This window comes from Taudactylus pleione, unplaced genomic scaffold (genome assembly GCF_031769625.1).
Source record: "Taudactylus pleione unplaced genomic scaffold, aTauple2 ptg000201l, whole genome shotgun sequence".
Taxonomy (NCBI): Eukaryota; Metazoa; Chordata; class Amphibia; order Anura; family Myobatrachidae; genus Taudactylus; species Taudactylus pleione.
The window spans coordinates 43086574-43374931 of NW_028284603.1; the positions used below are offsets into that span (position 1 = coordinate 43086574).

The window sequence follows — 288358 nt, forward strand, 5'->3', positions numbered from 1 at the left end:
GACACGCCTGCGTTCACAGCACCACTCCCCCATTCACAAGCACCTTCCCCTGGTACCACCCATAAACGGCGCTGTCACTCAAAATATCGTCCAGTCTGTGTACTATGAGCGCACAATTCCCAATCGCACTGAGTGATGCATGCATGCGCATATTGACGCATATGCATGCGCAAACGGGCGACTATCACCCAAAGCGTGTGTATGCGGCTTAGTGAGCGGATCTGAATCATGCCCTCTGTACCCAGGACCCCACACAGGTCATGTTTTACAGGTCACCCAGCAGGTGCACAGGTGTATTCATTACTCACTGACACATTTTAAAAGATCCACGGGTGGAGCTAATTATTTAACTTGTGATTCTGTGAGGAGACCTGGAAAACATGCACTGTTTGGGGTCCTGAGGACTGAGGGCCTGATTCAGACCCGCTCGCGAGCACTGAGCGCTCGCAAGCGGGTCGATGGTGCCCTAGTGTGCATGCGCACAACGGAGGGAGCTCTGTCGTGCGCATGCGCGAGACCCGAATAATGACGGGGTAGCCGTCGTTATGGGTCTCGCACCAAAGGGGACGTGCTGTCGATGGTGAGTGACAGCACGCCCCCTTTGGTGGTCGTGTCGGGGGCGTGGCTGCAAGACCCATGGGAACGCCTACCGTTTGGCCAAAATCACTCCAGGGCTTGCGGTCACCGAGACCCTACTGCAGGGTCTCGTCGCAAGCCCGATGGTCGCGATGGTCTTGACCATCGCGACCATCATCATGGACGCTCGCATAAGCTGTGGGTGGTAACCCACAGCTATGTGAGCATCCAAAAGGCCGCTTTGAAAAAAAAAAACACGCCCTGATTCAGAGCGGGCGCTCGTTCAGAGCGGGCGCTCGTTCAGAGCGTCCGGCTCTGAATCAGGCCCTGAGTTTGAGAACCTGTGATCTAGAGAAAGGAGTCATATCTATTGATCAGCAAACTTATATTGAAGGAATACTTTTAAAGTATGGTATGTCAGATGCTAAACCAATATATACTCCCAATGACAAATGCATCACACTAACCATGTAACCAATAAGTAAAGAGGAGATAGAGAGCATGAGAAAACGTCCTTGTACGCAAGTGTTGGAACACGCCCTGACATCGCGAATGCAGTAAGCTGAGTAAGCAAATTTGCCATTAATCCTGGGAAACAACATTGGACAGCAGTTAAGAGAATCTTTAGCAGTGGCGTAACTTGGGTATTTGGAGCCCAGGGCAAATTTGAAAAAGGAGCCCTCCCCCCCCACACTATATGCGCGTGTCAAAAAATGGGCGTGGTCACAAGGGGCATGGCCACTGAAAAATGGGACGTGTCGACATGACACACCCCTTTCTTGTCACTGGGAACATTTCTTTCCATTTGCACCTTAATGCAGTGCCCCTTATACAGACCTCCCTATGCAGTGCCCCTAGTAGTGGTCCCCCTTATGGAGGCCCCCAGTAGTCCACCTTATATAGTACCCCCAGTATACAATGCCCCCAGTAGTGGTCCCTCTTATGCAGGCCTCCAGTAGTGCCCCTTATACAGTACCCCCTGTAGTGGTCCCCCTTATGCAGTCCCCGATTTGTTCCCCTTATACAGTGCCCCCAGTAGTGATCCCCCATATGCAGCCCCCCAGTAGTGATCCCCCATATGCAGTGCCCTTTATACAGTGCCCCCAGGAGTGATCCCCCTTATGCAGGCCCCCAGTAGTCCCCCTTATGCAGGCCCCCAGTAGTGCCCCTTATGCAGGCCCCCAGTAGTTATCCCCCCTATGCAGTGCCCCCTGTAGTGGTTCTCTCTTTTCAGTGCCCCCTGTAGTGGTTCTCTTTTCAGTGCCCCCAGTAGTAAGCCCCTTATATAGTTCCCCAGTAGGAGTCCCCCCTGTGCAGTGCCCCCAGAAGTAAGCCCCTTACACAGTGCCCCAGTAGGAGTCCCCCCTGTGCAGTGTCCCCAGTAGTAAGCCCCTTACATAGTGCCCCAGTAGGAGTCCCCCTTGATGCAGTGCCCCCTGTACTAGTCCCCAGTAGTGGTCTCCCCCCAATGCAGTGCCCCCAGTAGTATTCCCCCCCAGCCGTAGTCCCCAGTAGTGGTCCCCCACCCCAATGCAGTGCCCCCAGTAGTATCCCCCCCAGTATTAGTCCCAAGTAGTGGTCCCCGCCCAATGCAGTGCCCCCAGTTGTATCCCCCCAGTAGTAGCCCCCCCAATGCAGTGCCCCCAGTAGTATCCCCCCTGTATTAGTCCCCAGTAGTGGTCCCCCCCAATGCAGTGCCCCCAGTAGTATCCCCCCCAGTAGTAGTCCCCAGTAGTGGTCCCCCCCAGCAGTAGTCCTCAGTAGTGGTCTCCCAACAATGCAGTGCCCCCAGTAGTATCCTCCCCAGTAGTAGTCCCCAGTAGTGGTCTCCCCCCCAATGCAGTGCCCCCAGTAGTATCCCCCCAGTAGTAGCTGCCCCCCCTCCCGATAAACACAGAAACTAAACAATAAAAGGAAAAATTCTTACCCCGAATCCACGCTCCCGCCGCCGTCCGCATGTCAGTCCTCCCGGGCTGGCGCACTCTGCATTATGGGAGAAACATCATGAGGTCATGACGTCTCTCCCAGGAGACGGAAGGGAGCCGGCTCTTGCAGTGGGCGCTGCAGCTGCAGCAGTCAATGAGAGTATATCTGACTCTCATTGGCTACTGTTTAACACACACATCGCCGCCAGCGCTGGCGGTGATGTGTGTGCAGCAGCAGCAGCCAATGAGAGTCTGTCTGACTCTCATTGGCTGCTGATTCACACACACATCACTGCCGCTCGGCGGTTGTGTGTGCGGTAGCAGCCAATGAGAGTCGTCTGACTCTCATTGGCTGCTGGTTAACTCACACAACGCCGCCAGGCTGGCGGCGATGTGTGTGTTAGCACAGCCTGAGCCCGCCCACATGCCACCCTCCTCCTGGCGCTATTGGGCAAGCGCTCAGGGGAGGGAAGGGGCTCGGCTGTGAAACTCAGGACTGGCGCTGGAAGCCTAGGGCCGGTCCTGTGTAAAGTTGTAGCGCTGACCGCACTCACTGCGGTCGGCGCTACACTGGCTAACTAGGGCGGGCCGGTACCGTGGCCGGCGGCGCCCCCCCCCGGGCGGCCGCCGGTCCCACGGTGCCCAGGATACATGCCCCGCTTGCCCTGCCCTAGTTATGCCACTGATCTTTAGATACCTGAAATGTTTATCTTCCTTGAAGTTGGAATTGACCAATTCTGGAAATTTTACACTGAAATCATTCTGTGATACTAATTGGGGACCAGATTACAATGATTGTTATTCCTATAGCAGTAAGCGGGTCAAATAGAAAGCTACCCAATGTAGCCCTATCTTCCACCTATAATATGCAAATGATAGTTTTAGGCCTCCCCTTGTGTGCTAGCATGCGTTAGGATGTGCAAGCCCTGAAACGCCAAATTTCAACACCGCCATTGGTTCGGAACATGATGAAATCTCTAGGATAGATGAAACGCATTGGGATGAATCTGCACCAGACAATCCTCTGTGAACAGAAAACCGCTCTATTTTATGTTACTTTTGTATGTGTGCTAACTACCATTTTATGGAGATGCAGACAATGTTTTATTTGTTTTTATTTTCCATATGATGATCTCTTTGATGGGTCATATGACGGAAGAATCCTGAACAAGTTAAGCTAATATTTGCAGGGGCGTATCTATAATGGGTGCAGGGTGCGCGATGGGGGCCCACATTGCACACATGCACCCATACTTTTTAATAATTACTTCTCCGAAGTCCCACATCAGCTGGAGAGGCACTACACTACAATGCCTGGAAAATAGCCGCCGCAGCCATTTTCCCAGCATTCTGTGCATGTGCAATAGGGAAATCCCAGGGAAAATGGCTGCCGTGCCACTTTCCCAGTGATCTGCGCATGCGCAGTGGACTCCGGGCACAATCTAGTGGGTGGAGTCTACAGAGGCTGTCAGTTGCGGGGGCTGACAGAGAGAGAGGAGGGGGCCCCTGATGGGTAGTGAACACGGGCCCCCTCCTCTCTTAATATGCCGTCCTGATTATTTGATGTTATATTTGTTCACCAACCACCTTTTGACGGTGGATACTACAGTATGTTTCACTTACACTAGAAGGCATATACTGAATATATTTATTTATAATATGCTCACCTCTTCACTGCTTGAGCAAAAGGAAGATTCGGCATTCACTTAAAATATGCAAAAAAAATTAAATGATCAGTAATTCAGCTCATCCAGTGGTTCACACAACGTCTGGTTCACACAACATCTGTGGTGCCTTTCATAAGGGGTATATAGACATGTTCATCATTTATGATAACATACAGTTTGTAGTCTGTTACTCAGCAGAAAAGAGACATGTGCCAAGCAAGCAGGCTGCAGTGTGACAAACAGCTAAATGGTGCTTTAAAGCCATAATACATGTCAGCACACTATAAAACTGTGCTGTTAGATTTCCACTTATTGCAAACACTTTATTAAATGTAAGTCGGCGTGCTAAATTTTACACTGGGGTAGGGCATGGTTGATATTGATAGAAATGCTACAGATACTTTAAAAGAGGGTGCACAGTTAATGAAGGAGCAAAAAACAAACCCAGGACAAAGGGAAGACAGTAATGAGAAATGGAGAGGGCATATTGGTCTCAAAAGACTGGCACAACAAAAGAGGAAGCTATACAAACAGATCAGCCGGCACAGGCAGCAGTTACAATACCGGAGAGAATTGTGATAAGGTCAGACTAATAGACGAACGAAAGCTCTGGACACATAAAAGGCTTTGCAATTCCTTCTCCCTGACCAATAAGAATCAAAACCTTTGACATTTTTTTTTCAAAATACATATAAAATAAATACTTTGATTATTAAAATATCTTTTTTCATATTAATACACAGACCCCAGTATTTGCTTTAAAAAGCTTATTAACGGCGGGATAATGTTTAGTAATATACTCGTACAGTATTGTAGGGTATCACTCAGTTCTGTGCAGAACACTACACAGAATGTTTAGGACATAGATTTCAAGATGATAAAACTTCCAATGAAAGTTACATTGTACTGGAGTATTAGATACATAGATATGATGTAACTTACGCCAGTTTGCAGGGTGTAGAATATGCAAATTGTTTCTGCACATGCTGCATGTGTATGTGTGTAATCATGTAGGCTTATTGGCCTATGAATAAAGAAACCCTAGTGGTGTGTGTTCATGTGGTACGGGATGTAGATAGTAAGCTCCCATGGGGAAGGGACTGCTGTGGACAGTTACATTTTTTTTTCCTCTGTAAAGTGCTACGTGTGAGAGCTAAATAAATAAAGGCTTATTAAATAATGTCCAACGCGACAAACCTCCATCGACTTACATTCCGGTATCCATTTGTTTTGTTACAAAATGAAAATGTAAGAAATACCTTGTTGTTTAATGTTGCTGCAGAGAATCAGAGCAAGTCCCATTATACTACATGGGTTTCAGACATGCTTGGCTGTAACAGAACATGGTACAATGGACAGGTCCCCCCATATTTCATTCAGAGAGCTCCCCTCACTAAAATGTAATCCAAGCAACTAAAATAAACTTTCCTTAAATGTCTCAACTAGATAATCAGATTTCAAAGATGAGCTAGAGAAGGAATAGAGGCACAAGTGTTTAACTGAACTCATGAGAACTGCTCATCCTCAGATCATTTCATCCCTAGTATTACTCATAGAACACTCAATGCTCTGGTGACTGGGGGCAGTGTCATACACTTTCCTGTGACATCTGGCCCAGGTGGGAGTCAGCCTGCATAACAGAGGTCCCACATATATTTTGCACTAGGCGGCATAGAGAAATTTGAACTTGGTCCGATGTGCTTAGCAGCCAATTATGGGGTGCATTATACTATACTTATGACATTCTTGTCACCAATATACAATACAGCACCCACCCTGGAGACCATTATACAATACAGACATAAATCTGTTACTACATACAGTACTATATACATAACGATTCTGGAGGCAAGCTATGCATTACATTCAACAATCTGGTGGCAACTATGCAATACATACCCCATATAGGTATTTGTTAATAAATAATAATGCAAACCTGGTCAAAGCTTGTTTTGCATTCTAATTTCTAGGGAAAGTGCTTGAGACCACCATAAAAGAGACAACTCTACAAGCAGCATCTAACTCTTCTTTACCAACTAGAGTGGCTGTCTGTTCATTGGTTGTTAGAGCAGCCTCTGGCACTTCTCTTATAGTGAGCGTGGCGTGTAGAGCCGGGTGCATGTACAGGGCAGTGCCCTGGTTTGTGGCCAGCTCCACAGCCATTTTGTTACCAGTATAACAACTTGTTTTTGCCATGTCCTCAATGTACATGGCATAAAAATGCAATTCTACCAATGTAAATATTAATTAATATACACAATAGTGATGCATAGGTTTCTGTATGAAAATATACTGTACATGCCTGTATCTGCAGATAGTAACATACACAATAAATGTCTTCATATCTTTTAGTGTTATTTGAGCGAAAATGAGCAATACTTCATCAAAATCATTGACTGATGAAAAAGTATTCCACTACATCTAAGCAATTATTTTATGTCCCAACAAGCTTATTTTGTCTCCTATGAATGCTGCACTGTCCTTTACAGCTGAATTGGTGATTTGTTCTGTTCACACTATACAATGTATTGTACGATATATCGGCCCAACGCAGATTGTAACATTGTATACTGCGTACGCCCGTACCATCGTTCGCGACGGTTATCATCACATCGTCCCATCTGCCGTGCTGTTACATGCATCACATCATCATACGCCAGATCGCACAGTGGCCCTGATTCAGAGCCGGATGCTCTGACAGAGCGCTCGCTCTGAATCAGGGCCGTCCCTGCTCCTTTTTGGAGCGGCCTCCTGGCCGCTCGCATAGCTGTAGGTGACCACCCACAGCTACAGCGAGCGGCCAAAATGATGGTCGCGATGGTCAAGACCATCGCGACCATCGGGCTTGCGACGAGACCCTGCGGTAGGGTCTCGCTGCTGCAAGCCCAGGAGTGCTTTTGGCTCTACATGGGAACGCCTCCGTCTGGGCAGCCACGCCCCCGGCACGCGTCGTTATTCGGGTCTCGCGCATGCGCACGACAGAGCCGCCTCCGTTGTGCGCATGCGCATTTGGGCACCATCGACCCGCTTGCGAATGCTCAGTGCTCGCGAGCGGGTCAGAATCAGGCCCAGTGTGTACAATGCACAAGGTATCATTGCACTGTCGCTGGCTACACACCATCGTACGATTTAAGGAGGACTCCAGTTCAGACAAATATTTCATGAAAAATAGTCTACGTCTTAGCTGCTGGTTATGATGTCTTTATTTTTCTTTGATCCTGTAAAACAATCTTTCCTGGAGTCTATGGACCTTATTCAGAGTCGGTCTCGAGTGCCAATGCGCTCGTAACCGACTCGATGGTAAGGCCTGCGCATGCGCAGCGACCGCACTGCACGTGCGCAAGCCGCGGAGCGACAGATAAACTCGGTCACTCCGGAGCTCGCTACCAAAGGGACGGCTGTCGATATTGATCGACAGCTCACCCCATTTGGTGGGCGGGCCGGGAGGGTGGTTTCCAAAACGGAGGCGTTCCTTAAGGAATGCCTACCGTTTTGTGGGCGGCCGCACTGACATCATCAGTGATGTCAGTGGGGAGCTTCCTGCCCCATCAGAGCAGAAAGCTCCCTGGGGCTTACGAGTGCCCAGACCCAACCTTAGGGTCTGGTCGTAAGCCCCGATGGTCGCGATGGTGATCACCATCGCGACCATCAAGCTGGTCGGTCATTAAGCTGTGGGTGGTAACCCACAGCTTAACGATCGACACGGAGGCGTCCATTCAGGATGCAAGCGGCCGCCCTGATTCTGTGCGACCGCTTGCATCCAACAACCGCCTCTGAATGAGGTCCTATATTCTATGAATGCCAAACCTAATGTCACATGTTATTTCTTCAAATCTGAGATTGGAGTAATTTATTCTACATTAATTTAATCACTTGACTCAAGCAAATACCTAGAAACAACAAATATATGGGCAACACCCTGCTGCACTTCTTCAGAGATCTATGCAAAATAAGTTTTGAATATTTTGAAACTTATCTGATGGGTCTTATATATCTCCACACCGCAATGGTCCTCCACAGTTATGTCTCAATGATGAGTATATGTCCTCAAAGATAGTACATAAAAAAGAACAAAAAAATCTAGTGCAACAAAGTTTACATAAACCAATGGATACATGAATCCTGAAATAATTCAAGATGTGAGTCGTATGGTGCACAAGTGTCGCACTTTCAATTATGTGCCACACCATCCACCTTCAAATAGTGTAGCGCACTTTAAAACATCAGCTACAAGAACTGTTCCAGAGACTTTTATATGAAGAAAATAAAAAGTCTTTTTAATATAAATTGGATCCAGCAGGCAGGATCATAAAATCTTCAGATGGTTTATAAGAAATACATCCACAGAAATAAAGCATATGAGGGTGGCTTCAGACCAGAATCCAGTTAAATAAGATGCTCATCAGAAATGAAGTAGAGAAGATGTAAGATTCTTCCAAATAAGGTTAACTTCAAGCTGGAACACCGCTATCACCTGGTCTGGTCTATCCCCCAACCCCCTGCTCCTGGCCAGGAAATTAGCAAATTTGTATAATTAAACTATTTAATTGTGTAAGTTAATGCAATGTAATAGCTGGTTACATTTATGTATATTTTATATTAATATGTATTTAACCACTTAATTGGCAGGGTTGTATGGTGTGCCACTGCCGCCAGATGGGCTTTCACTGACACGGTCGCCACCATGCTCCAGCTTGTCCGGCCCTGGCTATGTTGTAGCACGCTGTCACTGTCTACATCACCTGCTGATTGTGCACCCCAGAATGCTGGAGAGCAGTTCCCCTCTGAGCACTATTGCACTGATCACTGCGAGTGCTATCTCTGCATGATGGTAAGTGGTAATGCCACCTAAGGGGGCAGTAGTCTATTGCCATGTTAATGCCATTGTAGGATCCGTTGACACGGGTTGAGAGGGGCAGGGACTTAATTCCATAATGTACACCTATGGACACACAGGATTGGGAGGTAATACAATGGTGACATATGGACACAGGTGAGTGGGGGGTAATACTACAATAAGGACATATGGACACAGGTGAGTGGGGGGTAATACTACAATAAGGACATATGGACACAGGTGAGTGGGGGTAATGCTACAATGAGGACATTTGGCACTGGTGGACTCATACTGTAGCGTTATCCCCCCGGCCCCACATCACTCAATAGAGTGATGTGGGGCCGGGGGGATAACGCTACAGTATGAGTCTGTTAGATACACCCAAATTTTGGTGCTGGACACCACCTAGGTGTATTTGTTGCTCACTAGAATAGAAAAGCAAGTTTTAACATAGATATTCTTGACCTAATTCAATAATTTAAAAAATCATCAACGTTTTTGTAAAAAAAAAAATATTCATCAGTTAAGTTGGTTAAATAATTATAGCAAAAAACGAAGACATTTAAGAATAAGTTAGTTTATCACTTATTCTGCTAATTGTAAACCATTTATTTCATTTGCTGAAGATGCTCAATGCTCATTGAAAGATTGGGGTTTACACTCAAATTCTGGAAAGTACAGAATGTTCACTACCAAGGTGATCTGAAGCATCGTAGGTTGTTACTATTACTGCTGGGAACAAGGTGAGCATTCAGAAACTGAAAAACGTGTACAGTATGAGAGGCATCGGAGAGTCATTCCATAGAAAATAGAGATTATTTTACTGTCAATTACTTTTCATTGATTCACACAAGTTATATTTATTTGTATAAAAATACAATGTCATAGGTGAAGTAAATGGTTTCTGTATTTTTATACAGTATTACTGCTTGGAATTGATATAAAGTCTAGCACGCACAAAGTAGAACCATATATCCATACCACTATTTATTACTGGAGAATTGTGAAATAATAATTAAACTTGCTTAATATTTACAGCTCTTTCTACAACATACCAGTTAATATATTTTTATGAAATATTAATGAACTACATGAATTGAAGTCTATACTAAACATATAGGTGGAGCCACAGTTATTACACATTAATGAGCTCATTTGTTTATTCATAGTTACCTCCTTATCAGACCTTCCCTGCAGGGGTAACATGGTAGCTCTATGAAGTTGGGGACTGGTGGGGCAGATCAGGCAAAAGTTTGCATCAGTTAATGGGAGATTCTGTGTCTTACAGTTATACCTTGCTAATTGTGGAATAGGCACCAGAGCGCCCCTAGTTTTACGCTGTTAGATTTTGAGTGAAGGGATAATTTAAATAAAATAAAGGGTTGGAGAGTTGTATTACCAGGGGCATTTCGGTTTTGTGCAAGCCTTTTTCTCAATACAAAAAAAGAATGGTCCCTATACTTGTTATAGGACAGATCTTGTTCCTCCCAGTTGGACTCCCGCAAGAAAGCAATTTCTAGAGCAATGCAATAAAAAGCTTCAAATGCCTAATAGTTGCACCTATAATATCTCTTCATACTGTACTTATCTACTCTCCAGGAGGTGCAGGAGACTCACGATTTTTCAGGTAGTCCCCCGGGTGGATCTCTCACATCCCGCCTACTTCCTAGTGAACGGGTCTGTAGGGAGGTGATGGGTCCAATACAACACGATTCAATGAGAATTGCATCTTTTTAGCCCCGCTCCCTTCCCATGGATCCGCGATTTGCGGCAGTATGCCTCAACAGGGACCTAATGACGCAAAGAGCCTGGCATCGCACCTGTAGTGATTACTTGCATTTCCTCTATCGGAGGAGTGGAGGAGGCCGGAGTGGAGGAGGCCAAAGTAGGTATATATATTCATCTCTTTACTCAGGAATATTTAAAGCCAAAAATTGGGCTAATGCCAACAGTATTTTAGGAGAAAACTTGAAACGTTTAAAATAATGAAGCAAAACTTTGGTGTGATGTGTTATTGTTGCTTGCCGTGAAGCTTGGCGCAGATTCATTTTGAAATGATGTTTCTAAAGATCGGGAATTGGCATGCACCTTGAAATGAGCAAGGCAAACAAGTAGGTTCGCCTGTACCCAGGGGCGTAACTAGGTATTGAAGGCCCCGTAGGGAAGTTTGAAAGGGCTGCTATGTGCCACCCAATGGTGAAAAGTGCATATAACCCATGTATCTTTGGCAAGCTGCACCCCTTGCACCTATGGTAGTTGCGCCCATACTTGTGCCCTTAGGGCCTGATTCAGAGTTGGGAATAGAGTAAGAAAGAGTAACTGTGCATATTGGTAAAACCATACTGCACTGCAGATGGGGAAGATATAAAATGTGAAGAGAGATTTAGATTTGGGAGGGGTATGTCCAAACTGAAATGTAAATTGCAGTGTAAAACTAAGCTGCCCACCAATTGTGCGCTACAGTACATGCAAAAGCAGCCAGTATTTACCGCACATGCAAAAATAATGTATGTATTTGCTCCCCTTACATTGCTACATGGTTTCTTCAGGTACAGAGATCTTACTCTGTCTTACTATATTCGCAAACCTGAATCAGGCCCTTAGTGTCATCTTTTACATTCAGCAACCTTAACCATTAAGCTACTTCTTCTTTGCTTTATATACTCTATAAGTATAATGAATGACATATGATATATAGTACTATATGTTGCTGCAATCTAGCAGAGGTTAGATATATAATAAAAATGTACGTTATTTAGCTGATCCTCACATCTGGTTTAGTTCTTTCATCAATTAATTTACTTTTTGTGTCTGCCATGCAGTCAATCAGCCAAATACAATGAGGCATATTATATATTTGTTAAAACACAAACTATATACAATTTTGTGGCTATTGGGCCTGATTCATTACGGATCACTATTGTGATCATGGCTGTGATAACGCACGCAGGTCTGCTGCAAAAATATGCTAATGAATGCAATCGCAAAGCGGTCGCACAACCAGCATAGAGACGCCCACTACCGCTATCTCATCCTGTGTATACATCGGCACATCGAATAACATCGGCCCCTCACGCACAGTTACAACAGGTCTGACATTACTCAGAAATGGCTAACCTCATCGCACGCGGTAAGTACTCAAGTTGCGTACGCCATCGCAGTAGCTCTATTATGCACACCCATGCAACGGCGTTCAAACGGACAGGGATGCCTGCATTTCTCGACCACTCCCACGTCACCACCCCAAACGCTGACATTCCTTCCCTTGGTCTGCGATAGCTTTGTGTCTGCATAAGTGATCACAGTGCGATCGCAATGCTAACTCACGCACTGCGGTGCATACGCACCATCAACTGATCTGTGTACACTCTTACAGTTGCGATCCGTGATGAATCAGGCCCAGTGTCCCTTTTACTTTGTTCAAGCTTAAAACAGGTCAGACTCTAACTTACCATTTATTCCTATCCTTCTCCACTCGGAGTGAAAGTGACTAGCTGCATGCCAAGGTCTATTAAACAAAATGTGAATCATAGCAGAATAAGGCAAGTGCACTATAGGGTAAATATACTCATCAACGCTTTTGAAAGCCGCTGTGTCTTTGGCGGTTTCCCACGCTGGATTTAAAGGAGCAATAGTAAATACAAAACCAGGTGTATTTTGTATTTTATATCATTGACCTTTTAAATCCAGCGGCCAAAAACACAGAAGATGCGGCAGCGTTGAAAAGTGTTGCATAGTAAATTCACTCCTACTTTACAAATGATATTTTCCAGTTTGTGGTTATTTAACATCCCTACTGAAGAGGCATACATACAGTATGTATAAACAGTACATACGTTGCCCGGGTTAAAGACTGGACTCTGAAGTACACCTGCAGCCTTTATTTGCTTACATTGTTCTCACCTATAACCCCATTCCACTGAACCTGAAAAGGATCCCACTGATTGCAAACATGCATGCAAATAGTGGCCTAACTACAGTGGGTGCAAGGTGTGCAGCTGTTATGGTGCCCGAGCAGCCTCTGTGGTCTGCCCCCAGTCACACACACAAGGTGGGCAGGCCCAGTCAGGGCCACCAAGGGGGCCCGGGTGGCAGCGGTGTTGGTTTGGTGCCAGCTGGCGCACTGGCAGGCAGACGTGGCCCGGTGGTCTATAATAGCTCATTGGCTAAGACAAGAAACAGCACTATGTTCTATTACCCATACGTTCATATGGTTATCCTAACTATTTTTGTCTTAATATTGTGAGACGCTTTGCCATATATTTCTTTTTCACATGCTTCAGGGTTAAATTCAGGGTTAATTTAGGTTTTATGACAGTTAAATTTTTCACTCTGCCCTGGTAATTTTTGGGAGCAGAGATTTACTGTAGATTACCTAGGTGGAAAATTGAGAAAAGGTGAAGTTCTGAAGCGTACTCCTATATATAGTTATTTTATTTTTGTTTTTCTCTAGTACTTTGTTATTGTACATTTACATAATTTTTTGTGATTTGCTGCAATACTCATTTGGAATTATACCTTTCAATGTTTATCACTCTCGATCATTATTTGCATTGTAAAATTACATCAAGTGTTGCTGTATTTCTAATTTGTATGCTTTGGAACTAAATAATAAAAAAAAGGACTAGCTCTGGATTTAATATGAACTTGCATGAGTCAAAGTTTGACACTTGGTCAGAGGTTAAAAGGATACTTTTGTAGCTTTCACACAGGTTTTTGGCAGACTGACAATTTCCACTTGAGCCAGTCCCAAAACCTGTGTAATTTAAGAGTGTCCCCATTTTTAGGGATTGTGTGACAGTGTGTGGCCCTGATGAAGTTCAATCCTAGGCAAAAACCTAATCCTGGTCAAACTACACCACCATGCCAAATTTGGTGGAGCTAGGTCCAAAACTCTGGCCATGCATAAAGGACAAACAGACAGACAGACAGACAGACAGAAACGCTTTCTCGCTTATTATATAAATAAGGAGTTAAAGTAAAAGTATTAGAAATTATTTGCAACACATTAAATGGGGCATATGCACTGAAGTGGGTTCAATTCAAGTCTATTCTTATTACATGTAAGACATATTTAATTTTTTATTAGTTTTATGGTAATGCAGAGAAAATTATGTCCCAATATTGAAATAATTATTTTTATGAATTTGCTAGGAGCCACCTACTTCTAGTATTGCAGCTGGTGAGCGCTCTTCCTCGTATCTGTCACGTCGCTGACACAAGGAGACCTCCGCTAATGCCTGCTGCTTTTAGAGGAAGGGGACACTATGAAGCAATCTGGTGGGTAGCTGACAATAGCTTTCACAGTAAATGTGCTTTTTCCATGGCTATTAAAAAGGCAAAAGCATTTAATTTTTTAGAACTATTTAATATTCAAGCTGTATTGCTTGTCAAATGTCATCTTTTTATTTTTAAATGGTCTTTATTTTTTAAAAGAACACCTCATTTTCTTTAAATAAAGTGATTTACTATGTGCAGCTGAACCCAGTTACTTACCATCCAAATGGACCCATTTTGGTGTGACAGTCCCGATTTGAGGGGACTGTTCTGCTATCTGGTTACTGTCCTCTTCATCTCAATATGTGGGAAAATGGGGGCGTCAGTAAATAAAACGGTGTTCTTTGCCAACCAGAGGTATGCAGTTATATTGTCGGATGTACACTGACGCACCAAATAGGCACAATAATTCTGCATAGTTTACTACTATGAGTATGGTTTACTAATGCTCATATGTGATAGGAAATAGAGGAAAAAATAAGGCCGACAAGTGTACAAATGAATGTCTATTTAGGGATACACTGGATCCAAGATTAAACTCTGGATTAAAATTAATTCTAAAGTTTGTTTTTTTATAGCAAGATCCTGGTTTTGTGCTGGACTGACACTTCTTTTGTCCACAATCTCATTCCTGACTTTCTTTTAGCATCTACACATTACTAGAATTATTTAATTAGCCATATTTAATTAACTATCTGATCTCCCATATGCAATGTTCTGTACACCACACACCCTACACCCATTAAAAATACGCCTCTGACCACGCTGTTAAAGCGCTATGAGTATGCATGAGAAGCTAAACTAGAGGAACAGTAGGTAGGGTTGTTTCTTAAGTTGTGATAGTGGGCCGGATTCAGAGATGCACGCAGTGTCAATGTTGGACGCAGTGGATCGATTTTTTTTTGCTCCTCGCATGCGCCAAAGCCACGCTGTTCATATGCAGCGATTGGTTAGTGACGTCGGTCACAGAGAGGACTTATTCGCAAAGTGAGCGATAGGTAGTCAGCTTCGGGGGTAGGTAACAGGAGGCGGCTAGTAAAATGCAGGCACGTTGAGACCATTTTCTGGCCGTGCCCTAGAGAGCTTCTGCAAATTCATATACAGCTGGAGACGACCTGGCGTCACCGGTGAGACGGTCATTCTGAGACAGCATAGGCTTGCCCAGAGGGTCGTAGTTTTTGCTTTTGCACTTAAGCATCGCATGTGAGAGGTCAGAAGGGGACGTCTCTGTGCACAAGACAGCAGCTAACTCATTAGCATATCTTCACAACACCACTGCATAATAGATCGCAGCGACTAGCATTGCGTGCAACTCTGAATCAAGCCCAGTGTACTCGATTATATGACTTCTTTGTTAATCATCCATGTTATGTTATAAAGATTAACTGAACTGATCACAGTAAGATTTATCCCACAATCTTCTTGGCATGTTGAGCTAGAACAAAGAAGCATATTTTGCAAAAGGGCCATAAGACATGGAATAATACAAAGAACATTACAAATAATCTTCAAGTGACAGTACATGCAAATAATTCAGCATTCTATTTATAGGCGTTAAGAAAGGAAAAGAAAATGACCGGCAGCTCAGAGCCAAAACTAAAGGCCCCCATACATCAGAGATGGATCGTTGCGATCGGATCGAAAACACCGATCTGCTGGTTGGAAATGCCAACTGGCGGACATCGATGTTCCGCGATCCGTCGCGGGATCGGTGAAATTGTACATGATCTGCCCATTACGATAATTTTTTCATTGTGATCGGCAAATCTGTGAAATCCTACATGTTGGATTTCAGCGACCCGGCATCTCTAGATCGACGCATCGCGGCGATCCATCTCTTTTGTATGGGGTCCTTTACAGTGGCTAATCTGAATAATGATAATTATCAGCTGTGCAAGGTTATTACTACAGACAGGTGACACATTAATAAACAAGAATGAGATAAGAAAGACAGACCGTTAGAAGCTACGTAATTAGTTGAATTTGGCCAGCTAATTTACATAAGATTCGGGAATACTGTGAATGGAATGTATCGCTCATAACAGAAACTACATGAGAGATACACTTCAAAAATGTAACTGTACCTACAGAGCAAATGATAGAAAATGGGACTAGGCAAAGGGAGGCCATGCAGGAGAATATAAATGGAATGCTAGAGACAGTAACAAAACTCTGACCAATAGGTGAGGACATAAAGTTTAACCATGTAGTAACCATACTTTTGCGTAGTGCGCAGTCACACACAGATATTCAAGTGTTGCATATCATATTAATCAGTACAGCCTACTGGTGTGACTTAGTTACATCACATTGCGACTAAGGCCCGTATTAAATTTGGAGGGAAAAGCTGTTTTCGCGTGTTTTTGGCGAAAACTTTTCGCCGATGACGTCATTTTGCCAGGCGGTAAAGTATCGCCGTATTCAATTTTAAAGACTTTCCGCCTAGGTGGAAAGTCAATGCAATGTAATAGGTGGAAAAGTTTCGCCTATGAATAGCAGGCGGGAAAAAAGTGCAGAATTGGGGTTTTCGGGTGCAACATTACGGGAACCCCCGTGCATTCTTCAGACAGTCCCCCAAAGGTAAACTGTGTCAAAAATGAAAAAAAAAAACACTTAAGGACACTCCAAAAAAATCACTTTGAATTTGGGGGCGATAAAAAAAAAAGTTGGGGGACAAAGTTTTTAGCGAACTAGACTCTGGGGGGATCCCCAAGTATGCCCCAGGTGTTTTTTTCATTGCAGAGGCTTGCGGCAGGTGGATTTTTCATGATTTTTTTCAACTTAACTTTAGCTACTTTCAAATATGCTGACCCCCATTTTCAAGTACCCCAAATTTGCTGGGACAAGTTATTTTCTGCAAAAAAACCTCCAGAATACTATTCTTCACCACTTATACAAAAACGCTATTTAGCAGCTATTGAGCCCGTTTAAAACACCAAATACCTTCAGCAAGCCAAATCAGGGGGTATCATAGGGAACCCCCATGTCAGAGCATCTTTTGGGGGTTGTCAGGCTGATTTCCCCAAATCTGTCAGTACTTTCCGCTTGTTTAAGTTTCGCTGGGTCCCGTTTTCGCCTACTGTCAAATTGAATACGGGGATAAGCGGGCACACGCGCAATACTTTTCCGCCTGCAAAACACTCGATGTAGGCGGAAAGTCCGGGAGGCGAAAAAGTATCGCGGCTCAGCTCAGACTGACTACGGGCCTAAGATGCATTTGTGGCTGAAAAAGAAGGTCAGTGTAAGCAGAGTCGTACAGGACCTGGCGTGCCGAAAGGGGCTGTTTGAGAGGACTGCAACAACAATGTATGAGAACAATTCTGTTCGTGCTAATAGACTCTGGATTATCTGAATAGCAGCGATGGCAACCACTTACTTGCAAAACAAATTGTTCTCCATAATGCTGGAAGACACATAAGAGTTTCTGGGTAGAAATAAAATGTGAATATTGCTAAATAGAAACACAGCAATCTACAAAACTGAGTAGTGGAAAGAGTTCTTGTTGCACACAGTGAGCATTTCAAAGGAATCCTAGACACAAGGATAGACAAGGTGACTATGAGCTACCGATTCACATGCCTTTTGTTGAAAACGTAAGGGATGGTGTAATGGCCTCACTAGACTTGAGTACAGAGGATTACCAATACTAAACAGACAACCAATACATCTCCTGAACAAATTATTGAGTACAGTGTAGGATTGTGAATCTTGGATAAGAGAACAGGGGACAAGGTATGGCATTCAGATAAGGGTAAATCACATTTATGCCTCTCATACAAAGCAAGTGCAATTAGTCTACATGAACCAACATTATATGAAGACCTCTCACTTGTATCAGGGGAAGCCAACAGATGGATGAAAATAGCTGAACAGTCAGCAGGGAGGAAAGCCATAGGCTGTACATGGACATTTATTCATTTTAAAGACAAGTGTATCACAGATGACAAGCTTCATCAGTACAAAGCTTCTGTCTTAAAGACATCACAAGCTACCAAGGAAAATTGATTCAACAGACTGAGCCATAGCTATTCAGAAGGCATGCTGGAGTATCATTGAGATGTTACACTGGATTGACAGCGGAGCTGTAGGGCCCCATTTAAGAATAAACCTAAACACCAGTGGTATATTTAATTTAGTATTGCAGTGATACAAATGAATATGCCACTGGTATTCATCATTACTTACCTTGCTGGCAAGGTCCAGCGACGTCCCCCTCACTCAGCAGCATCCTCCGCTCAGCTGCTGGCAACCTAACGCTGCCAGTGACAGGATTCTGTGTCATGTGCATGCGCGACGGTCAGTCTGGATCCGTCAGTACCTGGAAGGCTTTGCTGAAGCCAGAAAGGCTGCTGTCGGGTCCCCATTGCTGACAATGGGGATCGTATGGCTCTAGCCATCTAAAGATGGAAAGAGTAATACAGTGACAAACAGCTGTAAACTTAGATTAGTTAAATATTTAAGGATAACATAACCCCTTTAGTGAGTGCTAAAAGGGGTTATGTATCATTGTTAAATGGGGCCCATGGTTTCTTAAGTTATAGAACTTGTTTGTTAATTATCCAGACTAGGTTATAAAGTTTTTTCATTTGTCTTGATGCTTGAACACCGAATCGTATTCTGCAACAGCTAAGACTAAGGACAGCTTATCTCCTTACAATCTGATTATTCCTTTTTCTTACTTCTGCCTAATGCTGGGTACACACTACTAGATATATCGTTTGATCGAACAACGGACGATATATATGTAGCGGAGCGGTGGATGTGTACACCCGATATGTCTGTGAACATCGTTTTTCAGAGACATATCAGGTCAGTCCTACAGCACAGCTGATGCAGATATATATCGGTGCATCTACATGTGTGTACGGGTGACTTGCTGACTGCGCGTACACTGCCTGCAGGGACCACCGACACTGCCATCACAACTGGGCGGGTAAATTTAAATGCCCAGCCAGTTGTGGTGTATGACCAGACATATCGAGCGGCCGATTGGTAAGTGTGTATAGCGTACCAAATCGGCCACTCTGTTGGTTAACTGTGTACCCAACAAATCTTCCCAAACTTTGTCCACATAAATACAAACAAGTCATTTAAAGAATAAAAACTTTTATTACAGTTTGTTGAATACAATTTGTTACCTTCACAAATATACACAAACATTGTATGAGAAACAGGACTCCATTATGACATGAATTACACAGCAAAATCCCTTGTCCTCCATGATCTTGTTTTTTACACCTCCCTGAAAGAAAATAAATTACATTTAATGCACAGTAAATTTAAAGGACGGTAATTTGCATTTTATGATAGTGTATTTATTGCAAGTTATATTTTCATTTCTACAGGGTACATACAGTAATACCATATGTACTTTATTTATACAATTGATTATATTATAGTATACAGTAAATCATTACTGTATTAATGCTCACCAAATAAGGTACTATCCTGCTGCATAATGACAACAGTAAGCGGCTACATCTGATGAGCAGCGGCCATTTGGTGCTCAGAACAAGCAGCTGATACTCATGGGAATTACATTAGCAGCGAAAAACGGCTTATCCTGCGAATTTGTGGGAGCAAATTCACCACAGCATAAAGTTGTGAAATGTTTTCACCACTTCCTGAGCAGGTGAAAAGTTGTGGAAATCCCTATTTTATGGTAAAAATGTTGGGACTTGGTTCAGAATCACGAGGACACTCTCTTTAAAGACTAGTTAGCCAAAACTATTTTTTTAATTAGCTTAATTTGGCCAATAATTACGTCATTTTTGAGGTGAAAAGGTGCAAAGTGCAGGAAAGTGGGTTAATTGATGTGGGACAAGTCTATGGGGGTGTTATATGAATGGGGCAGGTGTATTAAGATTGCTGGTGGGTGTTAGAGGCGTATTTTGAAGGTTTTTTTTTAAAATGACACACACATTATATATATATATATATAAATATATATATATATATATATATACATACATATACACATACACTTATAGGCATTTTAATGCACTCCCAATTTAGAAAGAATATTTATTTTGCAAAAACACCCATTTGCTTTCTTGCATAATTTGACTCCTTTTGAAATATGCATATAACAGCCATTTAACACAATTAAGAACCCCAAATACTTTTATTAGGGCCACTAATACATATATACTTTGTTATCCTATACCACTTTGCCTTTTTTTGGGGTACAGGCCGATTTCCCAGTTTTCACCTATACTTATCGCGGGTAAAAAAAAAAAGTAAGAATTTTGGAATTGAATATCGCAAAAAACGAGTGTGCGCATATAAGCAAAATTCATACGCAAAGGGTGTGTAAACTTAGCATGCTAAAAATTACCAAAGTAGCGTGGCTAATTGAATTCACCCTTAAATATTCTGATACATAGGGGTAGATGTACTAAGCCTTAGAGAGAGATAAAGTTAAGAGAGATAAAGTGCCACAAAATAAGCTCCTAACTGTCATTTTAAAACCCACAGCCTGTAAAGTGACAGGAGCTGACTGGTTGGTACTTTATCTCTTTCCAAGGTTTAGTACATCTCCCCCATAGACTATCTGAAGTAAAATTCTGACCATGTTTAAGAGTTGGATGCGTTTAACGATCCTGGGGGTGATTTGTGACCACTCAGTGATATCAGGCCATCATCACAGCACATATGACAGCATGTGGACATCATAAGCATGAAATGATGATGTCATCAGTAGGGCATCTGAGACATTGGGTGGGCCCAGGTTCTGGGTGTGCAGCCAATGGAGGTTGTACATTCCTATGGTGTATGTCTATATCACCCACCAGATGAGGGGGAGGCTGGTTTCAGCATCGCTGGGGCTTGGTTATGCCATCCCTGTACTCCCAGGCCCCTACATAGGCATGGCCAATTTGTGCACACACACACCCTCGGTGCACCTTCTCATCAATTATAATTGACAAATAATTAAATAATCAACTACTTTGTAAAATAAACTATTCAAATTCACAAATATTGTAAGCTGGTGGGATCCAATCATAATTTAATGTCTGATCATTTGGTAAGGTATGTTAAAAAATGGTATCTAATGGTATCTAACAAATAACTTGGGCGAAATTAACCTGTAACTATTATGCAGTTTCTCATGGAGCAAAACACTTTGCTATTAACAAATCATAAGCACTAGGTCTATATCTAGGTGTGTTTTATTTCTATGATGTTCCTACATATGTAGTCAGAACTTGTTTCTTGAGTACACAGCGACAGCCAGATGGATGAAGTGGACACAACACAACCTATGTTTCTTTTCAATTTGCACAATCAGTTGCTTTTATTATCCTAGAAAAACCGATCACGGGAAAGTAGTGTCTGTAGACTGTAAAGCAGGGGTCTTCAATCTTGGCCCTCCAGCTGCTGTGGAACTACACATCCCAGCATGCACTGTCATAGTTTTAGCATGCTGTTATATCAAAAAGGTGGCAGTGCATGCTGGGATGTGTAGTTCCACAGCAGCTGGAAGGCCAAGGTTGAAGACCCCTGCTGTAAAGGAACATGCATCTCACTTTTGTCAGTCTGTTCCAGAATGTGATCTTTACAGAAGCAGATTAAATTGTACAAGTATGTAGAACTGACGCTTTGTAAATAACTAGTCATTGGTTCTCATATTAACACACATTGCAACATTTGCTAGCAAATAAAATCATATACAATAAATCAAACTGTATGGGTTGGAATCTACAGGCAAGGAAAATGTTTTCTCTTTACAGTAATGAGTTTGTAAACAGGACCTGTTGGGCTTAATTTGCAATTTTTATTATCAGAAACAGTATTTGGACCAGGTAAGAGCTACTGCTGTACTGTATAGTAAATAGGTAGAGTTTAGCTATTCTGATTAAGTGATAAAAATGACTGCAATAAGCATGTAGGGGGCTATGTAATATACTGCAATTTGCAGGCACGGACATGATTCTGGCAAGTTATCCCGAAATTTTAAAAGCGGCAATAATTTCAAAGGGAAAGGATTTGCCTTTTAAATTATTGTAGCTTTAAAAATACAGGCTAACTCACCTGGAATCACACCGTGCCTGCGTCTGGCAGGCTATTACGTATGGCCCATATTATTTGAACAGAGAGCAAGAAAAAAACAAATATTGTGTATGCTGAGGTGTATTCCATAAACACGCCAATGCTTTGATCCCTATGGAAATGTTTGCCATGTTTGTGGAATTCTGGAAGAGAAAGACAAAAATAACATTGATAAAGCTTAAAAAAAAAATAATTCTTATATTATAAAGGAAAAATATTACTAAGTTAAGATTATTATGGCACTTATCCATTTTCCATTTATGACAGAAAATGCTTTGAAGTGTCATCTAGTGCAATGATATCACTAACGTAAGTGACACAGGATTGTTGTTTTTATATGTTTATCGCTATAGGTTGCTGCCTATTTATCGAGACAGCACGTTTATCACTATGGGATACTGCATGTTTACTGCTATGGGATACTGCACATTTATCACTATTGGTTACTGCACATTTATCACTATAGGATACTGTACATTTATCACTATGGGATACTGCACATTTATCACTATGGGATACTGCACATTTATCACTATGGGATACTGTACATTTATCACTATGGGTTACTGCGCGGTTATCACTATGGGATACTGTACATTTATCACTATGGGATACTGCGCATTTATCACTATGGGTTACTGTGCATTTATCACTATGGGTTACTGTACATTTATCACTATGGGATACTGCACATTTATCAAGATGGGATACTGCACATTTCTCACTATGGGATACTGTACATTTGTCACTTTGGGTTACTGCACGGCTATCACTATGGGACACTGCACATTTATCACTATGGGATGCTGCACATTTATCACTATGGGATACTGTACATTTATCACTATGGGTTACTGCACATTTATCGCTATGGGATACTGCACATTTCTCACTATGGGATACTGCGACGGGGGAGAGGGGGAGCTGGTCTCTGTGTAGGTTGTCAGTGTGTGTGTGTGTGTGTCAGAGTGTGTGTATGTGCCAGTGTGTGTATCTGTGTCAGTGTGTGTATTTCTGTGTCAGTTTGTGTGTATACCTGTGTTAGTGTGTGTGTGTATGTGTCAGTTTGCGTGTATATATATCTGTGTCAGTTTGTGTGTGTACCTGTGTCAGTGTGTCTGTATGTGTCAGTGTGTGTATGTATGTGTCAGTGTGTGTGTGTATGTGTCAGTGTGTGACGGTGTGGCTGAGAGACGAAGCAGAGGGAGAGGTGATGATGTGGCTGAGAGACAAAGCAGGGGGGAGGTGATGGTGTGGCTGAGAGATGACGCAGCAGGGAGGTGATGGTGTGCTAAGAGACGAAGCAGGGGGAGGTAATGGTGTGCTGTGAGACAATGCAGGGGTTGGCGATGATGTGGCTCAGAGATGAAGCAGGAGGGGCGGTGATGGTGTGGCTGAGAGAGGACGTGGTGGGGAAGTGATGGTGTGTTGAGAGACGACGCGGTGGGAAGGAGATAGTGTGCTGAGAGACGACGTAGGAGGGGAGGTAAAGGTGTACTGAGAGACGACACGGTGGTGAGTTGATGGTGTGGCCGAGAGAAAACGCAAGGGGGAGGTGATGGTGTTGCTGAGATGACGCAGGGGGGAAACGATGGTGTGCTGAGAGACGATGCAGTAGGGAGGTGATGGTGTTCTGAGAGACGACGCAGGGGTGGAAGTGATTGTTAGGATTTGTGGTTAGCAAATCAGTTTGGTGGCAATTCCCAGTCTTAGTTGTTACTGGGATATTGCATCATGTCCTATCCTTGTTCTGGCTTTTTGCAGGAAGCTGGAAATCCTGTCTTGTCTGTATCAATTCTTTGCCAGTCATTCAGGTCTGTCTGTGTTTGTGTTGTTTCATGTGTTCACTAATTAACTAGCTCTCTCCTTGCAGAGCAGGTACACACATGCCTTTTAATTAGGAATCACTCTCCAGGAATGGTCTCTGATTGGATCCTGCATCTCATAAGTATACACCCAGCCCTGATCTCATTGCCGGTTATACTGTGTCACTACCAGTGTATGTTTGCTGTGTTCAGTTCCTAGTGCTTGCCGGTCAACTGAGTACTTTGGTTATTGTATCTGGATCCTGTCTCCATTCAGCCCTGCAGTAATAAACCACAGTCCTGTCTGTCTGCATTTATCTTGTTACCTGCAGTGTTTTCACCTCACTGCCTCCATTATGTGTTACTGCAGCATCTGAATCCACCTGTCTGCTGTTTAGGCCCCTGCTAGACCATCTCAGCTGCTTGTGTCAACCAGGCGGCACAGGCTGCATTACAGAGTGTCTGTGAGTTCCCTCAGCCTGGCTGCAGAATCAGGTTGTTCCTGTTCTCCAGTTCACTGAACTCCCACACGGCTTCCTAACCGCTCCAAGTAGCTTCCGTACTACCACCTATCTCCAAACGGCTTCCTGGCCACATCTAGCAGCTCCCGTGCTGCCATCGTTCACCATACGGCTTCTTAGCCGCTCCAAGTATCTTCCGTACTACTACCAATCTCCAAACGGATTCCTAGCTGTATCCAGCAGCTCCCGTGCTGCCAACGTTCACCATACGGCTTCCAGGCCGCTCCAAGTAGCTTCCGTGCTATCACCAATCTCCAAACGGCTTCCTAGCCATATCCAGCAGCTCCTATGCTGCCAATGTTCATCCTACGGCAATTGCCAAAACATCGGCACCATCGCTGCAACATCGGCACACTTACCGCACCATCGGCTCTCAAAGCCATCATCAAACCATAGACTGCTTATCTACGGAAACTGCCCCAACATCGGCACCATCGCTGCAACATCGGCACAGTTGCCGCACCATCGACTCTCAGAGCCATTTACTAACCCTAGGCTGTTTATCTACGGCCGCACCATCGGCACCATTGCCGCACCATCTGCATCACTGCCGCACCATCTGCATCACTGCCGCACCATCGACTCCCAAGCTATTCCCCAAAAAACCAAACTGTACTCTCACGACATCTGTACCATCGATATCCTGATAATCATCAACTGTGTCAGTCCTAACTGTACATTCTTTACCTTTTTGAATTCCCCTGTATCTCCATGTGAGCCGCTACTACCTCGAGCATAAGTCCAGGCATCCGCCTAAGTACCGGTGAACGTATCCTAGTTCTAAGGGAACAACGGGCGGTTGTTATTGGCAGAAGATTTCGCTAGACGGGTTCTAGGGGTCTCACATGGGGCAGGCAGTGGGATTCGTAACATTATAACTGGCCAACAAATTACAGACACTACTGGAGTGTCTTCAATATGGTCTCTGTCCTGTCAAATCCTGATATGGAACTATCAAACAAAATTCTGAACCTCGAGAGCATGCGAATGCTGCTGCTACAAGCCTTCCTTGGATTATCATCTTGTTTGGATGTGCTGCAGCAGCAAACATTTCAAGCCCCCCAGATTTCGTCGATCGCATCTTGCTATTGCAAGAATCAATCTAGGGAGGAAAAGTTGGACTGCACCCCAACAGTAAACTGTTCTATAACACCTCAGTCATCTGATTTGATATATCCGGAGTTCTTATTGGAATTTCATCTGAAGACTGAACAGTTACAAAAAATATTGTTTAGTACTAATATGTTAGTACAAAAAATGTTTGGGAATGTACCAGACTTTGAAGATATTCCATCCTTCCCAGCGGAAACAAAAGAGATGACATACTCCACTTCCCTTTACCCTGCTAAGCCATCCTCTATGCAGAGGGAAGGTGGATATCGGAGCTAGCTACGACCTAGGTTCTCTGAGGCCGAGAGCGGCAAAGGCTTAGGGAAAATTGTCTCTGTTTATACTGTGGGAACGCTGATCATTTTATTGCAGACTGTTCTTTATGTAAGCCAAAAAGAAATGACCAGCCTCAAAGTCCTAGGCTTCAAGTTAACCATTCGCCTTGTAAGCTCATTAATGCCACAGACTCCATAATTCCTGACAAAGATGCCGTGGTTCCCCAAAAGAAGCCAGTTATTTATAATTGGGGTCCCATTACTAAGGGACCGAGTCTCAAATTTGGGAACCATTCAAAGACTCTCATTGTACTAGTAAGGGTTCAGTTGGTTCTTTTGCAGATAGAACTTCCAACAATAAAGTCGATAAACCTCACATAGCCAGAGAGACACCTGATCTTCCTACTCCAGGAGGGGTCTAGTCTGCCTGTTCCGGTCCCGTCCCGGATTCTGCCTGTTCCGGTCCCGTCCCGGATTCTGCCTGTTCCGGTCCAGTCCCGGATTCTGCCTGTTCCGGTCCCAGTCCGGATTCTGCCTGCTCTGGTTCCGATGTCTCAGTCGTCCAGACCTCAGGAGAGGACTTCGATGTTCCAACCTCAAGTGAGGTGTCCGATGTACCTACTCCTGAAGGGGTTCCCAATGTTTCAGTCATCCAGATCCCAGGAGGGGAGTCCGATGTATCGACTTCAGAAAAGGTGCCTGATGTATCACTCTCAGAAGAGGTCTCCGTAGTACCGCTCCCAGGAGAGGAGTTTGATGTACCAACCTCAGAGGAGAGTTGTGAAGTACCGACACCAGCAGGGGAATCTGATGTATCGACCTCAGAAAAGGTGCCTGCTGTACCGCCCTCAGAAGGAGGTCTCCGTTGTATCGCTCCCAGGAGAGGAGTTTGATGTACCAACCTCAGAGGAGAGGTGTGAAGTATCGACACCAAGAGGGGAGTTTGATTTACCAACCCCAAAAGAGAAGTCTGATGTTCCATTCCCAAGAGGAGAGCTCGATGAATCTATTCAAGCTGGGGATCCTCAATCGGTGAAGCCAGACCAGGAACCTGATTGCCTGATCTTCAATAGGAATTGGAACAATTTCGGGACTTAATTTTTTTATGTTGAGAAAAACCTGGAGGAAGCACCTGCAATTCAAGCATTATGTTCCTGCTTTTGGCATTTAAAGGAGAAGCTAAGGGATGGGCTGAACCCTACATTAGATCAAATGACTCCATTCTTCATGATCTTGATTTATTTATCTGTGTGGTCCTTAAGAGGTTTGGGGGTCCAGACATTGTGATTGCTGAACCTTCTGGAAGTTCTACCTGTACCTAAAAAAGAGTACCCAAATCAAGATCTGCTAAATCAGCCAGGAAATCTCGACCTCCTCAAGACTGTAGTATCTCCTCGTCTCTACAGGAGACTCAACCTACATATCTCCACTCTGGATGTTTGCTAACTTACTCAGGGATAGGATCTCCAATGAATTTGGAAATGAGGAAGTCATTAGCTTCTCTATCTGTGAATCAAGCCATTTCTGATAAAAGGTGTATGGCTCAGCCGGTAGATGATGGCTCTAGTTCTGACTACGATCCAGTAGCAGACGAGAGAGAACTTTCTGTGGATGATAGTAACATCTTTATGCTCCCCATTGTTAAGCCTAAACAGGTGGGGAAGAAAAAGAGACATCGTAAAAGACATTAATCATTCTCTATCACACAAAGATTCATGCTCCCCTTAGTGACATTGGGGTGTCCGGAGTCCACCCTCAAGGGGTGGGGGTACTGTTAGGATTTGCGGTTAGAAAATCATCTTGGTGGCAATTCCCAGTCTTAGTGGTTACTGGGATATTGCATCATGTCCTATCCTTGTTCTGGCTTTTTGCAGGAAGCTGGAAATCTTGTCTTGTCTGTGTCAATTCTTTGCCTGTCATTCAGGTCTGTCTGTGTTTGTGTTGTTTCATGTGTTCACTAATTAACTAGCTCTCTCCTTTCAGAGCAGGTACACCCATGCCTTTTAATTAGGAATGGTCTCTGATTGGATCCTGCATCTCATAAGTATACACCCAGCCCTGATCTCATTGCCGGTTATACTGTGTCACTACCAGTGTATGTTTGCTGTGTTCAGTTCCTAGTGCTTGCTGGTCAACTGATACTTTGGTTATTGTATCTGGATCCTGTCTCCATTCAGCCCTGCAGTAATATACCACAGTCCTGTCTGTCTGCATTTATGTTGTTACCTGCAGTGTTTCCACCTCACTGCCTCCATTATGTGTTACTGCAGCATCTGAATACATCTGTCTGCTGTTTATGTCCCTGCCTAGACCATCTCAGCTGCTTCTGTCAACCGGGCGACACAGGCTGCATTACAGAGTGTCTGAGTTCCCTCAGCCTGTCTGCAGAGTCAGGTTGTTCCTGTTCCCCGGTTCACTGAACTCCCACACGGCTTCCTAACCGCTCCAAGTAGCTTCCGTGCTACCACCAATCTCCAAACAGCTTCCTGGCCGCATCTAGCAGCTCCCGTGCTGCCATCGTTCACCATACGGCTTCTTAGCCGCTCCAAGTAGCTTCCGTGCTACCACCAATCTCCAAACGGCTTCCTAGCCATATCCAGCAGCTCCCGTGCTGCCAACGTTCACCATACGGCTTCCAGGCCGCTCCAAGTAGCTTCCGTGCTACCACCAATCTACGGCAATTGCCCTAACACCGGCACCATCGCTGAAACATCGGCACACTTGCCGCACCATCGGGTCTCAGAGCCATTTACTAACCCTAGACTTTATCTACGGCTATTGCCGCACCATCGGACCCATTGCTGCACCATCAGCATAATTGCCTCACCATCGGCATCACTGCGGCACCATTGCTGCACCATTGACACAGCTGCCACACCATCGATTCCCAAGCTATTGCCCCAAAAAAATCAAACTGTACTCTCACAACATCTGTACCATCGATATCCTGATAATCATCAACTTTGTCAGTCCTAACTATACATTCTTTACCTTTTTGAATTCCACTGTATCTCCATGTGAGCCGCTACTACCTCGAGCATAAGTCCAGGAGGCCACCTAAGTACCGGTGAACGTATCCTAGTTCTAAGGGAACGGGTGGTTGTTATTGGCAGAAGATCTTGCTAGCCGGGTTCTAGGGGTCTCACATAGAGCAGGCAGTGGGATTCGTAACAGTGATGGTGTGCTGAGAGACAACGTAGGTGGGGAGATGATGGTGTGCTGAGACGACGCAGGGGGGGGTGATGGTGTGTTGAGAGATGACACAGGGGGAGATTGTGTGGCTGAGAGATGCATGGGGAGGGAAGTTACACAGGTGGAACGAGTCTGGTTGAACTGCTGGTGTATGATGATGACCTTGTTAATATTCCTAATCAAACAGGCATCTTCTGGACGATGTGACCTACATGAATAGAGAATACCAACTGAAGAGTCCCAGGGAGGGTATATTTCTTCAGAGGCTCTACATTGTGAGAAACACCGTATAGGTAAGGTGCATATGGAATGGAAAGTAATGAGTGACGAGTAGTGGGTGGCATGTTATGTTGGCACCCCCCATTTTCAGTGGCCACGCCTCTTTGGTATGTGACCACGCCAATTTTTTTTTGCTGAGCGACATAGGCGCGCATATATAATTTGCTTTCTTAATGTAGGGGGGGGGGGCGCCATTCTTCAACTTGCCCTGAGTTCCAAAGACCCTACTTAAGTCTCTGATTCAGGGATATTGCACATTTATGGCATGGGATAAGGTACATTTATCACTATGGGATACTGCACATTTACTGGTATGATGATTTGGGTTGCTGCACATTTCTGCTTTTGGTCATTACACATATATATTGGTACAATGTTGAAATTATATATACAGTACATACATACACACACAAATATATGTTATATAGTATTGATGTATGAATAGGCACCAAAACATTGATCCATTTATGAAATACAGCACATAGTTGTATGTAGTTATGTGAGCAAAATGCTATATACCTGACACCAGACACCCTATGGCTCTCTTTCAGAGGACACATCTCCCTCTGCGCCACTGCTTGCGTTGGGGTCATCCTTACTGCGAGGTAAGCTCCTCTCACGGCTAGGCTCAGAGGGTGCCTTCGCTCTAGTTTTTTCTTTTCTTTGTTGCTGTTTTTCAAGTTTTGCAAGCTGTTAAAAAAAAAGAAGAGTAAATGAACAAAAAAAACTAGGGTGAAATCCACTTAGGCCAGGTTGGTGCATGTTAATGAAGAATAAAAGATCCCTTATTATTATGCCATTATCGATATGGATATAAAATCAGATACTCTTATACTCTACAATTGTTATAGTTAGAATTACAATACAATAATCTACAATACATACATATAGAAACCGTTGTAATTCCTACACCGTTCACCTGATTTGGATATAATAACCCTCAAATTAAATCTGAAAGTCTGCAGTTAAAGCACATCTTGTTGGTTTCATTTCAAAGCCATTGTGGTGGTGAATAGAGGCCAAAATATGAAAATTCTGTCAATGTCCCAATATTTATGCACCTGACTGTATACAAATGTAAAAGATGTGACCTAAACCCTGCTATTAGGAACTCTAAGTAGGAACATGGGTGCGTTATTTCAAAACATAGTTTTTATGCTACAATCATAATGCTTTGAGCTCCTTTATTTAATAAGTTTATTCAAATATTTTATTTTCTGCTGGTAAGCATTAATATAGAACTGACATACAAAACAACAGGCATCTTACAGTAAGAGATTGTATTATAAATGAGCTGGTGCTCTAATCTAGTACAGATTACACACATGGGTGGCTCAAGGGGCTGGCTGGCGGTGTAATCTGACAGCATCCGTCGTACCTCCTTCACCTCAGGCTCAACCGCTGCATACTTCAGCTACACTGGGGCCGCCCAGAGTCTCTGTGTGTTGAAACTTGAAAGCGGCCCGGCTCGGCAGGAGATCTTGGCGCCTGCTGACCACAGACTTGCAGTGGATGCTCAGAATCGCCCTGGCCACTTGTGTAAAAGACTGAAAGCCTTTCAATGAAAGTTATTACTTTGAAAAATATTTATTATGTGTGTGTGTATATATATATATATATATATATATATATATATACCGTGTATACTCGAGTATAAGCCGAGTTTTTCAGCACAAAAAATGTGCTGAAAAAGTACCCCCTCGGCTTATACTCGAGTCAAGTGTAGCGCTGACCGGACGGAGTTCGGTCAGCGCTACACACTGCCAAACACACAGCCACCGGAGCCGGCAGCTGCGTGTTTGGTGTAATCAGCTGCCGCTGAGAGTCTGTCAGACTCTTAGCGGCTGCTGCTCCCACTGCGGGAGCCATCTTCCGGCTCCCGCAGTGGGTGATGGGAGACACGTCGTCATGACGACGTCTCTCCCATACAAAGCGGCCGGAGGAGCGGACAGCGGCGGGACCAGGAGCGGGAGTTTAAGGTAAGTGTTTATTTTTTTTTATTCTTTTCACGTCTCTCTCTACTGGGGGGGGGGGGACTACAGGGGGCACTACTAGGGGGCATTATCAGGGGGCACTACCAGGGGGCGATTACTACAGGGGGCACTACCAAGGGGCATTATCAGGGGGCGATTACTACAGGGGGCACTAAAAGGGGGGATTACCACTGGGGGAACTACAAGGGGGGGATTACTACAGGGGGCACTACCAGGGGGGGACTACTACAGGGGGGGGATTACTACAGGGGGCACTAAAAGGGGGGATTACCACTGGGGGAACTACCAGGGGAGGATTACTACAGGGGGCACTACCAGTGGGGGATTACTACAGGGGGCACTAAAAGGGGGGATTACTACTGGGGGTACTACCAGGGGGGGATTACTACTGGAGGCACTGAAAGGGGGGATTACCACTGGGGGCACTACCAGGAGGGATTACTACTGGGGGCACAACCAGGGGGAATTACTACTGGGGGCACTACCAGCTGCTGCCATTTCCCACACTAGGCTTATACTCGAGTCAGTAAGTTTTCCCAGTTTTTTGGGGTAAAAGTAGGTACCTCGGCTTATATTCGGGTCGACTTATACTCGAGTATATACGGTATATACACTCAACGGCAGGTGCAGCACTCCTAGCGACTCAAATACACAGACTCTAAGGCGGCATGTGGCCCGGCAACGTTTCAGTGCCCTTTATTGCGGCACTTTTGTCAAGCTCCGCAATAAAGGGCACTGAAACATTGCCGAGCCACATGCCGCCTTACAGTCTGTGAATTTATGAATCGCTAGGAGTGCTGCACCTGCCATTGAGTATACTTAAAATTTTCTGTGCTGGCATCCGGTGCAGTTATATAATACAGGGAGAGCCGGGCATCCTGTTCTGTAAATATATACAGTCCGAGATATCTGAAACTCACTGTCACTGTTGAAACTTCACCCCTTTGCCCTCTGTGGTGCACGCTGAGAGTCAGGGGTACCTGATGAAGTCCTATGGATGAAACGCATAGAGTGATTTTATATGGAACTTCCATGTTGGTCTGCCTTTACCCTAATAACAGGGTCAGATAAAGGAATGTTGTTGTTACACTACAGAGAGACAGAGATGGATAGCGATAGATAGAGCCACGAATTCCACAGGGACAGGGCCTAATGATGTGGAGAGCCACAGCTGCCCCCGAAGCGGTCAGCTGCATCTCCTCTTCAGGATTCTCCAGAGAGGGAAGGGGGGCACCAATGAAAACTTTTGTCCTGAGCTCCACATGGTCTAGAACCGGCCCTGATTACACATAAAAAGTGAACATCTGATTGGTTGCTATGGTACACTGCCCCTTTATTTGCACAATTACTGCTGCGCTCACTTTCCTAAATGCCCCTCTGTCTTTAAAAATAAAATCTTGCAAAAGCCGACTACAGATTAACTTCTAGAGAGTGGTAACAAAGCGCACCTAAAATTCTAAAGCAGCTTCTATAATCTCTATTTTGCAATGAGAAAGGATAGTTTAGAACATAAGAAGCGCTAATTGAGGAAGTATATAAATATAATGGAGATGTACTACCCTATGTATTTTAAATGAATCTGCAGAACCATTCAAATAAATAAAACCATATAAATAAACAAAAAAGAGAGAGAGTATAAATGTATGGAACCAAATATAAACTAAAATGTGAAGTATAGATATAAATATAAATACAAATATAGAATAAATAAATAATTAGATTGCAATGATGTTTATGAACTTTTGGGGATCTGATGGGTGCCCGCTGCTATACTGCAGTGCTGCGGGTTTCTGTCCCTACCTTTCCCTGAGAGACGGGGTTCAGCTTGCTGCACACGCCTCCAAAGCCGGTATTGACTTCGGCGTTCAGTGTGCTCTGTCCCGTACTGGATGCGGTGTTGGTTGCTTTATAAAGTCCGTCATGTGGACGAAACGCGTTGGAGCTTTTTGTTATCCTAACACCAACACAGCATCGAGTTTCCCCCACTCTGGCCAGCAAACCAGTAAGGGGACGGAAGAAGAAAGCGGACGGCAGCAAGCCGGAGCAAGCGGCAAGCAACCAACACCGCATCCAGTACGGGACAGAGCACACTGAACGCCGAAGTCAATACCGGCTTTGGAGGCGTGTGCAGCAAGCTGAACCCCGTCTCTCAGGGAAAGGTAGGGACAGAAACCCGCAGCACTGCAGTATAGCAGCGGGCACCCATCAGATCCCCAAAAGTTCATAAACATCATTGCAATCTAATTATTTATTTATTCTATATTTGTATTTATATTTATATCTATACTTCACATTTTAGTTTATATTTGGTTCCATACATTTATACTCTCTCTCTTTTTTGTTTATTTATATGGTTTTATTTATTTGAATGGTTTTGCAGATTCATTTAAAATACATGGGGTAGTACATCTCCATTATATTTATATACTTCCTCAATTAGCGCTTCTTATGTTCTAAACAGATTAACTTCCGTGTATACAGTGCCTTGCAAACGTATTCACCCCCCTTTGCATTTTTCATGTTTTGTTGCCTCACAACCTGGAATTAAAATGGATTGTTTGAAGGTGTGCATCATTTCATTCACAGAACATGCCTACAACTGTGAAGTTGTTTTTTTTTTTTATATATATATTGTGAATCACACACAACATTTAGGACAACATAACAGAAATCTTCAACGTGCATAACTATTCAACCCCTTAAAGTCAGTACTTTGTCGAGCCACCTTTTATGGCAATTACAGCTGCAAGTCGCTTTGGATAAGTCTCTATGAGCTTACCACTTACCACTTGTCCCTGGGACTTTTGCCCATTCCTCAAGGCAAAACTGTTCCAGCTCCTTCATGTTGGATGGTTTCCGCTTGTGAACAGCAATCTTCAAGTCTGACCACAGATTCTCAATTTGATTGAGATCTGGGCTTTGACTAGGCCATTCCAACACATTTAAATGCTTCCCCTTAAACCACTTGAGTGTTACTTTAGCAGTAAGCTTTGGGTCATTGTCCTGCTGGAAGGTGAACCTCCATCCCAGTCTCAAATCACAGGCAGACCGAACCAGGTTTTGCTCAAGAATATCCCTGTATTTAGCACCATCCATATTTCTCTCAACTTGAATCAGTTACCAAGTCCCTGCTGCTGAAAAACATCCCCACAGCATGATGCTGCCACCACGTTTCACTGTGGGGTGATGGGAAGTGTTGGGTTTGCGCCAGACATAGCATTTTCCTTGGTGGCCGAAAAGTTACATTTTAGTCTCATTTGACCAGAGCACCTTACTCCATACATTTGGGGAGTCACCCACATGCCTTTTGGCAAACTCAAATTGTGTCTTCTTATTTTTATCACTAAGTAATGGTGTTTTTCTGGCCACTCTTCCATAAAGCCCAGCTCTATGGAGTGTACGGCTTATTGTGGTCACATGCACAGATACACCAGTCTCTGCTGTGGAACTCTGCAGCTCCTTCATGGTTACCTTTGGTCTCTGTGCTGCCTCTCTGATTAATGCCCTCCTTGCCCAGTCTGTGAGTTTTGGTGGGCTGCCCTCTCTTGGCAGGTTTGTTGTGGTACCATGTTCTTTCCGTTTGATGATGATGGATTTCATGGTGCTCCGGGGGATCATCAAAGATTTGGATATTTTTTTTATAACCCAACCCAGAATTGTACTTCTTAACAATTTTGTCCCTGACTTGTTTGGAGAGCTCCTTGGTCTTCATGGTGTGATGCCTCTTGCTTAGTGGTGTTGCAGCCTCTGGGGCCTTTCAGAAAAAGTGTGTTTATACTGACAGATCATGTGACACTTAGATTTCACACAGGTGGACTTCATTTCACTAATTATGTGACTTCTGAAGGTAATTGGTTGCACCAGAACTTTAGAGGGGCTTCATAGCGAAGGGGGTGATTACATATGCACATGCCAATTTTCAGAATTTTATTTATAAAGATTGTTTTTTATATATATTTTTCTCTTTTCACTTCACCAAATTAGACTATTTTGTGCCGATCCATCACATAAAATTCAGATTTAAAAAAAAAAAAAAAATTACAGGTTGTAATGTAACAAAAAAGGTAAAAAGCCAAGGGGGTTAATACATTTGCAAGGCACTGTATATGCTGAACTAAAGTACAGTCTGTATTATTTAAATAGATAAAATGTATTATACATATTAACAGCCAAAGTGATTAATATATTATAAGTAACGCCATAGATCTAGCTACAAACTATACTATGTGTCTCTGTGATATAGCTGCTCAGCTTACCTGATTATTCTCATAATATACTCTTGTTCTCTAATCAATTTTTAACATGCATTTCTGCACCCACATAATAAAGAACTGGAATGAAATGTAAAGATGTAGTCTGAATACCACATACAAAAGGGAATCTAGTGGTAATGATTGTGCTTCTCCATGTGGAAAAAAAGATGTAACCTGTTCAGTGCCCCAACAGTGTATCAGCTGCAGCACTTCAATCTGAATGTACGTTACGGCTTTTTCAGCAGTGGGAAACACATTTTATAATCATTACTGGAAAGGTTAAGAGCAGTGTGTCAGGTCACTGGGGTTTTGTATGTGGGAGAGTAGGAGAATTGAGGCCTTGATTAAGCTTCTTCTCATCTAGACCACTACTACAAGGAGATGTATGGGTGCTTATGAATGAACAGATATAATGCAGTCTGTTAGGAGAATACTGGATAGAGTTCCGTAAGCATGACAGGTCTCTTGATGATACTCAGAACTGTAATAAAGCAGAGTCAAGCAGTAGATATGACCACACAGTGCCTGTAGTACTGTTTCAGCCTGCAGGAGATGATGATACTGGAGTGCTGCAGAGTACTAAGGGTAGGATGTAGACGTACATACCGGTGTGTAGTGGGACACCTACTGGAAGGTGTGCCAAGTGCAGCCCAGATGGTTGGACTGAATGGATGCAGGATGCACTTATACACAGGTAGCTGGAGTTTGAAATAGTATATCATTTGAATACAGATCATTGAAGCCTGTCAGGTGCAGATGCACTTTGTAAGTGCTGAACACTGAAGGCTGAATCAGATGTAGATGCACTCTCTAATGGCAGATCAGAGTGTTGTTCTGGCAATGAGCTGGACACAGGAGATGGTTTAAATAGGTGCTCCCAGCACCTATTGGCTGAACTGTTCATGTGACCGTGGCTGCTGGAATCTGGTTGGCAGATGTAGTCATGGGGGAAATCCAAGATGTGAAGTCCCCGAATGTGTGACACAGTGAACAGTGTACTCCCATGGCACGTGTACCCACAAGCAAGTACAACATGTATGCAGCAGCGATCTCCATGGCCTACTTGAAACATACTTGCCTACTCTCTCACACTGAATAAAGTGGGTGATCTGGACTGCCTATGACACTTTTTGGGCTGAATCACGCCATCGTAGCCACCCATCATCGTACGGGACGAATCAAAATTGTTATGCTTCTTCCACGCCCCTTTTTTCGGGCACTCGTCTTATGTACCGATTTGAAAAAATAGGGGGGGCGCCAATTCTCTTTCTTACCCAGGGCACCAAAAAGTCTAGTTACGGCTCAGACTGAGTGCATAGCAGAAATTTTCATGCATCCACCCTTATGCAGATTTTGACCCATTTACGCACTTACACCTCCTTACACTACAAAGGTGGAACATTGGGGCCATGCAAGTGCTGGGAGAGTACAGATAAAGTTGTTCACACAAGCGTGTCATAAGCAGACTACATCCGACAAACACATGTGCCTGCTAATTCACTTGTAACTTGCGAGTGCAAAACACACTGATGATGATGATGATGATGATGACCAGCCTCTTCTGATTGGCTGAGTGCACCTTGGCCTTCCCCACTAATAATACTACTATTATTGGTGTACCCGATGCCATTGGTCCACTGCAAAAAAGCAGATTACCTTTTGAAGTTTGCATTTAATATAATAACTCCGCCAGACACGGGCTGCCTTATGTATTCATTAAAGTATTATATTGCACATTATAACTTCAGCAATTACTACTACTTCCAACGAGCCACACGGGATGCGGTTATTATCCCGACAATCGGGATGACGGCTGCCGAAATCCCGCGCACCAAGAAAAGACAGTCAACGGAATCCAGACAACACTGTGGATGCCGTCGCCAGAATCCTGGGAGCCAGCATCCTGATCGTAAGGACACTGAGGAGAGGTAAGTAGTAGCCGCTCATGGAGGGGGGGTTAGGCACCCCCCACCCCCGGGAGTGTTAGGCTGCAAGGAGGGGGTGCTTAGGGTCAGGCACCACCATGGGGAGGTTAGGGTCAGGCACCCCCCCGGGAAAGTTACGTTTAGGTTGCGGGGAGGGGTGTTAGGGTTAGGTACCACCAAGGGAGGGTTGGGGGGGGTCAGGGGTAGGGTTAGACTACCATCTCCTGTCGGGATCTCTCCTCATCGGGATTCCGCTGTCGTTATTTCACCCGGTGGATGAATTTATATCATACCCAACCTGCATATATTGTATACTGGTATGTCTGGTTGTATATCCGATTATAACACGCACATATGCAGCCAAATATGTCCAATTTGGATAAACATATAGGGCACAATTAATTATTTTGGAGAAGGACAGCACAGATTGTCAGATAAAGGACAGCGTATGCCCACATTTTCTGCTGGTCCCCTGTAATGGGGTATTTGATCTGATGTTGATAGGTGATTGTTGTGAAGTACCGTATATACTCGAGTATAAGTCGACCCGAATATAAGCCGAGGTACCTACTTTTACCCCAAAAAACTGGGAAAACTTACTGACTCGAGTATAAGCCTAGTGTGGGAAATGGCAGCAGCTGGTAGTGCCCCCAGTAGTAATTCCACCTGGTTGTGCCCCCAGTAGTAATCCCTCCTGGTAGTGCCCCCAGTGGTAATCCCCCCTTTCAGTGCCTCCAGTAGTAATCCCCCCCTGGTAGTACCCCCAGTAGTAATCCCCCACTGGTAGTGCCCCCTGTAGTAATCCCCCACTGGTAGTGCCCCCTGTAGTAATCCTCCCCTGGTAGTTCCCCCAGTGGTAATCCCCCCTTTTAGTGCCCCCTGTAGTAATCCCCCCTTTTAGTGCCCCCTGTAGTAATCACCCCCTGTAATAATCCCCCCTGGTAGTGCCCCCTGTAGTAATCCCCCCATTGTAGTTCCCCCAGTGGTAATCCCCCCTTTTAGTGCCCCATGTAGTAATCGCCCCCTGATAATGCCCCTTGGTAGTGCCCCCTGTAGTAATCGCCCCCTGGTAGTGCCCCCTGGTAGTGCCCCCTGTAGTCATCGCCCCCTGGTAGTGCCCCCTGTAGTCCCCCCCCCCCTAGTAGAGAGAGACGTGAAAAGAATAAAAAAAAAATAAACACTTACCTTAAACTCCCGCTCCTGGTCCCGCCGCTGTCCGCTCCTCCGGCCGCTTTGCATGGGAGAGACGTCGGCATGACGACGTGTCTCCCATCACCCACTGCGGGAGCCGGAAGATGGCTCCCGCAGTGGGAGCAGCAGCAGCCGCTGAGAGTCTGACAGACTCTCAGCGGCTGCTGATTACACCAAACACGCAGCTGCCGGGTCCGGCGGCTGTGTGTTTGGCAGTGTGTAGCGCTGACCGAACGCACTTGACTCGAGTATAAGCCGAGGGGGTACTTTTTCAGCACATTTTTTGTGCTGAAAAACTCGGCTTATACTCGAGTATATACGGTAATAAAAAATTTGCAGCCAATTTAGGCTAAAATAACAAAATCACAGTCAAATATATGCATGGCTAATTACCTATTTCTAATAGAGACGTGCGCCGACCCCTGTGTTTTGGTTTTGGATCTGAATCTGGTTTGGGATTTTTTTCCTTTGTGTTTTGATTTTCAGATTTTGGATCTGTATTTTTTCCAAAAAATTATATAGCTAACCCACATAATTTGGGCCTGTTTTTGTTCCCTTAGTATTATTAACCTTAATAACAATCATTTTCAGGCATTTCTAGGCATTTTTAACCACATCACAGCTCACAATATTGATTTCACCAATACAGGCCAAAGGCTGCAGCGAGCTGGCTGGCTAAAGTAAGCAACCGAGCAACAGCACCAACGCATGGCAGTTTAAAAAAATATAGGACATCTATGAAACATTGCCACACAGCAGTGGCAGACAGGATGGCAGTTTAATAAACTATAATAATGTCAGTCGGTAATGCCCCAAATTGTGCCAAATGTAAAGGAAAGAGATGCAAGACGGAATTGTCCTTCCCACCCACTCTTATGTGGGATATTAAAAAGGACATGCAGAGTTTAACAAACCAAGCACTTTAGCCACTAGGACTGACACTTTCGTGGCTGAACTCCTTGGTTTGTTTGGGCCCCCACAAAACATTTTTTGGAAGGACTACCTTCAATTATTAAGGAGGAGGTTGATGATGAGGGTGTTGGTGGTGGAGATTGCATGTGCTCGTCCAAACTGCTGGTGACTGATACTAGACTGCTTGTTATTAACTTACAAATTATAATTTTGTTAAAAAAATTGCATGAACTCGCTGCAAATGACGAAAACAGGGAGGAGGTGCCTAGATGGTTTACGTCCCTTCCTCTGCTAACTTTGACTTTACAAATGGAACAGATGCCTTCAAAACTGTTGTCAGAATTTAGATTAAAATAATTCCACACCCAAGACGTTGCTTTTCTGGCTTTCTTTTTATCATTAGCAAGAACTGCTGCCACTGGTGGCTGATTACGCAAACCACATCCTTATCATCAACATCCACATTTGCGTCGGATAGGACACAAATTTCCACCTCATCCTCCTTTTGCACTTCCTCCACACTATCATCCTCATTTTTTATAATTTCACCATCTAATACTAGCACAGCCGTCATGGCGTCAGTGATCCGCTGTGAAACTGGGTGCCAGCTGTTATACTTACTTCCTCTATCAAAGGACTGTTTAATAGGCAATTATTTTTTTAAATGACTTCCGATCAAGAATGATGATGTTGATGATGATGCAGGTGTTGGTGATCAGGTAGGTAGGTGACATTGGACTTGTTACGTTTTGAGTTTTGGAACTTGGCGACATACACTTTGATATTTGATGAATGCGCTCCAAGTGACGTAACAAGGAGGAGGTTCCTAGGTGGTTTAGGTCCCTCCCTCTACTCATTCTTGCTATGCAATGGTTACATATGGCTGGACAACTGTTGTCCGGATTGGGGTGGAAATAATTCCACACGTGAGAAGTGGATTTTTTTGTCTTTTGCCCCGGCATGACAACAATGGGCTTTGGCTTTTTCAATCCATGGGCAACAGCTGTTGCCTTACTTACACAAAGGACATCCTGGGCATCAACATCCTCATCACAAACATCTTCATCATCAACATCCTCATCATCCTTAGCACCTTCAACTATCAAAATATCGTCCTCCTCCATGTGCAATTCCACATAAGTATCCTCACTGACTACGTCTGCAAGATGTTGAATGCCCTTCCCCACATTTACAGAGGGCACTTAAATGTTGGAACTTGGAGGATCCTTCAATACACTAGTATTTAGGTCTGGCTCACACATGGCAACCGCGGACACACCTGCACTCTCCTCTAGGATTTCTGATTTCGATATCTCAGGCCACACAGTTGTTTTCTCCAAAGGGCTATCAGAATCAGAACCAGCAGTCTTCATAAAGAAAGGCCAAGGCCTTATCCTTTCCTTGCCACTTCGTGTAGTGAATGGCATATTGCCAATTATTTGTTTATCTAAAGGCAAATTCCCTTAAAAAATTTTTTTCTTAACTTCAGTAAAAGTAGCTTTACCATATCGATGGCATGACTTAAGCCCTGGGGCATAGGCCTTCATAGAGGACGAGGAAGTTGATGGCCTTGCACTGCTGGTGGCAGCTACAACATGTGGTTCTTGGCCTTGCTCTCCTGTCATGCGACAGCTCTCCATATTTTCTGCGGTCTTGAAGCAGTGTCACAAGCACCAATAGTGCAGCCAAGGTGCGGTTACAAAATTCACACGTGTGCAGTCGTGCGCACACAAATAAAAATTGACAAAAAAATACACTTTTTTTTTTTGCCGATTCACAACTTGGGCCCAGAGCACAGATTGATGATGACAGGAGTCAGGCAGCACTAGGTTGTGTTGCCGACTTGCTAGATCTTGTGCGGCTAAGCCTAACAGGCACAGACACACAGATAATTATTTGAAAAAAAAAAGACAATATGTTTTTATTTATTTCCAGCTCCAGAACTTGGGCCCAGAGCACAGATTGATGATGACTGGAGTCGGGCACTAGGTTGCGTTGCCAACTTGCTAGATCTTGTGCGGTTAAGCCTAACACGCGCACAGACAAATATATATAACACAAAAAAATATTTATTTTTATTTTTTGGGGGGGGGCCAGAACTTGGGCCCACATGGACCCAGCAGATAGTACAGCAGACAGCACCAGCCCAGATGGATCAGCAACAACCCAGATGGACACAGCAGACAGCACAGTGACAGCAGTAGCACCAGCCCTGATGGATCAGCAACAGCCCATATGGACACAGCAGACAGCACAACAACACCAGCCCAGAATGGATTAGCACCAGCCCAGGACACAGCAGACAGAACATCACCTCTCCCTAGCCCTACACTACCAACCTTCCCTGTTCAGTCTCCACAGCCGGAGTGAAATGGCGCCCGTCGTGTCCCTTATATATAGAGATGAAAGCTCGCGAGCCGCAATATTTCGTCTCTATGGTTTTGCCTCGATTTGAGAGATCCGAGTAAGGCGGGAACATCCAAGCCGGCTTGGATCCAACTCAGCTCTACAAAATTCGGGTGTGTTCAGATCTCTGAAAACCGAACCTGCTCATCTCTAATTTCTAATGAGGTCCAATTAGATAGATAGATATAAGTTTATTGTCAATGCATGAAAATACAATGAAATTTCAATCCAGAACATCCACATATAATTACAAATTACCATTTCGGATTGACTGACAAACTGACGATAACAGATGGAAAAAAAACTTTTCTTAAATCGAGATGTTCTAGCCTTTATAGCCCCTGAATCGATGTTTAGACGAAAGAAGGGAAAAAATTAAAAAAATGTGATGGTTAGGATGATGACAATCTTGTACAATGCTATTTCCCTTACGACGACAGTTTACAGAGAAGATGTCTTCAATTGATGACAAATCACACCCAATAATACCTGCAGCTGTACGTACAACTTGCTCTAAGAGCTTGCAATCACCCCTGGTGCTATTGCCGTACCAAACTGTAATGCAGTACGTGCACACGCTTTCAACAACACAACGATAAAACCTAACCAACTTTTCCTTAGTTAAATTTGCAGTGCGCAGTTTCCGTAATAAGAATAGGTGTTGAGCCTTCTTCACCATTGATCTGATATTAGAGGTCCACATCAGACCTCTAATGTCAGATCAATTTGAGGGAAGAGCAATGGGGTTGACAGCATTTAAAAAAATTAACCTTTAAGTTTCTTTAATACAGTATTTATGCACACACACACACACACACACAAACACACATATAAAGACAGGTCACAGTCAGTTATCTCCGCTTTGCATATAGCACTGTAAAGGTGGAGAAAGATGTAAAAATGTATACTATGCAGTGGCGTAACTAGGGTATTTGGAGCCCAGGGCACCCCGATATGTGCGCGCGCCTGCGTCGCGCGCGGAAAAAAATAGACGTGGTCACTTAAAAATGGGGCGTATCAACATGACACATCCCTTTATTTTCACACTGAACATTCCTATCCATATGCACCTTAACCCCAGTAGTACCCCTTATACAGTACCCCAGTATGCAGTTGTGGTCCCTCTTATGCAGGCCCATAGTAGTGCCCCTTATACTGTATCCCCAGTAGTGGTCCCCCTTATACAGCCCCCAATTAGTTCCCCTTACTCAGTGCCCCCAGTAGTGGTCCCCCCAAATGCAGTGCCCTATGTAGTGTTCCCCCTTATGCAGTGCCCCCAGTAGCAGTCCCCACAATGCAGTGCACCCAGTAGTGGTATCCCCTTATGCAGTGCCCTTTATATAGTGCCCCCAGTAGTAGCCCCCCCCTATGCAGTATCCTTTATATAGTGCCCCCAGCAGTAGTCCCCCCCCATGCAGGTTTCCCAGTAGTGGTCCCCCTTATGCAGGCACCCAGTAGTGATCCCCCCTAACTAGTGCCCCCTGTAGTGGTCCCGGCAGTGCCCCTAGCAGTAAGCCCCTTATATAGTGCCCCCAGCAGTAGTCCCCCCCCCTCCCATGCAGTGCCCCCAGTAGTGGTCTCCCTGATGCAGGCTCCCAGCAGTGACCCCCCCTATCCAGTGGTCCCTGTAGTGGTCCTTCCTGTTATTGCCCCCAGATGTGGTCCCCCCTGTGCAGTGCCCCTAGTAGTAGGCCCCTTTTATAATGCCCCCAGTAGTAGTTCCCCCCCCCCAAGTAGTGGTCCCCAGTTGAGGTTCCCCCTCCTGATTAAGTGCCCCCTGTAATAGCCCATAGCCCCCCCCAGTAGAGGTCATCCCAATAATGGTGCCCCCAGTAATAGCCCCCCCCCAGTAGAGGTCCTCCCAATAATGGTGCCCCCAGTAATAGCCCCCCCCCAGTAGAGGTCCTCCAAATAATGATGTCCCCAGTAGTAGCCACCCCCCCGTTGTGCCCCCACCCGAGTAGAGGTCCCCCCAGTGATAGCCATCCCCGTTGTGCCCCCAGTAGTGCTGACAGGTTTTTAAAAATATTTATATAAAAACATACTTACCTGAATCCACGCTGCTGCTGCTCCCCCAGTCCGCGACGCCGCTCCCGCTGCCACCGCCCGCCAGTCCTCCCGGGCTGGCGTGCTCAGCATAATGGGACAGACGTCATGACGTCTGTCCCATTACCCACTGCAGGAGCCGGACGGAAGTCCGGCTCTTTGCAGTGGGTGCTGCAGCAGTCAATGAGAGTCTATCTGACTCTCATTGGCTGCTGTTTAACACACGCATCGCCGCCAGCGCTGGCGGCGATGTGTGTGTTATGCACAGCCTGAGCTCGCCTCCTGGCGCTATTGGGCAAGCGCTCAGGGGGAGGGAACGGGCTCAGGTGTGCAGCACAGGACCGGCGCTGGAAGCCTAGCGCCGTTCCTGTGTAAATGTGTAGCGCTGACCGCACTCATTGCGGTCGGCGCTACACTGGTGGCTAACTAGGGCGGGCCGGACTGTGGCCGGTGCCGCCCCCCCGCACCGCCGGTCCCACGGCGCCCAGGGCAAGCACCCCGCTCGCCCTGCCCTAGTTACGCCACTGATACTATGTTTGTGGCTCTTTTCAATACTGTAGAAAGTAAATGTGACTCTTTATTTATTAATTCTCTTCATTTATAAGTGTGGAAAACATGTAAGTGACATTATCCAGTGGAGACCAAGGGCTAAATGTAATAGTTTGTGATCTTCAGCCTCTGCAAGGATTTATACGGGTCTCCCCGTATTTTTAAAGTGGCAATCATGTTAACTAATATTTAGCCCCAAATATTCTATAGAATTATATGGGCTACAGAAATCGATTGATTGGCTTTTATTATTGCCTGATCACAAATAATAACTTGCGGCAGAATTCTCAGCATAACAATGACAATGGACAAGGCATCAGACAAGGCTGTCTATATTCATTGCTAGTAAAAGAGACAGGTGGTATTTGGTTCCCACCAGGCCCCACAGAGTTTATAGCTCCTCCTAAATCCATGTTTGGTGAATGTGCCCAAGTACTCAGCCTTCTGGATGATATCCTCTCCCTGTTGAAAAATATCATTGATACCCCTATTCCAAAGGATTTTTTTTTTTTTACTAGGCCTGCTAATAGAAGGGATTGATAAGTACTTTGACAACCCGCCTTTCCAGATTTTAATTACGACTAGATGCTTAATGGCTAATTACTGGAAATATATTGATGATTATTCTTTGCACCTATTATATACACAATATAACAAATAGCACCCATGGCGAAGGTCACAGCATACTTCAATAAAGCTCATAATTTTGCCCATACATGGTGTTTTTAGTTCATATATAACAGAGCTTCTACCCAAGAGCTTTCAGACCTTCTATATTATACAACAAAGCGTTACTTGCTTTTATGTCCCTGCATGCAAGATACATTCCCTTTCTTGTTTTTAGTATTATCTAGACCATCAGTGACCCCCTTCTCTTCCCATTCTCACCCCTTTCTATCCCAAATCAGAGGCTTCCTATACCTTGGATTATATATGCCTGCAATTTGCTTTTTTATCAAATTAGAATTTGGCTCAAGGATTCTTCTTTTTTTTTTTGTGTGTGCAATTGTCCTCAAATTGTACTGTACATAGGCTACCCTTTCAACATACACAATCTGTCTATTCTTTATGAAAATTAAAATAAAGAGATTTAAATAAAGTCCTGCAGGATAAAATGTAATAAAAATAAAACTGAAAACATAAAATTCAATGTGGTTGACAGTGAGAATTTTGATTCAAATCCCCTTGCTTTTATATGATCTATGAGTGGAATTTATATTTGCAAGGATTACCGTAGAACGGCAATAGATAGCTAAGAAAAGAAAAAGTGTGTGTAATTGGAAAATCTGTCAAGCAAAACACCAAAATAGGAATAAACAGCTGTCAACTTCACAGCCAAAGTTACTATCAAAATACAGACTTTGTAAATGTTACTAAATTGTATTATTATGACAAGAATCACATCACTCGGACAACACAAGAAAAACCTAAAATGCAGCTGTCATCTAAAAACAACAATGGTCTGTTTAAATGGAAAAGGAATTAGCTGTTCTTTAAAGAATATTTATTTTGTACTTCTGGATTTAAAGAAACATTGACCTGAATAATAAAAACGTATTTTGGTAGAGCTGAACATTTGCCTCATAAAAAAAATTCTCAGAGCGATTTAAGATGCTAGTATTATTACTGACATGGCAGCTTCTGGAGATCTAAACACAGTGGGCATTGTTTATGGGTGTACCTACTATAAAACAAAAATAGCAAATATGACCAGGGGTTAGATTTACTAAAGCAGACAAGTGGAGGTGTTGTCCATAGAAATTAATTAAATTCTGTCTATCATATTCTAGAATGCAATAGAGAGATCTGATTGGTTGCTATGGGTCACACCTCAAATTTTCATTTGTAGAAGCTATAGTAAACCTACCCCTAGATCCAGGGCCATAACTAGGTAATGGTGGTGCGACATGTGCCACATCACAGGGCACCGCAAGGCAGGGGGCACTGTTCGGGCCTGTGCACAATGAATGCTCAAGGGCCTCAGACAAGTCATTCCTTCGGCTACTCATATAAGTGGTCACACTCTTGATCTTGTCTTCCAGATTGGATTAGATGTCTCTGACCTAAATATAAACCCTGTCACGTGGTCAGACCACCACTCAATTCACTTCTCAGTTGCAACCCCTCAAAATAGAACTTTACCCATGGAGTTGACAAGGTATCGTCCAAGGAGGGGCATGACTCCCCAGGCTCTTGCAGCAAACCTGGATCTTTCTGTGGTAATGGGGGCCTGTGAAGATCCTTGTTCCCTTGTCCATTACTATAACAGAGATGTGACAGCTGCAATGGATATTATTGCCCCTGTGCGTATACGACCCCTCATACCACACCATCAAGCTCCTTGGTTTGACAATAGTGTTAGTGAACTCAAGAAAAGGGGGCGTAGACTTGAAAGACGATGGAGGAAGACGATTCTGGTAGAGGATAAGTTAACACTAATCAAACATAGAAGAGAATATCAATCAACAATCACCCGTAAGAAAACAGAGTTCCTTTCACATGAGATCAAGGCAGCAAACAATAGGCCAGCTCAGCTTTTCCGTACAGTGGAGATGCTTTGCAAACCAGCATGCCTGCAGCATGATGAAACCCTCTCCAAGTCAAGATGCAATGAGTTTGCAAAATTCTTTGCAGATAAAGTATCCTCCATCCGGGCTGGAATCCCCACAGTGCCATCAAAGGAGTGCCAAACTACCAAGCTTGCCAAGGTAAGCCACCTGTCTCCCTGGAACAGCTTTGACATAATGGATGTAAAAGACATTGCTAAAATTATCAGAATGTTGCGACCCACCACCTGTGATCTGGACCCTGCCTCAACCAAGCTTCTCATAGGGTGTATAGACATTATTGGCCCTGTAATTGCAAAAATAGTTCAATGCTCTTTGCAAACAGCCATTTTTCCAGAACCACTAAAGAAAGCAATTGTTAGACCACTTCTTAAAAAAACTAATTTAGACCCCGACTGCATGACCAACTATAGACCATTATCAAACCTTCCTTTTCTAGGAAAGGTCATTGAGAAAGTGGTGGCAATGCAACTGGAAACCCACCTGTCTACCCATGATATTTATGATCCATTCCAGTCAGGATTCAGGAGAAGACATAGCACTGAAACAGCCCTGGTATGTGTGCTTAATGATCTTCTGATGGCAAGAGACAGAGGTGATTGTTCTATCTTAATCCTTCTGGATCTCTCAGCAGCATTTGATACTGTGGACCATGGGATTCTAATTGAGCGCCTGAAAAATTTCTGTGGACTGGATGGCACAGTCCTTAGACGGTTCAAATCATTTCTCACTGGCAGGTCACAGAGAGCTTCTTCTGGAGTAAACTCTTCATCACCAGTGTCACTTCCATGCGGTGTCCCACAGGGTTCTATACTATCTCCCATGCTTTTTGCAGTATACATGCTACCATTGGGTGAAATAATCAGATGTCATGGCCTGGTCTACCACTGCTATGCAGATGATACACAACTGTACCTGTCCTTTGCTCCAGGTACAAAGGACCCAATAATAACCCTAAATGGCTGCCTAGCTGAGCTTCAGGAGTGGATGAGTGCCAGTTGGCTGCGACTGAACCCTGATAAAACAGAGGTTCTTATGATAGGTCACAGGTCAGGGCTACAGCATAGCCAACCAACAGAACTTACGCTTGGGGGTTCAGAATTACAAAACACTAAACATGTGCGGAATCTTGGTGTTGTCCTGGATAGTGGCTTGACACTTAAACATCAGGTATCAGCCACAATGAAATCCTCATTCTTTCATCTGAGGAACATAGCCAGAATCAAGCACTTAGGACCTAACCCACAGCCTAACGACTGCAACAGAGGCGGGCGGTCAGGATGCAAGTGGCCGCCCAGTTTCTGAGCGACCGCTTGCATCCTCCGACCACCTCTGAATGAGGCCCTTAATTCCCTCTGAAGATCTGCCTAAAGTCATACCTGCATTTATATCATCACGCTTAGACTACTGCAATGCCCTCTACCTCGGTCTCCCAGCAAAAGAATTACACCGCTTGCAGATGGTACAAAATGCAGCTGCCAGGCTATTAACCAACTAGCCCCGTTCCAGCCACATAACACCCATTCTCTACTCCCTTCACTGGCTGCCTGTCAGATGGTGAATTGCTTTCAAGATTGGATTAATAACTTACAAAGCCCTTCATGACCATGGCCCAGGGTACCTGAAGCAGCTTCTGATTCCTTACTGTCCCACTCGATTACTGCGATCCGGTGACAAAGGACTATTAACAGTACCTAGAATCTCACGGAATTCGTCTGGAGGTCGAGCTTTCAGTTTTGTGGCTCCAACCTTTTGGAACTCACTTCCCCGCACAGTTCGAGAGGCCTCCACTCTAGAATCCTTCAAAAATAGACTCAAGACTCACCTATTCACCCAAGCATTTCACTAATGTCCATTGTTTAAGCTTAATTTGTATTGTGTACTGTAAATGTAAAGCACTTTGAGTCCTTTAGGAGAAAAGAGCTATATAAATATAATTATTATTATTATTAATAATTTTCTGTTTATAATCATTCTCAATTGTAGCGTCCTTTTCTTTCATCCCTGGCATCTCCTGCCCATCTCTATCTCCTCCCACTCCATCTGGCCACCTCCCCAGGCACCTTCAGTCACATACTCTTATTTAACACACACATTTCAAAATACTGTCATACCTGGGACATAAACCTATCACCCCTCACACGGCAGTCAGATACCTTACACATGGAGCTATCTGCCCCACAATTTCTGATTTACAATGTATTTGGCAGTTAACCTGGATAACAGTGGCACAACAGGATGGGTACCCCTTCATCATCATATGGGACAAATCAGATTTGTCATGGCCCTTCCACATGAGTCCACACCCCTTTTTCGGGCATGTATCTCATGTCCCTATTTGAAAAATGGGGGGAGGGCGCCAATGCTCTTTCTGGCCCAAGGGACCAAAAAGTCTAGTTATGGCTCTGCCTAGGTCTGTTATTGGCACAATTAAGGAGGAGATTTATCAAATCTTTGAGATAAAGTAGCAACCAATCAGCTCCTAACTGTCATTTTTCAGGCTGTGGCAGGAGATAGTTGTGCCAGAAAAATGACAGATAAGGTGCCCATACACGGTGCGATTTTTTACACGATTTGGCCATTTTCGATCATTCTTAACGACCAATCGTGTAAAAAGTGGTGTTTTTCCAGTACGATTACGGTGCGGATGATGCGGATTGGACAGGGGTGGTTTGACAGGGGTGGTTTGACAGGGGCTGTACACCTGTCAAACCGTAACGCAGGTGTCCTAAGGCGAGCTCAGGGAGGACAGAAACCTCCCGTGGAGCAGAAGGGCAAAAGCATGGTGCAAGGACAGATTGGGGAATGCCGGGGCCTCAATCTGGACTTGCGCCATGTGCTTCTTGGCCTATTCAATCCGTCGTCTGACACACCGTATACCATGCAGTTGCCTAGCTATTGGGAGAGAAAAAAAACTTGTTGATATAGCAGTTTTTATACATTTAAAACCATGTTGGTTTTGGTCAACACTAAAAAGCAGCCATGTGTGCTGGTTTTGCTTTTAATTAAAAATATGTTGGTTGATTTTTATTGCCTCAGTGTGAAAAAAAAATAACTTAAAATAAAACATTTTCTTTCACCAGAAAAAAATGTGTAGTGTTTTCACTCACCTTAAAGTAGTGGAACTTCATGACATTGACAATGGCATCACAGGTGTCCGGGATGATGTGCCCCAAAGCCTGGGGGGAAATGGGGGTCCCAAACTTCAGGTCTTCAAAGGACCTCCCTGTAGCCAGGTACCTCAGGGTAGCAATGAGCCTCTTCTCAGCCGGGATAGCCCTCCTCATGTTGGTGTCCTGCCTCTGGATATAGGCGGTCACCAGACGCAAAAACTCCTGGAAGTAGGCATCATCCATACGCAGGTAGTTGCGGTAATCGTCTGGGTTCTCTCTAATCTCCATCAACAGGAGCATATGGGAGCGGGTCTCCCTCCTCATCAGCCACTCCTTGGTCCAGCTCGACCTCATCCTCCTCCTCTCGTCAGCTCCATCACCTTTGAGATTCAAATAGCCATAGGCTAGCAGAAGCTTATAGCGATAGGAACCCATTACCACAAAATGTAGTATAGAACACACTTCGTTAAAGGCAAGTCCAAAACAAAGCAAAGCACAATAGGAATGTACAGCATTCAGCAGGGTATAAAACTAAGCCTCACTAGTCACAGAGCAGAGTGTGCCCAGATCTAAAATGGATACTGCCTTTTATACCCCCTAGATAAGCCCTCCCCTATTGAGATTGCAGCAGATGCATCATGAGGTTGTTTGCTGCATACGATATATTGTAAACGATTTGCAATCGTTTTACGACACACATCTAATCGTATGCTCGTTTGTACAATCGTACCATATGTCAAGGGAAGAATTTTCAAGGGAAATCGTATACGAGATCGCATTGTTTACAAATCGCACCGTATATGGGCACCTTTAGAAGCTGATTGGCTGCGATGACCAACTTCTCCACTTTATGTCTGTCCAAGATTTGATAAATCTCCCAAGTTTTGAGGCAAATTAAAACAACATATCGTTCACATCGCATAGTAAGTACTCTCAATCGCGCATTCACGTGCGTCGTTCATCGTATCTTCACATCTGATGTCAGATGGGAAGATGTTGTTAACGATGTGGTGCACATCACGCAGAGTGTACACTCAACCGGAAGACCACAATATATATTTGTCCAATCTGAAGACATCACCTGAACTACCAGTGATCTCAACAAAGACTGCATAGTGTGTACAGGAGAAAAGATTAATTGGATACAATGCTCCGACATGTTACAAAGACTGCATAGTGTGCACAGGAGAAAAGATTAATTGGATACAATGCTCCGACATGTTACAGTATATTGTGCTGTTGTTCAGAAGATTGTATAGTGTGTACGCTCTTTATCGTGTGGTCTGGGATGAAGGTACATTGGAACAACCATCGCGTCTTTTGTACACCGTTCTGATGTGTACCCGGCCTACGTATCACCGAAGCAGTCAAGCACTGTTCAGCTTCCCATTGCTACTGGCTTGTAATCGCCAGAGGTAGCCTGTGAATCTCTTTACTGATGGGGACTATTGTCATCAATAGTACATGATACCACTTTATAGTGAGAAGCCCTATGTCTGGCCTACATACCCGATTTCACACCACAAAGTGCCTTTCTCCCTCTCATAAATAGACTTATTAAAATTAGAAGCTGTAGTTTTGTATCTTGGCAAAATCAGTTTTGATTTAGAATTAAGACTGAGCGCTTCCTAGCCTAAGCCTAGTATTTTGTGTGTTTTACTTGCACGCCATATTTTTCTTGCATGCAAAAAAACAAAATTGCATTTGCAAGCCATGCTTCACAACATCGCTAGTCTAGGTGCAAATCTGCATTTCAGAAGAGCTTCCTCCCACTATGAATGGGACCCAGTATATCTAGCCACGCTATTTGCACATATTCTGCGCCAGACCTTCCTTAGCATATCTCTGTAAGTGCCAGAAACGCAGTAATAATCAGACATCAAGAACAATTGTCTGCTAATGCTAGTCTGTGATCTAGTTTCCCTAATTTAATTTTGGTGTTATGCCTCACCCTCTATTGACACTACGTCCAATATGTCCCATGCATCATGTGTAAAAAATAATTACAAATAGCTTATATATTCCAGCCATATTAAAATAATCCTAACTTGTTACATTGGAAGGTAAATATAACAAAAATGTAACAGAATGATCATATGAATGATACAAGTCATTAATCAGTTTATATACATACATCCCAGCTGTCCATGTTTATGCGAGACAGGAGGGCTGTCTCTAGGTACAGGCGACCTTGCATCGGGTGTCAGGACGGATTTGGAGATGTGTCCCTCTGGGGACATTTGTTGCCGGCGCTGGGAGCGGGCATGGGATCCCAGCACCAACGGAGGAGCCGCTGTGGTTTTAAAAGTTGGTGCCGCAGCAAGCCAATCGTATCTGAGGACTGGCAGCTAATCAGAAGCAGTGAGCCAATCCCGGCTTATTGCATGATCGCTCTGCCCACTCGTTTCGGCTTCTAATAGCCAGCGTGAGTGGCGCAAAGTCAGTACAATGGAAAAGGAGGAGCTCCCAAAGAGGCACGGAAGACAACGCACAGATGAGGTAACCCAGTTGGAAGAAGATCAAAGATGCCAAAAGACAGGAGGAGGTGGCAGAAGAGAGACAGAAGACTCCAGAATGCCTACGCCCTGACAGCAAGGGGGCTTTCGCAAAAGAGCTTATACTGGCCACCTTGCTGTTCAGGTGAAGTCCAGTGAGAGTACAGTTGCCAGCAGTCAAGCCAGTGCAGAGAGACAAGAGGATCCAGCCCTTGGCAAGCTTGGAAGTGGTGTTGACCACTTGCAGAAAAGGTCTGGAGCAGAGGGTACCCCTATATGCCTGCCAAGGTTGGCAGAGTGGGTAAGGTTCCAGTGGGACACCCTTTCTTCATTACCACCCTAGACAACAAGGTGTCAAGGATTAGGCCTGTGTCACACTGTCATGCGGTCAGCCCGCAGGCATGGTGGGTGTTGGGTGTGAGGCAAAATCTTGCCTAGATCACTAAACTGATCAGGACTGGCACTGCAAGGCAGTCCCAATTTAACAGGTTGACGCCACTGTACGCCACTCTGAGATGGCGTACAGCACCCGATATAGCAGAGGGCTCTGAAAAGATCCCTCCCTGCTGTGTCCTCTTACCTGCCCAATGCTCCCTTCCGACTCCGAGAGCAGTCATTCTGTGAGTCGGGGCCAGGAGAGGGCACAGCAGCGGCGGCCAGGATCCTACAGCGGGCAGCTGGTGTGACAGGGGGGCAGGCCACATCTCCAGCATCAGCAGCTTAGCCGAGTAGGTCCCCAGCACAGCAGCGGTGGCGGGGGAGTGCACAGTCTCCTGCGGCCACCGCAGGGGACCTACTCAGTGCATGCAGCAGGTCTCAGTGGGAGGGATGGGGGGGAGTAGGCAAGGTGCACAGTCCCTGGCGGCCGCAGGGGCAGCTTTACAAGGATGGAGTGGGGTGGGTGTGTCAGACACCGGCAGGATTTGTTGGAGGGAGGGCAGATAGGCGGGGGGCTCAGTCTCTCTTCGCAGCCTGACTTCAAGCTGCGCATGCACAGTTTGAAGACAGGTAGTACCAGTGCCAACATATGGTGCCATCCCCCAATAGAGGGGACTAACGCTATCTTGCCTTGGCATAAGCCTTACCATATTAGCCAACAAGGCACAAAAACAGGGCAACACCTTTCAGAGGCAGCAGAGAAAAATATTTATGCGCCTTTCATTTGCTCTTTAAGATGTCTAGTTTAATGCTAGTTGGCTTCTATGAATGATGTATTTTCCCAGTAAAAAGAATAGAGGAGGGGGTGTTGGAGAGACTTTTAATCTTTTAAAGGCTGCAAAATGTCCTTTGTATTATAATGCACAATGTATACAGATTTAATAGACATTAGTAAAATGGAAATGTTCTCAAAGATTTTTTTTTCCAGCCTTTTAATAAAATCCAACCACGACGTGCATCACTGCGAGAGCAAAGAATTAACGAGGAAGCAGTCGACAAACTTCTTAGCTTTATTCATTTCAATTAAAAGTCTTTCCACTTTGATGATTATATTAGAAAAACCTGGAGCATCATGCAACATATTACACTTGGTTTAAATGAGTATGAAAAATAGCGAAGACACATGAATAGGGCATCAGTTTCTTTCAATTGCACTAAACAATTGTCACCTCCCTTGTTCTCAGCTGAAGATGGAGTGAAAAGCTCAGCCAGACCTCAGTCCCCAAGCCTAAATGAGAATAATGGGTCTGCAGCATTAGTTTGCCTGAAAAAGGAGAGATCACTGCATTAGGCTCTTCTGAAATCATGCGGAATCTGCTCTTTTTTCATGATTTTCACTTTAATTAAATAGACCCGTTAGAGCAGGGGAGTCCAAACATGGAGTGCCGCATTAAGAAAACGACTTTGGATTGAGGGCCACAAATATTTTCTCCCAGCAATTAAGTTAGAGTTCTTCACTGAGTAATTCTAAAACTTATAAAATATTTAGAAATAAACATATGATTTTAGATTTCAGTTGAAATGCATAATATGTCACACAGCCATGTCCCCAATTCATATTATACCACACAGTACTGCCCCAAATTGAAAATATGCCTCATAGCAGTGTCCCCAATTGATAAAATACCACACAGTAATGCCACAACTGCTAATGTCACACCATAATGCTAAAAAAGATAATATGCCACACCAAAATGTCCCCTAACTGATATGCCACACCATAATGCCCCAATTGGTAAAATGCCACACTGTAAAGCCCCCAACAGGTAGTATGCCACACAGAGCCCCCTCAGTCATGCCAGTTTATATGCCTGCCTGAGAGCCCCCCCAGTCATGCTCCTCTATGTGCCTCAGTCCTCAGAGTCCCCCTCAGTCATGCCCATACAAATGAGCATAGCCCCCAGTCATGTCCCCTCTATATGCTTCAGTCCCCAAAACCCCCTCATGCCCTTATATGCCAGGCCAAAACAAACCTCCTGCCCTTATATGCAAGCCCAGAGACTCCCCCCACTTTTGTCCTTATATACCATCTCAGAGCCACATCGTGTGATGTCCTTACTGTATATGCCAGCCTAGAGCAATTCCCCATGTGACTGTCTCCGTTGGCTTCTATATTCTGCATCTCTGTCCACTCCATGCTACTGCACTGAATCAGATCTCTGTCTCTTCATTTTGGGGGGGCAGGGCGGACTAGAGACAGAGCTTGCTGTGCCAACTTTCAAGCATTTACCACCTTGTGACAGAAGTGTCCATAGCTCCAGGGCAACCGAAAAGAGAGGAAAAGTGGGGGTTTAGAAGGGTGTGGGTCATGTCTGGACCATGGGCCATAGTTTGGATGCCATGGTTTAGAGTTACCACGTCTCAGTTGTATCCATTAAACAGTGCATTCTCTTCCTCATCAATAAAGGGTTTACTGCCATGTTCATAAATTTGTGTAGGTAAAGCAACACATCCCAGAAATGATCTTGAACATATTAGCACTCGCTATAAATAAGCATGTTCCATCAATAATAGATTTACAATGCACTGAACAGGAAGCATGAAGAACAATGCATATGTACCTTTCTTCCATCCAGCCACAAAAAGAAAAGTCTCAGCTCTTTTCCCTGTAACTAGGGCACTACAATACAAGCCTTTGTCATGTTGAGAAGTGTGCCTTAACGACAAAAATAACAAAAGCAGCCTGGAAACAGCATAACGCTGTAATGACTCAATCAATTATAGGTGGAAATATATGTTGTACGGCATAGACGTTAGGCTGCTTTAATGCATCATTATTACACATGCTGATTCTTTCTGGTAATTAGTTACGCACATTACAACAGCGTGGCTTGTAAAATATTTACATTACCTCTAAAAAGTGATGTACTATGTACACTCAGTAGGAACTGCTGATCTCTGCTTTACATTTAAACTAATCTTAGCTCTATGAGACCAGGTAAGTGACTGCTGCTGGGCCACCAGGGACGTTAGGTCGACATTCTATTATGTCGACTTGTCATCTGTGTAGACATGATTGTCGACATGCTGCATATGATGACGTCGACCCTATGCAAGATGACATGAGAACTGCAGACCTAACATGCCACACACAAATCATTTATATGGCACCTTGCAGGGTACACAGAGTGTTAACGCTGTAAAGAAACCCAATATTTTTGGAGCAACAAGTGTAAAAAAGAAAACACTAGAACCTAAGCCTCTACGGATAGGATGTGATAAATTTGCCCAAATTCACATTGCAATATTTCAATGCATCAGAAGGATAAATATCATATCGCATGCATCAAAAGCCGTCCCTGTGAATCTTCTCCCCGCAATTCTCAGGGTATTTTTTGCAAAAAAGGCCATACTTGCCTACTCTCCGGAATGGCCAGGAGGCTCCAGAATATCAGGTGGCGCTCCCGGCCACCCGGAAAAGTGGGCTTCCGCACCCCCCCCCTCCAGCAGTCCGCACCTACCCTCCACCTGTCCACAATCCCATCCCCCCTCGAGTCACGTCATCATAGCCCTGCCCCCGATATATACAATACTTGTTTTTCCGGCAATGTAGAGTGGAGGCAGGGTCACGACGATGCAATCGTGCTACCACGCCCCCTGCACAGCCCACCTTTCTGGCTTCCACGCCCCCTCTGAGCTCCCACCCACCCCTGCGAACCCCCCTCTCTCCTGCTAAGCTAACACTTACCTACACGATGATGGATGACATAGTGATCTCCATTCAGCTGATCGCCAGGCTCCTGCTGTGACCCTAGTCAGCTGCTCTGTGCTGGCAACTAAGATGCAATGTAAGTATCACTGTCTTTACTACACTACCTCACCCTCCATAGAGAACATTGTAGTGTCTGTCATATAAAACAGAGCATTGCAATGTCCACCATATACTGTAAAACAGAGATCATTGCAGTGCCTGCTATATAATACAGAGAGCATCGCAGTGACAGCAATATAATAAAGAGGGCATCACAGTACCCACCTTATAATACAGAGAGCATCACAGTGCCTGCCAAATAATACAGATAGCATTCCAGTGCCCACTGTATAATACAGAAAACATTCCAGTGCCTGCCATGTGATATAGAGAGCATTGCAGTGTCCACCATATAATACAGAGAGCATTGCAGTTACAACCATATAATACAGAGAGCATCGCAGAGGCCACCACATAATAATGAGAGCATTGCAGTGACCCCAATAAAATACAGAGAGCAGCGCAGTAACCACTGTATAATACAGAGAGCATTGCAGATGACACCATATAATAAAGAGAGCATGGCAGTGACCACAATATAATACAGAGAGCTTCTCAGTGACCACCATATATTGCAGGGAGTGTCACAGTGATCACCATATAATGCAGAGAGCATCATAGTGGCCACCGTGTAACACAGAAAGCATCGCCGTGACCGCTATATAATACAGATAGCATCGCAGTGACTACAAAATAACACAAAAATCATTGCAGTGACTGCCATATAATAGAGACAATCGCAGTGACCGCCATATAATACAGAAAGCATCGTAGTGACTGCCATATAATAAAGAGAGCATCACAGTTACTACAATATAATACAAAAAACATTGCAGTGACTGCTATATAATAGAGACAGGTGCACTGACCATCATATAATACAGAGAGCATCAGTGACCTTCATATACAGAGAGCACTGCAGTGATTGCCATATAATGCAGAGAGCAGAGTCAATGACTGCCCATAATACTTAGACCATCAGATACAGTAAAATACAGTCCAAACCAAACAAGATTTTCCCCAATAAATTGTCCAGATTGGCGTGGTGAAAGTGGAAAGTTACAAATGACAGATGGCACACTGGAAAGTATGAAAACTTAGGATAACACAACAAAGGGACACAAAACAGTACATAATAATGAACAACACAGTTGGTTTAACCCAATGAACAAAGCAGACCATGAGGCTGGCAATACAACACACCAGTTACTATTGTAAATTAATTAACTTTAGTTTTAGTTTATTTAACTGGCCTTGATCAGAGAAATTCAAACCCCTTTCCCCCTCACCCATCTCTTTTACAGATCGTATGTACTGTGGGGAGGGGTAATCTAAGAGTAGAAGGTGGTAAGTATCATTACAGCTTGACTCCCCCATAGCATAATATTCCTAAGTGTTTTCCTATGGAACCATCAAAAGGTTATAATACTTTACATGCAGCTAACACACTTACTGTATTAATAGCAGGAAAGGGTGCACTCTACACACCTGCTGATTGTGTTGGTACAGTCTCCACTGTAGAAGAGACCAGATAATATAACTAATGATCCTAAAACTGTCAGGACACTCAAACCTACACTAACGTTAAACTGGCAAATAGGTCAGTAACAAATATATAGACACAGAGGACAGGATAATTAACTTCTCACTCATCTCTCAAAAACAACTTTTTCCCCACTGCTTCAGCGCTTGGCTCCACCTCCTTCTGCCAACCCCTTCCTTACTTTTTACGCTCTGGTTAGTCTTGCACGCCCCACGCTGACAGGGTCCCATCTCTGTGTTACTGTAAGGTTTCTGGACTTTGCCTCCCGTCCCACCGGTGGTAGAGGACAGAGCTCTAAGGACTATGGTTCTGTCAGACACTGCTGTCATGACACAACCACGGCTCCCCCACTGCCCTTCCAGCCCCCCCTTCCCTTTCCCATTAGCTGAGCCCATGCCTTGATCCAACGGATGTTTGTGAGCCTATTCTGATGGGGGGCCTGGGACTCCAGCTCCATTGTTAATCCAGCCCTGCGTTGCCTGGGTATTATACATGACATCCCTCTCATTTGTCTTCCACAGTCAGTTCCTGTCCCTATCTTGCCATTTTCACCTCCATGATACTTTATCACCCTGGAAACGACTCAAACTATTATCAATGACTATCATCTCCTAGCTTGATCATTGTAACTTACTCCTCTCTCTGGCCTTGCCCCTCTTCAATCCATTCTAAACTCAGGGCCTGATTCAGACCCGCTCGCGAGCGCTATGCGCTCGCAAGCGGGTCGATGGTGGCCCAGTGCGCATGCACACGCCGGAGCCGGCTGCATCGTGCGTATGCGCGAGACCCGGATAGCGACGGGCACTCCGTCGCTCCGGGTCTCATACCAAAGTGGGCGTGCTGTCGATGTTGAGTGACAGCACGCCCCCTTTGGTGGGCGGGCCGGGGCGTGGCTGCCCAGACGGAGGCGTTCCCATGGGAACGCCTACCGTCTGGGGCCGGCCCCACTGGAGTGCTTTTGGCTCTGTTAGAGCCGAAAGCAACCTTGGGCTTGCGGCAACAAGACCCTACCACAAGGGTCTCGTCGCAAGCCCAATGGTCGCGATGGTCTTGACCATCGCGACCATCTTCCTGGCTGCTCGTTATAGCTGTGGGTGGTCATCCACAGCTATGCGAGCGGCCAGGAGGCCGCTCTAAAAAAACAAGGCCGGCCCTGATTCAGAGCGAGCGCTCTGTCAGAGCGTCCGGCTCTGAATCAGGCCCTCTGCTGGCCACTTCAATTTCCTCTCTTGACGCCCCAACTCTAGTACCCAAATCTTTTGTTAGTCATCACACTGGCTCCGTATACTATAATTAGTAATTACTATAAATTAAACGTTTCTCACTCAGGGCCTGATTCAGAGGTGTATGCAATGCGCTGTTTGCACAGTTGGCTGATACGCATGCATCTAAGTCACACTATGCATGTATCGCGATGGTTTACCAACGGAGGCCGTAGAGAGTATTTGGAAACAGATTGATTGACAATCAGTGTGCATTTATGGCAGGTAAGAGGGTAGCTAGTCAAACGCAGGCGTGTTGCCAGCGTTTTGTGGGTGTATCACAGCCAGTGACTGCATCTTTGTATGCAGTTTCACGGACCCCAGTGGCTTAGATCTGATGTACATTCCAAGTAGCCATAGGGCTGCTCAAACGTTTGATGGTGGGTCATTGTATGCAAGAGGCGGATTAGAGATGCAGAAGGTGGGTGTCGCTGTACAAATTCTGTACGAATTCTCACTACTACTGTGTACAAAGACGCAGTCGCGACGGGATTGGAGTCTACTCTGAATCAGGCCCTCAATTACGAAGTTCTCAAACAACCCCCTACATATTCAGCTTCTCCAAATACATTTTCTCTCACCCATGCAACTTGATTACTTCTCCAACCAACGCCTTAAGGATTTCTCCTGCACTGCTCCCACTCTCTGGAATGCTCTCCCAAACAGACTTTTATCTAGTCTTCCAGCCTTTAAATGTGCCCTTGATACTCAGCTATCCACTCAAATATACCACCCCTAACTCTCCAGAATCTGCTCCTCTCTCTCTTTTTGTGTCTGCCCCATAGAATGTAAGCTCTTGTGAACAAAGCCCTCTTCTTCTTTTTGTTTAATTTATAGAATTATGTAATATGTGGGTTGTAATTATGTATTTATTTTAATTCAAGAACATGTCTAAATTACACACCTTTTAGCCATGTAAACTTGTTGTATGTTCTATGACAATGGCCCTCATTCAGAGCCACTCGCTAGCGGCAGTACGCTCGTTCCGAGCGATGTTCGCACATCTGCGCATGCGTACGGTTTTTAGTACGCATGCGCGAACCAGTCAGTGCGGCCGAAAATCGTTGGTACGCAATATAGCGAGGGCCTGCTATTTTGAGTGACAGAATGAGGCATATGTGGGTGGTAACAGGGGAAGGTGCTTGAAAACGGGGAGTGGAGATCCGAACGCAGGCGTGCTTAAAGGTCAAAACGGGCGTTTTAAGGGAGTGCATAATTAATACAGCAGCGTCATTGACCACGTCACTTGGTTTTTTTTAACTCAGAACTGCTCGCAAAATAGCGGTTGAAAACACCAACCACAAGAATAGCGAGCAGTTCATACGCTGTACGATGTACTCGATTAATCTAATAAATAGCGGACATGACGTATGGTGCGTGCGGCCAGGGGGCGTTTTTATCAAAAAAACGAGCGTATGTTTTGCTCGCTCGTTCAGACTTAGAGGTGGGAACAGACTGCAATTTGCGAACGGATCATTTGAATAGCCACCCCTTGTTTTTGAACGAACGACCACAAATAGCGAACGGCTCTGAATCAGGCCCAATGTACGGTACTGTGGAACCCTTGAGATGCCTTACAAATAAGTAAAAAGTATATGTCAACACAAGTTAAAAAATGGTGGTGAGAACATTATGGAACACAGTCTTGCACAATCACCACCAATAAGCACACCCTGCATTTACATTTCCTGGTCACAAGAAATAACATAGAAACCAGAATTGGTTGTGTTGTTTAATTTCAGTAGAATGTATGAGATACAATAAATAATAAATCACTTTTTCTTTGTTGGTCACCACCTGAGTGGGATTGAGTATGATTGGCCGGCGGTTCAAATCCCGACAGCGGCATGCTGGCAGCAGTGAAAGTACCAAGGTAAGTATTTCCTACCCTATTCTACCCCCAAACCCTCCCTTAAAGGTGCCTAACCCTAACCTCCCCCCAACTGCCTAATCCCCCCTCTAAGTGCCTAAACCTAGCCCCCCTTCCCCGCAGCCTAAACCTAAGTCCCCTGGGGCGGTGCCTAACCCTTCCCCTCCCTTCCCCTAGCCTAACCCTAAACTCCCGGGGGGGTGCCTAACCCTAAGTCCCCCCCGGGAACCATAAACCTAACCTTCCCCCCCCCACGGCTGTCCGCACCCGGCTTACCTTCGATCGGTAAGCCGGGTGTCGGGCTCCCAGCGTAGGTAAAATGACAGGCGCCTGTCATTTAACCCCTTGCCGGGATTAGACTGTCGGGAAGCAGACGGTCGGGATTCCGTCCGTCGGCTTCCCGACTGCTTCCCCCTCATTGATATGTAAATTAGGTGCTTTTTAATTATCAATTTATAAGAGTGGACACCAACCTATACCAATTGATTGATGTGCCATATATCCCCTTGCGTATCACAAGTCTGGGGATTTTAACTAATCATTGCTATCATGTGAGTTAATAGGATTTGTGCATTTTTATTTATAAAGTGCTGAAATATTATGTGCCACTGTACATTTAGGGGATGGTGACAGAAAAAATGATTTGCAATGACATGAGTCACAATGTATAGATGTTCATACAATCAGGGGCGCCAAGAGGGGGAGGGAGCAGGTACTAATTACTTGTTGGAGGGCCCTGTCAGCAGCCCAGCACTCACTGCTGTGTGCTAGGTTGCAGTGGGAGACTTGCTGCTGAGCAGCAGAAGTCTCCTATGCCTGTGCGGGGGGGAACTATCACACCCACCCTGGATTTGAGCCGGGCGTCGCTGCAAAAAGGTTATTTTGCTAAGGAGGCGTGGCCACGCCTCACGCAATTTGGGCACGCCCCTCCTTCCCCCGCGCCGGATCTCCACGGCCTTACCTACAATTTGAGAAGTGTGGGGAACGCTTGATACATAAGGTTGAAAAATAACAATTTGTAGCTGGTGGTGGGTTAGGAGTGTGGGGCGATCTCATGGTAGTAGCGTTATGGGTGACTCCCATTTCATGAACGACAGCGGGAGGTGGAGAATGAAACATAAGCTAGTCATTATAGAAATACGTAAAAAGCCAGCTGCTGTCAACCATAACTGTCCTTTACCATTTATCATAACTGACCCTCTTATTGGACCTCTTCAGGCTCTAGATGTGCATTTGTTTTACACAGAAGACTTATGGCTACCTGCAAGTTTGGAGCAACTGTGTTCTGCTTTACATCATGCTTGCTTCCAGAAGCAAAGCCAGGATGGTTGTCCCCCATGTTTGGAGGCAGCTGATGTCACCAAGGAGGCAGTAGAGGTCACCAAAGGCGAAACAGAGACAGCAACAGCAGTGGCAGGTGAGCTGACTGGGTTCAGCAGCCATTTGGATGAAAAAGAACAGAGAGAGTGGATCTTCTAACAGCAGTGTTCTTAGTGCGATGATGGTATGATCATGTGTTATACTGTATATTTGTGGGAAGTGGCAAATTTGTAAAATGATATCTTAGTGGAAGTGGGGGGGAAGGGCAATGATTTAGATGAACCTAAAGCCGGGTACACACTATGCGACCCATTGAACAATCTATCGTTGCAATGCGATTGGATCAATAGACCGCGCGGATCACATAGTGTGTACGGATTACATGCGCGCTCCCACAGTCGCATACGATATCGTCCGGACGGCCGTGCTGCACAGCCAATGTGACAAGACCTTCAATAATACAGAATGCACTTTGTAAAGTATGCAATCGGGATGCCGACGATCTCAACTGTCTAATCCTGGCAAGGGTCTACTGACAGGCAGAGAAATCCCGACGCCAGTCAATTTACCTACGCCAGGAGCCCGACGCCCGGCATCCCGATCGAAGGAAAGCAGGGTGCTGGGCGCAGACAGACCCCCCCCCCCCCCTGGGAAACTTAGATTTAGGCTGCAGGGAAGGGGGGGGTTAGGTTTAGGCACTTAGAGGGGGGTTAGATGCGTCCGGCAGTGAATCATACTGATCCCTATGTAAACTGGTATAACTAATAATAATAATAACTAGTGGATGGGTGTTGTGCTGCAATTCTCAGAATTTCTCATGCACTGTTTTGCTCACTGAGCACAAGCACACAAGCAAGTCTTCATGTGCACTTGTGAACTTTGTGAATTCAAACATGCACACCTCAGGTTTTCAATATGAGAAAAAACATGAACTGATCACTTGTTTAATGCATAACATAACACAGCTAGATAAGAGGAGTGACTAATATTACTTGTTAATGTTTGATAGCTTCCGCTCCCCTTTGAAGACGGTTGGTAAAGCAATGATAGTGTATTTATTTCATAAACGATTCCCTGGAGTAGGGCCAGAATAACAGTATCCCTGCCTGGGCTTGAAGGAAAAAAAAACACAGAAATTGATAGATATTAATATTCACTCCGCTTTATATTTTTCACCTTGCACTTTTTTTCCAGGCTTCTCTTGTATCTAGGCTGCATTAGTCTGGCAAATTTTACAGGACTATCGGAATGTTTTGTGTCTAAAGTATGAAGGTGCAGACTAAAGCTCCTGGGCTCTGTTTTATGTTACCAGTCTTCAAGTGTTTATAATGTGATAATTTTGTGCATGACAAACATGTTACTAACGTAAACCTCATCCATAATGTATATGTAAGCCTGCTATTGCTTATATATATCTCCATTGCTAATGATATAATGTAAAGCAGAAGTTCTCCAAGGCAGCTAAGTTGTTTCTCTAGAAGTACATCAAACCATTTTCATTCCTAGCACAATCTCTTTGCTATTTAGCAAAGTGAGGATGGAATCTATTTCACTTAGAAGTATTAGGCAAATGTATAACTCTCTGCTTTTAGTGATTTAATTGGAGCATGTATCATATTTTGCAGACCGTGTGGCATATTTATCAAAGGAAAATAACTTCTAAATCCAGCGAAAACGGAAGCAAAATATCTTCTGCCTATTTATGAAAGGCCCCTACTGGTGATTACTTTAGCCGACAATAGTCTTCACAGAGGGCCTCCTGTGAAGCTTATTTAACATGCACATTTCACAACGTAGTTAGCCATTTCTTTCATTTTTACATGATTTTTTAAAAAGTTTGTTTCTCTTTTTTACCTTTTGTCAAAACAAACTTTTTTTGGTTGTTGAACCTGGAAGTGGAAGCCCCAGTTTAGAAAATGTTTAAGCCAGGAAACATATTCACGCACGCGCTGATTGACAAGTGACTGGCCTGACAAGCCATGAGCCTACACTTACCACAACCATTTACACTGCCCTGTGACTATTTTGGAATAAGTTACACAAACCACAATTTTCTATAACCTTGATGATACATTGTAGGCTAATTCTTCTACAGCCATGGCCAAACGTTTTGAGAATGACACAAGTATTGGTTTTCACAAAGTTTGTTGCTTCAGTGTTTTTAGACCTTTTTGACAGATGTTACTATGGTATACTGAAGTAAAATTACAAGCATTTCATAAGTCAAAGGGTTTTATTGACAATTACATTAAGTTTATGCAAAGAGTCAATGTTGACCCTTCTTTTACAAGACCACTGCAATTCGCCCTGGCATGCTGTCAAACAACTTCTGGGCCACATACTGACTGATGGCCGCCCATTCTTGCCTAATCAATGCTTGGAGATTGTCAGAATTTGTGGGTTTTTTGTTTGTCCATCCGCCTCTTGAGGATTGACCACAAATTCTCAATGGGATTAAGGTCTGAGGAGTTTCCTGCCCATGGACCCAAAATTTTGATGTTTTGTTCCCCGAGCCACTTAATAATGACTTTTGCCTTATGGCAAGGTGCTCCATCATGCTGGAGAAGGCATTGTTCATCACCAAACTGTTCTTGGATGGTTGGGAGAAGTTGCACTTGGTGGATATTTTGGTACCATTTTTTATTCATGGCTGTGTTCTTAGGCAAAATTGTGAGTGATCCCACTCCCTTGGCACCCCACACATTACTGACGAAGGTGGTAATTGACCACCGAAATGGCTGTTGGGCTGGCTACTATAAGGGAATATGCGTGCCATGTAGCAGTTATGATGAGTATACCTATTCTGCTTTTTTTGATGGGATATTGAACGCCTCCCTTGCATTGTGGATTTGCACTTTATGTGATCATGTTTATTACTATGGATACCTATTGTATATAAACATTTTTTCTATTTTGGATGTGCTGACTCTTTTTCTGTGCATACACATTTAACATTTATGTGCCAGGCACTCCTACCACTTGCATTGATGGTGTGTGCTGGCTGTCTAATGTGAAGAGATATATATATATATATATATATATATATATATATATATAAAAAGCACTAATCCACGGCACTCACCATTCCTAGCTTTGGGGTGCAACATGTTATGTGACCACATTGTTTAAACAGAAATCACAGGGGCTCTGCACTCACCATAATAACTAATAATAATAATAATAATAAACAGTGGGGTTTTGGTTCATGAATTGATCAATGCATTTAAGCTTGCAGCCCATCGTCACGGGACCCCACTTTACCGCAAGTCCCTACTCTATTGCTCAGAATTGTTATAATTCTGAGCAATAGAGTAGGGACTTGCAGTAAAGTGGGGTCCCGTGACGATGGGCTGCAAGCTTAAATGCATTGATCAATTCATGAACCAAAACCCCACTGTTTATTATTATTATTATTATTATTATTATTAGTTATTATGGTGAGTGCAGAGCCCCTGTGATCTATATATATATATATATATATATATATATATATACACACACACACACACACACACACACATACATACATTTAAACACACTACCGTTCAAAAGTTTGGGGTCACTTAGAAATCTCCTTATTTTTGAAAGAAAAAGTACTGTTTTTTCAATGAAGATAACATTAAATTAGTCAGAAATACACTCTATACATTGTTAATGTGGTAAATGACTATACTAGCTGCAAACTTCTGGTTTTTGAAGGAATATCTACATAGGTGTATAGAGGTCCATTTCCAGCAACCATCACTCCAGTGTTCTGGTACATTGTGTTTGCTAAGCGCATTAGAAGACTAATGGATGATTAGAAAACCCTTGTGCAATTATGTTAGCACAGCTGAAAATGGGTTTGCTCATTAGAGAAGCTATAAAACTGTCCTTCCTTTGATCTTGTTGAGTATCTGGAGCATCACATTTCTGTGTTCGATTATACTCTCCAATTGGCCAGAGAAAGAGAACTTTCATGTGAAACACGACAGTCTATTCTTGTTCTTAGAAATTAAGGCTATTCTATACGAGAAATTGCCAAGAAACTGAACATTTCTTACAACGGTGTGTACTACTCCCTTCAGAGAACAGCACAAACAGGCTCTAACCAGAGTAGAAAGAGAAGGGGAAGGCCCCGGTGCACAACTGTGCAAGAAGACAAATACATTAGAGTCTCTAGTTTGAGAAATAGATGCCTCACAAGTCCTCAACTGACAAGTTCATTAAATGGTACCCGCAAAAAGCCAGTGTCAACGTCTACAGTTAAGAGGCGACTCCGGGATGCTGGCCTTCTAGGCAGAGTGGCAAAGAAAAAGCCATACTTGGACATCACAGACGGTGTAATGGTTAGCGTTACTGCCTCACAGCACTGAGGTCATGGGTTCGATTCCCACCTCGGCCCTAACTGTGTGGAGTTTGTATATTCTCCCTGTGCTTGGGTGGGTTTCCACCAGTTACTCCGGTTTCCTCCCACACTCCAAAAATATACTGGTAGGTTAATTGGCTCCCAACAAAATTAACCCAAGTGTGTGGTAGGGAATATAGATTGTAAGCTCCACTGGGGCAGGGACTGATGTGAATGGCCGAATATTCTCTGTGAAGCACTGCGGAATATGTGTGCGCTGGTAATAATAATATCTGAGACTGGCCTATAAAAGGAAAAGATTAATATGGGCAAAAGAACACAGACATTGGACAGAGGAAGATAGGAAAAAAGTGCAATGGACAGACAAATCAAAGTTTGAAGTGTTTGGATCACACAGAAGAACATTTCTGAGCAGGGCCATAGGGAGGGTGGTGCGGCCGGTGAATCCTCCAGCGGCACCGGCCACACACTTCCCGGAGTCGGAGGTCTGCATGAAGAGACCGGGAGTGGTGCGCGGTGCACGAAGAACGTTGGCGCACCACTCCCCTGGCAGGAAAGGTAAGCACACAGGGGGAGGAGGGGAGAGGGGGTGAGAGGGGTGGCACTGCTGCACAGGGCGTACTGCTGTCCAGATACGGCGCTGTTTGTGAGACGCAGAACAAGTGAAAAGATGTGTGCCTGACGCCAATGTGATGGTCTGGGGCTGCTTTGGTGCTGGTAAAGTGGGAGATTTGTACAAGGTAAAAGGGATTTTGAATAAGGAAGGCTATCACTCCATTTTGCAACGCCATGCGGACAGCGCTTGCCTGGAGCCAATTTCCACCTCCAACAGGACAATGACCCAAAGCACACCTCCAAATTATGCAAGAACTATTTAGGGAAGAAGCAGGCAGCTGGTATTCTGTCTGTAATGGAGTGGCCAGCGCAGTCACCAGATCTCAACCCCATTGAGCTGTTGTGGGAGCAGCTTGACCGTTTGGTAAGCAAGAAGTTCCCATCCAGCCAATCCAACTTGTGGGAGGTACTTCAGGAAGCATGGGGTGAAATTTCTTCAGATACAAATTAACAGCTAGAAAGCCAAAGGTCTGCAATGCTGTAATTGCTGCAAAAGGAGCATTCTTTGACAAAAGAAAAGTTTGAAGGACAAAATTATTATTTCAAATAAAAATAATTATTTCTAACCTTACCAATGTCTTGACTATGGCCCTCATTCAGAGCCACTCGCAAACAGCAGTACGCTCGTTGCGTTCCGATGTTGACTAACCACGCATGCGTCGGTGTTACACTGCGCATGTGCGTACGGCAGATTGCGAGCTTTTTTTCTGTCGTTCCTAAAATAGCGTACAGGAAGTGACATGTCAAATGTGATTGACAGAACAGGGCGTTTTTGGGTGTTGACGGGGGTGGAGATGGAAAAACGCAGGCGTGGCGAGGCGTTTTTGGGGCGTACATACATTAGCAGATGCGAACGTCAAATGTGTTCGGACCGTCACATACGTCACTGGAACATCCTCTTTCCCTTCAAAATGCTCGCACAGTTTAGGGTCTGGATTACTCGACCACATTGGCGATGGCCTTCTCCTCCGTCCCGGGACTCCACGATGTTGCAGCGATTAATCGCGGGTGGTCACAAAAGCAATTAGTGTTGTATTGAAAACCGGCTTGGTATGTGTTTGGAAAGCAGTTTATTGGGATAGCACAAAACCGTACGCAGGTGGAAATCATACCTGCTAATGTCAGGATTACACAATCAATTGGCGTACATTTTTTGGGGGTTTTTTTGGCCTCAATTTGTTGTTTATGGCCTATTGTGACAATAATGTCATCATGTTTTAATTAGGTCCCCTTTTTTTTTTTAATGTGCAATTTGCATCGTTATGTGATTTTTTAAACGTTCCTTCAAGAGGCCTTTTTTTTATACAAATGAAATGGTTTTTGGTGTCCTTTTTTGCCTTTAGGGCCAGGATTAAATGTAACCCATTTGTACAATAATGTCACAATACAATGTCAGATTTTTTTCATAAATTTATTGTTTAAACACAAACCAATTGGCATAATATTTTTTTTTATTTTTTCTGCCAAAGATACTTTTTATCAAAAATAAATAATCAATAACTGATAACATAAACGTACAAAAATAACTTAAAAACATTTCACAAGAAAGGAGAGGGAAGTTTTGACCAGAAAGGAATATGAGCCAAGCACAGAAGGAGTGTGGGAAAAGTCGCCATTGCTGTCACCGTTTTTTCGCCCGTTTGGATGGGGGAGGGTGGGCGCCAGACCGGGTCCGGGATGCCATCGGGCTGGCCTGTCCAGAGGCAGATGTTGTGGCCTCTGGACTAGGCACAGGGCTAGGCACATTTGGAGGATTGGCTGATGTTGTGCCAGAGGTGGAGGATCCTGATGTTCCGGCAGGAAGGGAGGTCGGCTCCACCATGTGCTGGCGAACGAGCTGCTCCAGGGCATCGGCGATGCGGATGTTGGCCCTGGTATTTTCCGCCAGGGCCTGACCAATGGTCACGTTGGCCGCAGCATTTTGCTCCAGGGCCTCAGCCACCCGTATCAGACTGGCGTCCATCCTCTGCAGAATCTCCGTATGGAAATCCGATTTGAAATTGAGTTCTGTGAGGAGGCCCACTGCCTGCGAGGGGGCACGCCCTGGACTGGCTTCTGCAGGGTCCTCAGCCGGATGTACTGGTTCCTCCCCTGCAGAGCCAGCAGAAATTCTGCGGCCAAGGCTTCCCTCTGGAGCAGACTCATCCGCCTGTGTCTCTGTTGGAAAAATGAGAAAAGACTCACATTAGAATCTACATATTGGCACAATAGCATTTCAGAGTTGGTGACATCACAATACTTACCTGGGCCAACATGAGGAGCCGCAAAGTCTGGCATGTCCGTATCCATGTTGGACACGCCAAACACCTCCACAGGCTGCACACACCCCTGTGCCAGCTCTTCTAAATCCGTCAACTCCAATGACACAGGGGTGGGACCCCCACCTGTCCCCCTTGCATGCCTAGCCCTGTCCGCGAGTTTTTGCTTTAGGCGATATTTGAAGTCGCCCCATCTGTGGGGAAAAATGGAAGCCATTATCCTTTGGTTTAAAATGGGGTTTGTTTTTAGGGGGGGCAAGGGTTTACTTACCGCCGTTTGACATCCCGGGCTAGACGGACATAATCACCCACTCTATTGACAGCAACGGCTACCTCTTCCCACATTCTCCACTTCTGGCTTAGACTCATATTCCTGTCTGCCTGTGGCAAGATGTCCACACACTTCTGGATCAAAACCTCCATCTCCTTTCTTGTGAAATGTGGCTGCCTTTTTTTTTTGCCCGCTTTGGCCGGAATACTGGGCCCAGCAGCCTCTTCCATGTCATCCTCCTCACCTATTTGTGTAAATTTACAGAATTCACAAAATCACAACTTGCCTAATCTTATGTTTCAAATTAATCATTGATAGAAAATGCATGAAAGACTTACCGCCTGACTCTTGTGCATTTTTTCCCTGGTCTGTCGCCATGTCTGAGGTCCAAACAAGAAATACACCAGAATTTGAATGTGTTTTCGTGACGTATTTATACATGCGTCCTTATTTTGCGGCCGCATCATTGATTGTGCGGCCCTATGATCCCTCCTTAATTTGTGCGGGAAACGAAACACTATTTATGGCTTGGTGTGTCTCAAGTCGAGGTGGCGTTTTTGGATTGTTGGAGGTTATCTTGGCTGGAGTTTATTGATTGCGTAGAAAGGAGTTGGAGGTTGGAGATTCGTTTGTTGGTTAGATTTGCGGTTTTTTTTCCGTTATCTTTGTTGGTTTATATTTTTGGGACCTCGTTTGTTGATTTGGTAAGTTTTGTGAAGTCTAACTTTTGTTCAATTGTTGTTTCATTGTGTTTCGTATATTTTGTAATTTTTGGATACCTAATTTATTCTATTTTAGATTTTGTTTATTTTCGACCCCAAAGACCTTTTGATTTTGCATCTTAGATATTTGCTCTTGGTAAGTCCATTTTTTATCTTGTATTAGCGAACTAATTAGCGCATTTTTAGTAGTTACTCTTGTGACTTGTATTAGCGAACTAATTAGCACATTTTTAGTAGTTACTCTTGTGACTTGTATTAGCGAACTAATTAGCGCATTTTTAGTAGTTACTCTTGTGACTTGTATTAGCGAACTAATTAGCACATTTTTAGTAGTTACTCTTGTGACTTGTATTAGCGAACTAATTAGCGCATTTTTAGTAGTTACTCTTGTGACTTGTATTAGCGAACTAATTAGCACATTTTTAGTAGTTACTCTTGTGACTTGTATTAGCGAACTAATTAGCGCATTTTAAACAGCTTAATAATCATTCTAACTTTTTGATGGTTTTGCTTTCGCTTTTTGAGCCAACATTTCGACCCGTTTTGATGTACTGTGTTAAATGTCGCTTTGCGGTTTTGCTAAATGGGTGTTTGGCATATTTGAACTTTGGTCTAGCACAAAATGTATCCACAAAAATGCACAGAGTGAAATGTGTCAAGTAATTTTGTTGTTTATTTTCAGTTTGGACGTATCATGACAATACCCCGGCATGTAAGCAGCAATGGATGGTATCATCAAGCTAAGTTGTTTTAATATAGTTTTGGGGTGGGTCAAAAGCCTTACTTTGAAATTTTTGAATTTCAGGTTGATCTGGGGAGGATTGTTCTGGCCATGCTCCCGGAAGCCGACCAACCTCAATCTCATCCCAGGCGTAGGCATCGTAGGCATGCAAGGCCCCAGATATTTCGAACACGTGTCACCCTTTTTGGAATGCCCGATGATGAGGTTTTAAGACGCTACCGTCTACCTCCCAAAATCATCATAGACACTCTCTCATTAATAGAAAGTGATCTTTCTATTAATGAGCGGCAAATTGACAGTCCAACAGCAATACCACCACTGACGCAATTTATGGCGGTGTTACATTTCTGTGCCTCAGGATCGTTTCAAACAACGGTGGGAATAGTGGCGGGCATCTCCCAATCCTCCTTTTCCCGGATCCTGAGGGCAGTGATGGAGGCACTTTTCAAGCACCTCCATCATTTTATTCAAATGCCTTTGGATATGGGTGCCCTTAGTGTGGCCAAGGCCAATTTTTACCAAATAGCTGGCTTCCCACACATCATAGGGGTTGTGGATGGTACTCACATACCACTTCAGCCTCCAGCACGGCTGGAGGCAATATTTAGAAACAGGAAACACTATCACTCCCTGAATGTAATGGTGGTATGTGATGCCTCCCTCCAGATCCTGTCCCTGAATGCTAAGTTACCAGGAAGTGCACATGACTCCTTCGTCATCCGGCAATAAGATAAGGCAGAAATTAACCAACCTACAAGCTGGTGATGCGTGGCTTCTGGGTAAGTGGAGACCTTTAGTACATAACAATGTTAAGCTTGATACACAGTGTTCCTGATGTTGTCTATTCTTTTTCACAGGAGACAGTGGATACCCTTGCATGTCCTGGCTGCTCACTCCTTATTTGGCTCCCACACCAGGCCCACAAAGTGAGTATAATTCCGCACTTACAGCCACCAGGCAAGTGGTGGAGCGCTGTATCGGCCTTTTAAAAGGCCGATTCAGATGCCTCCACCGCTCTGGTGGCGAGCTCATGTATTTGCCGGATATGGTGTCGAAAATTGTGGTCCTGTGTGGGATATTTCACAACATCGCCATAAGGAGTGGTGTCCCAATGCAGCCAGAGGATGCCTTACCTGAGGATGGCCCCCCCGAGGTTGGTCGGAGGTCAGTATGTGGGGGGGCCATACGCGATGATGTGGTGGCCAGATTTTTTAGGTAAGTTTGACCCAAACTACAGTGTTTATACCTAATGTGTTTGTGTTTGTTTGCGAACATCTAATTTATTTATTTTTTTTCACCATCTTCTGTTTGTTCACATAATCTTTGCCACTCCAACGCTCACTACTTCCTGCTACCCTTACCAAACCTGGATCTGGTGATTTTGTCCATATATTCTGGAACCCATATCGCAACGCCATGTTTGTGGAATCATGTTGGCATGGTCCTTCGTCAACCAGTTCTTGATTGTTTTTTTTAATTAAATATTTTATTTGTATGTGTTGTATTTGAGATTATCACTGTTTTTTTTTTTTGGGACTGACCACTTTGATTTCTCATTTATGTTGTGAATAAATGTTTGGAGAGTGAAATGGTCTTCCTTTTTTTGGACGTTAACAGCAAGTGTAACCAGGTTAACACACCTTACAATTGACTAAGGGGTAATCCAGTACTGACACCAGTTGATGTAAACTGAAATATGTTTGCAGGTTCCCAACCCACACCAAAAGGAAGCCTGTCCAAACCTTTGGATTTTGAAGATTGGCCTAAGCAGCTTGCACACCAACTAGGAACCTGTAAAATGGCGAAATATCTAATTGACACTACACCCAAAAAGGGAAATGACATTGTTACTGTTATGTGTTTCTTGTGGCTGTTTAACATACAAATACAAAATACAATCTAACTTTTAAAAAAGGGAAATCCTTGCAGGAACAGTCTACTTATGTCAGGGAAAACTATTTGTGTTTTTGAAAAAAAGAATGAGCCAGAACGTATATTAGAACTACAAAATTTATTTACAAAATGAAAATAAACAAAAAAAACTACTGGCGAAGGATGCCAGACAGCCGGTCAAGGGCCACAAGAATGCCAATGACATGTTGGCGCATCTGGCCAACACAATCGTCCACCTCTTGTCGACGCCTCTGTTCCTCTGTGGGTGAGAAAAGTGTGTGGATTAATAAAACAATAGGGAATCCACATTAAAAAAACAAAAACATAACGAAATCACTCCTAAACCGAAAAAAGAAAAACCAAAACAAAAAGGGGGTGCTGGCAAAAATACAAGGCCTATGTACAAATTCACACAGGTGTGATATGTGTATGTTGAAATCAGCAGGAAGAGGTAAAGGCAAACTGCTAAATCACCAAAAGTAAACCAAACAAGCACGAATAAAGGCACGACACATGATTACATACAAACAGTTTGTGGTTAAAAAAAATGAGAAAGAAAAACATACCGGGAGCCAAAACGGGAGCTCCGGAAGTCCCTCAATGTTCCTCCTCGGAGGAGCCTTCATTCCCCAAAGAACGGGGAGGGGTAATGATGGACTCCGGGGAGGGGGTAATTGGAAGAGGGGTGGGTGGAGGAGAGGGGGAAGTGTGACGGAGGGGAAGGAGGCCCGACAGTTCCGGGAGAGGGTCTGGGAAGGCTGGGGAGGAGTGGGGTATAGGGGAAATATTTGGGGTGGAGTGTTGGCTGGGGGTTGGGGATAGTGGCCGGGAACGCCGTCTGACCGGACGGTGACGGCGTAGTCTTGGCTGTCCTCCTAAAATATGTCAAACAAATTGAGGTTAGTTTCTGGGCAAATCCGGGGCCCAAATAAAAAAAAAAAAACCAGCAACAAAAAACATGCAAAAAGGAGTAGAATGAAAAAAACAGAAATAGAGGGAAAACAAGCACACGCTGATATGAGGACAAATAATTAATAGGACAGACAGGAAAACATGCACACGCAGATATGAGGACAAATAATTAATAGGACAGACAGGAAAACATGCACACGCAGATATGAGGACAAGTAATTAATAGGACAGACAGGAAAACATGCACACGCAGATATGAGGACAAATAATTAATAGGACAGACAGGAAAACATGCACACGCAGATATGAGGACAAATAATTAATAGGACAGACAGGAAAACATGCACACGCAGTTTGCCCCACAAACACAAACATGAAAACCACAATACATAACACTTACTTTCAAGGATCTGCATGCGAAAGCATGCCAGCAAGCGGGGCGTTCGCCGTTGCAGGTCTGACCACCTGCGCTCAAGCTGCCCGATGTTGCGGCGTGAACCCAACGACCGCAGGCGGGACCGTGCCTCCGCATACGCGGAGCGCTTCTGCCGGTTGGTGATGGGTGGAGGCTGGCTGGTGATCCGCCTATCCATCACCTCCGTAAGCACCAGCAGCTCGCGCCTGGTGAATGCGGAGGCTCTCATGATGGCAATGGAGTTTTTCATACAAAACATTTTTGATAAAGTGTGGCAAAAATTTCTGATTGGCTAATGTATTTTGGAAATTAACAGGAGCAATTTTATTGGTTAGTGTATGAGTCATGTGTTCAACAGGGCCAGAAATCTCTGGAGAGTTATGATAGGCTTGATGCAGTGACATGCGTTTGCAAATTTAAATAAAGAAATGAACCCCGGAAAATATGCGGGGATCCACAGCAATAGAACAATTGTTTAATTGTGGTTCACATGTTTTTTGAACAATAAAAGCGAATGTTCCATCCGTACGTATTCTGCGGGTAAACACAAACACGGACAAGAGTAAAGTTTCTTGCATTGTGTTGAAAAAAAAAAACCAATTAAGCTAATTGATACATTGATTGGCATGATACGATTGAGGGAGGTAGGCAGAATAAAGGAGCAGGTAATCGACATCTGACAAGGCCACTTCCGGTTTCACTTGTGCGTGCGTTCCCTTCAAGCCATTTCGGGGATGTACGCTCGCTATTTCGCACGCTCGTTAGTTAGAGGAGGGGTCGCCTGAGTTTAGGGAGGAATTTTAGATGCGAACGAAAATACGAGCGAGCCATTGAATTTAAATAATTTTGTACGTACGCCTAATGTACGTGCGCCCGCTTGCGAGTGGGTCTGAATGAGGGCCTATATGTTCTATTCATTTTGCAACTCATTTGATAAATAAAAGTCAGTTTTCATGTAAAACACGAAATTGTCTGGATGACCTCAAACTTTTGAACGGTAGCACCATGAAAGAATTTGACAAGTAAAGTGTGTGCGGTTTTCCATTTTTCTATATTCCGAAATACGGAATTATTTTGGCATGATTGAGATAATGAAACCTTTAATTTTTGATGGCACAATGTACACAAACTTTATCTAAGGCACAAATTATTAAAAAAATTGTATAAAATTACTTTCAGGCTGTGTGTATAAGGTGTATATTAATCATAAATTAATCATAAATTAATTTCATTTCTGTACACAAACTTTGCTTGAGCCACAAAATTATTGAAAATATTGTATAAAATGACCTGCAGGCTGTGTGTATAAGGTGTGTATAACACATAGATGCATTCTGTGTGTATATTTGGCTCCCATTCCCAAGATATTTCATTATGATATGCAAATATTAAAAATTATAGAATATTCCGTTATCCAAAATACTCCTGGTCCCCAGCATTTTGGATATGGGAGACTCAACCTGTGTGGGTATATATATGTTACTCTTTACAAAAGGTGTGCTGGATTTTTGCCCTATATTGGGCTCATTGCTATATATATATATATATATATATATATATATATATATATATATATACACACACACACACACACACACACACAAATACATATATACAGCACATCCAATTGTAAATACACATCCAATTGTAAAGTGCAATGGAAAATGCTGCGCTATATAAAAAACGTAATAAAAATAATAACATATAAATTTATTATTTCAACACATTGGAGTTATGTGACTGTTGGCCTGATTCTTTTCTATGCTTAAAAAACCTCCTCGGTTTACGGTAAGTGGTACATTAACCCACATAGTCTACACATTGATGAGTATATTTATATAGCATTCCGTCCCACCTGCCCTAATACCAGCTCTCTGCTGCAATGCACCTTTTATGAATACGGTTAGCTTTGTAGCCTATTTTGTAACTTTACGTGATAAAAATGTTGGTCCCTGCTTGGCATTTTGTAAGTCTCATCTATAACATATATTCTGCTTGTGAACACTGACCTTAAGTAGCAGGATCCATAAATATATTCCACACAGCTGCCACTGCTTCATATTTATCTCTATTTCCTGTGACACAATGGATTCACAATGCTTCATCAAACACAGGGGACTTTGTACATAATGGTGTAACCTGTACGCGACAGCTGGTGTTCCATCATAATCTCAGACAGGCAGAAGAATGTGGTTTTAATTCAGTGCCTGACCCAATAAGTTGCTGATTTGTCATATGTTGATATCATTTGATTAAAGGATGAGGAGTGCTCAGCCAGCCAATATGCATGACACCAGCCATCACAGCTACACATTAGAATTTGTACATGCCGAGAGCTCAGCTCTCCATCCCCCAACATGGAATCCAGAGATGAATTTGGTATAGACCAGTGGTAAAAATGTAATTATTCATAGACATTAAGGGACTGATTCTGAGTTGCACACAAGTCTGCTTTGCTTAGGGATCATGTGATTATTCACCCTGCCCATGATCTGTAGCTGATTATAGGCATCTTTCAGCAACTATAAGTAATTCAGATCCTATGCATCTCAGCCGAATCTCTACTTGCTTTGACTGAGTGTAACTGGGCTGCAACTGAGCGTTCGCACGTAGTAAGTAGTATGAGGACATGTCGTGGGCAGATAGATGGAATTACGATCTATTCAGAGTTGTTCATACTCAGAGATATGGCTGATTTCAGATGGATCTCTTGCATGCTGATGGTGATGACGGCTCTCTCACAAGCTGATAGATAGGGGAAGTGAGGCCGCATAGATGCGGACATTTCTGAATACAGGCAGAGATCCACATTTATTTCCCGAGCATGCATTGCAGCCTCAGGTGCAGGTGAATTGCGTGACCATTAATCCAAAATGGGGTTGGTGTAATGGAGTGGGGAATGTTTTCTTGGCACACATTAGGACCCTTATTACCATTGGGGGAGAGAGATGGGAAGGTAGAGTGAAAAGAAAGAAAACCTACACGGTAGCTAGCGAAGGACAGGTCCAAAATACCAGTGTGTACTGCAACTTTATCAGTACGGTTATGAGTATTTCAAAAATGATAATACAACGCTTTTTGCAGCCCACAAAACAATTCTCGTATACTTTGGGAGGCAAAGATTAATAATACATTTATCACAGACAAGAAACTATTACTAAACAATGGATTGCATGAGACTATTGTAGTAAAACCATGGGTCACAGGAGACTATTCTTTGCAAAGAGCACATTATTAAAAAAATATTTTTTTATGTGCAAGCAGGTTTAACATACATAGCTCTATCCACTAACATAGAATAAAACTAAGGGCCTGATTCACTACGGATCGCTATTGTGATGGCGGCTGCAATTACGCACACAGGTCTGCTGCAAAATTATGCTAATGAATGCAAACGCAAAGCCATCGCACAGCCAGCATGGAGACGCCCACTACCTCTATCTCACACCCGTAATACTTTGCGGTCCTGCATATATATCGGGAACATCGAGTAACATCGGCCCCCACGCACAGTTACAACAGGTCTGACTTTACTCAGGAATTGCTAACCTCATCGCATGCAGTAGGTACACAAGCTGCGTATGCCGTCGCAGTGGCTAATTTATGCACGCCCAGGAAACGGTGTTCAAACGGACAGGCACGCCTGCGTTTCTCCGACCACTCCCCCCCGTCAAAACCCCCAAACGCTGACGTCCCGTCCATCGGCCTGCGATGGCTTTGTATCTGTGTAGGTGATCGCAGAGCTAACTCATGCACGCGCACTGCAATACACCATTGGGCAATCTGCGTACACTGTTGCAGTTGTGATCCGTAATGAATCAGGCCCTAAGTTGTTAGTTATTTTAGTGCTATAAAAATCAACTATGAGATCAAAGCAAAGAAAACACTATTTAAATGCATAGCTCAATACTATGACACCTTAAAATGTGTGGGTTTTGTATAGTTCCTTGCAGCAACACTTGAAGAATTTCCTAAAAGTAAACAGACTGACTGCTGACATCCAGCTGATCAAAGGTGGAAATTCTGCTGTAGGAGAATTGTTGATTATTAAGTAGCTGGTAGCTTTGACGCTAGTTAAATTTAGTTCAAGGACAGCGTGTTCCAGAAGGGAAGGTGAGTCAGTATATGTAATGAAACATTACATGTTCAAGTTTCTGTCAAACTAAGCTGCATGCATCAGCTCTGATGTACGTATTTACAATGCAATTCATACAAGTGAAACTATTAAAGCCATCCTCTCTGTCCCATTCAGCTAGTATCACTGAAAGCCATGTTTATGTTTACAGCTATAAGCTAGGAAAAGACATCTGTGATAATAAACGAGCATGACAACTGAATTTGATAAAACAAAGTTGTAGAAAGATACTAACTTACACATAGCTGGTCCTTGCCGGCTATCCATTACCCGACTTGGTGAACAATGCGGATTGTTCACAAAGTCGGGTAACGGATAGGACCCTTTACACGGAAATTGGGACATGTCTGCATTTTTCCATACTACTAGATGCACCAACATTCCAGACATTAAACATAAGAAAAAAATGTTAGTTATCATTCAAACACATACTCATGCATATATGTACCATATACAGTAATTCACATACTATGCATATACAGTCAGGTGCATAAATATTGGGACATTGACAGAATTTTCATATTTTGGCCTCTATTCACCACCACAATGGCTTTGAAATGAAACAAACAAGATGTGCTTTAACTGCAGACTATCAGATTTAATTTGAGGGTAATTACATCCAAATCAGGTGAACGGTGTAGGAATTACAATGGTTTCTATATGTGCCTCCCACTTTTGCAGGGTTGCAGAGTTCTAACTGACTCACGGGAGTGTAGGTCACAATCTGGTATCGGTATGAAATCCCGTCAGTCGGGATGCCTGCAGTCAATATACCGACAGAGGCATCCCGGTCTTTTGGCTGTGTAGTGGCATTTCTGCACCGGGGTGCCGGCTGTAGACCTGCATCCCCACAATCCTGCATCCCGCTTACTTAGTGATTTGGATGGGATTGAATGCAGCATGTAAAGTGAGCTCTGTATTGTAAATGTCCCCACACTCTGGGACATCAGTAGTAATGTGCTATGCAATCATATCACCACCAGGCAATATCACATCAGACTGCTCATATGGTCAGTCAGCAAAAGTCTGTAAAATACTGTATTTGTCCCCATTTATCAGATACAATCACATAGCAAGTTATAGGTACAGTATAGCTATAGCCTTCTTACAATATCAGACTTGCAGAGTTAGTTAAACTAGTTAAAACAACCCCCCCAAAAAAAACACACAATCGTGTTGTCTAGAATACTTTTCTTTCTCCATCATAACTTCCCTTTCCAGACTTCTGCCATGAAAAGCCAGACAGGAAACTGGCTTTCAGACGAACTAGCATGACTTCATCCAATCACCTTGTGTCTAAGGCAGGAGGCCATGCTGCGAGGTAAACATGAATTATGCTAATATTACCAATTTTTCGATTCAATGAGGGGAAGTAATCAGAAATGGAACAATTCCAGACTGAATATTTTTGCAATACAGGTGGGTAGAAATCGCTTTTAGAAGAAATTTTAGATTTAATAATGTATAAAATAAATTTCATACAACTTCCAATCAATTTAACCCCTTCAAGGCCAGACTTGGCTTACACCTCTATGCTCAGACCTAACTTGATAACTATTCTCTGCTTTGGTATTGAAAGAAATTACTTTTTAATATCTCAATATGCCCAAATACATGTTATAAATGCTACCTCCCCCCCCCCCACACACACACACACTTTATTGGAGTTTAATTTTATAACATATACCCAAATATATTTTTTATGCCTGTTAATTAGGAAAAAACAAACTAGAAAATTACTATTTTTGTTCCTTCAGTCACTTTTACATATTCAAGGGGATCCCATACATTACCCTGAAATGGTGATACCTAGTCTGTCGAGGCAGTCCTAATTTGAGTGCTATGAACTACCTCTCCAATTGAGACTGCACTGCACAGCCATCTCTATTGGGAATGCATGTGAAAGTATTTTCCATTCATGCACGTGCCGAACAGCGGTGACACTGTATTCGGTATGATTCACCGCTGGCCACATGGCCAGCAGTTCAAATCCTGGCAGCGCCAGCCCGACATGGAAGGAAATCCTGATCGTCTAGAAGGTAAGTATAAACTAACTTAACTCTACCCCCTAACCCTAACCCTCCTTTAGGGTGCCTAACCCTAATCCCCCCTCTAAGTGCCTAAACCTAACCCCCCCTTTCCCCGCCGCCTAAACCTAAGTCCCCCGGGGGGTGCCTAACCCTAACCTTCCCCTGGGGGTGCCTAACCATCCCTCCCCCTAGCCTAACCCTAACCTCCCGGGGGGGAGGTGCCTAACCCTAAGTCCCCCCCGGGAGCCCTAAACCACACTGGGTAAAACCAACCCCAGTGACTCCACTGCATATTTCAAAACAATTTAAGCATACAGGTACAACCTGGTTTTGAAGTAAAGACCAGTAATCAGTCTGCAATACTTAATCACAAATACATATACATAAACACAAACACATATTTGAGACTGCAGCTATAAGATGCTATAGATAGCTTTGGTTTCTGCGTAAACGTGAAGAGTGCTCCAACTGACTGAATGTGTCTTATTAGAATAGTACCCGTGCCACCTGAACCACTTCATCACTGGGGAAGAGAGAGTGGTGTACTATTTACGCTCTATTGTTTCCATTTTGAAGTCTCTATGGAATTTTATAGGCAATGAGGTCGGAGTTCCTAGCGCATCTGTGGGGATTCAGCTGAAGCAGCTCAAGATGCTGTGTGTGTGTGTTTGTGTGTGTGTGTGTGGAGGGGGGGGGCACTAGTGGTGGCTCAACATGCAGCGGGGTCCTACAGTGAGAAAGGGATTAGGTTGTATGTGTTATTTTGTTGTACCGGATACTCACTAGTGAATCTCATTCGGGGCAGTTTTACAAATAGAGCGAAGAGAATGGTTTCTTATCCAACCTTAGGCTTCCTAGCAAAGAAATGGGAATAGTAGTTCTCACCCCTGAGCCCCTGATGTCCTAAGAACATAAAAGATATCTTGTATCAAAGAGAAAAAAAAAATACAAAATGTAACCATATCCTAATAGTCGAAACATTTAAACATTTACTATACTCTAATGCTGGCCCATACACTAGTGCGATTTCGGGCCGATTGCCTGATTTTCGATGCGTCGTACGATGAATCGTGTGGAAATCGTGTATTTTTTACGTAGGATACGTTCCGATGCGCACTCCCTCCGCTCTTAAAATGTATCGTATAATCAGGTGTGCAACCCATCATATCTAACGTTATTGTATGCTGATCGTGCCGTGTATCTGTGCATGTGATACATCATGCGTCCGACCGGCGTCATTTCAGTGACATTTTGAAGAAGTGTGTGTTCTTTCAATGATCTTCCCTCCTAAACTGCAGATCGATCGTATCGTGAGATCGTATGTACATCATGTGGCTGGGACTGCCAGGGAGCTGCAGGAAAATCGTAAGGTGAATCTTATGCTGGTCGTACTAGTGTATGGCCAGCATAACTTCTGCTATGTATAAGGCCAGTGGAACATGGTAAACACAACAGATGGGCTCCATTCTACTGGGCTGTACTGCAAACCTGTATGTGCTAAAGAAGTTCTTTTTTTTTTCTTTTTTTTTTACAACTGGTGAATGCCTTTCCACCTTAGGTGTCTGCTCTTCTATACCTCTGTGCTACATCGGAGCAAACACATGGTAATGGGGGGAGAAGTAGCACCTCTTCCAAATATGAACAGTGAAGTGCTGAATGGGGCTTTATCGTATATGCGCAGATGCTGGGGAATGGGGCCCTGAAGAAGCCAGAACTGGCCCTACTGTCTCCTAAATGTGAACATATGAAATTTTAACCTGAGGCATAAAAGTAACCCAAGCAATATTGTAACTAAAACTAAATTCTGAAACCATAGCCTAGTCCAAGGGTAGGCAACGTTTTCCTCCTTCAACATATACAAACATTTACAAAACTATTAGATGTGCACTAAGGGCCTGATTCAGAACCACTCGCGAGCGGCTGTCCGCTCGCAAGTGGGTCGATGTTATGGAGGGAGCTCCGTCGTGCGCATGCGCCAGACGCGACGAGCGAAGGAAAGTCCTTCGCTCGTTGTGTCCGATCAAAGGGGGCGTGCTGTCAATGTTGATTGACAGCACGCCCCCTTTGGTGGGCGTGCCGGGGGCGTGCCTCCCTGACGGGGGCGTTCCCACGGGAACGCCTCCCGTCAGAAGCCGGCCCACTGACATCACTAGTGATGTCAGTGGGAGTGATTTTGGCTCTGATAGAGCCAAAATCACTCCGGAGCTTGCGGTTGAAAACCTCAACCGCAGGCTCCGGCTCGCAAATTCGATGCACGCTCGTATAGCCTGTGGGTGGTGACCCACAGCTATACGAGCGTCCAGGAGGACGCTCCATGAAAATGGAGCCCGGCCCTCATTCAGAGCGTGCGCTCTGCTCAGAGCGTACGGCTCTGAATGAGGGCCTAAATGTACTAAAATGTTAATGGCTTCCCTGCTCGTCCTTTTTTGAAGACACTGTGGTTTGCTCAGATTAGGCAGGGCCGAAACTAGGATTTTTGTCACCAGGGGCAAGACAGTAATTTGGCACCCCCCATGTAATTCCCCCTGCAGTAGTGCCCATATTGTAATGCCCCCATAGTAATGCCCATATGTTAATACCCCCATAGTAATGCCCCTGTAGTGCCCACCATACAGTAATGCCCCTGTAGTGCCCATGCTCCCATATTAATGCCCCTGTAGTGCCCATGCTTTCATAGTAATGCCCCTGTAGTGCCCATGCTCTCATAGTAATGCCCCTGTATTTCCCATGCCCCATAGTAATATCCCTGTAGTGCCCTTACAGTAATGCCCCTGTAGTGCTCATGCCCCCACAGTAATGCCCCTGTGGTAATGCCCCTGTAGTGCCCATGCCCCAATAGTAATGCCCCTGTAGTGCTCATGCCCCATTAGTAATGCCCCTTATTGCCTATGCCCCCATAGTAATGCCCCTGTGGTAATGCCCCTGCCCCCATAATAATGCCCCTGTAGTGCAGCTTATTAAAAAAAAAAATACTTACCTTGAACCCCGCTCCAGCATCCAGCGTCGCGTCCGGTCCGCCGGCTGCTCCTTGGAACTATGGGGGAGATGCCATGACGTCTCCCCCATAGTGCCCGTGGGGAGAGCCGGAAGCTGGAGTTCGGGAGAGAACTCCAGCCTCCGGCTACACCGCGTCGCTGCAGAGAAGGAGCCGGGCGCCCGCTGGTAATAAATATTACCAGCGGACGTCCGGCTTGGAGCCTCTCTGCAGCGGCGGGCTGGAGGTCACTGGCACCAGGTACAGCGGCTCACCCGGTGCACGTGCACCTCCAGCCCCCCCCTAGTTGCGGCCCTGGATTAGGTCGATATAATTTGTAGTCTGGAGACAAAAACATTCTTCCAACTGTGAGCAGAACTAAAGCCGTGTACACACTGACAGATGTGGACCTGTATGATATGTCGGCCGGTCGGGCCCACATATCGTACCTCAGGAACACATTAAAACGAGGTAATGAATGACGGAACAATTCCTCTTTCCGTCTTTCATTACCTGCAATGGCGCTGCATGCAATTTTGTCCAGTTGGATGCACAGCCGACCGGAAAATACCGCATGCGACGGCGGGAGCATGCATATTGGACGTACACACTGAACAATGCAGCCGATATATATTGGTCTGATTCAGCAGGAAACTAAGGGAGGGAGGTGGTGTAAGAAGTGAGGAGCAGCACAGAGCGCATGATAAAGGAGGGACTGACCCCGTGAAAGAAACTCAAACATCCTCGTCTGCTACTTGTGGCACTAGTACCAAGGGTTACCTATGCTTGTCCTAGCCAAATGCCAAGCTTTAATAGTCTTTGGAATCCTAACTGGACATGCCACCTCAATTTCCCTAAAGGTAAGAAAACCTAACACTATATAGCTCAGTCACTTGTGGAAATCTTAAGCTGGGTACACTGCACAATATTTTTAACGAAATCATCAATTTCGTCCAGTGTGTAGGCACTACATGGTGCAGTACGCACTCCCGTGGGATCGTCAGCCGCATCGCTTGATCTTTTGTACATGCAGAGAGATTAGGTGATGCGGCTGCTGATCCCACCCAGCGCTATGCAATGGGGGACAGCATATCGGACGGTCAGGCACCCGATTGCCCAGTGTGTATGGAATGCCCGATATGTCAGCCCGTTGGTGCTGGGGTCGCATCGCTGGGTTCAGTTGTTTAGTGTGTACCCAGCTTAAGTGGAAAAGTATTATTTATGTCTTGTAGTGCTCACTTGAGGACACCCAAGACTCCGCTTTTGGGATAAATTAGCATCTTTGCTCTAGGCCCACTAATATATAGTAGCCTTCTGCATATTGGACAAATACTTTAGCATGTTCGACGCAGCTTTATTTTAAAACTAGCTGCTGCCCGCGGCTTCGCCAACGATGAAATCGCTTCAGTCAACATTTTTTATTGGAGGTGTTGTAGTTGTATTGCATAGTGGCCCTGTCGCGGGAGTTGCCCAAGTGATCAGCAGTGCTATACAGATTAGTGACAGCAGCGCCTTCACCCACCACTCACACCAATGTCACTGTGTGCCCTGTGCACAGACTGCTATGTAGCCTATTCTATTCAAGTGAATGTGGGCCCAAAGCACCTCTCCTCCCACCCCTTATCAGCCACAAGCATGGTGCCACACCCAGGCCTGGCGACAGGGGGGACAAAGGGGACACCAGTACTTGGCCCTGAGGGTCAGGGGGAGCCCGAGGATTAATACTTTTTAAACTGCTGTGCTGCTGTAGACAGGAATCTTACAACTGCAGCAGCATTCCAGCAAAAGCTCCTCCCACCGTCACTCTTCCTTCCCTCCCCCAAGTCAAAACAGTGGTCACACTGTGACATGCGGAGTCCGGTGTTCCTCCCTCATGGGGCCAGATCCCCACCTGCACCCAGCTACAGCACTGACAGCAACCTGTTCTCACCCCTCCTGCTGTCTGTTCCTCTCCTCTCCCTACGGCTTGTTGTTCAACTCGCCGTAGTATGTCTGCCACCCCCCCTCGCAGCAACCCCGATGCCCGTCTCTCTTGCGGCACCCCTGACTCCCCCACCCCTCTCGCGGCACCCACGACCCCCCCTCCTTTTCTTTATGTGGTCCAGCTAAAAAGTTTACAATGGGTCTCTCTCAGGCCAGGTAAGTAACTATGTTATTGTCAGTATTTCTGAAGACGCTGAGTGCCACCATTCCTTCTTGCTGTGTGTGTGTGTGTGTGTATATATATATTACACTAACCCATACATGAGTTACTAGCATACATAGGCTGTTTTAGCGGGGCGCAGAGAGCAAAAAGCACCCTGCCCTCACAGCCTGCGGGTGCCGTTTTCACCCGCAGGTCGCCGTGTCCCGCGGATGGTGAAATGTGCGGTGACCCGGTCACCGCCAGAAAATAGACGCCAGGGGCATGCGCCCGGCATCTATTCTCCCTGTCGGCAGCACTTGGGGGCTGCCCTGCGTGTCCGTAAGTGCAGGCACGCCACCAAGAGTGACGAAAAGGGGGCGCGTCTTATAGACACGCCCCCTTTTCAATGGCCACGCCACCTTTTCGGGCGCGCACGGAAGTGCCTGCTCTAGCTCCGGCGCCCTGCCTGCAGCCGGAGCTAGAGTGAACACTAGTTACTGTAGTTAGAGACCAGCACACCAAGATATAAAGTTCAAAAAATCTTTTTAGAATGTCATATAGCCGGACCGGAAGGTGCACCGTGGCCATTTGCACTATTATAGTGCGGTCCAGCTGTTAGGGAATACATTACAAGTGACGGACCAAAAATTATGCCGCACAGAGGTTAGTGATTGCCTCCGGCAAGCGCGCACATAGTCATGCCTGGACCGGAGCAGCCAGCACATAGTAGGATATCTATTTACAGGCAGGATTTGAAATACAGTGACCCAGTTCGAGGTTTACATACATATTTTGACAGGATGCGGTCATAATCCCGACCAAGGGGATTCCGGCCTTCAAAATGCCGACCCCGGAATCCCGACACTGGTCAGAATCCTGGCGCCGGCATCCTGACAGCTGAGATCCCAAAGGTAAGTAGTGGGGTTAGTGGGAGTGTTAGGGAGCAGTGAGGGGGAGGGTAGGTTTAGGCACTAGCAGGGGAGGTTAGGTATATGCACCGGGGAGGGAGGGTTAGGGAGAAAGGGGGAGGGTTAGGATACCGACCGACGGGTATCCGTACCCTGTGAGGATGACGGTGTGGGGATTCTGACTGCCGGGATCCCAAGGGGGTGGGGGGCCCCAGAGATATCAGTGTACTGGGCCCCAAGGTTTCTGTTGCTGGCCCTGGCCACACCTACGGTATCTCTTGCATTGATGTTATAAATATATACATTTTGTTTTTGTTATTGCTTAGCTTTAACGTGACAGATAGTTCAGGTTATTTCTAGGAGTTTCCACTACAAAATGATGCAGTTTTCATGAAAATTGGTTCAGTAGTTTTTGCACCAACTTGGAACAGACAGACAGACACAACGTTCTTATTATATTAGTATAGATGCCACATTAACTGAGGATTATTTTTTTTAAACACAATTTCATAATATTATAAAAAATACTTTGGCTCTCCCCTTAGGCTCTTATTTTGTTGATATTTATATATTCCGTTTTTAGACAGCACTAGAAGCCGAAATGATTTGCTGAAATTTTAATGAATAGATTTGTTTTCATTAAAAGGTATTTCTGCTATTTCATCGCGCACAGGTTTACAATGTGTGAAGTTCGCCCAGGAGTGAAGTTTGCCATGAATGTATTACTGTAACAAGACAGCTTGTCGTATGCATTAGAATACATAATGGCTTCTGGCTGGCAGAGCATGCTGGGAGCCTGGGACTTCTTGTTCCATGACAGGGAGCGTGAAAGAGCTTTATTAGAAAAGTAAAAGATTAGCCTGCACACCATGAATAGAAGATCCTCCCCAAAAACATCATGTATGATACCATAGTCTTTATGAGTTTGGCACTATCGTAGACCTTTACCTATTTGGAGTAAGGCCGACCGTCGGCTTCCTGACTGCATAGAACGGTATGATTGAATCCCGACGCCGGAAGACCGGCAGCAGTGAAGATCCCGACAGGTAAATAAACTAACCTAACCCTCTCCCCCCCCCTACCTTAGGGGTGCCTAACCGTAACCTCCTCCTATAGTGCCTATCCCTAACCACCCCTGTATGTGTCTAAACCCAACCCCCCCGTCCCCGCAGCCTAAACCTAACCCTCCTGGGGGGGTGCCTAACCCTAACCTCCCCCCGTGGGTACCTAACCTAACTCCCCCTTCCCCTAGCCTAACACTCCCAGGGGGGTGCCTAACCCTAAGTCCCCCCTGGGAGCCCCTAACCTAACCCTCCCACCCGCGCTGTCGGGCTCCCGGCGTAGGGATAATGCTAGGCATCTGGATTTAGGAACGACGCCTATCATTAGTCCCCTGTTAGGATTGCACAGTCGGGAAGCCGGCGGTCAGCATTTCGACCGTTGGCTTCCTTACTGCATACCGTTCCTCCTTCATTTGTGTTTTGTTCTAAGAGATGGGTTTAAAATAGAATATAATTTATTTTCTATTGGACAGTAATGAAATAAAAAGACCAAAGAGATCAATTCAGTCCTCTATTACAGAAGGAACATTAAACATTAAAGCTGCTCTATTATATTCCTCTGCAGAAGTAATAAGCATATCCAATTTAAAATTCCAATAATTATCTCTAATGCTTTCAAAGGTTTTTAATTTTTTATTTCCCATTACAATCTCCCACCCTGCATGGTTCACAGCTAGAACTTGTATTATTCTCCTCTGAAATACTGATGAATCCTTTTTCTTATGCCCTCGCTATGCCTCCAAAGTATCTGTGGATATATTTTGCATTCATTCTCCCAACCACTGACTTTCACCTTGTAATAATCAGTTATTGGAGAAGAACATCTGTTATTAAATTACATCTGTCACTATTAACCGTCATGTTCTGTAAGCGGATGTAATGTGTGCACATAGTGTTGCAGAGTTGTGTGATCGCCACGGCAGTCAGGGGTGAAAGGGGATTTAAAGCAAATGTCACAGGACTTGTGATTCATGGTTGTACCACAGCGCCTTCATTTTTCAATAGAGCATCAGTAAGAATCAGTGCTTGGGGAAAGACACTAGAAGGAGGGAGTTTAGCAGTACAGTATTAATTGCTATACCTCACTGAAATGTATGGTTCTTTACTTTTACTAGCCGTGGTTTGCTAGTAAAATCATTGCTCTTAAATTTTGGGCATAAACAGGATCAAAAGCGATGGGTTTTCAAACCGGACACTTAGTAAATAGACTTCAGTTTATTTACTTAACCCGGCGGCTCCGATCATGTTTATGCCCAAAATTTAAATGGACAATACTTTTACTACCCATGTTTTGTTAGTAAAATCATTGCGCTTTTAAATTTTGGGCATAAACATGATCTTAATTGACGGGTTTTAGAACCTGACGCTTAGTAAATAAACATCCAAATATGCAAAGGGACCACTTATCGAAGCAACAGAAGACCTCCTATCCCCACAGTTACCAAGAAAATATCAACGGAGCAGTAGAATGATATACGGTTATCTGAACACTATCAATTTGGAGTGGGTCTCACACATGTAATAAGAGACAGGCTTTTGTGTGGTATACATAGTGAAAGCATTGTCTGGACTTCAGTTAACATTAGACCATGCAGTGTCTAATTTAACATTAGACCATGCAGTGTCTAATTCAATACGGGAGCAAAGGATAATCAAAGGAATATATATTGTAAATTACAACAAATATGGCTTGAATGTATGACACACAAAATGTAATATAATCAGAGAATGTCTTGTTTTCAATGTGGGCATAAATCATGCAAAATACTGTTGGTCTAACCAGGAATGATGATGTTCGTCCATGTAAGATGACGTTTTGCCTCGTTCTGAGTTCCGTTTTTTTGGAGGGAAAAATCCGAACTCCACGTGCAAACTCGAACCTATCCGAGCCTGCACATCCCTAGTCTAAAGCAGGGATGTCCAAACTATGGCCAGCAGACCAATCACAGCCTGCATTACATAAATATTTTTCTGAGAGACAATCAAAACAAATGTGAGTTCTTTAAAGAAGAAATTTCTTAATGTGGACAGGTAATTCACTGTAAAAGTTGCACAAGTCAGACTGTAAGCAGTACTGTGAGCACTATGCACCCAATTTGTGGCCCTGTGTAGCTATTATCTAGACCTACTTAATTATTATCAGAAATTTCTACCTCAGATATCAATGTGTTACATCCATTGAATGCAGAAGGGAGAACCATAGAAATGGTGTAAAACTTGGAAAAATGCTTTTGCAAGAGACAGAGGAGCTGATCACACTGAGCAAGGTTTACAGGCACTTTGACCCATCTCAACCTATCAAGTTGGCATGTGATGCCTCACATAATGGAATATAAGCAGTCTTATCACATACTCTGCCGGCAGTGAGCGACCAATCACATTTGCATCGAGATCCATGCCAGGTATTCTTGAAAAGTAATGGCATAAAGCAATTCACTTCTGGATCAAAACATCCAGCCACCAATGCATTAGCTGAAATATTTGTTTAGATATTCAAGAAGGCTACCAAGGCCATGAGCAACTCTTGGGGGTATATTTACTAAAGTGCGGGTTTTTAGAAGTGGAGAATTTGCCCATAGCAACCAATCAGATTCTAGCTATTATCTTCTATAAGGTGCTAGATAAATGATAAGTATAACCTGATTGATTGCTATGGGCAACAGCTCCACTTCTAAAAACCTACACTTTAGTAAATATAACCCATCAACTCAAAATCATAAATTTCTTATTTGGGCAAATACCAGCAATGATGTTCCTCATCAGGAGGTAAAAGCTGTCAACTTCTCTGTTCTTTAGACGGTTTGATACTGTACATTTCTCCCCTGGTCCCTTAAGATTAACTGTTGATGGTGGGAAAGGCTTATAATAATAATAATGTAGAGCAAATCATTAGTGCACAAAGGAGAGAGGTCGCAAACTGAAATATCATATCAATTCAAAAGAGATCAAATCAGAGGCGCAACTAGGGTTTTTGGCACCCAGGGCAAATTGAACCCCTGCCCCCCTCCCCCCAAAAAATAAAAGCATGATGATAGAAATTAGTGTTCACATCAGACTGGGGGAAGGGCCTTCGGCACACGCGCTCCCGAAAAGGAGGTGTGTCCACCCAGGGAGGGGGGGTGTCCTTGTGGTACATCCTAAAACCATCACTCTTGGGGGCGTGCCCAGCACTATATCTATATATAGATATATAGTAACAGTTATGTTATGAGTTTACATATGTTAGCTCCTGTGTCATCAGCTCCAACACCCCCACCCCCACTTACCTGCTGCTCCTATTTCCTTCCCTTGCAACTCGCTCGGGGTGACTTCAATGGTGGGAACCGCTCGTTGGCTGAGAGGTGGAAGGCTCTCCTCTCTCAGCCAATGAACACTCAGCACCCGGATTTCTACAGTGAAATCCTGCGGCGGAGCGGTCATTCGGGTAGTACTGTCCTACTGTCCTTAGATGACAGTACTAATGCCCACTGGTCCACGAATTTTCGGTTTGTTTTTTTGCCAAGCCCATGGATGCCTACATGGAACGAAGAGGACGTGATCCACGCATAGGAGGAGGAGAGTATAGATTTTTTTTTTTTTTTACAGGTACCTATGGATTTTCAACTTGGACAAGGGGACGTGATGGACTTCAGGGATACATAGGTGAGTATGTGAGAAAGTGAGTGTGAGTATGCATGTGTGTGTGCGCATGTATATTTTATTAAACTTTTACTTTCACAGTGTGTGTGTACTGTGTTTATTTTAATATTTATTTTGCAGTGGAACTGCAAGTACCAGTGGGCCCGTAATGCCCCCCACATGCTGGTACTTGCGGTTCTTCAAGTAACAGCATGCGGGGGAGGCTTGCTGGGATCTGTAGTTCTACTGAAAAAGACAATAATTGTAACTCTTTCATTTACACTACACTATCAACCCACCACCCACCACCCCAGGGGTGCCGGGGATAGCCACGGGCTATCAACCTAGGCCTGGGGTTCCCTGGAGAGGGAGAGGTCCCCAACTCCCCAGGGATCCCCGGCCTGGTCTGGCTAGCGGTCAGGGGTAATGCTTAGGCCGGGGGACCCGGTGAAAAAGTTCCCCTGGCTGTAGCATTACCCCCCCCATTAGAAAAAGTTTGGTGTTGTTTATGGCAAATACAGGGGGCTACTTGTCCCCTGGACCAGATCAGAGTCCAGTGCTGGTTGCGCTAAATACCGAGGACCCCTACGCCATTTGTCCCATGTATTTTGCACAACCTGTACTTAGTCTCCAAAGCCCAGGGCTGGTTGTGCTATTTTTTTTTTTCTTGGACACAGTTTATATTTTACTTTTTACTCAGGTTTTCTGGGTTTTTTCAACACAGAAGCACGGATGGAATCTTACTGATCCGTCCGTGCATCTGTGTCATTGACAAACAGATGCATGTAGCATGGATCTCCCTGATCCATGCATGCAAACTGTGTCTGCCATCACATCATTCCATATGTATGCACACAGAATGATGTGTGCCAAATCGTAAAGGACAGGTCGCTGATCTTTCTGCATGTTGAAGAAATCAGCGACCACGATCAAGGACCCGCTGGAGCGTGCGATGTATCGTTGTCGACCCCACACACAGCACATTTAAACGATTTGTCGTTACAATTGATCGCCAAATCATGTTAAAAAAAGTGTCATGTGGGGGCCTTAAGAAGGGAGAAGCATTGTATTTGCAGCCTACCTTATAGTTCCATGACAGACGTTTGGAGTGTGTTTTCTAAGAAATTTATTTATATCATGTGTCCAAATGTCATCTTTGTTCAGGTTCAGAAGCTGCTGAGTTCCCAAGTGGTCAGCTTGCTTACTCTAAACTACATACATCACAGATACAATCGATAGGGTCATTCTGAGGTACATTTCTTGGATTAATTCAAATTGGAACACAGTTCTAAGCTACAGTGTACAAAAGCTAGATGTCATACGAAATGTGCCTTCAAAAGAGGAAGGAAGACAGGGAGAGTTGCTCTTTTCCTGTGTGCTATAGGTGTCTATGGACACTTTTATTTGACTTAGTGACCTAGGATTTGTCTAGAAATTGTTGGAGGGCATGGAGTGAAATCCTTCCCAATGTCTATATGTCTATGGCTTGCTCCATGCACTTTTTTCCAGGCTAGTCAGCAGAGTCATCATTACAGCAGCTGGGTAGTATAGATCGTGGATGATTGAAAAGAAAGGGTTCTGGCAGACAAGAGTAAACAAAGCAAAGCTTATATCCGCAGCCATGTAATAGTAAGGGGAATGAGCCTGTGCAAGGAAAGGAATAAGGCGGTTTCCTTTAACCACTTAACTGGCAATTTTTTTCCCCAAAGACCGCTCCGAAATTGTCGCTTTTTTTATGACTGAATTAGGTCAAGAACATCTTTTTAAAACTTATCCAACATGATTTTATATAAAAAAAAATTTTTAAACACCGTATACCATAAAAATAGCAACTTTTATGGTATACTGTAGTTTGTTTGTTTTTATTAAATTTACAAAAATCGCAACAATACTTTTACACGTTGTCATTATGGGGTATTGTAGAATTTTGAGGTCAAAAATGAATTTATTTCATTTTGGAATAAGGCTAACATAACAAAATGTGGAAAAAGTGAAGCGCAGTGAATACTTTCTGGATGTACTGTATACATATATATATACAGTATATACACACACATATATACATACACTGGGTAAAATAAGTATTGAACACATCAACATATTTCTCAGTGGGGCTACTGTAATGAAATTTTCACCAAATGTCAACAACAACTAATGCAAAGAAATCAAACCATAGATGTCCATGAATTAGTTATGTGTAATAATGTGAAATGACACAGGGAAAAAGTATTGAACACATGAAAAAAGAGAGGTGAAAAAAGGCATGGAAAGCCAAGACACCAGATGAAATCTATCAGTATTTAGAAAGCAATCCTGCCTCTTGTCAGTGCGAATTAATATAAGATCGTTCAGTCCCAACTGATGGCCTATAAAAAGGTGTCTCATTACAAAGGTGTTACACAAGAAACATCTAATGATGGAGTAAAAGCAAAGAACTCTCTCAAGACCTTCACAACCTTATTGTTGCAAAACATACTGATGGCATTGGTTACAGAAGGATTTCTAAACATCTGAATGTTCCAGTGAGCACTGTTGGGGCCATAATACGGAAATGGAAAGAACATAATTTCACCATAAACCGGCTACGACCAGGTGCTCCTCGCAAGATATCTGACAGAGGAGTGAAAAGAATTATCAGAAGAGTTGTTCAAGAGCCAAGGACCACTTGTGTAGAGCTTCAGAAAGACCTGGAATTAGCAGGTACAATTGTTTCAAAGAAAACAATAAGTAATGCACTCAGCCGCCATGGCCTGTATGCACGCTCACCACACAAGACTCCATTGCTGAAGAAAAAGCATGTTGAAGCTCGGTTAAAGTTTGCTGCACAACATTTGGAAAAGCCTGTGAAATACCGGGAGTCAGATGAGACCAAAATTTAACTCTTCGGATCCCATAATACACACCATGTTTGAAGGAGAAATGGCATTGCGCATCACCCCAAAAACACCATACCAACAGTGAAGTTTGAAGGTGGGAACATTATGGTGTGGGGCTGTGTTTCAGCTTACGGTATTGGCATACTTCATATTTTGAAGGAAGGATGAATGGAAAAATGTACAGAGACATTCTTGATAAAAATTTGCTACTATCTACCAGGATGCTGAAGATGAAACGAGTGTGGACATTTCAGCAAGACAATGATCCCAAACACACAGCCAAGGACACTCTCAATTGGTTTCAGAGAAAGAAAATAAAGCTGCTAGAATGGCCCAGCCAATCACCTGACTTGAATCCAATTGAAAATCTATGTAAAGAACTAAATATCACAGTTCATAGAAGAGACCTAAAACTTAATCTAACAGCCAGTTCCTTACGGGTAAAAAAGGTTGCATTCAGTGCACTTGTACGACATGTAACTACCTAATTCCAGGGGATAAATTTTTTCACCCACATAGTAGGAAATACTATATCAACTATAAGCTTACTTGTAATACCAAATATACGGTTTACCAGATTATGTGCCCATGTGGCCTTTCATATATTGGTAAAACCGAGCGTAGCTTTAAAGAGCGTATGGCAGCACACAGGTCAGCCATAGGATCTGCTTTGACTAATGGTAATAGTGAGTAGTCTGTAGCACCACATTTCTGTATGGCCCTGCATCCTTTATTGACCCTTCGTTACCGCATGATTGATCATGTTCCCCAGTCAATCAGGGGGGGTGATCGTACATTAAAATTGTTACAGTTAGAGAGCCGTTGGTTATATAAGTTAGGGACCCTTGCTCCCATGGGGCTTCAAGACCATCTCGGTTTGCATAACTTTTTGTGAGTACATTAAATGAGAGTGGTCAATTAGTTAATTTTTTATGTCTACATAAATACCAGTCATGCTTCATATATAGGATATACTACATGCTTTTTATCATGGTGTTTGTTTATTGTTTGCCTCTGTGTCAGTCCTTATCTATAGGTATAATGATTATATGGGTATATTTTGTAAATGATTATGTGCACCTACAGAAGGTTGCTTTACTTATCATAATACATTATTATTATATTATCTACATATTAGCCATATGTGATTTAGTGTTACTTTAACTCATGCGGTATTCATTATGTGTCTGGAATATTGATAATAAGCTAGCACTGTTTGTTTGCTTATTTGTACCTTGATATATTGTAACATTTGGTTACTATGGTGAAGGATCACTGAACTGGTTGGAAGATGATGTCATCCTATGTGCGCTGCCGGTGTGAGTCTGTTGCCCCACTTCCGGGTTTCCGGCAGACATGTGTAGCACGGGTGTTGGTATTTAAGGTAAGATGTTTTGTTTTATGACTATAGCCCGAGGACAGTGCAGCTTTTTGTAGAGGCACTGAAACGTTGCTGGATGTTTAAATAAAAAATATTAATGGATTCAAGCACCCAGAGTGCGCATCATGTCGGATAAGAGTATATATACACAGTATACATAAACAATATTTGTGAGGTCTGTCACATACTGTTGTGCGCTGCACTGTGCCAAATTTAGGCAGCATGTCCCTGCAGCTTACCCAAGCATAAGAGAGGACCAGTATATTGCTTCCCTGCTAGTATTAGTACATACTCGTGGTTGCATTGTACCCAGTGCCATATTGTGTGTTATCTTACTCTGCAGAGATGTCTGACAAGGGTAATGAACACTTTTCTGCACCCATTCTGCAATGCAGATTATGTACTTCAGGTTTCATTGAGGAGGATTTGGTTCGGGATGGGTTATGTGTGAGTTGTTATAATCCACCAGGTACCTCAAACAGGGACATCAGTACAGGAGTCCCCTTGGGCGGTCTTTTCTCAGATGCTGGCCTCCATTGCGGGCCGTCTAGCGGTCCTGGCTGCTTTTCCTCCTACGGGGCTACCACAGCAGCCTGTCATTCCCTCACAGGGACTACCACTAATTATGCAGACACCTCCTGTGTCACAGCAGGCTGTCATTCCCACACCGGGATTACCACAGGATATATCTTCACGATGGGTGGATGTTTCCTCTACTTCAGTGCAGAGTGGCAGCTTCCTCCACGGCAGTGGTCGGGGAACAGGGGTAAATTACTCCACATGGGGTAAAAATGAAATTACTGGGGGTAATGGACGGACAGCCGGGCATGCATATGAATCATTGCATGCCCGGCTGTCCGTCCATTACCCCCAGAAATGGAGGTCACTGGCGCCGGGTGCAGCAGTGGGACCCGCTGCACCCGGCGTCAGTGACCTCCAGCCCGGTGCCGCAGGGAGGCTCTAAGCCGGATGCCCGCTGAGATGTTATTACCAGCGGGCGCCAGGCTCCTTTCCTGCAGCGCCGCGTTAGCTGGATGCTGGAGTTCTCTTCTGAACTCCAGCTTCCGGCTCTCTCCTTGCGCACTATGGGAGAGACGTCATGACGTCTCTCCCATAGTTCCGAGGAGCAGCCGGGCGGACAGGACGGCGGCGGGAGCGGGGATTAAGGTAAGTGTTTTTCTTTTGTACAAGCGGCACTACAGGGGCATAACTATGGGGGCACTACTACAGGGGCATAACTATGGGTGCACTACAGGGGGCATTATATGGGGGCACTACTACAGGGGCATAACTATGGGGGCACTGCTACAGGGGCATTATATGGAGGCACTACTATAGGGGCATATCTACGGGGGCACAACTACAGGGGCATAACTATGGGGGAACTACTACAGGGGCATTATATGGGGGCACTACTACAGGGGAATAACTATGGGGGCACTACTACAGGGGCATTATATGTTGGCACTACTACAGGGGCATAACTATGGGGGCACTACTACCGGGGCATTATATGGGGGCACTACTATATGATTTCCTTCCTTTCAAATCAAGGAGTAACGTCGGCGTATCTAAATATATTTTGGGGTAAAAGGTAAAAAAGTTCCCTGACCCCTGCTCTACGGCCATTCAGACCATGCTGCAGAGTGAGAAACCTGTACGGCCAGCTAAGTGTCCTGTGTTGTCATCTCAATCCACACAGCTATCAGAGTCTAAGATGTCATCTGACGATGGAGAAGTGGCTGACGCCTCTAACCCAGACTCCCCTTTGCAAGAGGCGGAGATTAAAGCTGGCCACACATCTAAAGATTATCTGTCCAACCAGCCAACTAGTTGATTGGTTGGAATGAAAATCTGGTAAGGAATACAATCAGCAATTTGCTCCCAAACGCTGGAAAATGGACCAAAACTGTTGTTTGAACAAATAGTTTAGATCAAACATTTAACAAACTTGTCTGAACGACCATTTTCATCTGTTTTCTGACATTTAGGAGCAAATTGCTGATCATCAGTTACTCCCATACGTTACCAGATTTTCATTCCAACCAATCAACAAGTTGGCTGGTTGGATGTAAGTTGGTCTAGTGTGTGGCCAGCTTAAGTCAAGGATTAATATTCCATCCTCTGTTTAAACAGATAAAGGTGACTTCGGCAATATTCCCTCTGTCAGATCAGCTAGTGGATCACATGGCTGCTGCCTGGTAATCACCTGGTAAGAGGCATCAAACTCAAAAACGTTTGGCCTCATGTTACCCATTTCCTGAGGCTCATTGTAAAAAGTGGGAATCACCCTCTGCTGTGGATTCCCACGTTACATGATTGATTAGAAGTGCAACGTTACCTATGCCTTCCATTGTCTCCTTGAAAGATCCTACAGATAGAAAAGTGGAAACTTGCCTGAAATCAATATACTCTCTTTCAGGAGCTGTTGCCCATCCATCCATGGCTATCTCCTGGGTACCTAAGGCTATAGAAAGTTGGGCTGATCCACTTGAGGACTCCTTCCCCTCGGAAGCTCCGGAGAATCAGGTGTCACTGGTTGGCCACATCTGGGATGCGGCTGCATATATCAGTGAGGCCGGTCTAGATGCTAGTTTACTGACCTCCAGGGTCTTGGCCGGGTCTACTCGCCGTTCCCTGTGGTTGCACTCTTGGAATGCGGATGGCAATTATAAGAAAGGCCTGGAGGCCTTACCCTATAATGGGGAGACTTAGTTTGGTTCAGACCTGGACAAGATTGTTGACACATTGGCAAACTCAAAATCTGCGTTTCTGCCTTCAGCATCTGCTCCTTCAAAGTCTCGAACCTCCTTTAGGTCCTTTCGCCCCCAAGGAAATTTCAAAGGGCAGTCCTTTCCTAGACAGTCCACTGCCAAGAAGGTCGCCATGCCTAAGAAACAGGCCTGGAGCACAAGACGTCCTGCCTCTGAACCAGAGGATAAACCCTCTGCCTGACGGGGCAGGCCTCCCTCTGGGGGACCCCAGAGTCGGACGCTGGCTTCTTCAGTTCACCCAGTGCTGGTGTTAGACCACGAAGGATGCTTGGGTAAGAGAAGTAGTCTCTTATGGGTACGCCGTCTCATTCCTTCGAAGACCTCCCCACCAGTTCTTCTGCACAGGCCCTCTTTCAGACAAGAACAAGGCCTCACAGATCTAGAAAGCCATACAGTCCTTGCTGCAAGCAGGGGTAATTGTACCAGTCCCACTATCCCAGCGAGGGACTGGTTATTATTCTACTCTCTTTCTGGTGCAGAAGCCAAATGGGTCTCATCGGCCTATCCTCAACCTCAAATCCCTAAACAAATTCCTCAGGGTGCCCAAGTTCAGGATGGAAACCCTACGTTCCATCATACAGGCTATGGAACCTGGGGATTTTATGGTATCACTGGATATTCAGTACGCATACTTACATGTTCCTATAACACCCTCCCACCAGCATTACCTCTGGTTTGCTGTACTACAGCAACACTTCTAGTTTCGGGAACTACCCTTTGGCCTGTCCACAGCTCCAAGAGTGTTTACCAAAGTTATGGCTGTCATGGAGGCCCATCTATGGAGCAAGGGTATCCGGCTACTACCATACCTGGACGATCTCCTCCTGTTAGCAGGTTCTCCAGAAGTGCTTCGCGACCACCTGCAACTGACAATTGCTTTTCTACAGACGCATGGGTGGTTAACCAATTGGAAAAAGCCACTGGCTCCCTGGGTCAGGGCAGCAGCCGCGGCTCCTCTTAGCCACGCTGGGGAAGAACGAGGTGAGGGTGCCGCCGGCTGCCCAGGCCGGGGACACAACAGGGCAGCCGTGCCGGGAGGGGGTTCACGCAGGCTGTCCAATCACTGCTGACCACAGTGATCGGGACATAGCAGCAGCCGTGGATTACAGGAGCTACAGCTGCTACTTCTATTAAAGACACGGCTGCCTGCAGCCGTGGCGGGAGGGGGTCCCGCTAAGTGCCCGATCACTGTGGCCAGCAGTGATCAGGACACACTGAAGGGGAATCTAAGGAAGCAGAGGGACCAGCAGGTCCCTCTGACATAGGCGGCCGCGGAAAGATTATCTTCCCGCAGCCGCCTAGTGGGCATTTCTGATTGGTCGCATCAGATGTGAAATCCCAGTCCGGTGTGGTCGCATCTGATGCCACCATGTCAGGCAAGTGGTGAACATGCAGACCATTCACTAAATCATAAAAATAGCTAGGCATTTTTTCGCTAATGTTAGATATATTAACTTATTAGATGTCTGTGTTTCACTGGCAGCACATAAATACAACTTTTGCATATAATTCAAATGTTTCAATACAATTTAAATTTTGTTAGCAACATTCTATGCAGAGCACTAACACTGACAAATGATTAGCTAAGCACGAAAATAAAACATCACATTAATGATGCTTCTGTCCTAAAGTGACTAAGTGCCCCGCCAAATTTTAGTTAATATAAAGATATATAAATAGCTCTTTATTTATGTTAAAAGGGCTGTAAGTCATCAATGGATAAGGATCATTCTTATACAGTTTCTACAGAAGTGAGGTTACTAAATACAAAGATTCCTTAGATAAACTTAGTTATTTTTACCAGCATAACTGTCACAGTTATGGGCTCTCAATCTTTATGTATCTGCAACCCTTGTATTGCAACATTTTTTTGTCCAGGTGCAAAGCTACTTGCTCTATCAAAAGGGCCCAATACATCCTGTGGCCAATACCCCCGATCGAATCTGAAACAGCGATCAGCTGGTCGGAAATGCCGACCGGCGGCCACTGATGGCCGACAATCCGTACAGTCATAAGAAATGTGTCAAGACCAGAGTTGTTGTACCTGTGCAGGTGCTTTGGCACGGTCCTACCTGTGGGGGTGCTGGTGTCTGGAGGTTGGCGCGAGGTGCGCATGGATGTGCGAAGGGTACAGGCCATGAGGTGACAGGTGAGACTGGCAGCGCTGCCACGCTGGGGATTGCTGGGCGCCGCCATCTTTGTTTTGGGCATGTGACCTGAATGGGTCAATCAAGCCGGAGAATCTTGTGTGTACTCAGCAGCCTATCATGCACTTTCCCATGGTACCTATCAGCACGCCCTCTAGTTGCCAGTGCAACGTATACACAGCGCAAGCTGTGTGAGAGTTCTCTGTACTCCTTAGCTCGGTGTGATATTTGCAGTCTCAGCAGTGCTCCATTTCCTGCTTTGTCCCCATCACAGGCCGTTTCCGGATACCCGCATCTACCCTGCTGTACCCAGTTACTCACTCCACGGTTTGTGAACCCTCCAGCTCTCCGGACTCAGAACCCACTCCAGTACTTCAGTCCTCTGTTTCTCAGTCACACCTCCATTGGACTTTGTTTTCTCTGCCTGACACCTGTTCCCAACCTCACTAACTGGACTTTGTTTTTTCTGCCTGACACTTGTTCCCAGCCTCATTAATTGGACTTTGTTTTCCTGCCAGACCTGCAAACCCGTTCCAGTTTCTTCTCCTGCATCCACCCCTGGTTCAAAAAATAATTCAAACCTGACAAAATGCTAGCAACTACCTCATTGACTACTTGGATTTTTTGTTTTCAGTTTCTGCAGGAGTTAACTAAATGCAATGTAACTAGTGAGTTAGTAACTTGCAATGTTGCTATCAGCACCTGTTACTCTGCATCAGGTGGGCTCGGCCCCTTCTGTAGGCAGAACTTTAAAAAGAAACAAAAAGCTGCCAGTATGATGAAACACACAATATATTGGATTGGTACTTCTGCATATATCATCACAATGCAAAGAATTATCCAACCTTTAATGGCACCTATTTTTTTTTTATTATTTTATGCTTAAAAGTACATGCTGTCGGCAAATAGATATAAGAAGAGATGAGGAAGGGGGCCAATATAAATAGAGTTAGGCATAATTGGGAAACTAGCTGAAAAGGAAAAACCCTGTATGCATTACAATTGTGGTACGCAGTAAAAATGGCTCTGAAAATAGCCATCCTAATTTTGCAGCCATGGCTTAAAATGTAGGTGCACATTTAATTAAATTAAATGGAAAAAAATGTGTATACTATATCAATAAAGTACAGTGTTCTTGAAGATATGTCTGCCTAATAATAATATCAATAATAATAATAATACTGTTTAAAAAAAAAAACTAATATTGATAATCACATTGTGGTTTTGCCTCATTATTTGCTAAAGCACAGTAATAAACTGGAGAATATAAAGGCTAACATTTGTACATCCTAAACCACAAATCTCTTTGAAGAAACGTTAAATAGAGAATTAATATTTAGATGCTATTAAGGGGTTTATGAAACAACTGCTTAGGATGAAAAAGCCAATCAATTGGTAAGATGCAACAAACTTAATTATGTTTTTCAATTATGTTTTAAATCATTGATTTAAGCTCAGGTTTAATAATGTAAAACAAATGGAGAAAAAGAGAGAGCCAAAGAGGAGCAGCTTAACGCACAATGGGGTAGATGTATTGTAGCAGCACTTAACGTGCCGCTATAATGCTTCCCCTCTTTACCAAGGCGAAGCAGGAAACACTACCGATGAGATGTATGAACATCTCATCACCCGGAGAGGGGGAGCGTTAACTCCCCCCCTCCGGCGCTACCCGCTAGTGACCACAGCGCATCAGCCTAGTGCTGATGCACTGTGTGTCAGTCCCGGACGGCTCCTCTGAGCATGCGTGGGATCTCGCAAGTATCGCAAGATCCCCGCGCGCAGCCTGGAGCCGTAGATAGCAGCGCCGATGAGAGAGGTGCATAGCGCCCCTGTCATTTACCGCTCAACCCCCGATCATACATCGGCGAGAAGCAGTATCCGCTTCTGAGCTTCATACATATCCCCCAATGACACAGAGAGTCTTAAGAAACAGACGGGTATTATAATGGTTATTGAGCAGTTAACGACATTCAAAAAATAATGCAATAATTCGGTTGGAAATCCATGGATTTAAATATGTGAGAAATCCATATTACTATCTACACAAGAGGTTCCCAAACGCGGTCCTCAAGCCTCTCCAACAGTTCAGGTTTTAGAAATATCCATGGTTGAGCACAGGTGACTTAATTAGTGCTTAACCATGGAAATCTATAAAACCTGAACTGTTGTGGAGCCTTGAGGACCGCGTTTGGGAACCTATGATCTATAGACAAGTTCACATTTTCCAAGTCACCGAGCAGGTGCACAGGTGTACTCGTTACTCCATGGCACATTTTAAAAGATCCACAGGTGGAGCTAATTATTTCACTTGTGATTCTATGAAGAGACCTGGAAAACATGCACTGTTTGGGGTCCTGAGGGACGAGTTTGAGAACCTGTGATCTATAGGATAAATGCTTCACGTGTTTTGCAGCAATCATATGTTAAAATATCCATGGCAGACTTTAAAAATGGGTGATGTGCAGGGACATAACTAGCAATGGGTGACCGGTGCGACTGCACAGAGCGCAAAGCTCTGTGGGCAGTACCGCCGCTAACCCACGCCCTCTGTATCTGGCTAGCAGGGAGCCTATAACGGCACTCAGAAGCCAGAATCGCAGCTGTGCTGCCCAGACCGTCCAAACGGCAGACTGCCGCCACAACAGCCCCAGGAGCATCCTGCGGATTGCTCCAGACAGCACTGTTGTTCCGGTTGCTAGCGGCCCTGCCCCCTGTGGCATGATGTCACGTGCTGAGGGGTAGTAGCCGTCACCAGGCGATGACGGCTACTACCGTCATCGCCTGGTGATGTGTTATTAATTTGGTACCTATGGACTGACAGGCAGATCTAATGAGTGCTTCTTGAAATTAAAATAAAGCTAAAACACTAATGCAAATGAGAGAAGTTTAAAAAGGGATGAAACTAAATCCAACATATGACTGGTCCACATACATGTATATCTTGCAGTATTTGTATATTACAAATTAGTATTAGAGTGTATACAGCATATTGCTGTTTCTTGCACTAAATGAACTCAAGTAGTTTATGCATTCAAACTGTTTCCAGAGTGATGTTGCTTTCTACACACACACATGTTATTGATTTCTACTTTACTTAATATTCCTTGAGTATATTGTATGAGAATTAAAACAGGTTACTTTAATTGCTACACGTTTTCACAACTTGCTTTAATCCTGCTTCATTTCATATCACATAAGCCAAATGGTAAGCAGAGAATAACCTGCATTTAGTGCACAGATTTATAAAGCTGATCTCTGCACTACCTTGCAGTTGAATGAAGTGAGGACATGTGCCTAGTCTCGTGGAGTAGTGCAAAACCAAGACTTAGGGGGCCTATGTATCAAAGCTTGATGAGAGATAAAATTGTGAGGGAAAAAGTATTAACCAATCAGCTACTGTAATTTTTCAAACACCACCTATAAAATGTAAGTTAGAAGCTAATTGGTTAGTGATTTATCTCTCACAATTTCGTCTCTCATGAAGCTTTGATACATAGGCCCCTTAATTTTATGGAACAAGAATATTGAAATTTAATAGAAGCATAAATATGTACCCTCATTTTCGTCTGTCTTCGCGCTGTTTCCCGGGAGCGCATAGGTGCCGTTTACTGGAGGTCACCGGACAGGTAACTTAACATTAATGACTACTAAATATTACTATATATTGCATTGATGTGATGTAATATACATACAGTGATATTTTTTGGTAACCAGTTGATGTTTTACATGAATAGACACTCAGGTCTGATATATTTCTTGGGCAGATCAGCAGACACTCAGTGTGGTTCCAGTTGCCGGTAAACACCACACCCTCTGACCCATGGCACAGTAAGTCGGGTGGTGGCTAGCCCTTTCCCCCAGGTCCAAGAACCTTACAGCTTGTGGCCGAAGATCGTTCTGATCTTTTCGCCCTCTATCCATTGCCTGTTTCCCCCTTTCTCCCCTACAGCGAGAAAGTCTATGTGCAGGCAGCAGGACTCAGCACCAACATCAAGATGCAGAACCAGATGAAGTTAGTTAGTGTGGAAGAAAGATATAGGGTAACGTTTTATTGTACAGTGCCTTGCAAAAGTATTCACCCCCCTTTGCATTTTTCATATTTTGTTGCCTCACACCCAGGAATTAAAATGGATTGTTTGAAGGTGTGCATCACCTCAATCACAGAACATGCCTACAACTGTGAAGTTGTGTTTTTTTATGTATTATGAATCAAACATCATTTAGGACAACATAACAGAAAACTTCAGCGTGCATAACTATTCACCCCCCTGAAGTCAGTACTTTGTCGAGCCACCTATTGCGGCAATTACAGCTGCAAGTTGCTTTGGATAAGACTATGAGCTTGCCACATCTTTCTTCTGGGATGTTTGCCCATTCCAAGGCAAAACTACTCCAGCTCCTTCATGTTGGATGGTTTCCGCTTGTGAACAGCAATCTTCAAGTCTGACCACAGATTCTCAATTGGATTGAGATCTGGGCTTTGACTAGGCCATTCCAACACATTATTTTTTTTTTTAACAAAATTTATTTAGAATTTTACGTAAGTAAGGTACAACAATATGTGCATAGATAAGAGAGATATTTAGCATATTACACAGATAAAAATATAGGTCCTGATTCAGAGCCGCTCGTAAGCGGCCGCTCGTTCGTTCTGACCGATGTTCGCACATCTGCGCATGCGTACGGATTTTAATACGCATGCGCGAACCAGTCAGTGCGGCCGAAAATCGTTTGTTCGCTATATAGCGAATGCCTGCTATTTTGAGTGACAGAAGGAGGCGTATGTGGGTGGTAACAGGGGAAGGTGCTTGAAAACGGGGGTGTGGAATTCGAACGCAGGCGTGCTTAAAGGTCAAAACGGGCGTTTTAAGGGAGTGCATAATTAATACAGCAGCGTCATTGACCACGTCACTTGTTTTTTTTTTACTCAGAACTGCTCGCAAAGTAGTGGTTGAAAAAACCAGCCACAAGAATAGCGAGCAGTTCATACGCTGTTCGATGTACTCGATTAATCTAATAAATAGCGGACATGACGTGTGGTGCGAGCGGCAAGGGTCGTACTTTTCAAAATTACAACCGCAAGTTTTGCTCGCTCGTTCAGACTTAGAGGCGTGAACAGACCGCAATTAGCGAACGGTTCATTTGAATAGCCACCCCTTGTTTTAGAACGAACGACCGCAAATAGCGAGTGGCTCTGAATGAGGGCCATAGGGTAATAAAGTATCCAAAATACGCATATAGCAAAAAAAAAAAAAAAAAAACAATCTGAAAATAGATAAAACATTAAAAGATAAAAAATTGCTATATATCACAGCACATACTTCGAAAATAGATTGTAAATAATAGTATGAATTACACAAAAGAGCAAGTAGGAAATAGAAAAATGTGTAAGAGAGAGAGGGGAGAAATGAAGAGAAAAGAAAAAGAAAAGGAGGAAGAATAAGATGGGGGACAGGGTAAGTGGGAAAGAGGCCGAATCTGGGTCTCTATTGTACATTGGGAAAACTTAAATAGAAGTCGCCATAGTAAAATGGAGAGAAAATAAACAATTAACTAATATAGATTAATTAGGAACGTTAGAGTAGGAGGTTCGAAAAGCTTGAGGGCAGGGTCCCATGTGGCGTGGTGTTGTTATAGAGGAACCAGTCACACCAAACCATGTGGAACCTAGGAGAGGTATTGTGGATATAAGCTGATATTTTCTCCATGGCCGCCACGTGCCAGATTTTATTTATAAGTTGTTGGCGAGGAGGAGGGTCAATATCTTTCCAGTGTCTAGCAATTAGACATCGAGCTGCATTCAGAATATGTGAAGAGAGCTTAACGGCATGTTTATTAAGGCCCTCAAGTGGACAGCCAAGGAGGAAAGACCAGGGAGACTTAATCAGTGGTATTTTAAAAATTTCCGAGAGGAGACTGACAACCCCGTCCCAGAATTTAACTATTTTAGGGCATGACCACCATATGTGTATGAAAGTGCCTATCTCACCACAACCTCTCCAACATTGATCAAAGGCCAGATGATACATTTTGTGCAAACGGGCAGGTACCATCCATAATACACCTTGTAGGCGTTTTCCTTAATTAAAGAAGAAATAGAGGACTTAGACACCCTCTCCCGCACCAAAGACCATGTATTCTCATCAGGTGGACTCCCTAAATCTTTTTCCCGTTGAAGTTCATGATTTGGCGTATCTGGGATTTTAACAGAGAGCAAAAAGTTATAGATAACAGATATAATACCTTTCATATGAGGATTATGGAGACACAAAGATTCAAATGACGTTAAAATGATCTATCAATTGAATTAGAAGGGAGGGAATTTATAAAATGTCGAACTTGATTATAAGTAAAAGTGTTGATAGAGGATATGTTAAATTTATTCTGTAAGGAACCCAGAGAGGCGCACCCACCCGAGTCAAAGATATCAGATACCACCCTAATCCCACTTTTAATCCATGGAGAGAAGCAGGCGAGGTTGAAACCCGGGGAAAATGCCGGATGAAACCATATAGGAGTAACAGGGGATGGGTAGGAGGTAATATTATAGTGAGATGTATAAGAGATAACCGGATGCAAGCGAACAGATTGAGGTCTATCCGGCGCAGCCAAACCTACGATAGCGGACATAAAAGGGATATCACACGAATTAGCTTCTACTTCTACCCATCTAGGTACCTGGGATTGAGCAAACCAAGCTATTGCTTGGCTTAAGTGGGTAGCATAATAATAGAGGTTAACATCAGGAAACCCGTTGCCCCCATTGGTAATGGGGCGACTGAGAGTGAGAAAACTGATACAGGGAGGCTTGGATTTCCATACAAATTGAACAAACCACCTGTGTAATTGCAATAAAGTCGGTTTGGGAACAGCAACTGGGAGGGTCTGAAAGAGGTAGAGTAGTCTAGGCATGAGGTTCATCTTAACTGCCACTATTCTACCTAACTAGGAAATAATTAGATCACGCCATCGGAGAAGGTCTAGTTTAATTATTTTGAGCAGAGGGGGAAAGTTTGCAGAGAATAGGGTGTCTTATCTGGTTGTAATATATACTCCTAGATATTTCATTTTAAAGGGACGCCAGGCAAAGTTATAATTGTGAGATCTAAGGCCATAGGCGATATATTAAGCGCGAAAGATTCAGTTTTAGAGAGGTTAACCTTGTAGCCCGAGAGAGAGCCGTATATAGACAAAACTTGAAAGAGTTTCGGTAGAGACGTATGGGGAGAAGTTAAAGTTAGAAGAACGTCGTCGGCATAAAGGGACACTTTGTATTCTGCCTTTCCTAGTAAGGTACCTCTAATATCTAAATTAAGGCGGATTTGAGCTGCAAGGTTCAATAACCAAAGCAAAGATCAGGGGTGACAAAGGGCACCCCTGTCTAGTGCCATTAATTATGGCAAAGGGGGACGAGAGAAGACCATTCAAGGAGACCCTAGCTGAAGGGGTAGTGTATAGGGCCTGGATGCCCTGGAAAAAATTACCTCCCAAGCCAAAGGCCCTTAGTGTTTGGATCATGAAGGGCCAGCAAATCTGGTCAAAGGCCTTCTCAGCGTCTAGGGAAAGCACTAGGGCTGGGGTACGAGTAGAATTAATGGAGTGGATGAGGCTAATAACCTGTCTAGTATTGTCCCTGGCCTGTCTCCCAGGTATAAAGCCAACTTGATCATTATGAACTAGGCTGGGCAATACGGAGTTCAGGCGGTTGGCAAGTATCTTAGCATAAATCTTAGCATCAGTGTTCAACAGCGAGATAGGTCTATAGTGGGCACAATTGGAGTGATCTTTTCCCTCTTTTGGGAATGACAATAATCCTAGCTTCTAGGGCCTCCTTGGAGAAAGGGCCTCCTGACAGCACACCGTTGAACACCTTAGCAAGATGAGGGGACAGTAAGGAGTTAAAGGATTTATAATATGTGGCCGTAAAGCCATCTGGACCAGGGGCCTTATTGGCCTTAAGGTTCTTTATCACCTCTGAGATCTCCTGCGCCTCAATTCCAACACTTAGGGATTCAAGAGCCGAGGAAGATAGTTTAGGTAAATTACAGCTGGTTAGAAAATTTTGTATAGAGTCCTCTGAGAGGACTATTCAAAGAAGATGAGAGATTATATAGTTTGTTATAATATTTACGAAACTCTTCAGTAATACGTAATGGATCTCTAATAGGGTCACCTGCGTGAGAGTTAGTCATCAGAACATTGTTCTGTGAGAGTTTAGATCGCAATCTAGACGCCAGCATTCTATCGGCTTTGTCTCCTTTTTCATAAAATGTTTGATTAAGCCATTTAAGAGAAGTCTCAGCTTTTGCTGTAAGAAGGAGGCCTAGTTCTCCTCTGGCAGCCACAAGTTTATGATAATCATCTGCTGCGCCTGAGGCTTTATGAGTTCTATCTAATTGGGCAATGAGGTCCATGAGTTCAATAAGCCTCTTAGTCCTATTCTTCCTGGCAAAAGCCGCTGACTTAATCAGGGATCCCCGTATTATGGGCATCCCAGAGAAGCTGTGGAGATACAGTAAGACTGGAATTAAGAGAAAAATACTCTGTAATCTCAGCGGTCAACTGTGATCGTAGGGCCGGATTTACAAGGAGCCTATCATTAAAGCGCCAAACATAAGAGCTATTACGAGGGAAAGGAGACATTCCAACACATTTAAATGTTTCCCCTTAAACCACTCGAGTGTTGCTTTAGCAGTATGCTTCGGGTCATTGACCTGCTGGAAGCTGAACCTCCATCCCAGTCTCAAATCACAGGCAGACTGAAACAGGTTTTGCTCAAGAATATCCCTGTATTTAGCACCATCCATCTTTCCCTCGACTCAATCAGTTTCCCAGTCCCTGCTGCTGAAAAACATCCCAACAGCATGATGCTGCCACCACCTTGTTTCACTGTGGGGATGGTGTTCTTGGAGTGATGGGATGTGTTGGGTTTGCGCCAGACATAGCGTTTTCCTTGGTGCCCGAAAAGTTAAATTTTAGTCTCATCTGATCAGAGCACCTTCCTCCATACATTTGGGAAGGCGCCCACATGCCTTTTGGCAAACTCAAATTGTGTCTTCTTATTTTTATCACTAAGTAAAGGCTTTTTTCTGGCCACTCTTCCATAATACCCAGCTCTATGGAGTGTACGGCTTATTGTGGTCACATGCACAGTCTCTGCTGTGGAACTCTGCAGCTCCTTCAGGGTTACCTTTGGTCTCTGTGCTGCCTCTCTGATTAATGTCCTCCTCATCCGGTCTGTGAGCTTTGGTGGACGACCCTCTCTTGCTAGGTTTGTTGTGGTACCATGTTCTTTCCATTTGATGATGATGGATTTGATGGTGCTCCGGGGGATCATCAAAGATTTGGAAAAATTTTTTATAACCCAACCCAGAATTGTACTTTGTCCCTGACTTGTTTGGAGAGCTCCTTGGTCTTCATGGTGTGATGCCTCTTGCTTAGTGGTGTTGCAGCCTCTGGAGCCTTTCAGAAAAGGTGTGTTTATACTGACAGATCATGTGACACTGAGATTTCACACAGGTGCACTTCATTTCACTAATTATGTGACTTCTGAAGGTAATTGGTTGCACCAGAAATTTTGAGTGGCTTCATAGCAAAGGGGGTGATTACATATGCACATGCCAATTTTCAGAATTTTATTTATAAAGATTCTTTTTTTATATATATTTTTCTCATTTCACTTCACCAAATTAGACTATTTTGTGCAGACCCATCACATCAAATTCAGATTAAAAAAATAAATAAATTACAGGTTGTAATGTAACAAAAAAAGTAAAAAGCCAATGGGGGTGAATACTTCTGCAAGGCACTGTATATGTGGAGTTAGGCAGATTTTAAATGAAGGGAAGAAGCTTTTACTCTCTGGAAGAGGGGTGAATGGGCTGTTAATGTAGGTATGAAGAAGGAGGGGAAATTACTTTTTATTGCAAATGAAGAGGAAGGCAGGTGGTTCTTAATGTGGGGGGTGTGTAATATTAATTTCATAATAGAGTGAGGCTGGAGTATTAATTAATAGTGTGTTGAAGCTTATGATTTATTGGTGGGGTAATGGAGGGGACTATTAATTTAAGGCGGTTGTGAGGGGACCATTTCATGCTGGGGTGGTTTGAAGCATACTTGCCAATATACTTGGGCATGGGGCAGCATAGGTTGCCAACGCAGGGGGCATGCTGGGATGATCGCGTCATTGTGTCCCCACCCCCCCGCTGTAAAATGCGATAATAATGCATTGTAAAGTGAGGGGAAGTGGCTATGATGACGCGATTCAGCATGAATCACATCATTGGCCGTCTGGCCCGCCCACTTCTTCAAGTAAAGGGAGGCACTGTGGGATACTGGTATTCCTTTCCGGGAGGTCGGGAGCAGCACCCAATTTTCGTGAGCCTCCTGAACCATTCCATGAAGATAGGCAAGTATGGTTTGAGGGCTATTACTTGAATTGGGTACTGAGTGCTGAGTGTGGCTATTTAATGTTTGGGAAGAATTAGGTTTATGTATTCAATTTGAATACTATCAATTTAATGTGAGGGCAGCTTGGGTTGAAGTAGGTTTATGTATTAAATGTGAACGCTATTAATTTAATATAAGGTCTGGTTATGAGACTAAGGCCCTGATTCAGACCCGCTCGCTGCCGGAGGAAGCTCGCAGTCTGAAGGGCGTTTTTTTTTTTTTTTGGTCCGGCCTTCTGGCCGCTCGTTAAGCTGTGGGTGACCACCCACAGCTATTGCGAGCGGCCAGGTGATGGTCGCGACCATCGGGGCTTGCGACGAGACCCTTGTGGTAGGGTCTCGTTCCCGCAAGCCCCATTGAGCTTCCTGCTCTAAATAGAGGAGGAAGCTCACCACTGACCTCACTGGTGATGTCACTGGTGCCTCCCACAAACGGCAGGCGTTCAATCGGAAACGCCTCCATTTGTGTAACCACCCCCCCTGCTTGCCTCCGAAACGGGGTGAGCTGTCAATCACAAACGTCAGCCGACCCGTTTTGGTGCGAGACCCGTAGCAATATTGGGGCTGGTTAGGGGAAATGAGGCATATACGAACTGATGCAGAGTTGCACACAAGTCAGTTTTGCAGATGGATGTAATTTTTTAGCATTGTGCATGCTCCAAAGTCGTGCATACACATCAACGATGTATGGCCTGCATTAGTTGTAAATGAACTTGCTAAAGGGGGTAACTCGGCAGCAGCAGAGCTTTTGAACGTAGTTTAGTGAGGATATATTGAGGGATGTTTTATTAAAGCTGCAGGCTATGCTGAGAAGTGCATACTGTATGCACTGATCCATCCGATTTCAGACAAATCAATTGCACCTGCTGTAGGGCTGGTGTGTGCTGAAAATGATAATGGCTATATTAACAAGTAAATGGATGGGGGCTGTGCAGTCATATAGATAGCAGCAGCTTTTTGTCCACCCCATTTTGCTGTACCAGCCTAGGCTATGTAAGCTAGAGCTGGATTTGAATTAGAAATTATTTATTCAACAGGTAATGGAAGGTCCGTGTAGAGGATCATCATGATAAGTACAGCTCTTGCCCCATGGATGAGGCGGCTGTAACAGATACGCCTCCTAGAAGGCATATATGCGGCTGCTTCACCTCTACATAGGACTTAAGTACTTGAGAGAGATGACAAGGATTATAAAAATGATAAAGTCAGAACATACAGAAAACATATTCACTCCATTCCCAGACCTAATGACGTTACTGATATAGACCAAGGGACCCCTAGGATGTACAGGATGCAGGAGGTAGGGAATAGATTTAGCCCACGATCCACCAAGAGGATGTATCCTCGGAAAAATATGACAACCAAATGGGAACAGTCACCTAAAGAGGGAATATTTTTACATAATCCTCACCATTCTAGGTTTTCGGACACTAGATCTAATAGGGTACATCATCAGAATGAGACCACTGCCCCTAAAAAAGTTTTTTTTAGAATAGAGCAGATTGGGGAATATAAAAACACAGAACATATTCCTCCCTCTATCCAGAGATACCCCCAAACGATCAAGAGAATTAGAGGAAGAAGAAGGGGGCGGAACCTACATAAGAAGACCAAGACTAAACTAGATCAAAATGGGATATTCAATTAGACAGACAAGGTATTGACCAACAATCAAATTAGATTATTACAAAAGATTATTACAAAACTGTCTCAACTTTGCTCTGACACAGGGCCCCAATCTATTTGACTTGTTTGTGGAATTGAACTATTTCATTTGTGATCTTTGTAGAAAGAGATACTTTGCCTCTAAAAAATTAAACGATGACTGTGTATCCCCAATTATCTTGGATAATATGGATATAGATTCATTATCCATTCTGGAGGATCTATGGGTAGAGAATAATGTGACTGATGATAAGACATTAGAAAAAGTTTTTGATATTAGAAATTCTATGGATCAACCAAAAGAAAGAATGAAATTTAAGAACAAATCAAAATGTAATCCTGTTAACCACAAGTCGCAAACTATTCTCTATTTTTATTAAAAAAAAACATGGATGATTTCCAGAGGGTCTGTGCCAAAAAACCGTATTGGACTAAATTAACAAAAAGTGAACAATTAGCTTTAAGACAATTGTAAAGAGATCAATCCATAGTGATTAAAAATGCCGATAAAGGTGGGGGAGTGGTATTATTAAAGAGAGATACTTACAAGAGGCTTTTTAACAGCTCTATAATAAAGATTTCTATCAAATATTACGAAAGGACCCCACCTCTGAGTACTTATTACAACTGAAAACATTATTAAGTGGGGCCTTTGAAGGAGGGGTCATATCCAAGGACGAGTATACATTTTTACTTGTTGAGTTTCCTATTATTCCTTTGTTTTATCACTTACCCAAAATTCACAAGTCCCTCAAGTCACCCCCGGGACACCCTATTATTTCTGGTATTAGTTCTCTCACTTCTAATTTATTGCATTTATAGAACACTTTTTACAGAAATATGTAGTTTCCCTGAAATCCCACATTCGAGATACCACATGGTTATTAAATTCAATTATGCTTTTTTTGTCACTAGACGTCCAAGCATTATATACACATACACCTCACGATAGAGGAACTAAAGCTATAGAATGGTATCTAAGTAATGATGTAGGGATTTCACAGGAATTCAAACACTTTCTTCATTTAACTATTTTGTTTATATTAGAGCACAATTATTTTATTTTTGAGGGTGAGTCTTTTCGTCAGGTGTTAGGTACGGCCATGGGCACTAGGTTTGTGCCTAGCTTTGCCAACTTATATATGGGACATTTCGAACAAGAATATGTATGGGAGGGACCATTTGGTGCAAACCTAGTGTACTATGGCCACTATATTGACAATTTACTTATTATTTGGGATGGTAATGAGCACACAGCACTTGATTTTGTTTCTCACCTTAATAATAATAATTATAATTTAAAATTCACACACACATTTGATCATGTAATGGTTAATTTCTTGGATTTGACCATTTCCACTGTAGGGCACAAGATTGTCACAAAAAAAAAAAAAAAAATAGTGGACACAAATAATTTTTTACACTATACAAGTAGCCACTATAGACCCTGGCTTAAAAATGTCTGTTTTAGCTAATTTAGGAGGCTGCGAAGGAATTGTTCTTCTTTGGAAGATTTTAAAATGCAAGCAATTATTATGTTTCAGGATTTTGCACAAAGAGGTTATCCTCAATCCTTACTACAGGCAGCTTATGATAAAGTAGAGAAGAGCGATAGATCTGAGTTGATCAAAACTTTACTCAAAAGCAATTCATTTCTAAATTTAGTCAATTTATTAATATTAAAAATATATTGGAGAATTTTAAGGTTTTGCAACATGATCCGATTTTACAATCTACCCTTGCACCACAATTAATAGTAACTTTTAAGAAAAACAAGAACCTAAAAAATATATTATCCCCTAGCATGCTGAGGAAAGTTAAAACAGACTCTAGTAATGGTAAGATCCACACTTGGCTATCGGGTCCGAGTGTGGGATGCCATAGATGTGGAAAAACAAGATGTTTAACCTGTTGCTTTATCTCTAATAGAGCTGTGGAAGTAGTATCGTATGCTTATATGGGAATTTATTAACTGTGACACTATATATTGTGTATACATACTGCAATGCCCTTGTGGCTTGCACTACATGGGAAGAACCACTCGTCAGCTTAAGAATAGAGTTAGGGAACACAGACTAAACAACTTGAAAGGGTATTCTCAACATAGTGTTTCCCAACATTTTTCAATGAAACATAATTGTAATTTAATGGTTTATCTATGATTGGAGTGCATCATGTTGCAAAAACCATTAGAGGAGGGGATAGATATAGGAAACTCTGTGCTGCTGAAGCATTATGGATTTTTAAACTTAAACTCAATATTGTTATTTAGTCCTGAGGGGAATAATGTTTTGAGTCATTAGCGTACTAGGGGCCTGATTCAGAGCCGCTCGTAAGCGGCCGCTCGTTCGCTCCGAGCAATGTTTGCCCAACTGCGCATGCGTACGGATCGTTATACGCATGCACGAACCAGTCAGTGCGGCCAAAATTCGTTTGTTCGCTAAATAGCGAATGCCTGCTATTTTGAGTGACAGAATGAGGCATATGTGGGTGGTAACAAGGGAAGGTGCTTGAAAACGGGGAGTGGAGATCCAAACGCAGGCGTCCTTAAAGGTCAAAACGGGCGTTTTAAGGGTGTGCATAATTAATACAGCAGCGTCATTGACCACGTCACTGGGTTATTTTATAGCCAGAACTGCTCGCAAGATTGTGGTAGCAAAAACCAACCACAAGAATAGCGAGCAGTTCATACGCTGGTCGATGTACTCGATTAATCTAATAAATAGCGGACATGACGTAGGATGCGAGCGGCCAGGGGGCGTATTTTTCCAAAAAACGACCGCAAGTTTTGTTCGCTCATTCAGACCTAGAGGCGTGAACAGACCGCAAAGAGCGAACGGTTCATTTGAATAACCACCCCTATTTTCTGGACGAGCGAGCGCTAATTGCATTCGGCTCTGAATCAGGCCCTAAATCAGTACTGGAATGTACCTAGATTCAAACCTTAGTTGCCCTTCTCTGTTTTGTGTTCTTAGCTCTGTCCGAAATGATTACTGTTCCCATTATTGGTACAGTTAACTTTGATCCTATTGGGGTGGATAGATGTCCTTTTTGTTTTTATTAGGAAATTATAGTTCAAAACTGCCCATAATTACCATTTATATTTAGAGTTCACTAGTCTTTATTGAGATTGGTCATCGACTTAGAGATCTATAGCCTCAATTAGATAGTTAATAAAAGTAAGTGATAGAATGGTGGTAGAGCATCATGACATTGTTATGGAAAGATTTGGGCTCCCTCTGTCCTCCATATTCGTGGAATATTTTGATTACACTGTTGGTAATGTGCAGTATGCATGTTACATCAGCGGAGGTTATGATTATCCTTAAGTATAAAGAGGCTATCCAAAACAGAGAATTATTTATTTTATTTATTTATTAACAGTTTCTTATATAGCGCAGCATATTCGTTGCGCTTTACAATTGGAACATTAACAGAACAAAACTGGGTAATAACAAACAGATATATAGGTAGGAAGGCCCTGCTCGCAAGCTTACAATCTATAGGATATACTACTGAACATTGATAGTTTACACTAGAATAATCATATTGATATAAAAGTTTGGATAGAGTGGGGGTAGATCATCGGACTATGGTCTATATGGTCCCGGGTTCGATTCCCACCAGATATAGTTAGTTTTATTTATGTTTAATGTTTATATATGTAATTTATTATCCATAGACAACATTGAGATTTCGCTTCAACTCAGATAGAGTAGAGGTAGAGCACCGGACTGGGATCTGAAGGGTCCCAGGTTCTATCCCAACTAGATATAATTGGATAAAAAATGTATTCATTTTTCTATTTAGTTAATTTATGTATATATATATATATATATATATATATGTGATATTAATTGTTGAACAAAATAGATTGTTTGCTGGAGAAAGAATCCAGTTATATATGGAAATAAGAGTATTTTTTATTAGAAACAAATCATTTATTTAAGAATCTAAAGGAGGTGGATTAGGAGGTGGAACCCCAACAGGTGTAATTAATAAAAATTGATTAAACACTATAAAAAAGGTCCATATGGAGAAATACATCACTCTTTGAAAAAGCCACCAAGTAGCGGTGCGAAACGCATCAGACCTGGGATACTGGACCCGTTTGATACTTGTGGTTACCTGCTTACACCTCAGGACTCGGAGAGATGGACGCTGCACCACACAGCCGGACGATTTCATGCTATTGAGGTAGAGGCGGGGATATAGACGCGACCTACAGGACATTATTACTTGCAAGGTAGTCGCGGCCCCTTAACCTCCCGCTGGAGAATTGCCTCCCTCCACTATACTTACGTCCGCTCTGTGCGGTTACTACTAATGACACATACAGCTGCCGCCTGAGAAGTGATTTCTATATACCTCTCCCATGTCTCCTATGAACGTATGAACAGATGAGATCTTGCTTGGAACTTGTTCATTCTGCCAAAGTTATATATGGTATACAGAGTTATACTACTGAGTAACATGGAATTTGAATGGGACATTGAATATATTGCAGATGTGGATTGTTACCACTAAGTATCTTTTAGGCTGGTATATACCAGATTATTCAGGATCCACCTCCTTTAGATATATCAGGAGTACAAATTGATACTCTCTACAATTCTAACATTGTTTTTACTAATCTGATATATTGTTGTTGTTTTTATTGAATATTCATTGTTTATGTATTTCCTATATATGTCTTGACCGGTCAATTTGGTGTATTACAATATTGTGTATATACAAGCTTGTTTAATATAATATTCAATATAAAATGAATATGTTAAAATATATTTTTTTCTAGCCATGTTTTCTTCACTTATTTAATTAGCGCATAGGATTATATTAGAGAGCTGTAACCGATACGCCTCCTAGAAGGCATATATGCGGCTGCTTCTTCTCTACATAGGACTAAAGTTAACACTCCCTTAGTCTACTCTGTCTACGCAGAGATCTGCTTGATTTCAGACTGATCTCTTGTTTTAAGGATAAGGCTGGTACAAAGGCACGCTGATAGAGGTCAGCTACTTTCACAAGCAGATGTACAGTGCAGTCTTATACATGCGGTTAACTCCGAATACAGAAGGAGATCTGTACTACTTCCGAGCACACAGTGCTGCCGCATTTGCAGCTGGCTTATGGGCAACTCTCAATCAGGCTCTGAGTGTACAAACTTGCAAAGTTTGAAAAGAGAAAATGTATATAAGTCTGCATCAGTGCATTTTATGCAACAAATATTATAATGAATGGTTAAAAAATACAGCCAGATACATTAAGATCTGTTCTTTGCATGCATTGCAGTGCTATACAATGACACCTACAGGATAAAATATTATTACACACAACCAACAAAAACACCCCTTATTACAAGACTAAGTGCAGGGATGCATTCCTGCAATGAAGTACACAACCATGTTTTGGAATTAGTTTTATCACTCTAATATCCACATATAATATTAAGTATTTTTTTTTAATGCATGTCGCACAACAAATGCTAGGTATGTCATTCTTTCTGAAAATGCATTCATTATTATGTTGATGTGGGTGCACAACGTGCCAGTATGGCACTACTTCAGGTTCATCAGCCATGTGTTTATCACATGTTGACCTTGAAGGCTGTATTAAGATTGAATGAAACAAAAACAGAAAAGCTGTATTTTCTTGCATGTACTTTTGTTTAGTTTAATAGGTGCTGCGAATAAAAGGAGTATGGTGGACACACCCTTCTTAAACTTATCTTCCCCTTACATATAGCAAAAAATGGTGAGCCCAGTCCTACATAATACCAAGAGCTGTAATTGTCCATTAAAGGCTACAAAAAGTTGAATCTTCCTTTGGAAGAAGCTGGGCTAATCGGGATATTTACAGCTAAATCAGGGCTGACCATTCACATATTTGCACTTCAAAGGGCATTTTACACTTTTTCTAAACACTTGGTAAAAGTAATCATGACTTGGTAAAAGTAATCATAATACATCAATCATATGGAAATAAGAAAATCTCTATTTTACATATGCATACCCTGGTGTGCTCTTTAGATACTTGCCCACTCTTGGGACCTCCCTTCCTGCCCAGGTGGGATGTGCATGTCGCAACGATGCGATATGCTCCATCATAGCCCCGCCCTTACAGCTTAATGGTGCAATCATGCAGTGAGGGTGGGCAAGGGCGCAGAGATGAGGGGGGAGCAGGTACTAATTACCCGGGCCCGGGCTTGCTGGAGGGGCCCAGCGGGGGCCTGGGTCCAGAACCACTTCCTCTTACGTCACAGCAGCCCAGTACACGCTGCTGTGTGCTGGGCTGCACTGGGAGACTGCTCGAGGCTGCTAAAGCTAAAGCAGCAGCCGAAGCAGTCTGCTATGCCTATGGGAGGAGCAATCACGCTGATCGCGCCCCCCATTGACTGTGTGCCGGGCTGAGGGGCACACAGCGCCCACCTCCCAAGTGCGCAAAAATGGTTTTGTTTTGTTCTTTTTCTAAGGGGGCGTGGCCACGCCTCCCATGATTAGGCCATTCCACCTGTCACCTGGGCCTGGCTGTTGGTGGCCCTGAGGGTGGGGCCATGGTAATGTGATTTAGTCATGAAACCAGGAGGGTTCTGCCCTCTCTCGGGCTCTATAACTTTTTTTAATTGAGTAGTGTTTTATCAATTTAAAACATGCAACAAATAATACAACATAAAATAAAACATATAGATGCTTGACAGGCATAACACAGCAACATTCTAAATATAGTGACCTGAAACATAGCTACAACTAAAAATTAAACGTAACAATAATTATAACAATTACACTCGGTCTATAACTTAACTGAAATTGGTAATAGTTGTTATATCAGCTGTAATATTCCCTTACAATTTGAAATAACTTTATATTATACATTTTCTTATTCGTACTCTTTTTCTATATTTCAAAGCATACTTTCTGCGTGTAATTATTTTAACAAGATAATTAATACTAAGGCAATAGTTGTAAAATAGGTCAGTTTTTTTTATTATTCATGTAGCACATGAAAAAGAAAAGTAGGTCGTTGCAAGCCTGCAATTTACAGTAGGTTTAGGCTGGAAAGAAAAAGGAGGCTGCTGGTGTAATCATTTATAGGGATCAAGCTCAACAGCTGGGATGTTTGAAAAAACAAAACATAATCCTGCCAGTTTCCAGACAAACACCTTGGCATGAATATTGTGTGCTGCGGTTCCTTCATCTTGTCAGATCAATGTTACTACATGAGGTTCTGTTTGTGTCTGGTGCAATGTTCATACACTAACGGCAGTCATTTTAGTCCAATTTTCACTGACATAAATGAATCCTCGTGTATTAAACACTGAATCTTTACAAACGTATGTAAGTTGAACCTAGTCAGTGTAAGCATTTCTGTAGCTTTCTATAGCTTTATAAAACAAATGCTCGCCACAGTCCCTTATGGTAATGCATACTGGCAGATCTATCTGCCTCTGCTCTCCTACAGATGTGCCTGTGATTTTTTTATTTTCATTCTCAATTACAATTTCAAGAAGTATCTCTGTGGTTGTGGAACACAGACCACACCAACACAGAGCTCTGGCCAGCTGACAGAATGGCAAAGGGTAGAAAGCACACAGAAGAAAGGACGGATGGTAGCCCGTTTCTACACTATTACTGCAGAGTCACTATGCTTTTCTTTGTTAATGTTCTGCTTCTACATTTTAGAAATAATTAGAATGAAAGACCTGGCATGATGCTATTGTTCATCGATTCTTACAAATTAGCGGGGGCACATCTTGCTTATAGTCGGAACAGTCCTGATGTGTGACTTACACTGTACTTCAAGCTCTTATTTACCTGACTTTTCTGTATTTATTACACTTATATTTAGGTTTCCCACCAGTTATTCTCTGATGTTCGTTTTTAGAAGACACATTATAGAGCTTTTACTGAAAAACAAGCTTTATCCCACAATTACACATGCGTTGGCAGTCGAAATTCTTCATCTGCAATCACTTCTATGAACCTAACTAATATTCTATGGTTAATTTGCAAATATTATGCATACAGTATATCAGGGACTTTTCAGAGAGGTACTCTGACGTAACTAGAGATTGGAACCTCACCATTAAACCTCACTTACATTCTTTCAATTACAATTACAGCTGTCGGGATACCAGCGCTCAGAAAGCCAGCGCCGGAATCCTGACACCAGTCAGAATCCCGGCGTCGGCATCCCAATGGTAAGTAGTGGGGTTAGGGGGAGGGTTAGGGTCCTTTCAGTGATAGGTCTATCGTACCTTATATGTTTATTGTATGATGTACGCATCACTTAATGACAATCGCAATAACATTATCACAGCTTGTTCATGCCTTAATTCACATTGCTACTGTGTTCTATAGTCACATTGTCAGTGCTGACAATGTGACTATAGATGCTGGATACCGCTGCCCTCTGGATAGTGGGGGGGGGGGTAGCACAGAACAGGACATACAGATGATGGTAGGTAGCACAGAGCAAGACATACAGATGATAGGGGGTAGCAAGCACAGAACAAGACATACAGATGGTAAGGGGTAGCACAGAACAAGACATACAGATGATGGGGGGGTAGAGAACAGGACATACAGATGATGGGTGGTAGCACAGAACAAGACATACAGATGATAGGGGGTAGCACAGAACAGGACATACAGATGATAGGAGGTAGCACAAAACAGGACATACAGATGATAGGGGGTAGCACAGAACAGGACATACAGATGATAGGAGGTAGCACAAAACAGGACATACAGATGATAGGAGGTAGCACAGAACAGGACATACAGATGATAGGAGGTAGCACAAAACAGGACATACAGATGATAGGAGGTAGCACAGAACAGGACATACAGATGATAGGAGGTAGCACAGAACAAGACATACAGATGATAGGAGGTAGCACAGAACAAGACATACAGATGATAGGAGGTAGCACAGAACAAGACATACAGATGATAGGAGGTAGCACAGAGCAAGACATACAGATGATGGAGGGGTAGAGAACAGGACATACAGATGATGGGGTAACAGAGAACAGGACATACAGATGATAGGAGGTAGCACAGAACAGGACATACAGATGATAGGAGGTAGCACAAAACAGGACATACAGATGATAGGGGGTAGCACAGAACAGGACATACAGATGATAGGAGGTAGCACAGAACAAGACATACAGATGATAGGAGGTAGCACAGAACAAGACATACAGATGATAGGAGGTAGCACAGAGCAAGACATACAGATGATGGGTGGTAGCACAGAACAAGACATACAGATGATAGGAGGTAGCACAGAACAAAACATACAGATGATAGGAGGTAGCACAGAACAAGACATACAGATGATAGGAGGTAGCACAGAACAAAACATACAGATGATAAGGGGTAGCACAAAACAGGACATACAGATGATAGGAGGTAGCACAGAACAAGACATACAGATGATAAGGGGTAGCACAGAACAAGACATACAGATGATGGAGGGGTAGAGAACAGGACATACAGATGATGGGGTAACAGAGAACAGGACATACAGATGATAGGAGGTAGCACAAAACAGGACATACAGATGATAGGAGGTAGCCAGAACAAAACATACAGATGATAGGAGGTAGCACAGAGCAAGACATACAGATGATAGGGGTAGCACAGAAGAAGACATACAGATGATAGGAGGTAGCACAGAACAAGACATACAGATGATAGGAGGTAGCACAGAACAAGACATACAGATGATAGGGGGTAGCACAGAAGAAGACACACAGATGATGGGGTAGCACAGAACATGACATACAGATGATGGGGGGGTAGAGAACAGGACATACTGATGATGGGAGAAGGCAGCATGCATAAGAACATACAGAGGATGGAGGAAGCACAAAACAGGACATACAGAGGACGGGCGAGGGGGCAGCACAGAATGGGACATACAAAGCATGGGGGATGAAACTGCACAGAACAGGACATTATAGATGATGGGGGGAAGCACAAAACTGTACTTACATATAATGTGGGCCACAGTACAGGGCATACAGAGATGGTGTAAAGGCACAATACAAAAAAATAGAAATGGGGGAGTACAATATACCGGGGAGAGCACAATACAGAATACACAGAGAGGGGGCACAATACAGGATATATAGATAGGGGAGCACAAAACAGATGGGGGACCCAACATTGCATATACAGAGCATGTGATGGGCCTGACAATGGTCGAAAGTCAAACACCTGTGCCTGGGGAAACTCATTTTCCATGTTCGCTCCAGCATTGTCAAGGTTACGACACTGGCAGTATTTCTCTAAAGTCTACCATAGAAAGCCAGTCTTTTCACAGAAATTGAAGTCTGATTCTTCTTTGTGTAACACATACTTGCCTACTCTCCTGGGAGTCGCGGGATGCTCCTGATTTTTTTAGTTAACCCCCAGCACCCCCGTAAGAGTAGGCAAATCTCCCAAAATCCTGCCCACTTCCTAGTGAAGTGGGCAGGATGGGGAGATTTTACTTGGAAATTTCAGGACCGTAGGGAAGGGGCGTGGCTAAATGGAGCAAATCCCATAATTTAGCCACGCCCCCTCCACATAGACCCGCAAATCGCGGGGGTTTTCAGTAAAGGTGGCGGGGCCTAATGACGATTATAGTCTGGCCCCGCCCCGAAGATGAAAGCAGCAGCTCCCCTCCGGCTGCTCCCGGAATGGTGCCCGGCAATGTCGGTAAGTATGGTGCAACATGCAGTAACATGCTCCAGCAAGAGCACATAAAGGAGAGCCATGTACAGTACCAATTTTCTGCAAAGCTTTCTATACAAAACAGATTGTCATACAAGCCAAGTCAGGGAATTTTATATGGAGTTATTTTATTTAAGTCTTCTGAGTCAAAAAAGGAGGAAGATCGTTTAAAATGAAGACATTTTCTAATTACTTGGTTTCATACTACTTTAACATTAATAGATAGACTTATAAAGCATACACCATCCTATCAACAGCCTCTTATCTCCCTGCTGCCATCCCCACTAGTATAAATAGTCCTGGGAGCTGCAGGGGTGTCTTAAGAGAGGAGGGGGCCCGTGTGCACTCTCCATGCGGGGACCCCTCCTCTCTCCACGGTGGCCGGCAGCAGACTGAAGCGGCTGGCCAGCCACCGGAGTATTAGCAGACTCCGGGCGCTGGAGTGTGCCCTGAGTCTACTGCGCAAAACTCAGAAAAAATGGCCGCGGCGGACATTTTCTGGTGTTCTGAGCAGCTCTGACACCCGACGCGGGACCACGGACGGGTGAGTTTAAAATAATATGGGTGCAGGGTGTGCGGTGCGGGGCCCCCCTGGACCCGGGGGCCCGCGTGCCTTGCACACACTGCACCCATTATAGGTATGCCACTGGGCAGCTACACTTCTGCCCAAGATAGAAGTACTCTGTATATGTCACTCAAGCCTATTTTCATTTACTGTGTAAACCACTGGCTGTGTGCAATCACTGCTGTTATTCTGATGTGTTCATACATTACACTGCAATCATTTGTTCAAAAGTTACTTGTATTTTCAAGTCTTTATAACATACGTGCCAACTCTCCCTATTTGTCAGGGAGACTCCCTGAAGAGTCTAGCAATTATGAAGCATATATCACCATAATAACAATAATAATAATAATAATAATAATAATAATAATAATAATAATAATAATAAACATAATAAACAGTGGGGTTTTGGTTCATGAATTGATCAATGCATTTAAGCTTGCAGCCCCCGTCTCGGGAACCCACTTTACTGCAAGTCCCTACTCTATTGCTCAGAATTATAACATCGACATAGCCATCACATTAGTGTTAAACTCAGGGTATGCTATCAAGGTTTATAGCTCACAGCAACATTGATTTTAAATGTGAGACAGTTACCAAGCACACCTGTTGCAAAGCACCTAGGAAAACAGCTGACACAAGTTAGATAACTAGTTAAAAGGGGTGCATGAGTTATCTAACTAGTGTCAGCTGTTTTCCTAGGTGCTTTGCAACAGGTGTGCTTGTAACTGTCTCACATTTAAAAGCAAAATTGCTGTGAGCTTTAAACCTTGATAGCATACCCTGAGTTTAACACTAATGTGATGGCTATGTCCATGTTATAATTCTGAGCAATAGAGTAGGGACTTGCAGTAAAGTGGGGTCCCGTGACAGGGGCTGCAAGCTTAAATGCATTGATCAATTCATGAACCAAAACCCCACTGTTTATGTTTAATATTATTATTATTATTGTTAGTTATTATGGTGAGTGCAGAGCCCCTGTGATTTCTATTTAAACAATGTGGTCACAAACCATGTTGCACCCCAAATCTAGGAATGGTGAGTGCCGTGGATTAGTGCGCATATATGTATATATATATATATATATATATATATATATATATATATATATAGATATAAACTCCTTACGGTTTTACATGTCCCATTAAGGCTTCTTGGACATGATCTGAAATTTCACAAAACCTTCTGAATTTGTGATACTCAAACTAAAAAAATCGATGAAATTACGATCATTAAGGCTGATGCCTTAATGGACGTGTTGCTTGCGCAATACAGATATGGTATGCCATCACACGCTGTGGTTAACTGCAGATTCAGCACTCTCACAGAGTGAGATTGCTGTTACTCACAAAATGGTGGAGCTACTAATTAACAGAATTGTGTGCTCATTGGAATACACACATGCAGTCTATGCAACTGAGCTATTGTGAGCTGTGAGGTGTTCAAAATTGACTGGAAATGAGTGGAACATAATGTTATTGAGGTTAATAATACTGCAGGAACAAAAAAAAAAACAAATGAAGTGATTTTAGCAGTTTTTAAAAAAAAATTGAAAAAATAAAATACAAATACAAAATGCGCAAGGGCCGGTTTTTGGCAAAACCAAATCCAGATCCAAAACATGGGGGTCGGCGAACATTCCTAATATATATAGCAAGCACAAAAAACCGCACAACACCAAATGATATATATACTGGGTTCCAGGCCAATGTAATCAATATACAGAACCGTCCACTTGCAGAGTAATCCACCAGGGGCTCAAAGAGAGACGAGGCCAGCACTCACAGTCGTTTAAGATCACCAATAATTTAATCCAATCGTGTAGATCATAGCAGCACTGGTAAAAATAATAAGGGCATCATCAGCATATCATACATATCTAAAGTATTGGCATAAGCTGGGCTCCATCCCCCAGTGCCTAGTCCCGACAGCTATTTCGGTCTCAACCGTCATCAGGGGTTTGCAGAAGACAATAAATGTATAGTGCAACATATAAATACACATCTCGATTGATAAAGAAATAATGCTCACCTGTGTGGACATCAGTGGAGACCGCGCCAATCCAGCCGTCCAAACACGCGTGTAGACACCACGTGCAGTGCCACACGCCGATGACGCCGATGGGAAAACCCAACTGACGTCACCCGCGGCCGCGCGACACGGCATCCGCACAACAGAACGGGCGGCCAGAGGGCGTCCCATGTCCCCATGGTAACCGAACCAAAACAAAAACAAAAGCAAATAACTATACAGCGGCGAGTGCAGCTCATCAGAACACATTAGTCTGAGCACTTGCCTTATGATATAACTCGAACACAGCTATATATTCATAAACCATCATATAGGCTCATATATAATTCCACGCCACTGTAATTTACAATATAAAAAAAGAATGTATTAAAGAAAGAAAAATACAAAAAAAGACAATAAAGGCATATGAAAACATTAAGAAAATGTTCAAATCAATAAACCTCAAATGCAAGCACAGTGTTAGCGGCCAAAAAAGAAAATTCTAAACATATTACAAATATGATGAAAATAATAACTCCTCGTTCAATCCTAACGGCGTCATACACGCAAGCTGGTAAATCCAACGACATTCTTGTCTGAGCAATATTTTACCCCTATCTCCACCACGATGTAGTGGGGGTAACATGGTCCAACGGCATGAACGTGATATCCTTGATATGTCCCATATGTGCAAAATGCCTTGCAACTGGCGGAGTATTTATCTCTGTAGTAATTGCAGCTTTCTTAATTGATGAGCGATGGATCGCTATGCTTTCCTTTACCATACGTATGGTTTTGCCCACATACAATTTATTGCAAGGGCATTGGATAACATAAGTGACAAACTTGGTCTCACATGTCATTCTATGTCGTAGTTGATAGGACACTCCTTGTGTAGGGTGTGTGAAAGTCTTTCCTACTTTCATATACCTGCAATTTACACAATTTCCACATTTATAGGCATCCATCTGTAGACCAAGCCAGCTCATGTTAGAAGTCACTCTAGGACTAATATCGGAATGTACAATCTTGTCCTTTATATTACTACTCCGTTTGTAGCAGAATAGCGGAGTGCGTTCACAAGCTTTGCTCATCACAGGATCAGTCTGTATGATATGCCAATGTTTAAGTATTGCCCTTTTAATAGCCCCTGATGATATTGAGAAAGTGCTAGAAAATGTCAAACGATCTTCTGACTTAGCACTCTTATCAGAAGACAATAGAGTATCACGATCCAGTTGCATACATCGTTCAATCGCTTCATGGACGAGTCATAACCACGGTCAATAAACTTCTGTGCCATTTTCTCCAGAGCCCCTGGTAATTTATCAACATTGGACATGATGCGTGTGACCCGCATAAGTTGTGAGAACGGGAGTCCTCTCTTAAGTGGTTTCGGATGAAAACTCGAAGCCAAAAGCAATGTATTCTTATCGGTAGGCTTCCTAAATATCTCTGTAGTGAAAGAATTACCGCTAATGCCAACAAGACCATCCAAAAAATCAATGGACTCAACACTGTGCTTGCACGTGAACCTAATAGATCCCGGTAAACCGTTAAGTTTATCCACAAATCTTAATAGGGCTAATTCACCACCAGTTCACAACCAAATCCAGATCCAAAACATGGGGGTCGGCGAACATTCCTAATATATATATATATATATATATATATATATATATATATACATACATACATACATACATACACACACACACACACACACACATACCAGACCCACATAAAATACACTGAAAAAGCCGGATCCACATAAAAACCCAGAAGGAATGGTAAGTGGGGGGCAGGGTATGCTGGCTGGACAGGGAAGGCTAGCTGGACTAGGGGGACAGGGCAGGGAAGGCTGTCTGAACTAGGAGGGGGAAGGTACAGTGCAGAGAAGACTTGCTAGACTGGGAAGGGAAAGCTGGCTGGACTAGAGGGGAGGGCACAGGGCAGATAAGGCTGTAACTGAGGGCGATGCATAAACAGGGATGGCTGACTGGACAAAGGGGGGGGGAGGCATAAAGCAGGGATGGCTGACTGGAACAGGGGTGGTTTGTTCAGCTGGCAGCGCTGGTGTAGCAGGCCAGGTAGAATCACTGCTTTTACAAATATGGAGAGAGACGGGGGCTCAGATGGTAGCGGTGCTGCACCGGCAACCAAGATCCAGAGATGTCAGGGAGAATTGATAGAAAATGCTGCAAGGCATTTCAAATATGGCGCCGGTTCGCTCCAGATTGGCAGCCATTCCGCGATCTCAGGTTAGCTTGCGGCCGCCGGCATTGTATCTATCCCTGGCTGCTGGTGCAGCAAAGCTGTCACCCGGGCCCCCTCTCTCTGGGCCCGGAACTCAAATAAATAAATATATATCAAATAAGGGCTCAGTAGTGCCCTTATATTAATGCTGAATCGAAAAAAAAAACTGAATAGAGAATTCCTGAGGGGTCATGGTGTTTAAGGGGCTACACCTCAAAAGCAATTGGAGCTGTACATATACAGTATATAACAAAGTGCATAGCTACACAATTAAACTAAACATATAAACATATTAAGATTCTTACTTATTAAAGGCCTCTGTACCTGGCTATACCCCCAGTTACGTTACACACATCCCCTGCAACTAGGCCACATCCCCACATGCTGTTGTTTAACAAGATAATTATACAAAAATAAGACTCGCAGAAGACCTTTGGAGTAGCGGAGCTGATTACTTATGATTGGCTGGCACCTTATCACTTTCTTATCACTTTTCACTCTGTCTCTTAACACTGCTTAGTAAATAGACCCCTAAATCTCAAAATCGCCACAAATGTAAACCCTATTACATTTATGGTGAGCATAGGAACTTTACACTTCAAGCCACCAGGTCTCATTTACTTACATTATAGTTAGGGGCAAAAACTTGCACAGAACCCCAGTGACCAATCAGGATATTATTATTATTATTATTATTATTATTATCATCATCATCATAAGTAAAGGAATATGAAAGTTGAATTGTTTGCTGTGGTCTGGTGCAAATTGTGCACCTAAATGCAATGTTAGTAAATATGTCCTAGTGACTGCACATAATTTTTGAGGAGACATAATTTTGCTGACTTTAGTTGCCTGAGAGGCTGTTTGTTAGTTCATATTTTGTGATGGTTGTGACAGCGCCACCATGCATGGCTAAAATATTCATATTATCACAGCCTCTGAAACCATCTATATTCATTTCTGGGAGTTCAAAAATAAACAGGAAAGGATATTTCCCAACTGAGACACCAAAATATATAATAGCATCTAAAAATCTAATCTCATTTTTTTAAAAACAATATAATTTAATATCTTGTCCATAGAAATTAATAGCATGCTTTAGTAAGAAATTGTGGACACAGGTAAAAAAACAACAAAAAGCAAAAACAATACAATCTGCTGTATGTAGGTTTCTTTTTCCTCAAAAGTTTATCTGTGTCTGGCAGCGGGACAATGGCCCTCATTCAGAGCCGCTCGTTAGCGGCAGTACGCTCGTTCCGAGCGATGTTTGCACATCTGCGCATGCGTACGCTTTTTAGTACGCATGCGCGAACCAGTCAGTGCGGCCGAAAATCCTTTGTACGCTATATAGCGAGTGCCTGCTATTTTGAGTGACAGAATGAGGCGTATGTGGGTGGTAACAGGGGAAGGTGCTTGAAAATGGGGAGTGGAGATCCGAACGCAGGCGTGCTTAAAGGTCAAAACGGGCGTTTTATGGGTGTGTATATTTAAAACAGCAGCGTCATTGACCACGTTACTGGGTTATTTTATAGCCAGAACTGCACGCAAATTTGTGGTAGCAAACACCAACCACAAGAATAGCGAGCAGTTCATACGCTGGTCGATGTACTCGATTAATCTAATAAATAGCGGACATGACGTAGGATGCGTGCGGCCAGGGGTCGTTTTAAACAAATAAACGAGCGTATGTTTTGCTCGTTCGTTCAGACTTAGAGGTGTGAACACACTGCAATGTGCGTACGGATCATTTACATAGCCACCCCTTGATTTTAAACGAACGACCGCAAATAGCGTGCGGCTCTGAATGAGGGCCAATGTCTTTTGTGTCTGTCTGGGTTTACATATTACCCATGCTTCCTTTCCTTTGTCATTACATTACATACTGAGCTCTGTGACATTGTGACAGCCATATTTGATTTCCATAGGGAATAGCATTGAAAGTAGGTAATAATTTGTCATAGGCTAGTAATAATAACTATCAGATTCATGTTTAAAAAAGGTACTTCATTTGATATTTAACCTTCAGTGAACCAGGTGGAAAAAATCAACATGGTGTACCAATTGGGGTATCTCATACCCCATGCTATAAAGTATACTAATTTAGTACGACAGTAACTCCGACTGTCATAACATTGATTCTTGTCCCCTAAGGTATCAAAATAAAACAGAAAAAAATATTTTTTTATGAACTAAACTTAAAAGTCTTCTAGTAACAACTTTTTTGAAAAAGTGATGCATATGTCTTCACCCTGAAGTCTCGAAGACATCTCAAAGTCTATGTACCTAAAACCAAGCATAAAACAGTAAAAATATCAAAATATGTAACAAAAAAGTGATAAAAACCAAAATATTGTCTGCAGAACCAGGTGGGATATGAGATGCTCACACACACTTTATGGACGTGTACTCGCAGTGTTAAAGCTCGCCGCACTAAATTGCTGTCACTACGCAAACTGGCAACATCGCAACTTCAGCTACAGGAAACGGCAATTTGCGTGCAGTATTTTTTTTTTAAAGTTATAGAAGTTTAAATCGCGCTGGGGTATGTCACATAGTTTACAGAAGGTTAAAGAGAAAGAAAAAAAAAACTTTTATGTGGGATCGTTGCTTTATCTGAGTATCCCAAATCTTTAGTAATGATAAAGTGATCACTAAATAGTCTTAAATCTTTTATTTAATCAAAATAAAAGGTTGACCCTAAACCAGTTGGTAGCATGAATTTCCACTGAGACCAAAATTTGAAGTTATGGGAGAATGACTAGGTTGGGATAAATATAACTTGTAGACATGGAAAATTACAAATGATGTAGAGCGTACACACTATGCAATCTTCCGAACAATGGAACAATATAACATGTCAGAGAATTGTATCCAGATAATCTTTTCTCCTGTACACACTATACAGTCATCGTGGAGATCACTGGCAGTTTAGGTGATGTCTTTACAGGAAAGATTGGACCAATATATCTTGCGGTCTTCCGGATGAACATACAGACGATGCGATGAGCACCGTATCGTTCACGACATCTTCCCATCTGACGTGCAGCACAACAGATGTGAAGATGCGATAAACGACGCACATGAGTGTGCGACTGAGCATACACACTATGCCACAGGTTCTCAAACTCGGTCCTCAGGACCCCAAACAGTGCATGTTTTCCAGGTCTCCTCACAGAATCACAACTGAAATATTTAACTCCACCTGTGGAACTTTTAAATGTGTCAGTGAGTAATGATTACACCTGTGCACCTGCAAGGTGACCTGGAAAACGTGAACTGTGTGGGGTCCTGAGGACCGAGTTTGAGAACCTCTGCACTATGCGATATGAGAGATATGTCATTCCAATTTGCTTCAAAACTACGTATCGTCCAATATATCACCTAATGTGTACCCAGCCTTAGTTTCACATTATCATTGGATGGGGTAAAGCATATATTTTCAAGATGATGTCCAGAGATGGACTTTCCATGATTGCCTTCTCCTCCTATACTGTCTCTTTAATTTTAATTACATTTTGGAAATCCAAAACTTTAAATAAAAAGGCCCTTGCCATAGTAGCTGCAGATGTGCGACCGACTACCTCACTTTGCTAGTTTATCAAATCTCTTTTTCTATGGCTACTTTCACAACTTAGAGCATTCTGAATTTCTGAATGCCATTCTACTGTCTATCGTCCTCAAGGCCTGATTCCAACCCGTTTGCAAGGCTGCGTTCGCACGTAGCCTGTCGATGTTTGCAATATGTGCATGCGTACAAGACGCAGAGCGTGTGTGCGAACTAGTCCATGCGATCGGGTAGCGTTGGCAGCCTGTACAAAGACGCATATTAAGCATGAGTGACAGGACATGCCGTTGGGGGTGGTGACAGGGGGTGGTCAATTGTAATGGAAGTGTGGTGGTGCGAACGCAGGCATGTCTGTGCGTTGGAACGCCATATCATCGACGTGCATAATTAAGACGCATCATCAGCGTACACGTCACATGGCTGAATTACACACAGCAGCACTCGCAGTGCATGGTAGGGTATGGTCAACCACAAGTGGTGCGTATGGGTCCGATGTTACCAATTGTTTAATACACTTCCTGGATACGACGTATGTTACTAAGGGAAAGTGGGTGTTTTGTGTCAGGCTGGTGGGCGTCTACATACATACCGCGATCACACGCAAGACATAGTGGGCGTGCGAATGTCTTGCTAACAATTGTGGGATTTGCATACTTTGGCTGCTGATGGCTGCGTGCGAACGGGTCTCAATCAGGCCCTCTGTTCTTAGATACTTTGTATAAAAAGTGTGCTAAATTCTTTGGAGCTGCATTCATTAATACAACGTTCTCCACACTGGCATGTAATTTAAAAATATCAGTACTGTCTATATAAATTGCATATAAATCTGTAACCTCCCAGTGTAAGATCCAGTAATCTCTGACTCCTTAGCAATAAAGCATGGTATATCTAGTCTTCAACCACCAATTATACTGTTCTTACATTTCATTCAGTGTCATCAACTAATTGGCAAAAGTAGTAGGTAATGTTTGCAGTTGTCATCTAATCTTCTGGTTCATAAACCACATTACAGGGACAGATTTCAATCTTGACTAGCTACTGAAAAAGCACCTGAAGGCCACTCACAAAGTAGAAATGTTGAATGTGTAATGTACAGACTGAAATGAAAACATTGGTCTCTTTCTTATTAATGTCGGTCACCATAATCCTCTCTTAGCGACTCTCTATCAGTCAACACACTAACATTTAGGTGTCTATTTACTATTTTTGTAATATTTCTGTAATATTACATTACATGCTGTATAGCACCATATCGTAGCGATAGTAGGGATGGCCATCGGTGGTGTTACCATCAATGTTACAACTGATGGTTATATAGTAAGAGGCCATTGATGGTTACCAACTATGCTTTCACCAACCGATGGTCATCCCTGTTCTTTGACTGACTGGCCCATGGGCCAATCACAACCTAGGGGTAGGGCTTCATGGCTGCCGGGGGGCGGACCTATGTTCCGTATCCCGTCACCTTGTAGAAAAATAAGTAAAAATCCGTTATGCTGTACCATAAAGGGAAACCATCTGGTTCTCCCCCATTGATGGTAAAAACATTCAACATTGGCCATAAACCATCAATGATTATGAATCATCAATGGTCAATGACTATCCCCAAACGATACATAATAAAGTACTGCTGTAATTCAAGAACAGTTAGCCACCTTGCAATAAGGATAAGCTGAATTTCCTCAGGTGCTAAAAATAGCCTTCTCTGGGTGCAGAATGGTCAGATGCAAGGAGTGCCGGACTGTAGATAGATAGTAATTAGTTAGACAATGTCTAGATCGACCCCAGTTGTTAGACAGTCAATAGATCGACAGGTACAAAAGGTCGACAGGTACAAAAGGTCGACACACTAAAGGTCGACATGTAAGAAGGTCGACAGGTACATATGGTCGACAGGGTCAAAAGGTCGACATGAAAATAGTCGACACAAAAATGATCGACTTTTTTTTTTTTTAGGTTTAGGGTTAGGCACTTAAGATGAGCCAGTGTCCAACGTCATTCCCTACCATCCAACGTCATTCCCTACCATCCAAGTGGGCATGGAGGGGGAATAAATGCATGTGGCGAGCGAAGCGAGCCACCGTGCCCGCAGCGTGGCGAGCGCAGCGAGCCCGCAAGGGGCACAATGGTAATTACGCCAAAAAACATTTTTAAAAATGTGTCGATCATTTTCGTGTCGACCTTTTCCATGTTGACCTTTTGACCCTGTCGACCATTTGTACCTGTCGACCTTCTTACATGTCGACCTTTAGTGTGTCGACCTTTTTTACCTGTCGATCTATTGACTGTCTAACAACTGGGGTACATCTAGACATTGTCTAACTAATTTTTGTCTATCTCTTATACCACTCCCAGATGCAAGGATTTTTCTTAATCACAAAGTAACCAATACCGTAATGTGAATGTGCATCCAGCACTGCACTGCTCTGAGAGGTAAGGCACAAAGTAGCATTGTTCCACAATATAAATGGGGCCAAGTGTAGAATTATATTCTAAGGTCATCTGAAGCTGTTGTGTTATAAGATTATGGAGTTATCACTTGAATACAGACATAGACAAACACCTATCTGTAAAAGTTACACTTCACTACTAAATTTAAGGGCCTTTGTAATGTGTCCGTAGAGGAGCAGCTAGACACACTGCATTACGGGAAGGAAGCAGGAAGAGACCACTGGTTTTTGCTTTATCTCATTTTGACCATCTTCTCATTCATCACAACACCATCCAGTGATTTGTTTTATCAGAAACTACAATTAGCATAACTTCTCATAGTTTCATAAAGACATTGCAGCCCTCGTACTGGGCTATAGGTATGAGAAATAAAGCTAAATCAAAGGGACTGCAAAAGAGAAATCATTACCTGTTGGTACATTTCAAGAATCAGGGATGGCACATTCTTCCAACAATAATGCAGGGAAAATAGGTCATCTCCCCTTCATAAATAGACCTCTTAATTATGTTTTAGTATTATGATTTTCTACAAGTCCTTAAATTCCTTTCCTTAACTAATAATATACTTAATTCATACACAGCAGTAACTAAAATAAGTGCTAGCACAATATTAATGAAAGATTGCACCATGGATAACAAACCTTAATCAAAGATTTTAATTGAGTCACAAACTAGTTTTATTTATTAAATTTTATTTAGACCTAGGGGTAGATACAGGGCCGTAGCTAGGGTAGTGCGGCTGGTGCCATCGCGCAGGGCACCACACGTCAGGGGGCGCTGTTTGGGCCTGTCAAATTTCTGTTTATTATCACTCTCATTTGTTGCTTCCTCTTATTTCATCCCCAGCATCTCCTGTCCTCCCCTATCTCTTCCCTGGACCTTCCCCATGAGGCCATTCCCCTTTTTTGGGTGCATGATGTCCCTTTGAAAAATGAGGGGTGCGCCAATGCTCTTTCTGGCACAGGGCACCAAAAAGTCTAGTTACGGCTTTGGGTAGATATACTAAAGCTTCTAAAACAGATAAGTGGTGATGTTGCCCATAGCAACCAATCAGGTTCTGTGAAACATCTCTTTATTGCATTCTAGAAAATGATAGACAGAATCTGATTGGGGGCAGCTACTAGCTGCCCGGGTTTATTGGAAGGGTCAGCTGCTGAGTGGATCATTGTTCCTCTTTGCGGCGCTGCTGAAGAGGACAAATGTCCCCCTTTGCAGCACGTAGCAAATAGGACCTCATTCAGAGTCGGTCGTAAGCAGCGGCTCGGTCGACGCATCCTATGTTTCCAAACCACGCATGCGCACGGTTAGTTGTGCGCATGTGCGTACGAGGCTTTGCGATCCAAAATGCCGTAGATCGTACGGCTTACGAGCAGGAAGTGGCTTCCGAGAGTTGATTGACATGAATGGCCGTTTGTGGGTGTTGACGGGGGTGGTGGTCTGAAAACGCAGGCGTGCCTCAGCGTTTTGAGGGCGTTTTAGGGGCGTACATACATTACCTGTTAGGACCGACATAGAAGGCCGGAAGTAGCAAAACGTCACTCTGTGAGCAGGTTCGAGGCCTGGCTGATCGTACAGCTTAAGGTAGGGTAGGAGCTCCCGCAAGCCACACAGTACAATCGATAGCATCAAATGTAACTGATGTTAGGATTGATGTTTCTATTTTGAGCCACACAATGAAAGCAGCTAATCGATTGTTGAAGCTAATAACACTGCTAATTGGCTTGTAATTGATGCAGCTGCGTTTGCGTTAGCAAATAATAAGAATAAATAAATTTCATGGGGATGGCTTTTTCTATGCGGTTTTTTAAAAAATTTTGTGGGCATCAACACAACACAAGCAGCCGCAACCATCAGAAGAAAATTAACATACAGCGACTGAAAACGATTGACTCGATCGCTAGCTGCTATCACTCGTTAGCTAGAGGGGGTGCATTGTTCACGTATGGGCGTCACTTTGGTTGCGACTGACCGGCCATGCGATTGCTTCCTTTTTCAGTTTCTCGGTCGTTAGGCATACGACCGAGCGGCCGCTTACGACCGACTCTGAATGAGGTCCATAGTGTTTTTTTGCGCGGTTTTTTATCTAGGGGGCGTGGCCACATCTCCCTTTTTGGCCACACCCCCAGGACATAGGCCCTTGTCAGCTCTTATTATTATGCCTGCAGTGCCCATATTTGCTCTCATTATAAAAGGCTGCACCAATTAAAATATGCCAGGTGATCTAGAATTTAAAACCCTGCTCGGGTTGTCAGGGCACATTTTTCTTTGTCATCGTAGAAACCTGGGTGAAATCCTTCAATGTTTTAGTTATTTTCCATTTTTTTTCTGGTTGTTTTTACCCGCTTTCCCATTGTTATTTGTTGGTGCAGACCTGCCCTAATACCTGATATTCAGCGCAGTGTAGAAAAATTAGCCATCAGATGTATTTTAAGATATGACAGCGACTGATTTCGTCCTTGTTTGTATTTAGTGGACAGTGGAGCCTGACCCAAGTAATGCGCTGTAACCAACCAACTATAGAACCTAGCTTAACTCACAGACCGTGTGGTTTAATGTGTACTAGAACAGACAGCTCACACCAGGCAATACATAGCAAACGTCTTATGGCATTTAAATTTTAAATTACAGATGAAAAAAATAACATATAATGGTTTAAGAGTTTAATTGTGTCAGAAAAGACCTGTAAAGCTATTAATAAATTACACAAACACAGACGACTAATTAATTAATCACACTTTGGCCCTGATTCAGACCCGCTTGCTGCCGGAGGCAGCTCGCAGGTCTGATGGGCGTTTTTTTTTTTTTTGGGTCCAGCCACTCACAGCTTTTGTGAGCGGCCAGGTGATGGTCGCGATTATCGGGCTTGCGACGAGACCCTTGTGGGAGGGTCTCGTCTGCCGCAAGCCCCAGTGAGCTTCCTGCTCAAATAGACCAGGAATCTCACTAGGGCGCCCACAAACGGCAGGAGTTCCTTCAGGAACGCCTCCGTTTATCCAGCCACCCCCCTCGCCGCCTACAAAACGGGGCGAGCTGTCGATCAACGACACTGCCCCCATCGACCCGCTTGCGAGCGGGTCTGAATCAGGCCCTTTGTTTTTCCATCTGCCTGATTACCCAATGCTTTTATTTATTTACCTTCTCGGAGGAACACTTAATCTGTTCAATGCACTTGTCACATCAACAACATCCAAATTAATGATATGCTGAGAAAGAGGAATTAAAAAGCGGACAGCAAAGTAAAGAAAGTGTGATTCAGTCACTGCTAACACCAGACTAATGTTACATTTCTATGCACAGGAATAATATATTGACACGCATTGTTAGGATTTACCGTATATACTCGAGTATAAATCGACCCGAATATAAGCCGAGGTACCTACTTTTACCCCAAAAAACTGGGAAAATTTACTGACTCGAGTATAAGCCTAGTGTGGGAAATGGCAGCAGCTGGTAGTGCCCCCCGTAGTAATTACCCCTGGTTGTGCCCCCAGTAGTAATCCCTCCTGGTAGTGCCCCCAGTGGTAATCCCCCCCTTTCAGTGCCTCCAGTAGTAATCCCCCCCCTGGTAGTACCCCCAGTAGTAATCCCCCCTTTTAGTGCCCCCTGTAGTAATCCCCCACTGGTAGTGCCCCCTGTAGTAATCCTCCCCTGGTAGTTCCCCCAGTGGTAATCCCCTCTTTTAGTGCCCCCTGTAGTAATCCCCCCTTTTAGTGCCCCCTGTAGTAATCCCCCCCTGGTAGTGCCCCCTGTAGTAATCCCCCCCTTGTAGTTCCCCCAGTGGTAATCCCCCCTTTTAGTGCCCCCTGTAGTAATCGCCCCCTGATAATGCCCCTTGGTAGTGCCCCCTGTAGTAAGTGCCCCCTGATAATGCCCCCTGGTAGTGCCCCCTGTAGTCATCGCCCCCTGGTAGGGCCCCTTGTAGTCCCCCCCCCTAGTAGAGAGAGACGTGAAAAGATTAAAAAAAAAAATCACTTACCTGAACTCCCGCTCCTGGTCCCGCCGCTGTCCGCTCCTCCGGCCGCTTTGCATGGGAGAGACGTCGTCATGACGACGTGTCTCCCATCACCCACTGCGGGAGCCGGAAGATGGCTCCCGCAGTGGGAGCAGCAGCAGCCGCTGAGAGTCTGACAGACTCTCAGCGGCTGCTGATTACACCAAACACGCAGCTGCCGGCTCCGGCGGTTATGTGTTTGGCAGTGTGTAGCGCTGACCGAACTCCGTCCGGTCAGCGCTACACTTGACTCGAGTATAAGCCGAGGGGGTACTTTTTCAGCACATTTTTTGTGCTGAAAAACTCGGCTTATACTCGAGTATATACGGTATATATTTTTACATTTAGTATGCAGGCTAGAAACAATGATGAATGATGAACAGTGGAGTTAAGATATCTGAGAAGATAATATTATAAGAGGAAGAATTGTTTATTTATTGGTGTATATTGCTGGGCTGGCCGGATCGCTACATATCTTGAACGTCTGTACTGCCGTTATCAAAGGCAGTGCACCAAAAACAAACCTGTTTCCGTGACCTGACGTCATCACCGTACACCTCGACAAGATGGTTAGAATTTCAGCCCTTTAGACACAAAAATCTGATCTCACTAAACACATCAATGTTTGACCATGTTTCTGCCAGCCCTGCCATCTTACAACTGATGTTGGGCCAGTATGACAGATATGAGGCGTGGTCTAATGGTTGTTAGTGGAAGCAGTGGTCTGCCTGCTCTGGCCTGCAGGAAATTAGAATGAAATCGAGAACATTACACATGTGAGAGGTCTTGTACCCTTACTTATTGAACCACTCATTTGTATGTGTATATGTGTATGTAAGGGTATATGTGTATGTATGTGTATATATGTGTATGTTTATGACTATGTGTGACAGTATGTATAGATGTGACTATGTGCGACAGTATGTATAGATGTGTGTGTGACTGAATGTCTGTGGCTATGTGTGTATTTTGTGACTGTATATATATATATGTGTATATAAATATGTGCGTGTGTATAAGTGTGTGACTGTACAGCCATGGGCAGAAGTTTTGAGAATGACACAAGTATTGGTTTTCACAAAGTTTGCTGCTTCAGTGTTTTTAGACCTTTTTGTCAGATGTTACTATGGTATACTGAAGTAAATTACAAGCATTTCATAAGTGTCAAAGGCTTTTATTGACAATAAAAAACCCACAAATTCTGACAAACTCCAAGTATTGATTAGGCAAGAATGGGCGGCCATCAGTCAGTATGTCAGACTTGCCTACCTTTAGGCTGTGCCTTCCGGGAGGGGACAGCCTGGCCGACACTCCTCTCACAGCAGGTGGGCGGAGCGGGGGGCGTGGCAGCTCAACACGTCATCGTGGCCCCGCCCCCCGCTGTTCAGAGCCCGTAATACGCGAATCGCGTCATCTGATCCTCTGGGCTGCATATTAAGTGGCCGGCAACGGGGGGTGTGGGATGGCTGCGGCTGGTTCCGGGAGACTTGCCTTGCCTTCCGGGTGGTCGGGAGCGGCACCCGATTTTCAGGAGGCTCCCGACCAAATTGGGAGGGTAGGCAAGTATGCAGTATGTGGACCAGAAGTTGAATGACAGCATGCCAGGGCGAATTGCAGAGGTCTTGAAAAAGAAGGGTCAACACTGCAAATATTGACTCTTTACATAAACTTAATGTAATTGTCAATAAAAGCCTTTGACACTTATGAAATGCTTGTAATTTACTTCAGTATACCATAGTAACATCTGACAAAACGGTCTAAAAACACTGAAGCAGCAAACTTTGTGAAAACCAATACTTGTGTCATTCTCAAAACTTTTGGCCATGGCTGTATGTATGGGAATGACTGTAAAGGTGTGAAATTACAGATGTACGTGTATATGTGTGTGACAGTGTATATGATGTGTCTGTATATATGTATATGTGTGACTATGAATGCATGCATATCCCCCCCCCCCCAGATTTTGCTAGGACAGTCCTGTTTTTTGGGTACTGTCGCAGCTTTGGACAGGAGGAAAGGTAGGGAGGGAACGCACCCACTTGCTGTGTGTGAGACTATGGTCAGCCCAGCAGCTGGCGAAGAGATACAGTATATGCATGTCCGAAGCGTAAAGTAAAATGGGGTCATGACATGCACGCCGAAGGCTTACACACTATGACCTTATAACCATATGCCCCCCAGTCTTAAGTGCTCCAGGCCCCCCAAGGCCTTAATCCTGATCTGGGATCACTGTGCTAGAAAAACTTTTATTAAAGGTGACTCAATTTTGTTAATTACCCTGGCCCCACATTTCAATGCTGTCTTAAAATATCTATCAAAGAGGAGGAGATACATACTCTCTATGAACATTTGTAAGTGCTATATTAAGAAATGAATAATGAATTTGTGCAGTACTGGTCCACATGTTTTGATGCTAGTAATTTAACTTAATGTTCTATGGTACTATGTAGAACACAGTATGTTCATTGCATTATTAATGAAGCCCTCTCTCTGTCCTCTAGTCCTCACGATCCCACCACCCTCTCTGTCCGCTGCTCTGTCCCACCCCATGTCTGCTACTCTGTCCCGCTCTGGCAAGCACTCTCCCTCATGAGGCTGCATACTTACTTACCTGTTACAGGCTGGCCCGCCTCCTCTATGGCTAGGGTCTGTCCCGTCACTTGCTGCACTGCATTGGGAGGTGTTGGAGGGTCAGCATGCACCCCAGCTCTCACTGTGCATGCATGTTGTAGACGTGACAGACCTTAGGAGAGTATTATATAGATCCTTATCTGCACACTGTTCTCTACCCAGATATTCCTTGCTCGGTGACAAAGTTATCCTGTGTATTGTGACCTTGTACCTTTCCTGAGAATAAGACCTCTAAAGGTACGCACACACTAGACAACATTTTAAACAATTTTGCCAATAACTACACACCATTATGTAAATTTATTGTCCAGTGTGTACGCACTAGATCGCTAGCGATGCGCGCTCCCGTGGGTTGTTAACGATATCCCCAGTCGTCTGTATTTGCAGCTCAATCTGGGGATGTCGTCAGCGATGCCATGCAGCTGAATGCAGCATGGCCCCGCTCCCCCCCCCCCCGCCGTCGTTGTCAGCATCGGCAAGTGTGTATGCACTTACCGATGCCGACAGCCCCGCCGGGCCCGTCGCTGGCGAGGTCACTGGGAACACACATAGGCCCTCATTCAGAGCCGTTCGCTATTTACGGTCGTTCGTTCAAAAACAAGAGGTGGCTATTCAAATGATCCGTTCGCGCATTGCAGTCTGTTAACACCTCTAAGTCTGAACGAGCGAGCAAAACATACGCTCGTTTATTTGATAAAAACGCCCCCTGGCCGCTCGCACCATACGTCATGTCCGCTATTTATTAGATTAATCGAGTACATCGTATGAACTGCTCGCTATTCTTGTGGTTGGTTTTTTCAACCGCTAATTTGCGAGCAGTTCTGAGTTAAAAAAACCAAGTGACGTGGTCAATGACGCTGCTGGATTAATTATGCACACCCTTAAAACGCCCGTTTTGACCTTTAAGCACGCCTGCGTTCGAATTCCACTCCCCGGTTTTCAAGCACCTTCCCCTGTTACCACCCACATACGCCTCATTCTGTCACTCAAAATAGCAGGCACTCGCTATATAGCGTACAAACGATTTTCGGCCGCACTGACTGGTTCGCGCATGCGTACTAAAAACCGTACGCATGCGCAGATGTGCGAACATCGCTCGGGACGAGCGTACTGCCGCTAACGAGCGGCTCTGAATGAGGGCGATAGTTTAGTGTGTACCCAGCTTTAGAGGTATCTGGCTAAGATTAGAAAATGTTTTTTATGGGATCAGAGGGAGTATGTCTATGTCTATAGTGATTTGCTGGGATAAAGGGTGAGAAATATAGGTTCATACCAGAATTATCTCATCAGCTGTTTGTGGTTTTTTTCTTTCATTTTGCAGACAAAAAATAGCTAAACATAGCAATTTGGCCAGATAACAAGGAAAGTATAAAGAAATCCTTAGTGAAATGAGCGATCATAAGCAGAGAGTGAGGAATGCCTTATATTCTGGCATGTACGTCTGCAGTTCGTGGCCAGGAAGATATTAATCCAACAATCTCATCTTGGCAGACACACGAATATTAAAATAAACATCAGAAACAGGAAATAAAATATCTATATTATATTGTCTTCTGTGTCTACACAAGAAGAATCACTCTCAGATTAGTATACTACAGCATTTGAAAGATGATGTACCGTACAAGCACTTTAATGGACTCAGATGTCATTAACAAATGATTACACACACTAATCATTTAGTAGTGTACCAATTACAGCAATAGTAAAAAAAAAAAGACATTAATGAATGGAAAATAAAAAAATACAAATGGTAATGGGTGGCTACAAAGATTGTCACTGAGATGGTCAAGCACATTCTAGCTTATTTCCATATTACTTTTCTATCAATGTTACCTGAAACATGCCGCTTTAATTTGATATGTATTTATAGGCTTCATACATCTGAATCAGGAAAATTGCATTTCAAAAAGAAATTCTGCAAGGACATCATATTTTAACCTCTTCACTGCTAAGGAAATTTCAGGGGTTAAAATAGTGGAGGGTGCAAGAAGAAATCCTTTAGATGGCTTAACATCGCGGTCAATTGAATAGCTCCAGGACCTCCTTCCCGGGGCTATTCAACATCACAATCAATTGAACTCCCCTCATTATGGCTAGAAAAGTACAGGAACAGAGGCCCTGATTCAGAGCCGGACGCTCTGAAAGGGCGCTCACTCTGAATCAGGGCGTTGGTTTTTTTTGCGGCCTCCTGGCTGCTCACATAGCTGTGGGTGACCACCCACAGCTATAACGAGCGGCCATGATGATGGTCGTGATGGTCAAGACCATCTGGTCTCGTGGCCGCAAGCCCCAGAGAGATTTTGGCTCTAACAGAGCCGAAATCTCTCCACTGAGGATGAGGAGTTTGAATTGTACTCTGAGCTGGATGGGAAGCCAGTTAAGTGGTTTGCAGAGGTGTAAGGCCGATGAGAGACTATAAAAAGGCGGCAGCAGTTTATATTGAAGTGGTGAGAGGAGAACAAAAGGAAGGCAAGAAAGAAGGAGGAGGTTGCAGAGTAATGGTGGCATCCATGGTGAGAAAAGCCTGAATCTATAGATATTGTGAAGGTGGAATCGGCATGATTGGGAGACAAGTAGTTATACAAAAGTAACAAAGTACTTTACAAACATTAAGAACTTGATAGGTTTACTTTGCTCTGATAAGGACAAGTTTGTGAAGTTAAAATTGTATTGTATTGCTGTTCAGGGGTTGTAGTTACCATCCTGGCAGTCGGGATGCCTGTGCTCAGAATACCGGAGCCAGAATTCCAACAGCAGTAAGAATCCAGGTGCCTGAATCCCGACCGCAGGCATCCCAACGGTAAGTATTAGGGTTAGCTGGAGGGTTAGTTTTAAGGTCAGGCACTAGGGCGAGGGTTAGGGTCAGGCTACCGGGAGGGGGTTGAAGGTTAGGCTGCAGGGCGGGAATGTTAGGGCATACTTACCTACTTTGAAGACATGCTTTCCGGGAGCAGTCCGGAGAGCTGCTGCTGCAGACCGGTTTTGGTACAGGGCCGGACTGGTGATGTAATTAGACCCCGTCCCCTTTCCTGGAAAGGTCCACAATTTGCGGGTCTGCGAGGAGGGCGAGGGGCTAAACTACCAAATCACACCGTTTAGCCCCGCCCCCTCCTCACGAATGTGAATTGCTTATTAAATCTCCCTATCCTGCCGGCTTCCCTAGGAAAAATCATGAGCCTCCCGCGATATCCGGGAGTGTAGGCAAGTATGTGTTAGGGTTAGGCTGCAAGTAAGGTGGGTTGGGGTTAGGACACTTACCTAATTAAGTCGGAATTCTGACTGTCAGGATGTCGCTGCCGGTATTTTGACCGTAGGCATCCCGACTGCTAGTATCCCGTACCCAAACCGATGTGCACTTCACATGGCCTTTTTACCAGATGTGGACAACATACATGCTGGAGTACACACAAAAACTTACAATGTGGTCAATTGTAAATTATCTAAAGTGTTTCTTCTTGTATTTTACTTGAAGATGGGGGAATTTTCCTTTAAATTTGTGGACTTTTTTTTTTAAATCTATAAATAAGGGCTCTAGAATTGTGTATGTAAGATTATATGAGCATTCTCTGTTTGCTTTGAGAATAGGCTCTGTACATAAAACAAAGGTGCGATGTACGTACCTCACCATAGCGACCTTATTGACACATCATCAGCGGATTTCAAAAGTACAATGAAAATAGCCTTCAACAATGTGTATTTATGTCTTCAGACTGAGTTATTCCTTCCCATGTCGTGGGATACTCACTGTTAGTTCAGCACTACAGTGTATCCCACTGTGACAAAAGTAAACAGCTCTGACTGATGTTTTAAAAACATTTCTGAGAGCTACAGAAGGAAGTATAAAGCAATGTATTTAGTAATGGTTGTAGGAGGCCAAATATAAGCCAGTACATTGAAGTCATCTGCAAGTGACCAGCCCATACAATTGTGGATAAAATGGACAACCCTTTACTGTGCCTAGTACAAGGGGACCCAGCCTGTGCCTAGTACAAGGGAACCCAGCTTAAACTTCATAAAGGCTTCTTTATAACTGCACAGATGCTTATTTGCTATATCATATGACATTTCACACTATAACACATTATTTAATAAGCATTTAGAGACAGGTGGAAAGGGTACGTTTCGCTTGGAACTCCCTGCTTTTATCCCGTAAAAGAACTTGACTTGAGATCGGGCCTTGATAATTATTTAAAGATCTACAATTCACATCTTCAGGTGCACATTCACGGAAAACACATTACTAGTCCAGTGTATCCAAACTCACCAAAATACAGACTGTCCTGATGTTAATTGACTCATGACAGTGGCTGATTTACAGCCCCCCAGTAAAACTTGCAACCTCTGTGAGCTGTCCATGACTGCGCTGGCCATACTGTGACTGGCAGTGGCTGTGAAAAATGTCATTCACAGATATATTGGGCCTTAATCAGAGATGCACGCAATGTTGATTCAGGATGCAGCGGAAGGATTTTTTGCCACTACCCATGCTTCAAAGCCATAGTGCACACACGCTGCGATGGACTAGTGACAGCCGTCGCAGAGTGGATTTATTCCTGAATGAGTGACAGGTAGTCAGCATTTGAGGGATATAATGGGAGGGGTGGTGGTTAGAAAAACACAGGCATGTTGTGACCATGCTCTAGTGAGTCTGCAAATTCATACACAACTGCAGAGGTCCCAGTGTTTTAGGTGAGACACATTCTGAGACAGCATAGCCTTGTTTAGAGGTTCAATGTGTGACCAATGTTTCTGCTGTTGTACTTATGCAGCAGATGTGAGACGCTAGAGCCGGGTGTCTCAGAGCATAAGATTTCGGTTAAGTCATTAGCGTATTTTCGCAAGTCTGCTGCTACAGGCACTGTATGCATCTCCGAATCAGGGCCACTGTGTGTATATACTGCCAGTTGGTCGGGTCAATATATTGTTCATTGGCTGTACGACCGATCGTCCAGTGTGTACCCAGCATACAAGAGAACTGAAAGCAATAAATAAAGCAGGCAATGTTTCATTACAGCGACCCTGTGTATTTTCCAGTTTATCTGCAAAGCTATTCGACTAATTTTCAGGGGTGGGGCGGGGGGGGGGGGATTTTGTGGAATAGAAAGGGGTTTGCCCATTGCAAAACACCAGGTGGAGAAGTAGGTGCACGTGTGTTAAACTAGTCACGTCAATGAGCAAAGTAACCTGTATATGTAGTCGTGATGAGATACAAGATTCCTGACTGCATAGCTTGTATACATACATAAATATTGTACATACTGTATGAACATTTTTCTAAACACAAAAATAAATTAGTCTTTGATTTTACGGTTTCAAAATAAACTTACTGTTTATTTCCAAAAATCCTTTTGATGCTGAGACATTATAATGTTTGTATTTGAAAAAATGAATAATAACCTTTAAACGTGTGATGGGAGCTGTAGGCAAAATGATTTATGCAAATGCAAAGAATTTTTTATTTTTTTTTTTAAATCATGGAGGAGTTCTGCAAATGAAATGCAACATATTGCAGCACTATAAATATCTTCCATTCTGTGTATTTTTTCACTTTAACCCCATGACTCACTTCAAGGCATACACCACAGCAATGCCAATCATGGCAGAAATTATTAAACCTTAAATAGATCATATAATATTAATTAAAATAAGAATAAAATCAATAATGTAAGTAACTACAGTAAAGAACTCCATGGGGGAGGACTGGGGTAGAGAATAAACTACCCCAAATAGTAGAACTTCAAGTCCATTGAAAGATTAATGAAGACTTATTGAATGGCTGCTGTGAAAGATATGGGTGTAGCTAAAAATATGGGTATGGTTGTGTAGCTAAAATAACCAATCCCTGATCTTCCCATGCTTTAATCATTCCCTATGAGACCTTACCCAGTTTAGTTTTATGGTATACCACATCCCTTTTGTCATCCCAAAAAATGGGGGACACCCACCAAAATTGGGTTTCGTGTTATCAAAAATGGTCATAGATGGTGCATACATATTGGGTTTGGGTTCCCGGCGGTCGGGATGCCGCTGGTCAGAATACCAACAGTGGCATCCAGACAGTCAGAATCCCGATACCCGTAGGTAAGTATAGTACCAATAATCCTAATCCCTACCATAACCCTCCCGTCCCTAGTGCCTAAATCTAATCTCCCCCTGCCCACACCCTAACCTTCCCTCCCTGGTGTCTAAACCTAACCACCCCCCCTAGTGCCTAAACTTAACCCTCCCCCTTTAGTGCCTAACCCTGAAGCCATACTTGCCTACTATAACGATTCGGCCGGGAGCCTCCCGAAAATCGGGTACCGCTCCTGACCCCCCCCCCCCCCGAAATGCACGTCATCCTGACCTTGCCCCTGTATCACAATGCTGAAAATCTTGGTATTGTGTAGCGGAGGCGGGGCCAAAATGATGTGATTCCGTGGCCACGCCCCCATTAGCGGGAATTATGCACGGCGACGCACCCTATGCAGCACCACACCCTCTGCTTCACCGACCCGGTTGCCATTTTAAGCACCCTGCTAGCCAGATGAGGCTAGCATAAAACAGCTCAGAGGGCCAGACCAAATGATTCCGAGGGCTTTATACGGCCCACGTGCCTGAGGTTCCCCATCCCTGTTCTAGACCTTCTGTAAAAGCATGGGATAAATCATAATTGGTTTCACATGTACCTACAGACATGCAGTAAATAGGCAGTGAGATCCAAGAGGTCCTGGGCTAGTGATATACACACTAAAGTACACATTACTGGTGGGACCCTGTTCAAAACGAATACCCAGCACTTATTGGAACCTATCAGAGCCTCCCCTGTCATATTCCTGATATTTGTATCAAAATGATTAGAATAACACAAATAAGATATTTATAACTTATAAACATTTTCTTTGTTTATTGTAATTATTTTTATAGTTAACACTCGCCAGCTTTGTGGAGCTCCCTGGGACTGGGAGACAAGAGATAGGGCAGCAACAGTTCAGCCTCGCTACTGTATAGTCAGACACTGTTTGCAGAGCTGGGGGTGGGGCCGCACCACGGGCAGTAAGCTGCACAGAAATAGAGCTAATAGAGGCATGCCTCTGGGTATGGGGGCGTGCCTTCAGCACTGATGGACACATTGGATGAACACATGTGACCAGGAAGTGCACTGCATTGTTTAGAGATTGGAGCTCAGCAGCAAGAGAAGACACAGTGATGCAGGTAGGAGAATCAATGGACACTAAAACTTAAGTGTAGTGAGGGGAGAGTTACAGTGAGTAGGGGGTGAGACAGGCTCCCAGCACTCAGATCCATCTCCATGTGTGCCTCCCCAGCATTTGACCTCACCGCACGTCACTGGAACCTATGCCTACTTTTGAAAAAACATTTCACGGAGATTGTGAAAGCAACACCTATGATCATGTCTGTAAAGTGGACGTGTACCAATCAGGGAGAGTTGGCAAGTATGACCTATGCACTAAGAAATTAAACATTATGTCATTAGTGGGCTTATGGAGAGGGGGTGTGTGTTATATCCTGGAAGAAGACTGATAGAATGCACTAAAGGTACTGTAACTAAATGCTTATTGTTGTACAGCAGCGTTTTTTAACTAGTGAGCCGCGTGGTCAGATCCACCAGTCAGGTCTGCCGTACTGCGGACCAGGCAGTGCTGAGGCCATCACCTATGCAGACATAGCGGCTTGACATCACAAGTGACGCACGCTGCGTTTCCAGCCAGCCCGCCCCACGGCTCCTAGAAATGCCAGTATGAAGCCCACCAGCACCCCAAGTCAGCCAGCCAGCCCATAGCCACCAGCTCTACCAGCACCCCCAGCCAGCCAGCCCCGCGGCCATCAGCCCCACCTGCCTGCACGCTACACTCTGCTGACAGCTCTGCCGATAAGGGACAGGTAGGGCAGAAAAGTTTAAATTTATATTTTATGTGGGAGCCAGTGTACTTTGTTTTTTTGGGGGAGCAATGTGGTTTTTTTTTTTCCTGTGGGGCCCAGCCAATGTTATTTTTTGTGTGTTTTATTCCTGTGGGGGCCAATGTATGTGCATTTTATTTCTATGGAGGCCAATGTATGTGTGTTTTATTCCTGTGAGGGCCAATGTATGTGTGTTTTATTCCTGTGAGGGCCAATATATGTGTGTTTTATTCCTGTAGGGGCCAATGTATGTGTTTTATTCCTGTGGAGGCCAATGTATGTGTTTTATTCCTGTGAGGGCCAATATATGTGTCTTTTATTCCTGTGAGGGCCAATATATGTGTGTTTTATTTCTGTGAGGGCCAATATATGTTTTATGTCTGTGGGGGCCAATGTATGTGTGTTTTATTCCTGTGAGGGCCAATGTATGTGTTTTATTCCTGTGGGAGCCAATGTATGTGTGTTTTATTCCTGTAGGGGCCAATGTATGTGTGTTTTATTCCTGTAGGGGCCAATGTATGTGTTTTATTCCTGGTGGGGCCAATGCATGTTTGTTATATTTCTGTGAGGGCCAATGTATTTTTGTTTTATTCCTGTGGGGTCCAATGTATGTGCGTTTTATTCCTGTGGAGGCCAACGGGTGTGGTTTTTTTTTTATGCGGGAGCCAATATGTATGTTTTTTCATAGGTCATGCACGCTGCATCGCCGGATAGAATGCTTCGGCAATTTTAAGATATTGCGTAGTGTGCCTCGAGTTAAAAAAGGTTGAAAATCATTGTTGTACAGGCTCTAATTATAAATGAGTCTGACTCCATTGCAGCTTTATAGGAGGGGGTGAGACATTTCTCCACTGTTTACTAAATGTGAAAGACGAGGGCACTTTCATACATATTAACCAGTTTTGCAAATAAATATTTGACTCTGCAATTCAATTCTATGCAATGTGCTATGCACAACACGGTAGGATATGGTACACTGACAATGACAATTTTTATGTGCACCTCTGTAGATGTTACTGGCAGCAGAGTGCCTTCACCGACAGTTTTGGAAGGCACTTTGCGGCCATCGCTTAGAATTTAATATTCCCTATAAATGAGTTTTTGCAGATAAAGTTACCTTTGTGAACCTAAAACTTGCATATTGTAAAACGTATGTATCTAAGCCTTTAAGGAGCATATTGTTAATGGTAGTGTGTCCCCGAAATCCAAGATAATGAATCTTTGATTGAGTAAATTAAGTAAAGTGATTTTAAATATGATCACTTTACTTCTTGCTTTGGCCACCCGCTGCGTTACTGCACATGCACCGATGTCCGTTGGAGCATGTGTAAATGGACCTCACCGGGGATCCCAGTCCCAAAGAAATGTGCACACTGTAGCCCATAGGGAAGCTTTTGTAAACGAAAATGGAGGATTGCAGCAGGTCCCCCATACATAGATCCTGGGGATGCTTAATATTTGCGCCCCATCCCACCCAAAAAAAAATGGGTGTCATGGTGGGGATATCCCGCTAATATGATTGGATAAATAGGTTGCTAAATAACTTGCACAAGGGACATGTCATTCTGCATTACAGTATCTGTAATTCTGTATTACAGCTTGTAGTATCCTATGTAGTTATCTATCCTGTAAGCAGATATTCAACATGGTCTGTGTCATTGGCATAACTCAAAATAGTATTAATGTAAAAAATGACAGTTGTGCTATTTGTTAAAAGAAACCCCAATGAATATTCTTTTTAAATAAAGGTTTCAGATCCACACAGGACTGTTGCTGCATGCTGTAAAACACTTTCAAATAAAGAGAAAAGTAAAATTTTAATGAGTTTTTCTCTATATTGAAGTGCTTTGGTGTTTCACAGAATTACAGCTCATTCATTTTTGCTATATGATTTAAGGCTTCCTATAACACAATGTAGGCTATGAGCTGAAAACTCCTGCAAGGATGAAGTAAAGAATAGATAGAATAACCATGAAAAATAATGCGACTGATTCAAGATTGTGCGCAAACTTGATGTTTGAAGATCTCCGCATGCGCAGGATCTCTACTGCACATGTGCAGATCTCCTTCTGTGAGCTCACTCGCAGTGCCTAGGCGCAGCAGCCTTATTAACAGATGGCCTTATTCAGAGATGGACGCTAACGCGATCGCAGCTGCGAAAATAGGCCAATAGTTCCAAATCTTACCAGAGCATAAGGACGCCCACTGCTGCCTTCTCATATGCGTATGACATTGCTTACCTGCGTACATATCGGTAACTTTAACGCACATAGAGCAGCCATCTTGCCCTTACGGCAGGTCTGGCCAGCTGCACACACTGTAGCTCTCCTGCAGAGGGCTCTCACGCTGCGCAGGAGATTGCAATGGCTAATTTATGCACGTCCATGTAACGATGTTTAAACGGAAGGACACACCTGCATTTTTCTGACCACTCCCCTGTTACCTCCCCCAAATGCTGCCTACCTGTCAGTCACTTTGAATGCGGCTTATACGCATGTGCAATGGAAAACAATCGCTTGATCTCCGTAAAAATCGCCATCGCGTCAGTCTTTGAATCAGGCCCAGACTGCGAGCGTTTGGAGACAGAGCGGGGCGGCGTCAGACGGCATTCCAAGAAACGGTGGCGTATCGGTCCTGTTTTCTTGGCAAAACGTAGCCAGTGGCTGCGTCCTTGTATGCAGCTTTACTGGCTTCAGCTGTGTGAAAACATTGGCAATCCTGAGTAACGTGAAGGTTACTCAGATGACCGATGGTCACGCAAGAGTGATCCGATGCTCCGTCATCAGACTCAGCAGCGGATCACAGAAGCTGGCAGGAGGCATCTACTTACACAAGGTGCCTCATGCGGCAATGCAGACGCAGCAGCGATGCTAATAGCGTACAACTCTAAATCAGGCCTGATGTCAGTGAAACAGAATATAAACTGCTAGATAAATGTGTAAATACAGGTATACAACAGGATGAGTCGCCAAAAATAATATGGTTCAAAACATTTGTATAGTACATTATGGCAGTTTGTGAATAAATGGGCAACTGGGACTAAACACAGCAAGGGGAATCGGTATGAAATACCGTCAGCCGCATGGCCGACAACAGCAGAGTTCCCGGCAGCGGAAGCCCGACAGCGCTGGAAATCCCAATCGTGGATAGGTAAATACTAACTAACCTACCCTAACCCTCTTTAGGGGTGCTTAACCCTAACCTCCCCCCCAAGTGCCTAACCCTAATCCCCCCTCTAAGTGCCTAACCCTAAGCCCCCCCTTCCCCGCTGCCTACACCTAAGTGTAACCCTAAGTCCCTGCCGGGGGCGCCTAACCCTAACCCTCCCAGGGGGGTGCCTAACCTTAACCCTCCCCACCCGCGGCTGTCTGCTCGTGGCGCCCAGCATCCCTTCGATCGGGATGCCGGCCGCCGGTCTCCCGGCGTCGGGGAAATGTCAGGCGTTACATCTAGACGCCTGGCATTTCACCCTCAGCGGGATATGACAGTCGGGAAGCCGGCTGCCGGTATTAAGGGGAGATCAGCAAAAAAACCAGGACAAATACAGACACAACGAGAGGAAAGGGCATCTTTAACCTAAGTACACTCATACTAACAAAGGACCACATAGCAGTATTAGACAAGGGGCTTAAGTTCGCCCCACGGCTACCCAACCTAACAAGTTTAATACCTATTTAGATGTACACAAATTTGCCAGAAAATTGACTTTGAAAAGATTTTTTCACCAAAAACCTTTACCTCAGTACCAACCAGCTCAGGATGCATTCTTACACACAGGACTTCAACCACCTTCCAGATTTTACCCAATCCAGGCTCTACAGGCAATCATATTGCAACATTTACCAACATGCTGGTTAAAGATTTTGAACATCTGTGCGATAAAGCATCTACAACTTACCCAAAACATAAGAACTTAACCAAGAATGAACTATCAGCACTCAGGGAGTTGAGGCACAATACGGATATAATCATCAAGCCAGCAGATAAGGGGGGGGTATAGTGTTTCTCGATAAAGATAAGTATATCCAGGAAGCAGAGAGGATCCTACATGACTCCTCTACATATAAGTTATTACCCCACGATCCTACACAAAAATATCAACATGAACTTAGGGCACTATTGAAGGAGGGTCTGGACAGAGGGATCCTAAATCAGAAGGAACATGATTTCATAGACAATAAACATCCCATCATTCCAGTATTTTACCATCTCCCAAAAGTCCATAAAGACCCCACTAACCCACCCGGTCGACCAATAATATCAGGGATCAAATCACTAACATCAAACCTTTCACAATATCTGGATAAATATTTACAACCCTATGTCAAACTCCAGAAATCTCACGTGAAGGACACCACAAGTATTCTCAATATATTAAAAACTGTAAACTGGAATGAGAATTTGTGGCTGGCGACTAGCGACGTCACATCTTTGTACTCTGTAATTAGACACACCCAGGGTGTAGACAGCATTAAATATTTCCTCAAAAACGATCCGGAAATGAACCCAATACAAGCTGATTTCATTTTGGCCGGTATATCATTTATTTTATCACATAATTACCTATGGTTTGGGGACCAATTCTATCTACAGACCAAGGGCACGGCGATGGGGACGAGGTTTGCGCCAAGTTATGCAAACCTTTTCATGAGTCACTGGGAGGACCAATATATTTGGTCCAACAGTGACTTTGGCGCAAACCTCGTCCTCTGGGCTCGCTACATTGACGATGTAATCTTCATCTGGCAAGGGAATGAAGAATCACTCATAGAATTTACCCAATATATCAATAACAACAGCTATAACTTACAATTCACAACTAATTACAGCAAAACCAAGATCGAGTTTTTAGATCTGAACATCTTTATAGATAACAATGACATACATACCAGCACGCATCACAAAAAAGTTGATGTTAATAGTTTCATTTTAGCCACCAGTAATCACAATCCAAGCTGGCTCGATAATATACCAACAGGCCAATTTAAAAGACTCAGACGCAATTGCTCTAGACCAGAAGATTTTATACTACAAAGTGACCAACTCAAATCACAATTTCTAGAGAAGAAATATAACACTAAGAAAGTAGAGTCAGCCTTCCAAGCAGTACTGGAATGTGACAGAGATCCTCTGTTAACATACAAACCAAAGCCAGACAAAATGGAAACAACATTTATTTTATAACTGAATATAGTAGTCAAGCCAACCGCATTAAAAAACTGGTACTCAAACACTGGCCCATCCTGTTAGGTGATGAGATTCTGAGCAAGGCTCTGCCATCGAGACCCAAGATAATATTCCGTAAATCATCTGACATCAAGATGGAAATTACCAATAACCACATACCCCCACAAAATACATAATCTATAAATAATACGCTGACAAACATATGGCATCAAAACAACCAGGGGGATCGAAAGGCTTTTTCTGTTGTGGTAGATGCAAAGCATGTACTGTAACTAAACAGAGAAGCACTAAACCCAAACTGACTGTGAGATCCACAAGTAACAACACATTGTGGAAAATTAAGGACAGTATGACGTGTAACAGTAAAGGGGTCATATATTTACTACAGTGTCCATGTGACAAGCAATATATCAGTAGGACCATTCGCCCGCTAAAAACGTGACTACAGGAACATCTCTACAATATAACAAAGAGCAATGACAACCACCCCCTTTCGTCACACTTTATTAAATTCCAACAGTCAGACCCAACAAACTTGGAGTTCTGCGCACTAAAATTAGTTAGGCACAACTGGCGCGGAGGTGACTTTATCAAGCACATAAACAAAGAGGAACTCAAAACAATGATCCAGATGGGTACACTTCATCCCAAGGGACTTAACTTGGATAATGAAATTAAGTCCATTGTATGTGACTAATGACAATCAGGGTCAACATTTTGAATACATTTTAATTTTTTTGTCATAACTGAATATATGAGGACAAACTGAGAAGTAACTGCACCTGAAGTCACTAGGTACACATTACCCTAAAGGAGCGAACTTCATCACGATCCCACCAACCACTTGACTCAAATACATAATATGTTCATATCACCATCATCTATGATGCTAGTCATTAGGCTTAGTACCACTATTTAATTACCTCCTCCTTCTAACAACATAGCATCTCGGGGTTCATTAGAGAGAACAAACTTTGGGCAAATAGAGTTAGAATAAAGGTGATGCATTAATATACTGACACCAATATATGAATCTAAATGACATAAGGACAACCATATATGTGACTCTGTCACTTTAAGGTGTGACCACGCTCGTTACCCATATTGATCCATTAGATATAGATTTTACCACTACATATGTGCAGCATCCAACTCTTAACTGAATATTACCTAAAAGACCACCTAGAAATCCTGGTTAACATGGACACGCTGTTATTATATTGAGACAAGGATCTGATAGACTGACAGCTTATCTAACCTATGGACTCCTAAGGCTCATTACCCCTAAGACACACCCCACCTCCTGAAAACCAATCAGGTATGAGGTACACCCAGAATTTGCGGATTTAAACAAACCAGAGACACAGACAAGCAATCAATCACGCCCCGAGGAAGACCCCACGTGGGTCGAAACGCGTTGGCCACACATCCCCACTGAGTAAGGAACCGGACACCGCAGTCATCCATTACCTAACCACACGGCGCCCGACGAGTATTCAAGAAGCGGCTGCATCTGACGAGAGACACCGGAGGAAGGGAGGACACGACTACAACACGCCGGCAAGGGGAAGAGCGGACTCTGCCGAGTCCCTGAGAGGTGAGTCCACAGTGGAGGTGGGGAGTACAGTGTCTGGTACACAGCACCAAAACCGTTTCTCCCCCTCCTGCTGTATACCAGGTTGCGGGCCAGCGGGACGCACCGTAGACCACCTAGCATTGGCGGGGGTCTGCGGACGTGCTCCGTGGTCACACACGGGTTTGGACATACACCTCCACATACTTAGGCAAGGGTCCGTACTACTTACCCCGGGAACACGCAAGCAACAACACCAGCTGTCCATATTTACCAGCAGCCTTATCCACATTCTAAGTGCGGGACGCCGCACCAACACTGACTCAAATCAATAGATCTGCCACTTTACTGTGAGCTCCATGGTCTTCGGTTCCTGCTTCCCTATTGAACTGACTTTCAACTTCAACGATTGCTTTTTGTCTTTTTCCTGTTTCTCTGTGGTTATACACCACAGTATTTTTTCCTTTTTCCTCATTTTAGAGACTCAATATTGCCATTAACACGGCATAATTCCTATAGGTTGACTGCCATTGGTAAAATCAGCAATTTTTAGCCTATTACCACCTATTTCTGTAAAAATAAAGCTTTACAAATACTAGATTCACTCTGTACTCATCACTATTCCATACACCTACAAACGACGCATCCTATTTTGCTACAGGTTCTGAGCGCAACTTTTTTGATCTATTATTATAGATTAGGTATTTGTATTTAACTGCACAAAATACAGCAAATCGGCAATGCAAGCTAGTGCTGCCCGACTCCAGCCCGAAGTTCTGGAGCAGAAAAAATAAAAAAAACATCTTTTTTTTCAAAAAATAAATAATTGTCTGTGCGAATTAGGCTTAGCCGCACAAGATCTATCAAGTCGGCAACGCAACGCAACTGCTTCAAGATCGCAGAAAATATGGAGAGCTGTCACATAACAGGAGAGCAAGGCCAAGAACCACATGTTGTAGCTGCCGCCAGCAGTGCAAGGCCGTCAACTTCCTCGTCCTCTATGAAGGCCCAAGCCCCGGGGCATAAGTCACGCCATCGATATGGTAAAGCTACTTTTATAGAAGTAAAGAAAAAAAAAATCAAAAGGCAAGTTGCCTTTAGATAAACAAAACATTGCCAATATGCCCTTCACTACACAAGGTGGCAAGGAAAGTGATAAGGCCTTGGACTTTCTTTAGGAAGACTGCTGGTTCTGATAGCCCTTCGGAAAAAACAACTGTGTGCCCTGAGAAATAAAAATCACAAATCCCCGAGGAGAATGCAAGTGTGTCCGCGGTTGCCATGTGTGAGCCAGACCTAAATACTAGTGTACTGGAGGATCCTCCAAGTTCCAACATTTGTGTGCCCTCTGTAAATATGGGGAAGGACATTCAACATCTTGCAGACATAGGGCCTGATTCAGAGCCACTCGTAAGCGGCCGCTCGTTCGCTCCGAGCGATGTTTGCCCAACTGCACATGTGTACGGATTGTTATACGCATGCGCGAACCAGTCAGTGCGGTCGAAATTCATGTGCTCACAAAATAGCGAATGCCTGAAAATTTGAGTGACAGGAGGAGGCGTATGTGGGTGGTAACAGGGGAAGGTGCTTGAAAACTGGGAGTGGAGATCCGAACGCAGGCGTGCTTAAAGGTCAAAACGGGCGTTTTATGGGTGTGCATAATTAAAACTTGGAGCGCATTCAAATATAAAAGTGTACGTCGCTAAGTTCCAAAACTCAAAACGTAACAAGTCCAGTGTCACCTACCTGCTCCCTCTCTGTGAGATCCAAGTGCCTTCGATCTCCAACACCTGCATCATCAACATCCTCATTCGTCATCGGGAGTAGTCCTGCTGCATCCAATGTTGGTATTCGAAGCATGATTGACTCCTCTCCTATCCGTGATTCCTCAGAAGGATCCTTGATGACTACGCCTGCTGCTGCTGCTGCTGTTGCTGTGAGTGGATCTTCATCCCAGAAGGGGACCAGGAGGAAGACTACTTGTAGCGTATCCTCCAAAAATCAATTAACTGTCAAACAATCGTTTGCCAAGGGCAAACAAGTATGACAGCAATCACAGAGTTGCACAGCGGATTACTGACGCCATAACAGCTATGCTGGTATTAGATGTGCGTCCAGTATCCGCCATTACTGCAGTGGGTTTTCAAAAGTTAATTCAGGTCCTGTTTCCTCGCTACCAGATCCCTTCTAGATTCCACTTCGCTAGAAGAGCAATTCCAAATCTGTACAAGTACATTAAAAAAACCTTATTAATGTCCTCAGAAATGCCATTGTACCCACTGTCCACTTGACCATTGATATGTGGACAAGTGGGACAGGGCAAACTAAGGATTACATGACTCTGACAGCCCACTGGGTAGGTGTATTGCCTACAACAGCAACAGCAGCAGCAACATCTGCCAAAAGGCAGGCTACTCTTTGTATAACTGGTTTCACTAAGAGGCATACCGCTGAGAACCTCTTAGAAAAACTCAGGGAAATCATTGCTAAATGGCTTACCCCACTTGGACTCTCCTCAGGATTTTTGATTTCAGACAATGGCAGCAATATTGTAAGAGCATTACAACTGGGCGAATTCCAACACGTCCCATGTTTTGCTCACACAATTAATTTGGTGGTGCAACGTTTTTTAAAAACTGACACGGTCATGCAGGATATGCTCTCGGTAGCCCGCAAAATATCCGGACATTTTAGACATTCGGCGACTGCTTGTCGAAGATTGCATGACCAGCAGGTACTGTTAAACTTGCCCTTCCATCAGCTGAAGCAAGAGATAGTAACTCAGTGGAATTCTACCCTCTATCTGCTTCAGCGGATAGAGGAACAGCAAAAGGCCATCCAGACCTATACAACGGATTATGACATAGAGGGGGAATGCACCTTACTCAAGTGCAGTGGAGAATAATTTCCGTGTTGTGCAAGGTTCTCAAACCCTTTGAACTTACCACACGTGAAGTTAGTTCAGACACTGCCAGCTTGAGTCAGGTCATTCCCCTCATCAGACTTTTGCAAAAACAGCTGGAGAAACTGAAGGAGGAGGTGAAGTGGAGCGATTGCGCAAAGTATGTCGGACTGGTGGATCAAGCCCTTGATTCACTTCACCAGGATCCAAGAGTCGTCAATCTATTGAAATCTGAAAAATATATTTTGGCAACCATTCTGGATTCTAGGTTTAAGTATACCATGTGAGTTTTTTTTCCAACAGACAAAAATCTAAAACTGTGCAAAGAGATGTTGGTATAAAAATTGTCAGCTGCAGCCGCACGTGAAGCACCATCATCTCCTCCTTCAGTTTCTACAGCTGCCAGGAAAAGACTCAATTTTCCTTACAGAATGCAGATCAGTCACCAAAAAATGACATCTGGTCGGGCCTGAGAGAACTGCCTACTAGTGACATGTCTTCTACCATGACTATGTGTAATACGGTCTCCATTCACAGAATGGTGGAGGACTATTTCAGAGATAACATCCTAATAGGCATGTCAGACAGTCCCTTTCAGTACTGGCAGGAAAAAGAGGCAATTTGGAGGCCCATACACAAACTGGCTTTGCATTACTTAAGTTGCCCAACCTCAAGTGTGTACTCCGAAAGAGTTTTCAGTGCAGCTGGCAACCTTGTCAGTGATCGGCGTAGGTGGTTACTTCCTCAAAATGTGGAAAAGATGATGTTCATTAAAATGAATTACAAATTCCACAAGGAAGACCTCTACCAACAATTACATCAAAAAATGACAGAGGCGCCTATGGTGGAATCCAACGGGGACAAATTAATATTGTGTGAAGAGGATGTACACACTGATGGGGATGACGAGGATGAGGATGACGTCAACTTGTAATGTAAAGCCAGTTTTTGTATGGGATAATTTTCATGTCCAATGCACATTGGCAGCTTGTTTTATGGGGGTCCAAACAAACCAATCATTTCAGCCACAATTGGCAGTCCTTGTCGCTGAAATGATTGGTTTGTTAAAAACTGTCCTGTTGCGTATACAACATAAGGGTGGGTGGGAGGGCCCAACGACTATTCCATTTTGCACCTTTTCCATTCCATTATGCACTGATAGGGGCATTGCTGCCTGACATTTTAAATTAATGTTATGGTTGGTTTAGGAACCAATGATTTATTTTTAAATTAATTTATCATCAATTTAACAGCCAGGGGCTGTACCAATGAATTGCTTTTTATTAATTATTCAGCCAGGGGCTGCACCCAATGAATTGTTTTTTAATTAATTTATTATCAATTTGCACACAATGAATTGTTTTTAATTAATGTATTATCAATTTTACAGCCAGGGGCTGCACCAATGAATTTCTATTTATTAATTATTCAGCCAGGGGCTGCACCCAATGAGTTGTTTTTTAATTAATGTACTATCAATTTTACAGCCAGGGGCTGCACAAATGAATTTATTTGTATTAATTATTCAGCCAGGGGCTGCACCCAATGAATTGTTTTTTACTTTTTAATTATTATTAATTATTCAGCCCAGGGCTGCACCAATGAATTGTTTTTTAATTAATTATCAAATTTTACAGCCAGGCGCTGCACCAACTATGAACTATCAATTCTTCAATCCTCAAGGGTATCCCAACTATCAACTTTGCACAGTCCTCAACTCTATTAATAATTATATTAATCAGTTTTGAGCCAGCAAGCTGGATGCAACCTTTTGGCCCTATAACTAGATGAAAAAAAATCAATATTGTGAGCTGTGAAGTGGTCAAAATTGACTGGAAACGAGTGTCAATAAATGTAATTGAGGTTATTAAGACTGTAGGTCCAGCATTATGTCCACACAGTTTTCCCTTAACCGTTCCCCTTCTGATTGGGCTAACGCACTAGATAACGCATTTCTATTCAAGCATCAGCTCTCCGAAGCTATCTCCTTTTATTATTCTCTCATATGCATTCTATCGGATAGGTATCATGGCATGGCAGGAGCAGTTTCCACATCTCCAGATATCCAAGATTTTCTTCACCCTCTCCTACTTGCTATGCACTTTTCCAGGGACGAATTATAGAGAAATGCTATACAAAATATTCTACAGGAGCTATCTGTCCCCATTCAGAGCCTGTGTGATCGGGCTTACTGATTCACCAAAAAATCTTAAATGTGCAATCTCCCCTACCACGTTGTTCCACTGTTTTTGGGATTGCCATTTGATCAAGAGTTTATGGGCCCAGGTTAAGCAATATGCTATGTCATATTTGATAACTTCCTCCCACTAACTCCGGAGTGGGCAGTGCTGGGTGTTCTTAGCTCTGAAATTTGGATGACCCATGGTAATCGGAAACTCTTAACCCTCATTTCCGATGTGGCCCATAAATGTATCCTGCAACAATGGTTATCTCATCTCCCACGTTCAAAGAGACCACCATTAAACCTCAGCAGGACATCCCCAAATAGTCCCTGAGCAAAATGCCAGACCAATCGAGCCTGTCGAAGGGGAAGGTCTGCCTGGCGTTTTCACATAAAGTAGTTAAAGGGGACGACTTCTGCTCACCAAGAAAAATGGCGTCATTGCCAGCCTTCAATCAAGCCATGAGATTTGACAGTTGTGATGCCGTATAATAAAGTCTTAAATTAGAAAGAGCCAGACCACCTGCAGATTTAGATCTACATAAGTTACGGAGAGCAATCCGACGACTCTTATCCCCCCAGACAAAAGGAAGATAGAATAGAGTCAATATGGGGGAAAAAATGTTGATAATAAATAAAGGGGAATGCTGTAGGACATAAAGGTATTTAGGCTGAATAGACATTTTAAACAAATTAATGCAACCCATTACCGTAAGTGGAAGTTTCCTCCACACATTGATCTTTTGTTTAAAAACAGATGTAATGGGCAGCACATTAAGTTCTACAAAATCAGCAGGATTAATCGAAATGGAGACACCTAGATACCGAAAGGAGAGAGTCCATTGTAGAGGGCAAGAGAGAGCAGGTGGATGTAGGTAGGGAACAATTCAGAGGAACAATATTAGACTTGGACCAGTTAATCATTAACCTTGAAAAGTGTCCAAAATCCTTAATAACTTTCATCAAACACTCTAAAGATGGGCCATCGTCAGCTAAAAATAACAACACATCATCCGCAGAGAGAGCAATTTTATCCCTGCCCACAGACCCTGAATAGTGGAATCTGAACGAATGAGACACGCCAAGGGCTCAATAGCCAATGCAAACAATGCAGGGGGTAAAGGACACCTCTGGTGTGTGGCTCGTCCAAGCTTAAAGGAAATATAACCATTTACTGACACCCTGGCTCCAGGAAAAGAGTACAAAAGGCGAAAAAGTTAAAGAAACGGGGACCAAAACCAAACCTAGCCAGGACTTCCCATAAATACTCCCATACCACAGAGTCAAAGGGGTATATTTACTAAAGTGTGGTTTTTTAGAAGTGGAGATGTTGCCCATAGCATTCTACTTTACATTTATCTAGCACAAAAGATAATAGCTAGAATCTGATTGGTTGCTATGGGCAACATCTCCACTTCTAAAAACTCACACGTTAGTAAATATTTCCCGAAGACCTTGGCTGCATCTAAGGAAACCACCACAGCATCAGGTGCATCCCTTTGGGACATCTGCATATGATAGGAAAGACGTCTAAGATTATGCGTAGTGGACTTACCTGGCATGACACTGGTTTGATCAGAATGTATAATAAAAGTATGAAAATTAACATAATTATAACAACAGAATTAAGGCAAATAGCTGAAATCTTAGCCAATATTTTAATGTCTGTGGTAAGCAGGGAAATAGGTCTATAAGAAGCTGGATAAAGGGGATACTTCCCAGGTTTTGGGAGCACTACAACCAAGGCCTGAGACATGGATGATGGCAGACAACCAACAGTCAGGAGAGCGTCAAAAGTCTCCAGGTGATATGGGATAAAAAAAAATTTTACATTTCTGGTACACTATCAATCCAGGAGCTTTACAGTGTACAAAGGAGAATATAGCAGCCTCCAATTCCTCCTCTGTAAAAGGAGCATCTAAATAACTTCCCCCAATATCAGCTTGTGAATATTGCAAAGGATAAGAAAATAACAGTTTATGCTTAGATTTATCAAACAGGTGATCTGACCACTCCCACTGGGCACAAAGCATAACCTCCCAACCTGAGATCTCTTTAGACAAGAGGTATTGAGCCTCAGCCTCCCTATAAGCACTTTCCAAAGCAGTTTCCTGTTTCCTATGGTGCAATTTAATATTTGCCATGTGTTTAATAAAGGTGCCCCTAAGAAACACCTTAAAGGAATCCCAAAGGAAACAACCATCAGTTCGAGGCGTTATTTGCCAAATAGGAACCTCAAAGCCAGCATCCATAAGATCTAACCAGAATGGGTTAAGCTTCCAACGGCACCCTCTGAAAGGAAGGAACCAATAGTAATGCACAACAGAGAGTGTCAGAGACACCCCTAGACAAATATTTAACTGCAGAAACTCTGGGAACCAAAATAACTGAAACAAAAATATCAATACATGAAAAAGAGCGATAAGTGGAAGACTGACAGGAAAAGGTAGAAGCAGAAGTATAACAACACACCAAGCATCCAACCAGCCCATTTCGGCAATCAATTTAGAAAAAAGGAGATGAGGAGGGGGTACAGAAAAAATTTCTCTCTCCAACGGTCTAGTGATGAATCCATTACATTAATAAAATTGTCTAAACAAATAACAGGGGTACCGACAACCCAAATCCCGGCAAGGGACTAAAGATAGGCATCGAAAAACCGACGCCTATCTTAATCCCGAGCCGTAACACCGAAGGACGCCAGACCGAATGAGGTAAATCCGGAGCGCCCTTAGCGTTATCCGCGGGAGCGAGGGTTATGTTAGGGAGCATAGCGGGGTTAGGTTTTGGGGGAGGTTAGCGTTAGGCACCCCTTGGGGGGAGGGTTATGGTTAGGCACCCCCAGGGGGAGGTTAGGGATAGGCACCTGCCTGGGAGGGTTAGGTTTGGGGTGCGGTAAGGGGGGGTTAGAGTTAGGCACCCCCGGGGGGGGGAGGTTAGGCACCACTAAGGGAGGGTTAGGGTTTGGGGGTAGGAGAGGGTTAGGGATAGGGTACTCGTCTGCCCTGTTGGGATCTTCTCCCTTCGGGCTGCCGACATCGGGAGAAGAACCAGCGGCTGAATTTAGCCGCTGGTACTTCATACCCATTCCCAGGGGTAGAGGGAGAAAGTGCAATAAAGGCAGCAGCCTTACTTAAGACTATTAGCATATGGTGGAGGTACATAGACTGCAAGAATATGTACAAACAGGGAATTAATAAATGCTCTAAGGAAAACATGTCTACCTATTGGATCAATTTGAACTGCCTCAAGACTAAAGTGAAGGGGCTTGTGAACAAAGATAGAGATGCCTCTAAAATTATGAGAGAAAGTAGAATGGTACATTCATTCCACCCAAGACTTTTTCAGAGCCTTTCAACGGCTACCAAAGCGGTGAATCTCCTGGAGACAAACAATATCCATATTCAGTTTCTTGACCTGAGACAAAACTAAGGTTCTTTTGACCTTATCGCCAAGGCCATGAACATTCCAGGTGAGCAAACAGAGGCCCCCAGAAATATCTCCCAATGCTATAATAAGTCACAGATGGACAAAATAGGGTAGAGAGAAAAGAAACAGAAATAAAATAAGGATACCTCCATGCACAAGAAAAAAGTGCAGCAACACATATAAAATGGAATTAAATAAAAACAACATAAGAAAAATTCAAACTAACCCACACCCACAACCTACCCTGCATATCCTACCAAATTTAAGGTACAGTATACCTAATCCTGAAAAATAGCAAAGAAAGAAAAATCCCTAATCAATACTAATTACATAAGTAAAATTTAAACACATATCAACTTAATACAACAAGATTGAGTAAACAAGGCTATTACTAGCAGGGCCCTCCAAACTTTTTCATATCAGAGCGTTTGCCCCCATCACAATAAACAGTAGCCCATTTCTCTCTCCAACCACACCATCCAATCAGAGGATAAAAGAGAAAACCACGAAAACACAATAAATGATCCACAATATAGGGTAAAATATGAGTAATTGTGTAACAAAATGAGGAGAGCACCTGGAACAGGGGAAAACAACAAGGGACTCATGGAACCCCTAGACCCGGACTCAGGAAAAATCAAATGTGGAGGCCGCAGATGTCCAGCTAGCCAAGCCTCAGCTTCCGCAGGAGTATTAAAGAAATGAGTGACACAGTCAGCCACCACACGAAGATGTGAAGGGAAAATCATGGAGTACTGCAGTTGTTGATCCTGAAGCTTGCTTTTAACCAGCAAAATTTGGGAACAACTCTTTTGCACCTCCATGGTGAAATCAAGGTAGACTGAAACTGAGTGATTATCAATCTTGAGGACCATGAATTCAGATCAAACGTAAGACATCGACATGGTCCTTGTAGTGAAGCATTCGAGCAATAAATGTTCTTGGTGGGGCCCCAGGAAGCGGAAGCCTCGCAGGCATACGATGGGCCTGTTCCACAGAGAATTGCAGTGAGAAGGCATCCCTGCCAAAGAGCTTTACTAACCATTCTTCAAGGAACCCCTCAGGGGCAGATCCCTCAGCTTGCTCCTGGATACCCACAAAGCGTAAGTTATTTCTCCAAAGGCGGCCATCCAGGTAAGAAAGTTTTGAGTGGCAAGCAGCCACTTCAGCAGAGAGGGTCATGATTTGCCCAGACAGAGTTGCTGTAAGATGTTCCACAGCAGAATTAAGATGCTCAGCTTCTCCCACTCGCTCCCATATCTTCTGGAGATCATGACGAAGTAAGGAAATATCAATCGGCACTTTGCCTATCGTGTCAGTAACCCTTATTTTTGGACTCTGTAATAGCTTGTAGGATGTGTGTAATAGAGAGCTGAGGGTCAGTAGCAGAATCAGACAATGTAGCAGGGGGAGGAGGTGGTGGAATAAGAGGAGGGGGGTCTACTGGAGGGGAGGAAGTAGAATCACGTGCGAAGAGCTCCAATTAGAAGCAGCCCCCGAGGCATGACCTGACTTCCCCACGATGCAACGGGTCACTGTAGAATGCTTGGCAGTATGATATTAGTGCAGGGAGAAAGTCCAGGAGGTAAAATTTATTAAATTGCAATGCAGCAACAGGTCAGGAGAAGCAGGTTAAGAAACAGAACCACAGAGGAAGAATCTGGATAGAACTACAAGTCCCAGACAGTTGTCACAAGGGAGTAGCGACAGGATACAGCAAGCTTGTACTCAAGTATAATAAACACATCTCAAGGGAGACCAAGCAGCAGAGGAGTGAGGTAAGTGGCAAATATACACACCACATGAGCTAGACAGCCTCTTACCCTCCAGCAAATAGATTCTAAATAAGCAGAGCTGGATCCAAGATGGCCACTGTCAGTGTAGGGGGCCAGGAACCAGGAACCACCAGTGAAGCACAGTCCGGCAGTCAGTTCACCACAGCAGGGAAGAAAGACTTTATTTTCTATGAGGACCCGCTGTAAGGTTCTGGTTTGTTGTGGGCCCGGGGTGGTAATAGGAGAAGACACTGAAGCAGATTTAAAAATAAACGTGGAGTTTTTAAGCAGTGGCTTAACATACATGAATGTGGCAAGACAAAAAGTCTAGGTATAGCACTAAATTGCACTTGGGGAACTGTAGTGAAGTAATGGGATAAAGTCCAGGCAGTGATAACAGAAGGCAATCCAGTATTCCAGGTTTTGTGAGGCTGAAATGAATTGCAGGCTGAAGACATAATGTCCAGAGGAAATGCAAGTGGAGGCAAGGTGCAGGGTAACAGCTGACACAGGTACTCAGGCAAGGGAGAGGCAATGGAGGAGGCAAGACAATCCAGTGGGGCTGGAACAGGCAGGGTGAAGCAAGCTAGGTAATGATCCAAACAGACAGGTGAATGAGCACAGGAACTCTCTCTCAGCTCTCGCTGAGAAACATGTTGCACTGGCGATGAAATGAAGCTCTGCACTCCCTTAAATACCCAGTGCTGCACTGTGACAGGCCAGAGAGAGCATGTGACACACCAGGATAGGGCGACTAGGTCACATGACCGGAGGCAAGATGGCGGCGCCCATGCCAGAGCGGAACGGAAGCACCACCAGGCATAACCAGACCAGAGTGACAGTATGCCCGCACAGGACTACGCGCAGCCAATGCACCCCGCCAGACACCAGTGCCACCGCCAGACGCCCCTCGCCATAGCGTCCCCACAGGTATTACCTGCCGGCCGGCATGCCGAGAAACCCTGGTTGTGACACCCGCATGCCAGAGAACACAGCTGCCAGCCACCGCCAGGCCAGAACACCGGAGACCGCAGCCGCCCAAGAGTAAGCCCAGGAAGGCCACCGTCAGCCCGTAGCGCCGCTGAAAGCAGGAAAGTCCTGATGCCGGTCTCAAGGATGAAGGCAGACCTTCACCCACAGCGCTAGTGAGTATTAAGCTGGATAGCCAGCAGGAGAGCAGGCAGACACGCTCCTACTCTATGGATCATTGTACTGTTTGATACTCTGCAGTATTTACTATATATTTTATCACAGAGACTATGCCTTGTTATGCTTTTAATTCCTGTAATATCTTCAGTTTATTTTATTGTCACTCTTACCTGGTAACTCATATGTGACCCTTGTTTGTAATGCCATCACTCATTCTTTCAATAAACGCCAAAAAAAAAAAAAGCTAGGCAAGGTCGTAAGAATATACGCGACCTATGTAAACATGGTGCCGGGAGGGGGGTGGGGTGTGCCCAGGTGACGGGCAGCTGGGTGTTAGCAGGGGACAGTAATCGTGAATCAACCTTCAGATCAGTGACGCTGAGGCTCTAAACAAAGGGCCTGAATCAGCAAGGATCGCAACTGCGAATGCAATAGCGATTACGCACACAGTCTCACTGCGAAGATATGCTAATCCATTGCGTTCCCTATGCCGTCGCAGCACTACATAAGGACACCCACCTTATCTTACACGCATAAGTAATATTTAGCAAGACTGCGAAACCATCGGTAACAAAGTGTACCATCGCAGCCTCACGCATACTTGCACAAGGTCACATCTTACTAACCTTCCGGTACGCAGTGAGAGCTCAGGCTGCGTACGGCATCGCAGTGGATAATTTACGTACACCCCTGCAACAGCGTTCAAATGCACTGGCACATCTGCGTTTCGCCGAACCCCCCCCATCACCACCTACAGATGGTACATCCTGTCAATCACTCTGCGATGGGTCTGCGTAGTCACTGCGATTGCAATCCCGATCACAGTGGCTGGTTCGAGCACGCGCAATGTGATGCATACGCATGTACTGTACACAACAATCGGCCGTCTGATTGCGTAATCGCAGTTGCGATCCTTGCTGAATCAGGCCCACAGTCTGGAGTCCTCAAATTGCACATGCTCAGTCAGAGTGTCGGTTGTCACACATATTCCACACAGTATGCAGGGAGGAGGGGCCTTTTTTTATTCACTTAATGCTTAGGGGCGAAATATGTAAATAAAGCTGGAAAAAGTTTGATTTAATTTATTTTCTTATGTGACAAAAGGTAAGGATTTTGACAGGGTATGATGATTTTCAGTAAGCACTATATATACAGAAGATAGCTAATTCTGGATCACAAGAAATAATTGATAGTGTTATATAATGAAAAATACTTGCAATAGAAGTAAATAAACCTCAGTAGTGTGGCTGTGAGGGGGAATTAATATCCAGGGATAGAGAAGGTAGCGAATAAACTAAAATTAATGACATGTTAGAGGGAGAGTAGGAAATGAAGGGTGTGGTATAAAGAGTCGACCTTCAGAATGTCAACATTCACAATGTCGGCACTAATATAATGTTGACATTGTGAACGTCGATAGTCGGCATGTCAACAATATTAACTAACCCTAACTGCAGCCTAACCTTTTTCGGTCTGTCAGTGTTGACATTGTGAGTGTTGAATGTCAACACGTTGAACAAATATCGGAAATGAAATACAGGGTAGTGGTGGTGATACTATTGTGTTTCAGTCCCACTGGACAGTTGTGTCCCCCAGCGCCATAGAAAGTGCCCATGGGCTAGGTACTGACAGAGGGCATGGCCAATCCTGGAGGCGTGGTCACAGCACCTCTTTGAAAATGCAAAAATAAAAACAGTATATGCAGCGCAGCACTCTGTACAGGAAGGGGGGGGTGATATACAGTGGCTCAGCAGCTGCTGCACCCACAGGATGGCAGGGAGAAGGGAATGTTAAGGTGGATGGAGTGTGCATCCAGGAGTAAGTCTCCTGAGGTGATGGCTGCTATGGGCGAGGCTTTGGGAACTGCAGGAAACGCCCTGCCTCTGCAGATCACATAGACCCGCCATCTGCAGCCGGCACTTATAGGTGGAGACTACCTCCTGGCAGTGACGTGTAGTGAGGTCAATGGATGAGGAGGCACACATGGAGATGAGTCTGAGTGCTGGGAGCCTGTCTCATCCCCTACTTACTTTAACTCTCCATCACTACACTAAGCTTTAGTGTCCATTGATTCTCCTACCTGCATCACTGTCTTCTCTTGCTGCTGCTGACTGAGCTCCAATCTCTAAACACGGCAGTGCACTTCCTGGTCACATGACACATCCAAGGTGTCCATTGGTGCTCAAGGCACGCCCTCATACTCAGAGGCATGGCTCTGTTAGCTCTCTTTCTGTGCACCTTACTGCACATGGTGTGGCCCCACCCCCAGCTCTGCAAGCAGTGTCTGACTATACAAAAGCGAGGCTGAGCTGCTGCTGCATCATCTCTCATCTCCCTGCAGTTCCATGAAGCTCCACAAAGCTGGTGAGTGTTAACTATAAAAATGATTACACACACTGCCTCCCCTCCCTGACTGCACATACTCCCCGCCCTCAGGTCCCCCCTTCCTCGCCACTGTACAGGGGACGCCTACGAACGCACAGGGGGACAATACATGCAATAGGAAGCCTGATATATCTGCAGATATCACAGACCAGTGGACGCTACATCATACTTGCCTACTCTCCTGACCGCCCAGACTACCCGCCAAGCAATTCCCAGCAGCGGGGGGTAGGGCATTACACGATTCGCACTGAATCGCGTCATCATGACCCCACCCCCTGCTTCACAATGCCTGTAATCTCGACATTGTGTAGCGGGGCCAAAATTACATGATCACATGGCCACGCCCCCCGCTCTGCCCCTATGGCCAGGTAAAATCCCTGGCCGCCCCCCCTATGCCCTGCTTAGTTGACCTGGCTGCCAGAAAGTGCCAGAAATGTCGGAAAGCATGCGCTACATAAACATAACCATCCTTTCAGGTCATTTGCTTTTGACCTCCTCTATGCTGATGATACTCAGATCTACCTTTCCTCCCCTAATCTCTCCCCCTCTCTCCTCACTCGTATCTCCAACCGTCTCTCTGCTATTGCTTCCTGGATGTCCCAGCGATTTCTTAAACTTAATATGTCTAAGACTGAGCTGATCATTTTCCCACCCTCCAACATAACCTCACTTCCCACTATTTCTTTAACAATTAATGGCACAACTATCTCTTCTAGCCCCAAAGTGCGCTGTCTTGGAGTTATCCTGGACTCCTCCCTCTCCTACAAACCACATATCCAGAGCCTCTTACAGTCCTGTCATTTACATCTCAAAAATATTTCCAAGATTAGACCCTTTCTCAGCCAGGATGCCACCAAAACCCTCATACACCCACTGGTCATATCCAGATTGGACTACTGTAACCTTCTCCTATCTGGCCTCCCCAACTCCCATCTCTCTCCTCTCCAGTCTGTCCTCAATGCTGCTGCTCGACTCATCTTCCTCTCCAAACACTCTGCATCTGTCTCCCCTCTCCTACAAGCCCTCCACTGGCTCCCCTTCCTTTTTAGAACACAATTCAAGGTTCTCACGCTCGCTTACAAAGCCCTCACCCATTCCTCTCCCATTTACATCTCTGACCTCATCTCCCTCAACTCTTCTGTCCGCCCCCATCGCTCAATTAATGCACGCCGCCTCTCATGCCAACTGATTACTTCCTCCCACTCCCGCCTCCAAGATTTTGCCCGTGCTGCTCCCGACCTTTGGAACTCTCTCAGTCTCCCTATCAGGCTCTCCACCTCTTTACAATCCTTCAAACGGGCTCTCAAGACCCACTACTTCATCAAAGCTTTCCAGCTCCCATCCTAACTTGCTGCAACATGCTCCTTCCTCCCTGTTTACCCCATCTGTGTCACACCTGTTTGTCTGCCCCTCCCCTTTAGAATGTAAGTTCTTACGAGCAGGCCCTCTACCCTCTTGTGCTTCTCCTTACGTTACTTTCATCTACTTCTTACCATCACCAGGGCACCTAACACTGGTTGCTTACGCTCTGTTGCATATCTAGGTGTTATGGTCACTAATGTAGCAATGTATATTATCCATGTCCTTGTCCTATATTGTACTGTAAGTCACTTGTCAAATTATTTATGTACTTTGTAAGGCACTGCAGAACACTTATAGCGCATATAAATAAAGGATAATAATAATAACAATAATTTGCACCCGTTCATTTCCTGCATTCACTCAGACGGGAATCGGCTCCTTCAGCATGACACAGCACCATCGGCAGGGACTAATTGTGGGCGCCAATGGGTGACTGTCGACTCAAGCGCAAGCATATGGTGACCAGTTTCGGGAAATGTCTAAGCCTGGGGCAGCAATCCCTTACTCTGTAAAAATGGCTTGGGCGGCTCAGTTCGCGCAACAATAGGGTTAGTTAGAAGGCTGATTATCGACTGATCTGTAACCAATGCTGTGTCTTTGTAAGCAGTCGCTTGGAATTGCAAAACCGCCGGTGGGCATGCCAATACAAATCCATGTGGCTGCGACAGTTGCGTATTTTTCAACAGGCGTTGCATACAAATTCACAGCTGTGGTGTCAGAGTACATGGTTCAGTTCCAACAAGGCACTAAGGGTCGTATTCAATTTGAGGGGTTAAGTGCGTAATGCGGTAATTGACCGCCGATGACGTCATTTTCGCCTGTTTTCATTTTACCCCGTATTCAATTAGAAAGACTTTCCGCCTAGGCGGAAAGTTAACGCAATGTAATAGGCGTAAAAAGTATCGCCTATGAATAGCAGGCGTTAAAAAGTGCAGAATTGGGGTTTTGGGGTTCAACATTGCGGGACCCCCCGTGCAGCCTTCAGTTAGTCGCCCAAAGGTAAACTGTGTAAAAAAATTTTTAAAAAACACTTTTGGACACCCCAAAAAATCACTAATTTTGGGGGTGAAAAAAAAAATTGGGTGACCAAGTTAAAAACTAGCGAACTTTACTCTGGTGGGGTCCCCAAGTATGCCCCAAGTGTTTTTTTTCATTGCAGCTGCTTGCGGCAGGTGGGTTTTTCATGTTTTTTTAACTCACTTTAGCAACTTTAAAATTTGCTGACCCCATTTTCAAGTACCCCAAACCTGATGGGCATAGTTATTTTTCCCCAAAAAATCTTCTAAATGCTCTTTTGCAGCACTTTCTTCCAAGCCGCATTTATGCACCTGCCACGGCTATTACAAACCCTGACTTCCTTCAAGAGATAATAATGGGGGTACCCATAGTGATCCCCTATGTCTAAAACATCTTTAGGGTGTCCCCTGGAATATTTCCCGAAACTTCCCATTATGTTTCTACCTGTAAAAAAACGGGATAAAAGTTTAAAAAAAAAAAATGACATAGGGCCCCCCTCCAAAAGCCAAACCAGCCCCAGGCTTGGCAGCCAGTGGTGGTTTCTAAAAATACAGGGAACAAAATGTGTAGGGGGTTCCACTGTATTTTAGAAACCAACACCAGGCTGAAGGGACTAGTGCTGGTTTTAAATATAGGGGGCAAAAAAGACATGGGATACCCCCTATATTTAAGACCAGCACCAGACCCAACCGACCGGGGTGTAATGCTACAGCCCGGAGACCCAATCACCGGGGCTCCAGGTCCAAAGCATTAGCACCCCAAGTCGGTCAGTGCAAGCCGGTGATCTCGGGGGAGTCGGGGACCCCCCAAAGAAGGGGGGTGTCTGTCTGGCACTTGTCTGCTGGCACTTGTAGTTCCACAAGTGCAAAATGGCAGGCATGCTGGCACTTGTAATTCCACTGTAAAGTACAATAGTCTTACATTATTTGCCCCCCCATTACTCCCATACCCACCGCTCCAGGGGTATGGGGAAGAGCTCCGGGCTTCAGCGTAAGCCTGTGGTGGTCGGGAGGGGGGGGACCCTTCTTTGAGAGGTCCCCGATTCCCCCGAGATCACCGGCTTGCGCTGACCGACTTGGGGTGCTAATACTTTGGACCTGGAGCCCCGGTGATTGGGTCTCCAGGCTGTGGCATTACACCCCGGTCGGTTGGGTCCCCCCGTATTACAGGTATAAACACAACGGGAATTTTAGGGTAAAAATCCAGGAAACCCCCTAAAGATGTTTAGACATAGGGGATCACTATGGGTACCCCCATTTTTATCTCCTAAAGAAAGTCGGGATTTGTAATAGCCACCGGCAAGTGCATTTTTGCTGAATATATAAAAAATGACTTTAGAGATTTAAAAATATGCTAGTACCCATTTTCATGTACCCCAAATTTGATGGGACCACTTAAAAAACTGAAAAAAAAACCTAACTGCTCTTTTGCATCACTTCTTCAAAGTCGGGAAAAAAACACCTGCCGCGGCTATTTAAAAACCCCGACTTTCTTCTGCAGGCAAAAACGGGGTTACCCATAGTGATCCCCGAGGTCTGGACATCTTTAGGGGGATCCTAAAATTATTTCCCAAAAATTCCCGTTTTTTTTCCGCCAATCTAAGTATCGCCGGGTCCCGTTTTCGCATACTTTGAAATTGAATATGGGGATACACGGGCGATACTTTAACGCCAACAGGCGAAGTCGCCGTTAAGTCCGGGCTGCGTTAAATTATCACGGCTCGGCTCTACCTGAATACGGGCCTAAGTGTATACATAGACTTCCTCCCACACTCTAAATACATACTGCTAGGTTAATTTGGCTGTGGTATACTGTATAGCGACGTTCATATTGCCGACAAGAGAATGTTGAAATGATCATAATGGCAGGGTCACTCTTTGAAGTAGACTTCCGGTGTGTACACTGGATTGTTCCCTAAACTCTATTCCTACCTCTATTGCCTAACCCTAACCTCCCCCCGTAGCCCAACTCTAACCCTCTCACTAGTGCCTAATTCTAATCCTCCTGTCCCGCAGCCTAACCCTAATGTTGACATTCTAACAACGTCGGCATTTCACATGCCAACATTGTGATCAAAGAATGTTGACATGTAGCTCGTCGACATTGTGAAAGTCGACTTTGTTATTGTTGACCTAATGACTGCATCCCAATTAATTTGTCTTTTGACTCAATTATTAATTTGTCTGTGTCAGTTTGTTAGGAAATATATATTGTAGGCACCACTGACATGAATTATTACATATTCTCTGAAAAGCGCTGCATAATATGTAGGTATGTACAGTAGGTTCAAATGTGTATAACTGCTAATAATAATAATACAAATAATAAAAAGAACAAACCAAACCACTGATTTACTACTTCAGATTCACAGATTATGCCACATGTTCATTTGCGGATTATAAAATTGCTGAGGTTTAAGTAGAAGGTTTATAGAAATCATTGCAACAGGACAAACAAGGCAGCAGAGGTGAAGGTGGCCTGAAATTACTGAGAGAGCAGTAACACATAAGAATGCTGAGAAAACGTCTTCTCTGTTTGATCGAGCTGAAAGAAAAACACTCAGGGCCTGATTCAGATTTGGGAAAAGGGGAACAGTGGGTACACAAGACGATATGTTGCACAATCCGGAGGATCGGGCCGACATATCGTCCACATCGGCAAATGTGTACCCACTATGGGCCGTATTCAATTAGCGGCAAAAAGACGTTTTCTGCAAAAAAGTTTTGCCGGTGACGCCATTTCACCAGCGGAAACTTATCCCCGTATTCAGCTGGTGCGAAAACGCAATGTAATGTACCCGGCAAAAAAGTTTTGTCTATGAATAGCTGTCGAAAAAAACGTGCAGAATTGCGGTTTTGGGGTGCAAAGGTGAGGAAATCACCCTGCACCCTTAGAACAGGTCCCCAAAGATAGACTGCGTCAACAAAAATCCTAAAAAATTTAAAAGAACACCCCAAAAATTTACTTTGAAAAAGGGGGCGAAAAAGTACAAAGTTGGGGTCCAAACTTAAAAACTAGCGAAAGAGACTTTTGGGGTGTCTGCAAGTATGGGGGAGGTTTTCTTTTTATTGCAGGTGCGTTTTTCACGTTATTTAAAACCTCATTCTTGCAATTTTTTTAACCATGCTTGCACCCCATTTTCATGTACCCCAAATTTGCTGGGACTAGTTATTTTCACCAAAAATGGCTAGGAGCCGCAAAAGAAGAAATGGAATCAATGAAAGACAACCAGACATGGACATTGACCAAACTACCAGTAGATAAAAAGGGATGTAAGCGGACTTTTAAGGTCCAGTATGTTACTGAAGGAAAAGTGGAAAGATACAAGGCAAGACTGGTTACTAAAGGATATTCACAGACATTTGGAGAAGATTATGATGAAACGTTTGCTCCAGTTGTGAAGCACAAAGGTATGCATGTGAAACATTTTGTTGTGAAGAAGGTTTTCCTACATGGTGAACTAAGAGAAGACATATACATGGAACCACCACCAGGTTTTGTGAATTCTCAAGAACCAGATCATGTATGTAAGCTTAACAAGAGTATATACGTTCTAAAGGAAGCAGCAAGAGCATGAAATACAAAGATAAACGAAGTATTGACGGAGAAGGGGTTCGTCAGAAGTAAAGCAGACCCCTGTCATTATACAAAGTTAATAGAAGATGTATTAATATGTATTAATTTATGTGGACGATTTGCTAATTTGTTTCAAACAAGAAGGGGATGAAATTGAACTACAAGAACTAAACAGTCAGTTGGAAACAAAAGACCTAGGTCACATAACGCATTACTTGGGAATGCAAATCTCAAGAGAAGATGATGGAACATTCACATTAAGTTAGAAATACAAGATTCAGGAAACCATTCAATTGAGGAATTAGGTATGCAAGAAGCAAAGATAGCAAGCACTCCTATGGAGACAAGTTGTGTAAAGGAATCAAATGATCAAAGTAAACTGTTACAAGATAATCATCTACTGTATACAGAAAAGCTATAGGTAAATTGCTATACATTGCAACGGTCACCAGACCAGATATATATACAGTAGTTGGGATCTTGAGCAGAAAAGTTTCCAAACCAACAAAGATGGACTGGAACGCAGTCAAAAGGGTAATTCGTTACTTAAAGGGAACGATTAACAAGAAGCTTAAACTCTCAGCAAGCACAAGTCACAAGTTAACAGGATATGTTGGACTGGTCTGAAGACACAAATGATAGAAAATCCACAAGTGGATATTTATTCTCAATCGGAGGATTAATCAGCTGGAGGCTCTATATATATATTGCGGTAGCTCACGTCAGTCAAGAAGTGATATGGTTAATCCAACTACTATCAGACCTAGGTATGCATCAAGAAGAACCTATCCAAAATATATGAAGATAATCAATGATGCCTTGCGTTAGCACAAACGCAAAGAGTGAGTCCAAGGACCAAGCATCTAGATGTCAAGCATAATTTTGTAATGGGGGCATCCACTACACGATTTTAGCAGGTGATTGAACGATAATGACGTTGTTATCGTTGAATTGTTTAAAAATAGTTTATAAATCGTGCAGTGTTTGGTCATTAACGATCAACGATGCGCGCTCCCGCTGGTCGTTTGATCGTCTCGTCAGTCGACTGAACATGCAGGTCAATTTCACTTGATCTATTAAAGATAGCCTGCAAATCGTTTGCAAATCGTTCAGACTGAAAGATACAATTTCAAGGGAAAAAATCAAGGGAAAATCGTTTAGAGATTATACAGGGAGTAGATCGTTTAGTGGATGTGCCAAATAAGGGATCTACAAGAACAAGGTGTTATAGAGCAGAACTATTGTCCAACAGAAGATAGGACAGCTGATATCCTGACTAAGCCTCTTGTCGGAGAGAGACATTGGAGACTTACATCAAATATGGGTTTAATTGAAGAAACCTAATCTGTTGAGAAATATGTACAACAGACTGTGGGTTTATTCATATGCATGCACTTACCTTGGAGGGACAGCAGATGGTGACATATTCATATACATGTGTATTGTTTGTCTGCTGTATTTTCCAGTACTTGCTTGTACTTTTTTTCCATGTGTGTTCTAGAGAAGAGACTGAAGGAGAAATGAAGATGAGCCATGGAGCTCATGTTACAGACATGTTGTGTTTAAGAAGCTGTTACTGAAAGCTGATGTTTGTCATCTTTATATTGATTCTGCTACCCAGTACAATATAAAGAAGTTTTATCTTTCAAGACTCATCCTGTCTGATTGTAAGTTAACTCCTTGTAATGATCTTTTATGTATGAGACCTCACACTGCACATCTATGGTATTCTATCGCCAAACACCAACAAGGCAATCAGAGCTCGTGGGCCGGCAACCAATCAGCAGTGGCGGCTTCTGATTGGCTGCCGGTCCGTGAGCTCCGATTTGCTTGCGACCGGCACCAGATTCATGTTGCTCTGGCACTGTCTGTCCAGTGCGCCAGCTGTATTTAGCTGGCGGCCGGACACCAAATCCACATCTGCTGGCTGCTGATGGCACACAGGGGGAGGCGCCAGAGGTTGCTGGAGGGACTCTGGGAGGTGAGTTGCTGGGGGGGGCATAATGTGTAAGGTGCACTACTATTGTGTGGAATGTTATGTGGAGCAGTACTACTATGTGGTACACTCTGTAATGGGCATTACTGTGTGGTATAATGTGTAAGGGGCATTACTGTGTAGTGTAGGGAGCATAATGTATGTAGCATAATGTATAAGGAACACTAATACTGCATGGCTTAATGTGTATAAAGGGTTCTACTGTGTGGCATAACCTGAATGGGCTCTGTGTTTGGACAAATGTATGCGTTTTTTTTACCTCTGGGGGGGCCCTTTTAAGATCTTGCTATGTGGCCCACTAAGTTCTAGTTATGTCCTTGCATGCAAACACAGAGGGCTGACTAATATATATAGTCACTTTTAAAAGGACTAACTCTGGATTTAATATGAACTTGCATGAGGTTAAAGGGATACTTCTGTAGCTTTCACACAGGTTTTAGGCAGGCTGCCAATTTCCACTTGAACCAGCTTCGGAATCTCTGTAAGTTAAGAGTGTCCCCATTTTTAGGGATTGTGTGACAGTGTGTGGCTCTGACGAAGTTCAAACCTAGGCAAAAACAAACAACACCATGCCAAATTTGGTGGGGCTAGGTCCAAAACTCTGGCCGTGCATAAAGAACAAACAGACACACACGCTTTCTTACTTATTATATAGATACGTAGATTTACAAAGGCAATTGGACTGTATACTTAACATTCCTCTCCACTGCCTTTTTGAGTAGTATAGGCAAACAAAATGGCTGCCCCACAAGTAATGTTTTCCAGATAATAACATCATACGTAATGATGAACAAATATCATGCCAAGAGAACACATTGTGAAGGCACTTAAATCTTGTGCTTCCATTTGAACAAATATTAATCCACTAGCCACTCTGTTTCCTCTAAATGCAGTGTACAAAGAGGTGAGGTATAAACATTGCCAGGACAAGCAATCAGAATTAATGATGTAGAATTGGCAGATCATGACCATTTACTAAATTACAACAAGCACAATGTGCCACTCTTTTTATCTCTTTACTCGCTGTACTAAATAGTAAAAAGTTAAAGTGATAGGTGACACAGAAATCCAATGACAGATGTAGAATATGCAGAAATTCAAGTGGTTCTAATGAGGAGCAGTAACGACTGACATTTGATCAAGGTATTTTAAAAGAAGCAGATGGGTTACATACTAAAGCACATTAATAAAGGGATTATGCAAAGCTGAGCGGACTCACTGAGCAGTGTTGATGAAAGGGACAATTTAATTTCTCCTACAATCATTCCTGAATTAACCACCTCACAATGCATAGGGCAGTATTTTAGCCCCTGGTTTGCTTCATTCTTTCTTTTTTTATTCTCGATAAATAAATGTATGAAATGAAAAAGAAGCATGAAGCGCAAAGCAGAGATCTTCCACCTACTTCAAACTCAATAACCATACAGAGGAGACTTTACTTTTAATTCTCCAAGCTGCGTGAATTGTTGATTGCTTGCTATAGTTGTATTAAAATAACTCCCAATATGTACTATATGCAAGCCATAAAGCTTTGTGCTAGGTTTTACATCAAAATATTGTATTTTTTTTTTTGTAAATTTTCATAGAATCAATTTATCTTCATTAATTTTTTTAAAACATTTTTACTTTCAATCATACTTGCTTATTTTTCCCTGCTGCCCTCCGGGAGATCCCTGAGGGTGAGATACAGGGGCAGTTGTGGGGGGTCTGGAGACGCCATTCATGTAATCACAGCCTCTTGCCCACCCTCGGGCTGGGCAGTCATGATGCATTATGCCCATTTGGCTACTTCATTGGGCTGGATATGGGACGGGCATTTACTCTCCCGGGAGTCTACAGGACATTCCGGTAGAAAGGGAAAAAAATAATTTCAACAACTTCATGAAGTACATTTCACGTCTATCAATGGAAAAAAACAGATAGATAGTTTATAGTCAATGTCTCGTAAGTCCCTTCTGTCAATCTACCGTGTTGGATATTTCGGCATAGATGTGATGTTACAAAATGTTTCCCAGTTCCCAGGAGAGTGTCCACCGTCCCGTCCCCCCATAGACTGACACTTCTCAAATAAAGTGGGCGGGGCAGAAGGCGTGATGGTGCAAATTGCAGCTTCACATCCCACTCTGTCCAGCTTTAACTGTCGGATCTTAGACAGCCAAAGTTGGCAAGTATGGTATGCTGGATTTATGTAGGACCTCCTCCTGTGATTGTGTTGTTAACAGTTATATAAAAAGAACCAAGGCGCTGTAGGAGTAGCTTTATTCAAAAATAACCAAAATGAGGGAATGTGAGCAGAGTCACAAAAATATTTCACACTTAAGCTATATTGGAATAAAACTAGTTTTTTCCAGGAGAACTTATCTCTACATCTGACTGAATTATAGCATGTGGAAGAGTAGACAATACTATCAATATATAAAGTAGTTCAATTTAAAGTTTCCCAGACAAGGTATGACCTAATGTTTGGATCAGTTCTGAATAGTGGTCACATAAAAATGGTCAAACTAGCAGGCATATTTATTACAATCTGCATCTCAGAGGCGGATGGGATGTGATAAATTCACCCAAGTTCGCAAAGTAATATTTGAATACATTGCAAGGATACATCAAATATTGCATGCAGGGACAGACCTTGTGAGAAAGCTCTGGGCCTGATTCAGACCCGCTCACGAGCGCTGAGCGCTCGCAAGCGGGTCGATGTTGCCCAAGTGCGCATACGCACGACGGAGACGGCTCCGTCTTGCGCATGCGTGAGACCCGAAATAACGACGGGCAAGCCGTCGTTATGGGTCTCGCACCAAAGGGGGCGTGCTGTCGATGGTGATTGACAGCACGCCCCCTTTGGTGGGCGTGCCGGGCCTACCGTCTGGGGCCGGCCCCACTAACACTAGTGCTGGTGGAGAGGAGCGTCCTGAAAGGTGAGGGCCCCTGACCCTGGTGTTATTGCCGGGGTGTGTGTCCCCCGTCCCTGGTGTCGCTGGCCGGATGTGTGGCTCCTGTCCCTGGTGTTATTAGCCATCTGTGTGGACGTCCCTGGTGTCGCTTGCCGGCTTTGTGGCCCCTGTCCCTGGTGTTACTGGCCTGCACTTACCCCTCCCAACCCCCAGCTCCGCCTGCCCTAACTCCCCTCTAGCCCCAGATCTACCCCAAATTCTAACTGCCTTTACCCCCAGCTCTATCCCAACGGCTGCTTACCCTCAATCCCCTCTACCCCAACTGCTTACCTGCCCCCAGTACTGTCCCAACTGCTGCCTGCCCTTACCCCCCATAATATGTGATGGTACCCAAAAACAGTGTAGTAGGACCCCAATTTTTTAAAGTGAGAGGTCACTGCCAATGACATTGTATATTTGTTAATTGTCCTTAATATCCAAAGATTTTTTTTCCCAAGGAAGGTTTTTTTCTTAGCCACTAACGCCCTATTCTACAAAGCTGATCAGGTGTACTGTAACACTTAGGTTGATGTTTTTATGTTAAATATATCTCCAGGACCGTAGCTAGGGGTATGTGTGTGGCGCCGTCGCCCTTGTGGCAGCACTGTTGCTGCCTCTTGGCAACCTGCAGTCTGTATTGCTGCTGCAGAGCTACCCGTAGCGCCCTTTGGAACCTGCAGGCATGCATCCCGCCGTCTATACAACCACTGTGCCTCCTTGTGCTGTACTTCCTGATGCCGGCCGAGTGACATAATGATGTCTTATGTATGGGGGCGGGGTGGCAGAGGGCGCAAACTTGTCCTGTTTCTGCATTGTGTAAGGCTCACTGTTTGCTCTATTTTGTATGGAGTTAATATTTACTATTTAAAACATGTTTGCCTATTTTTTTAAAAACTTTTCCGGAAGATTGTGAAAGCAGCACCTATGAGCTCGGTGGTAAAGTGGACGTGTACTGCTACATCTGAGAGACGTGTCATAATACTGATATACATCCAAATGCAAATTAGCCCCAAAGCAGTTAGTAAGATCTACATGTTGATGGAAACACACTGATACTTTTCAGAAAACACATGTCGCCCATTGTGCCTTATAACCAATGCAAGGAAATTATACTAATTATCCAATTTGAATGTAAATATCTCTGCTTTTATATATATATATATATATATATATATATATACATATATATCAGCTACATAATGGGGGTAAGGTGCAATCAGGGAGATTACTAGACTCTTCAGGGAGATTGCTACAATTTCAGGGAGTCTCCCTGACAATGAGGGAGAGATGGCAAGTATGAATTAAAATATAGGAAAATTGCACTTTGACCATGCTTAATGTTTGAGGATAGATTATTCCTCTGTCGGCCTATACTGGACTGCACATGCAGGGTATACAAAAAGATACACTGCCGAAAATGAACCTTGAAAGTTACAAAGCAGTTTCTTCTAATAAATAATGTTTAACAGTAAATAAACATATTCTAATGTAATTGGTGATTCTTTGACACGTAACAAAGCCAGTTTAGATTTCAATAAGAAAACCAATTAACCACATTTACACTGTCATAAAGACAGGGTTGGTTAATCAGATGTTATCGGGCCATGCACATGTGACCAGCATATTAATTTAGTTTCCAGATTTTTGGAATAAGTCATTAGATTGGCATATTACACGCAGAAATTTCAGCTAGAAACAACTTGTACAGACTGTTATAGTCAGTAAACTATAGAGGGAAATATCTATGTACATAAAAGATTATATGTGCTCATACTGCCCTCTGGTAGAAGCTACATGGTATTGCACAATAGCAACACTACAGATGGCAATTTTCCAAGACCTTGTACCACTTTTAATTGAAACAAATAGATTTATTGCAAAAAGATCTGGTAAGAAAAAAATATTATCACAAAAATGATAAAATTAATGTAATTTCTGCATGTTTACGCCATAAGTATATTGAAACATGTTTTGCATAAATGTACAGATTATACAACGAAAAAAAAAAACACAGAAAGATTTGTATTTAAAATAATATTGACTAAAACAAAAGAACTGTAAAACTTCGATGCAGAAAACCCATGAAGTACTTGCTAGTGTAATCTAAATAAAATAAAAAATTATACAGACTCAAGGGATGGCTCCTAATATTATTTCTGGATGTATTTGTATGTATTAATAGATCAACAAAAACAGACACCCTATCTCCAACCATACATCTGTCTAGTAAAACAATTACAGTAATATATTATTCTTCATTTAGGAGACAAGGAAAGGACATAGACATAGTGAGATATTCATTAGCAGTATTCACTGCCGGGATACAAAACCTCAATCAGCTTATCAAGAAGAAAGGCACCCATAGTCACAGATGTAATGCAAGGACACGTCTGTTGCTTCCAAATGAGCCAGTGACGCTCCATTGTAATGCAATTATAATGTAGCTTACGTATTTGTAATGCTCTGTCTCAGTAGTTCCCAATCTATTTATAAAACTCTGCCTGTCTGCTACGTGGCTTCTCAATCTACATTCATGCAGCACATTGAAAAGCACTGAAGATTAATTTTTATATATATCTATCTATATCAGTACTGTGCAAATGTTTTAGGCAGGTGTAGATAAAAAGCTGCAAAGTAAGAATGCTCTAAATAATAGAAGTGTTTATAGTTTATTTTTGCCAATTAACAAAATGCAAAGTGAATAAACAAAAGAGAAATCTAAATCAAATCAATATTTGGAGTGACCACCCTTTGCCTTCAAATAGCATCAACTCTTCAATGCTTCTAGGTACACATATATATGTATATATATATATATATATATATATATATTAGCTAGCAAGAACCTCCGTGTCTGGCTTGTACATAATGACATCACAGGTTTCAAGACCCAAGAGCTAACTCACTTTTTAAAGAAAAAAACAGGCAACTACAGGTGCCTGGGCTGCACGACCTGTGGTTGGTTACCTTGAAACAGGGGACACATACGTGCACCCATACTCGGGGAGGAGATTCAGGATAAGGCATGAGTTGACTTGTACTAGTCAATACGTTGTTAGATGTTCCTGCAAACACCTATATGTAGGAAAAATTCCATTAGACAGGCCCTTGAGGGTAGGGATAATGGACAGCCTGTGGCGAGACATTTTGTTGAGCATAGACAGTCCCTTTCAGCGTTGCGGTATAAAATGATTGATTTTGTGCCTGAGAGTTTAAGAGGATGTGATAGTGCAAAGACCCTATTGCGATGTGAAGCATTCTGGACTCTTTTCCTACTTGCATGCATATTGTACTTGCTGTACCAACTATGACATTACTTTGTATTTGGGTGATGGTTCACTGATTGTTTACTGTTGCCTAGTAACTTCTGTGAGTGGCTGACGTCACATCCACTGGCTCCGTGCGATACTCTGACACTTCATGATACGCAGATGGACTCCGGCTGCAGCACACCTGGGGTGATTCTTTTGTGTATATAGGTAAGTGCTGACTTTGTATTTTTTGTATTCCTGATGAAAATGTGTTGAAGATTGACCAGGCAGCGGCACTCAGCAGATTTTCCAAAGAGACAACTTACCAGCGATCCCATTGACACTGCATTGCAGTTGGAAGATATGCTAAAAAAAATCTTAGTAAGAGGTTAACCTCTGAAAGAACCGAGGTCAGCTAGAGATAAGGCCCTAGCTCCAAACAGGGAGAATTTACTGAAAAAGGTTCCTAATACAGTTAAGGACAAAAAAGTTCCATGGGTTAACCAATTCAATACTATGAGTAAATTCACCAATCAGAAAGCAAAACAACTGTGGCCATTAGTATCGACTGATACAGAGTTACCACTTCTGCAGGATACTAAAATTATGCCTAGCTACACCAGAGGCAGGAGTATCAGAGATAGGGTGGTAAAGACCGATATTACGGCATTTAAGAATCCCGTCCAACAACATTTTTTGACTAGGAAAAATGGTAATTTCAGATGCCTGGGTTGCACGACGTGCAATTATCTTATTCAGGGTGCAGAGATCAGACATCCATTTTCCGGAAAAAAGTTTAACATCAGGTGGCTTTTAACATGTACATCCAAGTTTGTTGTCTATGTGCTTACATGCCCGTGTGGTCTCTTCTATGTTGGGAAAACAGAACGTCAGTTCAAGGAACGGATGGCCCAACATAGAAGTGCCATACGGGCAGCACTGTTAACAGGGAATAGTGAACAACCAGTGGCCAGGCATTTTGCCTTTTTAAAGCATGGGATGGCCACGTTAAGGTATAGAATGGTTGATCATGTGCCCCTATCATTGCAGGCAGGCAACAGGTCTAAAAAATGATTGCAGTTGGAATCAAGGTGGATTCACCGCCTGGACACACTGTGTCCAAAAGGGTTGAATGATAGCTTGGGTTTATCAAACTTTCTGTAGCATCATTGTGACTTTTGCCCTTAATGTAGGTATGAGATAAATCAATTATTGAAGCAACATGTTTAATAGATGCCGAATATTACATGTAGAAGCCTGACCCATTATATTGCTGGAGCTGGATATTGGATTAGATAGATTGGTCAGTTATGACCAATTTTTTTTACCTATATTAGGATAATGTTATGTAGGAGTAAATAAATGTGAGATCATCCTTTACATTACAGACAGCTGTATAGGAGCGAGCTGTTCCTAGGGAGTCCTCCTTTTTTATATATGTTCATTTTATGTGTGAGATTTTAGGGTGGGATTAATCTTCACATTTGTCTATATATAGGTTTATATAATCTCACTTTCATGCAGATTGATTGATCTGCGTGTCTTAAAATTTTGATGTTTTTATATGTTTTATGAATTTTGGTCACTAGAGGGCACTGGTTCCTAAGTTATCAAATGGATCGTTCCCGTAATTAATGTATTGGTACAATGTGTTTTGTGGTTATATTTCCTGTATTATGAGCACGAACCATGTTATTTATTATTCCATCAATGGGTTTGTGTATTTGATATATGTTTGTCTGGGTACAGATCATTTGATCTGTCACACATTGAGTAAAACACTGCATTGTTTATGTTGTTTTCAGCGTTCCCATGGTTACCTCTGCTGGGTCTCTGTGATATCACTTCCGGTGGTTGGGGAGAGGCGGATCCCGGAGGTGGAGGATACGGAGCCCTGGGGGAGGTGGCTGCGGCGACCGCGTGGAGTGAGGAGGGCAAGTCTATTTAAGATGTCACTTTGTTTGCTTGCGCTTATGTGTATCCTGAGGACGGGGATACGTTCCCCGAAATGTAGAAATAAAGCACAGTCTATTTCACTTACTTCAAAAACTCAGAGTGCCGCCTGTTGCAGGGTGAATAATACATGTATACACACATAGTCAAGTCACATTATTATGAACACCTCCTACATTTGACTCGGCAGCGCGTAGCCCATGAAGTTTGGGATGGGATCTTCCAGAAAGACAATGCGACATATCATATGGCTAGAAATGTCCAACAGTGGTTTGTGGAGCACGGCGAAGACTTCCAAGTACTTCCCTGGGCCCCTAATTCCCCGGACATGAACTTAATTGAGCATCTGTGGGACCATCTCGATCGTTGTGTTCGCTCTATGGATACTCCACCATGCACCCTCCAGAAGCTGTGGGATGAACTGCAGTCAGTATGGCTCCAGATACCTGTGCCAACCTATCAACACCTTATTGAGTCACTCTCAGCCTGTCTAGCTGCGGTTCGTGCTGCACACGGCGGTTACTCTGGCTATTAGATGGTGGTCATAATAATGAGACTCGAGAGTGTGTGTGCATTGCCCCCAGTAGTAATCCCCCCCTATGCATTGGCCCCAGTAGTTGACCCCCTATGCATTGCGTTATCGGTAGAGAAAAAAAGAAGACTCTTTGTTTGGGGCACTCTAATGATGAATCTTAATGAATTAATGAAAACAACATATAACATACCAAGATATAATGATTCTAGCCAGTGGGTGCTGGCTAGAATCGCACTCTCAATGAGAGAAAATTGAATGTGCAAATTGCACCCAAACTAGTTGTGTGAATAGTAACTAATCAGTTGCTATAGGTCACGGCGAATATTTTAAAAATTGCAACGGCCCATGACGGTATGCCCACAGAAAGTTGAGCATGAGATTGAATTTCAAAAGAAATCAATTACCTTCTAATGCTGTACTTATAGTAGCTAGACTCTGTATGATATTATACAGCAGAGCCAGAAGGTCCAAATGTGTAATGGTAAAGATTGATTCCTTAAAATAAATAAATCCCAGTCTAAAGAAGGAGATACGAGTTCTAGTTCCAAAAGGACTGACAAATAGGAATTACAAAAACAATGTAACCTTTTACAATAAACCAGTTCATATATCTCTCTTCTAGACTATGGTTCCTTATATTCAATATACTCAGAGTTTGCATAATCAATATGACACAGATTTATGCACAGGAATTGTGTTCAGCAAAGGTCCAACAGGGAAACCAGAGATACAGTATGACAATAAGGTATGTATTATGGTAACTTTCTAGTAGAGACACTGAGAATTTATAACGTGTTAACAGGGTTGTTACATAGTATCAAATCGTGTGTAACAGTTCTTGTAAATAGTTTCCACCGTAATTGCATGCAGAGTTGTTTTTGCCTGTGGTAACAAAAGTAGTTGAAAGTGAAAAAAATGTCCAAACAAACACCCTATGGATAGAAGACTCTGGCTGTGATATGACTCAAATGGATATGTAGCAAAAACACAGTGCTGCCTATAATAAGCACAGATTGAGTTAGTGCAGAGCTCAAGGGTCAGGCAGTAATGAACCCTTGATGCTAGGTTGTAAAAAGTCCACTAAGCGATGTAGATAAATCACATTGTCACCTAAGAAAAGGTTAGGGAGAAGAGATTATGGTTATGAGTGATGGACATGAAATGTAAATCAGAAACGGCACAGTGTACAGTGCAAGACAGAATTTTGCAAAATGGTAAAATGTAAACCAGATGGTGTGTCAAAAGCTGCTGAAAATAAAGGGACCCAGAAAATGTCCCCCAGTTTCTGCTGTCTCCACGTCTTGCGTAAACAGAGGACATGGGATGAGAGAACGGGGCGGCAACTGGTGGAAAGGAAGAGAAAGAGCACTTCTGCTGTCAGTGTGCAAAGACCACGTCTATCCTGATATCAGAGACATTGCTGGACAGACGTGGTCAGCAGACCGATGAGAGAGTGCGGAAAGTTACCTGTATGGAGCAGGAGCAAAGGAGATCCTCTCCCAAAGATACACGTCAGAAGCAGCCACTAATGTAGTTCCAGCATGTTCCTATGCATTGCCCCCAGTATTGGCCCACCTATTTGCCCTTTAGTGACCTGGGTCTAATGCCCCTATGTAGCCCGGGCCTTGTGCCCACCTATATACCCACAGGCCTATTGCCTGAATTTATGCCAAGGGCCTAGTGCCTGACAACCCTGGTGGTCTAGGGAGGTGTTAAATAACGGTGGCCCAAGGCCGCCTACCCGTACGGAGGAAGAGTCCTCTCCGCTCCTCAGCTTCATTCTTCTGCCGCTGGCCCGTCCTGGCCAGCGGCGCCGCCTCTCCCTTTCTTCCTTCTTGATCACGCCGTCTTCTGGCCTCTTGCGCGGCCGCCGGAACTGTTGCCGCGACACTCTTCACTTCTTCACTCCTCCGCCGGTACTGAAGTTTCCCGCTCAGCGCCGTCTAATTCAAGACGCCACGAGTGGACGGGGCTATGACGCGACGAGCCGCAATTGGCTCGTCGCGTCTGCCTCCTATTGGCTGCTGGACCGCGAGCCATGTTTGGGTCACGGCCAGTGCCAAACAACCGCCGCTGTTACTTGGCTTCCGGGCAGCGAGCTTCGCTTAGCTTGCACCCGGAGCCAAGCTTCTCCCGCCGCCACTTTACCGCCGACGCTGGTAGAAAGGACCTGTCGGTCCCTTCACCAGGTACCCGCCATGGTGGCTTACACGGCGCTGGGAACAAACACACTGTCCCAGTGCCGGGCACGGATGCTGTGCCGATGCTGGGATCAGGCACTTGATCCCAGCACGGCTTTCCACAGCAGCAGCCAATGAGAGTCTGACTCTCATTGGCTGCTCTAACAGACAGCGTTGTGTCTTTCTCAGGGGGACGGCGCTGTGCTGCAGCCAGCTGTCAGGGATTGGCCACAGCACCGCGTGTACCCGGGGATCCGGCTACTTTCTAAAAGGGAGTCCCCACTACTCAATCCCGGGTAAAATACACGCTATAGCGCGTATTTGCGAACACTAATAATATATATACACACACACACAGTCACATACACACACACACGCCCAGCTGTGACTTTACCTGCACAGGAATTAGTTGTAAATATGTACACACTCGCAGATGAAGCACAATGGAATTCAGCATGAAAAAATCCACAGTTGCTTCATCGTAGCACTACGTATACAAATTCATACTCATTAGCTCACAGATGTACAAGTGTTGCATTATCAAATTAATTATTGCAGTCTCACTAAGCGGTTTTGTCACATCCGATTGTTTAACTTTTGCAACTAATACACAAATGTGAGCAAACAAGACGCTCAGCACAAGCATAGTCGCTCGGGACCTGGCGTGCTGAGAAGGGCTGTTTGGCCACACACACATACACACGCAACATCACTGCAGAGACGGTCAGTGCGTGGAAAAAGCAAACTCCGACTCGCGCCCACACCTGCAGGGAGGGGAGAAGGTATGAGAGAGATTGGGGGAAAGAGGGGAGCAGAGATGAGAGAGATGGGGGCATGCGAGTTAAAGAGATGAAGGAGGGAGATGGGGGGTGAAAGGAACAGAGATGAAAGAGAAATGGAGTGAGAAGAATAGAAATGAAAGAGACACAGAAAGGGGGAAGGGGTAAAAATGAGAGAGACAGGTGGGCGGTGTGTGGTGGAGGTAGAGATTGCTGTAGAGATGGCCATTGACCATCGATGGCTATCAGTCATTGATGGTTAACCACCAATGGTTCACCATCATCAATGGCACGAAGCCAAGCTATGTTTTTTTTTCTTCCATGGGCTGGGACACGAGCTTGGCTCCACCCCCGACACAGCACGCAAAGCTCTGCACCCACTCCTTAATTGGTCCGCTGCCCAGCCAGTATTAAAATAGGTATGACTGTCAGTGAATGAAACCATTGATGGTTCACAGCCGATGGTTTAATATCATCGATATGAAACACCAGTGGTACCATCGATGGCTAGCCTGCCAATGGCCATCCCTAGGTTTCCGACAGCCCTCCCTCCTGAGGAACACTCTCTACACCTCCTGAACCACAACAGCCCCACCCACAAACAACTACCACTGCCAAAAGAGAGGAAAGAGATCAGAGGGAGATGGTGTGGAAGGGGACAGAAATGGCACAAGAGGGGGGGTGCTTGACACAGAGATTCAGGGAGCTGTAGGGCTGTGACAGAGAGCGATACATGGGGAGACTTCGATAAAAGAGTCACAGGGGAGGCCACACTAGCTAGTGAACTGCCAAATGATGGGACAATCATATAAGTATTATATAATGCTGCTATTGTCAGTCTAGCACTATAGATATGAGGGGAGGCATTGTCCCCCCTCAGAGCTCTGCTAGATTGCCTAGATCCCTCCACTCGATCCACCTCCCCCTGCACTACTTCTGAGACAAGACGAGGGCACATCCACATAATGGCATGTCCCATACTACCAATAATGGGCGCCATGTACCCACGTGGTGACTCATGCCCCACCTCCCCAAGCTTGTGCCACTGTATGTCATGAGTGGGCCTGCCCCACCTGTCTCTTCCCCACCTCACCTGTTTCACAACATCCTGCCCACATCCCACTGGATGTACACATAGTGGGCCCACCTCCTCTCCTCCTCCCCTGGAAAATAAACTGTTCCTGCCCCACCTCCCCCAGTACTACGAGAGAGAGAGAGAAAGAGAGAGAGAGAGAGAGAGAGAGAGAGAGAGAGAGAGAGAAGAGAAGATTATGAATAGGGAGGACATTTGGGGGAGATGGAAGGAATGGTGGGGAGAAAAAAGAGAGATGGGAGAAATTTGGAGAATAGCAGGAGATGGGAGGAACAGGGGTAAGGGTAGGGAGAGGCAGGATAAATGGGGGTATGGGAAGAATAGGCAGAAGATTAGAGGGAAGAATAGGGAGAGACAGTAGCAATAGAGGGAGATGGGAGGAATAGGAGGAATCAGGAGGAATAGGAGGTGGCAGGAGGAATAGGAGGAGCCCGGTAGGAATATGGGGAAGAATAGGCAGAGACAGGAGGATTAGAGGGAGATGGGAAATATAGGGGGAAGAATAGAGATGAAGGGAGAGATGGCTGGAACAGAGATATAAATAGGGGGAGATGGGGAGAATTGGGGGAAAAGGGAAAATGGGAAAAAGATACACCGATCAGCCATAGCATTAAAAGCACTGACAGGTGAAGTGAATAGCATTGATTATCTCATTACAATGGCACCTATCAAAGGGTGGGATATATTAGGCAGCAAGTTAACACTCAGTTTTTGAAGTTGATGTGTCGGAAACAAGTGAAAAATGGGCAAGCATAGAGATCCGAGCGACTGTAACAAGAGCCAAATTGTGATGGCTAGAAGACTGGGTCACAGCATGTCCAAAATGGCAGGTTATGTGGAGTATTCCCGTTATTCAGTGGTTAGTACTACCCAAAAGTGATCTAAGGAAGGACAACCGGTGAAGCGGCGACAGGGTTGTGGGTGCCGAAGACTCATTGATGTACGTAGGAAACAAAGGCTAGCCCGTCTGGTCCTATCGCACAGAAGAGCTATTGCAGCACAAACTGCTGAAAAAGTCAATACTGGCTATGAGAGAAAGGTGTCAGAGCTCACAGCGCATTGCATACGCTTACTGCTTATGGGGCTGCATAGCTGCAGACCAGTCAGAGTGCCCCTGCTGACTCCTGTTCACCACCAAAAGGACCTACAATTGGTACGTTAGCGTCAGAACTGGACCATGGAGCAATGAAATAAAGTGGCCTGGTTTGATAAATCACGTTTTCTTTTACATCATGTGTATGGCTGGGTGTATGTGTGTCGTTTACCTGGGGAAGAAATGGCACCAGGATGCGTTGCGGGAAGAAGACAAGCCGGCAGAGGCAATATTGTGCTGGGAATCCCCTGGCATCATGTAGATGTTACTTTGATACATACCACCTACCTAAGAAATGTTGCAGACCAAGTAACAGTATTCCATGACGGCAGTGGCCTTTTTCAGCAGGATAATGGGCCCTGCCAAACGGCAAAAATTGCTCGGGAATGGTGTATCTAATATACATATGGGGGTCATTTACTTCATACATTTATTCATGCTAAATAGAGCATCAAGACAATGAATGACTCTCTCAATCAATAAAGCATAAGTTCTATATAGTATAGTTAACCCTCAAATAACCTTGATAGTAAGATTATTGTATTCTAGACATGAGTTATTGTACTTACGTGCTTTGGGTCAGTCGTTGACACAGGCGGCTCCAACTCTATGGTGACTGGACCATCGTTTTGTATGTTTACTTGCATGTAAGCTCCAAATTTTCCATCTGAAAAGGAGATCGCAAAATGTGTTATTGCCCAGATGTTATTTTATATGTTCACTTGAATTTGGTATACAGTGTGAATGCAGGCTGTTTTGTGCATTATGTTATTGTGCTAGCTCCTCATGGTATAACTACAACAACAGTAAAGTAGCTCAAGAGTAAATGAAGGTAAAGGAGGACAAAATGTGGGAATTAAAGAGAGATATGTTTTTCAAAGGTCAAATGAAAAGGTATAAAACCCCCAGATAACTATCTGTAGTATATGAAATAAAAAGTAATTTTAAAATAACAAAAGGAAATGAGACACTTTTACTTTTCTGCCAAAACCTATATTTTAGGTCAATTAAGTGCTTACATTTTAAAATGCTTTCCAAAAAAATGATATAATAGTAAGAGTACAATAAGCATCCAGATGAGAGACACATAATATATGTTGTGTTATCCATGATGTATTTCAGCTATGCCCATGTCTATGTATCTATGTATATTATGCTTATATTTATAACACATAAGTTAATGTTTCCTATATTTCTGTGTATATTATTGCGACCAGACTATAGTTTATAGTTCTATTTGTGCTTTTGCCAAATAATTTGTTTTGGGGATAATTAACAGTGATCTGTCACAAGTGCGTCTTACATTCAGGCATTGCTGTAATTCTATGTATTTGTTTTTAGTTACTGTTACCTTGGTGTGTGTTGAGCACTGATGACTCATCACATGGTATACGCGCAATGACCGCAGCGATGACGTCATAACACAAATGCCACCGGCCAAATGTGCAGTTCCGCCCCGGACAATGGTGTTCACTTGGTGTACTACCTTATTTATGTAAGTATGTTATGTATAGGTTATCCTGGTGAAAATGCCTATTGATAAAAGGCATTGATCATTGACTGTTACCACGTTTTGCAATGTACACTCTATGGACAAAAGTATTCGGACGCCTGACCATTACACCAACAGGGACTGTAATGACATTGAATTAAAATACATATACAGTACTTTAATATGGAGTTGGTCCCCCTTTTGCAGCTATAACAGCTTCCAATCTTCTTGGAAGGCTTTCCACAAGATTTTGGAGTTTTCTGTGGGAATTTGTGCCAATTCATTGTGTAGAGCATTTATGAGGTCGGGCAGTGATGTTGGACGTGAAGGGCTGGCTCGTAATCTACGTTCCAGTTCATCCCAAAGGTGCTCCATGGGATTGAGGTCAGGGCTCTGTGCAGGCCAGTCAAGTTCTTCCACACCGAACTCATCAAACCATGTTTTTGGTCCTTGCTTTGTGCACTGGAGCACAGTCGTGTTGGAATACAAAAGGGCCTTCCCCGAACTGTTGCCACAAAGTTGGATGCATAGCATTGTCCAAAATGTCTTGGTATGCTGAAGTGTTAAGAGTGCCCTTCACTGGAGATAAGGGGCCTAGCCCAAACCCTGAAAAACAGCCCCATTACCATTAACCCTTCTCCACCAAACTTCACAGTTTCCACAATGCAGTTAGACAGGTAACATTTTGCCAGCACCCGCCAAACCCAGACTCGCCCATCTGACTGCCAAACAGAGAAGTGTGATTCGTCACTCCACAGAACACATTTAAACTGCTCCACAGTCCAGTGTTGGTGTGCTTTACACCACTCCATCCAACTCTTGGCATGCAGCTGCTCGGCCATGGAAACCCATTCCATTAAGCTCCCGCCGTACAGTTTTTCAAACTTCCACTGGCATTAATGTAAGCACATTAATGCCAGTGGAAGTTTGAAACTCTTCAGCTATGGAATCAGCAGAGTGTTGGCGACTGTTACGCACCATGCACCTTAGCAGTTGTTGACCCTGCTCTGTGATTTTACGTGGTCTTCCGCTTCCTGGCTGAGTTGCTGTTGTTCCTAAACCCTTTCACTTTCTAATAATATCACTTACAGTTGACTGTGGAATATCCAGCAGGAATGAAATTTCACGAACCGTCTTATTGCAAAGGTGGCATCCTATCACAGTACCATGCTTGAAGTCACTGAGCTCTTCAGAACGACCCATTTTGCATCACAAATGTTTGCAAATGGAGACTGCACGGCTAGGTGCTTAATTGCACGTGACTAGCGCAGGCGTGACTAGCGCAGGCGTTCTTAACGTTTTGTAAACGCCAGCCACGTGCAATATTTAAAACACTTGTTTAAAACACCTATTGCATCCATAGGGCCCCCCAAAAAACCCAATTTCAATTTCCATTTTTTTCACCCACAATTTGACCTGTAATTTTTTGCCAAAGTATGCAATTTACAAAAGAAGTTTGGGGTAATTTATCATTAGGGGGGAGGGGGGGGGGTCTCCAAAGGGTTCTGAAAGAAATCCCCAAAATTTTTTGTCATAAATACGGATTTTGCATTTTATTTTCTCCTTGTCTGAGATGGAGAAAACTTTTCGCCTGTTTCAGTCTGATTATCGTGGGTGCGATAATATCAGCCGATCGCCACTAATTGAATCCGGCGGGAAGGGTTAAAAATAGTCCTACAATAGGAAGACATGACTATCCATTTTGTAAACAGTGGATTTCTATATTAAATAAGTGTTCATTAGACCTTATCTTATTCATTATTGAAAAGTCCACCAAGGAGTTAAATACTATACAAGAAAAAAATATCGGCTTTTGAAGCAATTCACAAACTAGGGTTAGATAATGATCTAACTGGTATGAAAACTTAAATACTCAAATAGAGGAATATAAATGTGAATTGACCAAATTCAAGAAAGAGAAACAAGCCAAATTAGATGCAGACTATGAACACCATATATGGTGCATCGTTGGGCTGATAACAATAAAAGAATGGACAATAGAAACCATAGAAGAAACGCTGAAATGAGTCTTCTAATGAATTTATGTAATCAGCGTGTGAATCTGAAAGATATGATAATAGATTTGATAATAAATCCAGCAAGCGCCCCCCTCAGGGGTCACTACACGTGCGAAGGATACAGGAGATTCGGCACTACACCAGATATGGTAGACAAGGGCAAAGGAAGAGGTTGTGGCAAAAATAATCTATTACACAAAACCAGATTTCATCCTAAATCCATTAGCAGCGGCCTATCATATATGCAATTTCTGCAGATTAATCGTATTACTTCTGACCCTGTTGCATTGTTACCTACTCTCCAGATTCGTCTGGGAGCCTCCCGTAAATTGACCGCCGCTCCCAGCCCCCACGGAATAGTAGGCAAGTCTCGAACATCCATACTAATGTGCAAGTATGTGAAATCATCGGTAACATCGGAGCTGCACGCACACTTGTGGTTGACATGACACTGACGCAGAAGTTGCTAAACTTCTTGCACGCAGTGAGTACTGCGGATGGGTTCGCTGTGAATAATTTATGCACGCCCCTGAAACGGCGTTCGAGCACACTGACACGTCTGCGTTCGCACGGCCACCCACCACCACCGGCACTTCCTGTCAAGCACTGAGTGATGGGTTTGCGTACTGCCTGCGATCGCATTCCCAATCGCATCGCCTGGTTCGAGCCCGCGCACTGCATCTTATACGCCAGCGCAGATTGCAAACATCAGCCGGCTGCGTTCAAACGCAGCATTGCGATCCAACCTGAATCAGGCCCTTACTCCACAAACAGTCCATTAAAAAGAAAACTCCTTTTCTACCTTGGGTCAATAGGTCTAACCATGAGAGTGATAACATTAATAAGGTATCTAAGAAACTATGGCCTCTTGCTCAAACTGACCCTGAGCTTAAATTGGCGGATACCAGGATTATGCCCTGTTACATACATGGACGTAATTTGCGTGATATCCTGGTCAAAACTTAGATTACTAAAATAGGCCCTTTAGTTGGTACTTCTCTTCCTACAAGTAAATGTACATGTGGGTCATGCCGCTATCTTATAGCTGGTGATATATTCTATTGTCCACATTCAGGAACACCTTACACAACTAGACATAGATTTATCTGCAATTCTAAATTTGTGGTCGATCAGATTATTGGACTGTGGGCAGGGGCGGATTGGGCCGCCGGGACACCGGGCTGGTTCCCGCTGGGCCGGTCCCTTAGCTGCCTTTAGGGGCCGGCGGCCGCACTTCCCTCACCCACCCCTCTGCTTTGGTGGCCCGGCTGCCGCAATCGGGGCTTTGCTCCGATCGCCCAGCATTACAGGCTGCTACACTATGTTAAGTAAAATGGCCGCCGGGGGAGCTGCTGCACATGCCCAGCTGTAGCAGCTCCTCCCATAATCCTTTGCGGAGCCTGTCACTGACTGCTTTGCCTCCAGGCTTCTGCGGACAGCCTCCGTCCAGGATAACTATCTATGTGCACGCTGGCTGCTACAACAAGCAGCTTTGGCCTCTATTCACCACCACAATGGCTTTGAAATGAAACAAACAAGATGTGCTTTAACTGCAGACTTTCAGATTTAATTTGAGGGTAATTACATGCAAATAAGGTGAAAGGTGTAGGAATTACAACGGTTTCTATATGTGCCTCCCAATTTTTAAGGGGCCAAAAGTAATGGGACTATCAACTCAAAAGCTATTTCATGGACAGATGTGGGCTATTCCCTCATTAATTCATTATCAATTAAGCAGGTAAAAGGTCTGGAGTTGATTCTAGGTGTGACATTTGCATTTGGAATCAGTTGCTGTCGACTCTCAATATGAGATCCAAAGAGCTGTCAGTGAAGCAAGCCATCATTAGGCTGAAAAATCAAAACAAACCCATCAGTGAGATAGCAAAAACAATAGGTGTGGCCAAATCAACTGTTTGGAACATTCTTAAAAAGAAAGAAAGCACCGGAGAGCTTAGCAACACCAAAAGACCCGGAAGACCACGGAAAACAACTGTGGTGGATGACAGTTGGCCAAATCAAGAACACTCTCCAGGAGGGTAGCGGTGTATATGTGTCAAAGTCAACAATCAAGAGAAGACTTCACAAGAGTGAATATAGAGGGTTCACCACAAGATGTAAACCATTGGTGAGCCTCAAAAACAGGAAGACCCGATTAGAGTTTGCCAAACAACATCTATAAAAGCCATTACAGTTCTGGAACAACATCCTATGGACAGATGAGACAAAGATCAACTTGTACCAAAGTGATGGGAAGAGAAGAGTATGGAGAAGGAAAGGAACTGCTCATGATCCAAAACATACCACCTCATCAGTGAAGCATGGTGGTGGTAGTGTCATGGAGTGGGCATGTATGGCTGCCAATGGAACTGGTTCCCTTGTATTTATTGATGATGTGACTGCTGACAAAAGCAGCAGAATTAATTCTGAAGTGTTTCGGGCAATATTATATGCTCATATTCAGTCAAATGCTTCAGAACTCATTGGACAGCGCTTCACAGTGCAGATGGACAATGACCCGAAGCATACTGCAAAAGCAACCAAAGAGTTTTTAAGGCTAAAAAGTGGAATGCTATGCAATGGCCAAGTCAATCCCCTGACCTGAATCCAACTGAGCATGCATTTCACTTGATGAAGACAAAACTGAAGGGAAAATGCCCCAAGAACAAGCAGGAACTGAAGACATTTGCAGTAGAGGCCTGGCAGAGCATCACCAGGGATGAAACCCAGCGTCTGGTGATGTCTATGCGTTCCAGACTTCAGGCTGTAATTGCCTGCAAAGGATTTGCAAGAAAGTATTAATAAGTGAAAGCTAGATTTAGGATTGTTTAGTTAGTCCCATTACTTTTTGCCCCTTAAAAAGTGGGAGGCACATATAGAAACCATTGTGATTCCTACACCGTTCACCTGATTTGGATGTAATTACCCTCAAATTAATCTGAAACTTTGCAGTTAAAGCACATCTTGTTTGTTTCATTTCAAAGCCATTTTGGTGGTGAATAGAGGCCAAAATATGAAAATTCTGTCAATGTCCCAATATTTATGCACCTGACTGTATATATATATATATATGTGTTAATGTTAATGGGGATCCCGGCAGTCAAAATCCTGACTCCGCTCCTAGTTCCTAAAGCTAACCTCCCCCTCCCCGCGCCCTAAACCTAACCCTTTTCCCTCAGTACCTAACCCTATCCCTCCCTCTAGTGCCTAGCCCCTAACCCTCCCCCTAAACCTAAAAATGTTGTGGCACCCCTGACTGCATCTGTATTGGTGTTTCGCTGTATTTACCGCTGTGCATCATGCAAGGGGTTAGTAGCAGCCGCGACTGCATCTAATTTAGAATCAGGCCCTATAAGGGAGGGAGTATCCTGTCCCCTCACCATACCCCGTCCTCTCAACTGAGCCCGTCCCATTAGGACTGCTTCCAAAAATTTTCCGGGCTGGTTTTCCATCCCAATCCGCCCTGACTGTGGGGGTTATTGTATATTGGCAAAACAGAAAGAACTTTCAAGGAAAGGATGGCCGCACCTAGATCGGCAATCAGAGCAGCACCCTATAGGGGGCAGTAGCGAGACATTGTTCAGTGATTCCACATCCACTTAAATATCGTATGATAGATCACGTTCCGCCCTTTTTACGTGGTGGTAATAGATCTTTAAAACTTTTACAAAGTGAAAGCAGGTGGGTACATAGGCTAGGTACCCTTATTCCTAAGGGACAGGGCCTGATTCAGAAATGTACGCTAACCGAATGGTTAGCGTACATCTCCAATGGTGAGTGGTCTGTGCATGTGCAGGTCCTGCGATTTTGCCCGCAGACCCTCCCAAGCTGCAGTATGATTGACATGGTGTGGCGATTGGGGGGCGGAGAAGGGGCGATCCTGGGCAGCATTCCCGGAGATGGGGGAGTGTCAGCCAGGACCTGGTCAGGCTGTGGTAAGCTTCAGCAACCGCTGCCTGACCAAAGCCACTATCGTAATCCCGGGCTGCAATCTCGGTCGCAGATGCAGCAAGGAGGAGTCTGTTTCCTACAGACACCTCCTCCTGCATATCAATTTTAGAGGGACGGAATTGCACAGCCGCTTGTGTGTGGCTCTGCAATTCTGTCTATCACTGAATCAGGCCCTTGATGAACCGCTAGGCCTTAACTGATTTTTTTTTTATGAGGTTGTTTTCGTGTATTCAGTTTTCTGCCATGTTTTTGATTATATTTGGGTCTAATACAGGGATGGGAAAACACAGGCCCGAGGCCGTATAAGGCCCCCGTAATCATTTGGTCTGGCCCTTGGAGCTTTTTTATCCTAGCCTCATCTGCCTAGCAGGGTGCTTAGAATGCCACCCTGCAGCCAGAATCTATGCAGCAGTGCCGCCTGGAGCGTCCTTACGATGCGCCAGACGGTCACACTGCTGCCCTTACAGCTCCCCAGAGCATCCTCAGGATGCTCCGGGCATTGCTGTAATCAACGCCGACTGTGGCCCCACCAAGAGTGACATCACACGGAGGGAGCATGGCCTGCCCCGGGCCCGCGAATAATGTTATATATATCAAAATGGCCCTCGGCAGAAAATTTTTTCCCCACCCCTGGTCTAATAAATACATATCCATATAATATATATTCTCTTATTATGTCCACAATGCAATTTTGTAGTTCTCTGATACAGATGTGTCCACATACATCTAGCCTCCTTGCGTGTTAAACAGACCTTCTATTCGCGCAATGCCGTAGCATGACACGTAGCGCTAAAGTGTCTTTTTGTGCGACTTGTTACCTTCAAATGCGTCATACACCCGCAGTTGCACAGAATGTAGGCATGCCACATATCATTTTAATCAGCAGAAGCTGCTTGTACGTTCTATCCCCACTGGTGTGTGAATAAGACACATTTGAAGGTAACAAGTCACATGAAAAGAAGCTTGGCACTACCGAGTCACACTGCACTCACACGTTATGTGTTGCGCAATTTGTAGCGCACAGAGGATAGATGTATGTGGACACATCTGTATGGCTCAACTTTGCAGTAGGGTGACATTGTTTGCCTGCCCTTACCCTAGTGTTTTGACAAATTTTCTTTATGTTTTCCCATTCTCTCTCTACACTACAAGTGGATTGTCTTTAAGGATAATGTAATATTAGTTTCTGATAATTTTTCAAGTACATTGCATTATCCATGTTGTATTTCAGATATGCCCATGTGTATCTATGCATATTATGCTTATCTTTGTAACACAAGTTATTGTTTTCCTATATTTCTGTGTATATTATTGTGACCATACTACAATTATAGTTCTATTTGTGCTTTTGGCAAATAATTTGATTTTGGATTAATTAACAGTGATTGATATGTCACAAGTGCGTCTTACATTCAGGCATCGCTGTAATTCTATGTATTTGTTTTTAGTTACTGTTACCATGGAGTGTGGGGAGCACTCATCACATGGTGTGGATGACAGGCCCGCTATGATGATGTCATGACGGCTTGCCCCCGGCCAGGTGTGCAGTCCCGCCAGGATACTACTTATCGAATACCATAAGAAGCTTGCTTGTGATGAATATATATTTATATTTGCAAATAAACAAATTTTGTACTCACACACATTATTTACAAATAAATTAAGTTTTGAATTCTTTCTCATTAAAGTATCCACCCTTAGCGGATATCACGGAAGTGCAAAAGCGGGACAGTCTGTAAATCAACTTGTCTAAAGTTTTAGCTCCGATTGCAGTCCACGTGTCTTGTAGCAACTCCAAAACGTGAATTTGGCTGGTTACTTCAACATCTTGAACACACCTGTCCAGATGACCCCAAAGGAGTTCAAATAGATTGCAGTCAGGATGCTGGGGGGGTGGCCAAACCATGTTCTTCAGCACCTGTTGTCGTTTTGACTGAACATACTATTTGCAAAGACTGGAGGTAGGTTTTGGGTTGTTATCTTGCTGTAATGTGAAACCCATGACTAATAAGGAGGGTGCCGAAAGGGATGGCATGTCGCACCAGGATGTTGTGCTAGAATTTGGAGTCCACCAACCGCACCACCTCCGCACCCCATTATTGACTGGGGGCTGAATGCAAGCAGAAAACGTGCTCGCCTGTTGAACAACAAACTTGCGCCTCTTGGACCCAAGCACCTCAAACTTCTATTCGTCTGTGAAAATAACCTTCTTCCACTGACTTGTGGTCCAGCTCCTGTGCTTTTTTTACCCACAATAGCCTCCTCTTTTAATTTATGGGACTAGAGCTGGCCACACACTAGACCAACTTACATCCAACCAGCCAACTAGTTGATTGGTTGGAATGAAAATCTGGTAAGGTATACAATCAGCAATTTGCTCCCAAACGCTGGAAAATGGACCAAAACTGTTGTTTGAACAAATAGTTTAGATCAAACATTTAACAAACTTGTCTGACGACCATTTTCATCTGTTTTCTGGCATTTAGGAGCAAATTGCTGATCATCAGTTACTCCCATACGTTACCAGATTTTCATTCCAACCAATCAACAAGTTGGCTGGTTGGATATAAGTTGGTCTAGTGTGTGGCCAGCTTAAGCCAGAGGTTCCCAAACGCGGTCGTCAAGGCTCCCCAACAGTTCTGATTTTAGAGATATCCATGGTTGAGCACAGGTGGTTAAATCAAATTGACTAAGTTACTAATTTAGTCAACTATGCTCAACCATGGATACCTCTAAACCAGAACTGTTCGGGAGCCTTGAGGACAGAGTTTGGGAACCTTTGGTTTAACCAATGGTTTTCGGGCTGGAACACATCTGGAACACGAGCCGTTTGGAATCTGTCATTTTTGGAACACACTCTGATAAATTTGTCGTCCTCCTGGTTTGTGGTCACTCGAGGTTGTCCAGGTCGTGGGCAATCACATACACTGTTTGCTGCGTATCTCTTTGGGTACTGTACTTTGCACGCCATCAATAGAAACATCCAGGTGAGCAATTTCACGCAAACTAATCTCTGCATTTCTCAAAGCGACTGTGGCCGATCAATTTGCGATTGATAACTCCTTCCTGGGAGCCATATACAAGACCACACTTTACAAGTTTTCACAAGTGTTCACAGTATCAAAATACAAGGCAAACACCGGATTCTTCCACTGTTGTGTTGACAAATCGGTTTCAAAACAGCATTGGGCATGTATCCGTTATCACTACAAGCACCTAGTGACCTTGCGTACTGTAATGGTAAATATCTAAATTTGCATTGTCAAAATGATGTTTAACATTTGATCCTCTACACAACCAAATCTTAAAAAAATTAGTTCAATTAAAAAAAAAAAAAAAATGAAGAATGCAGCTTCTTAGGTTAGTAAAAAAAAAAAAAAAAATTAAAGGGCCTGATTCAGCAAGGATCGCAATTGCAAAGCTGAACGCAGGCTATAGATATATGATGTATGCACGCAGGCAGCTTTGCAATGTGATCCTTGCAATCATGCAATACAAATGTATGACACCCCCTGCTGCATTTGCGTACCCAGCACTGCGACGGAGGTACGGTGCTGGGATCACCATCACGACCATCGGTGGTTGATGGTCACGATGGTGGATGGCGCCAGACAGCTGACGTTTCCGGGAACACCGGCCGACCCCGCCCCTTAAATGCCTCTGCCTGTCAATCAGGCAGAGGCATTCAAGGAATAGCGTGTGTGTTAGCAGGACCCATACTCGCAGAATAGGTCCTGCGCATGCGCAGATTCCCGATAATCAAGAATATGTGTTCAGCGCTGAATTAGCCCCTAAATCACTGAGGTTGGTGGTGAGTGAAGGCAATTTGGCCTTGTGTAACCAGTTTATTATATATATTCTTCACCTTTTTCAAAATAATAAGAGATAACAATGAGAAATATTCCACAGTCTGTAATCAAGGCACCTGCTGTAATGCACCAATATAAAATTAAAAAAACAGGCCACTAACTTAACTTACATATTCAACTGCATAAGGAGGCCTGATTCAGAGCTGTACGCTGTTAGCATCGCTGCTGCATCTGAAGACACAGCAGCGATGCTAACATATGATAATTCAGCAGGAGGCATCTTGTGTAAATAGACGCCTCCTGCATGTTTGTGTGATCAGCAGATGCGTCAGAGGATGCAGCCATCTGATCACTTGCGAGACCATCGGCCATCTGTGTAACCTGAGGGTTAGAAGGCCATCTCAGAACTGAAGCCAAGGCCAGGAAATCTGCAAGGAAAGATGCAGACCCTGACCTTGGCACTCCCAGAAAATGGGGTCCGTACGCCCCTGTTTCTGGGAGCGCTGCCTGGCGCTAACCCCCCTTCCCCGCCCGCAAACAGATGCAGCCTGTCAATTAGGCTACGGCTTAGGGGGCACTGCATGTGACCATCCACGACCCATTATGAGGAGATCTGCACAGATCCTGTGCATGTGCAAATCTTAAAACATTGGGCTTGTATGCAAACCATCAGGTTTATACACAAGTCTGAATTAGGCCCTCTGTACAGTACATTGGAGAGTCAAAGCCAATCACTCAGGTCTATGAAGCATAACTTCATACCCTACTCAGCTGCTCAAAATTAGATAGATAGATAGATAGATAGATAGATAGATAGATAGATAGATGTCAAAGGCTCTACTTGTGTGACATCGGTCCACGTAAGGTAAGAGAGTGTATAACTCTCTAATATGTTGCTACTGGAATCCCCCAATTTTAGTTATACCTCTAGAATCAAATAGACTAATATCTATATGCACACTGCATGCAGCCTTTATTTCTCGTACTTCCGCTGAAATGTTAACTTTATCCTCTTTTCACTTATCATATTATCCTTATACCCCTTTTAAATATAGGATCCGGGAAATTGCCAGGTCTATCAACCAGGGAAATTCCCGGGTCTCAGCCCCACCCTGGTAAAGAGCAGGATCATAGACCCAGGACTTTACCGGGTTGTTTGCATTCACACATAGCAAAACCTGGCTCTATGCACGTTCAAAGGCAAAAACCTGTGTTTTTGCTGTATGTACGAAGGGTGTATCATACCCCTTTCAGACGGGTTGGGAACAGAATGCCGATGCTCGGGTCTATCAACCCATGAATTTCCCGGGTCTCAGGCCCCGATCCTAGTACAGAGCAGGGTCGTGGACCTGGGACTCCGACCCAGGTTGGTGCGCGTGCACTGGCAAAAACCAGAGTATGTAGGTTATATGTGAAAAGGGAATTAGTCTGCAATTTAATTATAAATAAATATATGAAATGCCCCTATTATACCTATTGGTTGAGTTGCATGCCTATAGACAACACCTGGTTTAAAATGTTTTTATGGAAGCACAGAATTGTTCTTTACTAATCAAATCCATCTATCAAGGCATTACAAAACCTTCTCATCAGCAATCAACTGGAATGGGCTGAATGAATAGAAACTCTGCTAAGAAAAATTAGACTGAAGTGTATCGGGAGCAGCAATACAGTAATCCCAGGGAAAATTGCAATCAGCAAGTTACAAGATAAATCCAAAAGACAAGATGTTCCTGCGTAAAATAATACACACTGCTCTGGTCTAACCTCCATCTAAATGATTGCACAGGTAATTATGGACATGAACTGAACACAGCTGCAACTAGATCCTCTAAATGTGCTATAATTACATGTGTTTAATTTCCAACAACTTCATACTACCTGTCAGCTCCTTAGCTATGTGAGAGCTGAGAGATACAGAGATATTTCTGAAAATTGCTCTGCAATTAAATATGTAAAAATTAAAAAAAAGTTCCCTATAGTAAGTTGTAATCTGCCATTTTTCTAATACACTGTGTCGACAAATCCAGGTCGCCATGGCGACCAAGTTTTCAGACCTGGCGACTGGATTTTGCAAAGCCGTGCTGGGATCAAGTGGCTGCAGGGGCAGGCAAAGGAGATGTGTGCCCTGCGGGACACATCCCTGGCCGGCGCTGGGATGCTGTTTCTGCTCCCAGCGCCGGGTAAGTAGAAGCGGATGGTATCTGGTGAAGGGACTGCGGGCAGGACTTGGCTCAGGGTGTGGGCTTACTGTATCTCATCACCCGGTAGCCTTGATACAGCGGCGGGTGTTTGGCTCTGGCCAGCAGCCAATAGGAGGCAGACGCGACGAGCCAATCACGAGTCATAGCCCCGCCCACTCGCAGCGTATTAGACGCTGCTGAGTGGGAAAGAGCAGTGTGGCGGCGGAGGAGACAAGACCTCCCGAAGAAGACAGAAGCGTTCCGATGGCCACGGAAGAGGCCAGAAGACGCCGTGAAGAAGACAGAAGACATGAGGCACCAGCTAAAAGAAGAGGCGGCGCGGCTGGTCCGTCCTGGCCAGAAGAATGCGGCTGAGAACCGGAGAGGACTGGAAAGTGAGAGGGGGTGGAAAGTGAAAGAGCTAACGAAGCTCCCCGCTGCAGCCTTTTCCAGGTAGCAGGTGGGCCCTCTGTGAGGCCTACTATTAACCCCTCCCTAGACCACTAGGGTTGTCGGGCACTAGGCCCGTGGTGTAAATCAGGCAATAGGCCTATGTGCATATAGGCGGGCACTAGGCCCGGGCTACATAGGGGGCATTAGGCCCAAAATAAGGTATCTGCCCACCAAAATAGGTGTGAGACCTGGGCGTTAGGCCCAGCTCGCTAAAAGGCAAATAGGTGGGCCACCCGAAGCATGTGGGGTAGTGTCTGCAAGGTTTTGGTTTGGGACGATGGTCTGGCTCCTATATTTTTAAGCTGGCTACTAGATTTTAGAAAAATTTGTCGAACCCTGCACTACGTAGACAAAAATGATTGGACACGAAAGCAAAATGCATACCATGCATACCATTGCACACAAGTTCCAAATAGCCACTAATAAGGCAGTTTCGACAAGAACACTTTGCAGTTCTACGTAAACAACAAATGTTTTTATCAGGACGACAATGCCACCTGTCATGTTTCCAGGGCGACGCTGGACTGGTATACACAAAATGTGGTAATCTGGATGGACTGGCCAGCTCAGAATCCAGATCTTAACCCCAATGAGAACCTCTGGGACAAATTGGAGCGTCAAGTGCATTCTAGGCCGACTCAACCTTCTTCAGTGTCACAGTCGGTCACTGTACTTAACGCGGAATGGTAAAACACTCCGCCTACTGTTGTCCAGGAACTTGTGGACAGTTTGCCAAGAAGGGTGTCTGCAGTAATCACTGCATGGGGTGGACTTACAAAGTGCTGACGTAAATTAAATTTCATTGATCTATTTGCTGTCAGTTTCCAATCACTTTTGTCTACATAGTGTACGATTTAAATTATAAAGTAAATGTTGGACTGGCTGTGGGAAACACCACCATTTATAAACAGATCATAGGATAATTATTTTTAAATGATTAGGGTAGTGCCTCAACCCGTGTGATTGAACAATGGCAAGCATTGCAAAGCCGTACAGGATTATTTTAGCACCCTGGGCAGACTGGGTGACCCTGCATCAGCTCTCCAGTACCTTACACCTCCTCCAGGTTCTCTCGGATAACTCCATTTCCCCCCGGGCTCTCTCCAGCATTCATATGCCCCCCTTTGGTTTCTGGTACTTACCCGGAGGATTCACTCAACTTATGTTCTCCAATGCAATAGCTCCTCGGCACTCACAGCAACGTTATGACTTCACAGCACTGCAGGGAGCCTCTTGAGGGAATCAGGAACAGGTGCTGCCCGGGCAGCCATGTATGACTTGAAGCAAATAATGGGTACTGGTTGCGCTGGCCTCAGTACGGATCTGGGATTGTGAAGGGATTATGTTATAAGCATAGCAGGTCAAGACACAGCTTGTCATGACCAATCAGGTAAACAAGGCATATGGGTAACACAATATAGTTCCCATTTTCCCATTCCTGCAGAAAGTTAGCCATATCCTGATTATAATGGGAACACATTGGCACATTATGGGGCCCATTTACCACTGTATATTCTCATTTTGGGGAGGGTTAACCGCAAATATTACGTTTCCCCCAGATGTATGACAAAGGGACCGCAGCAAATATCTCCAATACCTGCTGCGATCCCTCCATTCCCACTGGCAGCCACATCCCCATAGGTTTCTATGGGGGATGTTATGCTGAAAAATTTCCCCGTTTCCTGAATGCAAATAATTCCAGAGATTGGCCCCCGTAGCTAACGCCATCTGAATATAACTAGCCGGGAGATAGTTCCCCTGGAACCCCCCCAGCAATGGAGGCCATGCATGTGCAGTCAGCATGACTGCGCATGTACAGTAGCCCCGGCAGCACTCCGGGCACAATGCGGGGACGGGCTACTTTCGGAGCACCTGTTCTTGCATGTGCCGGTTGACATATTCCATTTGTATGATCACATCTTGCAATGCGATCATGGGTGGTAATGTCAAACCCAGTGCAAATGTGATCATTATTGCATGGGCCCCTATGGGTACTGAACATCTCACTGACTGCAATGCACAATGCGTTTTTTTAAACTTGTTATTGTAAAAGTATAATTTCTGTAATTGCCATTCAGCATATTCACACTCAGAGACATAGTTAGAACACGGGAATAAATCCTAAGTATAGATTTTCATTGAAACTGCGTCACTCACTCAGGCTGGACTGCAGGGAATCATACACGTTTTAAAAAACAGTGCCTAGATGTGGGTCTCTGGGAGCGGACATAGGCCCTGATTCAGAGCCGGACGCTCTGACAGAGCGCTCGCTCTGAATCAGGGCCGTCCTTCTCTTTCTTTAGAGCGGCCTCCTGGCCGCTCGCATAGCTGTGGGTGACCACCCACAGCTATAGCGAGCGGCCAAAAAGATGGTCGCGATGGTCAAGACCATCGCGACCATCGGGCTTGTGACGAGACCCTTGTGGTAGGGTCTCGTTGCCGCAAGACCTGGAGTGCTTTCGGCTCTGTCAGTGGGGCCGGCCCCAGACGGTAGGCTTTCCCATGGGAACGCCTCCGTCTGGGCAGCCACCCCCCGGCACGCCCACCAATGGGGACGTGCTGTCACTCACCATCGACAGCACGCCCCCTTTGTAGCGAGACCCGGAGCGACAGCTTGGCCATCGCTATCTGGGTCTCGCGCATGCGCGCGATGGAGCCGGCTCCCTCGTGCACATGCGCACTGGGCCAACATCGACCCGCTTGCGAGCGCTCAGCGCTCGCGAGCGGGTCTGAATCAGGCCCATAGTACAGTTCATTGCCTTTGGGCATTTCCTGTGATACGTCAGTTTTGGATCCAGGTGTGGTATTTTGCTAGCTGTCACTTGATCAATTATATACCTCTCTCCCCTGAGTGGGCTATCTTTGGCATCTTACCTGAGGTCATGCAGGTTGTCCAGGGGCCAAAAAAAATGTTATTAGTTAGATGTGCTGTAGCCAAGAAATGCATTTTGCAGATGTGGATACAACTCACCCAGGGGCGGACTGGGAAATAAAACTTGCCCTGGAAGAATTTCTAGAAATGGCCTTACGTGGCGACACTAAATATAATGTAGGTGGAACCAATACCAAAATAGGCAGGATTAGTACATTTCTACACCTGTGTGGAAACTGTTGATTTCAATATGCTTGTAGTCTAGTGCCCCCACCACTCACAGACCTTTAAGCTGCTGTGACAAATCCCAAACCTCCACATTCCAAATAACACCCCAAATGAGACTAAACACAGACCCCAAAAACTCCAGCAAATAGACATACAACTAATTTCCACAGAGAGATCAAACTCACCCCATAAATATAACAAATAGAGCCCCACCTCGTGGAGCCCAGAAATTGGTACACCTCCAGATAACACCAACTCCTGTCCATTTAACAGATGTCACAATGGTAATTACATTCCTCCAATAATACAGACTTACAGCAATGTACCAAGCAAAGAAAGTATCTACTGCCCCACAACATACAGCAGCCCCCATCAGCTATTACCCCTTGCAGACCTCTTCACATAGGATTATTCACACTCGTCCACATCAAACAAAAAGGAAGAACACCCATGGTGTAATGCAGATTAGCCCATGCATCCCTCTTATACCCCTTTTACACCAGAGCAAAAATCTGGGTTTTTGCTGGGTCTACCCAGGTCGCAGCTCAGTGTAAAAGGGTCCCTGAAAAATAACCTGGGTCAAGTGACCCAGCAATTCAACCCAGGTAGCTACCAGGGTTAGACCCAGGATGGACCCAGGTAATGGTGCAGTGTAAACGGTGCAACCAAGGTTATCTGACCTAGATCATGCCTAAAATGAGCGGATTGGTGGTTGTGGAGCATTCACCTCCCACTTTTTATGACCTCACAGGTTTAGCAGGGCAGACCTGAGTTCAGTGTGAACAGGGCTGACCTGGGAGTAACCCAGATCAAAGGTGCAGTGTAAATGGGTTTGACCTGGGTCTGACCAGGGTTGGAACCATGTCCAAAAACCCAGGTCGGACCTGGGTTTTTGGTGGAAAAGAGGTATTACATAAAAATCCCTTCCAACATGACCCATTCTAGGAGGAACAAAATGCTCTGCTCCTGAACTTCCCTCTTAATTTATTATTGCCATCACTGGTGTTGAAACACATTACTTATTAAGTAACTAGTTCAACACAAGTGACGACAATCATATATTAAGAGGGAAGTCCAGGAGCAGAGCATTTTGTTCCTCCTGGAATAGGTCATGTTGGGAGATATGTATAAAGGTCACTGCCCCACAAATCCATTCATCACACTCATGGAGTGCTGAGCCTGAACCCCCTGACCTGGCTGGCTGGAACAGAACCATATATGACATATAGATCAGCTTCACCAGCTCCCTGTACTGCATACATGCCTACTCTCCCGATTTGACTCCAGCAGGGGGGCTGATGACACGATTCGCGCTGAATTGCGTCATTATGACCCCGCCCCCTGTTTCACAATTCCAGAAAGCTCGGCGTAGCAGGGCGGGGCCAAAATGAAGTGATTGTGTGGCTCCCCCCCAGCCCCACCCTAAACACTGTATAATGTGCCCGGCTATGCCCCTCTATGCTGCCCCCCTGCTAAGCTGACCTGGCTGCTCCCTCCCGCAGGAAGTAGCCAGGATGTCGGCAAGTATGCTGTACTGTGCCCCATAGAGCTCCCAGTACTAGCACCCATCCTCTCCCGGGTCTACGTAAGAGTATATTACATGACGTAGAGCAAATAGTTACAGGCCCACCCACCCCAAATAAACAGCTTCTCCTTCTATATGGGGGAAAATAGCCTCTCCACCCATGTACGTCATGACCACTAGAACTATCATTACACACTCCTCCATGCTGGTAAGTGCAGAGAAGGAGTATTTAGCAGGGCCGGCTCGAGGGCCATTCAATCAGTGTGGCTGCACAGGGTGGCATGCATCAGCTGCCGCAAGCTGCCCAACTCTGGCGGGGATTGCTAAGAGAAATGCTTGAGAACCCCGCCCTCCACCCAGCTGCTGAGAGTTTACGGTATCAGGTCAGGGGGATGGGGCGGCAGTGCAGCACATGGCGCATTGCCGCCTTGATACGGTCCTGCACAGGGTGATAACACACCTGGGGCTGGCCCTGGGTATTAGTACAGGGCTGTAAGTGCAGAGAGGGGGTATTAGTACAGGGCTGTAAGTGCAGAGAGGGGGTATTAGTACAGGGCTGTAAGTGCAGAGAGGGGGTATTAGTACAGGGCTGTAAGTGCAGAGAGGGGGTATTAGTACAGGGCTGTAAGTGCAGAAGGAGGGGAGTGCGTGTATGATCGGGGTATTAGGAAAGGGCTGTGAGCAGTGCCAAATTACCAAATAGGCACGTCTTTTAGGGGCCCTGCGACAACACATCAAAATAATATTGATTTGATCTTAAAAGAAAATTACAATCAAGCTTTCTTAAATGGTTTCCAAAATATAGAAAAAATTAATCAACTGAAAGAAACTAAAACTTGACATGAAATACTCTATAGATAAAATACTGTATTAATGTAATGTACCCATTAACAACTTAAAGTACATAAACCATAGATAGAGTCACATTACAGTTTGTCTCTTAAAAGTTACATCTTCTGTCAGCAGTCAGTTTGTAAAAACATTTGGTTTATTAAAATTGTTGGTTGGTAAAATTAAAAACGGATTAGGAGATAATTTGCCAGGGGGCCCCTGAGATTTTTACTGCCTAGGGGCCTCTACAGGGTTTAATCCAGCACTGGCTATGAGTGCAGAGAGAATGGTATTAGGACAGGGCTGTGAATGCAAAGGGTGTGGGGGGGGTATCAGGATGTTAATGCGGTTTTAGAAGAAGGGGCGAAGAATAGCACTTAGGTTTTTTTGGGGGGGAAAATAACTTGTTCCATCAAATTTGGGGTACATGAAGATGGGTGTAGAGGGGCCTATCCATTAGTGAACGATAAAGTGAAAATAGGGGCCTATCCATTAGTGAACGATAAAGTAAACGACTGAACGATATATCGTTAAGTCGTTCAATTTATATGCTAATGGACAGGCCCTGAATGATGACAGATGCGCACTCCCAAGGCCGATATATTTTTTCTTTCATCTCTCCAACATGTTGGTCAATTATCGCATATCGCTGCCAGATATTAGAAATATCTGGCAGTTTATATGTTGTAAACAACGAATGATATTAACAGCAGCTACAAAGCACTGGTGAGAAAAAAAAAATCTACTCCCTGAATGATGTCATGCGATATCGTTCATCTTTTGCCAAAATCTGTCATGTACATGACAGATATCGCTCAGCACAGCCACCGGAATTTTCAAGAGATATCTTTTCTTTCATCGTTCAGAAAAACCTCTACAAATGGATAGGCCCCTTAAGCACATTATTAAGTCCCAAAAGTCATTTTTCTAAATTCTTCAAAAATGCACCTGCCGCTACCACCCGCATTCTAGAAAACACCTGCCGCATACTATGGGAAGCCCTCTGAGTCAATTTAGGTTGTTTTAAAGTTTGTCCCCCCAAATTTTTTTTTAAACCACAAAATTAAAGTACATTTTTTGTGGTCTCGTAAAAATTTTTTCCAATTTTGACACATATTACTTTTAAATGACATTCCAAAGGCTGCAGGCTATTTTGTTTTTACCTGCACCCCAAAACCCCAATTCTGCACTTTTTTTCGCCACCTAAGCAGTGGTGAAAACTTATCCCCGTTTTTTTACAAAGACTATTTGCACCTGCGAAAAGTTTTTGTAATTGAATACAGGGATAATTGAAATAGGTGAAAATGACTTTTCGCTTCAAATTGAATACTGCCCTTCGTGCCTTTGACCCAAAATATATTTTAAGTTAGAAGTGTCAGGATTTTTGCAGCCAACACAAATGTATATATTTTATTTTTTATTTGTATAGCGCTATATCACATAGAGCTTCCTATGGAATATTGCATTGAAGCTTCCAGTCTGAAGTAACTACAGCTGTTAGAACTCTGCTCTGATCTGTCATGTTACCTGGCACTATCCATTCCCTGCCACCAGGGGTCGCCAGGCGTCTGGTTATGTGAGCTGCATTTCTGGAAAGTTCCAGGGGTGTTGCTCTCCCAAGTTTGTTCTGTGGCCACCGGTTATGTGGTTAACACTAATTACAATTATGGTTCGCACCTGACACCTACCTATTAAGTTGGCCTGGTCCCAGTACTCATTGCTGGGTCATTAATGTTTCCTGTGCTGAACTGGTTTCTTCTGACGTTCCTATGCCTGCTTAGACAAATTCTATTTGTCCCCAGCCTGCCAGTAATTTGGATTACTTTGTCTTCTGTCACAACCCTCTGTCTGGGTTCCGGACTTATCTATTTACAACCTGTCCCTGTTCTGTGCCAGGAACTTTCATGCATTTCACTTGCATTTAGACAAAACTAAAAAGGCAGGCAGACCCATGAATAAACAACTGAAGTAAGCTACAGTAATGGACATAACAAAGGAGGATATCCAGCATTTGGTGATGTTCATGGGTTCCAGACTTCAAGCAGTCATTGCCTGCAAAGGATTTTCAACAGTATAAAAAATGAGCATTTTATAAATGCTTACTCATTTGTCCAATTACTTAAGAGCCTCTGAAAATAGGGGGCTGTGGGCCTGATTCAGAGCTGCTCGCTCTGAATCAGGGCCGGGCTTTTTTTTTTTGGATCGGCCTCTTGGCCGCTCGCATAGCTGTGGGTGACCACCCACAGCTATTGCAAGCGGCCATGATGATGGTCGCGATGGTCTTGTGACAAGACCCTTGTGGTAGGGTCTCGTGGCCGCAAGCCCCAGAGAGATTTTGGTTCTAACAGAGCCGGAATCTCTCCACTGACATCATCACTCGTGATGTCAGTAGGGCCGCACCCAAACGGCAGGCGTTCTCATGGGAACGCCTCCGTTTGGGCAGCCACCCCCCGGCCCGCCCACCAAAGGGGGCGAGCTGTCACTCAACATCGACAGCTCGCCCCCTTTGGTGCGAGACCCGGAGCGACGGATTGCCTGTCGCTAGCCGTGTCTCGCGCATGTGCATGACGGAGCCGGCTCCGTCATGCGCTGTGGGCCACCATCGACCCGGTTGCGAGCGCTCAGCGCTTGCGACCAGGTCTGAATCAGGCCGTGTGTTTAATAATGGTTGCAATTCCAAAATGTTTCATGTCATATTTTTGTTCAACCCCTTCAAGTAAGGCTGAAAGTCTCCACTTAAATTGCATTTCCATTGTTTAATTTCAAATCCATTGTGGTGGCATAAAGAGCTAAAATTATGAAACTGTGTTATTGTCAAAATATATATGGACCTAACTGTATATTCAGTTGTTAGCAGATTGGGGCGGTAATATTAAACTTTACTTTTTAACAGAGTTACGACAAAATGTCTACAGACTCCATATACCTACCAATGGATCGCTGGATCCTGTGATGGGATCGGAAACGCAGATACGCCGGTCGGAAATGCCGACCAGCAGCCATCAATGTTCTCCGATCCGTGGGAGGATCGGTGAAATTATCCATGTTAAATTTCACCGATTTGCAAATCACAATCATAGTTTGATCATGATTGGCAAATCAGTGAAATCCAACATGTTGGATTTGACGACCCTGAGTTGCAGGATCGCAACATCGTGGCGATCCATCACTAGTGTATGGGAACCTAAACCCCTGTATTGTGAAGACAAGAGGAAATTAAAGGACTGGTGATGACAAATGTCACACAGGTGTCTTACAGAGATATAATAATTTATATAATTCTACACATATGGATAAAACTATAAATTAAGAAAAATATAATCTAAAATGAATTATACGTATAAAAACACATGGTTTCAAAAAAGATAAACAATTGTGTAAAAAAAATTCAGACCTGACTGCAAAAAAATTTAATCACTGGCCCACTACAATTCCTTAATGAATAATGAATTGATAAAAAAAAAAAAAATTGAATAACAATTTTTTTTGCATATTAACACACAGAATCAATAGCTGTATAGAAAAATTTGTTTTTCTTAAGAATCGTCAGATTTATAGGTAGTATAACAGATAAGAGACCTTTACATCCCAGCAGGAAGCAAGGTGGTACCACCTGTACAAATAAATCACATGGCTCGTTATAGAAGAAAAAGTATATTGTGAAAATACCCCAGCTGACATGAGAATAATGAGCAGATGAATTTCAAACTAAAACAGCAGCATCAGCACATTTAACCTATCCAGGTAAAGCAGGTTGTGACAGATGACACATTTAGGTCACTGATCACTGATAAATTGAGAGGCCTACTTTTATGTCTAGCATACAGTTAGTAGCCCAACTCCACACCAGTACACAATCTTGAACCTCCTCGTGTCCTATATACTGTTGAGAGCACCATCCAATCCCCACTATATAATAGAATGCCCTACTAAGCCCGAGTAATGTCTAATGTAAGACACAGAGACCACCCTAATGTCCAGTTTAAACTGTCCCCTTTAATGAGTTGAATATAATGCAGAACCCTATCTAATATCCACTACACTGTACAAAGGGGGTCATTCAGACCCGCTCGTGAGCGTCAGGACGCTCGCAAGCGGGTCGATGGTCCCCACTGCGCATGCGCACGACGGAGGGAGCGCCGTCGTGCGCATGTGCGAGACCCGGGGAGCGACGGGCTTTCCATCGCTCCGGGTCTCGCACCAAAGGGGGCGTGCTGTCGATGTTGATTGACAGCAAGCCCCCTTTGGTGGGCATGTCGGGGGCGTGCCTGCCAGACGGAGGCGTTTCCATGGGAACGCCTACCGTCTGAAGCCGGCCCCACTGACATCACTAGTGATGTCAGTGGGAGTGATTTTGGCTCTGATAGAGCCAAAATCACTCCAGGGCTTGTGGCTTGGAGACCCTACCGCAGGGTCGCAAGTCCGATGGTCGCGATGGTCAAGATCATCGCGACCATCTTTTTGGCCGCTTGCATATGCTGTGGGTGGTCACCCACAGCTATACAAGCGGCCAGGAGGCCGCTCCATTTTCATGGAGGAGGGCCCTGATTCAGAGCGAGCACTCTGGTCAGAGCGTTCAGCTCTGAATCAGGCCCAAAGTCCCATCTCAAGTCCAACATACAGTACAGAACCCCATATTTATTCCATTACACAGAACATGGGCATTATATTATATCCAATATACAGTACAGTACCCCAAATTTATTGCATTATACAGAACAGGGCATGATATTATATCCAATATACAGTACAGAGGACCTGATTCAGACCCCGCTCGGTCGATGTTGCCCAAGTGCGCATGCGCACGACGGAGGCGGCTCATGGGAACGCCTACCGTCTGAGGCCGGCCCCACTGACATCACTAGTGATGTCAGTGGGAGTGCTTTTGGCTCTGATAGAGCCAAAAGCACTCCAGGGCTTGCGGCAGCGAGACCCTACTGCAAGGGTCTCGTCGCAAGCCCAATGGTCGCGATGGTCTTGACCATCGCAACCATCATTTTGGCCGCTCGCTATAGCTGTGGGTGGCCACCCACAGCTATGCAAGCGGCCAGGAGGCCGCTCCAAAAACTAGGAGGGGCGGCCCTGATTCAGAGCGAGCGCTCTGTCAGAGCGTCCGGCTCTGAATCAGGGCCAGAGCCCCATATTTATTGCATTATACAGAACAGGGAATGATATTATATCCAATATACAGTACAGAGCCCCATATTTATTGCATTATACAGAACAGGGCATGATATTATATCCAATATACAGTACAGAGCCCCATATTTATTGCATTATACAGAACAGGGCATGATATTATATCCAATATACAGTACAGAGCCCCATCTGATATCCACTATACAGTACAGATAGGGAGGGCATTCTGGGAGAAGGTACAGAAGGGACTTGTAACCTGGCGGCGGGAGGATATTACCTTAGTAGTCAATCAATGACTGCTAGGGTCAGTGCGGCTACACAATCCGCATTTAGACTAGATTGCGGCTGCGCCCTGAGGCCACAGCGTCCCGGGCAACAGCCCTGCCAGAACGACCCTTGAGCCATCCCTGTCTGAGAGCCCACCCATGTATGAGACCTCCCATGTTTTCCAGCTCCTCCTTTTCCTTGGCCTATTAGTTACTAGTGAGCAGGAGCCTTCATCACAGTCCACTTCAATTGAAATCTTTAATTATAATTAAATTTACATGTGTAAAAGCCCTTATACACCTAAGTGCAGATTGGTCGATCCTGCAATCAGATCCGCCAGGCGGAAATGCTGACCGGCGGCCACCGATGTGCCACGATCCGTCAGAGGACAGGTGAAAGCCACCGTGTTAATTTTCAAAGATTTGCAAATCACAATCATATTTTGATTGTGATTGGCAAATCTGTGAAATCTAACATGTTGGATTTCACTGATCATCCGAACCGGCATCTCAGGAAAGCAGGAACGCGGCGATCCGTCACAGATGTATGGGGGCCTTAAGTAAAAGGATACATAATACGATATATTATAATTGATTACTTAAATTAAATACATTAAGCTTATCTTCCTCCCCCACAGAGCAACTACATGAGGGAATTGTTTGTGGTTTTGATAAATGTGCATCCTCCGCTTCCCAGCACATGCTCAATGCTTCAGATTCCAAGGTGTTGATCAATAAATTTGCGATAAGTATAAATGAATAATATTGTATCTGGAAACTAGTTTCAGCCAGCAGCACACAATCAGTGTATGGCTAGTACTGCAGTGAACCCTTCACAAATACAAGTAAATGTGAAGTAATAATGAACCCCTACACACCTGGTAGTTGAGGGTTAAACAAGAGCAGCAAGGATAGATATACTGTCTTAAAACGTTCTGACTGTCAGTTATATCACCACAACAGAGCTAGCACAAGTCACATACAATGCATATCAATATACTTATAATGGGCACTGAGGGCCTGATTCAGACCCGTTCGCCAGGCTGAGTTCGCACGCAGCCTGTCGATGGTTGCAATCTGCGCTGCGATCAGGAAGCGATCACAGCCAGTACACAGACGCTCCGCAAGCATGAGTGACAGGACGTGTCGTTTACGGGTGGTGACAGAGGGTGGTCGAAGGTAACGGGAGTGTGGTGGTGCGAACGCAGGCGTGTCCGTGTGTTGGAACGCCATTTCAGGGGCGTGCATCGTCACATGGCTGAATTAAACACAGCAGCACTTGCAGTGCTTGCAGTAGGGTATGGTCAACCACAAGTGGTGCGTATGGGTCCGATGTTACCGATTGTTTAATACACTTCCTGGAGATGACGTATGTTACTAAGGGAAAGTGGGCGTGCTAATTTCACGGGCAAAAATCAAGTTAGCATGTGACGGCCCCCATTGATGGTGTACTGGTGAATCGTCCCATTAGACCGCGGTTCTGAAATTACTCCATGCATATATTCCCCAATGGAAACGAATTATGGTAACAATCAATGGGCACTTTTCAAATGGAAGAACCAGCGGTAGTACAAGTCCTCTGACCGGTTTCGCACCCCTGCTGGAAGCTTTATCAAAGATTTCTGCCTGTGAAATTATTTGTACACCCAGCCGCCACTGCACACGCAACGTTATTATCAGCCCGAGAGGCTGCATGCTCAGATTTAAAAAAAAAAAAAAAAAACTGCATAAGCAGCCCCCCTGTTTCAAGGTTTGGCACCAAACGTAAAGCTATCTGCCTGTGGCTGGGGGCGGGGTATATGTGGAGGAGGACCGATGCATACTGGGAGCTAAAGCTTTAACTGTTTGGTGCCCGGATCACTCCAACCACACGCACCCCTTGGTATCCCTGTGGATCCCAAGGGACACTGAAGAAGTATATACAATTCTTTATTTTTGCAAATGCTCTGTTTGTAGCGTTTGTTATTTGCAACATGGTATGTTATACCTACATATATCTAAAGTATATCTACATATATATCTATTTGTCACATATCTATCTATCTGACTGACTGGGAGCAGTCGCAGGATTGTCACTGGGGGAAAGGAAGATGACCTGCTGGTGTGTCGTGTAACCTCCTCTGAATTATGGGCCTGATTCAGACCCACTCGCAAGCGCTTGAGTGCTCGCGAGCGGGTCAATGATGTGCTCTGCGCATGCGCAGCAGCCGCACTGCGCGTGCGCAAGCCCCGGAGCGAGTGAGAAAAACTCTTGCTCCGTGGCTCACTACAAAAGGTGCGGCTGTCGAGGTTGATTGACAGCTCGCACCGTTTTGTAGGCGTGGCAAGGGGGTGGCTTCACAAATGGAGGCGTTTCCAAGCGAATGCCTGCCGTTTGTGGGCGGACCCACTGACATCACCAGTGATGTCAGTGAGAGAGCTTCCGGCTCTGTTAGAGCCAGAAGCTCTCTGGGGCTTGCGGCTACGAGACCCTACCACAAGGGTCTCGTCGCAAGCCCGATGGTCTTGACCATCGCGACCATCATCCTGGCCGCTCGCAATAGAAGTGGGTGGTCACCCACAGCTATGCGAGCGGCCTGGAAGCCGCACAAAAAAAAAAGGCCAGATTCAGAGCGAACGCTCTTTCAGAGCGTCCGGCTCTGAATCAGGGCCTATGTGTGGATGTCACAGACTAGTCCGTGTGCTCCAGTAAGGGACGGCCTTCCTAAAGGAGGAAAATGTGCACTGTCTATGATGGCAAAGGTGAATGGGTGGAAAGTGTGATGGGCATATATTGATTATTAGGGGGCTGAAGGGGTGTAATGACACATAAGGTTCATGTGGAGGGATGGAATAACACATAGCGGGCATGTCGAGGTTTCTGATGGCTTAAATATTGCAAGCAATGAAGTCTGATGGCATAGAAGGGGAAAACGTTGGGGTCTGATGACATTAAAGGGGCAAGTGGTGGTGTCTGATGGCATATAAGGATCTGAAAATTGAGCATTGAAGTGGTTGTAACCATGGGGTTAAAGTGGGCTGCAACGCGTTCCGCTTCTGTTCTCCCACCTTGACCGCCCACAGCTGCATCAGTCAGGAGCACAAGCGGCCACTGGATTCCCCTTTGCTGGCGCCGCCCATTTGAATAGATGTGGTGGGCGGGTGGCGCTAAAGGCAGTAGTGGTAACGTGGTAGTTGGCCCGCCTTCTCCAGTCCTCCTCCCCTGGCAGCAGCAGCTACAATGAGACATATGGCACAGTTAGTGATGCCATCACACCGCTGCGTCTCTTTGACTGCTGCTGCGCGAAGAGGAGCCATGCTGAGAGGATACTGGACCCACGCGATCACCAGTGTGGAGCGCAGGTCAGTGGCAGCAGCAGGCACTACTGTGGTGTATATGTGGCACAGTGTATATGTGGAGCATTATGTGTATATGCGGCATTACTGTGGTGAGCATTATGTGTACAAGCGGCACAACTGTGGTGGGCATTGTGTATAAGTGGCACTTCCGTTGTGGGCATTATGTGTAAAACCGGCACTACCGTGGTGGGCATTAAGTGTATATGTGGCACAACTGTGGTGGAAATGTGTAAAAGCGGCACTACCGTGGTGGGCATTATCTCTATAAGCGGCACTGCCGTGATGGGTATTGTGTGTGTATAAGGGGCACTATTGCGTGGCCAGACTCCTTTTTTGTGAGGCCACACCCCTTTTGTTTGCATCGCACGTATTTGGCACGCACTATTCATTTAGCGAGTATGAGAGGTACCAATTTACAGTTTGCAGGGTGGTGCCGAACACCCTAGCACCAGCCCTGGCTCCACCTAATGGGAAGAAAGGGGTAGGTGGCGGCGGGGGAAAAGTAGTTCCACCACTTTAAGCACTGGTTGTAACCATACTGTGGTTTGAGGCATGTCCCCTCTTTGGGTATGTGTAAATGCAACGGTGGTAAAACTGCAGCCATAATACAATGTTATTAATGTGGGACCTCTATGCCCCTGTTTAGCTCACAGCTTCCATGTGGGTTTCCCACTGTATAAGATGTTATTTATGTTAGTTAGTTATTTATGCTATAATCATTTTTGAACTGTCGGGGTGACCTTTCATAGCGAGGCTGATACTGCACTCTATACAATGACAACCATCCATTTCTCATTTCATTATGGGAAGAGTAATGGACCCGTATTCAATTTGAGGTGAAAAGTCCAGACTTTTCACCTGCTGGACTTTTCGCCTCCTTCGCCTGTTTTCCAGGCGAAAAAGTATCGCGCACGTTCCCGCTATTCCCCGTATTCAATTCCAAAGTAGGCAAAATCGGGAACAGGCGAAACTTGGATCAGCAAAAAAATAAGGGAATTTTCGGGAAATAATTGTAGGACCCCCCTAAAGATGTCCAGACCTCGGGGATCACTATGGGTACCCCCGTTATTGCCTGCAGAAGAAAGTCGCCTTTTTAAATAGATGCGGCAAGTGGTTATTTTTCCCGACATTGAAGAAGTGATGCAGAAGAGCACTTAGGTTTTTTTTTTTCGTTTTTAAAAGTGGTCCCATCAAATTTGGGGTACATGAAAATGGGGGTAAGCATATTTTGAAGTCCCTAAACGTCATCTGCAAAAAAGTATCGCCGAAAAGGACTTTTCGCCTGAAATTGAATACGGCCCATGATAGGGGACGAGTACGAGATGCCGGCATTTGTGATCCCGGCGGTCAAAATCCTGACGACAGCATCCCGTCAGGGTTAGGATACCAACACCTATCGGTAGGCATCCTAACCCTTCCCCTCTCCCTACCCTAACCATCCCTCCCCGATGCCTGAACCTAACATCCCCCAGTGCCTAAACCTAACCCCTCCCTTCCCTGCACCCTAAACCTAACCCTCCTACCTAGTGCCTAACCCTACCCCCAATCCCGCTACTTACCTCCAGGATGCCGACGCCGGGGTTCTGCCATGTATTGGGAATCTGGCGCCAGTATTCTAAGCGTCTGCATCCACTACTTCATTGTTATTCTTTTAGAAGTTTGTGTGGAAGGTCTATAGGATTTACATGTGGGGTTAGAGTGTATAATATTTGTATTATTTTAAGTGACTGGGAGATATATTTACTATGAATTTTTTTTTCAAAGCTTTCACTGTATTTATAGGTAATAATATTAAATACAAAACCAGGTGTGTTTTGTATTTAATATCATTGCCACTTTAAATCCAGCTCTGCATAGTAAATATACCCTTGATATAAATGGCTTGATACTGTAATTTGAATGTAAAAACCCACCTATGTAGAATTAAATTGAAAAATATATTAATATTTTTTAAAAAGCTACCAAAAGAAAATTCGTATCATTTGCATATAAGGTGTGAAAGATTATTAGGCGTAAATTTACTAAAGTGAGAGTTTTTTCCCCCTGGGGCTGCCTGTTGTATATGCGACTAGCACAGGGCTCGACAAATCCCAGGTGCCAGGTCGCCATGGCGATTGAGATTTTAGTCCTGGCGACCGGGATTTCTAAGCCCCCCCCCACCGCCGCCGGGAAGCTCCTGCCGGGCGCCCGCTGAAATGTTACCGGCAGACGCCCGACTGCATGCAGCGGCAGCCGGAGCTCACTCCTGAGCTCCGGCGTACGGCTCCCCCCACGGGCATTATGGGAGAGACGTTATGACGTCTCTCCCATAGTTACGAAGAGCGGCAGACGGCAGTGGACGCAGGATTGTGGCCTAAGGTAAGTATTCTGTTTTAGTTTTTTTTGTGCATGTGAGCGGCACACTTAGAGGGGGTTTAGTACTGGGGGCACTATTAGAGGGGGCTTAGTACTGGGGGCACTATTAGAGGGGTTTGAGTACTGGGGGCACTATTAGAGGGGGTTTAGTACTGGGGGCACTATTAGAGGGGGTTTAGTACTGGGGGCACTATTAGAGGGGGTTTAGTACTGGGGGCACTATTTCAAGGGGCTTACTACTGGGGGCACTATTTCAAGGGGCTTACTACCTGGGGCACTATTTCAAGGGGCTTATTACTGGGGGCACTAATACAGGGGGCTTACGACTGGGGGCACTATTTCAAGGGACTTACTACTGGGGGCACTATTTCAAGGGGCTTACTACTGGGGGCACTAATACAGGTAGCACTATTACAGAGGGCTTACTACTGGGGGCACTATTACAAGGGGCTTACTACTGGGGGAACTATTTCAAGGGGCTTACTACTGGTGGCACTAATACAGGGGGCTTACTACTGGGGGCACTATTACAAGGGGTTTACTATTGGGGGCACTATTACAAGGGGCTTACTATTGGGGGCACTATTACAAGGGGCTTACTACTGGGGGCACTATTACAAGGGGCTTACTACTGGGGGCACTATTAAAGGAAGCTTACTACTGGGGCACTATTACAGGGGGCTTACTACTAGGTTGAGGGGCACTGAAAGGGCATGTGTGGTGGTCTATATAAGCCTTCATATATTTTGGTAATGGACGATGGTCTGGCTCCTAAACTTTTAAGATGGCTCCTAGATTTTACAAATATTTGTCGAGCCCTGGACTAGCAGGTGTCGCTTCCAAAAGGAAGCCACTGCCAGTCACAGTGCAGCCAGTGCAGTCATGGACTGCGCGGACTACACTGAGGTGGTGGATTTTGCTGGAGGGGGCTGACCCTCGCAGCCTCTAGGCAAAATCTGCCACTGGTCCCGTATGTTCCCACTATGGAGCTACAGTGCTAATATGAGAAGTGGAAGACTATTTTTGCATTACTGAATGTAACATGCCCATTCCTGAGGTGACAATTTCTCCAAAGCTAGTTTAAAAAAAAAAAGAGGAAAAAAAAAATAGAATACTAGAGCTATCCATAGGGACATATTTTATTATATTAGTCAGTCAGCGCAGTAGGTGGGACTAGCAGCCGGGGACCAGAAGCAGATTGCAATGGTGAGGTGAGAGCCACTGAGATAATATCCTCACCTCATTGGAGGAACTACCCTGTGTAGTGTTTAGTGGTATTTACTACTTATAATGAATTAAACTAACCTTACAGATCAACAGATGCTTTTCTTTCTAAATGTTGCCGCGTAGTGAGAATGTATTAGGAATACAGTATGTTCACAAATTGTTCAAGACAATTTCCATATTGAAATACCTTTGACAAGTTCTGGTTTGTAGGCCTTTCTCATTTGCTGCAAGAAGTCATTGTAAAAGGGCTCTGCTTGCTCCGAAGGCATGGCCATATGATAGTCCGGCTTGTTTCCCTTTAAGACACACTGCAAGGTAAACTGGCTGACACAGAGCACTTCATACTGCTTGTCCATGACACTCTTAGACCAGTGTTTTCCGTTATCATCCGCAAATATCCGGAGGTTTAGAATCTTTCTGATCCTGCAAGGTACAAGGTTTAGGTAGTAGCATATTTAATATATTTCATAAACAGTTCACAAACAAATTGAGAATAATATCATATATATTATGATTTTTCCATAAAGTTTTTTTTTTAAACAGGTTGTATGGTCCCTTGATACATATTCATCACTTCAAACAGTAATCTAAAAAAAAGAAAAAAAAAAACACTATAAAACTGGTACACTCACCTGCGACACTCACAGGTCTTTTAAAGAAGGCTCGATTCAGAACCGCTTACTAGATGCGTATGCAAATCCGGCTAACTAACAGCAAGGCAGGCGATCGCACGGCAAGGCATTAGCACGCCCACTATGTCTTGGAGTGCGATCGCCCTATGTATGCAGACGCCCACCAGCCTGTCTTAAGACGCCCACTTAGAAACGTCATCTCCAGGAAGTCTCTGCAACCATCGGTAACATTGAGTACCATCGGAAGCAAATGCAGCACTTGTGGTTGACCATACCCTGCCGCAAACACTGCGAGTGCTTCAGTGTAAAATTCAACCAAGTGATGTTTACTATGACACTCCTTCTTAATTATGCACGCCTCTGAAACGGCGTTAAGACGCTCAGACACGCCTGCGTTCGCATTTCCACTCCCCCGTTTTCATAGACTAAACCCTGTCACCACCCACAAACGGTTCATCCTGTCACTCATTCAGCCGGGCTGTCTATGCGCAGCGAGCGAACGCTTCCTGATCGCGCAATGCAAATATTGGCTGTCTGCGTGCGAACGCTTCCTAGGGAGCGGGTCTGAATCGGGCCCAGTGCTCGAAGTGGTAATTTAGAGGAGAGGGTACGGAGATTTGAATTTCTCCTCCCCTTCCCCTTCAGCCCCTGCTTCCATCTCATCCACTGCACTTCTCATTAACCACACTTCTCCCTGCCTGCTTCCCTCTCTCACCCCCTGCCCTTCTCACTAACTGATTCCCTCTTATTACTCTCACCCCTTACACCACTAACTGCCTGTTTACCTCTCTCACCCCCTGCCGCTCTCTCCCACTGATTCCCTTTGCCTGCCCCACTCTCTAACCGATTCCCTCGCACACCCTCCTCTCTCTCTGATTTCCTCTGACCTCTCTCTATCTATGCTTGAACGGAGCCAGAAGCATTACATCCCAGCTGCACTGCAGTTTAAAGTCAGCACAGGCTGCCAACCAATCCCGGCTCGTGGACCCCGCTCAGGCTGCCAATCAAAAGAAGGGGAGGCTTTTTAAATCAGGCGCTGGTCGCGAGCCAATGAGAATGCTGCCACTCGGCAGCTTCTCATTTGCTGGCGTTCCACGAGCCGCGATTGGCTGGTGGCCAAACCGCAGTGCAGCCGGGACCCGATGCTCCCGGGTCTGTGCCAGCGCCACCGCAAATCGAGATGTGTCCCCAGCAGGAAACATCTCCACACAATGCCGCTGCTGTGCCAGCTCTGGGATCCCATACTCAATCCCACGCTGGTAAATTCTCTTCTCATGCAAAAATTAAGTGTTGGTGGGAAGTTGCGGTATGTCATACTGCCCCACTTCGACCACTATATAAATTTAAATATGTGTGCAACTGAGTCCCTGAATCAGCATACGAAGTGCTACGTTGCACACCAAGTCCTGTTTACAGACTCAGTCGCACACAGATATACAAGCGTTGCATGTCAAATTAATTAGCACAGACTCCTGGTGCGTTCTAGTCGCATCACATTGTGACTAAGGGCCTGATTCAGCACGGATCGATACTGCGATCACAGCTGCGTAATCGCACGCAATGAATCTGCAAACGTATGCTATTGTCTGACAGCGCTCAGCCAGCACAGAAACACCCAGTACCGCTTTCTCACATCCGTAATACCTCGCAGTACTGTGTATACAGCGGTACCATCGGAGAACATCAGCCCCTCACGCACAATTACAACAGCTCTGACCTGTCTCAGAATTACAAGTCTCGTCGCACGCAGTGAGTACTCAAGCTGCGTAGGCAATCGCGATGGCTAATTTATGCACGCCCATGTAACGGCGTTCAAACGGACAGGCACGCCTGCGTTTCTGCAACCACTCCCCCGTCACCACCTCCAAACGCTCACGGCCTGTCACTTACTCTGCAATGGAGTCCACAGGCGGTACCATAATTACAGTGCGGTCATCGCACACACACAGTTCGGTGCATATGCAGTACGCAACAATTGGCCGATTTGCGTACGCTGTTGCAATTGTGATCCATGCTGAATCAGGCCCTAAGACGTATTTCTGCAAAGCAAAAACGCCCAAAGCTAGCTGAGTTGCCCAGGACCTGATGGCTCTCTCACTTCAGGCATGTCACTCTGCATGGCCGATTGGGGATAGATGTAGGAAGACACATCTGTACTAATGCCCAGTGAGTCTACAAACTACTGATTTGTTAAAACATTGAGGAGAAGTAACATTGCTTTAATGGAAACTATTTGTCTTCAAATAGGTTTATTTGCCATGTTAAAAAATAAACATAAAATAAAAACAAGAAACAACTTTGCAATAATGTCAGTTTAACAGACTTACATATAGTCGATATCTTTTTGTGTGTCTTCTACCGAAATCCCCAACAATACACAGATCCCACGCCCAATAGAACTGATCTGCTCCTCTCCCACTGAAACAAATTGGAGATTGTAGCATTAATCCAAGAAATAGAAAATACAATGTTTAGATACAATGACTGAGGGACTGTGAAAGTACAAGGAATGAAAATTGTCAGATTATATATAGGACATTGTTTTATGTTACTAAAACACATTAAAGAGAAAAAAATGGAATATGATGTTTGCATAAGTATTTACGCTCCATAATTTATTAACGTGTGGAGCAATGCTTTACAGTAAAAGCAGTTTTAATTATTGTTGGGGGTAAGTGTGCAGTGCACCACACTGCTCAGCAATGAAGCTTTTGCATTTTCCAGGTTGGTTTGCTCCAGGTCGTTCAAGTTAGACAAAAGTCAGCAATGCCATGTTCTATTTCCAGGGGCGCTCTCTCCGCGTGTATTCTAATCTAATTAAGTTGGTCGTCAGCACACTATCCAATTTAAAACAATGGCCCTGATTCAGCATAGATCGCAATTGCAACCGCATACGATATGCGTGTGCGCTAGACAGCATTGTGATCACACTACGGTTACAAACGTAGACAAGAATACATCGCAGAGTGAGCGACTGGACATCAGCGTTTGAGGGTGGTGACGGGGGAGTGGGTGGAGAAACGCAGGCGTGCCTGTCCGTTGAACGCTGTTGAATGGGCGTGCATAAATTAGCCACTGCGATGGCATATACAGCTTGTGTACTCCCTGCGTGCGAAGAGACTTGCAATTTCTGAGACAGGTCAGAGCTGCTGTAATTGTGTGTGATAGGCCGATGTTACCGATACATACGCAGAACTGCAAGGTATTACGGATGTGAGAAAGTGGAAGTGGGCGTCTCTATGCTGGCTGAGCGGTTGAAAACATTAACATATTTTTGCAGCAGAACTGCGTGCAATTACAGCTGCGTGCAGCTGCGATCTATGCTGAATCAGGCCCACTGTGCGAAGCAACTTGTACCTAATGGATTCTCCTATGGAGTCTTAATAGGGGGGGGGAGAAATGGTTGGAAGCCACTGATCTAGGGCACAACCATGGTCCTAAGGGACTAAAGCAACATAAATCAATTTAGTCCAACAATTAACCAGTAGGTCTGGAAACATACATCCCAGTAATCCTTAAACTTGGAAATACTGAATTCATGGCCTGTTATGGCTAGAACAGGTTTTTCATCATGTCCTCTGTTAAAAGCCTAATCAAAAGGATGCTTTGGGGAATATTTACCAAAGTGAGAGTTTTTAGAAATGGAAATGTTGCCCATAGCAACCAATCAACTAGAGAATAATGGGGACTGTGGGCCTGATTCAGAGCCGCTCGTAAGCGGCCGCTCGTTCGCTCCGAGCGATGTTCGCACAAATGCGCATGCGTATGGGTTGTAATATGCATGCGCAAACCAGTCATTGCGGTCGCAAATTGTGTGGTCGCAAAATAGCGAATGCCTGCTAATTTGAGTGACAGAATGAGGCATTTGTGGGTGGTAACAGGGGAAGGTGCTTGAAAACGGGGGGTGGAGATCCGAACACAGGCGTGCCAAACGGTCAAAACGGGCGTTTTAAGGGTGTGCATAATTAACAAAGCAGCGTCATCGATCACGTCACTTGGTTGTCTTTTAGCCTGAACTGCTCGCATGATTGCGGTAGGAAAATGCTACCACAAGCACTGCGAGCAGTTCATACGCCTTTAGATGTACTCGATTAATCTAATAAATAGCGGAGATGACGTAGGATGTGAGCGGCCAGGGGGCATTTTTTTAAAAATAGCGAGTGCATGTTTCGTTCGCTCGTTCAGACATAAAGGCATCAACAGACCGCAAAGAGCGAGCGCTCTATTTAAATATCCAGCCCCTTTTTCTGAACGAGCGAGCACAAATAGCGTCCGGCTCTGAATCAGGCCCTGTGTTTGCAGAGCTAGTTAGCCTTTTGCATTTGATAATTGATATATAGCCGGGATCAGGGGTTAAAGTGGGGGAAACATGGCGGAACAGCCAGTTCCGCCTCCTCCAGCCCACCTTACTTGGCCAGTCAGCCCTGCACCACAGGGTGTTGCCAGACGCCCGCTGAAATTTTGTTACCAGTGGGCGCCCGCCTCCTGAGCTCCAGCTTTACGACTCCCACAGTGGGCACTAGGGGAGAGACGTCATGATGGACAGCAGGACCATCGCAGGAGTGGGGCTTAAGGTAAGTATTGTGTGTTACTGTTTCTTTTTGTGTATGGGGCACTACTAATGGGGGCATTACTACAGGGTGCACTACTAATGGGGGAATTACCACTGTGGGCACTACTAATGGGGGCATTGCATAGGGGGCACTACTCCTAGGGGCACTGCATAAGGGGCACTACAGTGGGCATTGCATAAGGGGCACTAATGCTGTGGGCAATGTGTTTGAGGGGCACAAATGTGGGCATTGTGTAAAAGGGGCACTACTGTGTGTCATCACATGAATAAGGGACACTACTATGTGGTGTAATGTGCATAAGGGGCACTATGGGGGTGATTCAGCAAGTATCGCAAATGCAAAGCTGCACGCAGCTATTATGCAAATGCAGCATTTGTGATCCCAGCACTGCGAAGAAGGTCGAAGGCTGGGATTACCATCGCTTCCATCGGTGGTCGTGATGGTGGATGGTGCCGTGTCTCTAGGACCACTTTAAGCACTGGCCGGGATACATAACATTCTGCAGAAACTATAGTTTATACAATATTGTATAAAATATTGGTTTAATAAATATGCCCCTATGGGGAGGGTATACAGTAACTTACATTCCATGATAGATTGATATTTGGAACTACACATCATAATACCTGAAATAACTATTGCAAAGTGAGATAAGCTACTGCACATATGACAAAGGCTTCTGGAGACACTATAAAGCAGCAGATGGGCTACAGCACAGAAAACCTGCTCTACCCCCCAATACTACATAGCCTGCGGATGACGTATGTACCAAGGAAGGAGTTCCCCTAATGAGGCGGTGCCCACTGTCTGGCTGCTGCACTGTATGGGGCGGAGGAGACTGTGTGACTCTGCCCCCGTAAGGTGAACACACTGCAAGCGAGAGAGAAAACTCCGGCCCTGCCTCTCACCAGCGGTAGCAACTAGCAGGGACAACTCCTGCCCGGGACTTACCCGTGACCCCAGCCTTAGTGACCCGCTGGATGACCGCTCTCATTGTGTGCTTAGATGGAAGCAGAGACGAGCCAACTACCAACTGTGCTGCGGCACCTCCGTTCCTGCAACTGGATGAGTGGGTGATCGATCGCCCTCTGGTGGTTGTAAGTGATTACCACAGCTCTGTAGTACTGCTGCAGCTCTCACAAACGCATATGAAAATAGTAAAGCATCGGGAAGTTCCGGATTAACAATGGGCGGGTGGAGCTACAGCTCCAGGCCCCCAGTGAAAATAGGCCCACAGCATCCCAGATCAGCTGGAGACAGGAAAAACAAAAATCCTGTCAAAGGCTGCCAGCGTCTGACCGTCTGACCGCAGTTTAACACCGCACACCTCCCTGCGTGCTCTGCCTGCCTGGGGGTAGAGTCCAGGGCATTGAGGGGCTCAGACAGTACCTGCCACTACATTTCACTTTGGTTTATAGAGCTCGAGCTCAATCTGTCCCCGCCCTCCTGCGCAATGCCCAATGGGAGCTGTAGTGTCCCTGCACGGGAGTGCGCGGAGCGACCAATGGGCTCCGCCTCCTACTGTACGGACCCGGAGTACTACACTTCCCATAGAGCAGCAGCAGGGAGCGCTACGGTGCCTGCGCAGAATGTCCTCGAATGCAACTTAAATTGAATGTATGTAATGTGCTTGGCTTGAACTGAGACGTATAGGTATGAGCTGGGCAGTGATAGCCGGGGGGGCCTGCAACCACAGTTATGCTCATACAGCCAGCTCATAGGCGGCTGTCGGCAGGCCCGGCGACAGGGGGGTACAAAGGGTACCCCGTCCCGGGCCCTGTGGGGCCGCGGCCAGGGCTGGAGTAACTTACTGAGCAGATCCTGCAGCGCCGGGAAACGCTTTCCCGGCAGCTGCTGCTTGGTCCATTGATGTTGTCACGCTGTACGACATGCTTGCGCACATCACTGCGCTGTGGGCTGAACCAGGAGGGAGGCTCTTCACAAAGTCCCGTCCCCAGCTGTTTCCCCTCCTTCCCGCTCCTCTGCTGCGCTGTACCTGACCACTCCTTCGCTGGAAGCAGTGGAAGTCTGGAAGAGCAGAAACATCAGGGTAACAGCTAGATCCCCTTCCGTAGATTGATCATGACGCGATCAGCAGTGTCCAACGTCATTCCCTACTATCCAAGTGGGCATAGAGGGGGAATATAACCATGTGGCCACCGTGCCCAAAGTGTGGCGAACGGTTAACTTTCTTATTTTGCTGCACTGTGTGGGAAGGAAACTACACTTCCGCTCTCAGTGCACGTCACTTCCAGATACAATAACTGAAGTGAAGCTAGTCTTTACCATGACATCAGGCACATCAGCAGGACACGGGAGTCGGAGTGCCGGTGATGACTGCAGAGGTACCTCAGAGCGTCCTTGCTGTGTGGATGGCGGGTGACAGCCAGGAAGTGGAACTCCCAGACACCTGGTGGCTCTACAGTGCGCAAAGTAAGAAAGAATGGGGGTAGGTCTGCCTGGAAAGGGGGGAGGGGTTCTAAGTGTGTCCAGTAATGGTAGGGGGTGCTAAATATTGCCACTTAAAGAGTGGTTGCTTTGTGTGCCCAGTAAAAGGGGGCGGATTAATAACTGTGCCCAGAAAGGGAAGGGAGGGTGGTACCAAGTGAGCCCAAGATGGGGGTGGCACCGTCACCTCTGTCCTGTTCCTGTCACCTCTAGGCATTTTACCCCTGTCCCGGGTTTTGTCTCCTCTGTTCTGGACCTCATTCAGACCCGCTCGCAAGCGGGTCGATATTTAGGCCCTGTGCATGCGCAGCGGCCGCACTGTGCAAGCCCCGGAGCGAGAGAGAAATTCTCTCACTCCGGAGCTCACTACAAAAGGGGCGGCTGTCGATGTTGATCAACAGCTTGCCCCGTTTTGTAGGCGTGGCGGGGGGTGGTTACACAAATGGAGGCGTTCCTTAAGGAACGTATGCCGTTTTGTGGGCGGCCGCACTGACATCAGCAGGAAGCTCCCTGGGGCTTGCGGTCGCCGAGACCCAACCTTAGGGTCTCGTCTCAAGCCCCGATGGTTGCGATGGTCTTGACCATCGCGACCATCAACCTGGTCGGTCGCTAAAGCTGTGGGTGGTAACCCACAGCTTAGCTAGCGACCAGGAGGCTGCACTTCAAAAGCCAATCGGCCGCCCTCATTCAGAGCAACCGCTCGCATTTTGCGAGCGCCTTTGAATGAGGGCCTAAGTTCCTTTATAAAAAATGGGAGGGTGCAAATTTATAGGCCCTGATTCAGAGCCGGACGCTCTGACAGAGCGCTCGCTCTGAATCAGGGTCGTCCCTGCTCCTTTTTGGAGCGCCCTCCTGGCCGCTCGCATAGCTGTGGGTGACCACCCACAGCTATAGCGAGCGGCCAAAATGATGGTCGCGATGGTCAAGACCATCGCGACCATCGGGCTTGCGACGAGACTCTGCGGTAGGGTCTCGCTGCCTGAAGCTCAAGAGTGCTTTTGGCTCTATCAGTGATGTCAGTGGGGCCGGACCCAGACGGTAGGCGTTCCCATGGGAACGTCTCCGTCTGGGCAGCTACGGGGCGTGCTGTCAATCACCATCGACAGCACGCCCCCTTTGGTGCGAGACCCTTAACGACGGCTTGGCCATTGTTATTCGGGTCTCGCGCATGCGCACAATGGAGCCGCCTCCGTCGTGCGCACTTGGGCACCATCGACCCGCTTGCGAGCACTCAGCGCTCGCGAGCGGGTCTGAATCAGGCCCATAGTTTGCAGGGGGGCACCGAACACCCTAGCACGGCCCTGGATGCGGCAGCTAAATTAGATTAACAGTACATATACAGACTGCGCTGTCTGCCCGGTGCAACGTAACTTGATAGAAATACGTAACAAATAAATTAAGCTACCAGGGTGTTATATATTACACGGGCTGGCTGGCAACTTTTAGCCTGGGGGCAAATGCATGCAGGTGGCCCTGGCAGGGGAGTAGCGCGTAGCCAGGGTGCCCGGAGCACGTGCGTGCTGCGGCGCCCCCTCCCCCCCCTCCATTCAAGTGTTCCAGGGAGGAGGTGGGTCCATATGGAATTAATGTAAAGTAAAAATAAAGATTAGGGGCAGCCCCCTGTAGTGGTCCCCCTTGTGCAGTGCCCCCAGTAGTGGTCCCCCTTGTGCAGTGCCCCTTGTGCCCCCAGTAGTAAGCCCCTTATATAGTGCCCCCAGTAGTGATCCTCCTTGTGCAGTGCCCCTTGTACCCCCAATGCAGTGCCCCCAGTAGTAGTCCCCCCCCTTGTAGTGCCCCCAGTAGTGCTCATGGCACCCTGCCCAGCCCACCACTGTATGTGTGTGTATATATTAGGGATGTGCAGGCTCGGTTTTACTCGGATTTACTCGGTTCTTATCGCCACTTTACCGCAAATTCGGATTTATTATATTGGCTATCCAAAACACATGATACGCGATAGCCAATAAAATGCCGTTTAAAGATCCGAGTCAATCCGAGTAAAACCGAACCCGCTCACCCCTAGTATATATATATATATATATATATATATATATATATATATATAATCCCAGCATTGTGGGCACTCAACAAATTCCAACAAGGTGTATTTATTAGATAGACTCACATAAGCTAGAGTCAACGTGTTTTGGCCCATACTTATGTCTTTGTCAAGACGTTTCAAATCAAAGCAACAGGGTACAGAAGTAAAGAAAAGAAAAAGCCATATCTGAGACTGACCAATAAAAGGAAAAGATTAATATGGGCAAAAGAACACAGACATTGGACAGAGGAAGATTGGAAAACAGTGTTATGGACATACAAATCACAGTTTGAGGTGTTTGGATCACACAGAAGAACTTTTGTGATACGCAGAACAAGTGAAAAGATGCTGGAAGAGTGCCTGATGCCATCTGTCAAGCATGGTCTGGGGCTGCTTTGGTGCTGGTAAAGTGGGAGATTTGTACAAGGTAAAAGGGATTTTGAATAAGGAAGGCTATCACTCCATTTTGCAAAGCCATGCCATACCTGTGGACAGCGCTTGATTGGAGCCAATTTCCTCTTCCAACAGGACAATGACCCAAAGCACACCTCCAAGTGGGATGTATTTTGAAAGCCGACGGTCTAAATGCCGACCGCCAGCTTCCAGACTTTCTAATCCCGCCATGGTACTAATGCTAGGTGTCGAAAACTTGACGCCTGTAATGAACCAGATGCCGGAAGACCGACGCCCGGCATACCGAACGAAGGTAAGCCGGGCACCGACAGCCGTGTGTGGGGGGGTTAGGTTTAGGGCTCCCGGGGGGACTTAGGGTTAGGCTAGGGGAAGGGGGTGTTAGGGTTAGGCACCCCCTGGGGGTGGTTAGGGTTAGGAACCACCCCGGGGGACTTAGGTTTAGGCAGCGGGGAAGGGGAGGTTAGGTTTAGGCACTTAGAGGAGGGATTAGGGTTAGGTACTTGGGGGGGGGGTCATGGTTAGGCACTCCTAAGGGAGTGTTAGGGGGTAGAATTAGGTTAGCGGTACTTACCTTAGGGACGATCAGGATTTTCACCCTTGCCGGGCTGCCACTATCGGGATTTGAACCGCCGGCCATGCATCCGGCGGTAATACCTACTACACCCCTCCAAATTATGCATGAACTAGAGATGAAGCAGGCAGCTGGTATTCTGGGCCTGATTCAGAGCCGGACGCTATTTGCGAACGGGCATTCAGAAAAAGGGGCCGGCTATTTAAATTGAGCGCGCGCTCTTTACGGTCCTCTATATCTGAGCGAGCGAACGAAACATGCGCTCGCTATTTTGTAAAGACGCCCCCTGGCCGTTCGCATCATACGTCATCTCCGCTATTTATTAGATTAATCGAGTACATCGAAAGGCGTCTGAACTGCTCGTAGTGCTTATGGTTGGTTTTACTTCCCGCAATCACTGCGAGCAGTTCAGGCTAAAATACAACCAAGTGACGTGGTCGATGATGCTGCTTTGTTAATTATGCACTCCCATTAAACGCCCGTTTTGACCATTTGGCAAGACCTGCGTTCAGATCTCCACTCCCCGTTTTCCCCACAAACGCCTCATTCTGTCACTCAAATTAGCAGGCCCTCGCTGTTTTGTGAGCGCACGATTTCCGACCGCGATGACTGGTTGGTACATGCGCATTACGGCCCATACGCATGCGCAGATGTTCGAACATCGCTCGGAGCGAGCGAGCGGCCGCTTACAAGTGGCTCTGAATCAGGCCCTCTGTCTGTAATAGAGTGGCCAGCGCAGTCACCCGATCTCAACCCTATTGTGGGATCAGCTTGACCGTATGGAACACAAGAAGTGCCCATCAAGCCAATCCAACTTGTGGGAGGTGCTTCAGGAAGCGTGGGGTGAAATTTCTTCAAATTAACTCAACAAATTAACAGCTAGAATGCCAAAGGTCTGCAATGCTGTAATTGCTGCAAAAGGAACATTCTTTGACGAAAGCAAAGTTTGAAGGACAAAATTATTTATTTCAAATAAAAATCATTATTTCTAACCAACTTATTTGATAAATAAAAGTCAGTTTTCATGTAAAACACAAAATTGTCTGGGTGACCCCAAACTTTTGAACAGTAGTGTACATATATACATAAACACACAGTATAGAGCCACAGGGCCTGAATCCTATATGTAATTAAACCCAATGGCTAACGTACATACACGATGGTGGGGCGCATGCGCAGAACAAGTCCTGCAATCAGTCGCAGTACCCCCTGAGCATAGTTTGCCTTTTGGGGCAGATGGTGATCCGAGGCAGCATATACAGATGCTGCAGTTGGATCTCTTAGATGCAGCAAGGAGGTGTCTATTTCCTACAGACACCTGCATTGCATGGACGGTATTATACTCTGCTTCCTTGTGCTTGAGCAATAGTGTACACATCTGAATCATGCCCACAGTACAAATTATGGCATAATGACACCCTCAATTATTATTATGCCTTATTTTGTACTGTTGTAACAGTCGTATAATTATTAGTTATTTTATCGAAACAAGGTCAGACGGACGCACATAGCGCAAATTACCCTCACAGCAATGTAAATAATCAAAACAAATTGCTGGCATATCCCTTAATACCTATCACTGCTTTTGGTTATCCATGATCTAAAAGGAGTACGTTATTGGTGCCTTAATTAGTTTCCTTACACATTCCTAATCACCAGGAAGAAGGGCCGTTTAGCAATGTTCAAGCTATGCCCTTCATGGTGCTAGTCACAAACTACAACACAGGACACACCCTCTGTGCACACCACACCCCAACAGCACTGGTCACACTCCTCATCACTATCAAACCCCCGCAGCACTGGTAACACCCCCTGCGGTGTCACACAATAGGCCCTTCATAAATTTCAGCTCCGGGCCCATGTGGACCTTAATTTAGCACTGTCAGGAATGTACAAATATGTATTATTAATACAGTCATTTAACTTAGCCAGGCATTCATTCAGTGCTTTCACTTATACTGCTTTTACACCAAAGCCCCAGGTCTGACCTGGGATATGGAACACGTTTCCAAACCGGATCAGGCCCAGGACACACTTTTACACCGCGGCGCTGCACCGTTCACACCGAACCCGGGTCAGCACTGATCCTGCTTTCCGGCACAGGTGAGCAGCGCTTTTTCCCCTCCCTCTCCGTGACCCTCTTACCTTACTCAGCAGTGGTCCGGAGGCAGGGAGAGCGGGAACGGTGCGCTTCTCTGTTCTGGTCGGCACTGACAGTGGACACTTGAAGATGTCATCTACAAGCGCCAGTGAAGCCGGCCAATCAGGTGGCATGCGGAGCGACCCGGGTTATCATTGCAGGGTGACACTAGAATGACACGTGCTCAACCCTGCAAGCTAGCCGGGTTGGATCACTGGGTCACTGGACCCGGGTTGATCCGATTACACTGTCTAAAATCCCGGGGATTTTTCAGTCAGTGTAAAAGGGGTATAAATCAGACGGGGCCGCTCAACGCCTGTTTCCTTCATCATTAACCTTTACAGTGTCAAACGGAGGATTTTCACAAGATATTTTAAGATGAAATAAAATTGCTTATATAAATATATGCAGCTGACATCAAGCCCCATGCCCTGTCAATGGCAGTGGTTGCTGTGTGAAATGGGGGGACAAAGGGGGCGATTCAATTTAGTACGATTTTGAATTGCAGTGCCGGCGCAATGCACTCCGCCGGACCTGCGCCGTGCTGGAGAGGCGTTGCTGCCTACTCCATTTGCCTGGTGCCCAGAGAACCACCAGGTTCCCTGGCAGCTCCTTCCCTGCAGCTGGTAGGCTGGAGCTCACTCCTGAGCCTTCCGGCTCCTACAGTGGGTGAAGAGAGAGACGTCATGACGTCTCTCCCATAATGCCGAGCACAAAGACCAGTCGGATGGCGGTGGGCGAAGGAGCGGGGCTTCAGATAAGTAGTGTTGTTTTGTGTATGGGGCACTACTCTGTGGGCACTGCATAAGGGGCACTTCATAAGGGGCACTACTGCAGTTGGTACTGCATAAAGGGCACTACTACTCTGTGGGCACTGCATAAGGGGCACTACTACTGTGGGCATTATGTATAAGGGGCACTACTACTTTGGGCATTGTGTATAAGGGGCACTATCATTGTGTGCATTATGGGTATAAGGGGGCACTACTGTGTGTCGTAATGTGAATAAGGGACAGTACTATGTAATGTGAATAAGATTGTGGTACTGTGTGGCGTAATTTGAATTAGGGATACTATTGTGTGATCACGCCCCATAGATGAGAGCCATCCCTTTGTAGAAAAATGGGAGGGAGGGCGGCGAGCACCCTAGGACCGGCCCTGTCCGGCAGAGTATGCACCAAGACTTTGTGGCCATGCACCCTTTGTGACACTCCAAACTAAACATTGCAACTAACTATACTCATTCAAGTCTTTAATATTTTACAAGTTGCTGGCCAGTTAATTCTGTATAGGTGGTGCACGGTGGTCGACTGAGTTATCCTCTACTCTACTGAGAAGTGTAGATAATATTGGTTGTGACTGTCAAACCCTATTATATTCTCTAGCGCAGTTTCCTGTTTAACTTTATAAGTGATGCATAGTTTAATTTCATTCTGCGCTGACAGCAATATTAAAGGACTCTGGAAACAATCGTAACATTAGAATATAAAGGTGCCCATACACGATGCGATATAGCGGCCGATCCGATGGATTGGTACAATATTGCTGCTATATCGTACCGTATGTGGGCAAGATACCAGCCAGTGCGTGTTCCCATGGGTCATACATCGCACCCCCAGATCTTACTGCAGGTTCAGTTGATCTGGGGATGCAATGTGTGATCCAATGCTATGTGGGCGGGGGAGGGGGGATCCGATCACTCCATGTGTGAGTACCGCCCGATTATGCTGAACGTCGGATCCCTTGTCGCGTCATAGGTGCATATCCTATCGCACTGTGTATGGGCAGCTTTAGTGTTCTGAGGGGAGTAAATTACTTGCTAGGGGGTTCCAACAGTTACAGTTCCCTTTTTGCTGAGATGAGTCTAATTCTATATAACTTTTAAAGATGATCTTCCCGGGTGAATAGCAGTTTTTACTGCACAATAAATGATTCTGCTCTCAGAAGGATCGGAAGAATCCAGATAGTGGGTGCCTTGTATGCAGGCGGCTGATTGTAACTGCAGGGTCACCTGCCGGCTGTCTCTAGTTGAATTTGGCTGCTGAGGGAGGCACTTACAGTAACTGCAGTGAGAGTAATAGCTGGGCTCAGGCAGCTCCTATATCTGAATCTCCTTAATGGTGCATAATACACATGGGCCCTCATTCAGAGCCGTACGCTCTGAGCAGAGCGCACGCTCTGAATGAGGGCCGGGCTCCATTTTCATGGAGCGTCCTCCTGGACGCTCGTATAGCTGTGGGTCACCACCCACAGGCTATACGAGCATGCATTGTGATGGTCGCGATGGTCGAGACCATCGCGACCATCGAATTTGCGAGCCGGAGCCTGCGGTTGAGGTTTTCAACCGCAAGCTCCGGAGTGATTTTGGCTCTATCAGAGCCAAAATCACTCCCACTGACATCACTAGTGATGTCAGTGGGCCGGCTTTTGACGGGAGGCGTTCCCGTGGGAACACCCCAGTCAGGGAGGCACGCCCACCAAAGGGGGTGTGCTGTCAATCAACATTGACAGCACGCCCCCTTTGATCGGACACAACGAGCGAAGGACTTTCCTTCGCTAGTTGCGTCTGGCGCATGCGCACGACGGAGCTCCCTCCGTCGTGCGCATGCTCAGTCCATAACATCGACCCATTTGCGAGCGGACAGCTGCTCGCGAGTGGGTCTGAATCAGGCCCTTGGTCAGATCAGATAACGATATCGTTGTCTGATCGTCCTGCATGAGCTGGATGATCAATATTGATTATCCAGCACACAACCAACCCCCAAACGACTATAACGACCTGCAATTAACGATTGCGGGTCCCTATAGTAACCTGGTCGATATCAACCAGGTTGGACTGCATGCACGGACGATGGTTGTTATCGTTATAGACCGTCCGTGCCCGCACATCGTCCATCGTTTGGGGGTTGGAAGGGGCCAAAAAATGGACGAAATTAACGATAAATGATATCGTTATCGTTCATATCGTCTTATAAAGGCGTGGCGTGTGTATGAACCATAACTGGGTGCAGCTATACTGGCAATAGCAATTCTATTGGTGTGCAGAGCTGATAAGTCCCTTGGATATAGTGTTATATACAGGGGTATTCAATATGAAACGTTAACCTCGCCGCACATAGGAGCTTTTGCCAGCGAAAAAGTGTCGCACGCGCCCCCGCTTATACCTTTATTCAATATGAAATCGGCTGATTTTTGGGGAAATCACCGTAACACCCCCAAAAAGATGCTCTGACATGGGGGATCACTCTGGATACCCCCGATTAGCCCTGCTGAAGGTTTTTGGGGTCTTTAAACGGGCTCAATAGCTGCTATTTTGGGGATTTGGGAAGGTGGTGAAGAATAGTATTTAGAAGGTTTTTTTGCTGAAAATAAGTAGTCCCAGCAAATTGGGGTACTTGAAAATGCGGGTGAGCACATTTGAAAGTTGCTAAAGTTAAGTTTTAAAAAAGCGTGAAAAATCCACCTGCTGCAAACACCTGCAATGAAAATGGGGCATACTTGGGGATCCCCCTAGATTGTAATTTGTTTTTCGCCCCCAAAATGAATGTGCTTTTTTTGGGGTCTTCTGAGGTATTTTTTTTTTTTTTACACAGTTTACCTTTGGCGGACTGTCTGAACGTTGCAGGGTGGTTTCCGAAATGTTGCACCCCAAAACCCCAATTCTGCACTTTTTTTCGCCACCCATTCCTTGGGGATACTTTTTCGCAAGGTCGAATGCAATATATTTTTCGCACCGGCGAAAAGTTTTCAAATTGAATACAGTGTAAAACCGGCGAAAATGACGTCATCCAAGCAAAAACCTCTCAGAAACAGCGTTTTCGTTTCATATTGAATACCCCTGATAGTCTATGGTACTCAGGCAGCTTGGTGACTACAATAGTAATGCAGGCTGTACTTGTCTTAATGATGCTTAAAGACCTCTCCTGCAACTCACTGATCCGGCGATGGGAGTTCCTCTCCAGAGAAATCTCCTCCCCTCACTAGTGCAACCTCTGGACTTTGCTGCCCGCAGCCTGTCTCCTGGATCAGACAGACCTGCCTTCTCTGCCTGCTCACTCCAGACTTCCCCTGTCACAAGCGGGGGAATGGAAGTTCCTTAAGTTTCAGTGACGTCATCGTCAGCGGTCATGGCTTCCTCCTTCATTCACTACCGGCTGACATGTAGTTGCCCCAGCGCAGGTCCGCTCCTCTCCCATTACCTCGGGACTGCCCAACGGTCAGTCGGGCAGCCCCTTATATAACCTCCCTCCGTGTCCTCTCACACGCGACGGCATCTCTCCCGCCAGGGTCTCCTGTTGCACTGCCATTTGTTTTAGGGCAGCTGCCCACTGACTCCAGCGCAGGCAACGCTACCCTCCAATATCCAATGGAAGAGCCCTGGCCTCGCGCCCCTTATGACAATCAGTTCAGGCCAGGCGGGGAAGACCATCAAGCTCCATGATAATGGGGCACAGTCTCTAACATGGATACAGCCAAGGTACAGTATGGCATACATAGGACTACATCACTAACCTATAAACATTAAAGTAAATACATAACCATCTACTAGTAATGCAGGGGTATCTTAACATAAATAATACTAGTAAAGGGGTACTCCCAGACCTGGGGTACCACGCCTTTCTAGAGGCAGCTGTTGCAGAGCACCCCAGTTTTCAAAATAGGGACATACATTGGAAGCCGATGGTTAGCAACCATCAATGTTTTCGATTCTCTTTCCAAAGTTACGTGGACAGGGTGGTGCAAGGACCTGTTCACAGTTGCCCGCCCCCTTTTCGACTTTAACTGCTTCTGTGCATGGGCACAGTATAACCATCGAATTGTTGCGATGTGATGGCTAGTTACCATTGCATCGCTGGATTTGATGTTGGAAGCCTGGCAACCATTTGATGCCGGGCTTCCGATGTCCATCCCTAATTCAAAATGTACTTGGTCGCGCCACCTAATACTGGGTCCAGAAAGATATCTTGGCAGCCTTATGCTGCCGGCCAGTATCACCTGGGAGCTCAGCAGTAATTTTGTCGCTTAAATAGGCCTGAAAAATATTTCTGTGTCACAACGATGAGAAAATAGGTATTTTTTGGGGTCATTTTGATCATTTGGCCCCTATATAGCACATGCCCATGGTAATGGAAGATAAATACACTGGTTATTTGTGGAGTGCTCCATAGAGGGCGCTGCAGGAGTAGCAGATTGTTTTAGAACTGCACCTGGTTCAAAGCAAACAAACTAGGGATGGACATCGGACGCCCACTATCATATGATGGCAGTGCTTCCACTATTGAATGTTTCGATGCAATGGTAACTAACCATCACATCAAAAGAATTAGATGGTAAAAACTATTTATATGAATAGTCAAGGGGTGGGGATGGGAGCCGGAGAAACAAAAAAAACAGCTGAGCCAGGCAGGGAGAGCTGAGGACAGGAAGAGAAAGAAACAGTGGCGTAACTAGGGCGGGGTGCTTGCCCTGGGCGCCGTGGGACCGGCGGCACGGGGGCCACGGTCCGGCCCACCCTAGTTAGCCACCAGTGTATCGCTGACCACAATGAGTGCGGTCAGCGCTACACATTTACACAGGATCGGCGCTAGGCTTCCAGCGCCGGTCCTGTGCTGCACACCTGAGCCCGTTCCCTCCCCCTGAGCGCTTGCCCAATAGCGCCAGGAGGCGGGCTCAGGCTGTGCATAACACACGGCTCCTGCAGTGGGTAATGTCCGGCTCCTGCAGTGGGTAATGGGACAGACGTCATGACGTCTGTCCCATTATGCTGAGTGTGCCAGCCCGGGAGGACTGACGGGCGGCGGCGGGAGCGGTGTCGCGGACTGGAGGAGCAGCAGCAGTGTGGATTCAGGTAAGTATGTTTCTATATATATATTTTTAAAAACCTGTCAGCACTACTGGGGGCACAACGGGGGTGGCTACCACTGGGGGGACCTCTACTGGGGTGGGGGCACAATGGGGGGGTGGCTACTACGGGGGGCACCATTATTAGGACGACCTCTACTGGGGGGGGCTATTTCTGGGGGCACCATTGGGAGGACCTCTACTGGGGGCTTTGGGGGCACCATTATTAGGAGGACCTCTACTGGGGGGGGCTATTACTGGGGGCACCATTATTAGGAGGACCTCTACTGGGGGGGCTATTACTGGGGGCACCATTATTGGGAGGACCTCTACTGGGGGCTTTGGGGGCACCATTATTAGGAGGACCTCTACTGGGGGGACTATTACTGGGGGCACCATTATTAGGAGGACCTCTACTGGGGGGGCTATTACTGGGGGCACCATTATTGGGAGGACCTCTACTGGGGGGGCTATTACAGGGGGCACTTAATAGGGAAGGGGAACCTCAACTGGGGACCACTACTTGGGGGGGGAACTACTACTGGGGGCATTATAAAAGGGGCCTACTACTAGGGGCACTGCACTGGGGGGACCACAACTGGGGGCAATAACAGGAAGGACCACTGGATAGGGGGGTCACTACTGGGAGCCTGCATCAGGGGGACCACTACTGGGGGCACTGCATGGGAGGGGGGGACTACTGCTGGGGGCACTATATAAGGGGCTTACTGCTAGGGGCACTGCGGGGACCACTACAGGGGGCACTAGATAGGGGGATCACTACTGGGTGCCTGCATAAGGGGGTCCACTACTGGGAAACCTGCATGGGGGGGACTACTGCTGGGGGCACTATATAAAGGGCACTGCATGGGGGGGACTACTACTGGGGGCACTATATAAAGGGCACTGCATAAGGGGATACCACTACTGGGTGCACTGCATTGTGGAGATTGCTACTGGGGGCACTGCATAAGGGGGAACACTACATAGGGCACTGCATTTGGCGGGACCACTACTGGGGGCACTGAGTAAGGGGAACTAATTGGGGTCTGTATAAGGGGCACTACTATGGGCCTGCATAAGAGGGACCACAACTGCATACTGGAGGTACTGTATAAGGGGTACTACTGGGGTTAAGGTGCATATGGATAGGAATGTTCAGCGTGAAAAGAAAGGGGTGTGTCATGTTGACACGCCCCATTTTTAAGTGACCACGTACATATCGGGATGTTGGGGGGAGGGGGGCTCCCTTTTCAAATTTGCCCTGGGCTCCAAATACCCTAGTTACGCCACTGCTGCTGTGTCACAGCTGACATTGGGACCTGCTCACGGACTGTGGGTACTTAACAAAGCAACAAAAAACTGAAGTCAGAAGTACAATTTGGAGATTCTTCCAAATGTGGAGGTGATAGTGGTAAACAGGTGATCACACATTCACTCATTCTGCTACTTGTTTGCTACGCTGAGAACTTTTAAAATGCTTTTCATTTACAGTTTACTCTCTGTGTTGTGTATGGCCTGTAAAGTGAGTGGTTTCAGTGTCAGTTGGCAGCAGTTAGCCATGGCACACTCGTTTTGCTTGTGTGATCGGCGCTGCAGTACATTTGTGGTGCCTCATAATTAAACTTTAATAATAATTGTTCTACAATGTTCACAGTTTATACACACAGTGGGCAGTGGAAATCTGCAGGATTATGATTTCAAGTAGCCTAGAGTAATCCAATTGCTGGACAAGGTGACTCTGTCTGTAATCTCAACATCTGGGAGGCTGGGCTATGGGATCAGCTCATGTTGTTTGTGAGTTCGAGTCTGATGTTTGATTCAAAGACGCATTCTCCATGTCTGTAATGGTTCCCTTAGGCCTAGAGCACCTGGAAGTATGCCTTGCAGTTGTCACTTGATTGGAAGACGCGTTCTCCATATCGGATATGGCTTCACCTAGGGCCCTAGGCCTACAGCAAAGCCTAGAGCCACTGGAGGCATGCCTTGTAGTTGTAAAGAACAGACCTCTCCGGGCACAGGGTGAGACCATAGCCTTTTGTCATAATGTTATATACAGACATGCCTCACTTAACGACCTACCTATTTAGAGACCGTTCGGACTTACGACCGGCTCTCCGACCAGCTAACTGTGGCTTGCACTGATTAAAAAAAAAAAACTCTGTCCGAGAGGGGGCCGTGGCTGTGGGGCAGGACACACAGGTGACATTGCCTCCCATAAGGGAAACGACAGACAGGGATTCGGCGTGCTCTCAGAGGAGGTGGGGCACACACAGATATGTGTCACCCTCAGCCTGGGTCCTGCTGCTTCCCGGTTACTATATGTCTTCACGACCGATTCGTTTAACGACCGAGTTGTAGGAACGGAACTCGGTCGTTAAGTGAGGAATGTCTGTACAAACGTTGCATCACTAATATTCTACACTTTGGAGGGCATTTCATGGGCAAGCCATTATTAAGCAGCGCTCCAGGTGATGATGTGGGACTAGCAATCCCAGCATGATCTGCTGCCAGGGGGCATGCTGGCACTCTTTTTATTTTTTCTATTTTCACAACAATCAATGATGTAAGACAGTGGTTCTCATACTCATGGCCTGACTCAGAGCCGCTCGCTCTGACAGAGCGCTCGCTCTGAAATAGGGCCAGGCTTTTCTCTTTTTGGAGCGGCCTCTTGGCCGCTCGCATAGCTGTGGGTGACCACCCACAGCTTATGCGAGCTGCCATGATGATGGTCGCGATGGTCAAGACCATCATGCTTGCGACGAGACCCTTGTGGTAGGGTCTTGCCCATCGCAAGCCCCAGAGAGCTTTCGGCTCTAACAGAGCCGGAAGCTCTCCACTGACATCACTTGTGATGTCAGTGGGGCCGCCCCCAAACGGCAGGCGTTCTCATGGGAATGCCTCCGTTTGGGCAGCCACCCCCTCGGCCCGCCCACCAAACCGGGCGAGCTGTCACTCAACCTCGACAGCTCACCCCCTTTGGTGCGAGACCCGGAGCGACGGAGTGCCCGTCACTAGCCGGGCTGAGGCGCCATTTGTGAAAAGGGCACGCTCGGTTCTCACCATTGAATTCAATGGTGAGAACCGCTCATTGGCTGAGAGGCGGAAGGCTAGCCTCTCGCAGCCAATGAGGGCTCCGCATCGGGATTTCTGTACTGAAATCCCGGGCGGAGCTGTCAATTGGGCAGCTCCGGTTATCTCCGTTTTTCTTTTTTTTTGCCAAGACCCTGGATTGTGTGAAGAGGACCTGATCCACGCATAGGAGGAGGTGAGTATGGAATTTTTTTTCACAGGTAATCCATTGGATTGTCTACTGGAGAAGAGGACAGATTGGCTTCAGGGATACATAGGTGAGTATGTGAGATAGTGTGTATGCATGTGTGAGTACATGTCTGTGTGCATGTATGTTTTACTAAAATTATACTTTTCTACGGTGTGTGTTTTTTTTCAATATTGCTTTTGCTGTGGAACTAAAGGTACCTGCAAGCCCGTAATGCCCCGCATGCTGATACTTGTGGTTCTCCAAGTACCGGCATGCAGGGGAGGCTTGCTGGGAACTGTAGTTCCACAGCAAAAGCCAATATTTATGTTTTGAAATGCACCACACTTTACCGGGGAGCTGGAGAGACCAGCTGAAGAATGAAGACGACTGGAAGCTCTGGATGTGCGGCGGCCGTGCAAAAGAGCTTACTGGCCGCCACGCTCCAGATGAAGACATCGCAGAAGCCCTGGATGTGCGGCGGCAGCGCAAAAGAGCTTACTGGCTGCTGCGCTCCAGGTGAAGGTCCCGGTAAATAAAAGATTTAGGGCCTGATTCAGACCCACTCGCAAGCGGGCGAACGTACGTTAGGCGTATGTACAAAAATATTTAAATTCAAGGGCTCGCTCGTATTTTCGAACGCATCTAAAAATCCTCCCCAAACTCTAACGACCCCTCCTCTAACTAACGAGCGTGCGAAATAGCGAGCGTACATCCCCGAGATGGCTTGAAGGGAACGCACGCACAAGTATAAACCGGAAGTGGCCTTGTCAAATGTCGATTACCTGCTTTATTCTGCCTACCTCCATCAATCGTATCATGCCAATCAATGTATCAATTAGTTTTTTTTTTTTTTTTCAACACAATGCAAGAAACTTTACTCTTGTCCGTGTTTGTGTTTTCCCGCAGATTATGTACGGCTTAAACATTCGCTTTTATTGCTCAAAAAACATGTTACCCACAATTAAACAATTGTTCTATTGCTTTGGATCCCCGCATATTTCCCGGGGTTCATTTCTTTATTTAAATTTGCTTACGCATGTCACTGCATCAAGCCTATCATAACTCTCAAGAGATTTCTGGCCCTGTCGAACACATGACTCATACACTAACCAATAGAATTGCTCCTGTTAATTTCCCAAATACATTAGCCAATCAGAAATTTTTTGGCCACTTTATCAAAAATTATTTATAGGAAAAACACCATTGCCATCATGAGAGCCTCCACATTCACCAAGCGTGAGCTGCTGGTGCTAACGGAGGTGATAGATAGGCGTATCACCAGCCAGCCTCCACCCATCACCAACCGGCAGAAGCGTTCCGCATATGCGGAGGCACGGGCCCGCCTGCGCTCCTTCGGCTCACGCCGCAACATCAGCCAGCTGGAGCGCAGGTGGTCGGACCTGCAACGGCGAACGCCCCGCTTGCTGGCATGCTTTCGCATGCAGATTTCAGAAAGTAAGTTTTATGTATTTTGTTTTTCATGTTTGTCTTTGTGGCCCAAACTGCGTGTGCATGTTTTCATGTCTGTCCTATTTATTCATTCTCATATTTGCATGGCTATGTTTTCCCTCTATTTCATAATTATTCATTCTCCTCATATTTGCATGTTTTTTGTTGGTGGGGGGTGATTTTAAATTGTTTTTTGGCCAGGATTTGTGCTGAAACTAACCACAATTTGTTTGACATCTTTTATGGGGACAGCCAAGACTACGCCGTCACCGTCCGGCCAGACGGCGGTCACGCCCACTCTCCCTAACCCCCAGCCAACACTCCACCCCCAATAATTCCCCTATTCCCCACTCCTCCCCAGCCTTCCAAGACCCTCTCCTGGAAATGTCGGGCCTCCTTCCCCTCCGTCCCACTTCCCCCTCTCCTCCAACCACCCCTCTTCCAATTACCCCCTCCCCGGAGTCCGTAATAACCCCGCCCCGATCTTTGGGGAATGGAGGGTCCTCCGAGGAGGACGATGGTGGGACTTCCAGAGCTGCCGTTTTGTCAACCGGTATGTTTTTCTTTCGCCTTTTTTTTAAGCACAAACTGTATGTAATCATGTGTCGTTCCTTTATTCAGGGTTTTTGGGTCGACTTTTGGTGATTTAGCAGATTGCCTTTACCTGTTCCTGCTGATTTCAACATACACATATCACACCTGGGGGAATTTGTACATAGGCCTTGTATTTTTTGCAGCCCCCATTTTTTTTTTTTTGTGTTTTTTTTTTTTTTTGGAGTGATTTCGTTGTTTTTTTTAATTTTTTATGTGGTTTCCCTATTGTTGTATTAATCCACACACTTTTCTCACCTACAGAGGAACAGAGGCGTTGTCAAGAAGTACAAGACTGTGTGGCCCAGATGCGCCAACATATAATTGGGGTGCTCGTGGCCCTTGACCGTCTGTCTGGCATCCTTCGCCAATAGTTTTATTTTTGGTTTTTCTTTTTCAAAATAAATTGTATTTTTCAAACATACGTTCCGGCTAATTCGTTTTTTCAAACCCAAAGATTGTTTACCCTGACATGAGTAGACTGTTCCTGCAAGGATTTCAATTATTTTAAAGTAAGATTGTGTTTTGTATTTGTATGTAAAACAGCCACAAGAAACACATAACAGTCACAATGTCATTTCCCTTTTTGGGTGTAGTGTCAATTAGATATTTCTACATTTTACAGGTTCCTAGTTGGTGTGCAAGCTGCTTAGGGCAATCTTACAAAGCCAAATGATTGTACAGGCTTCCTTTTGGTGTGGGTTTTGAACCTGAAAACATATTTCATTTTAGCTCAACTGGCGACAGTACTGGATTACCCCTTAGTCAAATGTACCGTGTGTGAACCTGGTTACACTTGCTGGTAACGTCCAAAAAAAGGAAGAACATTTCACTCTACAAACATTTATTCACAACATAACTGATAAATCAAAGTGGTCACTCACAAAAAAAACACACAGTGATAATCTCAAATACAACACATACCAAACAAAAACAAACCAAAAACAACAAATCAAGAACTGGTTGACGAAGGACCATGCCAACATGATTCCACAAACATGGCGTTGCGATATGGGTTCCATAATATATTCCCAAAATGTCCAGATCCAGGTTTGGTAAGGGTAGCAGGAAGTAGTGAGCGTTGGAGTGCCAAAGATTATGTGAACAAACAGAAGATGGTGAAAAAAACAACAAAAAATTAGAGGTTCGCAAACAAACCCAAACACATTAGGTATAAACACTGTTGTTTTGTAAAAACTTACCTAAAAAATCTGGCCACCACATCATCGCGTATGGCCCCCCCACATACTGACCTCCGACCAACCTCGGGGGGGCCATCCTCAGGTAAGGCATCCTCTGGCTGCATTGGGACACCACTCCTTATGGCGATGTTGTGAAATATCCCACACAGGACCACAATTTTTGACACCATATCCGGCAAATACATGAGCTCGCCACCAGAGCGGTGGAGGCATCGGAATCGGCCTTTTAAAAGGCCGATACAGCGCTCCACCACTTGCCTGGTGGCTGTAAGTGCGGAATTATACGCACTTTGTGGGCCTGGTGTGGGAGCCAAATAAGGAGTGAGCAGCCAGGACATGCAAGGATATCCACTGTCTCCTGTGAAAAAGAATAGACAACATCAGGAACACTGTGTATCAAGCTTAACATTGTTATGTACTAAAGGTCTCCACTTACCCAGAAGCCACGCATCACCAGCTTGTAGGTTGTTTAATTTGTGCCATATCCCTGATTGCCGGATGACGAAGGAGTCATGTGCACTTCCGGGTAATTTAGCATTCAGGGACAGGATCTGGAGGGAGGCATCACATACCACCATTACATTCAGGGAGTGATAGTGTTTCCTGTTTCGAAATATGGCCTCCAGCCGTGCTGGAGGCTGAAGTGGTATGTGAGTACCATCCACAACCCCTATGATGTGTGGGAAGCCAGCTATTTGGTAAAAATTGGCCTTGGCCACACTAAGGGCACCCATATCCAAAGGCATTTGAATAAAATGATGGAGGTGCTTGAAAAGTGCCTCCATCACTGCCCTCAGGATCCGGGAAAAGGAGGATTGGGAGATGCCCGCCACTATTCCCACCGTTGTTTGAAACGATCCTGAGGCACAGAAATGTAACACCGCCATAAATTGCGTAAGTGGTGGTATTGCTGTTGGATTGTCAATTTGCCGCTCAAGATTACTTTCTATTAATGAGAGAGTGTCTATGATGATTTTGGGAGGTAGACGGTAGCGTCTTAAAACCTCATCATCGGGCATTCCAAAAAGGGTGACACATGTTCGAAATATCTGGGGCCTTGCATGCCTACGATGCCTACGCCTGGGACGAGATTGAGGTTGGTCGGCTTCCGGGAGCATGGCCAGAACAATCCGCCCCAGATCTACCTGAAATTCAAAGATTTCAATGTAAGGCTTTTGACCCACCCCAAAAGTAAATGAAAACAACTTAGCTTGATGATACCATCCATTGCTGCTTACATGCCGGGGTATTGTCATGATACGTCCAAACTGAAATTAAACACAAAAATTATTTGACACATTTCACTCTGTGCATTTTTGTTTCTAAATTTTGTGCTAGACCAAACTTAAAATATGCGAAACACACATTTGGCAAAACGACATTTCACACAGTACATCAAAATGGGTTGAAATGTTTGCACAAAAAGCGAAAGGGAAACCTCAAAAAAGTTAAAATGATTATTAAGCATTTTAAAATGCGCTAATTAGTTCGCAAATACAAGTCACAAGAGTAAGTAGTAAAAATGCGCTAATTAGTTCGCAAATACAAGTCACAAGAGTAAGTAGTAAAAATGCGCTAATTAGTTCGCAAATACAAGTCACAAGAGTAAGTAGTAAAAATGCGCTAATTAGTTCGCAAATACAAGTCACAAGAGTAAGTAGTAAAAATGCGCTAATTAGTTCGCAAATACAAGTCACAAGAGTAAGTAGTAAAAATGCGCTAATTAGTTCGCAAATACAAGATAAAAAATGGACTTACCAAGAGCAAATATATAAGAGTCCAAATCAAAAGGTCTTTTGGTTCGAAAATAATCAAAAACTAAAATAGAAGAAATTATGGATCCAAAATTTAAAAAAAAGAAGAAACACAATGAAACAACAATTGATCAAAAGTTAGACTTCACAAAACTTACCAAATCAAGAAACGAGGTCAAAAAAATATAAACCAACAAAGAGAACGGAAAATAAAAACGCAAATCTAACCAACAAAAGAATCTCCAACCGCCAACTCCTTTATACGCAATCAATAAACTCCAGCCAAGGTAACCTCCAACAATCCAAAAACGCCACCTCGACTCGAGACACACCAAGCCATAAATAGTGTTTTGTTTCCCGCACAAATTAAGGAGGGATCATAGGGACGCCCAATCAATGATGCGGCCGCAAAATAAGGACGCATGTATAAAAACGTCATGAAAACACATTAAAATTCTGGTGTATTTCTTGTTTGGACCTCAGACATGGCGACAGACCAGGGAAACAATGCCCAAGAGTCAGGCGGTAAGTCTTTCATGCATTTTGTATCAATGATTAATTTGAAACATAAGATTGGGCAAGTTGTGATTTTGTGAATTCTGAAAATTTACACAAATAGGTGAGGAGGATGACATGGAAGAGGCTGCTGGGCCGAGTATTCCGGCCAAAGCGGCCAAAAAAAAAAGGCAGCCACATTTCACAAGAAAGGAGATGGAGGTTTTGATACAGAAGTGTGTGGACATCCTGCCACAGGCAGACAGGAATATGAGTCTAAGCCAGAAGTGGAGAATGTGGGAAGAGGTAGCCGTTGCTGTCAATAGGGTGGGTGATTATGTCCGTCTAGCCCGGGATGTCAAACGGTGGTAAGTAAACCCTTGCCCCCCCCTAAAAACAAACACCATTTTAAACCAAAGGATAATGGCTTCCATTTTTTCCCACAGATGGGGCGACTTCAAATATCGCCTAAAGCAAAAACTCGCGGACAGGGCTAGGCATGCAAGGGGGACAGGTGGGGGTCCCACCCCTGTGTCATTGGAGTTGACGGATTTAGAAGAGCTGGCACAGGGGTGTGTGCAGCCTGTGGAGGTGTTTGGCGTGTCCAACATGGATACGGACATGCCAGACTTTGCGGCTCCTCATGTTGTCCCAGGTAAATCTTTTGATGTCATCAACTCAGAAATGTTATTGTGCCAATATGTAGATTCTAATGTGAGGCTTTTCTCTTTTTTCCTAACAGAGACACAGGCGGATGAGTCTGCTCCAGAGGGGAGCCTTGGCCGCCGAATTTCTGCTGGCTTGGCAGGGGAGGAACCAGTACATCCGGCTGAGGACCCTGCAGAAGCCAGTCCAGGGCAATCCCCCTCGCAGCCAGTGGCCCTCCTCACAGAACTCAATTTCAAATCGGATTTCCATACGGAGATTCTGCAGAGGATGGACGCCAGTCTGCTACGGGTGGCTGAGGCCCTGGAGCAAAATGCTGCGGCCAACGTGACCATTGGTCAGGCCCTGGCAGAAAATACCAGGGCCAACATCCGCATCGCCAATGCCCTGGAGCAGCTCGTTCGCCAGCACATGGTGGAGCCGACCTCCCTTCCTGCCGGAACATCAGGATCCTCCACCTCTGGCACAACATCAGCCAATCCTCCAAATGTGCCTAGCCCTGTGCCTAGTCCAGAGGCCACAACATCTGCCTCTGGACAGGCCAGCCCGATGACATCCGGACCCGGTCTGGCGCCCTCCCTCCCCCATCCAAATGGGTGAAAAAACTGTGACAGCAATGGTGACTTTTCCCACAATCCTTCTGTGCTTGGCTCATATTCCTTTCTGGTCAAAACTTCCCTCTCCTTTCTTGTGAAATGTTTTTTTGTTTTTGTTGTATGTTTATGTCAACAGTTATGTTGGGCCAATTTGTTTGATTTGGGAACATATCTTTGGCCAAAAAATATGTCCCCAATATTTTATTTGTTTTTTTATTTGTTTGAGCAATAAATTGAAACAAATAATCTGACATTGGATTGTGAAATTATTGTACAAATGGGTTACATTTAATCCTGGCCCAAAAGGCAAAAACTGGCCAAAAAAAAAAAAAAAAAGGCTCTATAAGGAACGTTTAAAAATTCATATAACGAGGCAAATTCAAGAGGCACAAATAAAATGGTGAGAAAATTAAAACATGATGACATTATTGTTACAATAGGCCCTAACCACCAAATTGAGGCCAAAATAAACCCCCACAAATGTACGCAAATTGATTGTGTCATCCTGACATTAGCAGCTCTGAGTTCCACCTGCGTACGGTTTTGTGCTATCCCAAAAAACTGCTTTCCAAACACATACCAAGCCGGTTTTCAATACAACACTAATTGCTTTTCTGCCCTCCCGCGATTAATCGCAACAACATCGAGGAGTCCCGGGACGGAGGAGAAGGCCATCGCCAATGTGGTCGAGTAATCCAGACCCTAAGCTGTGCGAGCATTTTGAAGTGAAAGAGGATCATCCAGTGACGTATGAGTCGGTCCGAACACTTTTTTACGCTCGCATCTGCTAATGTATGTACGCCCCAAAAACGCCTCGCCACGCCTGCGTTTTTCCATCACCCCCGTCAACGCCCTGTTCTGTCAATCACATTTGACATGTCACTTCCTGTACGCTATTTTAGGAACGAGTCAAAAAAAGCTCGCAATCTGCCGTACGCACATGCGCAGTGTAACACCGACGCATGCGAGGTTAGTCAACATCGGAATGCAACGAGCGGCTCTGAATGAGGGCCTTATAAGACTGTGTCTGTGATTTATTTGAATATTTCTTTTGCAGGGGTTCTATAGGTGCCAGCAGGCCCTTAATACCCGCCTGCTGGTACTTGTGGTTCTCCAAGTACCAGCATGCTGGGGATACCGGCTGGGACCTGTAGTACTATTGCAAAAGTCAATATTTATATTTTCTTATGCACCACACTATACATAATCAACCCGGCACCCACCGCCCAAGGGTGCCAGGGATAGCCTCGGGCTATCAGCCTGGGCCTGGGGTGCCCTGAGGAGGGGGACCCCTTTATTGGGGGGTCCCCAACTCTCCTGGGATCCCCGGCCTGGGCTGACTCGCGGTCAGGGGTGATGCTGCGCCTGGGGGACCCGGTGAAAGGGCTCCCCTGGCTGTGGCATCACCCCCCCGCTAGACAGTCTGGTTCTGGGAAATACAAGGGGAGCTCTATGCATTTTTCCCCCTGTATTTCCAGGACCGTCTCAGAGCCCTGTGCTGGTTGCGCTAAATACGGGGGACCCCTACGTCATTTGTCCCCCCGTATTTTGGCAACCAGGACAGGTTCTCAAAAGCCTGGTGCTGGTTGTGCTTAATACAGGGGACCCCTACGTCGTTTGTCCCCTGTATTTAGCACAACCAATACTGGGGCTCCAAAGCCCAGAGCTGGTTGTTTTCTGGGGGGTAGGGCCACGTCATTTTTTATTTTTTTTAAAACAGGCAGCCAGTCATGGTTGTGCTTAAATGCAGGGAACAAATGACATAGGGTTCCCCAATATTTAGGCACAACCAGCACCAGGCTAGTCAGAACCAGCCCTGTTTGCCAAAATACGGGGGGACAACTGATGTAGGGGTCCCCCGTAGGTTATGCAACCAGCACTGGGCTCCCAGCATCCCTGGGCGGTGAGTGCTGGGTTGATTGTGTTGTGTGGTGCATTTTAAAGAATATTTTCTTTTGCAGGTGAACTATAGGTCTCAGCATGTCTCCCTGCATGCTGGTACTTGGAAAACCACAAGTACCAGCATGCTGGGCATTAGGGCCCACTGCCACCTGTAGTCCACCTGTAAAAAAAAATATTAAAATAACACAACGCACTTTAATATTGTAATATTTTATTATACAGGTCTTCACCTGGGGGACGGCGGCCTTTAAGCTCTTTTGCATGGCCACCACCACCCCAGGACTTAGGCATCTTCGCCTGGCGGGCGCCAACCCGCCAGGGATTCGGGGTTTTCGCCTGGCAGGTGTATTCACCTGGCGGACACCAACCCGCCAGGGCTTCGATGACTTCACCTAGTGGGCGGCAGCCTGTGATAGCTTTTTCGTGGCTGCCGCCCACTAGGACTTCCGGCGTCTTCGCCTGGCAGACGCCAACCCACCAGGGCTTCAGTGTCTTCGCTTAGTGGGCGGCTGCCTGTGGTACTTGTTTTTCGTGGCTGCCTCACACTAGGACATCTGGTGTCTTCGCCTGGCGGGCACCAACCCGCCAGGGCTTTGGCGTCTTCACCTGGCGGGCACCAACCCGCCAGGGCTTCCACGTCTTCACCTAGTGGGCGACAGCCTGTGTCAGCTCTTTTGCATGGCCGCCACCCACTAGGACTTTTGGTGTCTTCACTCGGCGTGCGGCAACCCGCCAGGGCTTCGGCGTCTTCGCCGAAGCTTGGCTGTCGCAGTCTGGGTCTCGCGCATGCGCACGACGGAGCTCCCTCCGTCATGCACATGCGCAGTGGGGACCATCGACCCACTTGCGAGCGTACTGCCACTTGCGAGTTGGTCTGAATGACCCCCAGTGTCCGTCCCAGAGCCGCCTCACACAGGGAAGTCATACTACAGACAGTGTGCATTACGGGGGGTGACTCTAACACCTCCCCTTCCCGAGATCCCGCCCCGAGCGTGAGTCTCTCTCACTGTACTACACTGCTGGTCCCCGACTAATCTCCTGCCTCACCCCTTTCCCGCTATAGCCGGGTATTTAACCAGTCTAATTAACCAGAAGTGGAGTGCATACAGCCAGCGTTGTGTGTTCTACTGTTGCTGGGAGTGAGGAGGCAGGAGAGCAGCCTAGCAGTGTGTGTAGTACAGTGACACACATCCTCCGTCGGCGGTGCAGCTAGATAAGTGGCGGTAAGGGCACACAGCCTGCACTGTGTTCAGTGCAGGATGGACTGTGCTAGGGGGGGCAATCGCTCCAATCGCCCCCCCCTGGATCTGCCACTGTATACAGACACCAGCTGGTGACTGGAGGTAGCGGTGTAGGATTCAAGTTGTGAAAAGTAGGTGTGGAATGCCGTAGTCACAGGGTCTCGCTGAGCTATATGGAACAAATCCGTGGCGCTCGAACATAGTGACAACATGTTGCCGCACATGCACAGAAGTCTGACCGGAGGCCATCTTGGTAAAGGATTTGATACACACCTATAAGAGCATCATGGAGACTGTGCAGTAGCGCTCTCCAGCCTGTCTAGTTTTCCTGTAGTGTTGAACACTGACATATACTATAACATCAATGTCACAATCATCCATAGTTAATTTCCCAATGTCACACAGTTGTCCTCTCCCAGCATACCACCAAAACCATAGTTGACTCACTGTTCATCTCCCATCTTGACTACTGCAACCTTCTCCTCACTGGCCTCCCCTGCTCTCATATCGCTCCTCTCCAATCTGTTCTCAATGCTGCAGCTATCTTACTCTCCCGTCGCTCCTAATCTGCCTCCCCTCTCTGCCAAGCCCTACACTGGCTCCCCTTCCCCTAATGAACCATCTTTAAACTCCTCACCGTCACATAAAAGACCCTCTCCAATGTCACTTACATCTCCAACTTTTTCTCCATACATACTCCTTCTCACCCACTATGGTCAGCCAATGATCGTCGCCTTTCCTGCACCCTAGTTACTACATCTCGCTAATGAATACAAGATTTCTCCCATGATGCCCCCCACCACTGGAATGATCTTCATTCTATCAGACTTTCCCCCAGCCTGCACAACTTTCAAATGGTCACTGAAAACCCACCTGTTCTTAAAAGTGTACTCACCCTCCACATGACCCTGTCACTAATAGTTTACTTCACTTTCTCGCATCCTCTATCTTTTCCATGCTTGCCTCCCACCCTCAGATCCCCTTACACTGGCTCACTCCTTGTGTTATCCGTTTGTCTCCCCCTTTCCTTTAGATTGTAAGCTCCTAGGAGTGGGGTCCTCTTCCTCCCTCCTGTTCTCACAGCCTACTTATATTGCACCCCAACTATACTATACACCCACTCATTGGGCTCTCTGCTTCCTAACACCACTCCTTCATTGTTTTTGCACCTTTTCAGGAGCTCTACTCCGGTTAGCTGCGCGCATGCAAAGGCTACAGGTTTAGGCCTACGCTGAAGTTTCCCCTTGTGCCCTTTTCTTTTGTAACTGTATTGTGTATTGAGATTTCTGATTGCTGCCCTATGTACGGCTCCATGGATCACTTGTGGTGCCCTATAAAAAAAAATTAATATGTGTTTTGTTTCAAACATTTTAGTCGCCCTATCACCTCTGTAACTTTGACTACTCTGTGTTATTAATTAATACTTTTTACTAACCAGATTACCTTTTAAGGTGGACCCAACACCTACAAACTTCTGTAATATATTCAGCTTATCACATCAGAACGTGACATCACAGAGGTCCATTTCAATGTTTCTTGTGAAGTTATAGGGCAAGATTAAACATGGTCCGAATTTGGAAAATGTGTGAGTATAGAGCTATACTCGCACATTTTCAGAACTCACCCTATGTAATAGGGTGCGAGAACATGCAAACTCGCATGTTTCTCACACCCCCGCAACTCGCAATGGCAAAACACGCATCCAGATGTTTTGCCATTGTGAGGATACAAGTTGGACAATGTAATAGAGTGCGAGTGTTTAACTCGCACACTATTACTGTGTGAAAACTTGAGAAAAAACAGGCCTGCTTCAGGCTATAGAGTCTAGGCTGAGCACGGTTTACACAGAAATATGCACAGAACTGTAAAAAAAAAAAAAAAAGATGTGCGTCCCTCCCCCTGCATAACCAGCCCTGGGCTCTGTTGAGCCTGTCCTGGTACTTTAAAATACAGGGGACAAAATGAGTAGGGTTTCCCTATATTATATGAACCAGCACCGGACTTTTTCTAGCGTGGGTGTAATGCCACAGCCAGGGAACTCTTTCACCAGGTTCCCCGGCCAAAGTATTATACTTGACCGCTAGTCAGCCCAGGTCGGGGATCCCTTGGGAGGTGGGGACCCCCCAATAGAGGGATAACCCCCTCTCCAGTGCACCCCAGGCCTGGGCTGATAGCCCAGGGCTATCCCCAGCACCCCTGGGGTGCCGGGTTGATTTTGTCTAAAAAACAGATGCAGTAATAGTCTTTTACTGGAGAACTAGAGGTCCCAGTAAACCTCCCCTACATGCTGGTACTTGGAGAACCACAAGTACTACCATGCGGGACATTAAGGACTTGCTGGTACCTCTAGTTCACCTGCAAAATAAATATTATAATAACCACAAGACACACACACTGTGAAAGTCAAATTTTATTTAAACATACATGCACACTCACATTCACACATACTCACCTATAATTCCTGTTTTACGTAACCTGTAAAAAAAAAAAAATACTTACTCCCCTACCCCTTGTTCCGGTCCTCAATGCAAGTTGCATTACAAGGTCCGAGTTTTCATAGGAGAATACCTGTACAGACTCACATAATGTAATAACCTTGAACTCACAAGTTTGCAGGCCATTACATTTGGCGAGTTGTGGGACAAACTCGGACCTTTAAATGTGTGACAGGGGCGTATCTAGGGGTCTGAACGACCCTGGCAAGCTAAAGGACAGCGCCCCCCCCTTGCATTTTCCCCTACCACACAGTAGGGCGGGGGCGGCTTAAGAATGAACCCTAACTCCTCCCATCTCTACTTATGACTCCTCCTATTTCCAATCCTGACCCCTCCTATTGTATTGTTATTTGTATAGTTTATATTTGATGAATTTTTTTGTCCCAACGCAACTCTTCTCTTATATGTATAGTTGATTATTTTTTGTTGTTGCCCTCACCCCTTCTCTTATTTATAATTAATGTTACCCTATTACCCTACACGTTCACTTATTGTATATGTATGTGTGTGTGTTTCGTTTAATACTGCTCTGTCCCCCTTCTCCCTTTTACTTAAATTATACATATGCTCAAAGAATTTTTGGCCCCTCTTCACTTGTATACTTTTCTTGTGTGTCCCCTCCCTTCCCCTTTACCACACATACATACACATATATATATATGTATATATATATATATATATATATATATATTTACTTCCTTCTTTCTATCCTCTCTTCTGTCTTTTTCTGTAGCTGAAGGTGGCGCTTGGTTCTATTCAGACAGTGCAGCCAAGGGGCAAGTGCAGGATATTGAGAGGGGGGTGGTGTGTTCCATAATATATATATATACAGTCAGGTCCATAAATATTGGGACATTGACAGAATTTTCATATTTTCTCCTCTATTCACCACCACAATGGCTTTGAAATGAAACAAACAAGATGTGATTTAACTGCAGACTTTCAGATTTAATTTGAGGGTAATTACATCGAAATCAGGTGAATGGTGTAGGAATTACAACGGTTTCTATATGTGCCTCACACTTTTTAAGGGGCCAAAAGTAATGGGACAAACTAAACAATCCTAAATCTAACTTTCACTTTTTAATACTTTGTTGCAAATCCTTTGCAGGCAATTACAGCCTGAAGTCTGGAACGCATAGACATCACCAGATGCTGGGTTTCATCCCTAGTGATGCTCTGCCAGGCTTCTACTGCAAATGTCTTGTTCTTGGGGCATTTTCCCTTCAGTTTTGTCTTCATCAAGTGAAATGCATGCTCAATCGGATTCAGGTCAGGGGATTGACTTGGCCATTGCATAACATTCCACTTTTAAGCCTTAAAAAGCTATTTGGTTGCTTTTGCAGTATGCTTCGGGTCATTGTCCATCTGCACTGTGAAGCGCTGTCAAATGAGTTCTGAAGCATTTGACTGAATATGAGCATATAATATTGCCCGAAACACTTCAGAATTCATTCTGCTGCTTTTGTCAGCAGTCACATCATCAATAAATACAAGGGAACCAGTTCCATTGGCAGCCATACATGCCCACGCAATGACACTACCACCACCATGCTTCACTGATGAGGTGGTATGTTTTGGATCATGAGCAGTTCCTTTCCTTCTCTTCTCTTCCCATCACTCTGGTACAAGTTGATCTTTGTCTCATCTGTCAATAGGATGTTGTTCCAGAACTGTAATGGCTTTTTTAGATGTTGTTTGGCAAACTCTAATCTGGTCTTCCTGTTTTTGTGGCTCACCAATGGTTTGCATCTTGTGGTGAACCCTCTATATTCACTCTTGTGAAGTCTTCTTTTGATTGTTGACTTTGACACATATACATCTACCTCCTGGAGAGTGTTCTTGATTAGGCCAACTGTTGTGAAGGGGTTTTTCTTCATCAGGGAAATAATTATTTTGTCATCCACCACAGTTGTTTTCCGTGGTCTTCCGGGTCTTTTGGTGTTGCTGAGCTCTCCGGTGCGTTCTTTCTTTTTAAGAATGTTCCAAACAGTTGCTTTGGCCACACCTAATGTTTTTGCTATCTCTCTGATGGGGTTGTTTTCATTTTTCAGCCTAATGATGGCTTGCTTCACTGATAGTGACAGCTCTTTGGATCTCATATTGAGAGTTGACAGCAACTGATTCCAAATGCAAATGTCACACCTAGAATCAACTCCAGACCTTTTACCTGCTTAATTGATAATGAAATAACGAGGGAATAGCCCACATCTGTCCATGAAATAGCTTTTGAGTTGATAGTCCCATTACTTTTGGCCCCTTAAAAAGTGGGAGGCACATATTGAAACTGTTGTAATTCCTACAACGTTCACCCGATTTGGATGTAATTAGCCTCAAATTAAATCTGAAAGTCCGCAGTTAAAGCACATCTTGTTTGTTTCATTTCAAAACCATTGTGGTGGTGAATAGAGGCCAAAATCTGAAAATTCTGTCAATGTCCCAATATTTATGGACCTGACTGTATATATATATATATATATATATATATATAGACACACAGCATACATACTAGGGGTGAGCGGGTTCGGATTTCTGAAATCCGAACCCCCCCGAGCCCCCCCGATCCGAGTCCGATCCGAGTCAGGCTCGACTTTTCCCACCTGACTCGGATCTGAAATCGAGGCAAAACGTCATCATCCCGCCTTCCGAGTCTCGCGGGTTTTGGATCCTATATAAGGTACCCGCGTCGGCGCCATTTTCTCACTCGGCTGTGGACAGTGAAGAGGGAGGGTGGGAGTTAGGGCTGGCTGGGCTGTGTAGTGTAGTGCTGCTGTTGTCCACTACTTCAAAGTCCATAGGGGCTGGCTGTATTGTGCTTTGCTGCTGTTGTTAATAGGGGCTGTGTCCACTACTTCAAAGTCCATAGGGGCTGGCTGGACTGTGTTGTGCAGTCAGTTCTCCATAGGGGCTGTGTCCACTCCAAAGTACTGTGCAGTGTCCCAGTCCTAAAGGGGTGCTGTAGTGTTGTCCAGGGGGTGCTCTGTCCATCAGGGGTGCTCCCCCCAAGTGCTAAAAAATTAATATATTTTCTGTGTTTGTGAATTGTGTGCGCAGTAGCCGCACATGCATCAACAAAGTAGTGCCAAGCGTGCGCCTGTGTCATAAGTAAAGGGCCGGCTGGCTTGACCGTTAAAGGGTGCTGTAACCCCCAAAGTACACTCCAGTCCAAACCAAAAAAATATATATTTTCTGTGTTTGTGAATTGTGTGCGCAGTAGCCGCACGTGCATCAACAAAGTAGTGCCAAGCGTGCGCCTGTGTCATAAGTAAAGGGCCGGCTGGCTTGACCGTTAAAGGGTGCTGTAACCCCCAAAGTACACTCCAGTCCAAACCAAAAAAATATATATTTTCTGTGTTTGTGAATTGTGTGCGCAGTAGCCGCACGTGCATCAACAAAGTAGTGCCAAGCGTGCGCCTGTGTCATAAGTAAAGGGCCGGCTGGCTTGACCGTTAAAGGGTGCTGTAACCCCCAAAGTACACTCCAGTCCAAACCAAAAAAATATATATTTTCTGTGTTTGTGAATTGTGTGCGCAGTAGCCGCACGTGCATCAACAAAGTAGTGCCAAGCGTGCGCCTGTGTCATAAGTAAAGGGCCGGCTGGCTTGACCATTAAAGGGTGCTGTAACCCCCAAAGTACACTCCAGTCCAAACCAAAAAAAAAATGATTTTCTGTGTTTGTGAATTGTGTGCGCAGTAGCCGGACGTGCATCAACAAAGTAGTGCCAAGCGTGCGCCTGTGTCATAAGTAAAGGGCCGGCTGGCTTGACCGTTAAAGGGTGCTGTAACCCCCAAAGTACACTCCAAACCAAAAAAATATATATTTTCTGTGTTTGTGACTTGTGTGCACTGTGGCTGCACGTGCATCAATAAAGGAGCAGGTGCCAAGCGTGCGCCTGTGTCCCATAAGTAAAGAGCCGGCTGGCTCATTTCTTAAAGGGTGGTGTAACCCACAAAGTGCACTACTCTCCAGCAAAAATAAAAAAATATTTTCTGTGTTTGTGTGCGCTTTAGCCGCACGTATATATCAATATAACATAAATGGAGGACCAAACTTTCTCCGATAAAAATAAAATAGGGAAAGATCAAGAACCACTTCCTCCTAGTGCTATTGCTGCTGCTGGGAGTTGTTCATCATCCCAGAGAGGAAGTAGGAACATCACTACTTTTACTAAACAATTGACCCTCCAACAGTCCCTAGCGATGAGGATGAAGTACGACAGCAGTCATCCTGAAGCAAAACGTATAACTGAGGCCTTGACTGCAATGTTGGTGTTAGACGTGCGTCCGGTATCCGCCATTAGTGCAGTGGGATTTAGACAAATGATGGAGGTAGTGTGTCCCCGGTTCCAAATCCCGTCTAGATTCCACCTGCATCCTCAAAGCAGCAGCGTCAAGCATGCGTCTGTCTGTTAAAGGGTGGTGACACCCTCAAAGTGCGCTACACAAGCAATAAAAATATTGTTCTTTTTTTTTCGGTCTTTGTGAAATGTGTGGGCTGTAGCCGCACCTGCATCCTTAAAGTAGCAGCTACAAGCGTGCGTCTGTCTGTTAAAGGGTGGTGACACCCTCAAAGTGTGCTACACAAACAATAAAAATAGTTCTTTTTTTTTTGTCTTTGTGAATTGTGTGGGCTGTAGCCGCACTTGCAACCTCAAAGCAGCAGCGACAAGCGTGCGTCTGTCTGTTAAAGGGTGGCGTAACCCTCAAAGTGTGCTACACAAACAATAAAAATATTCTTCTTCTTTTTTCTGTCTTTGTGAATTGTGTGGGCTGTAGCCGCACCTGCATCCTTAAAGCAGCAGCGACAAGCGTGCGTCTGTCTGTTAAAGGGTGGTGACACCCTCAAAGTGTGCTACACAAACAATTAAAATATTGTTCTTTTTTTTTTGGTCTTTGTGAAATGTGTGGGCTGTAGCCGCACCTGCATCCTTAAAGCAGCAGCGACAAGCGTGCGTCTGTCTGTTAAAGGGTGGTGACACCCTCAAAGTGTGCTACACAAACAATTAAAATATTCTTCTTCTTTTTTCTGTCTTTGTGAATTGTGTGGGCTGTAGCCGCACTTGCATCCTCAAAGCAGCAGCGACAAGCGTGCGTCTGTCTGTTAAAGGGTGGTGTAACCCTCAAAGTGCGCTCCACAAACAATAAAAATATTCTTTTTTTTTTTTCTGTCTTTGTGAATTGTGTGGGCTGTAGCCGCACTTGCATCCTCAAAGCAGCAGCGACAAGCGTGCGTCTGTCTGTTAAAGGATTACATCGGTGACAGCATCCAAGTAGGCATGTCAGACAGTCCGTACCTGTACTGGCAGGAAAAAGAAGCAATTTGGAGGTCCCTGTACAAACTGGCTCTATTTTACCTGAGTTGCCCCCCCTCCAGTGTGTACTCCGAAAGAGTGTTTAGTGCAGCCGGGAACCTTGTCAGCGAAAGGCGTAGGAGGTTGCTTCCACAAAATGTGGAGAAGATGATGTTCATAAAATGAATTATCAACTCTTCCAGGGAGACCAGCCTCCAGAACGTACATAGGGACCTGTGGTTCCAGCGGGGATGAATTAATACTCTGTGAGGATGAGGATGTACACACTGAAGAGGGTGAGGAATCGGTGGATGAGGAGGATGAGGATGACATCTTGCCTCCGTAGAGCCAGTTTGTGCAGGGACAGATTAATTGCCAGCTTGTTTTGTGGGGGCCCAAACGAACCAATCATTTCAGCCACAGTTGTGTGGCAGACCCTGGCGCTGAAATGATTGGTTTGTTAAAGTGTGCATGTCCTGTTTATACAACATAAGGGTGGGTGGGAGGGCCCAAGGACAATTCCATCTTGCACCTCTTTTTTTTCTTTGCATTATGTACAGTTTGGGGCCTAGTTTTTCAAACTGCCATCCTGTCTGCCACTGCAGTTTCACGCCTAGATGGGTCACGTGTTTGTGCCGCCCACTCGTGTCGCTTAGCATAGTCATCCAGCTACCTCGGTGCAACCTTTTGGACATAAAAACACTATTGTGAGGTGTGAGGTGTTCAGAATAGACTGGAAAAGGAAATGAGTGGAAATTAAGGTTATTGAGGTTAATAATAGCATAGGAGCAGAAAAACCTACAAATTCTGTGATTTTAGCTGTTTTTATGCTTTTTTTCAAAAAAATACAGATCCAAAACACAAAACCCAGAACCCAAAACACGGAAGGGTGGTTTTGGCAAAACCAATCCAGATCCAAAACACGAAGAAAGATCCAGATCCAAAACCAAAACACAAAACACGAAAAGTGGCCGGTGCACACCCCTAATACATACACACATAACATACACACATCATGCTTACAAACACACACAGCATACTTACATACACACATTACATGAACACATGACATACTAACAAACACACACACAGCATACATACGCACAAAACATACACACATGACATACTTACAAACACACACAGCATACATACATATACACAACATACACACATGACACAAACACACACATGACTTACATACATACACACATAACATACAAACACGGCATACATACATACATACATAACATACAAACACACACACAGCAATCATACACACACACATAACATACACACAACATACTTACAAACATAGACACAGCATACATGCACACACACAAGAGACTGACCTGTTAATACAAACACACACACCCCACCCAACCAACACTAACAAGAGACTGTCACTGACCTGTTAATAACACACACACCACCACCCCTTACCCTGCCAACACTAACAAGAAGAGTCTGACCTGTTAACCTCTAAGTGCTGTGCTGCGCCGAACAGCTCCTCGATCCCTTGCACTGGGAGATGAGTCACTGCACCATGCGGGAGCCGAGGGAGGCAGAGCTCACAGCAGGGTTGTGGATAGATCCCCTTCCGTAGATGTACCTACTGAAGGGGATCTATATACACACCCCTCACAGCAGCCAGTCAGGACAGCCAGGTGCGCCGCTGATATACACCGCAGCGGGCACCCGGCAAACATAAATTGCAGCAGCAGCCGGGTCAGCATTCTCCGCTCAGTGTGGCTGTGGTCACCCGCACCCTACCTACCTATCCTTTCCAGCGGGTGCCCAGCGCACCATAACCTGTCTGTCCACAACAGATCGCATGTATTGCTATGGTGGCACTGCCAGGTGGCGCCCCTTGGCGGCCGGCGCACCTGGCAAGTGCCATCCTGGCCAGTATAGATACGCCCCTAATGTGCGAGAAGGCATGAGTTTTTCCTGCAGAAAAAACTCGGACCCTATTACATTTACCCAATAGGGCACTTTTAAAAAAAAAAGGTTTCAGCTTTCGCTATGTGTACTGTTGGTAAGGCAAGTGTAATTAAAAGCAAAAAAATTATAGAATGAGAGCATTCACATCAATTTGGTTTTATTTGCAATTAATAGTTTATTTACCTCTGTACCGGATTTATCAGTCAGTCATTCTTACATTCATTTCTGCTACTGTAGGTTCTATGGGCATCGGATATTCACCATCATAATGCATCACCCCAGGTTCAAAGACCATATGCAGAATGTGATCAGGGTACATAAACTGCATTTCCAGATTACCACCATTATGCAGAAAGTACGTGAGCTTGTATAATGTAAATCAATTCTTTTATATAGATGTAGTCTGTCCTGTTTCGGTCTTATAACACAAGTCTTACAAATTATAGGAAAGAAGAGATTGTGTTTCAGCCACCCCAGCTGCCAGAAGCCAGCAACAAATTCAGAAAAACGATCCAGTTTGGATGGCCAATAAACCCTGGCTGCCAAAACAAAGGTATATTAACATTAAGGGCCTGATTCAGACCCACTCGCGAGCGGCTGTCCGCTCACAAGTGGGTCGATGGTGTGCACTGCGCATGCGCACGACGGAGGGAGCTACGTCGTGCGCATGCGCGAGACGCGACGAGCGGAGGACTTTCCTTCGCTCGTTGTGTCTGATCAAAGGGGGCGTGCTGTCGATGTTGTTTGACAGCACGCCCCCTTTGGTGGGCGTGCCGGGGCGTGCCTCCCAGACGGAGGCGTTCCCAAGGGAACGCCTACCGTCAGAAGCCGGCCCCACTGACATCACTAGTGATGTCAGTGGGAAACTCAACCACAGGCTTCGGCTCGCAGTGGCGATGGTCGCGATGGTCAAGACCATCGCGACCATCATCCTGCATGCTCGTATATGCTGTGGGTGGTGATCCACAGCTATACGAGCGTCCAGGAGGACGCTCCATAATTATGGAGGTGGGCCCTGGTTCAGAGCGAGCGCTCTGGTCAGAGCGTCCGGCTCTGAATCAGGGCCTAAATCTCCATAGGCCCTATTGCTCAATGACCGTGTCATAAGCATAGACAGGTTTCCGTAGTATCTCCTCCCACAATCACTGTGAGGAACACTGCTACACAAGGCAATAAGGAGGGCAATGTCCACAAACATAATAGCTCAGTATCTCGACCACCTATGAATTTGAGGAGCACACTGCTGTACAAGGCAATATGAAGAAATTCAATTAAAAAGTCTGGTTCTAACTGTAGGTGATGGGGGGTTCTGAGTTATTAAAATCACCATTATGAGGTTATTTTAAAATTAAATTTTGTATATTTGAGTTATCTTGCTCCAAAACACTAAAAGGGAGATTAATTTCAGTGCAGATTCCAGCCATCACAGTACATCAATCTTGCATGTTTTTTGCTTGCACCTCTATGTGGTGCCAACTAAAACAATCAAGACTTCCCTGCTTACTAGACAACCCCACAACTATTGAATTGTCCCCTAATACCCCCTTCATGCAGAAGAGCAAATTCCCGGGTCAAGCATTTGGACCCGGTAATTTGCAGATCTATACGGGTCCTTTTTTTGTGTGAAAAGGTCAACCCAAGTTGAAATTTACCAGGGTCGAAGTCCCGGGAATTGTGACCCGGGCTGACCCTTTCACACAGAAGAAATATCCGGGCTGATCCGCAAATTACCAGGTCCAAATGCTTGACCCGGGAATTTGCTCTTCTGTGTGAAGGGGGTACAGGCTGGCACCGGAAAAAAAAACTGCATCAAATGTCAGTTAAAAGCCGGGTTTTTGTCATTATTCTGTGTGAAAGTGGTACAAGTCAGGACTCTGGATCACAGATATACTTAGCTGGTGATCTTTAAAAACATACAGTAGGACTGCACCCATGGGTGTCTGCTGTATGTTTTCAATGTAGGACTCAATTGTTTTTTTTAACTTTCATTAGTACTAGTTCATAGGTCATATTACAGGTGTCTCCTGGTACCCACTAAGAGCACACAGAAGGAATGAAGGGCAGACACTGGGGATGCTCACGCTATTTGGACACCTCCCACCAGATGCCAGGATTAGTGGCTGAGACAGCTGCAATATTAGAGTTGCTCAAACACCTACAGAGCTGGTGCCTCTGCTTGTATGTGAGAAGTAATACGGTAACAAGTGACTATTCCATTATCTTTCTCTGGAACTGAGTTACTGTATTTGCAGTATGCTAACATAAATCCTCCCCTGCTACTATGTTCTCAGGGGCTGTTCTAGCTTGCTTCTGGAAATCCCTTTACACAATTTGGATCTTATGACATTATGAAGTGTATGGAATTAATGGTGGCCATTTAAGAGGAATGAGCTGTCAGTTTTTGGGTGTTTCTTTTACAAATGCATTAGAAAATATGAAATATTTTGTGTCTCAAGATACAGAGAGTCTAATTTCCGAAACAGCAAGGTGTAGCACAAATATAATTTTCCACCATAGTACATGTAGAGGTGATCGTAGAGGAGCAGGAGCTTGTTTAATAGCTGTCTTCCTGCACAGTGATCAGCTGTTCCGTATTCTGAGAAATAGGGGTCTATTTAATAAGCAGTGGTAGGAGAGAGTGAAAAGTGATAAGAAAGTGATAAGGTGCCAGCCAATCAGCTCCCAACTGTCATTTTTCAAATATAGCCTGTGAGATGACAGTTGGGAGCTGATTGGCTGGCACTTTATCACTTTTCACTCTGTCTCCTAACACTGCTTAGTAAATAGACCCCATAGTCTCATCTAGGCAAATAGGCAACTTTATTGTAACAACAATAACATCCAGGGACATAGGGGGAGATGTATTCTAGCGGCAATCATCGTGCTGCTGTAACTCTTCCTGCTTGGCCTTGCAGGAAGCAGTACCGATGACATGTATTAACATCTCATCTGCCGGAGTGGGGGAGCGAAAAATATATACTAGAGCACACAGCTCATCAACCTAGTACCGGCCGGCTCCACTGGGCATGTGCGAGATCTCGTGTGCGGCCCCTGCTGTGGTGATAGGGCAATGACAGCTGCAGCTGTCGATATCTGCAGCTGTCGGAACGGCCAGTGGCACTGACTGTTCATACATTGCCCAGCAAATCGGCGCTGCTATCCGATAATGACAACGTGTGCTGATACCACTCCTCCCCCATATTGCTGGGTAATACATCTACCCCATAGTTTCGTAGCATAAGTTTCTGTTAATCTAATGTTTATGATGACCTGGGTGGGGATAGCATGGCCGTATTCATCTCACAATGCATTAAACTCCACATCGGCAGAATATGCATTTGGTTTGCGCTAAGTCATCATCAGCATATATTTGGACCTGCCCTGTAGAAGGTGTAAGAGATGTGTCTCCTAAAAGGCGAATATATGTTTCTATAAGACTGCTTGAGCCGTATTGCGTGAACACGGTTTTACTGTACTCGGCCTGCATTTGCACACATTCACTGCCCCATTCCACCTCAACAGTCATCATGAGTTGCAAATGCCAGATACACAAAAGTCTGCATTGGTGCAAAATTGCACAATATCCGTTACACAAACTGGTGTAAGTTGAATACAGCATCAGACCCATAGAAACTCCGTAAAATTATTTAATATATCTTCTATATATTCAATCTTTAATATTTACATTAGAAATTTTTAAATTGAAAATTAAAAGAATTGGGTTAAAGTTCCTAAAGTGGTTTTAAAAGTTTGCTCTTGAATAAAGTTATCCCATATACAGCCATATTCAATTTCAGCGGACCCACGATACTTTTCCGCCTCCCAGACTTTTCACCTACATCGCGAGTCTTGTAGGCGGAAAATTATCGCGCGCGTGCCCACGTATCCTCGTATTCAATTTGAAAGTACATGAAAACGGGACCCGGCGAAACTTAAATAGGTGGAAAGTCCTGTCAGATTTGGGGAAATCAGCCTGACACCCCCCAAAAGATGCTCTGACACGGGGGTTAGCTATGGTTACCCCCGATTTGGCTTGCTGCAGGTATTTGGTGTTTTTAAACGGACTCAATAGCTGCTAAATAGCGTTTTTCTATAAGTGGTGCAGAATAGTATTCAGGAGTATATCCCTGCAAATTTGGGGTACTTGAAAATGGGGGTCAGCATATTTTAAAGTTGCTAAAGTTAAGTTGAAAAAATTGTGTAAAATCCATCCGACGCAAACACCTGCAAAGAAAAAAAAACATGGGACATACTTGGGGACCCTCCCAGAGTCAAGTTCGCTAGTTTTTACTTTGTCCCCCAACATTTTTTTTTTCCACCCCCAAATTCAGTGATTTTTTTGGGGTGTCCTTAAGTGTTTTTTTTTTTTTTTAATTGACACAGATTACCTTTGGGGGACTGTCTGAAGGCTGCACGGGGGTTCCCGCAACGTTGCACCCCAAAACTCCAATTCTGCACTTTTTTCCGCCTGCTATTCATAGGTGAAATGTTTCCGCCTATTACATTGCATTGACTTTCCACCTGGGCGGAAAGTCTTTCAAATTGTATATGGCGATACTTTTCCGCCTGGTGAAATTACGTCATCGGCGAAACTTTTTCGCCGATTCTGGCTTTTCGCCTCAAATTGAATACAGGCCATAGTCATGTTTAGTCAGGCCTTGATATTTTTTGTGCCCTATGGCAATATACTGTAGTGTTCACTCTAGCTCCGGCGGCAGGCAGGGCGCCGGCGCCGGTGCTAGAGAAGGCACTGCCCCCCGAAAAGGGCGTGTCTATAAGATGTTGCACCCAATTCGTCACTCTTGGGGGCGTGCCCGGCACTTACGGACACGCCGGGCAGCCCCCAAGCGCTGCTGACGGAGAATAGATGCTGGGCGCATGCGCCCGGCATCTGTTCACCGGCGGTGACCGGGTCACCGTATATTTCCCCACCCACGGGACACTGCGACCCGCCGGTGGAGACGGCACCCGCAGGCTGTGAGGGCAGGGCGCTTTTTGCCCTCCTGAAGGAGGGCAGGGCACTTTTTGCCCTCCAGAAGGAGGGCAGGGCGCTGTGCCCCGCTAAAACAGCATAGCGGGAACGCTAATACTGTAGTATCCTTAGGATATAACCATCTATTATTGTATTACAGATAATGTGTGGCTTCTGCAGCCATTTGCCAGCAGAGTCTCTCTCCTCAGCGGCAATGCCATGAATGAAGTTATCCAGCGATTGTCAGGTAAAACCACTTGGTACTGTAACCTATATTAACAGAAGTTTATCGGTGAACAACTCAGATCTTGCTCGGATTATCCCTCCAGACTCAGATAAGGTCACATAGGTGTGCGACACCTCTCTAAGCCGACATGTTGTCATTACGTAAGTCCTGGCTCTCACTTTATTTATATTGCATATACATTACATACAATCTAAATCAGATGAGAGCCATGAGTTACGTAATGATAATGAGCACAGAGAGATGACGCGCCCACGTGCACGGATCTGACCCGCTAATCTCTAGAAATATTACAGCTAGAATCGGATTGTTATTATTTGACAAGACAGAAACTCTATTAAATTTGCATGGTGTTTGGGCTTGAAACTCAAACAATAGCGACTGCTTTTTCCCCTTAATCTTGAACAGTAAACCTCAAAATCAATACTGAGGTGCATGTTCTATGGTCACAGTTGTAGCTTGCGCATAAAACTTTTTTTTTGTATTCAAAGTTACACTGAGTACACACTAGACGATGTGTGTACACAGTGATGTCCGATGTGGAGGACCAGTCGGGGATGCCGGCATCGGTAAGTGCATACACACTTGCCGATGCCCGCAATGATGAACGGTGGGGAGGGGCAGCATGGCATCGCTAATGAGATCCCCAGATTGTACTGCAAGTACAGGCAACTGGGGATATCTTTAATGGCCCGCAGGAGCGTGCATTGCTAACAATATAGGGCCTGATTCAGACCCGGTTGCTAGATGCATACGCTCGCTAGATGCGTATGCAAATTTTTCAAAGTGACGGCATGGGAAGCGATCGCTTGCCAAGACCCACTTTGCTTGTACGAGCGATAACTTTGTGTTTGCAGACACCCCTTAGCGTACGTAGAGACGCCCACTGGCACACGTCATCTCCAGGAAGTGTATTAAAACTCTGGTACATTGAGGACCATCGTATGCGAACGCAGAGCTTGTGGTTGCCTTTACCACACCGCAAGCACTGAGAGGCTTTCAGTATAAAAAAAAGGCTGGTGACATGTACAATGATTCTGCCTGTTAATTATGCATGCCTCTGAAACGGCGCTTGCGAGCGGATCTGAATCAGGCCCACAGTCTGTAACATGACAGTTAGGACCTGATTGGTTGGTAGTTTATAACTTCCAGAGCTTAGTACATCTTGTCTCTTCTTTATTTCTTTTTTCTATATTCAACTTTTATCACTTTTACAAATGTAATTTAAAAATGACAGGAACTTGATAATTTGCTATATGTTGGACAAATGACTTAGGGGTCTATTTACTAAGCCTTGGATGGAGATGAAGCGAACGGAGTTAAAGTACCAGCCAATCAGCTCCTAACTGCCATGTCACAGGCTGTGTTTGAAAAATTACAGTTAGGAGCTGGTTGGCTGGTACTTTTTCTCCATCCACTTTATCTCCATCCAAGGCTTAGTAAATAGACCCCTTAGTCTGGATCTAATGTTTCATTCTTGTCATTTGTATTGTATATTTTGCTGTACAATAAACAGGTTTACAAAAAAAAGGCAATTAAGTCAGATGGATGATGTGCAAGCAGTGTTTACCAGAGATGGATATCTAGCCCGTAGGCTCCAATGGGCTAACGCCATCTAAATATGGCATTAGCTAATTGGGCCAAGCTCCAAAAAGCTAGCAAAATTAAGTATTTGATATCAGACAGATATCTGCTGCAGTATCACTCTGGGAAATACCCCTGATGCTCAAATATGTGGCAATCCACCAAAAACACCAGTTTTTGGAAGATTTACTGCATAATTTACCTTAATAAAAAACCAATATGAGTTTGAAAGTGACTATGGGGCCTATTCATGATGTCAATTATCGGGGATAATTATAATGATGATTAACATTCTAACTCTCAACGGATTCCGGAGCAGTTGCTCCGGCGTGGTGACAGCTGACCTGAAAATCAGCCCCTCGAGCAGCTTCACTGCTCCTTTCAGAGCAGGGGAGGATATTAACTAATCAGATTCTAGCGATCATTTTCTTGCACAATTTACAAAATGAAAGCAAACAACTGATTGATTGCTATTGTCCACAGAACTAATTATCTATTTCACTGGTTTAAAAAAATGCCCTCTATATATCTTTTCCAGCTCTCTTTTAGCTATGTCTAATGCCACATGTGCAGCAAGTTAAGACTGTAGCTGAAGTACATTCTTCCTATAGTGCTAATTTTCATTGTACAGTATTATGTTGCCAAACTTGAGTAGCATATAGCTCCTTATGCTATATTGAACCTTCTTTATATACAAATACGTTTTTATAACTAGTCTTTGAAATTTTTGGAATTGTTTTGTTCAGGTTTTAACAAATCGCTGATTTTACTGATTAAAACAGTGTTACACTATTGGAAGTCTTTCCTTCTATTTCTGAGAATAATCAATATTACATCTTGACAAACAAATTGCAACTGGGGAAACAGATATCCAGAGTGGGCAGTTCCCTCACCCTATATGCGCATTTGCTAACCTATATGTGAAGACTCATAATTTGGTAGGAGTCCTATTTTACATTTTCATGAGATTCATAAATTTCTTATCAGAATTACACTATTTTTTGTGTAATTTCTTTTGTTTCATTTGAGACTTCACGAAAAGCAGGAAAGTTCAATATCCATGTTGTGAATATATATTAATGAGAAGAAAAATATCATAAAGAAGTGGATTCAGCTAACACCCAGCATTGTCACAGAGCTGTTTTTGGAGGGCTCTCTATTGGAACCCAGTATCTTCCATACTCTGAGCCCCTCTATCATCTGAAGCTAGCCTGGCACTGATCTACCACCCACCTCTCTGCTGATGTCCAACACAGGATTTTCAATTTACTCAGACCTGACCTGCTGCTCCAAATATAGGCCATAGTTTCAGCTACATCATACCATAAGCCTCACTGGCTCTTGGATTCTGCCACCCCTGAACCTACCAATCAAACACACTAGCCTGCCTGCCTGCTTTGCACCCACTCAGGCTGTGGTATTGAGTCTGTTATGAACTTGCGCTTGGCCATGGCTTCGTATGGACCCCATCCGGTTTGGCTCTCTCCCCGTCATTCACTTGACTGCTCAACTTCTCTAACTATTTGATAAACTTTGACCAACCTCCTGTTTTTTTCCCATTATTCTTTTTTTACGTTACTTACTATTTAATAATCTCTTGCCAAGTCTTTGCTTTTATGGCTTACCTTAACATTGTGTATATATGTGTATATGTAAATGTGTATCTGAGGATTCTGTTGGTTTCTTGCACTTTGGTTTTTTATTTCTCTATTATGGATCACATTTCAATGTATTGCTTATCCCGCCCATTGTAACCTAAGATGGCTGTCTCAAGTAGTACATGTGTGGTCAGAATGAACAATCCATGGATATGATGAATCTGTGGATATCACAGTTTTTTTCTTTTTTTAGAATCCCACTTTTTGTATTTTATAGTTCCCTAAAAAACACTTCATTTTTATTATCATGGCAATCAAAGCTGGATCTCAAATTTTCTGCTGAAAGATCCCTTTTCTAGCTGTCGCAGTACCTTGTTATCCACATCTTACATTGGTAGGGAAGGGAATAGCCTAATTTTTTGGAAACTAGACAAATGTCAATTAGTCATAACAAAGGAAAAATAGATTTTATATTGATTTAGCTTCATATTTTGTTTTCCAGCTCATAAATTGGTCACACCTGAATTTCAATTTTATTTTAAAATTATTTTCCTGCCAAAACATCAGTAAAGTTTCAGTAAATAACCACAAGCATGCCTTTCACTGGCATTAGCAAATCTGCATCCTGTTCACAGTCTGATATTTTGTCCAGACAGAAAAAAAACGCCACGGCAGATGTCCTTGTCAGTGGTTTTTCATGGCTGTAACACTGCGGCCCTGCCGTATTAGTGTTATCTTAAAGAAGGCATGTATTTCTCCATTTGACTACAAAACATTCTACGGAAAAAAAGTGCAGTTTTTTTCCTGTCCGGACAAAACCGTTTTGTCTGAAATAGCTCATACTGTATGCTTTTGCCGTTTAACACTTGCAATAACAGGTGCTGAGATAATTAATATTATAGAAACTTGTACAGCGAAGTAAACCAGCCCAGGCTAATGCAATTGAAAAATAAGTTAGAAAAATCTGAAAATATTATCTCACTGTGAAAATAAGTCAGGTTGGCAGTTATGGAACTTTCCATTAGCAAAATAGCCATATAAAACCAGTCACATATAAAAAAAAAAAAAAAAACCTCTCCTTTATGAATGTATTGGAGGTAGTGTTTTAACAGTTTTCAAAAGAAACTAAAAATGCATGTTTGTTGAGTTTATTAAATGTATGAACTCTACATACAAACTCAGGTGAATTACTATAGATACATTCACAGTTCACAATGTACAGTAGGACATTTCAAAAATGTGACTTGTTTATGAATATTATAAGATAGGTGTGAAGTTAGGTCTTCTGCCTCCCTAAGCTTTTCACCCCCTCCTCCCCTAATAGATGACAGTCACCATTGCCTTGCTTAAATGTAATATGTAAGTATCAACATTGTAAAGACTGAAATAGTTGTAGGATGAGGTCAAAACTCATGGTTAGTCCTTTTATATTAAGGTGCCAGTGCCTGCTGCACTTCTGTGGTGTCTTCACTTTTAAATGGAGCTTGTATACAGGAGCGAATAGTAGAGACACATGCAAACTCAGTCCACTCTCAAGACTCAAATGTAAGTATTTCTGCCTGTAGTACACTTTCTCATCCACCATAGAGCTTTGAAGTGACTACCATACAATACACAAAGAATTGCAGTGTCTGTCATACACTATACTGAGCTTTCTAGTGACCGCCATACAATACACAGAGCATCACAATGACCGCCATACAATACACAGACCATCACATTGACCACCATACAATACACAGAGCATTGCAATGATCACCATACAATACAGAACATTGCCATACAATACACACAGCAGCCCATAATGCAGACACCATCACAATGAAGGTCATATAATGCAGAGAACATTACAGTTGATCACCTTTTAATGAGAGCATCACAGTGACCACCATACAGTCACCACCATACAATCTATAATTGAGAGTGTAGTCGTAATCGCCACATAATACAGAGTAATTTTTACACCAATCCAGTATCATTCCCTCATCAATAATAAACCTCTCCTCAAAATCTATTAACTACAACAGCATAAAGCCTAATAACCCTGTTCAATAAAATTAACCCCCTTGCAAATATCTTCAAAATCCCCATTTTCTTCTTCCTCCACAAGATCAGGCTCCTCTCCTCTATACGAATTAACTCTATATGAGCAGTGCTTGAAGGACCCAAGAATGGCAGAATAAATATCAAAATATAGTAACAATAAATTGCATACGCAAATACAGTACTAATATCGCAATACTTATTTAATCAGATAGATCAGTAGCATATATAGAAACACCAGTGTTAGTTTCAAGAGAAAAACACATAAAAAGTGACAATTTATAAAACATTAAAATAAAAATAAAAACAATGTTGCAATATGAAGCATTAGAGTTCCGAACTAAAGATCCTTCCTTGTATGGAGAAAATAATTTCGTAGAGAAAGTTCACTAGAACAACATGCAACTGCAGTATAAATAATTGATGTATCAAAAAGAGTGGCCAAGGTAATCCTGAGGAAATGCAGTTGTGCACAGTATATGTATGAAATGGAATCCTGAAGTCTTACATTCCAATATGGTAAGGAATTTTTTTTTGTAGGTTGATAAGAAGTCTATCCTGTAATCAGGTTTATAAACTCCTGCATAAATAATGTCCACGGTTTAAGCTGGGTACGTACTCACGCTTCCAATGAAGCAACCGTAGGTATTGAAAGCCAGACCGCCCATCCAAGTCGGTGTGAGCCGTGTGTTTACTCACGCTTGTTGAGGATGATTTGTAGCCGTTGGTACTCCATTTGCTGGTATATTAGATCATAATTCTTTATATCTGACTGTTTTTGTACCATATCTATGTTTGTGGCACTGCTAAATCACTTATTGATGTGCTATATAATCATTTTTATTTTATTTTTCTTGCGGAAAGATGTTGGGCACATAAGAATACTTTGTTATATTTCTATACTCTGCATGCACATCTGTATAAAATACACATGGACGTGTATATGGAAAAATTTGACAAGAACTAATGCGCTTATATGGAGCAGCCTAAGAACCCTATGGTGTGGTGGTGTCACCAATAACACCTCTGAGGTAAACACATGAAAATGATATCACCAAATAGATCTTCAGGCGCTAGAGGAAAAACCTTTTCTCAGAAGGTTTGATAGTTCTTCACATTGGGAATCTTCCTCTTTTATTGTTTGAAGGCAGTGTATACCCAAAAAAAAACATACAAAGAAACCACATAGGGTAATAAAGTAAAACAATCATCCATTATAATTTTCTATGGTGTAAACTAGGATCCCTACCAGAATAAATGGTCTACCCTTGAAGTAGACACAGATCGCCTTTTGTATAGGGGGGGATTGGCTTTTCAGGTGATCATGTAACCATGTCCTTTTTCCCAGATTCAAAATTTTCATGCATATAAATGTAAAAGAAGTAGACAGAAAGAGTGTTAGTTGAAGTCCATCAGGCGTCCCTGGATACCGTGACCGCCGTTCTTGGTTTGGAGCCAGTGTTTCTCTGATCAGTGTCTTTTAATATTTTTCAATTGTAGGGAGATTATTTTAGTTGGATCTCCTCTCATTTTTTTATATGTCTCTTTGCCACTAAGTTGTTTATATATTTCTATTTTTATAGAGCAAGTTTCTATTTAACGAGAATCCGGTGATGCCAGCCATTTATGTTCTGCCTAAAATTCACAAGAAATCTCTGCAACCACCCAGAAGACCAATTATCTTGGTTATAGATTCCCCCGCAGCCAATTTGTCCCTTTTTTATAGATACTTTTTTACAACCTTTAGTTTTAACTAATCCTTTATATTTAAAATACATCGGAGATGTGTTAAATTTCCTGAACACAATTGATTGGCAAGAAGATTACTACCTCATTACGGCCAATGTAGGTGCCTTAAACACCATCATTGATCATCAACAAGGCATTGAAGCCACAAAAATTTCTGTATCAAAATCAAATGTGGAACAGAGTCTACAGGAGTTTTTAATAGAATGGATTGGTTTCATTCTGTTTAATAATTTATATTAGATTTAAAAATGTATTTTATATTCAGAAAAGGGTAACTGCGATGGGCAGTAGGTTCGCCCCAAGTTATGCGAATATTTTTAATTGGCGATGGGAGGAAATGACCATCTGGCACAATAATCCCTATGAGGTGAACCTAGTGTCCTGGAAGCAATAGCTTGATGATATTTTATTTATATGGAAGGGTGTTCATGAGATTTTAGAAGAGTTTTCTTTTATCTATTTTAAATACTAATAGTAACAACATTGTTTTAACTTTTGATGCCAGTATAGAATGTGTAAATTTACTGGACCTGACGATTTATATAGAGGGAGGGCAAATTAAAACAAAAAATTTTGTAAAACCCACAGACTCCAGGTCATACATTAATCGTAACAATTGTCATCATAAAAATTGGCTGGACACTATTCCAAAAGGCCAGTTTAAAAGATGAAAAATAAACTGTTCAGATTAAACCACATTTTTTTCCCAAGCAAAAGAGATGGAGGAGTACTTTGTGACCTGTGGTCATAAACAAGAGGAAGTTCAGATGTCTTTAAAGACCATTATGGAATTGAATAGAGACACGCTCCTAAAAACAAAAGACGAGAGTAAAAGAAAAAAGATGACAGGTTTAAGTGGTCTTTCATTTCAAATTATTCATCACAACACCAACAGGTAAAAAACATCATCAAAAAACACTGGATGATATTACAAAAGACCCAACAATAGTAAAAGATTTACCAGAGAAACCTTTGTGCATTTTCCGCAAAGCTCCCAACTTAAAAACCAAATTAGTTAGGATCCATGCCCAGTTTCACCTAAAACTTTGACAGTTATATCTGAGGGCTTTTATAGATGCAGAGGCTGTATAGGCTGCAGAAATGTGATTAACACTTTTGGTAACAAAAAGACACAAGTTTACATAAACAATAAAAAACATGTCATCAAAGATTTCATCACGTCACACAAATAATGTGATCTATGGTATAGAATGCTCCTATAGGAAATGTTATATAGGAAGAACTAGTAGACCCATTAAAGGTCAGAAGTAGTGAGCACCTACGTAACATAATGAAGGGACCTGAGTCTCTTGCACTATCAATGCACTTTAAGGATGTTCACCAAAGCGACACAAAACAAATATTAAATTTCTATGGTTTTAAGAAAATTATACAGGGACCTAGATCCAATAATATTAATGAATTACTGGCAAAGAGTGAATTTAATTTTAAGATGTTGAAATAAAGTGGTTTTTATGAACATTTATAAATCTACTTGAAAATCTTAATTTTTTTTTTAATATGAATTTTATATAAGGATGTTTTACTAAATCTTATTGAATTTTCAAAGTTTTTAACTGTCGAAGTCAAAAATATTAAATACACTACAAAATATGCCTTATATCCCAGACTTTAACAAAATCCCAGTTTACATTTCAAATTGGCCTAAAACTCAATATCAGATTGTTCTGTCCAAAACTTTTAAAATAGACCTTGGATTGATTGGGAGTGTAAATACCGTATGTTTGCTTCAATTGTTAGCTTGGACAATTGGAATTTGTTGGTGATCAAATAGACCCTGTACGGTAATTGTCTCTGGTCTGCAGAAAACCAACAAGAAGGTCAGATAACATACAAAATGCTAAGGATATGCAGCTCCTGACTGCATTTTGATTAACACACCCTGTGTATGCCATTATCTGTACATTTTACTATAAGTTGTATTCAATATGTATATATAGTACAGATCAGACATTTATATTAGAATTAATAGGGCCATGTCCAATGTATTATATACAGTCAGGTCCATAAATATTGGGACATTGACAGAATTTTCAGATTTTAGCCTCTATTCACCACCACAATGGTTTTGAAATGAAACAAACAAGATGTGCTTTAACTGCAGACTTTCAGATTTAATTTGAGGGTAATTACATCCAAATCGGGTGAACGGTGTAGGAATTACAACAGTTTCAATATGTGCCTTACACTTTTTAAGGGGCCAAAAGTAATGGGACTATCAACTCAAAAGCTATTTCATGGACAGGTGTGGGCTATTCCCTCGTTATTTTATTATCAATTAAGCAGGTCAAAGGTCTGGAGTTGATTCTAGGTGTGACATTTGCAATTGGAATCAGTTGCTGTCAACTCTTAATATCCAAAGAGCTGTCACTATCAGTGAAGCAAGCCATCATTAGGCTGAAAAATCAAAACAAACCCATCAGAGAGATAGCAAAAACATTAGGTGTGGCCAAATCAACTGTTTGGAACATTCTTAAAAAGAAAGAATGCACTGGAGAGCTCAGCAACACCAAAAGACCCGGAAGACCACGGAAAACAACTGCGGTTGATGAAAAAAGAATTATTTCCCTGGTGAAGAAAAACCCCTTCACAACAGTTGGCCAAATCAAGAACACTCTCCAGGAGGTAGATGTATATGTGTCAAAGTCATCAATCAAGAGAAGACTTCACAAGAGTGAATATAGAGGGTTCACCACAAGATGCAAACCATTGGTAAGCCACAAAAACAGGAAGATCAGATTACAGTTTGCCAAACAACATCTAAAAAAGCCATTACAGTTCTGGAACAACATCCTATTGACAGATGAGACAAAGATCAACCTGTACCAGAGTGATTGGAAGAGAAGAGAAGGAAAGGAACTGCTCATGATCCAAAACATACCACCTCATCAGTGAAGCATGGTGGTGGTAGTGTCATGGCGTGGGCATGTATGGCTGCCAATGGAACTGGTTCCCTTATATTTATTGATGATGTGACTGCTGACAAAAGCAGCAGAATGAATTCTGAAGTGTTTCGGGCAATATTATATTCTCATATTCAGTCAAATGCTTCAGAACTCATTGGACAGCGCTTTACAGTGCAGATGGACAATGACCCGAAGCATACTGCAAAAGCAACCAAAGACTTTTTTAAGGCTAAAAAGTGGAATGTTATGCAATGACCAAGTCAATCCCCTGACCTGAATCCGATTGAGCATGCATTTCACTTGATGAAGAGAAAACTGAAGGGAAAATGCCCCAAGAACAAGCAGGAAATGAAGACATTTGCAATAGAGGCCTGGCAGAGCATCACTAGGGATGAAACCCAGCGTCTGGTGATGTCTATGCATTCCAGACTTCAGGCTGTAATTGCCTGCAAAGGATTTGCAACAAAGTATTAAAAAGTGAAAGTTAGATTTAGGATTGTTTAGTTTGTCCCATTACTTTTGGCCCCTTAAAAAGTGGGAGGCACATATAGAAACCGTTGTAACTCCTACACCGTTCACCTGATTTGGATGTAATTACCCTCAAATTATATCTGAAAGTCTGCAGTTAAATCACATCTTGTTTGTTTCATTTCAAAGCCATTGTGGTGGTGAATAGAGGACAAAATATGAAAATTCTGTCAATGTCCCAATATTTATGGACCTGACTGTATATCCTGGCTTTCGTGGCTCACACAATACAAACCTGCCTCCTACTCAATAATTTACACATAGTAGTCACACATACAACCAACGGTTTACACCAAAGTACAAATGTATTAAAGAGAAGAAAACCAGCTATACATATAGTCCAGGGACGGGACCACATATTAACATCGTGTTTGGGGTCATAATGTACAGAATTGTGTTAGCAGTAAGCCGGTGGTTGCAAATAGATTGTCGCACATTGTGGCAAGCAGATATTAGCAATGCCGGATTTATGTTTAATGTAGCATATAACAATGGTTGCTTTGAACTAGCTTTTCGGCAGGAACCCAGAGGTGAACATCTGCAACAGCATCCTGAGCCTAGGCATCGCCCACTGTTTGAACCAACCAATGACCCACAGTGAACTGGAAATGTCCTGCCCCTGGACCAATGGAAGAAGACACAGCCTGCTATTATACACACCCATAATTTAACAATAAATTAGGCTTCCCTGGTCCAGAGAGTAGTAGCTGTATTCTACCGGTTATCTGGTGTACTCTGGATCCAGGGAGCGCATGCGAACGTATGTATACTGGTTTGTAACTCTGACCTTTTTCCTGAATTGTTTTGTACCACTGTATAACTTGTGATAAAAATGATATTTCCTTTTAATACAATATTAACCTTTGTGCGTTAGACCACAGAAACTGGTGTGTGTGTGTGTGTTCACTTGTTTTAACCTAAGATTATTATACTGTGATATATATATTGCACTGTAATTCACATTGTGTTTTGATACGAAGATAGCGACTATTATGCATACTGGTGGTGTTACAATAAAGGGAAGGTATTGCATATGCATCACACGTTGCGTACACTGTGCATCCACATTTGCATATCGCCATACGCAAGATGTGGCCACGTGGTGTCAACAGCCGTAGAGAGATTTAAACAGGATTTCACATAACATACATTTATTTTTATGTTTTTGCATAACAACGGGAGCCACCACGGGTTTGGACTACTCCAAAATGGCAACTATTCTCTTTGGTGACATTGCGGCATGACTATGCCTGGAAAGATCCATCCAAACAGCAAAACCGGAAATGCATGGATGACGCTTTCCAGCGACGCGGCTTGACTCCCCAGAAAGATGCTGTAAGGCTTCAGTGTTCACCGCGGGGAAGATCATACTTGTCACACGGCGAACATGTCATTTCCAGCATGACCTGAATGCCAACAGCAGAAATGTAGGTTCTCAAATGGAGAAAAATTAAATGAAAAACGGAGTGCGAAGCAGGATTTGTGAGGGAATTTTAATGGATAGTAAATCCTTGTCTGGAAATAGGACAAACGGGGGAAGGATCAGAAGAGGTATTTAAAGTCATAAAGTTAGTTATCTTTGTCAAGGCATAAATGAGCATACTATCGTATCGAAACGCATTGGCTATAAAGGACATTGATCAGAGAAACACCAGCTCCAAACCAAGAACAGCGTTCACGGTATCCAGGGACGCCTGATGGACTGCGACTAATTCTCTTTCTGTCAACTTTAGCCCCTCACCAGATGTTGTGATCCACTTTGCAATAAAGTAATCTCTTTTAATTGTTTATATGTGCAATTTTTGTGTTTAAAAATAAAAAATACTATTACACTATTTTGAGTTTCTCTTACATTTATATGCATGAAAATTCTGAATCTGAGTAAAAGGACACGGTTACGAGATCACCTGAATTGGGAAGCCAACCCCACCCTTTACAAAAGGTGATATGTATCTACTACATACAAGAGTAGACCATTTATTCTGGTAGGGATCCTACTATACACCGTAGAAGATTATAGTGGACGATTGTTTTACTTTATTACCCTATGTGGTTTCTCTATATGTTTCTTTTTTGGGTATACACTGCCTCCAAACAAAAAAAAAGAGGAAGATTCCCGATGTGAAGAACTATCAAACCTTTTGAGAAACGGTTTTTCCTCTAGCACCTAAAGATCTATTTGGTGATATAATTTTCACATGGACATGTATCTCTACTATTTAATATATTTTTTATTTATTTTTTATGTGCTTTTGATATGTTCCGCATTTACATATGCATGATTATCCTTCCTTTTTATGGACTGTATATTTTATGAAAGCCCGCTTTCAGTGGGAAGTGTTTCCTTGTAAAAACATAGATAGTGATTAAGAGTGAAGCAATGTGACCAGCCAAGGTTATCTCTATATGCCTAATTAAGATTGAACTATTAATGTCACCTGGGATACTGGTGCGTTAAGGACTCCATCACCCTGCTGTATTTCACAGTGCTACCTGTCTTCTACACTCTGCATTTTCCTGCCCGGGAACATTTAGCCGTATAAGAAAGACCGCTTCTTGTATATTCCGAGGATGCTCGGACAGAGGGTCTGAGTACAGATGGCTACAAATCATCCTCCACAAGCGTGAGTAAACAGGTGGCTCACGCCGACTTGGACGGGCGGTCTGCTTTTCAATATCTACGGTTGCGTCATTGGAAACGGGAGTACATACCCGGCTTAAACCGTGGACATTATTTATGTGGGAGTTTATAAACCTGATTACAGGATAGACTTCTTATCAAACTAAAAAAAAAAATCCTTACCATATTGGATTATAAGACTTCATGATTCCATTTCATACATCTCCTGTGTGTGTAGGGTGTATATATGAAACCGGTAGACCAGGCGGCACTCATCCGGACTTAGTAAAAAAATAAACGTGGTTTATTTACGCTGACGTTTTAAGGCTATGATGCCTTTTCAACAGGGTACCCTGATGAAAAGGCGTCATAGCCTTGAAACGTCGGCCTAAATAAACCACGTTCATTTTTTTATTACTACGTCCGGACGAGTGCCGCCTGGTCTGGTTTCATACAGACACCCTACACATTTTGTTATATTTGGGAAGGCACCACGGCAGTTGAAATTTCGTGCACCAGGAGTGCCATTCTATATGCATATATATATATTATAAGGCCACAGTCGTGTCCATAGAGAACTCCCGAGGAGGGAGCATGGTGTTTAAGGGGCTACAGCTCAAAATCTATTGGAGTTACCATGCTGAAATTTGGCATGGGCAGGTAGAACTGTCGCTCGGTGCTACATGCCAAATTTCAGGAAAAAACATAAAAACTGAGTATTTGGGAATAATCTAAAGTGCCAACTGTCAGTTTTTTTCTGACACTGGCCCTCATTCAGAGCCGCTCGTTAGCGGCAGTACGCTCGTTCCGAGCGATGTTTGCACATCTGCGCATGCGTACGGTTTTTAGTACGCATGCGCGAACCAGTCAGTGCGGCCGAAAATCGTTGGTACGCAATATAGCGAGGGCCTGCTATTTTGAGTGACAGAATGAGGCGTATGTGGGTGGTAACAGGGGAAGGTGCTTGAAAATGGGGAGTGGAGATCCGAACGCAGGCGTGCTTAAAGGTCAAAACGGGCGTTTTATGGGTGTACATATTTAAAACAGCAGCGTCATTGACCACGTCACTGGGTTATTTTATAGCCAGAACTGCTCGCAAATTTGTGGTAGCAAACACCAACCACAAGAATAGCGAGCAGTTCATACGCTGGTCGATGTACTCGATTAATCTAATAAATAGCGGACATGATGTAGGATGCGAGCGGCCAGGGGGCGTTTTTAACAAATAAACGAGCGTATGTTTTGCTCGCTCGTTCAGACTTAGAGGTGTGAACAGACTGCAATGTGCGTACGGATCATTTGAATAGCCACCCCTTGTTTTTAAACGAGCGACCACAAATAGCGAACGGCTCTGAATGAGGGCCACTCTCAGTTAGGACCACTTTTATGCTGTTATATATGGGGGATTTTTGGGAAGGCATAAATCAAGGTAGGGGGCGAATTTAGACTTGGGGTTTCTTTTATTAGGTAGCTATTGTTCCAAGGTAGGTGCTTTTTTGGTTCAGGTAAATTAGAACTTTAGAGTTTTTAAACTATTACCTCATGAATGCTCCATTATACAGATAGGAAGCTTCAACTTGTTGTGCAACCTCAGTTGGTGCCTTCAGCAGGTGTACTCACTGTGGCTTCACTTGGGTGCACCAAGGTGACTGGCCAGTGCAGGCGGTAGCGTCAGTGGGACTCGGGGGAAGGAAGCAGGCGTTAGCTGCTGCCGGGGGTACTGGGGTAGCGGGCGGTAGCTGTTGGCGGGACCGGGTGAGATAGCGGGCGTTAGCATCGGCAGTGTGGGTGGTGGTGGTGCGGGCTGCAGGAGTTGGGGGATGTAGCAGCAGATAGATAAAGCTCCAATCAGGAAGATCCATGATACCTGCATCTGTATATAAATAAACACACAGAAGCACAGACAGGTACAGTGATCAGTGTGCTTCTGTGTTTAAAAAAAATGAAAACCTGTGTATAAAAAAATGGCATGCCCACCCCCCCCAAAAAAAAAGAACAACCAGCACCGGGCTTTTCAGAACCAGTCATGGTTGCCAAAATACATGGGACAAACAACGTAGTGGTCCCCTGTATTAAGCGCAACCAGCACTGGGCTCTGAGCCAGTCCTGGTTCTAGAAATACAGGGGGAAAATATGTGTATGGTTCCCCTGTATTTACCAGTACCAGCACCGGACCCTTTCTAGCGTTGGGGTAATGCCACAGCCAGGGGAGTCCTTTCACCGGGTACCCCAGCCGAAGCATCACCCTTGACTGCTAGTAAGCCCAGGCTGGGGAACCCTGGGGAGTTGGGGATCCCACCAATAAAGGGGTCCTCCTCTCCAGGGCACCCCAGGACCAGGCTGATATCCCGGGGCTATCCCCAGCACCCCTGGTCGGTGGGTGCAGGGTTGATTGTGAATGTTGTGGTGCAATTGATGATAGTAAAAATATTGTCTTTTGCTGTGGAACTACAGGACCCAACAAGCCTTCCCCACATGCTGGTACTTGGAGAACCACAAGTACTAGCATGCAGGGCATTATAGGACCGCTGGTACCTGTAGTTCAACAGCAAAAGAAATATTAAAATAAGACACACGCTATTGGATAAACACATACATGCACACACACACATGTACATACTCATAGCGTTCCGGCTAGGCTGTTTTAGCGGGGTGCGGCGCCCTGCCCTCCTTCCCTCACAGCCTGCGGGTGCCGTTTTCACCCGCGGGACGCAGTGTCCCGCGGGTGGAGAAATGTGCAGTGACCCGGTCACCGCCGGAGAATAGACACCGGGCGCATGCGCCCGGCATCTATTCTCACTGTCTGCAGCGCTTGGGGGCTGCCCGGCGTGTACGTAAGTGCCTGGCACGCCCCCAAGTATTACGAAAAGGGGATGCGTCTAATAGACACACCCCCTTTTCATGACCACGCCCCTTTTCCGGACGCGCGCGTGCCTCCGGCGCACGCACAAAGTTGCCCTCTCTAGCTCCGGCGCCCTGCCTGCCGCTGGAACTAGAGTGAACAATATACTCACCTAGTATCCCTGAAGCCAATCACGTCCACTTGTCCAAGTAGATAATCCATAGGGTACCTGTAATTAAAAAATCCATATTCTCCTCCTATGCAGGGATCACGCCCTCTTCATTCCGTTTAGGCATCCAGGGTCTTGGCAAAACAGAAAACGCTAATACGCGAACCCACGTACTTAGTATTGTCCTCTAAGGACAGTACTACCCGAATGACTGCTTCTCAGTGGGATTTCACTATAGAAATCCCGGTGTGAAGTGCTCTTTGGCTGAAAGAGGCGATCCTTCCGTCTCTCAGCCAATGAGCGGTTCTCACCATTGACTTCAATGGTGAGAACTGTGAAAGTTACTTTCGTGCCCATTTCAAAAATGGCCACCTCGAGCCAATCAGCTCACGACATCATTGCCCCGCCCCCTCGGCTGGCTTATATAGGCCAGAGCGAGGAAGCGGCATGGCAGTCCAATGGCGGAGAGGCAGAAGTGAAGAGCTGCTGAAGTAAGAAGACGCTGGGGAAGTCCTGGTGAAGGTGCAGGACAATAAAATATTAAAACAAACTGTGTTCTGTTTTTATTTTAATACCCCTATGTACTTTGTCCCCTGTATTTTCACAACCAGGATCAGCTGTGAAAATCCCGGGGCTGGTTGTGCTGTAGGGAGGGGGGCATGCCATATTTTTAATTTATTTTTTTATTTCACTTGTTTTCATTTTTTTTAACATAGATGCATGGATGGATCTCACTGACCCGTCCATGCGTCTGTGTCTTATTGATTTTTTTTTTCTCGGATACATGCCGCACAGATCGCACTGATCCATGCGTTCATCTCTGAGTAATTATTTTTTACACAGGTGCCTGCATCACGGATCTCACTGATCTGTGCATGCAGTCAGAAATCTTTAGATCTTGCATGATAGTTCTTATGTCAAAATGTGCTGTTTAAGCACCATATCATGTCCTGGAGTGCCGGGGAGAGTGCAAGGGAAATCGTTTTTTTCCATTTTCGCATCGTGAGCATGTTGGGGCCTTAAGAAGTAGTTCAGGGCTTCTGACCATTAGCGCCAGTGAGCCCCGCTGCTGCCCCTGTGCACTGCTCCGCACCCTCGCTGCTGCCCCTGTGCACTCTTACACACCAGAATGGCATGGATGTGGGAAGACAGAGCAGCACAGATGGGTAAAGACAGATTTGTGTGGATGAGGGAATACAGAATAGCACAAATGGGAGAATACACAACAGTAGGGATTAGTAAAAGACAGATTGGTGCAGATGAGGGGGAAGACAGAGTCGTTTAACAGAATGGCACTGCTGGGAGAGACAAAGTGGTACAGATGGAGGAAAAAGAGAAAATATTGGAACCCAGTGGGATTGTTGTTGAACAAATGGGAAGACACTGCCCAAGACCCGTTTGGCTTTGCGCCCTCGCATATTATTGGTGTGTGTGGAGTTTTTCTGCGACTCTCAGGATGTCCACAAACAAACTTACTAAAGAGGTTTTGCACACTTGTAAGAAGTGTCTCAATGTCATTTCTCCTCAGATCTGGAGCACAATGGCTTCAGTGCGTTGCTTGGGCCAGAACACGTGTGATTTCGCCAGTTGATTCTAACCAAGAACCGGCTTGGGTGTCACGACTGACTCAGGTAATATTACAGTTTGTAGACTGTATATCCGTTCCAGTGCCACCTGCCCCTGTGCCATAGTTTTCCACGTAGTCAACCCAGTCCAGGGATTGGCTCAGGTGTCCACGTCCTTTCAGCAAATGCTACATAAGGATAGGGCTCATAGACGTAGGCAGGCTCCATGCAAAGGCTCCACTCTGTTATCTGGCAGAGATTCGGATTCAGAGAAGTCTTCAGATGATGAGCTAGGGTTTCCATTACCTCTAGTATGGAGACGTCTTCTGTCCCAAAGAAGACTAGGTCTCCAGTAGTTGTTGAGGCTCTTAT

General features: G+C 44.5%; 1 protein-coding gene across 1 annotated transcript; it reads right to left on the minus strand.

Annotated features, from left to right (window-relative positions):
• Positions 1–19371: 19371 nt before the first annotated feature.
• On the minus strand, positions 19372–230178 carry DTD1 (D-aminoacyl-tRNA deacylase 1). The gene is made up of 6 exons (XM_088477573.1): positions 229757–230178; positions 226559–226649; positions 223787–224022; positions 192484–192581; positions 30036–30206; positions 19372–19524 (listed from the first exon to the last, which is right to left on the minus strand). The coding sequence occupies exons 1-5, from the start codon at positions 229797–229799 to the stop codon at positions 30051–30053; spliced, it is 624 nt and encodes a 207-aa protein (XP_088333699.1). The 5' UTR covers positions 229800–230178; the 3' UTR covers positions 19372–19524; positions 30036–30050.
• Between the last annotated feature and the right edge of the window lie 58180 nt (positions 230179–288358).

Excerpts from the sequence above, each read along its gene's own strand:
- DTD1 (XM_088477573.1), bottom strand. The coding sequence starts at position 229,799 with ATGAGAGCGGTCATCCAGCGGGTCACTAAGGCTGGGGTCACGG. Across the intron at positions 226,650-229,756 it reads CACTAAGGCTGGGGTCACGG|TGGGAGAGGAGCAGATCAGT; the intron begins GTAAGTCCCGGG and ends AATTTGTTTCAG. Across the intron at positions 224,023-226,558 it reads CAAAAAGATATCGACTATAT|GATCAGAAAGATTCTAAACC; the intron begins GTAAGTCTGTTA and ends TGTACCTTGCAG.